General features: G+C 55.6%; 5 gene segments (V, D, J or C); all 5 read right to left on the bottom strand.

The window, feature by feature from the left end:
- Nucleotides 1-56,414: 56,414 nt before the first annotated feature.
- Nucleotides 56,415-249,574, bottom strand: LOC309655521 (Ig alpha-1 chain C region-like). The segment is given in 4 exons: nt 249,487-249,574; nt 57,567-57,866; nt 57,028-57,372; nt 56,415-56,860 (listed from the first exon to the last, which is right to left on the bottom strand).
- Nucleotides 67,565-73,172, bottom strand: LOC309655600 (immunoglobulin heavy constant epsilon-like). The segment is given in 7 exons: nt 73,103-73,172; nt 72,066-72,458; nt 71,625-71,948; nt 71,212-71,535; nt 70,807-71,139; nt 68,379-68,512; nt 67,565-68,284 (listed from the first exon to the last, which is right to left on the bottom strand).
- On the bottom strand, nt 126,033-138,432 carry LOC309655447 (Ig gamma chain C region-like). The segment is given in 5 exons: nt 138,342-138,432; nt 127,457-127,750; nt 127,061-127,123; nt 126,589-126,918; nt 126,033-126,504 (listed from the first exon to the last, which is right to left on the bottom strand).
- Nucleotides 152,503-163,972, bottom strand: LOC309654872 (Ig gamma chain C region-like). The segment is given in 5 exons: nt 163,590-163,972; nt 153,919-154,212; nt 153,523-153,585; nt 153,051-153,380; nt 152,503-152,966 (listed from the first exon to the last, which is right to left on the bottom strand).
- LOC309655523 (Ig mu chain C region secreted form-like) lies at nt 241,995-250,570 on the bottom strand. The segment is given in 5 exons: nt 250,526-250,570; nt 243,653-243,970; nt 243,246-243,581; nt 242,697-243,011; nt 241,995-242,534 (listed from the first exon to the last, which is right to left on the bottom strand).
- Nucleotides 250,571-278,834: the final 28,264 nt, after the last annotated feature.

Genomic DNA, 278,834 nt, shown 5'->3' with positions numbered 1-278,834 from the left:
CAGACGGGGACGGCAGGGAGGACCCGTGGGAGAGTGGGTCTCGGGGGTCCTAGGCTTCCGCTCCCTCTGCCGGCGGTCTGTTTTGGGTTCCTGCCACTTCCCGGAGGAGCCCCTTGCTGGCCCTTGGGTCTCCCACTAGCGATGGGGCCGTTGCTGTGGGGTTGGCTTGGCTGTGAGGCCCCGTGTCCCGGTGTCAGAGGCGGGAACTTGTCGCACTCCCAGGGCAGAGAGGACGGCTCTGGGCTCACGGAGCCGCAAGCTCACCCGTCCTCCTGGGCCTCAGCGCTGGTCCGCGCCTCCCACCTCTGCCTCCACTGGCCTCCGCGGCCCTGCAGCGCCAGGGACACTGGTCTTGACTTGGTTTAATGGGCCATGTGCCCTGCCCCCCGACTTTGAGGACCTCCGAATGAGGCCCAGGCCGGCGCCCACCGTTTTCATGCCCGGCGCCGTTGTCTGGCTCGTGGCCCGAGGTGTCTGCCCTCTGGGTTTGCCTTGGGAACAAGATGGGGACGTCCCAGCCTGCCCTTCCCTGGCTTCCTGAGGTGGCCTGTGATGGCCAGAAGTGACAGCAGTGCCACCCAGCTGGTCCCCGTGTGTCATCCCGTCACTCATCAGCTCACAGCTCCTGTCATCTCAAAAACAGCATCCAAATTCGGGAAGGAGAGGGCGGGGGCTCCTCCTTTCGGGCTTCCCCTCTTGGTGGGAAGTCCCTCTCAGAAGCCCCCAGCGTGCGCCCCTCCGGGGCCCTGGGCCAGAACTGGTTCCATGACGGCCGTGTTCTGAGGGCCGGCCTTGGGGGTGGGGTACCTGCCTCGTTGGGTCTGGGGTCTGACAGCCCGGGATGCCAGCGGGAGACCAGGCCCCTGGGTTTGAGGCCGAGGACCTTGCCCTCCTCCCCAGAGTGAGGGGCCTCCGCGTCCCCCTTCCTCCTCCTGGAATGCGGGCTCAGACGCACCTCACCTGCCGTGGTGGCACCAGGCAGAGTCCGCCCCTGCACGACGCAGCTCGGTCCCTCAAGACGAAAACACATTCGAACTCCTGACCCGTCTTCTTCCGTTCCAAAGCACGTTCACTTTTTCTGTAGGAAAATAGCTTCATCATAGTAAAAACCCAACTTGGCAAAATTGAACTCCCTCATATTAAGTAATAGCTAAACTTCACATCATCCGATTCATTTTGTCCAGTAATGCGGTGGAGACCCAGTTAGTGACAAGCCCAGAACAGAAGCCACCACCGTCATCGCCCCTGTTAGGATGGCCGCCACATTGTCTGCTCTCTGGGGACCCTTTTGCCGATCGCCCAGGTGGAGGAGGGATGGGACACCGCAGTGTTGCACGGCCTCTCGTGGCTGAAGCGTGAGTGACTTAATCTGTGGCAAAAACAAGGTAACTGCCGGTTCACCGGAGAAAGACCAAGGAAAAGGCCCCTCAGTCAGAGGGTCTGAGGCTGGGTGCTGCCCGAGGGGTTCAGACTGGCGGTGGGGGCTCAGCTGTGCCAGCTGGGTCAGCACGCAGGGCGCCCGGGGCAGACGTCTCCCAGGGAGACAGCTGGAGGTGGGGTCGCACCAGGGGGCTGAGAGCGGAACGGCAGCGGTTCGGAGGGGGTGCAGTGGTCAGGGTTCTGTGGAGAGACAGAGCCAGTGGGAGAGATGCAGAACAGAAGAGACCCTTTACGAGGGGTTGGCTCACGCAACCGTGGAGGCCGAGCGGGCCCACGACCTGCCAGCTGCGGGCTGGGGACCAGGAGAACGGCGCTGTCGTTCAGTCTGAGTCCGAAGGTCCATGAAGCAGGAGCGCGGATGTCCGAGGGCAGGAGAGGATGGACGTCCCAGCTCAGGCAGAGGCGAACCACCTCCCGTCCCCCCTTCCCCCCTCCTCCCTCCAGGCCTCCAGGATTGGGTGAGGCCCACCGCACGGGGAAGGCCATCTGCTTACACCCTCACCGACACACCCAGGAATAGTCTCACATGCTACCTGGGCGTCCTGTGGCCCAGCCCGCTTGACACATCAAATTAAGCATCACAGGTGGGGGAGGGGCTTGGACAGCCGAGGGGTGGGAGGAATGGCAGAGAGGGGGCTGGGCGGATGAGGAGGGAGGTCAAGACAGGTGAGGAAGACGCCTGCTGGGTTTGTGGGCAGGGCATTGCCGTGGACGCCCAGTGGCTGCCCCGGGGCCACTCCTTCATGGTGACCAGACCGGAATTTGCTTGGGGGTCGGAATTTGCTTGGGGGTCGGAATTTGCTTGGGGGTCGCCCCATGCCTATCAGCCCAGTGGTCAACGTGGAATGGACTCCTTCCTCACTGGTGCTGGGTCATGGAGGAAGGCCTGCTGACCTGACTGTGGACTCGTCTGTGTCCCCCCAGGGAGGCGTGAAACTAGAGAGGAGGGTGGTTAGATGACGCGGATGTTCGTGTCACTCCCACGCGAGTCTGGAAGGCTGTCCAGGCTGCTGGTCCCTCCCGGTCCGTTGGGGACCCACGTGCCTCCCGCCTCTTGGCTCCTCTGTGAGCCCTGATGCTCCGTCCAGGTTCTCAGCCGAGGCACAGACAGGGCGCTGAAGACCTCGAAAGGGGACGCTTGTAGGATCTCTTTGCGTGGTTCTCAGAAGCTGGCACAAGACACCTGGCTTACACCCCACTGTCCTGAATTTGGACATGTGGGTCCACAGGGAAAGGGTGCCCGGGTGTCCAGATGAAATTCTTCTGCTGTGAAGGAACGGGGGCCACTTATATCTCCAAAAGAGCAGCACCTTTTAACTTTACTAGATTTTTCAGTATTTTTTTTTTCCCTCTAAAGCATCTGTCGTCACTTACGTTCTCACTAGCAGAATATGAGCGTTGCGGTTTCTCCACCCCTAACGCAGGTGGTAGTGTTAGTCTCGCCCATGTGATGGGGCTGGGATAGCGAGTTACCTTCACATTTCCTTGATTATTCACGAGGTTGATCATCTCACATCTCCATGGAACATTCGTGGTCCCTCTTCCGTGAATTGTGCATATTCTGTTTTTCTAGTCGATTGTCTTTCTCTTATTAGTTCGGAGGCATCCTGTGTGGATTCTGGTCACAATCTTCTTCTTTTTTTGGCCACACCATGTGGCATGTGGGATCTTCTCTGACCAGAGATGGAACCCTGGAAACGCAGAGTCTTAACCACTGGACTACCAGGGAAGACCCACAATCTTCTTGTTTTTAAATGGACAGCAAGTGCAGAGAACTGGAGGGACTGTCACCTTTGGTTCATGACATGCTCCCTTCACTGGTCCGCGCTGGACATCGTTATTTACACAGTCAGTTCTTCAATTTGTTACTTTAAATCAGGGAGGCACCTGCAAACCCACCACCCAAACCAAAGCTGAAATCTCGACAATGACTGCATTTCACCGAGGGCCCCCACCTGTCTCTGCCGCGTTCACGGGAGGCACCTTCACCCTGAGTCCTGGGAGCGCCTTTCCTTTGTTTCCATTTTGTGCAGATTTATCAAATCGATATGTATTTCTGAATGCATATTTTGGTTTCAGTTGTTTTTAATGTTATGGAAAGGGTGTCATGCTATATATATTATTCTTTGGAGATACGTTTCACTCCACGTTTTGCTAAGATTCATCCATACTTTCGCGTGTCTGGTAATTCATTCTGTGTGCCAGTGAAGGACCCTTATGTGACTGTTCCGTGCTCTCCCATCCCGTCCCCATCGATGGATATTTGGATTTTCCAGATTACTGCCACCGTGAGCCGCGCTGCTGTGACTGCTCCTGTGTGTGCATCTCTCACACGTGCAAAGGCGTTTCCCTGGGGTATGTACTCAGGAGTAAAACTGCTGGGGCACTGGTAAGGGGCTGTAAACCTTCTCCAGGTGATGCCACACGGTTTTCCAACAGGGCTGCGTCGAGTAAGCCCTGCAGCCTCTCCCATGCTTGGTGCTTTTGCATCCAGGGTGGCTGTTAACGTTTTCACATCAGCCCGATCCCTGCTTCTTTGTCTGTGATCTTCGCTTTTTCTCTGTAAGTTTGTAGAGTTGGTCTTTGATAGTCTTGAATCCCCTGCGACGTGTCCAAGTGTGGAGGCCTGCTTCTCACCCTCATCTTCCTAAGTCCTGGGAATCGAGGGGAGGTGTCAGGTTTGGGAAAGCCATTGCCACTAATTCTGCTGGCTGAACCATCTATTGGTTTTGGGCATAGGTGGTTTGTTGGAACCTCACAGGCAACCTCACAGTGTCACTTTCCTGTACTTCTGTCACCTTTGCCGTGCACATTTTCATGGCAAGTTGGTAACAGGTTCGGTCTCCCTGGTTCCTTTGTCACCGTGTTTCTCTTTATCACTAGTCATCCTTTTTGACTTACGTTCCATTCTGCCTGATAGAATTGTGCCACCAGCTTTGCTTTGGTTTGTGTGTTTTTGGTGTATGTTTTCCCACCCTTTATTCTCCAACCCTCTGCTGTGGACTGAATGTCTGTGTCCCCCAGTCCAAATCCATTTGTTGAAGCCCTGCCCCAGTGGGATGGTATTTGGAGGTGGGGCCATTGGCAGGTGATTAAGGTTAGAAGAGGTCATGAGGGTGGGGTCCTATGATGGGATTAGTGTCCTGATAAGAGGGAGGGACCATGGCTCTCCCTACCACGTGAGGACACAGCGGCCGTCTGCAAGCCAGGAAGAGGGTCCTCATCAGGACCTGGCCGCACTGGCACCTTGATCTGGGACTTCCAGCCTCCAGGACTGGGAGACATAAATGTCTGCTGTTTGAAGCCCCCAGTCTGTGGTGCTTTGTTATAGTGACCCCGAGCTGACTAAGACACTCGGCACAGTTTTGTTTCAAAAGTGGACTTTGTTGTTTACATGCTATGTGGAAATCTCTGCTTGAAAAGACGAGCTTAATCCATATTCATTTACTGTGAATTCTGTTATATTTGGACCTCTTTCTACCATCTCATTTTATGTGTTTGTCATCTTTTCTTTTTTTTTTTAAACCCTCTCCCCTCTCCATCCCCAGTCCTTTGGATCAGTCACATTTTCCACCATACTTTTTATCATCTGCAGGTTTGGCAAGTAGAATTAAAAAAAAAAATTCTTCTGTAATTCACTGTTGAATGTTTTTAAGGGTAATACATTTTATTCACTGATTTTAAAATTGTGGTAAAACGTACATAACATAAAATTGACCATTGTTAACCTTTTTTAGGTGAACAACTCGGTGGCATTAACTACACTCGCATGGTTGTGAGACCATCACCATCCTCCATCCCCAGAACTGTTCTCATCTTGTAAAACTGAAACTCTGTCCCCGTTAAACACTCCCTCCCCACCCCCTCCCCCAGCCCCGGGCCCCCACCATCCTTTCTGTTTCTGTGAATTTGACTCTTCTAGGGAACTCATATGAGTGGAATCACATGGGATTTGTCCTTCTGTGACTGGTTTGCTTCATTCAATGCCCTCCAGGTTCATCCACATTGAGGCCTGTGTCAGGATTTCCATCCTTTTTAAGGCTGAGTAATATTCCATCTTATTAACGGACATTGCACTATAGAATGTTCTGTGCACTTAACTTGAAATTTTTCTTTCTTTTTTAAAAAATATGTTATTGGAGTATAGTTGATTTACAATGTTGTGTTAGTTTCAGGTGTACAGCAAGGTGATTCAGATATATATGTATCTCCATTCTTTTTCAGATTCTTTTCCCATCTAGGTTATTACAGAATATTGAGTAGAGTTCCCCGTGCTATACAGTAGGTCCTTATTAGTTATCTATTTTATACAGAGTAGTGTGTATATGTCCATCCCAATCTCCTAATTTATCATTTCCCCCACGTTTCCCCTTTGGTAACCATAGTTTGATTTTGAGATCTGTGAGTCTGTTTCTGTTTTGTAAATAAGTTCCTTTTTATTAGATTCTACATATAAGCGCTATCATTTGATATTTCTGTTTCTCTGTCTGACTTACTTCACTCAGTATGATCATCTCCAGGTCCATCCATGTTGCTGCACATGGCACTGTTTTGTCCTTTTTTATGGCTGTGTGATACTCCATTATATGAACAGACTGAGCACTATTGAATGTTCTGTGCACTTAACTTGAACTTGTTCTAACAGGTTTACAGTAAGTGTCTCCGTCCTTCCCCGTGGAGCACCAAGATGTTAGCCTCTAAGTCCCCTTGGACCCCTCTCCCCTCAACTAATTGTTGTCTAGACTTTGGGTTTACTTTTAAAATGCAAAATGCCATTGTTCTTTCACTGTGAGTTGCTAATTAATTTTATCCACCGGGTCCACCTGGCCTCCCGAGGAAGAACATTCTGAGGTTCCTCCCTGGGCTGCCAGCCATCCTGGGGCCACATGCCCACGCGGGCTGAGCCTCCCCTGCTGGAAAGAAGGCCCCTTCTTCACACTTCTCCTCCTGCTGGAATGTGCGCGTGGTGGCAGGTTGGAGAGCCGTGGGGTCACCTGCGCCCGCCCGCCCGCCCACCGTGTGTCTGGCTTGGTCGGTGGAGGGCTCTGCTCCCGTGAGCCATGCCAGTGACTTTTCCTTGTGGTCACACAGCTGAATTTTGTCCTAGCGGACCCAAAACGGGGTTGGGGCGGAAGTTCTCTTAGCCCTCGTGTGTCCGGACATGTATCTTCTTGCTCCATTTAAGTGACACTTCGTGGCAGTTAAGTCTGCCGGGTGCCGTGTCCCTGGCTTTCCTGTACTAACAGGCTGGAAATGGACGTCTCCAAGCCCCACCCGCTTAGCCGTGTGACAGTTCTGGCCAAAAGGATGAAGGTGGATGTCGCTTCCCAAATTCAGAAGTGATTCAGAAAGTCTGGCGGTTTCTTGACCTTGTACATCTGGGCCCAATATCCTCTGCTGTCTGTCCCCTGGTCCTCTGTTCTTGGACACGCCCCCCATCCTGCCGCCCCCAGGTACGGAGTCTTCCTGGTGCTGCAGTGGAAGGCGGGCTGCTGTCTGTTTTCCCTGCTGCTGACGTAGATTTCAGCTTTGACTGGATCACCAGGTCTCCGCCGTTTCAGATCTTGGCTGTGGCGCTCCAAGCCGGGCGACCTGGGCACCTGGCTTCTGTTTCCTGGTCTGTAAGCTGGGGTCCTGCGAGGATCAAACCGGGTGACCCTGTAGCCCACCCAGGACGGGGCCTGGCGTGTGGAAGCAGCCGGGTAGGTGTTTGCCCTCCTTGTCCGTATTCTTATTTTAATGGGATTTTGGGAGAGTACGTTTGTAAGTGCACAGGCTCAATCCTTTATGTTTCACTGGAAGTCTCAAAAAAAAGCTCCACCTTTCATCAAATTGAAAAGAAATATTGCAGCTGAAATAATAAATACACTGTAGAAGGGACGGAGCGTAGACGTGTACGTGATAACACTTGCTTTGGCTAAACCTGGGCGGAGAAACCAGATCTCTTGCCGAAATTTGTTTCTGCAGGGTTTCACTAGGGAAAGTTGTTCTTGACAATCATCACGGCCAGGAAAGGACACTCAGTGACAGAAGACACAGGGGTGACGTTTGATCCAGTTGAACCTTGGCCCGTGAATCAAGCCTTCACTGTAAAATTTATGTGGAAAAGATTCTTTATTCATTTTTTATGAAGTGAGGTAGAAAACGGAGGGCATCGGGAATGGTTTGCCCACAGCGGAGCTCGGGGACTTTCCACCCACCTCACGGCTGTTTGCTCCAGGGAATGTGTTCTTCCTGGGGGTTGATGGGCCTTGGTGCTCACATGGTGGTGAAAGCTCACGAATGACTTGCAGGCCAACTGGAGGTTATTGCAGGAGACTGTTGGTTCCTCACCTGAGGGGTCGCAGACCTGCGCTGGGCTGTGGCCTGCAGGGGACACCCTGCAGCGCGGGGTGTGAGAGCTCGGCTGCGCGCGCGGGTGCATCGCGGGTCCCAGTGTCTGTGGTGCTGAGGATGGGCCGACTTTCACTTCCTAGGAGGAGAGGCTGTGCGCCTGTGGGGAGACGGGTGTCACGCCTATGGATGGCAACGTGGGTGCAGCGGAAAGCAGGGCGGGTGGGGCTGTGTCAGGGCCTCCCCAGCAAGTGACGTCACGCTAGGACTTGATCACAAGCAGAACTGGCTGCGAGGAGAGGAGGGACGTTTATGCTGGCAGGTGGGATGCCCTCAAAGCTCACCTGCCCCAGAGCCCACCTGGCTGGGGCGGGGCTGGCAGGTCGTGCAGTGGCGCAGGATGGCCACCAGGGGGAGCCCGAGCCCCAGCCCTGCCCGGCGGCCCCTCCCGCTCGCACGGAGAGCCCCGCCAGAAGGTGTGTGTCCAGCTGGAGGGACGCCCGCTGGCCTCTGCAGGAACGCATCACAACATCACTTCACACTGAAAAGATTTCAAAGAATTCTAACGCGTGCGTCCAGCATGGAGGAACTCTGTAAGGGCACGTTTCAGTCTCAAAGTGATATCGTGGGATTAGCTCTATGAGGTTTGGGCGTCAAACTGCTCACTGAACCCAGCTTCTGACAGATAGGTCTGAAAAGGGACCAGCTTTGGGATTGATCCAGGTGATCACAGTTTTAAGTTTAATGTGTCAGGACAGCGGACACACCTGCCGTGTACACACCTGCCAACACAGGTGCCCAGGCACAGGGCCCGGCTCCCCACAGTGCAGGGCCCCCAGGTGTGCCTGGCGCCCGGTGTGACCCTTCCTGTAAGGTTGTCCCAAGGACCCCAAAGCCCACTGCACTGAAGGGACGCGGGGCGAGGATGGGGTCCAGGACGCACACGCTCTCTGGGCCCCAGGATGAACCCCGACACCCTCCTCCAGGCGGTGCTGGCCATGCCCTCTGCCCCCTGCCCTCTGCCCCTGCCTGCCCAGGGGCCCCAGGTCTGGGCAGAGCCTCCTGCTGGCCGAGTGCCTGCGATGCTGCTGGCGGCCACACAGGGGCAGCAGAGCTCAGCATGTTCAGGGACCGGAGGTCCAGCTCACGGGGCCGCCCTGGGCCCTGAGGCCGGGAGTGGCCAGAGGGGACGCCTGCACGGAGGCCAGCCCCAGGCTCACCCGAGCCCGGCCCCGGGCCCCCTGACCCCAGCCCCAGGTTCAGCCTGGACCCTGTCCCCAGCAGGCCGAGCTCACTGGCAGTAGGTCACCCCTGGGTCCTGGGTCATCCGGGACTGAGGCGGCTGCACCTGTGGTGAGTGTCCACCCCGAGTGCAGCGTGTGCAGAACTCAGGGGACGCTGGGCCCTGGACAGTGAGATTGGTGCTTGGGAGACAGGACGAGGGGACCCCCTCCTGGCCCCCTGTTCTGGCACCTCTGGGGTGGGGGGTCCCGGCGTGGCAGGAGGGGGCGCCTGGTGCCTGCCAGGGGAGGGAGCGGGGGCCCGCGGGGCCGCTCGGGTCTCCGGGATGGTGGCGGGGCTGGGTTTGTGGGGAGGCAGCCACTGCTGTGAGGGACTCAAAGTGGAGGTGGGCGGGCTGGGCGACCTCCTGGAGCCGTTTCTCAAGCTTCCACATCTGCACACACAGGTGGGGGGGTTTTCCCTCGCGAGGGCCAACAATTTGAGGTGAAACTTTGCCAGTGGTTTTGGGACAGCAGCGGTGGTGATACCTTTAGTGCTGATAAGGCTGCTACCATGACACTCAGGCTAGATTTGCGTCCATGGAAAGGAGGATCCTTCCCACCTCCGTGGAGATTCTAGCTGAGGTCTGGGACGCGTGCTGGCTCACGGGCTGAGTCACAGACAGCCCAGCCAGGGCCCGACTGACTGCCCAGCACTGATCGTCCTTCCAGGGGTGTGGTCAGGGGTTCACGCTCAGCTGGCATTCTTGTCTCCTTGGGACATTGAAGGGTCACTTGAAGGTGGTAGCTGGTGTCTGGGCTGCTCCCAAACGTGGGCCGGGTTTCAGTGTCCCCCCACCCTGAACAGTCTTTCCATTCGGGAGCTGGACCTCTCACTTGGGAGCTCAGACCTCCCACTGTCCCTTTTTATTTTATTTATTTAAGATTTATTTTTCTTGAGGTAACATTAGTTTATAATACTATATGCATAATATGTACAACGTATTTCTACTTCTACACCCTGCAGCATGCTCACCACCAAAAATTTAGTTTCCACCCATCACCATGCAGTTAGCCCCCTTTACCCATTTTGCCCTCCCCGCCCCCTCCTGCTCTGGTAACCACTGCTCTGCTCATTGACCCAATGGATGTTCATAGCATGCTCTTCAGTCTCCACATATGTGTGATTTTCCCAGCTTTCTTCTTGTAGTGTATTTCTTTTCTTTTTTTTTAAAAAAATTATTTATTTATTTTTGGCTGCATTGGGTCTTTGTTGCTGCACGTGGCCTTTCTCTAGTTGCAGCGAGTGGGGGCTACTCTTCCTTGCGATGCGTGTGCTTCTCATTGTGGTGGCTTCTCTTGTTGCAGAGCATGGGCTCTAAGTGCGTGGGCTCAGTAGCTGTGGTGCACGGGGTCTAGAGTGCAGGCTCAGTAATTGTGGTGCGTGGGCTCAGTAGTTGTGGCTCACGGGCTCTAGAGCGCAGGCTCAGTAGTTGTGGTGCACTGGCTTAGCTGCTCCGCGGCATGTGGGATCTTCCCGGACCAGGGCTCGAACCCGTGTCCCCTGCATTGGCAGGTGGATTCTTAACCACTGCGTCACCAGGGAAGTCCTGTAGTGTATTTCTAATTTCATACTAGTGTGATTGGAAAAGATGCTTGATAGGATTTCAGTCTTGTTAAATTTATTGAGACTTGTTTTGTGTCCTAACACATGATCTATCCTTGAGAATATACCATGTGTGCTTGAGAAGAATGTGTGTTCTGCTGCATTTGGATGGAGTGTTCTGTCCAAATCTATCAAATCCATCTGGTCTAATGTTTCATTAAAGCCACAGTCTCCTTGTTGACTTTCTGTCTGGAAGATCTGTCCACTGATGTAACTGGGGTGTGAAAGTCCCCTACTATTATTGTGTTGCTGTCAATTCCTCCCTTTAGGTCTGTTAATAATTGCTTATGTATATTGATGCTTCTATGTTAGGGCATATATATTATTAACTTTACGTCTTCTTTTTTTTTAAAAATATTAATTAATTAATTAATTAATTTTGGCTGTGTTGGGTCTTCGTTTCTGTGAGAGGGTTTTCTCCAGCTGTGGCAAGTGGGGGCCACTCTTCATCGCGGTGCGTGGGCCTCTCACTATTGCGGCCTCTCTTGTTGCAGAGCACAGGCTCCAGATGCACAGGCTCAGTAACTGTGGCTCACAGGCCTAGTTGCTCCGCGGCATGTAGGATCTTCCCAGACCAGGGCTCGAACCTGTGTCCCCTGCATTGGCAGGCAGATTCTCAACCACTGCGCCACCAGGGAAGCCCACCTTTATGTCTTCTTGATGAACTGTCCCCTTTATCATTAGAGTCCATCATTGTCCCTTGTTACCTCTTGGCTTGAGGTCTCTTCTGTCTGATATGAGTGTAGCTCCACCTGCTTTCCTCTGGCTGCCATTTGCTTGGGGTTTCATCTTCCATCCCTTCTCTTTGAGCCTCTGTGTGTCTGTGGAGCTGAGCGGGGTGTCCTGGAGGCAGCATGGAACTGGGTCTTGGTTTCTAACCCATCCAGGCTCTCTCTGTCTTTTGATTGGTGATGTCAATCCATTTATATTTAGGGTGATTATGATAAATGAGAACTTAGGGCTGCCATTTCATCTTTTGTTTTCTAGTTGCTCAATACCTCCATTCCTTTCTTCCCTCGTGTTTCTCTCTGCCATTTTTGTTTGGGTTTTTCTAGGATACTTTTCTCATTTTCTTCTTTTTTGTGTTTCTTGCCTCTGCTCTAGATGTATGTTTTGTGGCCACCATGAGATTTGTATAAAGCGTCTCATAGATAAAATAGTCCTCTTTCTGCTGACAGCATCTACCTTCATTTGCCTAGACAGGTTCCATCCTCTTCCCCATGTATTTTTGTTGCCTCAAATTACCCCTTTTTAATATTATGAGTTTGTTATGAAGTTGAAGTGGCTATAGTTATTTTTTTGCTTCCCCCTCTTTAAACTTTATGCTATAATAAAATGTTTATTTAATTTTTTTAAACATCTTCATTGGGATATATGTATATGTATAGCTGATTCACTTTGTTATAATAAAATGTTTAAAAGCCTGTTCTGGGGCTTCCCTGCTGGTGCAGTGGTTAAGAATATGCCTGCCAATGCAGGGGACACGGATTCAAGCCCTGGTCCGGGAAGATCCCACATGCTGCGGAGCAACTAAGCCCGTGCACCATAACTACTGAGCCTGCACCCTATAGCCCACAAGCCACAACTACTGAAGCCTGCGCGCCTAGAGCCTGTGCTCCGCAACAAGAGAAGCCCCTGCTCGCCACAACTACAGAGAGCCTGTGCGCAGCAACGAAGACCCAATGCAGCCAAAAATAAATAAATAAATAAATACATAAATACATAAATAAATACATAAATAAAGCCTATTCTGTTAAAGAGCTGCAATTTCCAATTCTGTCTATTTATCACTTTACTCAGTTTTGTGTGCTTTTGCCTTTTTGTTTCTGGTAGAAGAGCTCCTTCCAACATCTCTTGTAAGGGAGGTGTAGTGGTGAAGGACTCTCTCAGCTTTTGTTTGTCTGGGAAAGCCTTTATTTCTCCTTCATATCTGAATGGTAACTTTGCTGGGTAGAGGAAAGTTGGGTGACAGTTTTTATCTTTCAGTCTTTAGAGAATGTCATTGCACCCTCTCCTGGCTGGTAGGGTTTCTGCTGAGAAATCTGCTGGTAGCCTAAGGGGGGGTTCCTTGGTAGGTGGCCATCTATTTTTCCTGGCTGCCTTTCAAATTCTTTGTCATTGGCTTTTGACAGTTTTAATATAAGGTGTCTTGAAGAAGGTCTTTTTGCATTGAGGTGATTAGGTGTTCTCTTAGCTTCATGGACTTGCATATCCAGTTCCTCCCCAGGTTTGGGAAGTTCTCAGCTATCATTTCTTTCTTTCTTTTTCTACTTCTTTTCTTTTTTTTCTTTTGGCCATACGGCGTGGCTTGCGGGATCTTAGTTCCCTGACCAGGGTTTGAACCCAGGCCCACGGCACTGAAAGCAGTGAGTCTTAACCACTGGACCAGCAGGGAATTCCCAGCTATTATTTCTTTAAATAAACTATCTCTTGTCCCTGTGGGACACCCATCACCCTAACATTGCCCTTCCTAACAGAGTCAGATAGAGCTCATGGGATTTCTTCATTTTTTAATATTTTAATTCTCTTTCCTTTTCTACTTGTGTCATTTCTAGATTTCTACCTTTGAGTTCACTAATTCTCTCTTCCACATGGTCTGCTCTATTTCCAATGCTTTCGAATGCGTTTTTCATCTCATTAATTGAATTCTTAAGCTGCAGAATTTCTGTTTGTTCCTTTTTTAGAATTTCAATCTCTTTGGTCAAGTATTTCTTCTGTTCATTAAATTCACTTCTGAGCTGACTGAAGTTTCTGAGTTTCCTACAGCTTGTTGAGTGTCTGCGTGACAGCTATGTGCATTGTCTGTCAGTTAGCCCGCAATACTCCGTGACTTTAAGTTTGGTTTCTGGAGAACTGCCACTTCTCCTTGTGGTACAGGGTCCTGGCTTCTCCCTGGCGCTGAGTGGGGATTCCTCCCCCCTGCACCTTTGAAGTGGTGACAGGTTCGAAATTAGAGGCCTTTCCTTTTCCTTCCAGCAGGTGGCGCCATCACACAGGTTTTCGGCTTCTCCACCTGCGCTCCTCCGGCTCTACTTGGGAATCTTCACCTTCCGCCCTCCGCCGCCTCTGTCGGGGGGTGTCGCCCGAGCCCCCGTCATTGCTTCTTGTGCTTCCGGAGTCGCTGGTGCCCTGATGCTACCAGTGTCGCTGGCGTCACCACCTGGTTCCCCGGGGAAGATGAGCTTTGCCTTCGTGTCCGGGGTCCCCTGAATCCCAGGCCCCCAGCCGCGGGGGAGGGAGATGGTGGGGGTCCGGGTAGAGCTGGCCCCTCTTCCGCGTCTGGTGTTGTGAGGTTCACAGGCTCCGCTGCTGCGGTGGGGTGGGGGCTGGAGGGACGGGGTCACAGGCCCCATTGGTGTTGCTGCCCGGTTACCTGTGGCCGCAGGTGCCGCTGCAGCCGGGATGCAGAGGCTTGTGTTCCGCCTCCCCTGCGGCCCCCGGTTCCCTGGGCCGAGGCCGCGATTCAGGCACCGCCTCCCCTGTTGCCCCGGGTCGGCCTCTCCTCTGTGTTCCCGCCCACCCTCCTAGACGTGCAGGGGTGTGGAATTCTCTCGTGCCCCCGTGTGTCGGGCAGAGGCACGTCTGTTAGTTGTGGATGTTTTACTGGTTATGGACTGAAGGGCAGGGACCCAGGCCACTTTCCCTGTCCCATGTTGCTGACCTCTCCCACCGTCCCTGGACGGCCAGGCCGGCACAGCGTCCTCTGGCTGTTCTCCGCTGTGGACGGCAGTCACAGCCAGCCTGGTCCCTGCAAGGGGCATGATGACCCCCACATCCCCTCCCCGCATCTGGCCGCCTTGAACCCTCCGCAAAGGGTTCCGTCCAAGTCTCGATGCTTTTGTCGAAAATCCCAGCTGCAAGGACGGACCCGAGGAAGACAGGGCACGTTTGTCCACACTGAGATCACTTCAGTCCTACAGAAACTCTGCAGGAGCATCACGACGCTCCAACTGTCCTTCTTTAGTTTCCACACGCGGAGACATTTGACCGCACATGGGGACCTGCCCCCCCTTATGTCCTTATCATTGTTCCTAGGGCCTCTCGGTGGGTGGAGCTAGGACATGTATGGGTGTGAGCACATGCACACTTACACACACACACTCCACACACGTGTTCACGTCCAAGTCTGTGGCTCTTGCTCTGCCCGAGACGCCCCCCTGCCTTGGCGGGACCAAGTCTCTGGACCCAGGGTCCGGTGGGGCGTGCAATGACGCAGCACGGCCACAAGGGGCTCTGTTCTAGGGAAATCATATGATGGGCGTAACCCGCAAAGGTGTATGGAACGTTATGCGCACACACGATTCAGGGCGTGGTAGTGAAGAGAACACACAGGGCAGCCCGAGAAGTAGAACACGAGGGGCTCCAGTCCTGCCAAGAAGCAGAGGCCAGTGAGTGGCAGCTCCCTGCCCTCAAATCAGCTCTGCAGGATCTATAAAGACAGGCGGTTCTAGCAGGAACCAACCTGCAGAGGCCACGAACCCCGCGCTCCAGGGGGCGGTACCCTCCGCCCGCGTGAGGGGGGAACATCTCCGTAAATTGTTGGGGTTCTTCTGTAGGGAGAGCTGTCTCTTCTCCCCCATTTTTATTTTTCATCAAATTTTCACTTCTATCAGTGAATCCATTATGTACTTATATCAGTGTGGACTCACGGGTATTTGTTTTGCACTTTGGGGTCTAATGCAATACCCAGACGGTGGGCGGGGTGCCAGGAGGTGCTGCCCTGTGACCTCTCTCCCGGGTCTGGGAAACCGCCTGGTCTGGGGCGTGTGCGATGGCGCAGGATGGCCACCAGGGGGCACCCGAGCCTCGCCGTGTGGTCATTGCGGGGACTGGATGGGGTGTAGGGGCCGCGGCCGCACAGGTGGACCTGCCAGTGTGACCCGAACTACTGAGTCCTGACCAGCAGCCACGGCTGAGCCTGCCCTGCCCGGTGTGCCTGGCTACCTGCTTCTGAAATCGTCTCTTTTCCGTTGAGTGTTCACCTCAGTGTGTCAGGAATTGCATTTTGCTTTTATTTAATGTTATGGACTGAACTGTGTCCCCCCACCCAGTTCAAATGTTGAAGCCCTAACCTCCAGGACCTCAGAATGTGACTGCACTCGGAGATGGGGCCTTTAGAGAGGTGATCGAGTTGAAGTGGGGTTACTAGGGTGGGCCCTGATCCAGTCTGGCTGGTGGCCTCATAAGAGGACATTAGGACACAGACAAGCGCAGAGGGTGCCCATGTGAGGACACGGGAGAAGACGGCGTCTACACGCTACGGAGAGAGGCCTCAGGAGAGGCCGAGTGCTGACACCTTGATCTTGGACCTCTGGCCTCCAGGACAGGGAGCGAGAATCTGTGGTTTTTGCGCTCAGTGCGCGGTGCTAATTACAGCAGCCCGAGCAGACTAGCACATGTTCCTGCCTGGGGTCTGCTGGGATTCTCCAGCGTGCTGGGCCCGGTCTCTCGGCTCTTTTGGACAATTCTGGGCCCTTGCCTCTCCGTGCACCCACTTCTTCTTTGGAAGATGAGTCCGTGGTGTGGCATGTTTGCTCCAGTGTCCAGGGCACTTGGTATTGCTGTCCGTGTCCTCTCTCTTAGCCTCTCTGTGCTGCCTTACGTTGTGTCTTCTTTAACTTTTCCTCCATCACAAATTCTCGCTCCAGCTGTGTCCTGTGTGCTGTTTTGATTCCACTGTCAAACACCACCTTTTTCAGTTCTAGGAGCTCTTTTCAAATCTATTGGTTTCTTGAACACTTTTATCTTATTTTGTCAGACTTGAAAACATTCTTCAATTTTAAAAAAGCCCCTTCAGACCACACCCTGCATGTTCTGAGTCTGATGGTTCTGATAACCGGCACTTCCTGGGGTCTTACTCTGTGGTTCCTTGTTTCACCGATTCTCGTTTGAGGTGGCTTCTTGTTTTTGCTTCATTATGATTTTCTTTGTTAGTGGGCTTCCGTTCTCAGATCTCTATCTTGAGCCTTCTTTGAGGCTGAAGTCTAAGTGCCCCAAGTAGGCAGTCCCAGTGGGAGCAATGTTTGCATCTGCCAGGCCCCTGGCGGATCACCCAGCAGGACCAGCCATGTCGATGGCTGTCAGGGCGTTTAGGGTCCCTGGAGGTTGAGTCCTGGCTCCTACCTGCCTGGAGCTGTGGGGAGTTGGGAGGGACCTTTCCCTCACCAGAGCCCGGGCAGAGCTGGACCGACTGTTTTCCTTGTTTCCTCCCTCTGGGTGTGGGTTTCTCAGTTCACCCCTGGGGGCCTGGATTGCAGGGGTGTCTGTCTGCCTTGACTCCCCAGACTGATGGGCCCTGGCCTGGCACCTCTCCCTGATCCATGCAGACCCCCTACACTAACCCTGGCCACAGGGCAGTGCCCTCCTCAGCACCCACCCCCTTACTCTCTGGCCATCTCAGCCGTCCATTCAGAAATCCCCCCGACCCTGATACAGACTGGGACCCACCCAGGTCCCAGACCCATGCCCAGGCTTGGTCCTGCCCTGTCGCAGATGGGCACTGGGCCTGGGTCTGGGTAACAAGCCCCGGAGTGGTGCTGGGGCAATGCCTTGGGGTGGGGGTGGGAGCTTCCCACCACCCAGGCAGGAGAGCTGGTGAGTCTCTGCGCAGCTTGATGAACCTGCTCACCTGGCCCAGAACCGAGTCTGGGCCCGGCCCCAAGTGCAACCCTGAACCCCAGCCCTGGTGAAGCTCCAGGGGGACCCCGGACCCTGTCCCAGGCTGCCCACGTGTTGCCCACAGAGCTGCCGCTCAGAGCCCCGAGGTTGTGGGGAGGGGTCTGGTGACCCAGTGATGGCAGAACTGCGAAGGTGCAGGCTGCCCAGGGGGTGCCCAGCCTCGCTCTGTGGTCCCTGTGGGGACAACCCTGGTCTGGGAGGGGACAGGGCCTCACAGCCAGTATGTCCAAATGTCCTCCTAGGGGACACCTGGGAGTGAACGCCTGCCTGGGACCTGCTGCACGTGACCTTGGGACACGCTGCAGAATGGGGCCTGGGAGGTCACCCGTGAGGCACGTGGGGGCGTCCTCACAACCTGCAGCGATAATACAGCAGCCCCAGCCGAGCAGGGAGCAGCGTGTGACCCTCAGGCCTTGCCCTCGCCCCTGGGCTGGGCCTGCAGCCCTCAGGACAGCGGACACACCTGCCGTGTACACACCTGCCAACACAGGTGCCCAGGCACAGGGCCCGGCTCCCCACAGCGCAGGGCCCCCAGGTGTGCCTGGCGCCCGGTGTGACCCTTCCTGTAAGGTTGTTCCAAGGACCTGAAAGCCCACCTGCACTGAAAGGATGCGGGGCGAGGATGGGGTCCAGGACGCACACGCTCTCTGGGCCCCAGGATGAACCCCGACACCCTCCTCCAGGCGGTGCTGGCCATGCCCTCTGCCCCCTGCCCTCTGCCCCTGCCTGCCCAGGGGCCCCAGGTCTGGGCAGAGCCTCCTGCTGGCCGAGTGCCTGCGATGCTGCTGGCGGCCACACAGGGGCAGCAGAGCTCAGCATGTTCAGGGACCAGAGGTCCAGCTCACGGGGCCGCCCTGGGCCCTGAGGCCGGGAGTGGCCAGAGGGGACGCCTGCACGGAGGCCAGCCCCAGGCTCACCCGAGCCCGGCCCCGGGCCCCCTGACCCCAGCCCCAGGTTCAGCCTGGACCCTGTCCCCAGCAGGCCGAGCTCACTGGCAGTAGGTCACCCCTGGGTCCTGGGTCATCCGGGGCTGAGGCGGCTGCACCTGTGGTGAGTGTCCACCCCGAGTGCAGCGTGTGCAGAACTCAGGGGACGCTGGGCCCTGGACAGTGAGATTGGTGCTTGGGAGACAGGACGAGGGGACCCCCCCCGGCCCCCTGTTCTGGCACCTCTGGGGCGGGGGGTCCCAGCGTGGCAGGAGGGGGCGCCTGCTGCCTGCCAGGGGAGGGAGCGGGGGCCCGCGGGGCCGCTCGGGTCTCCGGGATGGTGGCGGGGCTGGGTTTGTGGGGAGGCAGCCACTGCTGTGAGGGACTCAGAGTGGAGGTGGGCGGGCTGGGCGACCTCCTGGAGCCGTTTCTCAAGCTTCCACATCTGCACACACGTGGGGCTGTGGCCTTGGTCTGTGTGTGTTGTGTGTCTCTGCGGGTGCGTCCACCCCAAGCCCTGCCCTGTGCAAGGCACCCCGGTTCTATGCACCTCAGAGCCCCCAGCCTCCCCATGGGTTACAGCTTGACGGGGAGAGTTGCTGTTTGTCTAGGTTTTGCCCGTTTGCTGCCCGTCCTTCCCGGGCTGGCCACCACCAATGCTGAGGGAAGGTGTCCTGTAACCCCAGGAAGTGAAACACCAAAGGGGAAAAGCCACGGTGGGGGCTGTTTCCATCAGCAGGGCACAGCGACCCCCTGAACGAGCTTGCTGGTGAAAACCACTAAAATGCTGGACTTAAGAAACCTAAAATGCTCACTTTTCTAAAGCAAGGTGACCTGGCCAGAGGAGAGGGCCGGTCAGGGGCGGCAGGTGGTCCCATCCCAGGCCCACGCGGACCTGGTCCGTCTGCGGCAGGACCAGGGGCTCCGCATAGGGGAGGCGCTGGCGGCGGAGCCTGTGGAGGGCCGTTGTCCGGGCCCGGCTTTGTGAACGTCTTTCTGGGGAGACTTGCACGCCGGCTTCAGGGGCAGGGCTCCCAGTTAATCCTAAAAGCAGGCAAGCGGGCCCCTGGAGAGGCCGGCCCTGGAGGGTCCCAAGGTCGCGGCCCCGCGGGGGGGGAGGAGGCCCTCCAGCGGCGGAGGCTCGGGGTTGTGGTGCCTCCCAGCCCTGCCGCCCGCCGGCGCCCCTTCTCCGAGACCCCCTCTCCCGTGACGCCCCTGCTCTCCCCGCACGCACCCCGCTCTGGTCCCCGCCCAGCTCCCCGCGTCCCCGCGCAGAAGAGACAGGAGGCCTCTCTGTGCCTGAGCGCCCCTCCGCAGCCAGGACCCCGCAGAGCCCCCGGGGCCTCGTCCCCTGCACTTCAGTGAGACTGTCACCAACGTGGGCAGTGTGTTTGCAGCGTACGGTGTGCTGTCAAAGTTTTATCGGAGCAGTATTACAAATGAACGTTTTTACCGCTGAGAGAAAACCACGAAGTAACATCACTGTCCTAAACCATTAAGGGAGAGCCTGGGGCGAGGCCAGGTGAGGGACCCTAGTTTAATTACAGGACCTGGTCCCTCCCCAGCCAGCCCTTGGGGGTGCCCCGTGGTTCCAGCACCCCCTGGCCCCTCCTGACCAGACCCCCGCCCCAGACCCTCCCGCTCACTCGCCCGCCCCTCCCTCTCCGTGGGTCCCTCCCCGGCCCCCAGAGCCCCTGTCCTTCCCTTTTCTCGGCACCAAACTCGCTGAAGGGCGCCCACACTGCCTGCCCCTGCCGCTCCCCTCTGCTTTTCCTTTTTTCTTAAAGAAAAAACCCTTTTTATTGTGAAATGTGGTATTCTGACAGAAAATTGCCCCAAACCAAGAAACATCCTAGAGCCACCGCAAGCCCCCGTGCTCCCACCCCAGGCAGCAGGGGTCCCCGCCCCGAGGGCCCCTTCCTCCCAAGGGCACCCCGGCCTTCTAGGCGTGCATTCCCGCGAGGTCTCGTGCCCCCGTTGAGTCTCCTGGAGCGTGGGGGCTCGGGGTCCCAGTGTGGCCAGCTCAGCCCCGGCCCGGGCCCGGCCACCTGCGGAGCATGCTGTCCCGGGGCCCCGGGGGGTCAGGACCGCCCTAGCTGTGGCAGCAGGCAGGGGCACTGGGTGACCAGCAGGCTTCCTGGAGGAGCGTCCAGGCGGGACTGCGGGCTCTGCGTGAGGAGGGTGGTGGCCACGTCTGCACCCGCTGGGCTCGGCCTGGGCCACGGCTCCACGCGCAGACCCTGCCCTGAGACGCCCTCCACGGCGGGTGTGGGAGCCAGGGTGCTGAGGGTCGCTGGAGGGAGGGTGGCCATGGAGGAGGGCAGTGCCTGGCCAGGATTCACCCCGTGAGCGCTGGGGCCACGGGCAGCCGTGGGTTCTAGAACAATCTCCAAGGTGCAGATGGTATGAGGGTCAGTGAGGGGCCACCGAGGGGTGCAGGGCCTGGCGGTGGGTGGACGAAGGTTCAGGGTTCAAGGGGACAAGGCCAGGTCAGCTGGGCCACGAACCCTGGGTGCTCAGACGCGACAGGCAAGGTGCGGCCCCCCAGGGGACTGCCAGCCAGCTTCCTGTTTGTGTGTGTGTGAGTAGTGTGAGAGTGAGTGTGTGCTCACGCCTGAGCTACCGCCGCCCCCTGGTCCTGACCACACGCATGAGCAAGGCTGTCTCCTGTGTTGGTGGCACATGCCGGGTGTCTGAGGGGCTCTGGGTGGGCTGTGTGCACACCACGTGTGTCAGGAACCCCAGCCCCAGCCTCAGTCACGACGAGCTGTGTCCCCTCTAGAATGGACGTCCCTGTGCAGAGCCCGGGTCGCGAGTTCCCTGAATGCAGCCCCGGCGCCAAGGGCAGTGCCTGAGGCAGGTCTGGGGTCTCCGGGCCGAGCAGGGCTTTCTGTGCTCCTCAAGACACACACTGGGCCTCCCAGCCCCTCACCTGTGGCCATCGTGACTGACTGTCTATCTGAGCCTGTGAGCCTGTGAGCCTGTGTAACTCTGTGAGCCTGTGTAACTCTGTGAGCCTGTGTAACTCTGTGAGCCTGTGTGAGCCTGTGTAACTCTGTAAGCCTGTGTAACTCTGTGAGCCTGTGTGAGCCTGTGTAACTCTGTGAGCCTGTGTGAGCCTGTGTGAGCCTGTGTAACTCTGTGAGCCTGTGTGAACCTGTGAGCCTGTGTGAGCCTGTGTGAGCCTGTGTGAGTCTGTGAGCCTGTGTGAGCCTGTGTAACTCTGTGAGCCTGTGTGAGCCTGTGTAACTCTGTGAGCCTGTGTAACTCTGTGAGCCTGTGTGAGCCTGTGTAACTCTGTGAGCCTGTGTGAGCCTGTGTAACTCTGTGAGCCTGTGTAACTCTGTGAGCCTGTGTGAGCCTGTGTAACTCTGTGAGCCTGTGTGAGCCTGTGTGAGCCTGTGTAACTCTGTGAGCCTGTGTGAACCTGTGAGCCTGTGTGAGCCTGTGTGAGCCTGTGTGAGTCTGTGAGCCTGTGTGAGCCTGTGTAACTCTGTGAGCCTGTGTGAGCCTGTGTGAGCCTGTGTAACTCTGTGAGCCTGTGTGAGCCTGTGTAACTCTGTGAGCCTGTGTGAACCTGTGAGCCTGTGTGAGCCTGTGTGAGCCTGTGTGAGTCTGTGAGCCTGTGTGAGCCTGTGAGCCTGTGTAACTCTGTGAGCCTGTGTGAGCCTGTGTAACTCTGTGAGCCTGTGTAACTCTGTGAGCCTGTGTGAGCCTGTGAGCCTGTGTGTGCCTGTGTGAGTCTGTGTGAGCCTGTGTAACTCTGTGAGACTGTGTGAGCCTGTGAGCCTGTGTAACTCTGTGAGCCTGTGTGAGCCTGTGTAACTCTGTGAGCCTGTGTGAGCCTGTGTACCTCTGTGAGCCTGTGAGCCTGTGTGAGCCTGTGAGCCTGTGTGTGCCTGTGTGAGTCTGTGTGAGCCTGTGTAACTCTGTGAGCCTGTGTGAGCCTGTGAGCCTGTGTAACTCTGTGAGCCTGTGTGAGCCTGTGTAACTCTGTGAGCCTGTGTGAGCCTGTGTAACTCTGTGAGCCTATGTGAGCCTGTGTAACTCTGTGAGCCTGTGTGAGCCTGTGTAACTCTGGGAGCCTGTGTAACTCTGTGAGCCTGTGTGAGCCTGTGAGCCTGTGTAAATCTGTGAGCCTGTGTGAGCCTGTGAGCCTGTGTAACTCTGTGAGCCTGTGTAACTCTGTGAGCCTCTGTGAGCCTGTGTAACTCTGTGAGCCTGTGTACCTCTGTGAGCCTGTGAGCCTGTGTGAGCCTGTGAGCCTGTGTGTGCCTGTGTGAGTCTGTGTGAGCCTGTGTAACTCTGTGAGCCTGTGTGAGCCTGTGAGCCTGTGTAACTCTGTGAGCCTGTGTGAGCCTGTGTAACTCTGTGAGCCTGTGTGAGCCTGTGTAACTCTGTAAGCCTGTGTGAGCCTGTGTAACTCTGTGAGCCTGTGTGAGCCTGTGTAACTCTGTGAGCCTGTGTAACTCTGTGAGCCTGTGTGAGCCTGTGAGCCTGTGTAAATCTGTGAGCCTGTGTGAGCCTGTGAGCCTGTGTAACTCTGTGAGGCTTTGTAACACTGTGAGCCTGTGTGAGCCTGTGTGAGCCTGTGAGTCTGTGTGACTCTGTGAGCCTGTGTGAGCCTGTGAGCCTGTGTAACTCTGTGAGCCTGTGTGAGCCTGTGAGCCTGTTTAACTCTGTGAGCCTGTGTAACTCTGTGAGACTGTGTGAACCTGTGAGCCTGTGTAACTCTGTGAGCCTGTGTGAGCCTGAGAGCCTGTGTGAGCCTGTGTAACTCTGTGAGCCTGTGTGAGCCTGTGTAACTCTGTGAGCCTGTGTACCTCTGTGAGCTTGTGTGAGCCTGTGAGCCTGTGTAAGTCTGTGAGCCTGTGTACCTCTGTGAGCTTGTGTGAGCCTGTGAGCCTGTGTAAGTCTGTGAGCTTGTGTAAGTCTGTGTGACTGTGTGAGTCTGTGAGCCTGTGTGAGCCTGTGTAACTCTGTGAGCCTGTGTAACTCTGTGAGCCTGTGTGACTCTGTGAGCCTGTGTGAGCCTGTGTAACTCTGTGAGCCTGTGAGCCTGTGTAACTCTGTGAGCCTGTGTAACTCTGTGAGCCTGTGTAACTCTGTGAGCCTGTGTGAGCCTGTGTAACTCTGTGAGCCTGTGTGAGCCTGTGAGCCTGTGTGAGCCTGTGTAACTCTGTGAGCCTGTGAGCCTGTGTAACTCTATGACCCTGTGTAACTCTGTGAACCTGTGTAACTCTGTGAGCCTGTGTGAGCCTGTGAGCCTGTGTGAGCCTGTGTAACTCTGTGAGCCTGTGAGCCTGTGTAACTCTGTGAGCCTGTGTAACTCTGTGAGCCTGTGTGAGCCTGTGTAACTCTGTGAGCCTGTGTGAGCCTGTGTAACTCTGTGAGCCTGTGTACCTCTGTGAGCTTGTGTGAGCCTGTGAGCCTGTGTAAGTCTGTGAGCTTGTGTAAGTCTGTGTGACTGTGTGAGTCTGTGAGCCTGTGTGAGCCTGTGTAACTCTGTGAGCCTGTGTAAGTCTGTGAGCTTGTGTAAGTCTGTGAGCCTGTTTGAGCCTGTGTAACTCTGTGAGCCTGTGTGAGTCTGTGTGAGCCTGTGTAACTCTGTGAGCCTGTGTAACTCTGTGAGCTTGTGTGACTCTGTGAGCCTGTGTGAGCCTGTGTAACTCTGTGAGCCTGTGTACCTCTGTGAGCTTGTGTGACCCTGTGAGCCTGTGTGAGCCTGTGGGCCTGTGTAAGTCTGTGAGCTTGTGTAAGTCTGTGTGCCTGTGTGTCTGTGAGCCTGTGTGAGCCTGTGTAACTCTGTAAGCCTGTGTGACCCTGTGTGAGCCTGTGTAACTCTGTGTGCCTGTGTGAGTCTGTGTGAGCCTGTGTAACTCTGTGAGCCTGTGTAACTCTGTGAGCCTGTGTGAGCCTGTGTAACTCTGTGAGCCTGTGTAACTCTGTGAGCTTGTGTGAGCCTGTGTAACTCTGTGAGGCTGTGTAACTCTGTGAGCCTGTGTGAGCCTGTGACCCTGTGTAACTCTGTGAGCCTGTGTAACTCTGTGAGCCTGTGTGAGCCTGTGTAACTCTGTGAGCCTGTGTAACTCTGTGAGCCTGTGTAACTCTGTGAGCCTGTGTGAGCCTGTGTGAGCCTGTGTAACTCTGTGGGCCTGTGTGAGCCTGTGTAACTCTGTGAGCCTGTGTAACTCTGTGAGCCTGTGTGAGCCTGTGTAACTCTGTGAGCCTGTGTAACTCTGTGAGCTTGTGTGAGCCTGTGTAACTCTGTGAGGCTGTGTAACTCTGTGAGCCTGTGTGAGCCTGTGACCCTGTGTAACTCTGTGAGCCTGTGTAACTCTGTGAGCCTGTGTGAGCCTGTGAGCCTGTGTGAGTCTGTGAGCCTGTGTAACTCTGTGAGCCTGTGTAACTCTGTGAGCCTGTGTGAGCCTGTGAGCCTGTGTGAGTCTGTGAGCCTGTGTAACTCTGTGAGCCTGTGTGAGTCTGTGACCCTGTGTAACTCTGTGAGCCTGTGTAACTCTGTGAGCCTGTGTGAGCCTGTGAGCCTGTGTGAGTCTGTGAGCCTGTGTGAGCCTGTGTAACTCTGTGAGCCTGTGTGAGCCTGTGTAACTCTGTGAGCCTGTGTGAGCCTGTGTAACTCTGTGAGCCTGTGTGAGCCTGTGTAACTCTGTGAGCCTGTGTAACTCTGTGAGCCTGTGTGAGCCTGTGAGCCTGTGTAAATCTGTGAGCCTGTGTGAGCCTGTGAGCCTGTGTAACTCTGTGAGCCTTTGTAACTCTGTGAGCCTGTGTGAGCCTGTGTGAGCCTGTGAGCCTGTGTGACTCTGTGAGCCTGTGTGAGCCTGTGAGCCTGTGTAACTCTGTGAGCCTGTGTGAGCCTGTGAGCCTGTGTAACTCTGTGAGCCTGTGTGAGCCTGTGAGCCTGTTTAACTCTGTGAGCCTGTGTAACTCTGTGAGACTGTGTGAACCTGTGAGCCTGTGTAACTCTGTGAGCCTGTGTGAGCCTGAGAGCCTGTGTGAGCCTGTGTAACTCTGTGAGCCTGTGTGAGCCTGTGTAACTCTGTGAGCCTGTGTAGCTCTGTGAGCCTGTGTGAGCCTGTGAGCCTGTGTGAGCCTGTGTAACTCTGTGAGCCTGTGTGAGCCTGTGTAACTCTGTGAGCCTGTGTACCTCTGTGAGCTTGTGTGAGCCTGTGAGCCTGTGTAAGTCTGTGAGCTTGTGTAAGTCTGTGTGACTGTGTGAGTCTGTGAGCCTGTGTGAGCCTGTGTAACTCTGTGAGCCTGTGTAACTCTGTGAGCCTGTGTGACTCTGTGAGCCTGTGTGAGTCTGTGTAACTCTGTGAGCCTGTGTGAGCCTGTGAGCCTGTGTGAGCCTGTGTAACTCTGTGAGCCTGTGAGCCTGTGTAACTCTGTGAGCCTGTGTAACTCTGTGAGCCTGTGTAACTCTGTGAGCCTGTGTGAGCCTGTGTAACTCTGTGAGCCTGTGTGAGCCTGTGAGCCTGTGTGAGCCTGTGTAACTCTGTGAGCCTGTGTAACTCTATGACCCAGTGTAACTCTGTGAACCTGTGTAACTCTGTGAGACTGTGTGAGCCTGTGAGCCTGTGTGAGCCTGTGTAACTCTGTGAGCCTGTGTAACTCTGTGAGCCTGTGTGAGCCTGTGTAACTCTGTGAGCCTGTGTGAGCCTGTGGAACTCTGTGAGCCTGTGTACCTCTGTGAGCTTGTGTGAGCCTGTGAGCCTGTGTAAGTCTGTGAGCTTGTGTAAGTCTGTGTGACTGTGTGAGTCTGTGAGCCTGTGTGAGCCTGTGTAACTCTGTGAGCCTGTGTAACTCTGTGAGCCTGTGTGACTCTGTGAGCCGGTGTAAATCTGTAAGCCTGTGTCAGCCTGTGAGCCTGTGTAACTCTGTGAGCCTGTGTAACTCTGTGAGCCTGTGTGAGCCTGTGTAACTCTGTGAGCCTGTGTACTTCTGTGAGCTTGTGTGAGACTGTGAGCCTGTGTAAGTCTGTGAGCTTGTGTAAGTCTGTGAGCCTGTTTGAGCCTGTGTAACTCTGTGAGCCTGTGTGAGTCTGTGTGAGCCTGTGTAACTCTGTGAGCCTGTGTAACTCTGTGAGCTTGTGTGACTCTGTGAGCCTGTGTGAGCCTGTGTAACTCTGTGAGCCTGTGTGAGTCTGTGTTAGCCTGTGTAACACTGTGAGCCTGTGTAACTCTGTGAGCCTGTGTGAGCCTGTGTAACGCTGTGAGCCTGTGTACCTCTGTGAGCTTGTGTGATCCTGTGAGCCTGTGTGAGCCTGTGAGCCTGTGTAAGTGTGTGAGCTTGTGTAAGTCTGTGTGCCTGTGTGAGTCTGTGAGCCTGTGTGAGCCTGTGTAACTCTGTGAGCCTGTGTGAGTCTGTGTCAGCCTGTGTAACTCTGTAAGACTGTAACTCTGTGAGCCTGTGTGAGCCTGTGTAACTCTGTGAGCCTGTGTACCTCTGTGAGCTTGTGTGACCCTGTGAGCCTGTGTGAGCCTGTGGGCCTGTGTAAGTCTGTGAGCTTGTGTAAGTCTGTGTGCCTGTGTGTCTGTGAGCCTGTGTGAGCCTGTGTAACTCTGTAAGCCTGTGTGACCCTGTGTGAGCCTGTGTAACTCTGTGTGCCTGTGTGAGTCTGTGTGAGCCTGTGTAACTCTGTGAGCCTGTGTGAGCCTGTGTAACTCTGTGAGACTGTGTGAGCCTGTGAGCCTGTGTAAATCTGTGAGCCTCTGTAACTCTGTGAGCGTGTGTGAGTCTGTGAGCCTGTGTAACTCTGTGAGACTGTGTGAGCCTGTGAGCCTGTGTAACTCTGTGAGCCTGTGTGAGCCTGTGTGAGCCTGTGTAACTCTGAGAGCCTGTGTGAGCCTGTGTAACTCTGTGAGCCTGTGTAACTCTGTGAGCCTGTGTGAGCCTGTGTAACTCTGTGAGCCTGTGTAACTCTGTGAGCCTGTGTGAACCTGTGAGCCTGTGTAACTCTGTGAGGCTGTGTGAGCCTGTGTGAGCCTTTGAGCCTGTGTAAGTCTGTGAGCCTGTGTAAGTCTGTGTGCCTGTGTGAGTCTGTGAGCCTGTGTGAGCCTGTGTAACTCTGTGAGCCTGTGTGAGTCTGTGTTAGCCTGTGTAAGTCTGTGAGCCTGTGTAACTCTGTGAGCCTGTGAGCCTGTGTGAGCCTGTATAACACTGTGAGCCTGTGTAACTCTGTGAGCCTGTGAGCCTGTGTAACTCTGTGAGCCTGTGTAACTCTGTGAGCCTGTGTGAGCCTGTGAGCCTGTGTAACTCTGTGAGCCTGTGTGAGCCTGTGAGCCTGGGTAAATATGTGAGGCTGTGTAACTCTGTGAGCTTGTGTGAGCCTGTGTGAGCCTGTGTAACTCTGTGAGCCTGTGTAACTCTGTGAGCCTGTGTGAGCCTGTGTGAGCCTGGGCAACACTGTGAGCCTGTGTGAGCCTGGGTGAGCCTGTGTAAGTCTGTGAGCCTGTGTAACTCTGTGAGCCTGTGTGAGCCTGTGTGAGCCTGTGTAACTCTGTGAGCCTGTGTAACTCTGTGAGCCTGTGTGAGCCTGTGAGCCTGTGTAACTCTGTGAGCCTGTGTGAGCCTGTGAGCCTGTGTGAGCCTGTGTAACTCTGTGAGCCTGTGTAACTCTGTGAGCCTGTGTATCTCTGTGATCCTGTGAGCCTGTGTAACTGTGTGAGCCTGTGTAACTCTGTGAGGCTGTGTAACTTTGTGAGCCTGTGTGAGCCTGTGTAACTCTGTGAGCCTGTGTGAGTCTGTGAGCCTGTATAACTCTGTGAGCCTGTGTGAGCCTGTGTAACTCTGTGATTCTGTGTGAGCCTGTGTAACTCTGTGAGCCTGTGTGAGTCTGTGAGCCTGTGTAACTCTGTGAGCTTGTGTGAGCCTGTGTAACTCTGTGAGCCTGTGTGAGCCTGTGAGCCTGTGTAACTCTGTGAGCCTGTGCAACTCTGTGAGCCTGTGAGCCTGTGTAACTCTGTGAGCCTGTTTGAGTGTGTGAGCCTGTGTAAACCTGTGACCCTGTGTGAGCCTGTGAGCCTGTGTAACTCTGTGAGCCTGTGTAACTCTGTGAGCCTGTGTAACTCTGTGAGCCTGTGTGAGCCTGTGAGCCTGTGTAACTCTGTGAGCCTGTGTAACTCTGTGAGCCTGTGTGAGCCTGTGTAACTCTGTGAGCCTGTGTAACTCTGTGAGCCTGTGTGAGCCTGTGAGCATGTGTCACTCTGTGAGCCTGTGTAACTCTGTGAGCCTGTGTAACTCTGTGGGCCTGTGTGAGCCTGTGTGAGCCTGTGTAACTCTGTGGGCCTGTGTGAGCCTGTGTAACTCTGTGAGCCTGTGTAACTCTGTGAGCCTGTGTGAGCCTGTGTAACTCTGTGAGCCTGTGTAACTCTGTGAGCTTGTGTGAGCCTGTGTAACTCTGTGAGGCTGTGTAACTCTGTGAGCCTGTGTGAGCCTGTGTAACTCTGTGAGCCTGTGTAACTCTGTGAGCCTGTGTGAGCCTGTGTAACTCTGTGAGCCTGTGTAACTCTGTGAGCATGTGTAACTCTGTGAGCCTGTGTGAGCCTGCGTGAGCCTGTGTAACTCTGTGGGCCTGTGTGAGCCTGTGTAACTCTGTGAGCCTGTGTAAGTCTGTGAGCCTGTGTGAGCCTATGTAACTCTGTGAGCCTGTGTAACTCTGTGAGCTTGTGTGAGCCTGTGTAACTCTGTGAGGCTGTGTAACTCTGTGAGCCTGTGTGAGCCTGTGACCCTGTGTAACTCTGTGAGCCTGTGTAACTCTGTGAGCCTGTGTGAGCCTGTGAGCCTGTGTGAGTCTGTGAGCCTGTGTAACTCTGTGAGCCTGTGTAACTCTGTGAGCCTGTGTGAGCCTGTGAGCCTGTGTGAGTCTGTGAGCCTGTGTAACTCTGTGAGCCTGTGTAACTCTGTGAGCCTGTGTGAGCCTGTGAGCCTGTGTGAGTCTGTGAGCCTGTGTAACTCTGTGAGCCTGTGTAACTCTGTGAGCCTGTGTGAGCCTGTGAGCCTGTGTGAGTCTGTGAGCCTGTGTAACTCTGTGAGCCTGTGTAACTCTGTGATCATCTGTGAACCTGTGAACCTGTGTAACTCTGTGAGCCTGTGTGAGTCTGTGGGCCTGTGTAACTCTGTGAGCCTGTGTGAGCCTGTGAGCCTGTGTGAGCCTGTGTAACTCTGTGAGCCTGTGTAACTCTGTGAGCCTGTGTGAGCCTGTGTAACTCTGTGAGCCTGTGTAACTCTGTGAGCCTGTGTAACTCTGTGAGCCTGTGTGAGCCTGTGTGAGCCTGTGTAACTCTGTGGGCCTGTGTGAGCCTGTGTAACTCTGTGAGCCTGTGTAACTCTGTGAGCCTGTGTGAGCCTGTGTAACTCTGTGAGCCTGTGTAACTCTGTGAGCTTGTGTGAGCCTGTGTAACTCTGTGAGGCTGTGTAACTCTGTGAGCCTGTGTGAGCCTGTGACCCTGTGTAACTCTGTGAGCCTGTGTAACTCTGTGAGCCTGTGTGAGCCTGTGAGCCTGTGTGAGTCTGTGAGCCTGTGTAACTCTGTGAGCCTGTGTAACTCTGTGAGCCTGTGTGAGCCTGTGAGCCTGTGTGAGTCTGTGAGCCTGTGTAACTCTGTGAGCCTGTGTGAGTCTGTGACCCTGTGTATCTCTGTGAGCCTGTGTAACTCTGTGAGCCTGTGTGAGCCTGTGAGCCTGTGTGAGTCTGTGAGCCTGTGTGAGCCTGTGTAACTCTGTGAGCCTGTGTGAGCCTGTGTAACTCTGTGAGCCTGTGTGAGCCTGTGTAACTCTGTGAGCCTGTGTGAGCCTGTGTAACTCTGTGAGCCTGTGTAACTCTGTGAGCCTGTGTGAGCCTGTGAGCCTGTGTAAATCTGTGAGCCTGTGTGAGCCTGTAAGCCTGTGTAACTCTGTGAGCCTTTGTAACTCTGTGAGCCTGTGTGAGCCTGTGTGAGCCTGTGAGCCTGTGTGACTCTGTGAGCCTGTGTGAGCCTGTGAGCCTGTGTAACTCTGTGAGACTGTGTGAACCTGTGAGCCTGTGTAACTCTGTGAGCCTGTGTGAGCCTGTGTAACTCTGTGAGCCTGTGTGAGCCTGTGTAACTCTGTGAGCCTGTGTAGCTCTGTGAGCCTGTGTGAGCCTGTGAGCCTGTGTGAGCCTGTGTAACTCTGTGAGCCTGTGTGAGCCTGTGTAACTCTGTGAGCCTGTGTACCTCTGTGAGCTTGTGTGAGCCTGTGAGCCTGTGTAAGTCTGTGAGCTTGTGTAAGTCTGTGTGACTGTGTGAGTCTGTGAGCCTGTGTGAGCCTGTGTAACTCTGTGAGCCTGTGTAACTCTGTGAGCCTGTGTAACTCTGTGAGCCTGTGTGAGCCTGTGTAACTCTGTGAGCCTGTGTAACTCTGTGAGCTTGTGTGAGCCTGTGTAACTCTGTGAGCCTGTGTAACTCTGTGAGCCTGTGTGAGCCTGTGAGCCTGTGTGAGTCTGTGAGCCTGTGTAACTCTGTGAGCCTGTGTAACTCTGTGAGCCTGTGTGAGCCTGTGAGCCTGTGTGAGTCTGTGAGCCTGTGTAACTCTGTGAGCCTGTGTGAGTCTGTGACCCTGTGTAACTCTGTGAGCCTGTGCAACTCTGTGAGCCTGTGTGAGCCTGTGAGCCTGTGTGAGTCTGTGAGCCTGTGTAACTCTGTGAGCCTGTGTAACTCTGTGAGCCTGTGTGAGCCTGTGAGCCTGTGTGAGTCTGTGAGCCTGTGTAACTCTGTGAGCCTGTGTAACTCTGTGATCATCTGTGAACCTGTGAACCTGTGTAACTCTGTGAGCCTGTGTGAGTCTGTGGGCCTGTGTAACTCTGTGAGCCTGTGTGAGCCTGTGAGCCTGTGTGAGCCTGTGTAACTCTGTGAGCCTGTGTAACTCTGTGAGCCTGTGTAACTCTGTGAGCCTGTGTGAGCCTGTGTAACTCTGTGAGCTTGTGTGAGCCTGTGTAACTCTGTGAGCCTGTGTGAGCCTGTGTAACTCTGTGAGCCTGTGTACCTCTGTGAGCTTGTGTGAGCCTGTGAGCCTGTGTAAGTCTGTGAGCTTGTGTAAGTCTGTGTGACTGTGTGAGTCTGTGAGCCTGTGTGAGCCTGTGTAACTCTGTGAGCCTGTGTAACTCTGTGAGCCTGTGTAACTCTGTGAGCCTGTGTGAGCCTGTGTAACTCTGTGAGCCTGTGTAACTCTGTGAGCTTGTGTGAGCCTGTGTAACTTTGTGAGCCTGTGTAACTCTGTGAGCCTGTGTGAGCCTGTGAGCCTGTGTGAGTCTGTGAGCCTGTGTAACTCTGTGAGCCTGTGTAACTCTGTGAGCCTGTGTGAGCCTGTGAGCCTGTGTGAGTCTGTGAGCCTGTGTAACTCTGTGAGCCTGTGTGAGTCTGTGACCCTGTGTAACTCTGTGAGCCTGTGCAACTCTGTGAGCCTGTGTGAGCCTGTGAGCCTGTGTGAGTCTGTGAGCCTGTGTAACTCTGTGAGCCTGTGTAACTCTGTGAGCCTGTGTGAGCCTGTGAGCCTGTGTGAGTCTGTGAGCCTGTGTAACTCTGTGAGCCTGTGTAACTCTGTGATCATCTGTGAACCTGTGAACCTGTGTAACTCTGTGAGCCTGTGTGAGTCTGTGGGCCTGTGTAACTCTGTGAGCCTGTGTGAGCCTGTGAGCCTGTGTGAGCCTGTGTAACTCTGTGAGCCTGTGTAACTCTGTGAGCCTGTGTAACTCTGTGAGCCTGTGTGAGCCTGTGTAACTCTGTGAGCTTGTGTGAGCCTGTGTAACTCTGTGAGCCTGTGTAACTCTGTGAGCCTGTGTGAGCCTGTGTGAGCCGGTGTAACTCTGTGGGCCTGTGTGAGCCTGTGTAACTCTGTGAGCCTGTGTAACTCTGTGAGCCTGTGTGAGCCTGTGTAACTGTGTGAGCCTGTGTAACTCTGTGAGCCTGTGTGAGCCTGTGAGCCTGTGTAACTCTGTGAGCCTGTGTAACTCTGTGAGCCTGTGTAACTCTGTGAGCCTGTGTGAGCCTGTGTAACTCTGTGAGCCTGTGTGAGCCTGTGTGAGCCTGTGTGAGCCTGTGTAACTCTGTGAGCCTGTGTGAGCCTGTGTGAGCCTGTGTGAGCCTGTGAAAGTCTGTGAGCTGTGTGAGCCTGTGAGCCTGTGTAACTCTTTGAGCCTGTGTACCTCTGTGAGCCTGTGTGAGCCTGTGTAACTCTGTGAGCCTGTGTAACTCTGTGAGCCTCTGTGAACCTGTGAGCCTGTGTAACTCTGTGAGCCTGTGTGAACCTGTGAGCCTGTGTAACTCTGTGAGCCTGTGTAACTCTGTGAGCCTGTGTAACTCTGTGAGCCTGTGTGACCCTGTGTAACTCTGTGAACCTGTGTGAGCCTGTGTGATCCTGTGTGAGCCTGTGTAACTCTGTGAGCCTGTGTGAGCCTGTGTAACTCTGTGAGCCTGTGTGAGCCTGTGTGAGCCTGTGTAACTCTGTGAGCCTGTGAGCCTGTGTGAGCCTGTGTAACTCTGTGAGCCTGTGTAACTCTGTGAGCCTGTGTAACTCTGTGAGCCTGTGTGAGCCTGTGTAACTCTGTGAGCCTGTGTAACTCTGTGAGCCTGTGTAACTCTGTGAGCCTGTGTGAGCCTGTGTGAGCCTGTGTAACTCTGTGGGCCTGTGTGAGCCTGTGTAACTCTGTGAGCCTGTGTAACTCTGTGAGCCTGTGTGAGCCTGTGTAACTCTGTGAGCCTGTGTAACTCTGTGAGCTTGTGTGAGCCTGTGTAACTCTGTGAGCCTGTGTAACTCTGTGAGCCTGTGTGAGCCTGTGACCCTGTGTAACTCTGTGAGCCTGTGTGAGCCTGTGAGCCTGTGTGAGTCTGTGAGCCTGTGTAACTCTGTGAGCCTGTGTAACTCTGTGAGCCTGTGTGAGCCTGTGAGCCTGTGTGAGTCTGTGAGCCTGTGTAACTCTGTGAGCCTGTGTGAGTCTGTGACCCTGTGTAACTCTGTGAGCCTGTGCAACTCTGTGAGCCTGTGTGAGCCTGTGAGCCTGTGTGAGTCTGTGAGCCTGTGTAACTCTGTGAGCCTGTGTAACTCTGTGAGCCTGTGTGAGCCTGTGTAACTCTGTGAGCCTGTGTAACTCTGTGTGCCTGTGAGCCTGTGTAACTCTGTGAGCCTGGGTGAGCCCGTGACCCTGTGTAACTCTGTGAGCCTGTGTAACTCTGTGAGCCTGTGTGAGCCTGTGTAACTCTGTGAGCCTGTGTAACTCTGTGAGCCTGTGTGAACCTGTGAGCCTGTGTAACTCTGTGAGCCTGTGTGAGCCTGTGTGAGCCTGTGTAACTCTGTGAGCCTGTGTAACTCTGTGAGACTGTGTAACTCTGTGAGCCTGTGAGCCTGTGTAACTGTGTGAGCCTGTGTAACTGTGTGAGCCTGTGTAACTCTGTGAGCCTGTGTGAGCCTGTGAGCCTGTGTAACTCTGTGAGCCTGTGTGAACCTGTGAGCCTGTGTAACTCTGTGAGCCTGTGTAACTCTGTGAGCCTGTGTGGGCCTGTGAGCCTGTGTAAATCTGTGAGCCTGTGTGAGCCTGTGAGCCTGTGTGAGCCTGTGTAACTCTGTGAGCCTGTGTAACTCTGTGAGCCTGTGTGAACCTGTGAGCCTGTGTGAGCCTGTGTGAGCCTGTGTAACTCTGTGAGCCTGTGTGAGCCTGTGAGCCTGTGTAACTTTGTGAGCCTGTGTGAGCCTGTGAGCCTGTGTGAGCCTGTGTAACTCTGTGAGCCTGTGTAACTCTGTGAGCCTGTGTGAACCTGTGAGCCTGTGTGAGCCTGTGTGAGCCTGTGTAACTCTGTGAACCTGTGTGAGCCTGTGAGCCGGTGTAACTCTGTGAGCCTGTGTGAGTCTGTGTGAGCCTGTGTAACTCTGTGAGGCTGTGTAACTTTGTGAGCCTGTGTGAGCCTGTGTAACTCTGTGAGCCTGTGTGAGTCTGTGAGCCTGTATAACTCTGTGAGCCTGTGTGAGCCTGTGTAACTCTGTGATTCTGTGGGAGCCTGTGTAACTCTGTGAGCCTGTGTGAGTCTGTGAGCCTGTGTAACTCTGTGAGCCTGTGCAACTGTGTGAGCCTGTGTGAGCCTGTGTAACTCTGTGAGCCTGTGTGACTCTGTGAGCCTGTGTGAGTCAGTGAGCCTGTGTAACTCTGTGAGCCTGTGCAACTCTGTGAGCCTGTGAGCCTGTGTAACTCTGTGAGCCTGTTTGAGTGTGTGAGCCTGTGTAAACCTGTGAGCCTGTGTGAGCCTGTGAGCCTGTGTAACTCTGTGAGCCTGTGTAACTCTGTGAGCCTGTGTGAGCCTGTGAGCCTGTGTAACTCTGTGAGCCTGTGTAACTCTGTGAGCCTGTGTGAGCCTGTGTAACTCTGTGAGCCTGTGTAACTCTGTGAGCCTGTGTGAGCCTGTGAGCCTGTGTCACTCTGTGAGCCTGTGTAACTCTGTGAGCCTGTGTGAGCCTGTGAGCCTGTGTAACTCTGTGAGCCTGTGTGAGCCTGTGTGAGCCTGTGTAACTCTGTGAGCCTGTGTGAGCCTGTGTAACTCTGTGAGCCTGTGTAACTCTGTGAGCCTGTGTGAGCCTGTGTAACTGTGTGCCTGTGTAACTCTCTGAGCCTGTCTGAGCCTGTGACCCTGTGTAACTCTGTGAGCCTGTGTAACTCTGTGAGCCTGTGTGAGCCTGTGTAACTGTGTGCCTGTGTAACTCTCTGAGCCTGTCTGAGCCTGTGACCCTGTGTAACTCTGTGAGCCTGTGTAACTCTGTGAGCCTGTGTGAGCCTGTGAGCCTGTGTGAGCCTGTGACCCTGTGTAACTCTGTGAGCCTGTGTAACTCTGTGAGCCTGTGTGAGCCTGTGTGAGCCAGTGTGACTCTGTGAGCGTGTGTGAGTCTGTGTGAGCCTGTGTAACTCTGTGAGCCTGTGTGAGCCTGTGTAACTCTGTGAGCCTGTGTGAGCCTGTGTAAGTGTGTGAGCCTGTGTGAGCCTGTGTGAGCCTGTGAGCCTGTGTAACTTTGTGAGCCTGTGTGAGCCTGTGAGCCTGTGTAACTCTGTGAGCCTGTGTAACTCTGTGAGCCTGTGTGAGCCTGTGAGCCTGTGTGACTCTGTGAGCCTGTGTAACTCTGTGAGCCTGTGTAACTCTGTGAGCCTGTGTGAACCTGTGAGCCTGTATGAGCCTGTGTAACTCTGTGAGCCTGTGTGAGCCTGTGAGCCTGTGTAACTCTGTGAGCCTGTGTGAGCCTGTGTAACTCTGTGAGCCTGTGTAACTCTGTGAGTCTGTGTGAGCCTGTGTGAGCCTGTGTAACTCTGTGGGCCTGTGTGAGCCTGTGAGCCTGTGTAACTCTGTGAGCCTGTGTAACTCTGTGATCCTGTGTGAGCCTGTGTAACTCTGTGAGCCTGTGTAACTCTGTGAGCCTGTGTGAGCCTGTGAGCCTGTGTAACTCTGTGAGCCTGTGTAACTCTGTGAGCCTGTGTAACTCTGTGAGCCTGTGTGAGCCTGTGTAACTCTGTGAGCCTGTGTGAGCCTGTGTGAGCCTGTGTAACTCTGTGAGCCTGTGTGAGCCTGTGTGAGCCTGTGAGCCTGTGTAACTCTGTGAGCCTGTGTAACTCTGTGATCCTGTGTGAGCCTGTGTAACTCTGTGAGCCTGTGTAACTGTGAGCCTGTGTGAGTCTGTGAGCCTATGTAACTGTGTGAGCCTGTGTGAGCCTGTGTAACTCTGTGAGCCTGTGTAACTCTGTGAGCCTGTGTAACTCTGTGAGCCTGTGTGAGCCTGTGTAACTCTGTGAGCCTGTGTAACTCTGTGAGCCTGTGTGAGCCTGTGTGAGCCTGTGTAACTCTGTGGGCCTGTGTGAGCCTGTGTAACTCTGTGAGCCTGTGTAACTCTGTGAGCCTGTGTGAGCCTGTGTAACTCTGTGAGCCTGTGTAACTCTGTGAGCTTGTGTGAGCCTGTGAGCCTGTGTGAGTCTGTGAGCCTGTGTAACTCTGTGAGCCTGTGTAACTCTGTGAGCCTGTGAGCCTCTGTAACTCTGTGAGCCTGTGTGTGTCTGTGACCCTGTGTAACTCTGTGAGCCTGTGTAACTCTGTGAGCCTGTGTGAGCCTGTGAGCCTGTGTGAGTCTGTGAGCCTGTGTAACTCTGTGAGCCTGTGTGAGCCTGTGAGCCTGTGTGAGTCTGTGTAACTCTGTGAGCCTGTGAGCCTCTGTAACTCTGTGAGCCTGTGTGTGTCTGTGACCCTGTGTAACTCTGTGAGCCTGTGTAACTCTGTGAGCCTGTGTGAGCCTGTGAGCCTGTGTGAGTCTGTGAGCCTGTGTAACTCTGTGAGCCTGTGTAACTCTGTGAGCCTGTGTGAGCCTGTGTAACTCTGTGAGCCTGTGTAACTCTGTGTGCCTGTGTGAGCCTGTGTAACTCTGTGAGCCTGTGTAACTCTGTGAGCCTGTGTAACTCTGTGAGCCTGGGTGAGCCCGTGACCCTGTGTGACTCTGTGAGCCTGTGTAACTCTGTGAGCCTGTGTGAGCCTGTGTAACTCTGTGAGCCTGTGTAACTCTGTCAGCCTGGGTGAGCCCGTGACCCTGTGTGACTCTGTGAGCCTGTGTAACTCTGTGAGTCTGTGTGAGCCTGTGTGAACCTGTGAGCCTGTGTAACTCTGTGAGCCTGTGTGAGCCTGTGTGAGCCTGTGAGCCTGTGTAAGTCTGTGAGCCTGTGTAAGTCTGTGTGCCTGTGTGAGTCTGTGAGCCTGTGTGAGCCTGTGTAAGTCTGTGAGCCTGTGTAACTCTGTGAGCCTGTGAGCCTGTGTGAGCCTGTGTAACTCTGTGAGCCTGTGTAACTCTGTGAGACTGTGTAACTCTGTGAGCCTGTGAGCCTGTGTAACTCTGTGAGCCTGTGTAACTCTGTGAGCCTGTGTAACTCTGTGAGCCTGTGTGAGCCTGTGAGCCTGTGTGAGCCTGTGAGCCTGTGTAACTCTGTGAGCCTGTGTGAGCCTGTGAGCCTGTGTAACTTTGTGAGCCTGTGTGAGCCTGTGAGGCTGTGTGAGCCTGTGTAACTCTGTGAGCCTGTGTAACTCTGTGAGCTGTGTGAGCCTGTGAGCCTGTGTAACTCTGTGAGCCTGTGTAACTCTGTGAGCCTGTGTAACTCTGTGAGCTGTGTGAGCCTGTGAGCCTGTGTAACTCTGTGAGCCTGTGTAACTCTGTGAGCCTGTGTAACTCTGTGAGCTGTGTGAGCCTGTGAGCCTGTGTGACTCTGTGAGCCTGTGTAACTCTGTGAGCCTGTGTAACTCTGTGAGCTGTGTGAACCTGTGAGCCTGTGTAACTCTGTGAGCCTGTGTAACTCTGTGAGCCTGTGTAACTCTGTGAGCCTGTGTGAACCTGTGAGCCTGTGTAACTCTGTGAGCCTGTGTAACTTTGTGAGCCTGTGTGAGCCTGTGTAACTCTGTGAGCCTGTGTGAGCCTGTGCAACTCTGTGAGCCTGTGTGAGCCTGTGTGAGCCTGTGTAACTCTGTGAGCCTGTGTGAGCCTGTGTAACTCTGTGTGCCTGTGTGAGCCTGTGAGCGTGTGTGAGTTTGTGTGCCTGCGTAAGTCTGTGTGAGTCTGTGTGTGCCTGTGTGAGACTGTGTGACCCTGTGTGAGCCTGTGAGCCTGTGTGAGTTTGTGTGCCTGTGTAAGTCTGTGTGAGTCTGTGTGTGCCTGTGTGAGTCTGTGTGACCCTGTGAGCCTGTGTGAGTTTGTTTGCCTGTGTGAGTCTGTGTGAGTCTGTGAGCCTGTGTGCATCTGTGTGAATCAGCGTGTCTTTGAGAGCCTGTGAGACTATTCACATCTGTGTGCCTGTGTGGCCTTCTGAGCCTGTGTGAGGCTTTGTGCCTGTGTCAGCCTGTGAGCCTGTATGAGTCTGAGTGAGTCTGTGTGAATCAGGTGCCTTTGAAAGCCTGTGAGCCTTTTTAAGTCAGTGTGCTTGTGTGGGCTTGTGCGCTTGTGTGAGGCTGTTTGAGCCCTTGTGCCTGTGTGACTTTGTGGGAGCCTGTGTACCCGTGTGAGTCTGTGTGAGCCTGTGTGAGTCTGTGAGCCTATGTGAGCCTGTGTCAGACTGTGAGTTTCTCTGAGACTGTGTGAGTCTGGGTCTGCCTGTGTGCCTGTGTGAGTGTGTGCCTGTATGAGCCTTTATGACTCTGTGAGCCTGTGTAGGTCAGTGTGCCTGTGTGAGTCTCTGTGAGCTTGTGAGTCTGTGTGAGTCTGTGTGTTTGTGTGAGCCTGTGTGAATCTTGTCAGTCCTTGATCCTGTGTGGGTCTTTGTGCCTGTGTGAGTTTGTGTCAGTTTATGTACCTGTGTGAGCCTGTGTGAGCCTGTGTGAACCTTTGTGCCTGTGTGAGTCTGTGTGAGTCTGTGTGCCTGTGTGATCCTGTGAGTCTGTTTAAATCTATGAGCCTTTATGAGCCTGTGTGAGTCTTTGTGCCTGTGTGAGTCTGTGAGCCTATGTGAGCTGGTGCCAGACTGTGTGTCTGTGTGAGCCTGTGTGAGCTTGTGTGAATCTTGTCAGTCCTTGATCCTGTGTGGGTCTCTGTGCCTGTGTGAGTCTCTGTGAGCTTGTTTGAGGCTGTGTTGTTAGCCTGTGAGCTTGTATGAGCCTTTGTGAGTCTGTGAGCCTATGTGAGCCTGTGTGAGCCTGTGTGAACCTTTGTGCCTGTACGAGTCTGTGTGAGTCTGTGTTAGTCCTTGAGACTGTGTGAGCCTCTCTGCCTGTGTGAGTCTCTGTGGGCTTGTGTGAGCCTGTGCGTCTCTGTAAGTCTGTGTGAGTTTGTGTGAGTCTGCGTGAGCCTGTGAGTCTGTGATTCTGTGTGAACCTGTGAGCCTGTGTAACTCCCTTTGAGTCTGTGTGAGCTTGTGTGAGTCTGTGTTCTTGTGTGAGTGTGTGTGTGCCTGTTGAGCCTGTGAGTTGTGCAAGTTGTGAGTCTGTGTGAGTCTGTGTTCCCGTGTCAGTCTGTGGGCCTGTGCGGGCCTGTGTGGGCCTGTGTCAGTCTGTAAGCCTGTGAGCCTGTGTCAGTCTGTAGGTCTGTGTGGGCCTGTGTGGGCCTTTGTGGGCCTGTGCGGGCCTGTGTGGGCCTGTGTCAGTCTGTAGGCCTGTGTGGGCCTGTGCGGGCCTGTGTGGGCCTGTGTCAGTCTGTGGACCTGTGTGGGCCTGTGTCAGTCTGTAGGCCTGTGCGGGCCTGAGCGGGCCTGTGCGGGCCTGTTTCAGTCTGTAGGCCTGTGCGGGCCTGTGCGGGCCTGTGTCAGTCTGTAGGCCTGTGCGGGCCTGTGTCAGTCTGTAGGCCTGTGCGGGCCTGTGTGGGCCTGTGTGGGCCTGTGCGGGCCTGTGCGGGCCTGTGCGGGCCTGTGTGGCCTTCTGACCTGGGGCGGTTGAGCATGTTCTTCCAGCCCTTTGATTCTCTGAAACCTGTGTGTGTGTGAGGTTGTGTGAGTGCATATGTCTATGTGACTCTGTGTGTGACCCTCTGAGAGTGTGCCAGTGGCTGGCAGGGTACCTTTGTGTGTGTGTCTGTGTTTGTGTGTCAAGGTGCATCAGGGTGTCTGTTTGTTCATGTGAACATGTTTACCTGAGAGGCCCCATGTGCCTGTGTGTGTGTTTGTGCCCGTGGGGTCTGTGGGTATATCTCTATGTCAGCACCTCTTTGTGTATCCTGTAGTTTGTCTGAGTTTCTGAGTGTGTTTACATTTCTGTGTGTCCCTGTGTCTGCCTGTGTCTGTGTCTCTCTACGTGTCTCTCTGTATCTCTGTGTCTCTGTGGGTCTCTGTTTGTCTCTGTGTCTCTACGTGTGTCACTGTGTCTCTGTGCATTCTGTGTCTCTGTGTGTGTCCATTTGTGTGTCTGTGTGCCTGTGTGAGTCTGCATGGCCATGTTTGTCGGAGACTGTGTGTGTAAGGAGGGGCCACCCAGTGACCCCCGTCACTCAGGCCACACCCTGGGGGCTCTCCCAGGGCCCCCTCCCTCAGTTGACAAGTCTTCCCTGGTGGGCCTGGGCCTGGCTGGGGAGGTGGGTGCAGGCACAGGCCTGGACCCTGGCAGATGTGGGCACCCACAGGTGCTCCTCGCCACGGTCACCACACCCTCGCTGGCCCTCCGGGGTCTCAGTCTGCAGGACGATGGGACCAGAGGCCTCTTGTGTGTGGGGTCTCACGGGGCCTCCATGAGGCAGAGTGTGCAGGTTGACCGTGGAGTGGGCAGCCCCTGTTCTGGGCACAGCAGGGACAAAGGTTTGGTGGCAGGATGGGCCACGAGGGGCCGTGAGGCCGGAGCTGTGGGCTGGGTGGGACCAGGTCCTGGGCCAGGGACTTCGTCCCTGGCTGACCTGCACAGCCTACTTCCCAGAGTGCTGGGCTCTGTGGGGCTGTGCCTGGTCCCTCCCGTCCATGGGACCCCCTCCACCAGGCAGGCCTCTGGGAAGCGGCCTGGGTGCCTGGTCACTCTGGCCCGGCCATGGCACAGGCTTGGCCACCTAGGGGGAGGGGTGCCCAGGACGTGGGGAGAGGATGGTCAGGAACCCTCCCCACCAGCTGGCCCAGCTGGGCCCCCTCCCTGCCGTCAACAATGCAAATGCCCTGGGGTCCTGGCTCTGCTGTTTCAGTCTCAGGGCAGTGGGGCTTTCCACCCTGGGCCCCACCTGCTCTGTGGCTCATCCTTGGCCCGTTTTTAGAAACATTTGCAAGTGTGTTTGTGCTCTGTGTGGGGCGGGGGTGGGGCCGCAGCCAGCACCCTCGGGGCTTGTTTCTCAGACTGGGCTGGGGGAGGGGAACCCACATCCAGCCTCCCCAGCGGGGCAGTGAGGGTCCCGGCAGGACCCCGGGCAGCGTGTGGAGCTCAGGCCTGGGCCGTGGCCTTAGCAGGGAAGCCCCTGCGGCTAAGCCTCCCACCTGGGTGTGGCCCACGGCTCTGCCAGAGGGAACCTTCCAGAACCACTGTCTCCCTGGGCCAAGGGGACAGATAGAAAGTGAAGCTCAGTGACAGCAGGCCCCGGCTGCACACTCACATCCCATGCGTGTGCACACACACACACCAACACACATGTGCGCACACACTTGCTGTGGCCCCAGCACTGACTGCCCAGGGGTCCTCAGATGCAGGTGATGAAATCTGCTCCTCGCCTGGGCTCTGTGTGGCAGTGCGGTCCCCTCACCATGGCCTCATGACTCTGACCTTGGTGCTGACCAGGGAGGCTGGAGAGGCCAAGGTGCCCGCTCGGCCAGCTTTCTCTGACCCCAAGTGCAAACCTCAGGGCCCACAATCCACTTGTGTGCGTGTGAGTGTAAACATGTTGGTGAGCACGCAAGTGTGTGAAGGCGCATGGCGTGAGCATGACCTGCAAGTGTAGTGTGTAGGTGTGTGTAGATCTGTATAGTATGTAGGTGTGCACAGGTGTGTGGGTGTGCACAGGCGTGTGTAGATGTGTGTGGGTGTGCACAGGCGTGTGCAGATGTGTGTAGGTGTGTACAGGTGTGCAGTGGAGGCTCCTGGCCAGCTCCCCCCCTCACCTTCCAGGCCTGGCTCATTGTCACCCCCAGGACAAGACCTCTGTCTCTCCTCAGGGTCCCTGTGTGCCCCTCAGCCCCCTGGGGGCAGTGACAGGGCTGGGTGGGGGGCCAGGCAGGGTGTGGCCTGTGCCACAGAGGAGACATGCATTTATGATGTGAGCACTGTGCTGAACAATGGCTGGGGTGTCCTGGGGCAGGTGTGGCGCACAGCCCTGTGCTAGGGCCTGTGTGCCTGTGCATGTGTGTGTCAGAAGGCTGGGGCTTGTGGAATTACCCAGCTCCAAGCTGGCCTGGGCAGAGCCCCCAGACTCCCGGCCCCAAACAGAGGCTCCCACCCGAGGAGGGGGGGGTGGCGAGTGGGGGGCCGAGGAGACCCTTGGGGTCGGGGCCTGGCCGGGACTGGGTGGGGGCCCCGTGACTCGGCCTTGGGGGGAAGTGGGGGCCTCAGGGCCGGTGTCCTGTGAATACACGCTCACCCAACTCACATACACACAGAGAAGCACACTGAGAGACACACACACTGAACACAACACCCACACCCGCTACACACCCACAAACAAAATACAGACACACAACACCTGAACTCTCACTCCCCCTCCCCCCACACACCCAGAGCACACTGACACACTCACACACACAGGATGAACATATAGACACCCACACCCACACTCACACACCTACACCCACACTCACACACTCACACTCACACACACACTCACACTCACACATTCACACCCACACTCACACTCACACACTCACACCCACACACTCCTCCCTCCAGGCCCTTGGGGCTCAGGGAGCCCCACTGAGGCTCACTCAGGCCCGGCCACTTCCTTTGGGGCCGAGAACCTGCCCAGGTGTCTGCATCCACCGGCCCCACCGCTCACCCGCCATGTGCCCCCGTCCTGCCTCGGGGGTCCCATCTGGGAGGTGGGCACGTGCCCTCCGCTCGGGGAAGGCCCCGCACACACACAGTGCAGGAGCCCAGGGGCACAGGTCAGCTGGCAGCTGGGAGCGGCCGAGTGAGCCCTGGGTCAGAGCCGGGGGCCTGAGTGCAGGTGGGGCCAGAGCTGCTCGGGGACCCACCTGCACCTCCGGGGTCCGACCCCCGAGGTCTCTGGGATCCCCTCGGCCCTCCGCCCTGTGTGCTGGCGCTGTGCTTGCCAGGGCAGGCCTCCAGGCCTCGGGGAGAAGCCCACAGGCCTGTCTGGGCCCTGAGCACGGGGCTGGCAGAAGGGCCAGCGCCCAGGGGAGCCGGGAGGTGCTGGGACCCCGGGGCACTGGGACCCCGGCCCCGGGGCTCAGGTCTGGGGCTGGTGCCGGGTCCCGCTCGAGGGGCTGACAGCCAGGGGCTCTGGGCCGGCTGCCCTTGGAGCCGGTGCTCAGAAGCCAGCAGAGCGGGGCGGCCAGCACTGCTCAGCCTGAGAACAACGGTGACGCTGCGAGGCCGACAGCACAGGGGGCTGGGGGCAACTTCCGGATGGCGGGGGTGCCCCGCAGGGGCCTGTGCGGGCCCGTGTCCATGGGAGCGTCTGGCCGAGGCTCATCCCGCCCTGGCCCGGGAGCAGCCGGGGGGGATGGGGAATGAGGGCAGAGGAGCAGCGAGGTGGGGGCAACAGGGCCGGGTGGGGGGCTGGCACGTGGTGGTTTGCTCTGACTGAGCCCAGCTGCAGGGTGTGACCTGCTGGGACCCTGTCCCTCTGGCTGCCATGGAGAAGGGACCCAGGTCCAGGCAGAGGCAGGGACATGGGATGGGGGCCTCATTTCACGGAGGGTTCAAGGAGGTCTCCCACTTCTCCAGCCCATCACGTGTTAGCTGGGAACCCTCTGGAAGGAGCGGCGCCCTCAGTGACTGTCTGGCGATCGCAGGGCATAAGGCGCCCTTGAATTATTCACCAGTTTTCAGTCCCTGGAGTCAGAGGGCCCATGTGGAGCCAGCACTGTGGCCCCTGTGCCCACATGAGTGTGGCCTACAGGTTCTCCCCCAGCCACGCGGCCTCCTCGGCCACCACCCAAGATGCCAGCCAGGCCACCAAGGCCAGGAGGCCTTCCCCCGCTCCTGCCACGTTTGCCGAGGCCGGCAGGCGCCCAGGCCTCCACCGGCACCAGCTTCTCACAGGCACCTCCCTCCAGTGGGCCGGTGACACCGCGGCCACCCAGGCGTGGGCCCTGGCCGCTGTCCTTCAAACACCAGTGGTGGGATCTGGGCTCCCTCCCACCATCCTGGGCCCCTGGGTGCCGCGTCCTAGCTGGCCAAGGGCACAAGCGGCCGAGCAGGCCTCTGAGTCTCACATTTTCCTCTGGGGAGGGACCTGCCTGCGGGGCTGCCAGGGGCTTCCCTGGGGGTCCAGGCTGCGCGCTCAGCGCTGCGCTGGCAGGGCCGTTGGCGGGCTGGGGGCTGCCTCGTCAGGGTCTCTGGGCCCCGAGGCCAGGCCGTGACCTGGGCCCGCTTCCCCCTGCCCCCACCCCCGCTCCCCCCAGGCAGGTGCGAGGCCGGCTCAGTTTCTCCCCAGGTTACTCATTTGGGGCAAACTTGGCCCCAGAGGGTACATGCAAATGGCTGTTTGTTCCACACCGAAAAACAAGTCTCTCAGCCTCTGAGGATGTTTCCGAAATAGCTTGTGCTGACCACCCACCTGCAGCTCCAGCCACCGCCCCCCACCCCCAGTGTGGCAGGTTGGCCTAGGCCTCAGGAATCGGGGTGCCTTGTGCCCCCTCCCACAGGGCAGAGCCCACCAGGCCCACCCTGGGTCAGTGACCGCCCTGCGCATGGCGATCTAGTGAACTACAATTGTTCTCAGCTTGCTTGCATCTTTGTGACCCTGGTCCCCCACGGGCGACCCACAGGCCCCAACACTGGGGGGAGGGTAATGGGGATCGGGAGGGGGCAGAGGAGAGGGACCCTTGTGGTCCAGACGCTGGCCACCCTACTGGCCTGGCAGTCCCCACTTGAGAGCCCAGGATGACGAGGCCCCACAGGGCCAGGGAGCTGGCCTGAGGCCACACACAAGCCTGTGGGACCCAAGGGTGGCCACGGCACCTGAGTCCCGTCCACCTGTCCCTCCCATGACCCTGCCCTGCCCCGTCCTCATCCTATGGTCCACACCCGTCTCCACTGGAGCCTCTGTCTCCGTCGCTCCCTGACTCTCCCCCGTCCCCTTCTCCTGACACCCAGGTCTCTCCCTGTCTCTGTCTCTCTCTGGTTCTCTCTCTGTCTCTCTGTATTTCTCTTTGTTTCTGTCTCTCTCTTTCTCTCTGTGTGTCTCTCTATCTCTGTCTCTTTCTGTTTTTATGTCCTACGTCTATTTCTTTCTCTCTGTCTGTCTCTCTGTGTCTGTCTATCTCTGTCTCTCTCTGTGTCTCTCCGTGTATCTCTTTGTCTCTGTTTCTGTCTCTTGTTCTCTCTCTGTCTCTCTGTATCTTTCTATCTCTGTGTCTCTCTGTCTCTGTGTGTGTGTCTTTCTCTCCTGCTCCCTCTCTCTGTGTGTCTGTTTCTGTGTCTCTCTGTCTCTCTCCCGCTGTCTGTCTCTCTATGTCTTTATCTCTGTCTCTCTCCCCCTCTGTTCATCTCTGGCTCTTCCTCTCTGTCTCTCTCTCTGTGTCTCTCTATCTCTCTGTGTCTCTGTCTTTCTGTGTCTCTGTCTCTTTCTCTCCTTCTGTCTCTTGTTCTCTCTCTATCTCTATGTTTCCATGTCTCTCTGTCTCTGTCCCTCTCCGTCTATGTCTCTGTCTGTCTATCTCTCTGTCTCTCTGTCTCTTTCTCTCTCTGTTTCTGTCTCTTGTTCCCTATCTCTCCATCTCTATGTCCCCTCTTCCTCTGTCTCTGTCTCTCCCCCTCTGTCCATCTCTGTCTCCCCATCTGCATTTCTCCCTGTCTTGAGCTGGTGCATAAGGGGAGGACGTGAGAACCTGCACCCACTCCTGAGTGATCTGTGCTCCATGATCTTCAGGCAGTAGATGAGGGAGCTTCTCCTTTTGGAAGGTTCCAGCTGACCCATGAAGAAGGGACAGAAGGGGTGGGAGGCCCCACCTGTGATCTCTAATGAAACACAGTCCCAAGGCCAGCGGCGGACAGGGCTACCCTCTGGAGTTTGCGGCTCTGGCGGGCGAGGCTGGGGCCAGGCTGGGCAGTGATGGTCACGGCACCGACGCCCACACCCGCGGCTCCAGAGGGTTCCCCCGGAGGGCCCGAGGGTCCGAGGAGCTGGAGTGGCTCTGACACCTGGACCCATGCCCGGAGCCACAGGACAGTGGCAAGGGTCCGAGCGGGACCACCAAGGATGCAGGACTCAGTGTGGGAGACTTTGAGTGGCCGGGGTGACACTGAGAAGTTAGGACCCACCAGAGCCTCCGGTCCTTGGAGACTCGGGCTGAGGTTTACAGGTGAGACGTGGGCTGTCAGGGCCTGCGGTCAGGTGGACAAGCCTGAACCCACCCCGACCCAGGACCCTCGCCTTCCTCAGCAAGGGTTTTCAGATGGACCCTGGAAAGTGCTGAGCAACACGGGGAGCGGGCAGAGGGACACAGACACATGTGTGATGTTGACACACGTGCAATGGGAGGCCTGCCGAGACAACTCTCCTGGCTGCCGTGTGTGTTTGAAATACCTCTAACCGGCAGAGTCGAAATGCTCCTCTCTGCCAACACACTCCCTCCCAGTCCTGCCACCCCTCACCCCAGGGCTCCCCGCCTCCAACTGGACCCCCACCTGGACCCCCAGCCCCGAGCCCCTGACGCTCCCACCTGGACACTCAGCCGTCACCCTGAGGCCCCGCCTCAGACCCCAGGTCTGTTCTGCACGCAGCAGCCGCCCTGCAGCTGGGCTCAGTCAGAGCAAACCGCCCCCACCAGCACCCCACCCGGCCCTGTTGCCCCCACCTCGCTGCTCCTCTGCGCTCATTCCCCATCCCCCCCGGCTGCTCCCGGGCCAGGGCGGGATGAGCCTCGGCCAGACGCTCCCACGGACACGGGCCCGCACAGGCCCCTGCGGGGCACCCCCGCCATCCGGAAGTTGCCCCCAGCCCCCTGTGCTGTCGGCCTCGCAGCGTCACCGTTGTTCTCAGGCTGAGCAGTGCTGGCCGCCCCGCTCTGCTGGCTTCTGAGCACCGGCTCCAAGGGCAGCCGGCCCAGAGCCCCTGGCTGTCAGCCCCTCGAGCGGGACCCGGCACCAGCCCCAGGCCTGAGCCCTGGGGCTGGGGTCCCAGTGCCCCGGGGTCCCAGCACCTCCCGGCTCCCCTGGGCGCTGGCCCTTCTGCCAGCCCTGTGCTCAGGGCCCAGACAGGCCTGTGGGCTTCTCCCCGAGGCCTGGAGGCCTGCCCTGGCAAGCACAGTACCAGCACACAGGGCGGAGGGCCGAGGGGATCCCAGAGACCTCGGGGGTCGGACCCTGGAGGTGCAGGTGGGTCCCCGAGCAGCTCTGGCCCCACCTGCACTCAGGCCCCCGGCTCTGACCCAGGGCTCACTCGGCCGCTCCCAGCTGCCAGCTGACCTGTGCCCCTGGGCTCCTGCACTGTGTGTGTGCGGGGCCTTCCCCGAGCGGAGGGCACGTGCCCACCTCCCAGATGGGACCCCCGAGGCAGGACGGGGGCACATGGCGGGTGAGCGGTGGGGCCGGTGGATGCAGACACCTGGGCAGGTTCTCGGCCCCAAAGGAAGTGGCCGGGCCTGAGTGAGCCTCAGTGGGGCTCCCTGAGCCCCAAGGGCCTGGAGGGAGGAGTGTGGGTGTGAGTGTGTGAGTGTGAGTGTGGGTGTGGGTGTGACTGTGAGTGTGTGTGAGTGTGGGTGTGATTGTGTGGGTGTGAGTGTGTGTGCGTGTGTGTGTGAGTGTGAGTGTGGGTGTGGGGTGAGGAGGTCTGTGTGGTCAGGGGCTCTCCTGTACACGTCTCTGTTGGCAGCAGGGTGTGAGTGTGTGAGGGGCTTGCACGGATGCCTGTGCCCACCTCACGGCCCTTTCTGTCTCTCTGCGTCTCTTTATCTCCTTGATCTGTCCTCTCTGCCTCCCTGCGTCTCTGTGTTTCTCTCTCTGTCCAGGTCTTATGTCTCCCCCTGTCTCTGTCTCTCCCAGCCCTGTCCCTGTCGCTGACCCTGGTGCTGTCTCCCTTTGCTGATCCCTCCACGTCCCTGCGTGTGGGACGTGGGTCCTGCTGTGAGCCCTGTGGGCTGTTCCTGGCCCGTGGCCCGGGGGGAAGCTGCTGGGGTCCCAGGGTGGTGCCTGCAGCCTGCCCCCAGCTGTGGGGCCTGGCATAGGGGAAGAGGAGGGACAGGGTGCATGGGGTTCGGGGCCAGGCGAAGTCATTGCTGGACCCCAAGACGCCAGCTCCCCATCTGGGCCTGGCTCTGTCGCGGGCTCAGCCAACATGGCAGCGACACCCTGAAGGGTCCTGTAGCTGGCAAGAGCCCCGATGGCCCAACCTGGCTGGATGCCAGAATAACCTGTGCAGACCCTGGTAGAACCTAGGCTGACCCTGGCCTGACCCTGGCCTGACCCTGGCTGACTGTGGGTTGACCCTGATTGACCTTGAGTTGACCCTAGCTGACCCTGGCTGACTCTGAGCTGACCCTGTTGACACTGCTCACCCTGGCAGAGCCAGGTTGAACTTTGCCTAATCCTGGCTGACCCTGGACTGACCCTAGTTACACTGGCTGATCCTAGGCTGACGCTGGCTATCCAGGGCGATCCCAGCTGACCTTGTGAAGATCCTGGCTGACCCTAGGCTGATGTGGGCTGGCACGGGGTGGGGGCTAGGGCCCTCTGCAGGTCTCGGGAAACTCACTGCCCCCAAAGGGCTCTCCTGGGCTTTGGCCACTTGCCAGGCCCCAGGCCCAAGTGGCTAGGTCTCTGTTTTGGGACATGATTCTCAGAACAGCAGTCTGGCTGGGACACCTGGGCTAGCCTGTGCTCGCAATGACTCAGCCTCCCCATAGAGCTATTTTGGGTGTTTCAGCAGGTGACGAGGTGCAGGAGGCTTGAGAAGAAAGAGAAAAACAAGAGAACACAAACACCATTGCGTCCCCCATCCTGCCTACACTCCTGCACCCAAGCCCTCCCCTTCTGGTAACCATGTGCCTGGTGACCCCCATGGACTGGGGTCTGGCTCATGCAGCCTGGGCCCTGGGCCAATTTTCTTTCCATGAAGTTGGCCTGGCATCTACAAACACCTATGGGTACTGGAAGGGATGAAGCCAGGTGATGAGGCATCACCTCATTCTCCATCCAGTGCTCAGACCAAGAGGGTCTTGGGGCCCCTGGGAGGCTCTCCTTCCTCTGTGTGAGTGACTTCTTATGAGGGTCAGGACTCAGGACCATGGGGTGGGAACAGGACTCAGGATCTAAGATAAAGTGATGAAGCCAAAGAACGAGGGCTCCAGGATGAATGGACAGAATGTGAGGGCCTGGCTGAGAGAGGAGAGAACACAGTTTTTAGGACCAGGGCCCCGTGATCAGGACCAGGCTCAGTGAACAGGACCAGAACTCAGTGATCAAGACCAGGTCCAGTATCAGGACCTGGCCCAGTGATCAGGATCAGGCCTCAGTGATCAGGACCAAGGCCCAGTGATCAGGACCAGGGCTCAGTGATCAGGACCAGGGCCCAGTGATCAGGACCAGGGCTCAGTGATCAGGACCAGGGCTCAGTGATCAGGACCAGAGCCCAGTGATCAGGACCAGGGCTCACTGATCAGGACCAGGGCCCAGTGATCAGGGCCCAGTGATCAGGACCAGGGATCAGTGATCAGGACCAGGGCCCAGTGATCAGGACCAGGACCCAGTGATCAGGACCAGGGCCCAGTGATCAGGACCAGGGATCAGTGATCAGGACCAGGGATCAGTGATCAGGAACAGGGATCAGTGATCAGGACCAAGGATCAGTGATCAGGACCAGGGATCAGTGATCAGGACCAGGGATCAGTGATCAGGACCAGGCCTCAGTGATCAGGATCAGGCCTCAGTGATCAAGACCAGGGCCCAGTGATCAGGACCAGGGATCAGTGATCAGGACCAGGGCCCAGTGATCAGGACCAGGGCCCAGTGATCAGGACCAGGGATCAGTGATCAGGACCAGGGCCCAGTGATCAGGACCAGGGATCAGTGATCAGGACCAGGGCCCAGTGATCAGGACCAGGGCTCAGTGATCAGGACCAGGGCCCAGTGATCAGCACCAGGGATCAGTGATCAGGACCAGGGATCAGTGATCAGGACCAGGGCCCAGTGATCAGGACCAGGGCTCAGTGATCAGGACCAGGGCCCAGTGATCAGGACCAGGGATCAGTGATCAGGACCAGGGCCCAGTGATCAGGACCAGGGCTCAGTGATCAGGACCAGGGCCCAGTGATCAGGACCAGGGATCAGTGATCAGGACCAGGGCCCAGTGATCAGGACCAGGGATCAGTGATCAGGACCAGGGATCAGTGATCAGGACCAGGGATCAGTGATCATTATCAGGGCCCAGTGCTCATTATCAGGGCCCAGTGATCAGGACCAGGGCCCAGTGATCAGGACCAGGGATCAGTGATCAGGACCAGGGAACAGTGATCAGGACCGGGGAACAGTGATCAGGACCGGGGATCAGTGATCAGGACCGGAGATCAGTGATCAGGACTGGGGATCAGTGATCAGGACCGGAGATCAGTGATCAGGATCAGGGCCCAGTGATCAGGAGCAGGGATCAGTGATCAGGACCAGGGATCAGTGATCAGGACCAGGGCCCAGTGATCAGGACCAGGACTCAGTGATCAGGACCAGGGATCAGTGATCAGGACCAGGGCCCAGTGATCAGGACCAGGGCCCAGTGATCAGGATCAGGGATCAGTGATCAGGACCAGGACTCAGTGATCAGGACCAGGGATCAGTAATCAGGACCAGGGCCCAGTGATCAGGACCAGGGATCAGTGATCAGGACCAGGGCCCAGTGATCAGGACCGGGGAACAGTGATCAGGACCGGGGCCCAGTGATCGGGATCAGGGATCAGTGATCGGGACCGGGGATCAGTGATCGGGACCGGGGCTCAGTGTTCGGGACCGGGGCCCAGTGATCGGGACCGGGGCTCTGTGATCAGGACCGGGGATCAGTGATCGGGACCAGGGCCCAGTGATCGGGACCAGGGCTCAGTGATCGGGACCAGGGCCCAGTGATCGGGACCAGGGCTCAGTGATCAGGACCAGGGCCCAGTGATCAGGACCAGGGCTCAGTGATCAGGACCAGGGCCCAGTGATCAGGACCAGGGCCGAGTGATCAGGACCAGGGCTCAGTGATCAGGACCAGGGATCAGTGATCAGGACCAGGGCTCAGTGATCAGGACCAGGGCCCAGTGATCAGGACCAGGGCTCAGTGATCAGGACCAGGGATCAGTGATCAGGAGCAGGGATCAGTGATCGGGACCAGGGCCCAGTGATCAGGACCAGGGCCCAGTGATCAGGTCCGGGGAACAGTGATCAGAACCGGGGCCCAGTGATCACACCGGGACCCAGTGATCGGCACTGGGGATCAGTGATCGGGACCAGGGATCAGTGATCGGGACCGGGGCTCAGTGTTCGGGACCGGGGCCCAGTGATCGGGACCGGGGCTCTGTGATCGGGACCGGGGATCAGTGATCGGGACCAGGGCCCAGTGATCGGGACCAGGGCTCAGTGATCGGGACCAGGGCCCAGTGATCGGGACCAGGGCTCAGTGATCGGGACCAGGGCCCAGTGATCAGGACCAGGGCTCAGTGATCAGGACCAGGGCCCAGTGATCAGGACCAGGGCCGAGTGATCAGGACCAGGGCTCAGTGATCAGGACCAGGGATCAGTGATCAGGACCAGGGCTCAGTGATCAGGACCAGGGCCCAGTGATCAGGACCAGGGCTCAGTGATCAGGACCAGGGATCAGTGATCAGGAGCAGGGATCAGTGATCGGGACCAGGGCCCAGTGATCAGGACCAGGGCCCAGTGATCAGGACCAGGGCCCAGTGATCAGGACCAGGGCCCAGTGATCAGGTCCAGGGAACAGTGATCAGAACCGGGGCCCAGTGATCACACCGGGACCCAGTGATCGGCACCGGGGATCAGTGATCGGGACCAGGGATCAGTGATCGGGACCGGGGCTCAGTGTTCGGGACCGGGGCCCAGTGATCGGGACCGGGGCTCTGTGATCGGGACCGGGGATCAGTGATCGGGACCAGGGCCCAGTGATCGGGACCAGGGCTCAGTGATCGGGACCAGGGCCCAGTGATCGGGACCAGGGCTCAGTGATCGGGACCAGGGCCCAGTGATCAGGACCAGGGCTCAGTGATCAGGACCAGGGCCCAGTGATCAGGACCAGGGCCGAGTGATCAGGACCAGGGCTCAGTGATCAGGACCAGGGATCAGTGATCAGGACCAGGGCTCAGTGATCAGGACCAGGGCCCAGTGATCAGGACCAGGGCTCAGTGATCAGGACCAGGGATCAGTGATCAGGAGCAGGGATCAGTGATCGGGACCAGGGCCCAGTGATCAGGACCAGGGCCCAGTGATCAGGTCCGGGGAACAGTGATCAGAACCGGGGCCCAGTGATCACACCGGGACCCAGTGATCGGCACCGGGGATCAGTGATCGGGACCAGGGATCAGTGATCGGGATCGGGGCTAAGTGATCGGGACCGGGGCCCAGTGATCGGGACCGGGGCCCAGTGATCAGGACCGGGGCTCTGTGATCGGGACCAGGGATCAGTGATCAGGACCAGGGCCCTGTGAATAGGACCAGGGCCCAGTGATCAGGACCAAGGCTCAGTGATCAGGACCAGGGCTCAGTGATCAGGACCAGGGCTCAGTGGTCAGGACCAGGGCCCAGTGATCAGGACCAGGACTCAGTGATCAACACCAGGGATCAGTGATCAGGACCAGGGCCCAGTGATCAGGACCAGGGCTCAGTGATCAGGACCAGGGATCAGTGATCAGGACCAGGGATCAGTGATCATTATCAGGGCCCAGTGCTCAGGACCAGGGCCCAGTGATCAGGACCAGGGCCCAGTGATCAGGAGCAGGGATCAGTGATCAGGACCGGGGAACAGTGATCAGGACCGGGGAACAGTGATCAGGACCGGGGATCAGTGATCAGGACCGGAGATCAGTGATCAGGATCAGGGCCCAGTGATCAGGAGCAGGGATCAGTGATCAGGACCAGGGATCAGTGATCAGGACCAGGGCCCTGTGATCAGGACCAGGGCTCAGTGATCAGGACCACGGCCCAGTGATCAGGACCAGGGATCAGTGATCAGGACCAGGGCCCAGTGATCAGGACCAGGGCTCAGTGATCAGGACCAGGACTCAGTGATCAGGACCAGGACTCAGTGATCTGGATCAGGGATATGGGTGCAGTTATTGTGAGAGGTCTTGCTTTGTATTCTCTTTTGTGAAGCCTGGCTCTTGCCTTGAGCCTGCAAGACCACAGGAGCAGCTGATGAGTTCTAGGCAAGGGGACCCCGTCCATTCCCCTGAGACCCTGCCTTGGGCCATGGGGCAGGCATCCTTGTCTCCAGAGCCTCTGCCCCTCTCCTCCCCTTCCCCTCATTCAGAGTTTGAGAACTTCTGCCTTTAGGATCATTTATTGCACCAGGAAGGCCTTTGTGGGTGCGCGCAAGGCTTCTGAGCAGCGCTGAGTTCTGGCGTCCAGCTGGGCTCTCAGGAGGCTCCTCAAGTTCCCTCCCTGCAAACACAAGAGGTGTCAGGGCCTGGGGGAACTCCAGAGGCGGGTAGAGTCCTTGCCAGTGCTCCTTCCCCACCATGGCCTGGCTCCCACAGACTGGATGGAATCCAGTGGCAGCCGCACCCAGGGAATCTGATGCCCTGACACTGCTGGGGCACATCCGTGCTCTGCCCCCAGGCCTGCCCAAGTCCTCAGTGTCTGTGGGGGGACCGCCTCTCTGTAGGCCAGACCCCCATCAGGAGGGACAGGGGAGCTCTGTTGGAGCCGGGCACTCCTGCCCCCCTCAGCCAACTGCTCGGCCCCCTCGCCTCCCACCTGTGCCTGGCTGGCTCCTGCTCAGTAGTGGGGGCCCTCTCGGCTGTCAGGCGGGCCCCGGACGCGCGTCACGGTCAGCGCCGTGCTGTAGAAGAGGCTCAGCAGGAAGAGGGTGAGCAGGGTAATGGTGGCGGGCCACAGGCTGGCTTCCAGGCTGTCCTCCTCGGGGCCCTCCCTCAGCAGGTCCAGCACCAGCCAGGGCAGTGGCTCCTTGTGATCTGTAAGACACGGAGGGCCTGCCAGGCCCGGGTCTGCGTGAGTGGGGGCCGAGCCAGTGCCCTCCCCACCTGGAGCTCTCAGGGTGGGGACGCTGGCAGTGTGGGTGCCCTGTCTCAGGTCTGAGGCTGCCTCCCGGAGGGCGAGAGAGCAGGTGCCCAGGGAAGGGGCTGGACCTTGCAGCTCTTGAGGCACCCTCAGGACTCCTATCTCTGGGGGTCTCAGGGCACCTCAGAGAGAGAGAGACATGGCAGGGCAGGAGGGTGGGCACTGTCTCTGCTGCGCCAAGGAGAGCTCAAGCCCAAGGCCTCCTGGATCCCAGCCCTACTTGTGAACTCAGCAAGCCCTTGCTCTTGGACCTTCTTGGCCTGGGCCCCTGATGGGACCAGAGAAGATCAGACATGCCCACCCTCAGGGTGCTCCAGTTCGAGACATAGATCTGGGTCTGTGGTTCATTGTGCCAAGGGCCAGATGGACAAGACCAAGGGCTCTGTTGCTGTCCCAGGAAGTGGCTGATAAGCTACGAGGAGCATGAGAAAGGCCCAGGTGAGAGCCACCAGCACAGGCAACCTTGCTGTCTCCAGGGTCCCAGGGCATAGACCTCCCATGTTAAATGGGATTTGGACCAGCTTGTTATATGCTGACACATCCAATCATTCGTCCATTCATCCATCCATCCATGTAACCATTCAATTACCTACCCATCTATCCATCCGTCCATCTACTCATTCATTCATCCATCCACCTGTCCACTCACCCATCCATCCATTCATTCATCCATCCACCCCCATCTGTCCATCTGTCCATCCATCCACTTCTCTGTCCTTCCATCTGTCCATCTGTTCATCCATCTATCTGTCTCTTCGACCATCCGTTCACCCATCCATCCATCCATCCATCCGTCCATCCCTCCATCCATCCACCCATCTGTTTGTCCATTTGTCCATCCATCCATCATCCATCCATCCATCCATCCACCCATCCATCCACCTGTCTGTCCATCTTTCCATCCATCATATGTCCTGTGACCCATCCACCTGTCTGTGCTGTCCGTCTGCTGGCTCCACCCTCATCTACTGTCTCTTCCTCCTCCCCATCTCTTTAGAAAGCTCCTCCTGAGGGCAGGTCCTGGTCCCTTGGTGGCTGAACCACCTTCTCTGTGGCAGCACTTCCCCAATTAATCCATTGCTCCCCCCATTGCCCTTTGGTGACTGGACCCTTGAGAGGGGAGCAGTGGCCAGGGTGGGCAGGGGTCCCCACCCCACCTTGGCCCTGGAAGCAGAGAGAGGCAGCCAGAAAGCTAGGTCCCCTGGGAAGGCCCAGCAGGTGTCTAAACAAGAGCAGGGGCCCCGCTGCCCCCTTGTGGGAGCCCTGGTGCAGGTGTCCCACGGTGGTCATGGGACTGTCCTTCTAGGTTCGGTCTCCCTGACCTTCCCTCCTGCCAGGAGCTCCAAGCAGAAGCTGTCTAGGGGCCCTGGGTGAGAGCTGTCTCTTCTGACCCCTCACCACCCCTGCCCCCCACCCCATCTATGGTTTGGGGCTCAGGAATGCATGGGAGACTTGAATTTGGGGACCAAGTGGGGAGCAGGTGATGCCTGAGAGGGGTCTCTCCAATCGATCCCTGAACTGTGCCCAGCTGGGTACACAGGGAGGCCTGAGGCCTGGAGGGACCTGGGGCAGCAGATCTGGGCCTGGGGAAAACCCTCTGGGGGCTTGGGCGGGGACTGCTCTTGCCTTCCTGGAGCTGGTTCTGGGCTGTCAACTTCCTGCACCTGCAGGGCTCAGACGTGTGTGTGTGTGTGTGTGTGTGTGTGTGTGTGCGCGCGCGTGCACGCGTGCCTGCGCACGCGACCATGAACACATATGAGAGTACGTGTGCATGCGCCCCTGTGCACATGTGCAGAGCAGTGGGATGTGGGGTGGGGAAGGCTGTACCCAGGCGGGGTGGCCCCCTTTCCGTGCGGTCAGTGGGGCCGTCCTGCACTTCTGTGTGCTGCGCCCACAGAGGGCCCCTGGAATCCAACCCTCTTCCCTCGCCACTCCTCCCGTGAGCCCCCCTCTGCATGATGGCACCAGCCTCTTCTCTGGCCGCCAGGCTCCCCTCTGCCTCGCTCATGCCTCCCGGCTGCCCCTAGAGGCAGTTTCCTGAAATACAAGTGACCAAGTCCCCTGCCCCTGGGAACTTTCGTGGGGCCACCGTTCTCAGAGCCCATGAGGCTGTGCGTGCCTCGCAAATCTCAGCCCCAGTTCGACCCTCACGCCTGTGCTCACACTCGTGCACGGCCATGAAGGCACGTCCAGTGTCAGGCTGAGGGGAAACCAAGGCCTAGAGAAAGTCGGGGCAGTGGCTGCTCTTTCCTCCTGGGTCCTGCCCCCTCCTGGTGTGTGCAGACCCCGAGCACGGACAGATAGGCAGCCGGAGGGAAGCGCAGAGCTGCTTCAGGCGAGCATGCAGTTTATTCAAGGGGCGGGTGGGGCGGGGGCACGGCTCAGTAGCAGACGCCGTCCACCTCTGACATAACCACGGACACGTTCACGTGGGTGGGTTTACCCGCCAGGCGGTCGATGGTCTTCTGGGTGAAGGCCAGGGGCAGGGTCTCGTGGCCCACCATGCAGGAGAAGGACTCCCCCTGCTTCCAGGCCTCGGCCTCCACGCGCAGCACGCTGGTCACGGCGAAGGTGGGGACGCTCTGGCTGTGCTCGGGCAGGGAGCTCCAGGTCAGGTACTTCTCGCGGGGCAGCTCCTGGTTCCCCTGCAGCCACCGCACCAGCACATCCTTGGGGCTGAAACCTCGCACCAGGCACGTCAGTGTCACCAGCTCGTTGAGGGCCAGCTCCTCCGACGGCGGCGGCAGCAGGTGGACCTGTGGCCGGAACGTGTTCCCTGGAGGGCAGAGAGCAGGGTCAGGGGTCTGGGCAGGGAAGAAGGTGCCCCCTGCCCCCTGGGCACCCCGTGTGGGGGTGGGTGGGAGCTGGAGGGCGGGGTGGGCTCAGGAGTGCACCTCGCGCACCGTGGAGTGCCCAGCCGCCCACTCGCGGGTCAGGGCCCACCTGAGGGTTTCTTGATGGTGGCGGTTAGCGGGTTCTTGGACTCGGGGTGGGTGGCAGTGCAGGAGAAGGACTGCCCTTTTTTCCAGGGATCGGTGCAGCGCGGCAGGACACTGGACACGCTGAAGCAACCGCAGGGGTCAGGCTTGTGCTGCTCCTGGATGGCATTCTTCCCACCTGTCGGGTTCCAGGTGAAGGTGGCGCCCTTGGGGTCTCTCAGGCCACTCAGCGTACACGTGAGGCTGGCATTGGAGCCCAGGAGCAGGTCCTCAAGGGCCGGTGGGTGCAGGGACAGGCTGACCTTGCACACAACTGGACACGATATAACTGGATGCGGCGTAGCTGGAGCTGAAAGGGAAGCCAGAGCAGGTCAGCGAGCCCCTCCGCCCGCCTCCCTGGCCTCCAGCCCCAGCCCAGGCCCCTCTTGGCCACCCCCCGGGCACTCAGCCACCTCTTGTCTGAGGGGAGTGCCCACAGGGATGCAGTCAGGGAGCTGGGTCAGGGTGGCACCATGGGGGCCCCGCCCCAGCCCGCCCTCTGACCTTTGCAGGGCACGTCCACGGCCTGGCTGGGTTTGGAGAGGTGCTGCACTTGGCATTTCACAGACTTGCTGGCTGGGCACTGGTTGGCCGGCACGGTCAGCTGGCTGCTCATGGTGTACAGGCCCCCGGCCTGAGCAGGGGGGAAGTTCCTGATGGACACGCCCTCGCCGCTCTGGCTCCAGGTCACCTTCAGTGGCTCTGACGGGAAGAAGCCCTGGACCAGACAGGCGATGACCACCTGCCCGTCTGAGTTGGCACTCCTGAGGCTCAGTGGGAAGAGTCTGGGGCTGGTTTCAGTCACTGAAACACAAGGTGTGCTGTGAGATGGCAGCCTTCGCGCTGACCAGACACCCGACACAGCCCCATGAGGGCAGGACGACGCCCGCCTTTCCTTTACACACAGAGAGTTAGTGACTGCCCCAAGGTCGCGCAGCTTATACGCGGTGCACCCGGGGCCGGCAGCGGTCACCTGAGTCCAGCTGAGCCATTTCTGAACGCGCTCCTTGGGGCTCTGAGCACGTGGGCCACACGTGCTCCTCAGACGTGGGCCCTGGCTGTCGCACGCGGCTCCCCCACCGGCCAGCTGAGTCTGCGTGTGCTGTCGGAGCCTCAGCTGCCCTCTGTGCAGTGGGCGTGGTCATGCCCTTCCCCAGCGTGTGCGGTATCGTGAGAAATGGGCCCAGGGAGAGGGCAGAGAAAAGCCAGAGCAGCCTGGGCTTGAAGCTGAGTCTGCATGGGGGCCAGTTTGTCTGTTCTGGGGCTCAAGCTGGGGAGCAGAGGGGGCCTGAGACTTCTATGTCCCCCCTCCCACTTCCTGGGTAAAAGTCCCAGTCCAACCACCTCCCCCTACAAAGCCGCCCCCCCCCATCCTCCTAAACTAGCAGTTGACTCCCATGGACTGTGGGTATCTTGAGGCTGGAGGCCCAGTTCCAAATCAGTCCTTCTGGGCTGCCCCCTGGACAGCTGGGCTACAGAGGGCATGGTCTGCCCTGGTCCTTTCACAGTTCCCTTCCGGTCAACCGGTGACGGGAGCGGGGAACATCACAGTTGCACCCTGAGGCTGCACGGCCCTTGTGTGCCCCCAACAAACATGGGGGGCTGTCTGGCTGGAAACCAGGGCTCTGGGTGTGATCCATGCTCAACCCACTGTCTCCTGTTCACCTCAGGCACTAGCCCAGTCCACCCCAGTTCAGCCCAGCCCAGCCCAGCTCAGCCCAGCTCAGCCCAGCTCAGCCCAGCTCAGCTCATGTCAACCCAGCTCAGCCTAGTTCAGCCGAGCTCGGCCCAGCTCAACTCAGTTCAAACCATCTCAACCCAGTTCAGCCCAGCCCAGCTCAGACCAGCCTAGCTCAGCCCAGTTCAGCCCAGCTCAGCCCATCCACCTCAGGCCAGTTCAGCCCAGTTCAGCCCAGCTCAGCCCAGCTCAGCCCAGCTCAACCCAGCTCAGCCCAGCTCAGCTCAGCTCAGCCCAGCTCAACTCAGCTCAGCCCAGCTCAGCTCAATCCAGTTCAGCCCAGCTCAGCCCAGTTCAGCCCAGCTCAGCTCAGCTCAACCCAGCTCAGCCCAGCTCAGCCCAGCTCAGCTCAGCTCAGCCCAGCTCAGCTCAGCTCAACCCAGTTCAGCTCAGCTCAACCCAGCTCAGGCCAGTTCAGCCCATTTCAGCACAGCTAAGCCCAGCCCAGCTCAGGCCAATTCAGCCCGGTTCAGCTCAGCTCAACCCAGTTCAGCCCAGCTCAATCCAGTTCAACCCAGCTCAGTTCAGCTCAGCTCAGCTCAGCCCAGCTCAGCCCAGCTCAGCTCAACCCAGTTCAGCTCAGCTCAGCCCAGCTCAGGCCAGTTCAGCCCATTTCAGCACAGTTAAGCCCAGCCCAGCTCAGGCCAATTCAGCCCAGTTAAGCTCAGCTCAACCCAGTTCAGCCCAGCTCAATCCAGTTCAACCCAGCTCAGTTCAGCTCAGCTCAGCTCAGCCCAGCTCAGCTCAGCTCAGCCCAGCTCAACTCAGCTCAGCCCAGCTCAGCTCAATCCAGTTCAGCCCAGCTCAGCCCAGTTCAGCCCAGCTCAGCTCAGCTCAACCCAGCTCAGCCCAGCTCAGCCCAGCTCAGCTCAGCTCAGCCCAGCTCAGCTCAGCTCAACCCAGTTCAGCTCAGCTCAACCCAGCTCAGGCCAGTTCAGCCCATTTCAGCACAGCTAAGCCCAGCCCAGCTCAGGCCAATTCAGCCCAGTTCAGCTCAGCTCAACCCAGTTCAGCCCAGCTCAATCCAGTTCAACCCAGCTCAGTTCAGCTCAGCTCAGTTCAGCCCAGCTCAGCCCAGCTCAGCTCAACCCAGTTCAGCTCAGCTCAGCCCAGCTCAGGCCAGTTCAGCCCATTTCAGCACAGTTAAGCCCAGCCCAGCTCAGGCCAATTCAGCCCAGTTAAGCTCAGCTCAACCCAGTTCAGCCCAGCTCAATCCAGTTCAACCCAGCTCAGTTCAGCTCAGCTCAGCTCAGCCCAGCTCAGCCCAGCTAAGCTCAGCTCAGCTCAGCTCAGCTCAACCCAGTTCAGCCCAGCTCAGCCCAGCTCAATCCAGTTCAACCCAGCTCAGCTCAGCCCAGCTCAGCTCAGCCCAGCTCAGCTCAACTCAACCCAGTTCAGCCCAGCTCAACCCAGTTCAGCCCAGCTCAGCCCAGCTCAATCCAGTTCAACCCACCTCAGTTCAGCTCAGCTCAGCTCAGCCCAGCTCAGCCCAGCTAAGCTCAGCTCAGCTCAGCTCAGCTCAACCCAGTTCAGCCCAGCTCAGCCCAGCTCCACCCAGCTCAGCTCACCCCAGCTCAGCCCAGCTCAGCTCAGCTCAGCTCAACCCAGTTCAGCCCAGCTCAACCCAGTTCAGCTCAGCTCAACCCAGCTCAACCCAGCTCAGCGCAGCTCAGTTCAGCTAGGCCCAGCTCAGCCCAGCTCAGCCCAGCTCAACCCAGTTTAGCCCAGTTCAGCCCAGCTCAACCCAGTTCAGCCCAGCTCAGCCCAGCTCAACCCAGTTTAGCTCAGCTCAGCCCAGCTCAGCCCAGCTCAGCTCAGCTCAGTTCAGCTCAGCTCAGCCCAGCTCAACCCAGCTCAGCTCAGCTCAGCTCAGCTCAACCCAGCTCAGCCCAGCTCAGCTCAGCTCAGCTCAACCCAGCTCAGCCCAGCACAACCCAGTTCAGCCCAGCTCAGCCCAGCTCAACACAGTTTAGCCCAGCTCAGCCCAGCTCAACCCAGTTCAGCCCAGCTCAGCCCAGCTCAACCCAGTTTAGCCCAGCTCAGCCCAGCTCAACCCAGTTCAGCCCAGCTCAGCCCAGCTCAACACAGTTTAGCCCAGCTCAGCCCAGCTCAACCCAGTTCAGCCCAGCTCAGCCCAGCTCAACCCAGTTTAGCCCAGCTCAGCCCAGCTCAACCCAGTTCAGCCCAGCTCAGCTCAGCCCAGCTCAGTTCAGCTCAGCTCAGCCCAGCTCAACCCAGCTCAACCCAGTTTAGCCCAGCTCAGCCCAGCTCAACCCAGCTCAGCTCAGCTCAGCCCAGCTCAACCCAGCTCAACCCAGCTCAGCTCAGCTCAGTTCAGCTCAACCCAGCTCAGCCCAGCTCAGCTCAGCTCAGCTCAACCCAGCTCAGCCCAGCTCAACCCAGTTCAGCCCAGCTCAACCCATTTCAGCCCAGCTCAGCCCAGGCCAGTTCAACCCAACTCAGCTCAGTTCAGCCCACCTCAGCCCAGCTCAGCCCAGTTCAGCCCAGCTCAGCCCAGTTCAGCTCAGCTCAGCCCAACCCAGCTCAGCCCAGCTCAGCCCAGCCCAGTTCAGCCCAGTTCAGCCCAGCTCAGCCCAGTTCAGCCCAGCTCAGCCCAGGCCAGTTCAGCCCAACTCAGCCCAGTTCAGCCCAGCTCAGCCCAGTTCAGCCCAGCTCAGCCCAGGCCAGTTCAACCCAACTCAGCTCAGTTCAGCTCAGCTCAGCCCAGCTCAGCTCAGCTCAACCCAGCTCAGCCCAGTTCAGCCCAGCTCAGCCCAGTTCAGCTCAGCTCAGCCCAGTTCAGCTCAGCTCAGCTCAGTTCAGCTCAGCTCAGCTCAGCTCAGCTCAACCCAGCTCAGCCCAGCTCAGCCCAGCTCAGCCCAGTTCAGCTCAGCTCAGCCCAGTTCAGCTCAGCTCAGCTCAGTTCAGTTCAGCTCAGCTCAGCTCAGCCCAGCTCAGCCCAGCTCAGCCCAGCTCAGCCCAGTTCAGCTCAGCCCAGCTCAGCTCAGCTCAGCTCAGTTCAGTTCAGCCCAGCTCAGCTCAGCCCAGCCCAGTTCAGCCCAGTTCAGCCCAGCTCAGCCCAGTTCAGCTCAGCTCAGCCCAGCTCAGCTCAGCTCAACCCAGCTCAGCCCAGCTCAGCCCAGTTCAGCCCAGCTCAGCCCAGTTCAGCTCAGCTCAGCTCAGTTCAGTTCAGCCCAGCTCAGCTCAGCTCAGCCCAGTTCAGCTCAGCTCAACCCAGTTCAGCTCAGCCCAGCTCAGCCCAGTTCAGCCCAGTTCAACCCAGCTCAGCCCAGTTCAGCCTAGTTCACCCCAGCTCCACCCAGTTCAATGCAGCTCAGCCCAGTTCAGCCCATTCTACCCAGCCCAGCTCAGCCCATATGTACAGCATCCTGCTCTGTGTCTTCTGGGTCAATGGCCGTCTGCCTTTCTCCCTCTTGTCTCTGTATTGGTACCTGTCCTCCATCCTCCCGTCCCAGGAGGCCGTAGTATGGCCTGGCTGTGGAGGAGATGAGGCCTGAATAGCTTCTGGGACCCACCTGCTCAAGGCTGCCAGAGGGTCCAACACGGCTGGGAGAGGCCCATGCCTTTTGGTCATGTGGCCATGCCCTGCTGGTCCCTGTGCCCGCCTGCCCAGAGGCGCTGGAGTGGGGAGGGAGAACCAGGCCTCGTCCAGGCCTGCCTGTTGGCCGTGTGGTCTCAGCCGACCCCTGCCCCGCTCTGGGCCGTTTGCGCTGCGAGGTGAGGCTGACGCTGGGAAGGGGCTGCATGGCGGTGTCTGGCCCACAGGCGGGGGTCACTCACCCACTTCCTGTCCCGCCAGTTGTGGCCGCGTGCCTCCACGTCATGTCTGGTCTGTGGTCTGGCTGTGGCGGGACCAGGTGTGTGTGGCCTGGGCTGTGGGACCCCCAGGAGCCTGGCCCTGGCCTGAGGCCATGTGGGTGCAGGCGGGTGCCGTGGGGGGTGTGTCTCCACGGGGCGCCCACGGGGCTGGGCTGGGGGCCGAGGTGCAGAGAAGCAGAGGCCGAAGTAGACAGAGTCAGGGGCTTAGGGTCCCTGAGGTAGAAATAGTCCCAGAGGTGCAGATGGAGTGAGGGCCGGAGGGGAGGTTGCACAGGCCGGCAGGGCCGGGAGCCCCAAGGGACAGCCTCACCAGAGTGACCGCAGTGAGCAGGCCCCACAGACCTTCAGGCCACAGGGCAGCTGTGAGGGTGGGGAGCCTCTCCCTCCTGGCCACGACCAGGGGCTGCCCCTCCTCCGCCAGCCTCAGCAGCAGCGGGGCCCTGGACTGAAGCTGGGCAGGGCGTGTGGACCCCCCCTGCCTGGAGCCTGGAGTCCTGTGGGTCGGGGTGGCTGAGGGCCTCCCCCTGCCTGCATCCACCCAATTCCCTGCCCAGGCTTCTCCCACCCACGGGCCCTGCTGGCTGCCCGGCTGCTTGGCCCTCCCCGCTGCCCCTCAGGAGGCGGCCCCGGCCTGGGCACACGAGGGGCCGTGGGGCCTGGTTTGCACCTGCTTTCGCATGTTCATTCATTTCTTCACACCCAGAAGGTTCTGGAGCTACACACAGGGACCCATGGTCCCCTCCCGGGAAGGACACCATTGGGGGGAGAGCTGCAGGCAGGTGGAGGGGGGAGATCAGCGTTTCCCTGGGGGAGGGGTGGGCCCAGGACGGGAGTTGGGGCAGGTGGGCTGGGAGGGGGAGATGGATGGAGGAAGGGGAGCCTGGGGCATGGCACCGGGTGGGCAGACACACCTGGCTTGGTCAAGGGACTTCTGGCGTTTTATCACGGACCCTGGCACACCCACAGCATCGCCCACGAGGGGCACTTCCGCCCGGGCCGCCGGACTCTGGTCCACCCCCCGCCCACCGCTCTCATGAGCACCAGAGGCGCCTGCATCGTGGTTGACTGGCCCTGAGCATCCTTCCTCTTGCCGGCCCGTGAGGTCCTGGGGCCCTGCACCTTCCGGGGGTCTGAAGCCCCGGTGTCCCCTGGAGCCGCCCTGAGGGAGCTGGAGGAGTGGGACTTGGGGTGAGTGGTTGAGGCAGTGCCTGGCGGCAGTGGAGGAAACAGAGGAGGGCGGTGCGGGGCGGGGGGCCGCTCTCTCCTGAGGCCGGTGTCCCCCACGCAGACAGCACTGCCCTGCTGTGGGCACAGACGGGCACGGAACGCGGGGCAGAAAGAAGAGCTTGGACTTGAGGCGGACGGATGTGGGGTCTCGCACAACCTGACGGTCGCAGTGGTTGGGGGAAGGGCCTGAGCCCGAGTGGACACTATTGTTAAGACTAATGAGCACCTTTGGGGGTCAGGGACTTGCCGAGCGTGGCTCCAGTTGGGAGGGAGGAGCCGGGACCGGGCGAGTCCCCCCTGGGCTTCTTCGGAAGGAGGAAGGGCCTCGGCTTGGCCAAGGCCTACTGGCTGGTGGTGAGTGTCCTGGGGCCGCGACAAAGGACCTCACACTGAGGGGCTTGAAACAACAGAAATTCAGTCTCACACTCTGCAGCCAGACGCCCGAGATCCAGGTGTCCCAGGGCCCTGCTCCCGCCAGAAGCTCCAGGGGAGGGTCCCTCCTGCCCTCAGCCTCTGGTGGCCCCAGGCATCACCCAATCTCTGCCTCTGCCCTCATACGACCTCCTGCCCTGAGTCTGATCTCTCCTCCTCTGTCCCTTGTAAGGACGCTTCTCACTGGATTCAGGGCCACCTGGACAATCTCATCTTAAGATCCTTAACTTCAATCACATATGCAAAGACCCTTCGTCTGAATAGGATCACCTTCACGGGTTCCAGGGCTTAGGACGTGGACATAACTTCTGGGCCTGGGGGCACCATTCTGCCCACTGTGGTGGGTTAATGCAGAAGAAAGAGGAGGGGGAGTAGAGGGGAGCCGAGAAGGTGGGGTCTTGCTGCTGGGAGGGCGTGTGCGGCAGGGTTGCTGGGTCTGGAGCCCGGCTGGCTGGGTGGGATCCACCCCCTGCTCTCCTCTGCGGGCCTGCCCTTGGGCTGTGCTCCCACTGTGCCAGCCCCTCTGGGTGGGGTGACTGCCACTGTTCTCGGAGAGACACCAGTGAGTGGCCTTGAAGTGGGATCTTAGTTCCCTGCCCAGGAATTGAACCCAGGTATCCTGGGTGAAAACCAGGAATCCTAGCTGCTAGACCACCAGGGGCCGGAGGCTAGAAGCAAAGTTGCCCTGGCTCTTGCCCCGTTTGAAAGCAAGAGTGTTTCAAGGAGGAAAAAGTGTAAAAAGAGGTACGAAGTTTGTTGTTAGAGACAGAGCACGACATGTGGGGGAGCACGCAGAGAAGTAGTTTATTTAAGACAGGAGCAAGGCAGACATACTCAGCTGGAGAGAGAGGGTGTGGGCGTCCTCCCTGATGAGGCGCAGTAAAGCGGGGGCCAGACGGTTTGCACAGGGCACTCCTCCCGGACCTTTGTCTTCCTCTGGCCTATTACCGCGCCTCTTCTCCCGCATCTGACCTGTCCTAGGGCCCTCCCGACAAGTGCGTATCTTCTTGACAAGAAAGATTCCAACGCAAAGGCTAACGGGAAGTTTGACAACACATTATGGGGTGGCACCCCCTCCCTTTTTGACCCCCGAGGAGGCTTCCTGCGCATGTGCAGGCGGGGAGCTTGCCCTGACCTCAGGAGCGATAGACATGGTCGTCTTATCTCTTTACTCCAGCAGGGCTCAGCTCCTGCCACTAACTTTGTCCTTGGAGTGTCAGGGAAAGCAGAGCTCCAGGTTACTCTGCTTGGCAAGCTCCAGCCTCTCAGCCCAGGGGCCCATCTATCTCCTATTTCACCACCTTTCTTCCCGACTTGGGGAAGATGCACGTTGTCCATGTGTGACGACGCCCAGCTTACAGGGCCCCACGTGGGCTGAGCCCTTGTTGCCCTCGTTCCGGATTCCACAGTGGGTCTCATGATCTGGGGTGCAAGTCAGAGAAAGGGGACACTCAGCTCTGCCCCCGGGGGCTCCTGGCTCAGGAGATGGGGAGGAAGGCCCCTGGACCTCGGCTTGAGAGGGCCATGCAGGTGGGGGCCGGTCTTGGGGCCTAGTTTCCTGAAACTGTGTGCGGGTCTGTGCAGGTGTGAGTGTGTGAGTGTCGGTGTGAGGGGGCAGAGCAGAGCAGGGCTGCGCCCTTGACCTTGTGTGAAGTGCTCTACTGCCCCTCTCATGTTCTATTTGAACCAAACACTCGGGCTCTCTGGACAAGCCTCAGAGTTGCCCAGTGCTGGGTTTTCTGTGCCCGACCCCAGCAGGCTGCACGGTCCGTGTCGGAGTCCGTGGGATGCCTGGTCTCCCAGTGCAGATGGCGGCTCTCAGAAGGGCCTTCGCCACAAGTGGACTCTCCTGTCAACACAGTCTGGGCATTCGTATGCTGGGAAGGAGGCCACCGGGCCCTGAAGAATGATCTTAGCTGCTCACAGGTCCTCAAAGAGGCCAAGACGGTCACTCACTGCCCCTAGTTTCCTCCTATTGTACCTTTTCCAATTATTGAAACATTTTCTTCCTGTTATTGGCCACCCAATAAGCCACCCGGTTTTTCCTTATGGTGCAGGACCCACTGCTCACATTTCTTTCTTTTCATTGGTTGCTGAGTGCTCTTTGTATATGAAGGAGTCCTGCCCTGTGTCACATGTGCTCATGCGCTCTGCCCCGTTTCTATGGAACTTCAGAGCCTCTTGTGGGCGGGCTTCTCCAGCTCTTTACCCTCAGGAGGAGGCTCAGCCCGGGCCCACCACTGTGCTTGGCCAGCCGGCCCTCTCCCTGGTGCCTGTGGCTCCTGCCTTCGTGGCTCCCAGCTTTCTTCTCGAGGACGGTGGCGGCCAGCCCCAGACAGCTCTCGCTTGCTCATCAGGATGTCCGGGCTGGCTGGCGGGATGGGGCCTGAGGACTGGCCTGTCTGCGTGAGCTCAGTGGGTGGACGGCTGGGTGGTGACTGGGGCCCCAGGAGGCTGATGCCGGCCTCCATCCTGGTGCTTGTGCAGCTGTGTTCCTGCGGCCTCCTGCACTGACCACTGAATGAGCCCCTCAGGGTTTGCCCACGGGGATGGGGATTGTTGCTTTTACCTTTGTGCGGAGAGGGGCGGTGAGTCTGGGCTGGAGGCCAGTGGCGCAGGCGTGGTGGAGCCTGAACCGGGGTCTCTGTGGGTATTGAAGGACTCTTGAGGCGGAGCCCAGCTGGACACTTGGGTCCTCGGGGCCCAGAGCTGCCCTCTGCCCCCTTCCCTCTGGCCCCTTGTCCACGTCCTCGGGGGGGGGGGCGCACCTCCTGCTCCCAAGGGACCACAGGCACCTCCCCCAAGGTACGCTCAGGTGGCATGGGGTTCTTTACTTAAAGGAACTTTACAAGGAAAAGTAAAGAGAGAGAGGTCGACCTGATTCTGGCAGTGGATCAGCTGGAAGATGGATGTCTGTCTTGTTTCTTTGAAGAAAGAATTTAAGAAAGAGACCAAGATTGTGAAATAGAGACAGTGTTTACTAGAAGGAAGGTACGAGTGGAAGAGCACATGGGAAACTTGGAGCGAGTCATGTGCCATAGGGGTGGCTTAGGTTGCTTACATGGGGACAGTTTTCCAGGTGGTCTCTGGCCAATCATCTCCAAGTGTCAGCAGGAGAGTGACTGCAGCTGCTCAGCCTGGATGGAGCCCATCTATCTCCTACGTCGGGACGAGGGCATGGGGGACGGGGGTGGGTGCTGCAGGGCTGATCTGGCCACACTGCGGACCCCTTGGGAAGCGCCTTTTGCTGTGGGACCCTGCCTCACAGCCTAGGGCCCTGCCCGCAGCCCTGAAAACTGCCCTGGCCCCTCCCCAGAAGGTCTGCTCTGCAGCCTCATTCTGCACGAACGGGGCCTGGGGGTGGACAGCAGGGAGGGTGGGCACGGGACAGGAGCAGGGCATGGGGGGCGGTGGCCTTGGACCTGGGGGCACGGAGGGCGGGACTGAGCCTGGGGAGTGAGCCCTTGGCTTGGCTGGGCTGAACTCAGACGCTGGATTGGGCTGGTTGGGACTCTGAGGCCTGGATTTGGCTCTGGGCTCCAGCGTGGGCTGGGCCATGGGCTCCAGGCCGTCACTGTGTTTCAGGGGTTGTTCAGTCAGAGCCGGTGTGGGCCCAAGCCCAGGGGCCTGGGAGAAGCCTGGGGTGGTCAGCAGCCACGCCCAGCCCAGGCCTCTCTGTGGAGGGAACAGATGCTCTTCTGGGACTTGCCCCAAAGTGGGGTGGTGTGGGGCTGTGATAGGTGGGCCCCCTTGTCGCCTTCGACCTTGGGGCTGAGCTGGAACCTCTGGGCGCCCGTGTGCTGGTCGCTGGGCCCCTGACTCTGGCCCCTTGGGGGCTGTTCTGCTCCTTCCTCCGGCCCAGGGTAGAGCTGGCCGCCTCGGGGCTGCTCACACGAGGAGGGGAAAGGCAGGGCTGTGCAACGTTCGTGTAGTCGCGGGAAGCCTGCGGCTGCTCCTGCCGGACGGCGGCCAGGACCCACTTCGCCTGGGAGGACGGCGTGTGTGAGGGACTCTGTGCCCAGGCCGAGGTTCTCCCTCTCTCTGGGCGCCCCGCCCTGGAATGGGGCGCCCGTGCCCACCTTGCAGAGGGTGACGGTAGCGCTGTAGCTCACGCTGAGCAGGAAGAGCGCCACGAAGGTGAGGAGGCTGGTCCGTGTGCCCTGCAGCTCCTCGCTCTCGGCTGCCTCTGCACACAGGTCCTCCAGGGCCAGCTCTGCGGGCGTCAGCCGGTCAGCCCCCTGGCCTCGGGGTCCGACGGGGAAGGACAGGCCTGGCCACCCTTAGGGAGCAGAGGGGACTGGGCCGGGCGCCCTTGTCCTGGGCGGTCCCTCCGTCCGGCCCCTCTGCGACTGCCCAGAGCCACCAGCCGGACCTGCAGGGTGGGGGGTTGGAAGCCCCCGAGCCGGCCGGTGGCCGTGTGGGGCGGCACCGTTCCCCTGCCCTCTGCTGTCCCTCCGCTCTCAGGTGGCTGGCGTTTTCTCTCCCCCAGTTTCTCCGGCTTTTCTCCTGACTGCCGGTCGCCCCTCTCAGCCCCGCGGGCCCCTCACCTCAGCTCCAGCTCTGCCCCACCCCGCTCCCTGCCCCGTGGCAGGCAGGGTCCCCCGGCCTGGGGAGCGCCCACGTCCACCCACTGCATGGCCTGTGGCCGCCCAGTCCGGCCCCCTGGGCCCCGTTCCTGCTCGGCTCCGTTCTCGCCAGCCTGGGGGCCCCTTGAAGAGCCCAGGCTGGCCTCCCTGCCTGGAGCCCTCAGGAGGGGCTCTGGACCCGGGAGGGCCCCTAGGCTCATTGGATCATCGCAGTGGGTGCCCCGAGGGCTCGGTCCGGCCGCACAGACCTTGCGCAGTCTGCAGGAGCCCAGAGCCGCCCCTGGCCTCCGGCTCCTCCTGTCCTGGGGCTGGGCCCCTTCCTTCCCCAGCACGGCCTCTGCTCTGGGCTCGTGTTCAGGGTGTGGGCTGTGCATGTGCTGCTTTCTGTGTGGCTGTGGTGGGTGCCTGCGTGCTGTCCACGTGTGTGTCTGTCCGTGTGTGTCAGTATGTATCTGTGTGTGTCCATGTGTGTGTCCACGTGTGTCTGTGTCCATATGTGTCTGTGTATATCCACGTCCGTGTGTGCCAGAGTGTCCATCCATGTGTATCAGTATGTGCCCATGTGTGTGTCCGTGTGTGTCCACACGCATGTGTCTCTGTGCGCCTGTGTCCATGTCTGTGTGTATCCATGTGTGTCTCCATGTGTCTGTGTGTGTCTGTGTCTGTGTTCATGTGTGTGTCTCCATGTGTCTGTGTGCCTGTTGTGTCTGTGTCCATGTGTATCAGTGTCTGTGTCCATATGCGTCCGTGTATATCTGTGTCCATGTGTGTCAGTGTGTCTGTCCATGTGTGTCTGTTCACGTGTATCAGTATGTGTGTCTGTGTGTGTCCATGTGTCTGTGTGTGTCTGTGTCCATGTGTGTCAGTATGTATCCGTGTGTGTCCATGTCTGTGTCCCCGTGTGTCTGTGTCCGTGTGTGTGTCTGTGTGTGTGTCCATGTGCGTCAGTGTGTGTCTGTGTGTCCAACTGTCCATCTGTGGGGTGCAGCTGACGGGGAGGGGCTGGCTGCAGGAGGAAGCCACGTGGGGCGACGGGTGGGTCCAGGGGCCCAGGTATGACGGCGAAGGGTTTGGGAGTGGCCTGGGAGCGAGGGCGGGCCTTGGGAGGCCACCTGTGAGTGTGTGTGAGACGCTACCAGCGGTTGGCAGTGCCGTGTGACTTGGGTGGGTGCGGAGCCTTGGCACCAGCGGGCATGACAGTGTGAGGGTGCGTGCGAGGGCTGGGCGTTTCCCTGGATCGATTCAGGGTGGAGTGAGGCTGAGCAGCAAGATGGGGGACACAGGGCGCCGACCCCGGCCTGGTGTGACCACGCAGGTAGGATGGGGGGTGAGAAGGCCGGGGTCAGAGGAGTGGGCTCCGCACTGGCCCCTGTGCAGGGTTGGCCCGTTTGTGCCCAGGAGGTGACGGTGGAGGGACCTGCGTGTTGGTGCCGGTGCGGGGGACTGACTTGGCCCATTTCTCTACCTGGAGGGCCTGTGTGTGCAGCTGGACTTGGGAGCTTGGGGGCTTGTCTGTGTCCAGAGGGGCTGGCAGGAGGCTAGGGGTGGAGGCTGAGGCCTCCGGGACCTCCGGGAGAGGCTGAGGTCTCTGTGGTCCCTCCCCTAGGACCACTCTCTGGCTCTTAGAACTCCTTTGAGTGGATAGAGTGTATAGTGGGGTGGCGGGGAGGGCCTCTGACACAGATGGCAATGCTGGATGGAGCCACGCCTCAGCCCCGGCCCCCGCCCCGTGCCTTCCTTTCCTTGTGCCAAGACACTGCTCCCTGCCCCACAGCTCCCCAAGAACGGGCACGCCCAGGGCTCTGAGCAGGCACTGGAGTGTTTATTGACAATGGATGGAAGGTCTGGCCGGCCCCCTCCCCCGCCCCAGCAGGATGGAGCCCTGGGACGGGGGGAGGGAGGGAGGTCAGGCATCATTTACCAAGCTCGATGGACATCGATCTCTCGAGGGTCCTTGAGCCGGACAGGGCCTCGTGGACCACCTGGCAGGTGAACGTGCTCCTCTGCTGCCAGTCGGCCTGCTTGACTGCCAGGTGGCTGTAGACGAAGAAGGCGGGGCTGGAGCCGCGGACCCTGTGGGGCCCCGTGCTGGTGTGCTGGTCCGCCTGCATCGGGGCGCCGTTCCGCAGCCACCGCACGGAGATATCCGCGGGGAAGAAGTTCTGGATCAGGCAGGTGAGGGTGACCTCGCCCTTGGTCTTGAGCTCCTCCTTGGGTGGCGGGAACACGTAGACCTCGGGAATCATACGCTTGCCTGCAGACAGGTGTGTGGTCAGCCAGACTCCACCTGGGAGGCCCGCCCACCTCCCCTCAGCCTGCAGCTCACCAGGGCCCTTGGAGATGGAGCGCAGGATCTCCTTGGGCAGGTGTGGGTGGGCCACTTTGCAGTAGTAGGTCTCGCCCTCAATCCAGTCACTGACGTCCACCGGCAGGGTGGACGTGACGGTGACCGTCCCGTTGAACTGAGTCTTGGCGATGGGCGGGTCTGGATAGACTAGATCCTTGTTCTCCGTGGACCAGGTCAGTGTCATGTCCTTTTCGCTGGCCAGGTCCACCACCAGGCAGGTGATCTTGGGTGACTTGTTGACGTACAGGTCGAGGGGTGTGGGTGGGCTCAGGTAGGCGCTCACGCCACGGGGCTCAGACTCGGCTGTGTGGGGGAGGGGACTGAGTGAGGCTGAGTCTGCCCTCCTCTCTGAATCCCGAGCGGCTGGGTGTTGGCGTGGGCGAGCACCATACCTGTGCACCTGCGGGCGTGGTTGTCGTAGGTGAAGCCATAATAGGTGACCCGGCAGGTGTAGGTGATTTGGGACACCCACTGGCCCTGCGTGATGTTGAGCTCGCTGTAAGTGGAGGCCAGTTTGCCCTCCACCCTTTCGGGGCCGGTGTGTGGGAACACGTCTGTGGCCTCACGCCCGTCCACCAACCAGGTGACCTTGATTTTGCCTGGGGTATAGCCGGAGATGAGGCACAGGAGCTGGATGGTGGTATGGGTGTCACCACGGGGGTCGCAGGAGGAGTAAAAGAGCTTCACAGAGGGGTCGGGGAAGCTCTTGGTGCACCCTGGTGGCAGAGGCAGCAGGAGTGGGGTTGGCCTCTCTGAGCCCCCAGCCCCTCCTCCCTGTGCCTCCTGCCCGGCCTCCCCCTCCCCCTCCGGCTGTCTCGCGGGCTGGCCCAGACCTGGCTCACCAGTGACGGCCTTGGTGGTGGTGGTGTTGGACGCAGCGTGAGCCACACTGCAGGTGAACTTCTGCTTGGACCACTCGCCCGAGACTGTCACCTGGCTGCTGGTGGTGTAGAGGCTGGAGTTCAAGTTTTGGACGGCAGGGAAGGTCAGGGTGCTCCTGTTCAGGGACGCTGTGTCCCAGGTCATGGTCACTGGCCCCGGGAAGTAGCCCGTGACCAGGCAGCCCAGCGTCACAGAGGTGGCATTGGTAGCACTTGTGCAACAGGAGCCCAAGGGGTAGACGGATGGGCCGTGGATGGAGGCTGTGGGGACAAGACAGGGGTCAACGCTGGCCTCAGGACTGTCACCCGTATGTGCTAGACTAACTGCTGGCTTTGGAGGGTGGGCTGTGGGGTCGGGGGGGGTGGTCCCGTGCAGGGAACACGGGGACTCTGCTCCAGCTTTGGGGGACAGATGGCCCCTCCTGGGTCCTTTCCTCATCTCCTGATTCCACTAGGGACGCCCTCCAGTGAATCCTTGTGCCCCTGCAGAAGCAGTGGCTGTCACTGCCCTTGGCCAGGACTCCTGCCCTCAGCCCCAAGTGGGTGGACACGGGGCTCTTGAGTGGAGGCGCTAACCCACTCCCTGAGGTGGAGGCTCAGAGCCCATAGCCCCCTGTCGGCACCCGGGGACCCAGAGAGACCCCCCCCAGGAGTTACCAGGCTACTCTTCTGCCCCCACTCATAGACCCCCATTGGAGATCAGGGACTCTGAGAACCCCAGTAGCCACCAGTCTGTCCCCTCTGCCCCACCCATAGCCCTGGGGACACAGGGACCCCCAGGGTCACCAAGCTGCTTTCCCACTCCTAACCCTAACTCAGACCCCCATCGGGGATCAGGGAGACCCCCAGGAACCACCAAGCTGGCCCTTCTGCTCCCAACCAAAGACCTCATAAGGGCCTGGCGATCCACAGGACCCCACTTCCCAGGAATCACCTTGTGTCCCCGCCCCACTCCAAAGTCCCTGTGGGCTTGCTGTGGGCGGATCCACCTGCCACCCACTGGGCCCCTGCTACCTGCAGCCGTGGGTCAGCCTTCAGGTCCCTGAGCTGCTTTGCCATGGCTGCCCTTTCACCCCATCCTTCGGCTGACCAGCCCAGGCCCCCTGGTGCTCTACCTGCCCTGCTGACCCCCCAAGGGGAGCCCGATTACAGGCCCCATGGAGAGAGGACAAAGACCCCTCAGAGCCCTCCTCAGTCCCCCTCAGCCCTTCTCAGGCTCCTCTGGTTCCCATGCCTGTCTGCACATGCCCTGGCCTTGGAGCTCCAGACCCCAGCCATGCCGGCTCTGCATCCCAGCTCAGCTCTTCCACCTTATTCTATTCTGCCGGCTAGGCCAGCTGAGTACAGCCCGGATGACCTTGTGGCAGGACAGCTGAGACCAAGCACACAAGCTCGCACGTACGGCCCAGCGCCCCAACGAGTCCTGCTCATTTCAAGTCAGCTCAGCCCAGAACAGCCTGCCTTGGTCCAGCCTGGCCCGCTTCAGCCCCTGACATCCCATCTCAAGCAAAACAACTCATCTGAGCTGCGTCCACATGGTTCATTTTAGTTCAGTTTAGCTGACTGAGCAAAGTTGGCCAGGATGACCCCACAGCCCACTCCACCCAGTTAATCCAGCTCAGCCCAGGCCAGTCCTGCCCAGCTCAACCCAATGTAGCCATACTCAGCTCAGCCCAGGCCATTCCTGCCCAGCTCAGCCCAATGTAGCCCTACTCAGCTCAGCCCAGCCCAGCCTAACCCAGTTCAGCCCAGCTCAGCCCAGTGTAGCCCAGCTCAGCCCAGCTCAGCCCAGTTCAGCTCAGCCCAGTTCAGCCCACTTCAGCCTAGCTCAGCCCAGTTCAACCCAGTTCAGCTCAGCTCAAATCAACCAAGCCCAGCTCATCCCAGTTCAACCCAGTTCAGCTCAGCTCAGCCCAGTTTGGCCCAGTTCAACCCAGTTCAGCTCAGCTCAGCCCAGTTCAGCTCAGCTCAGCTCAACCAAGCCCTGCTCATCCCAGTTCAGCTCAGTTCAGCCCAGTTCAGCTCAGTTCAGCCCAGCTCAGGCCAGTTCAACCCAGTTCAGCTCAGCCCAGCCCAGCTCAGTCCAGTTCAGCCCAGCTCAATCCAGTTCACCCCAGTTCACCCCAGCTCAGCTCATTTCAACCCACTTCAGCTCTGCCCAGTTCACCCCAGCTCAGCCCAGTTCAACCTAGTGCAGCTCAGCCCAGCCCAGCTCAGCATAGTTCAGCTCAGCCCAGTTTAGCCCAGTTCAGCCCAACTCAGCCCAGTTCAGCCCAGTTCAGCTCAGTTCAGCCCAGTTCAGCCTAGCTCAGCCCAGTTCAACCCAGTTCAGCTCAGCCCAGCCCAGCTCAGCCCACCTTAGCCCAGTTCAGCCTCACTCAGCTCAGCCTAGCCCAGTTCAGCCCAGTTCAGCTCAGCTCAACCAAGCCCAGTTCAACCCTGTTCATCCCTGCTCATCCCAGTTCAGCTCAGTTCAGAACAGCTCAGCCCAGTTCAGCCCAGTTCAGACCAGCTCAGCCCAGTTCAGCCCAGTTTAACCCAGCTCAGCCCATCTCAGCCTAGTTCAGCCCAGTTCAGCCCAGCTGAAAATTGTTCAGCCCAGTTCAGCTCAGCTGAGTTCAGCCCAGCTCAGCCCAGTTCAACCCAGTTCAGCTCAGCCCTGCTCATCCCAGTTCAGCCCAGCTCAGCCCCGTTCAACCCAGTTCAGCTCAGCCCAGCTCAGCCCAGCTCAGGCCCAGCCCTCCGGGGTAGGCAAGCTCAGCAGAGAAGAGCCCAGCCCAGAGCATTCAGCCCAGGTGAGCCCAGATTGCCCACTTTATCCCACCTGACTATGCTTGCTGGGCCCCACTCAGCCGAGCCCAGTTTCTTCTGACAGCCCAGCTCAGTCCAGCAGAGTCTGCGGCCGCCTAGTTCATCTGAGCACAGCCCAGCCGAGCCAACCTAGGATGGCTGAGTCCTGAGCTCTGGTCAGCTGGACCAGCCTGCTGCCTCCCTGTCTATCCAAAGCAGCCTGGTCCAGGAGAGCCCCGCTCAGCCCCACTGGCCCCGCTGAGGACAGCCTCTCTCTAAGCCCACTTCACCTGGCTCAGTCCACCCAGCTTGGCCCAGAATCCCCTTGGCTCAGGGCAGCCCAGCTCACTTTAGCTCAGCGCACGGTCCCGCATGGCTGAGGACAGCCCTTCTGGCCAGTGTGGCCCAGCTGAGGCTGGGATAGTTCATCTCCCTCCACATAACTGCATCCACTCAAGCCGAACTTGGCCCAGCCCAGCCCTGCCTGGCCTACCCTAGTCAGGCTGGCTCAGGCCCGACGATGTGGGCCCAGGCCTGCCTGCCATGTTGGCCGGCCTAGGGACTGAGCCCCGCTGCTTCCCCCTGACCCTGGGCTGGCCGTCACCGCTTTTACTGGTTGTAGGCAGATCCACGCTCAGCCCAAGGTCCATGCCCTGTGTGTGATTCTTGCCCTGGCCCTGACCTGTCTGAGATTCTCGGCCCCTTGGTCTTCTCCAGGTCGGCTTCGAGCGTTCTCTTACTTCCCTGTGTCTCCACGCAGGGAAGGGACAGCTGCAAGGCAAGCAGTGGCCCAGAAGCTGGGTCCCCACTGGGTGGGCGGTCCAGGTGTCTTCTCCCAGCAGTGGTCTGGGCAGCTCCAGTGGCTGGGTGCCTGAGGGGCTGCGGTCCTCTGTCGGGTGCCCATGGCTGCTGTGGCCCATCTGGCCAGTGGTGGCCGTCTGCAGCCTCCCAGATAAGGTGAATCGTTAGGAACCATTGCTGTTATTTTTATGTCCAGACGATAGGGCCTGGGGCGGGGCGGGGCAGGGGGGCGAGCTCTGCCTCAGTGCTCTCAGCTAAAAATGGAGTGGGAAGCCGCAGGGGCCTCGGCAGCCCTGGAAGTTCCCTTCTCTCTCTCTGTTCTCGGGAAGTCGACCCAGTGACGGCCGGTCTCAGGTGAGGCTCCTCTCTGTGGCCTCTTCCCCGGCCTCTGCCACCCGGCTCGTGACCTCTTTCCCTTGACGCCACGGGCTGACTTGGTGAGCGGCTGGCACACACTGTGGTCACCACGACGGCCCGGGAAGGGAGAGGGCACCAGGCACCGCCACCGCTGCCCCCGAGGCAGCCCCGTGAGGGACGGTCCTGGCCTTTTTGTGCCTGAGAAGTTGAGGCCCGCGTGGCCTAGGTGCCCGTGGTGGAGCGCGGGGCTTTCTGAGCAGTGGTCTGGGGGCTGGCCCGGTGGGCGGCCCTGGGTGCGAGTGTGAGAGGCTGTGGGTCCAGCTGCGTGTAGGCAGGTGCTGGTCCTCTGGTGGCTTCCTGGGCACCCTGCCGGCCGGCAGTCTCACCCGCTGTCTGCGAGCCGGCTTCCCGATCGCCGTCCTGCAGCTGGGCTCCCATCGGGGCTGCGGCTGGGCTGCGTGGCCGGCAAGGGCTGGCAGGGGCCTGTGGGGCGGGGGGACGTGACTGTGAGCTTGGCCAGTGGCTCGGCAAGACCTCTGTAGCCACCGGACCCTGGGGTGTACCACGCAACCCTGTGCTGTTGCTGTCCGTCAAGGTGTGGGGACCACAGAGTGGCCTTCGTAGAGGTGCCCACAGCATTCGACTCCGGTCTGTCGGGGCGGCCAGTCTACCATCGACGCTCCACTGGCATGTGCTGAGCCAGATGGTGTGCTGAGTCTCGGCCTTGCCTCCATGCTGTGGACGTGTCCTGCAGGCCGGTGTGTCCCTGGAGCCCCCCAAAGCCCCCCAAAGGCCCACACACAGGGGAGGCCACGAGAACTTGCAAGCTAGCTCATCAGCATGGGCTCCTGGGAGGCGACATGCAGTCTTTGGAGAGGGAGACAGCAGGACCACGTCCCCTGGGCCCAGGACACCCAGGGCCGCTGGTCTGCATGCAGGGAGGCTGTGCCGGGATGGGCTGTCGGGCCTGCACGCTCAGAGGAGTGTCCGGGCCTCTTGGAAGACCCCAGAGGGGCTGCTGGATGGCTGGGGGGGCCCCGTGTGCAAAGCCAGGGCCCCGAGGCCCCCAGGACAGATTGTCCTGGTCTGTCCCGCCCCACCCTCGGCCCCAGGCACAGATGCCACCTGGCAGGTGCAAGGGGAACGCCGAGTTCCCTGGAAGGACTCAAGGTTCTGAGAGAAACCACAGGGCAGGCAGAGCCCCGTCGGGCAGCCTTCTGCCATGTGGTGCCCGGCCCTGCGGCCCGCACGCTGTGAGTGTGTGGGGCTGGGGGCCTGGCCCGGCACCCCCTGCGCTTCCTGCCCAGCTGTGGGCGTTCAAGGCTGAGGCCTCGTGCCCAGCCGGCCCCTCCCCCAGCTCCACCCCGCACCCCAGGAGCCACTGGGCTGCCGGGCGCAGGGGCAGGGAGGGTGGGGGGAAGCGTCCCTTGGTGCTGGAGGAGACTGGCTCCTGCGCCGGCTGAGCTCTGGGCACTCGTGCTCCCTGCCTCTCTGGGGCTGCGGCCCCGCCCTGGCCTCCAGGAATCGTCCTTCCCCCACCCTCTTCCTGCCCAGGGCTGGGCCTGGCTGTCCCCCTCCTGCCCGCTGGCGCCCCCTCCACCCAGCAGGCGTAGGGCGCTAGCCCTCCCGGCCACCCTGCTCAGGCCGTCTCACCTGTCCTGCCCAGCACAGGGTCCAGCTGCCCCTCCTGTGACCCCAAGGTGCTGCTGCTTTACTTCAGTGACTTCGGACACGTTCTGCACCTAAACGTGTGGCGTCACAGCTGGGTGCGTGTGTGTGCGTCCATGCGTGTGTCTGTGTGTGTGCACACCTGTGTGTTTGAGGAGCGGGGAGAGGTTGTGCCTTCTTACCCCAGCCCTCAAAAGGCCCTGCCGACCGAGGAGGGCCGGGGCTGCGTGTGCAAGAACAGAGCTGCTGCCGCTTGCGCAGGTGGTTGGTCGGGCAGGGCGGCTTTGCCCGGCAGCCCCGGGAGCCCTCAGTGTGGCCCCGTGGCACTGGAGGACGTGGCGAAGCCTGGAGCTGGGAGCCTGGACAGGGCGAGCGCAGTCTCCCTCAGGCCGCTCTCTAATGACCCAGCTCAGGTGGGCCCAGAGCAGGATCCTGCGTGGTCAGGAAGTTCTCAAGGAGCTGGGGGGTTTGGGGACTGCAGGAAGTTAGATGGGACCTGGCCAGACAGCCTGGGATGGGTGGGCCTTCAGCCAAGGCAGCGTGAGGTCCCTCTGAGGCTGGGCCTCCGTGTAAGGGCCTGTGGGGTAGCCAGGGGCCAATGCTGGCTCCAGCCAGTGTGTTGCTTGGAGGGAAGGCCAAGCTGCAGATGTTTCTTCAACCTTTCCTGACCAGGACACTAACCGGGCGGCAGCACTAGCCTCCAGAGCCCTCAGACTCAGCCAGGGGCTCACTGCCCTCGGTACGCACGGGGGGGGGCTAGGTCCCAGAGTTCTCCTGGACAGCGAGACCAGCTGAGCCCCTTGTTGTCCTTGGTTGTGGCCCCGAACATGGGCCCAAAGATGCTTCAATCCCCCCTCCCCGGCTTCCTTCCCCCAGGGCAGGCCTGGCTCCACTGCTGCCCGCTCCCTCTTGGGGCTGGCGCACCACCACCCAGGCCTCCAGACGTCCTCCACCCCAGGGAGGCCCCGCTCCTCCAGCTCCGTGCCTGCCTCCCCAGCAAGGATGCTGTCGTTACGATCTCTGAAGTGTGCAGTGCGTTGTCTCTCTTCTAATTTAAATGCTCCCATTACTAATGGGCTGGAGTGTCTCTTCAGAGACTTGGGAGACCTTTGGACGTGTGTCTCTGATCTCATCCTGCTTTCTGAAGCTTTCTTGGCGATCTCCCGGGAGCTCGCAAGGCAGTCGTCTCGAGGTGCCTGCCCCTTGCTAGTTTTAACCTTGGGGCAAACTTCTCCCGGCCAGTCCCCTGGTCGTTAATGCTGCTTACTGAGTCCCCCTTTAACAGAAATTCTTGATTTCCACGTGGCAGATTCATCAGCTATTTACCCCACAGCTTGCACGTTTGGAGGCTGCCGTGTGAGCTTCCTGTGGCTGCAGTAACAAAGGCCCACAAACTTGGTGGCTTAAAACCACAGAAATGGACTCTCACATTCTGGAAGGCAAGAAATCCAAAAACAAGGTGTCGGCAGTGCCAAGCTGCCCTGAAAGCTCCAGGGCAGGGTCCTTCCTGCCTCTTCCAGCCCCTGCTGGCTATTGACATCACTCCAATCTTTCCTCCATCTTCACATGGCCATCTGCCCCGCGTGTCATCTTCTCCTGTTATAAGTCACTGGACTTACAATGCTTCTGAAATCTAGTGTGATCTAATCCCAAGGTCCTTAACCTAATTACATAACCCTATATCCAGACAAGGTCACATTCTGAAGTTCTGGGTGGACATACATCCCACCGGGCTGTTGCTATTACTGTGCTCCGCCAGCCTTGCTGGTCCATTTCCTTTCAGCTATATTTAAAGTTAGCCTTTCAGATGTAAGTGTTTGATCCCAACAGGCTCCACCACCACTCACCGTGCATATGGTGTGGAGTAGAAACCCAGGGTGAAGTTCTCCACAGAAGAAGCCAGTTTCCCACCCACCTCAGAAGCTTTCCCGCTGCCTGAAGGCACCACACTCATTGTAGTCCAAGTTTCTAGGAACGACCAGGCTATTCCTTGGGTCTGGTAGTCTGTGCATGAATACCATCCTTTTCAGTGATGGTTTTGTGTATGTGTTAACATTCAGGGGGACAGTCCCCCTGAAACCCCTCATCCTGTGCTTTTGTTTTTCAAAATGGTCTAAGCTGTAAATGGATCTCACAAACAAACAAAGAAACAAACAAAACCAACCCAGCTGGAATTTTGGTTGGGAGTACACTCTATTTCTTAGTCTGGGAGATAGATGACACTTTAATCTAACAGGTCATTCCTTCCTTGACCAGTGTATCTCTCCAGCCATTCAGATTTCTTTTATGTCCTTGAATAGAGTTCAGTTTTTTTCTCAGAGGTCTTGGGCATTCTTTCCCAGGTTATTCCTCCCATTGCTGTGACTTGTGCCCGGCTTTCTGTTACATTTTCTAGTAGGTTTTTGCTGACATAGAGGAACAGAGCTGCTTTTGGTAAGTTGGTCTTGCATGGAAATTGTCCCGATTTTCTTGTTAGTTCTAACAGTTTGTCTGCTGATTGTGTTGGCTTTTCCTTGGCAATGATCACATCATCTACAAATAATACCTCCTTCACATCTTTCCTTTCAATCTTAACAGCCCTGTTTCTTTTTCTTTTCACGTAGCATTGGCCAGGACCTCCAATAATCTATTAAATAAACATTTTCCAAACTGTTTCGACCACAATCCTTGTAAAAAAAGTGTCTTATATTATAATCTAATTCACATACACACATTATTTGTATGTAACATATATTATGTATATTTATTTATGTAACTGAAACAAAATTTTCATGAAAATATTTACCCTTGTTATGTACAATGCATAGACTTTTTTTCTTTATTTATTAGAAAGAGCTGGCTGTAACTGTCTGATTTGATTTCACAATCCACAAATATTTAAGCACATATCTGAAAAGCACTGCAAAATAGTATGACAGGAGTGACAGGCGTCCTTGCTGTGTCCCTAATCTTATGGGAACACCTCTTAAAGTTTGTCTATCAAGTGTGTTCACTGTAGCTTTATTCCTTCTTTCCTACATTCTTTTGGGTTAATAAGTACTTCTTAGTACTTATTAGTTAATACTTAGTACTTAGTAAGTACTTTAAGTACTTATTCCATTCTAATTTCTCTGGGGACTTCCCTGGTGGCTCAGTGGTTAAGAATCGGCCTGCCAGTGCAGGGAACATGGGTTCAATCCCTGGACTGGGACGATCCCACATGCCGCAGAGCAACTAAGCCTGTGCACCACAACTACTGAGACTGCACTCTAGGGTCCACGCACCATAACTACTGAAGTCTGCTCACCTAGAGCCTGTGCTCCGCAACAAGAGAAGCCACCGCAATGAGACACCCGTGCACCACAATGAAGAGTAGCCCGTGCTCGCTGCAACTAGAGAAAGCCCACGCGTAGCAATGAAGATCCAACGCAGCCAAAAATAAGTAAATAAATAAATGTATTAAAAAAAATAAAGGAAACGAAAGAGGCATGACAACTGAAACAATGTGTGATCTAGGATTTCCTTTTTTTAAAAAAAATTTCTCTGTCAACTTTTTAGATAAGCCTCTTTGCATATGGTTTCAGTGAATATAATGTGCATCCTGAAGTCATCACAATGAACTTAGATTGAATAATTGACTACCTCACATAAGTCATTAGAGCCTTGAAAAAGTATAGTTTCATTTATGAACTCATCTTTTGTGCTACTGTCATATATTTTGCATCTGTACGTATTATAAACCCCACAACATACTGTTAATAATTTTTACTTTAAACAATCGATTATCTTTTTAAGAAACTAAGAGAAAAAAGATTAGTTTTTGCACTTGCATGTTTGCCATCTCTGATGCTCGCCTTTCCATCCTGTAGATCAGAGTTTCCATTTGGTGTCATTTCCTTTCAGCACAAAGATTCTCTGTTAGCCTTTCCTTTACTGCAGGTCTCTTGGAAATGCACTCCCTCGGTTTCTGTGTATCTAAAAATGTTTATTACATATTCATTTTGGAACGATATTTTCTCTGGATATAGAATTCTGGGTTGAAACTCCCCCCTTGTATTGTTTCCTGGTCACCATTTTTTCCGATGAGAAGCCAGCTGTAGTTTGTTCCTTGTATGTCTGTGTTCTTTCTCTGGCTGCTATCAAGACATCTTCTTTACCTTTGGTTTTCATCAGTTTGCACAATGTGTCTCAGCATGACACATCATGTCGTATTTATGGTTAGGAACTGGCTGAGCTTCTTAAATCTGTAAATTGATATTTTCATCACATTGGGAAATTTTGCTTTTTATCTCTTCAAAGACATTTTCTGCCCCCCTTCTATCTCTTGTCCCTTTCTGGGACTCCAAAATTTTACGTATTTTCAAATGTTTCATAGTGTCTCATAGGCCACTGAGTCTCTTCTTTCCTTTCTTTCCAATATTTTTCTTTCTGTTCTTTGGATTTGATTAAAAGAACATTTTATTGATATATAAAATATATAGATATTATATATAATCTATATATTATATATAGATATATTTTACATACATAATACATTAGAATATCTATAATAAATATAGAATGTCTGTATATTGAAATGTAGTTTTCTGACCTTTCTTATGCCTTCTCCAATATGCTGTTAAGCTCATCAAGTGACTTAAAAAATTCAGAATTGTACTTTCTAGTTCTAGAATTTTTATTTGGTTCTTATAGAGAGTTTAAAGTTTTCTGTAGAGGTCATCGAGTCACTCATTATGAGCATATTTTCCTTTAAGATCTCTGAACATATTTATAATAGCTGCTTTAATGTCTTTGTCATAATTGGGTCTGTGTCTGGGTCATCTTTGGATCATCCTCCATTGACTATTTTGTATTTTGACTATGGGTCACATTTTCTTTTTTTAAACGTGATAATCCATTTATTTATTTATTTATTTATTTTTGGCTGTGTTGGGTCTTCGTTTCTGTGCGAGGGCTTTCTCTAGTTATGGCAAGCGGGGACCACTCTTCATCGCAGTGCGCCGGCCTCTCACTATCGCGGCCTCTCTTGCTGAGGAGCACAGGCTCCAGACGTGCAGGCTCAGCAATTGTGGCTCACGGGCGTAGCCGCTCTGCGGCATGTGGGATCCTCCCAGACCAGGGCTCGAACCCGTGTCCCCTGCATTGGCAGGCAGACTCTCAACCACTGCGCCGCCAGGGAAGCCCCTGGGTCACATTTTCTTATTTCTTTGCACACTTAGTAATTTTTGAATGCGTGCTGGGTGTGGTGGATGAAGTATAGTCCAGACTATGGATTTTGTACTCTTCCTCAGAGAAGTATTGATTTTTTTGTCGGGAGGCAGTTAGCTTGACTGGATTCCAAAATCTGTCTGCCATGGTACTATTTCTGTGGTTGGCAGTAGCTAACATCTCCTCAGTTCTTTCAACCTCCTGCTTGTGGTTTTTCCCAGGCCCTTTGGAGTTTCCCCTACACATGCACAGGTAAGGGGACAGTCAAGGATTTGAGCAGAGTGTACATACAGAATTTGGGGGTTCCCCTTCTGTGGCTCCCTCCTTTTATGGACATCTCCCCTTAATTTCCAGCTGCCCTTGCAATGCAGCCCTGCATCCATGATCTGACCCCTCGAGCCAGTGTGACTGCAGTTCCTGTTCATGTTCTAGTTGCACCTGGTGCCTGGTCGGGGTACATCCTCAGAGAAATCTTTCAAGGGGATCATTTTCTCCAGTGTCTGCTTGCTTTCGGTCATTCCCCAGTGCCTTCAACTCCTCTTTTAAAACAGCGCCCCCCCTGCCAGGGCTTATAATTGCTATTTGCAAGGGATTAGTCTGGCCCAAGCTGCCTCACCTGTGCTGGAGTCAGAACTACTTTCTCTGATGTGGTTTTTCATTTTCATTTCCTTCGTAACCAGTCTGGTTCCTTTCAAATGTTTGAGGGCTGTTTGGACATCTTTTGTGAAACATCTGTTTAATTCTCTTTACCACTTCTCTACCGAATTGTTTGATTTTTCTGATTGATTTGCAGGAGTTCGCTATATATTCTGGATCTGTTTCTGTGAGTTGTATTTGTTAATAGGAGAAATTGTGAAAGACTTGGAAATGGACCAAAGGGTTACTTCTTGTGTCTTCGGTGGAAAGCAAGGCATTGTCTTGCACACGCTTCAAGGTTATCTGATTCTACGGGCTCTATGATTTTCATTATCTTTGAGCTACTTCACAACTCTGTAAGCCATGGATAATTGATGGCAATGCAAATTCTCTTTTTCGGAAGGACGATTGATTCTTCTCCGCCTCCCATGTATAAACTCATTTCAGCATCCTTGATTCAACTCTATACATGTAGTACTTTGAATTCTACTTTGAAGTGGGTGTAAACCATTAATTGAGTTAAATAAAATTGTGAGATGTTTTCTTTATGTATCTGTGTGAGAGTCATCATCAGACCATGTTTTGAAACCTATCATGTCACTGACATCTGCTCCCGCTTGGCCCCACGTATCCTGGGTCCAGAAGTTCCGTGGCCGGGAGGGCAGGAGACCAGGTGTTGACAAGGCGGCCACACCATTCCTCCAGGGCTCTGCTTCAGGGTGCCCCCCCCGGGGAGTTTGCCCTGGCCCCGAGACTGGGCTGTTTCTTCTGTTGTAGGGCCTCACGCTCCAGCTTTCCATTCATAGCACTTATCATGATGGTCCTTACATCATTGTCTGTGGAATGATTTACTTGATGCCTGCCTTTGCCCTGCTCCCTAATGTCCTTGAGGTCAGAGGCCACATCTGTGGTATTCATCACGGGGTACTCAGTGTCCAGCGATGATGGCAGAGTTGCCATCTGGTGAGCAGTTGTCCGGTAGATAAATGGATGCACCTTCACAGGACTTCCAGGGCTTCTGTCTCTCCAAACATCTCCAGGCTGGAGGGATGTCCTCAGGCAGCCTGTCCCCGAGGGCAGGAATCGGAGGAGGAGGGTGTTGTCGAGTCTCTCTAAGAGGCAGTGTGGGCAGTGGAAAGAACATGAGCTTTGGCTCAGAAGACATAGATGAAGCCCTGGCGTCCTCCCCAGAGGCGGGGCGTCCCCTCGGACAGGGGCTTCAATGGTAAGATTGTGACAGTGACCGCCGCCTCTTGGGGCGTTGTGAGTACGAAAGGAGAGGAGGTCCCCGTGAGGGTCAGGGCCACAGTCCCACTCAGCGGGGCCGTGTGTTCCGACATGAGTCCGGGTGCTGCTGTGAAGGTATTTTGTAGATGTGGTTAACATCTGCAATCAGTGGGCTCCAAGTAAATGAGATGACCCTGCATGATGTGGGCGGGCCTCATCCAACCAGGGAAGGACTTAACAAAATTGAGACTTCCTGGAGAGGAAGGATTTCTGCCTCAAGACAGCAGCACCTACTCCCGCCTGAGCTTCCAGCCTGCTGGCCTGCCCCACAGATTTCAGAGCTGCCAGGCAACCCCGCACAAACGTGAGAGCCAGTTCCTTGGAAGAAATCTTGTTGTCTCCATATGTATGTCATCTATATCTATGTCTATCTTTAGCTGTATTTTAGCTCTATCTATAGATGTACATATATACATATATAGCTATATCATATGTACATATGTATGTATGTATGTATATATTATCTATCTATCTATCTTTCAGTCGTCTATCTATCATCTATCTATCTATATCTATCTGTCATCTATGTTCTATTGGTTCTGTTTCTCTTGAGACCCCTGACTAATAGTCTCTGAAAACCCTGTAAAAGTCAGGACACTGTGTGCATGTCAGATGTGGTTATTACATTTGGGCTCGTTGTCGAGTTTACCTCACTCAGTGGCATTTGAGGGTGGCTGTATCAGCCAGCTTTCACTAGGATGCACTGAGATCACAGCCCCCAGGTGAACAGGCTACGATGTCAGGGTCTATCTCTCTCTCGCTGCCGCGTTTGCTGCAGTTTGTCTGGGCTCCTCTGTTCTGGGAGCCAGGACAAAGGAGCAGGCGCTTTCTGGAACTTGCCAACGTCAGGGCGGAGGGACGGAGCAGTGGTGGTCTGCACGGTGGACACTCCAGTGCCTGCTCCTCCGCTGCGGCAGGGCCAGCATGTGCTGAGTGTCCTTGTCCCCCAGGGCAGAGCCACAGAGGGTGGGCCGTGAGTGGTGGGGACCGTCATTGACGTGCCCCCAGGGTGAAGACACACTTGAGGAGCCCAGAGCCAGCTGCCTGGCAGCTGGTGTGCCACCTCGTCCTGTGCACTGTGCCCTCCCGGGTCTGTCTGTGTCACTGACGCTGCTGGCCCCTTGCCTGGTCTCGTTCTCCCCACACCTGGCGGTGGGCAAGCTCTACAGCCCCCACTGGCCTCTCCCCCGGCCTGGCCCTCTGCAGCCTGCATTTGAAAAGAGCCCAGGGGTGGCAGTGGGGGGGTTGTCACCCAACCCCAAGTCATGCTGATGCTGTGACCAACTCTTCCACCTACCGACCTCCAGCCCCAGCCCCAGCCCCTGCACCAGCCCCAGCCCCAGCCCCAGCCCCAGCCCCAGCCCCTGCCCACATCCGTGCCGGTCATGGCTGGGTCCGGGCAGGCCCTGGCTGTGACTTTGCAATGGTGACCCCAGCCTGGAGAGCAGTCTGACGAATCCACAGGGATGACGGGGAGACGGGCGCCCAGCCTGGTCCCTCCCTTGTGCGGCGGCTCAGCCACGTCTGGGGGTGCCCGTAAGAGCCTCTTTGGGGAGGCCAGGCTGCTCTCCCTGCTCCTTCCCCCGCAGGCCGACCGTCCCTGTGACTTTGGGCGGGCCTGGTGACGTGGCAGCAGCAGTAGCAGGAACCCGTGGACCGGGATGGACCCCAGCAGGGCTCCGGGCGACCCCCACCCTGGCCTGGCCCGCCCCCAGGCCCGCCCCATGCAAGCTGAGCACACGTGGGGCTTCAGCAGCTCGTGCGCCAGGGGTCTCGCGTGCCTGCACCCCGCGCTGGCGGGTCCTTCCCGCATCTCACCAGCCCTGCCACTGCTCTGCCAGCCCACCTGGGTCCTGGGGGTGGGGGGCACCTGGCCAGGGGTTTCCTGTCTCAGTTCGTCCGGCTGCTCCAACAAGGCACCACACACATATGGACGGCAGACACTTGCCCTCACTGTTCTGGGGGCTTGAAGTCTACGGTCACAGAGCTGGCAGATTCGGTGTCTGGTGAGGGACGCTTCCTGGTTCACAGATGGCGTCTCCCTGCTGTGTCCTCATGTAGAGAAGGACTGCAAGCTCTATAGGGTCCCTACAGGGACACTAATCCCACTCACAAGGGACCACCCTCACGACCTCATCAACTCCCCAAAGCCCACCTCCTAATGGCATCACATTAGAGGCTTAGGGCTTCAGTGTATGAAATTGGGAGGAAATATTCAGTCCATTGCATCGCCTTCTCTTCCCCTCCTCCACTCATACCGACCATTCTCTGTCTTGGACCCCACAGACACCACACCATGGACATCACAGCACAGATGCCACAACGGGATGCAGAGTTCAGACTGACAATGTCTCCCTTGGTGAGGGAGGAGGCTGGGACCGGGTGGTGGCCCAGGGGTGCAGGCGTGTGTGTGTGTGTGTAAGACACAGATGGAGGTGTGTGGTGGCGAGGTGAGGCACTGACAGGTGTGTGTGGAGCTCATGGTCTGGGGGGGCTCTAGGGGTCAGGACGCAGCGGGAGGCTGACCTCAGGCTCACACAGGTGCAGCCCGAGGGGCTCAAGGGCAGGTGTCGGCCACTGGGCTTCGGGGTGCTTGGGGGGCATGGAGAGGTGAGGGATGCCGTGTGGTGCGGCACTGCTGGGGGGCGAGGGTGGGATCCCTGGGGCCCAGTGTGGGGCAGCTCTCGAGGGGCCCAGAGGCAGCCGTGCCAGGGACGTTGTTCAGCTAGGAGGCCACGGGACCGGCCCTCGTGTTACCACCCTGGCATTCCTGCGGGGCGGGGCGGGCCGGCTAGCGGCTGATCGTTGGTCTGGGGGATAGAAGTGAGGGGCAGGGCCCAGGGCTGGGCAGGCTGTGCTGTCCTCAGGCAAGTTCAGCTTCTTGGTTACATGTTTGGGGGAGGGAAACGCAGGGTGTGGGGTGACCCCCAGGCCCATCACCTGGAGCCCCCGTGGAGCCCAGCAGGCAGAGGGGGCCCTGTGCCAGCGTGCCCAGCGTGCCCAGCGTGCCTGGCAGGGTCCCCGAGGGCCAGATGTTCTCCTGGACATGGCTGTCCACCCTAGGCCGTCCAGTTTGCCGCCCCTCCCGGCCTCCCCGTTTGGTGCAGGGCCCCCTGAGCGATGCAGCCCCTTCCCTGCAGACCATTCTCTCTGTCTCTGCCTCTGTCTGTCTCTCTCTCCCCCACAGGAAGCTGGAGCGGCACATCGGACGGCCTTGGGCCGCAGCGTCCATGCTGACCAGACTCCGGCTCCCGGTCTGGGCCGCTGTCCTGCTGGGCCTTGGCCTGGGGCTGTCGAGGGGCGGCCTCCTCCCCTCGCCCTGCTAGGCTACAACAAACACACGCGTGGCTTCCCGCAGCGAAAGGCCGCGTCCCCGGGACGAGCCAGTCCCCCTGAACCGCTGGGCTGAGGGAGCCCAGCACGGCCAGCCCCCGACCCAGGCCCTGGCCCCCTTTCGTGGAGCTTTTGCTGAGAAGGGCCGACAGCTGTGGATCCTGACTCTGCCCTCTGGGGAGGGCTGTGTCTGCTCTGAGGTGGCATCAGGAGGGATGGGACTTTGACCCCTGGTCTCTGTGAAGGCGGAGTCCTGACCCGTCCCTGCACCCTTGCCGGCTGGCGGACACAGCAGCTTCACTGCGTCTGCACGGCCACCCTTCCTGGTCCCTCGCCGGAGCCCCTGGAGCCCCACTCCTGCGCCTCCTGTGACACACTGGTCACCTCTGTGCAGCCAGCTGAGTTCAGTGCCACCCGGACCCCCTCGCCTCCTGCGGTCCTTCTCACTGCCCAGTCTGTCCTGAGCGGTGAGCCTGGTCTGGCTCTGCTCCCCTTTGACAGCCCCTCCCCACCGCTGCCCCTCCTGGCCTGGCTTCCTGGCGTTCCCTCCTGGTTCTCCTTTCTGGCACCCAGCTCGGCTGTTTTGGGCTGAATTGTGTCCCCAAATTCCAATCTTGAAGCCCGGACCCCCAGGACCTCAGAATGTAACTGTATTTGGAGATGGGGTCTGTAAAGAGGTGATGATGTAAACTGGGGTCTCTAGGGTGGGCGCTAATCCAGTGTGACTGGCGTCCTTATAAGAGGAGGACATTAGGACAGAGACACGTACAGAGGGACGACCACGTGAGGACACGGGAGAAGACGGCGTCTACATGGCACGGAGACAGGCCTCAGGAGAAGCCAGCCCTGCACCTCCCGGATCTGGGATTCCAGCCTCCAGGGTGTCAGACAGTGATGTCTGTCGTCAAAGGCCCCTGTGGTGTCTGTCACAGCCTCCTGTGCGGACACACCCAACGCGTGCGACTTCCCTGTGGCTCCCCCAGGACCCTGGCTCGCCCCTGCGCCCACAGGCCAGGCGGGACGCCCAGGCTTGGGCGGTGGTGTGGGGGAGGCAGGCTGTGGACTTCTCGAGGGTAGGAGGCGTGTTAACCTAGGGAGACTTCTCAGCGAGCTAGGTGACTGTAAAGAACGCTTTATTGTCATTAAGAAAATGAAGAGACGGCAAAGAGCATCTGTGGGCTCCAGCATTTAAAACGGAGACCAGCTCCCCACGCTGCGATGACGTGGACCTTCCTTCCCACCCGGGGGGCGGCCTCTCCGACGCGGATGCTGAGCGCGTGTTTCCCCAGAGGCGGAGAGTTGGTACCGGGCCCGGAGGCTGGCCCTACGGGGGTCGCGCCTCTCACCCCCAGCCCGGTGCAGGCGGAGCTCCTGCTGTACGTGACTCAGGCCTTTGGCTGCAGGATGCGCTGGCCGCGCCTTCTGCCCTCTTCTCCGGGAGCCCCTCCAGCTCAGCCCGTGGGGCACCAGGTCAGCAGGGCCCTCTCCGGGAGGCCGGTCTGGCTGGACCTCACCACCTCCCGCGCTGGGGCTCCTGCAGCGGCCTCGGGCCCAGGCCCTGCTCTGAGCAGCGTCCTCGGTGGAGGTGACCGGAGGGACCACGAGCGGCACCAGCAGAAGCTCTCCTGCTGGGAGAGGCGGGCGCTGAGGGGGGCGGTTCCCCTCCAGCTTCTGACACAGGCCGTCCTCCCGGGACCCTGCGTCTGGAGCCCGGCCGGGACAAGATGCAGGGGGCGGGCCCTGTGCAGAAGCCCGGGAGGCCGGCCTCCTCCTCCTCCAGGGGGACCCCCACGCCGACCCGGGCGTTCCCGGTGGTCCCTGGGGCCCCAGAGGTGTCCTGCGGGGACATCAGCTCAGGTTGGGCATCACCTGCTGTCCACTCGGGTCTGTGAGTGGGGTGGGGGGCAGGTCGTGGTGGCCACGAGGCCAGAGGCTGGGGGTGCAGGCGAGGGTATTTGTGAGCTCAGAGGCTGGCGAGGTCAGCAGGCGGAGGGGCAGGCCTGGCGCAGGCTGAGCAGCACAAGGCGATGGACATGGTCCTGCCGGTCCGGGGTGGCCCTGGACGCAGCACGTAGTGAGCGCTAGGCGCCCTGCACGATCATGTTTCTGTAGTCGGGGACGATCGTTTGCTTCAGCTCCACCACTGACGAGAAGATCCACTTCACCTGAGGGGCGGCAGGGGTGAGTGCAGGCTGGACCCCACCCGGGCCGCCACCCAGGGCCTGCCCCCCCATCCCCGGGCTGACGGACAGCGAGGGTTTCCAGGGTGGACATGAGGACATGATGGGGACAGTGAGTGAGATTGTGGGACAGTGGGGGACTGTGAGGGGAGGGTGAGGGGCAGTGAGGGAAGGTGAGGGGAGAGTGAGGCGATGGTGAGGGAGAGTGAGGGGAAATTAAGAGACAGTGAGGAAGAGTGAGGAACTGTGAGGGACAGTGAGGGACTGTGAGGAGACAGTGAGGGACAGTGAGGGACAGTGAGGAGACAGTGAGGGACAGTGAGGGACAGTGAGGCGACAGTGAGGGAGAGTGAGAAGACAGTGAAGGACAGTGAGGGACAGTGAGGAGACAGTGAGGGACAGTGAGGGACAGTGAGGAGACAGTGAGGGACAGTGAGGGACAGTGAGGTGACAGTGTGGGACAGTGAGGGACAGTGAGGCAACAGTGAGGGACAGTGAGGCAACAGTGAGGAGACAGTGAGGGACAGTGAGGAGACAGTGAGGGACAGTGAGGAGACAGTGAGGGACAGTGAGAGACAGTGAGGTGACAGTGTGGGACAGTGAGGGACAGTGAGGCGACAGTGAGGGACAGTGAGGGACAGTGAGGAGACAGTGAGGGACAGTGAGGGACAGTGAGGAGACAGTGAGGTGACAGTGATGGACCATGAGGGACCGTGAGGGACAGTGAGGAGACAGTGAGGGACAGTGAGGCGACAGTGAGGAACAGTGAGAGACAGTGAGGGACAGTGAGGAGACAGTGAGGAACAGTGAGGGACAGTGAGGAGGCAGTGAGGCGACAGTGAGGGACAGTGAGGAGACAGTTGGGGACTGTGAGGGACCGTGAGGGACAGTGAGGGAAGGTGAGGGACAGTGAGGGGACAGTGGGGGACAGTGAGGGACAGTGAGGGACAGTGAGGGACAGTGAGGAGACAGTGAGGGACAGTGCGGGACAGTGAGGAACAGTGAGGGACAGTGAGGAGACAGTGAGGAGACAGTGCGGGAGCGTGAGGGACTGTGAGGGACAGTGAGGGAAGGTGAGGGACAGTGAGGGGACAGTGGGGGCAGTGGGGTACTGTGAGGGACAGTGGGGGACAGTGGGGGACAGTGAGGGAGAGTGGGGGACAGTGAGGGACCGTGAGGGACAGTGAGGGAAGGTGAGGGACAGTGAGGGGACAGTGGGGGCAGTGGGGTACTGTGAGGGACAGTGGGGGACAGTGGGGGACAGTGAGGGACCGTGAGGGACAGTGAGGGGATAGTGGGGAACAGTAAGGGGACAGGGGACAGTTGGAGACACAGTGGTGACAGCGAGGGCACAGCAGGGCCGGCCCGCCCACCTTGAAGAGGGTCACGGTGGCGCTGTAGCACACGCTGAGCAGGAAGAGGGTGATGAAGATGGAGATGGTCGTCCACAGCCCGTCCAGCTCCCCGTCCTGGGCATCAGCACAGGTCTCCTCCTCTAGGATCAGCTCTGCACAGGGAGGGGTGGGGTCAGTGCTGTGCCTGCCCCCGGGGGGCAGGGGTGGGGTCATCGGGGCCTCGCAGCGCGGCTCCCATTGTGGCGGGGTGGTGGCGGGATGCCCCAGGTGGGCCAGGCCAGAGGCACCTGAGGACAGTCGCTGGGCACCAGCCCCAGCCCCCCATCCCTCCAGCCTGGGCCCCAGTCTCGGCCTGGCCAGTGGGTCCTGCTCCCTCTCCTGTGCTGTGCGCTGAGCTGGGGCCCTTGGGGGGAGGGTGCCCGGACCCCCGCAGGACAGTGGCTCAGGGCCCGGCCTCCTCGCCCCCTGGGGCCAGACCCGGAGGGCGGGAGGGTCAGCAGAGCACGTGGGCCGTGGGCCCTGCCCCAGGGAAGGGGCAGGACAGTGTTGGGCTCTGTCCCTGTGCCCGCGGGGCTGGGAGTGCCGGGACGAGGGGGCTGTGGGAGGATTTTGGCCTGTTCGGCAGGCGGTGCCGGTGCCCCAGGGAAGAGGAGGGGTGGGTGACGGAGGTGGTCATGCGGTCAGTGTGGGGAGGGGCCGCTGAGCAGCCCACGGGCGTTGGAGGGTGGGGACCAGGCTGGGGTCTACGGCAAGGACTCATGAGAGCCAGCTCTGTGGTCGGGTGTGGGTCTGGGCGGCTGCCCTGTGGGAGGGCCCGTGTGCAAGGCCCGCGTGTGTGCACGCGCGTGGGTGTGTGTGCCGGGTGCCCTGCACACGCGTGTACGCGGGCAGGTGAGTGCATGTGGATGAAGGCGGTGGTGTGTGGGCTGGTGTGGCTCAGTGGGGGGCTCGCTTCCAATGGCTCTGGGCTCAGTGTCCACGGGTGCGCCTGGACGGTCCCTCCCCGGGCACTCAGGGCCGCTTGCCTCTGCCCCTTATGGGCACAGGGATGAGTGTCCCCACGAGTGCACAGACCTGGCCCCTGGCAGGGACAAGCAGGGCAGAGCCACCTGGCCTGAGTGGAGGGGGGCCTGATCTCCCGTGCCCGACGGTGCAGCAGGGCCGTCCACCCACCCCGGGCCGCGTGTGGCCCCCGTGAGGACACAGAGCTGGCACGCGGACCCTGGAGCCGGGGACAGGAACGTGGGGACGAGGACGGCCAGTGTCCCACAGCTTGGGCTGGAACGGGGCGGGAAGAAGAGGGCACTCATTCTCCTGAGGGTCTCTGGTGGGCTTCTCCCGTTCCGGGCACACACTCCAGCCCCAGCAGCTGCTGGGCGGAGGGCGGCCGGAGCAGCTGTCGTCTCCGGGAGGGGCCCTCCCCAGCCTCGGGCAGCCCCCAAGCGGCCTGCGCAGACCCGCCCACTCTGGGTCTGGCCCTGAGTGGGATCAGCCCTCGCGCACTGGTGGTGACAAGTGTGACCCAGAGCCGGGTCCCCCCTGCCCCAACGCAGGCCCGGCGTGCCCCGGGGCTCTGCTCGGAAAGAACCATGACAGCATTGCGGGGTCCCAGGGCGGCGCTGGGTGCTTTATTTCATGGCGCCCGGGAGGAATGTACACAGGGCTGGGGCTCAGGCGTCCTCGCTGGACCCTGAGAGCCCAAGGGGAGGGAGGGCTGGCTGGGGCGACAGTGCCGTGGGGCTCATTTACCCGGAGACTGGGAGATGGACTTCTGCGTGTTGTGATTGTGCAGAGCCTCGTGCAAAACTACACACGTGTAGGTGTCTCCCTGCTGCCAGCTCTTCTTGTCTACCCTGAGCTTGCTGTACAGGAAGAAGGACCCGTCGGCGTCCAGCTGGGGTGGGGTCGTGCCGTACTTGCCCTCTGACTCCGGCTGCCCCTTCCTCTGCCACTCCACGTCGATGTCGCCCGGGTAGAAGCCGGTGACCATGCAGGTTAAGCTGACCGAGCTCTTGGCCAGCTCTTCCCGCGGTGGGGCCAGTACGTACACCTGCGGCTCCCGGGGCTGCCCTGTGGGGAGAAGCATGGCTGTTAGCACGATGGTCACTGCTATTGGCCGCCAGGGACCCTCCTGCGCCCGTCCACCTGACCCACCTTTGGCCTTGGAGATGGTCCTCACGATGGGGCTTGGGAGACCTTTGTTGTTGACCTTGCACTTGAACTCCTTTCCCTTCAGCCAGTCCTGGTGCTGGATGGGCAGGGTGCTGACCACACGGTAGGTGCTGTTGAACTGCTCCTCCCTTGGCTTCGTCTTGGCCGTCTTGACCTCTATGTCGTTCATGTACCAGGAGAACTGGACATCGGGGTTCTCCTTGCTCACGTCCACCACAACGCAGGAGACTTCCGGTGTTCGGGTTATTGTGAGCGTGTCCCTGGGTTTCGGGGGGAAGATGAAGACGGACGGTCCTCCTGGGAGCTCAGGGGCTGGTCGGGGAGACACGGTAGGGGGTCAGCCCCTGGGTGGACATCCCCTTGGGCACCCATTCATCCCCCTCCCACCCCCCAGTGCCGCGCCTGGGCGAGGTCCACCCCCGAGGGGCGGAGGGTGAGGCCGGGTGACTTACCTGGGCATTTGGGACACCTGGAACAGGGGTTTGGGCCGTTGATCTCTGCAGAGAGAACAGACAGGAGGTTACCGGGGTTGGGGACGGCCCGGGGTTGGCCTTAGGGCAGGGCCAGGTTTCGGCAGGTGAGACCTGTGCCCACCTCTGTGGGCCCAGGGGCTGGGGGAGGCGTCCAGCCTGTGCCCACACTGGACCTGGTGGAAACGCCCAGAGGACCCCCTCCCCGAGCCTGGGAGGACTTCAGGTGAGGGAGAGAGACAGGCCTCCCGTGACCCCCTGGGCGGGATTCACCATCCCTGGTGTGCGGTGCGTTCATGTGGGAGGGCTGACCCCGGGCCTGTCTCGTAGTGGACACCCTCCCTGCGGCCCGTCCCCTCACCGATGCGCTTGTCCACCTTGGTGCTGCTGGCCGGGTGGGCTACGTTGCAGGTGAAGGTCTTGCCGGACGAGGTGCTGGCAGGCACGGTCACAGTGCTGCTGAGTGAGTACAGCTTCGAGGACCCGAGGACGGATGGGAAGGTTTGCACACCGCTGGATAGGGCGCCCGAGTTCCAGGTCACGGTCACTGGCTCAGGGAAGTAGCTCGAGACCAGGCAGGCCACGACCACTGTGGAACTAGGTGTGTTCCCACAGCTGGGAGGCAGAGGGTAGACTGCCGGGGCCGTGGGGGAGGCTGTGAGAGAGGAGGCCGTGTGACTGGCAGGGCCTCACCCCTGCGAGGGTCCGGGCAGGGCATCAGGTGTGCAGGCCTGGGGCACCGTTGAGCCCAGCGACCATGTGCTTCCAGCGTGTCTGAAGACCAGCGGCCCGGCATGGCTGTCTCCCACCCCAGGTCTCTGCGTCTGCAGCTGTGGGCTCCAGACACCGCTGGGGGCCAGTGCTGGGTGACCACCTGGATTAGATCCCCCCGGGGCCCCAGTCCTCCTGTGGGTGTCTGGCCTGATCAGGCCCTCGGTCTGAGCCCTGACCAGTGGCTATTGCTCCCTGAGCCCACTGCCCTGCTCCTGTCCCCTTGTCCTGGCCTGCTCTTTGCCACCCAGGGCCCGTGTGTTCTGGATCAGCTCTGCCCATTGGCATCCCTGGGAGCCTTGTACTGCCCCTGGCCTTCTCCTCCTGCATGGTGCCAGCACCCCAAGCCCCATTCCCCGGCTGGACCTGTCCCCTCTGAACCTGGTCTGATCAACTCAGACCTGCAGCCCCTTCGGAGCCCTGAAAGGGCCCCTCCTATCCCCTCAGCCAGGTCCACTGTCCTGTCAACCCCAGCTCACTTTGGCATGTCATAACCTCCTGTCCCAAGCCCTGACAGGCGCCTGGAAAACTGGGGACACTGGGCCCATGAATTGCAGCCCATCAGGTCCCCTCAGGGAAGCCCCTGCACCTTCAGCCTCAGAGACCTTCCCTCCCATGGTCCTCTCTCCACCTGGCCTTGCCGTCCGCCTGGCCCCTCCCACCAGACCAAAGTTCCTTTAGCTCAGCCCCTCATCCCCTGACCCCGGGGCTCGTGGGCAGCTCCTGCCTTCCCAGCCCCCTGCTCCCCTGCACAACCCCGCCTGCTCCCCTGAGTTCTTGGGGTAGCCTCCTGCGCCCGGCCTTACCAGCCCCCTTAGCTCCAGCGGGAAGGCTGCTCTCCTTTCTCTGTGCACTCAGGTTCCCCTCACCAAGATGCTCCCTCACCTGCCTCCAGCCCCTCGTCCTGGCCTCTCAGCTGAGCCCGGGCTTCCGGTCCATCGAGTGTCTAGACTCTGCCCATCTGAGCTCCGGTTCACCATCTCAGGCCTGAGTCCTCTCTGCCCTTGTGCCCCTTCTCCCTGGCCCAGGGCCCTCAGCACACCCAAGGGGTACCCCCACCCCGATCTCCTGTAGGACTCCCTGCTCTGCCCCCACTGCCAGCTGCCCTGCGTCCTGCCCTCAGCCCCGTGGTCACTGGCACAAGCTCTACCTGCTCCCCCAAAACTCCCAGGCAGCCCCCTGCCCTCCCAGCCCCGGGCTCACCTGCACAAGGTCTACCTGCTCCCCCAAAACTCCCAGGCAGCCCCCTGCCCTCCCAGCCCCGGGCTCACCTGTACAAGGTCTACCTGCTCCCCCAAAGCTCCCGGGCAGTCCCCTGCCCTCCCAGCCCCGGGCTCACCTACACTAGCTCTACCTGTTCCCCCAAAGCTCCCGGGAAGCCCCCTGCCTTCCCAGTCCCGGGCTCACCTACACTAGCTCTACCTGCTCCCCCAAAGCTCCAGGGAAGCCCCCTGCCCTCCCAGCCCCGGGCTCACCTACACTAGCTCTACCTGTTCCCCCAAAGCTCCAGGGAAGCCCCCTGCCCTCCCAGCCCCGGGCTCACCTACACTAGCTCTACCTGCTCCCCCAAAGCTCCAGGGAAGCCCCCTGCCCTCCCAGCCCCGGGCTCACCTACACTAGCTCTACCTGCTCCCCCAAAGTTCCCAGGCAGCCCCTGCCCTCCCAGTCCCGGGCTCACCTACACTAGCTCTACCTGCTCCCCCAAAGCTCCAGGGCAGCCCCCTGCCCTCCCAGCCCCGGGCTCACCTACACTAGCTCTACCTGCTCCCCCAAAGGTCCTAGGCAGCCCCTGCCCTCCCAGTCCCGGACTCACCTACACTAGCTCTACCTGCTCCCCCAAAGCTCCAGGGCAGCCCCCTGCCCTCCCAGCCCCGGGCTCACCTACACTAGCTCTACCTGCTCCCCCAAAGCTCCCAGGCAGCCCCTGCCCTCCCAGCCCCGGGCTCACCTACACTAGCTCTACCTGCTCCCCCAAAGCTCCAGGGCAGCCCCCTGCCCTCCCAGCCCTGGGCTCACCTACACTAGCTCTACCTGCTCCCCCAAAGCTCCAGGGAAGCCCCCTGCCCTCCCAGCCCCGGGCTCACCTACACTAGCTCTCCCTGCTCCCCAGAGCCCCTGAGGCAGCCCCTGACCTCCTGCTCTCCAGCCCCCTGCTCACCTCCTGCCTCCCTGCCACTTGTCCCTGGAGCTCTGGCCCTCAGCACCCGCACCCCTCTGGCCCACCCCCGAGCCCTCACCCTAGTGCAGCTCCACTCCTGACTCCTTTCTTTCCCGGGGCTGAGCTCTGTTCCCTGGAGTCGCTAGATGCCCACCCTGTCTCCGGGCCCCTCTCCCCTGGCAGAGCCCCTGTCCCACCGTGGGCCCCTCCCAGAGGAGCTCCTGGCCTGCCGAGCTTCACCCTCTTCTCTCTCCCACCACCCCCGGGATCCTCCTCTGGTCGCTTCTCCCTCCAGTTGCCGGGTCACCTGCCCTCTGCCTGCCCGCTCCCGGCCCCCAGCTCCCGCTCCCGGCCCTCCGGCCCTGGCTCTGCTCGCCCCTCGTGTAGCCTGTGGAGCTGCGTGCTCAGCCCCTGTGCGGCCAGCCCTGCCTGCTGTGCCCCCGGCGCTCCTGCTGCCCTGGGCCCCGGCCCCAGCCCAGAGCCCACCGCCAGCCCGCCTGCCACTGCCCTGGGGCTCAAGCCGGCTCCACTGTCCTGGACAGGACCCTCAGCCTCCCCCCACCCCCCCGCCACCGGGGGGGCCTTTCCTTCCCCTGTGCCGAGCCAGCGTCCTCCCTCCGTCCTTGCTCAGACCCACCTGCCCATCCTGGCCTCGTCCTCAGCCCCAGCCCAGCCCTGTGCCTGCAGCACATCTGGCCAAGCGAAGCCCTCAGGCTCCCGTCCCCCAGCCCATCATGTTCCTCGAAGGCCCAGCAGCCCCGCCGAGCTCTGCCGCCCCTGGGTTTCCAGTCCTGTTGGTGTGGACACGCCCCTGCCCGGGCTCCCTAGTCCCTGCCCTGGGCCAGCACTGTGACCCCTGGGCAGCCCGCCTTCCCCGTGCCCGCGTGGCTGCTCCAGCCGCTCTGTGGGGTCCCCGAGGCCAGGCTTCCCTCCGTGGCTCCCATTCCACTCCCTTGTCCTGATCCTCTCGACCCCACTCACCGAGGGTTGGGGTGGTGGACTCGCTCCCCTGCAGCCCAGGGCTCCGCGCCCCTCCCTGCTCCGGCCCCAGGCACATGTGGCTCCTCAGGGCTCTGCTCTGTGACTGCAGCCCCGCTTCCTATAGGACTTGGTACCCAGCCCCCGGAGGTGTGAGCTCCCTTCCCCCAGACCATCAGACACTAAGAACAGGACTGAAACCGGGTGGCTCAAATTGCTTCCTGAAATTCCCTTTTCTTCTGGGTGTTTTCTGTCTCAGAGGGCCTGGGGGAGTCCAGATGCAGCCGGGGTGTCTCTTGTGGGTGTGTGGGGTGTGGTGAGCGGTGCCCTTGGACCCAGGGGACAGAGTGAGAACCCCGGCTGTCACGGCTTTCCACCTTCTGCAGGGATTATGCCTGGTTTGCCCACCGCAGCCCGGGTACCGGGCCCCTCGCCTGAGCCCTCTGGGTGTCCCAACCCTGGTGGGCACCTCTCCTGACCCTGGAGAGTGTGTGGTTGGGCTCAGCCTGCAGCCCAGCCCCTGCCTCGTCCTGCCTACCTGCCGGGGTGGCCTCCCCTCCAGACCTCTGTCTCCCGCCTCTTCCCTCCTCCTCTCCCTGGCTCCATCCGTGGTCCCGATATCTGACCAAAGGCCAGTGTAACGTGCATGGTCAGAGGGCAGTTGTTATCCCGGCCACAGCTGTCCCCTGGGGGACAGAGTTCACGATGGTCACTGGGGTCGGAAAATGGCCCTCTAGGTGAGAGAGAGCGTGCGGCCTGTCCACTGCTGTGTGTGGGCCGAGACTGGTCGTCCCATCTTTGGGGGACATTGACCCTCAGTTTCTCGTTTGAGTGCTGCAGCGGACCCTACACCCTGTGTGCACCCCCTGGGCCGTCCTGTACCTTCAGCATTAGGTCTGGGATTGGGCATCCCGAGAGACACTGGAGCCCCCAACCCAGAAGTGCCATGGGTGGAGGCCTTGTTCTCGGAGAGACAGCAGTGAATGGCCCTGAAGTGGGATCTTAGTTCCTTGCCCAGGAATTGAACCCAGGTGTCCTGGGTGAAAACCAGGAATCCTAGCTGCTAGACCACCAGGGGCCGGAGGCTAGAAGCAAAGTTGCCCTGGCTCTTGCCCCGTTTGAAAGCAAGAGTGTTTCAAGGAGGAAAAAGTGTAAAAAGAGGTACGAAGTTTGTTGTTAGAGACAGAGCACAACATGTGGGGGAGCACGCAGAGAAGTAGTTTATTTAAGACAGGAGCAAGGCAGACATACTCAGCTGGAGAGAGAGGGTGTGGGCGTCCTCCCTGATGAGGCGCAGTAAAGCGGGGGCCAGACGGTTTGCACAGGGCACTCCTCCCGGACCTTTGTCTTCCTCTGGCCTATTACCGCGCCTCTTCTCCCGCATCTGACCTGTCCTAGGGCCCTCCCGACAAGTGCGTATCTTCTTGACAAGAAAGATTCCAACGCAAAGGCTAACGGGAAGTTTGACAACACATTATGGGGTGGCACCCCCTCCCTTTTTGACCCCCGAGGAGGCTTCCTGCGCATGTGCAGGCGGGGAGCTTGCCCTGACCTCAGGAGCGATAGACATGGTCGTCTTATCTCTTTACTCCATCAGGGCTCAGCTCCTGCCACTAACTTTGTCCTTGGAGTGTCAGGGAAAGCAGAGCTCCAGGTTACTCTGCTTGGCAAGCCCCAGCCTCTCAGCCCAGGGGCCCATCTATTTCTTACCCCAAATCTCCCCTGAGAGACGTGAACCCCGTGATATTTTATTGGAAGATGAAGGGTGAACGTCTGTCTTCTGCAGCTTCTTCAGGCTGGCATGGGGCTCGCAGATCCTACCTATCTGGGGGTCATGGAGCTCTTGCCCCGGTTTATTAAGGGGCCCCAGGGTGACTTCTGTTGTTATTTTGGCAGGATCTATTCTGAGGAGTGGCTGGAATCTTTGCATTATTGTCATCGTGTCTAGAAGACTGCTGTGTTCTAGAGAGAACAAACTAAACAAGTTGATTAAAAGAAGGCAGGGGTCAAAGATCAGTAAAAGAATTATTGTAACCAGGGGCCCAAGTAAGAGTAAGAACCAGGTTATGTTTCATAACATTTTTTGATGGTGGTCCAGGTAGCGTCAGCGCTTGGGTTACCCTGTCCAAAGGAATGGAGCATTTGGCGTGGTTATATACATTTTTTTAAAAGTTTTTTTTTTTTGATGTGGACTATTTTAAAAGTCTGTATTGAATTTCTTACAATATTGCTTCTGTTTTATGTTTTGGTTTTTTGGCCGCAACGTCTTTTTTATTAGCCCACTGTGATTGATGTAGGTGTAACAGACCCAGTTACAAGTAGCTGGACAACCTGAATGTTAATAGACAAAATCGATCTCATTTCTTTTCAGGAGAATAAGTCTGAAAACCAGTCTGGACCTGGCATTTCGAAGAGCCTTGTAGCCAGGTGGCCACTTATCTGGTTTTATCTAAGCAGGTTTTAACACTTAATGTGGTATTAACACACAAACGACAGGCGCTGTTTGTCATCATACATGTTTTTTCATCTTGTTAGCATCTGATCTAAAGCAATTTCATTGTCTAAAATGTAATGGGTACAAGAGGAGGCCTTGCAAACATAAGCTGCAGTTACCAGCTGCCAGCTGGTGTTGTTTTGAGAATAGCTGAGGGCCTCAAATCTGACACAGCTCATAAAACTTAAGTTCTCAGCAATACAAGGACTGTCTGAAATCACACCCACAGTGTCACCTAGTATTACCTTGGATGTCTGAACCACAGTTCTTCCATCTTGACTTTTAATTGTAGTTTTTTCCTTAATAGCCCAAACAGTTGTCACCATTAATGATTTTAGTGTTTTTCTAGTATGAGAAGATGCAAGAATTTTGGCTCTTAAAAATCCTTATCTGAGAATATCTATCTGAAGGCCTGTTCTGTCAGTTTTCCCCAGAGCACAGAGTGCCTCTTTCCTGAGCTCCACCTTGAACTCCGTTCAGGGTATGTTGAAGGTTAGCAGCCGTAGTGGCTCATGATTTAATCCTGGTAGAGGTAGGCAGCAAGTGCCAGTTTCCAGTTGGCCGGGTCCCTTTATGGTCATGAATTTGACCAAGGTTTGGGGGGCATTTCATGACCATTTCGTCCCACAGTGCTAGGAATGCTCATTCCCAGTTCTGGCAAAGATTTCTTTGACAGACCACTCAATGTGCTGTTACTGGAGTAGGTCTTATTAGCAGTAGCCAAAAGTCTCTGGACCACCTGTCTTACTAGTCTCTTATGGTCCAGGAAACTCTTCCCTCTTGTTTCTTCCCATACCTAGAGTTACACTATTACAATCATTGATCTCATATGGGACTATATATTATCATTTTATCAGAGGCTCAGTCACACATTTGGTAACGTAAGAAAGAATGATTTTGTAAAACAAGCAATAAAAAATAAAATAGCTAGCAGTATTAGTAAGGTCATAAGTAAGAATGTAAGTCAAGAACTTTCATTAGGTGCAGCCCAGTATATCCCCAGGTTGTCTGACTTAGTCTGTTTTTTCTAGTATTACTAGGCTGGTTCCTTTAAACTTAAATGACCATAGCCTGGTGTTAATCTCCTGTTTGTAGATAGTGGAGATCTTTATCCAAAGACTGATTACCAAGTTAAGCTTCAAAAACAAACTTAGAGTGTCCTTTTAATAATTTAATTAAATCTTGTAGCAATATAACATAAGAGCAAGGGACCATCTGGGAAGTGGGTTTTAGTAAACACCTTAGTTAACAAATCTAGAATTTAATATTTAGTGAAACATAATCCTCTTTTTTTTTTTCCCCTGAAGTCCCCTAATCTCCATTAAACACAGCCAAATCCAGACTAATTTGTTTTTAAAATAAGTCTGGCCCATTGACCACATAGGCTCCTCCATACTGACTCTGGTGTAATTCCTCAGAAGGAGTCTCAGGCTAAATTCACAAAAGGCCTCTCAAGGCCAAGAAAGCCATGCCAAAGTCCTGCCATCACATTTTGCCTGGTGGATTTCTCTCTTCTAGAGGTCCCCCAGATATTTGGAGATTCCTGTACATGTCAGGAGACAGTCTTTTTTATTTACCTGATAAGGCTGCTCATAACCAAGTGTCTCCAGTGTCTGGAGGGACAAGGCAGAGAGAAAAGAAAAACGTTTTAATTTTACCCACAGGTAAATCACCTAATTGTTGTAAACCATAAGTAGCTTGAAGAGAAGGGCTTCTCTATATCTGAAAAACAAAGATTAGAAGCCAGTAATAATGTCAGACAAAAGTCATAAAAATTATAATCATATTTAGCAGTTCGTTGGATACCACGTAATTAGTTTTGGTTTTGTTTGAGTCTAGTTTTTCCATTAGTTTTATTGACCTTGCCTGATGGTTGAGGGTGATAGTGATGGTGATAATTTTAAGAAGTTTGTAAGGTTTTTGGTTAAGGCTTGTATGATTTGTCCAGTGAAGTGGGTGCCTTGATCACTGGAGATTATAGAAAGTGTACCCCCAGTGGAAAACACATTTTCTAACCATTTCCTTTTTCATTGTGAGGGCATCAGCCTTGCAGCCAGGGAAGGCTTTAACCCATCAAATAAAAAATGAGGCTTGCCAGGGAGCCGGGAAAAGCCAAGCAGCCGTCTTGGGTTTCCCATAGCCCTGACTGTTTAATTTAGTTATTGTTGACCCATTTCAATTTCTCTGATTTTGGAGTAGACCACTGCCATGCTGCAAGGACATCAGGATGGCAGAAGTCTGACAATGAGGGATTAATCTTTTTGTAGAAGTGGAATGAACTTTATCTGCACGTGCCATAATCTTTACAGATTCTGTTGTTGTTACCTTTTATTTGACAATGTTTCTCCTGTAATTTAATCTGTCAAATAATCCCAGTTAGTTTAATATATATTTTTTGAGATGCTCCAGGGGCCTTCTGAAGCACTTCAAAGTTAGCTGGAGGTCAGAAGAACTTTAATTAGAATTTGACTATTGGGAAGTTTGTTAAAAATATCAAAAAGTTTTAAAACACTTAGTCAAATAGAATCATAGGTCAATGTGAAATAATACTTATTTACTCAACCAAAGTGACAGAAAATTTTAAAAGCAAATATAAATCACTTAAAGGCAAATAAATTCATACAATCTGTTACCAAAGGCAGCTTTCCAAGGAAACTTTGTTCTCTTAACAGAGAGAGAAAACCAAATTCCAGTCTTCATATCTTCTATCACTGACAACATATATTCTACTTGCTTCACACACCGAAATGTTTCCCTTATCCTTTTTTTTTTTGAATATTTATCTATTTATTTATTTGGTTGTGTGGGGTCTTAGTTGCAGCAGGCAGGCTCCTTAGTTGTGGCATTTGAACTCTTAGTTGTGGCATGCATGTGGGATCTAGTTCCCTGACCAGGGATCGAACCCAGGCCCCCTGCATTGGGAGCGCGGAGTCTTATCCACCATGCCGCCAGGGAAGTCCCTCCCTTATCCTTTTAGTAGCTTTAATGATGTATTATAATTTTTAACCCTTAAAAACCTTAATCTCCAGTAAAAACCAAGAAGAAAGCAATTGTGAACTGTTTGTCATGTTGGCATTTTCTGATTAGCAACCTTAAGGACATATTCCATAACCTCTAAAAACATGCACTTTCACAAAGCACAATTTCTTTTCTCAATGTGGTACAAGGCATGTGTCTAATAAAGCCAAACATCTTTAGTTTCCCTCTTGTGAGAAGACAAAAGGTAAATTTAGATTTGTTCAGCAATCAGTATTCCAGTATTTTATCTTAAAAATGATTTAGATCTTTAATGAGTTCTTCTCATTTGACCTGATTTAGCAAAGCTCTAAAGTTTCAAGTTACCAAAAATCTGGAAGAACTAAAACATAATTATTTCCAAAGTGTACAAACACTGTAAGAGATTCAACACTGAATATTTCCCAGATCATGTGAACCTGAAATTTATTTAGCTTAGTATCTCTTCTATTTAGAATTGCTTGATTTGTAAGTGCTTACTTTTAAAAAGCCAAGTAAATAGAGCTCATTTACAAATTAACCTCAGCAATACTATCCAAAGACAAAGACACATACTGAAGCATAAATATATCCAGACAGATATCTCATAGTTTCCACTTGAGGTTTAAATGCCTCTTTGTCTCTCTCTCTCTCTCTTTTTTTTTCTTGGCTTGAAGTTCTACTAATTAACCCAAGGCCGAAGTCTCAGGCAAAGTGGGCTATGTCTGTATTTCAAGGACAGCATAAGAGTTAATTTCAAGTTTTCCCCTAGGCATATTTTTGTTCTCTCAGGGTCAGAATTCTGAAAAAGAGTGTTTTAACAAGCTAGCTTTCTCTAACTGTACATGCAAAAAGAACCAGTTTTGTAATTTCAAAAGAGTTTTACCTTAACCAACTTTCTCTGGAGTCTAAAGAATATTGTGGCCATCCAGTGTCAAAAAAAATCATCTTTCTTTTTCTGTAGTCATAGTTTCATAGCTAAAATATAGACCAAATAGTGCTCAAATTGGCCCTAATAACAAGGGCAGGCTGGCTGATACACTGTCCCATCAGGGGTTGTCCCTCTGGGGATGTGGGGGTCTTAGTTTGACCAGAAGAATCTGGAGGGAATTTGCATGAGTGGGAGAAGCTTGGTTTCCCCCCTGAGAGCTGGGTGCGGGGTGGTGGTGGTTAAAAGGGGATCGTTTAGAATGTCAGGAGAGTTTTTTTTTTTTTTTTTGATTCCTCACGCTTTTGATCATAGGAGCCACATAGAGCAGGGTTATGATAAAGGGCCATAAAAGCCTGAGCACAGGGAAGCTCAGTACATTTTGCCATCCTGTGGCAAAAAGATCTAACTGTAAGAGACACATTTTAGGCCATTTTCGCAACCCCCAACTTATATAAAGGCCACGCAGTGTTACAGCAAAGCCTAAGCTTCCCCTTCCTCGGCCCATCTGCCTTAGAGAGGGCCTCCCATGTTGAGCAACCTGCAACCGAGAACAGTGCTCCTAGAAGTGAAGTCCAGCATCCGGGAAACATTAGTAGGGGGCACCTGAAGGAGACTCAGAGTGTCTGAATTTCCTTTGATCTCGGTGCTAATGGGATTTGGAGTGTCCTCTACTCCCCCGCTGATTTCTTTTCTTTTCTTTTTTTTTTTTTTTAAATAGATCTTTACTGGAGTAGAATTGCTTCACAATACCGTGTTAGCTTCTGTTGCACAGCAAAGCGAATCTGCCATGTGCATATACGTCCCCATATCCCCTCCCTCTTGAGCCTCCCTCCCGCCCTCCCTATCCCACCCCTCTAGGTCATCGCAGAGCACCGAGCCGATCTCCCTGTGCTATGCGGCTGCTTCCCACCAGCCAACTATTTTACATTCGGTAGTGTGTATATGTCGATGCTACTCTCACTTCGCCCCAGCTTCCCCCTCCCACCCCATGTCCTCAAGTCCATTCTCTACGTCTACCTCTTTATTCCTGCCCTGAAACTATGTCCATCAGTACCATTTTTTTTTTAAGATTCTCTATATATGTGTTAGCATATGGTATTTGCTTTTCTCTTTCTGACTTACTTCACTCTGTATGACAGACTCTAGGTCCATCCACCTCACTACAAATAACTCAATTTCATCTCCTTTTATGGCTGAGTAATATTCCATTGTATATATCTGCCACATCTTCTTTATCCATTCAGCTATCGATGGACATTTAGGTTGGTTCTGTGTCCTGGCTATTGTAAACAGAGCTGCAATGAACATTGTGGTACATGACTCTTTTTGAATTATGGTTTTCTCAGGGTATATGCTCAGTAGTGGGATTGCTGGGTCATATGGTAGTTCTATTTTTAGTTTTTTAAGGAACCTCCATACTGTTTTCCATAGTGGTGGTATCAATTTACATTCCCACCAACAGTGCAGGAGGGTTCCCTTTTCACCACACCCTTTCCAGCATTTATTGTTTCTAGATATTTTTGATAATGGCCATTCTGATCGGCATCAGGTGACACCTCATTGTACTTTTGATTTGCATTTCTCGAATAATTAGTGATGTTGAGCATCTTGTCATGTGCCTCTTGGCCATCTGTATGTCTTCCTTGGTGAAATGTCTATTTAGGTCTTCTGCCCATTTTTTAACTGGATTGTTTGTTTTTTTGATATTGAGCTCCATGAGCTGTTTGTATATTTTGGAGATTAGTTGTTTCATTTGCAAATATTTTTTCCCATTCTGAGTGTTGTCTTTTTGTTTTGTTTATGGTTTCCTTTACTGTGCAAAAGCTTTTAAGCTTCATTAGGTCCCATGTGTTTATTTTTGTTTTTATTTCCATTACTCTAGGAGGTGGGTCAAAAAAGATCTTGCTGTGATTTATGTCAAAGAGTGTTTTTCCTATGTTTTCCTCTAAGAGTTTTATAGTGTCCGGTCTTACATTTAGGTCTCTAATCCATTTTGAGTTTATTTTTGTGTACAGTGTTAGGGAGTGTTCTTTTTTTTTCTTTTAAATAGATTTATTTATTTTTATTTATTTATTTTTGGCTGTGTTGGGTCTTCATTGCTGCGCATGGGCTTTCTCTAGTTGCGGCGAGCGGGGGCTACTCTTCATTGTGGTGCGCGGGCTTCTCATTGCGGTGGCTTCTCTTGTTGCGGAGCACAGGCTCTAGGTGCGCGGGCTTCAGTAGTTGTGGCACGCAGGCTCAGTAGTTGTGGCTCGCGGGCTCTAGAGCACAGGCTCAGTAGTTGTGGCGCACAAGCTTAGTTGCTCTGCAGCATGTGGAATCTTCCCGGACCAGGGCTTGAACCCGTGTCCCCTGCATTGGCAGGCGGATTCTTCACCACTGTGCCACCAGGGAAGCCCAGGGAGTGTTCTAATTTCATTTTTTTTACATGTAACTGTCCAGTTTTCCCAGCACCACTTATTGAAGAGGCTGTCTTTTCTCCACTGTATATTCTTGCCTCCTTTGTCGTAAATTAGGTGCCCATATGTGCGTGGGTTTATCTCTGGGCATTCTGTCCTGTGCCATTGATCTATATTTCTGTTTTTGTGTCAGTACCATACTTGTCTTGATTACTGTAGCTTTGTGGTATAGTTTGAAGTCGGGGAGCCTGATTCCTCCAACTCCAGTTTTCCTTCTCAAGATTGCTTTGGCTATTCGGGGTCTTTTGTGTTTCCATACAAACTGTAAAATTTTTTGTTCTAATTCTGTGAAGAATGCCATTGGTGGTTTGATAGGGATTGCATTGAATCTGTAGATTGCTTTGGGTAGTAGAGTCATTTTCACAATGTTGATTGTTCCAATCCAAGAACGTGGTATATTTCTCCATCTGTTTATGTCATCTTTGATTTCTTTCATCAGTGTTTTATAGTTTTCTAAGTACAAGTCTTTCGCCTTCTTAGGCAGGCTAATTCCTAGGTATTTTATTCTCTTTGTTGTAATGGTAAATAGGAGTGTTTCCTTAATTTCTCTTTTTGACTTTTCATTGTTGGTGTATAGGAACGCCAGAGATTTCTGTGCATTAATTTTGTATCCTGCAACCTTACCAAATTCATTGATTAGTTCTGGTAGTTTTCTGGTGGCATCTTTAGGATTTTCTATGTATAGTATCATGTCATCTGCAAATAGTGACAGTTTTATTCTTTTTTTCCAATTTGTATTCCTTTTATTTCTTTTTCTTCTCTGATCGCTGTGGCTAGGACTTCCAAAACTATGTTGGATAAGAGTGGCGAGAGTGGACATCCTTGTCTTGTTCCTGATCTTAGAGGAAATGCTTTCAGTTTTTCACCATTGAGATTGATGTTTGCTGTGGGTTTGTCATATATGGCCTTTATTATGTTGAGGTAGGTTCCCTCTATGTGCATTTTCTTGAGAGTCTTTATCATAAATGGGTGTTGAATTTTGTCAAAAGCTCTTTTTGCATCTACTGAGATGATCATATGGTTTTTATTCCTTAATTTGTTGATATGGTGTATCACATTGATTGATTTGCATATATTGAAGAATCCTTGCATCCCTGGGATAAATCCCACTTGATCATGGTGTATGATCCTTTTAATGTGCTATCGGATTCTGATTGCTAGTATTTGTTGAGGATTTTTTCATCTATGTTCATCAGTGATATTGGTCTATAATTTTCGTTTTTTTGTGATATCTTTTTCTGGTTTTAGTATCAGGGTGATGGTGGCTTCGTAGAATGAATTTGGGAGTGTTTCTCCCTCTCCAATTTTTTGGAAGAGTTTGAGAAGGATGGCTGTTAGCGCTTCTCTAAATGTTTGAAAGAATTCGCCTGTGAAGCCATCTGGTCCTGGACTTTTGTTTGTTGGAAGATTTTTAATTACAGTTTCAATTTCATTACTTGTGATAGGTCTGTTTATATTTCTAATTCTTCCTGGTTCAGTCTTGGAAAATTGTACCTTTCCAAGAATTTGTCCATTTCTTCGAGGTTGTCCATTTTATTGGCATATAGTTGTTTGTAGTAGTCTCTTATAATCCTTTGTATTTCTGCAGTGTCAGTTGTGATTTCTCCTTTTTCATTTCTAATTTTATTGATTTGCGTCCTCTCCCTTTTTTTCTTGATGAGTCTGGCTAAGGGTTTATCAATTTTGTTTAACTTCTCAAAGAACCAGCTTTTAGTTTTATTGATCTTTGCTATTGTTTTCTTCATTTCTATTTCATTCCTTTCTTCTCTGATCTTTATGGTTTCTTTCCTTCTACTGACTTTGGGTTTTCTTTGTTCTTCTTTCTCTAGTTGTCTTAGGCATAAGTTTAGATTGTTTTTTTGAGATTTTTCTTGTTTCTTGAGGTGAGATTGTATTGCTATAAACTTCCCTCTTAGAACTGCTTTTGCTGCGTCCCATAGGTTTTGGGTCGTCTTCTTTTCATTGTCATTTGTTTCTATGTATTTTAAAAATTTCTTCTTTGATTTCTTCAGCGATCTCTTGGTTATTTAGTAGTGCACTGTTTAGCTTCCATGTATTTGTGGTTTTTTTTACAGTTTTTTTTCCTGTACTTGATTTCCCATCTCATAGTGTTGTGGTCAGAAAAGATGCCTGATACGATTTCAATTTTCTTAAATTTTCTGAGTCTTGATTTGTGACCCAAGATGTGATCTATCCTGGAGAATGTTCCATGTGCACTTGAGAAGAAAGTGTATTCTGCCACTTTTGGTGGAATGTTCTATAAATATGAATCAGATCGATTTGGTCTATTGTGTCAGTTAAAGCTTGTGTTTCCTTATTTATTTTCTGTTTGGATAATCTGTCCGTTGGTGTAAGTGAGGTGTTAAAGTTCCCTACTATTATTGTGTTACTGTCGATTTCTCCTTTCATGGTTGTTAGTATTTGCTTTATGTATTGAGGTGCTCCTATGTTGGGTGCATAAACACTTATAATTGTTATATCTTCCTCTTGGATTGATCCTTTGATCATTATGTAGTGTCCCTCCTTATCTCTTGTAACAGTCTTTATTTTAAAGTCTATTTTATCTGATATGAGTATGCTACTCCAGCTTTCTTTTGATTTGCATTTGCATGGACTTTTTGTCCACCCCTTCACTTTCAGTCTGTGTGTGTCCCTAGGTCTGAAGTGGGTCTCTTGTAGACAGCATATATGAGGGTCTTGTTTTTGTATCCATTCAGCCAGTCTGTGTCTTTTGGTTGGGGCATTTAATCCATTTACATTCAAGGTTATTATCGATATGTATGTTCCTATTACCATTTTCTTAATTGTTTTGGGTTTGTTTTTGGTGCGTCTTTTTCTTCTCTTGTGTTTCCCGCTTAGAGAAGTTTCTTTAGCATTTGTTGTAAAGCTGGTTGGTGGTGCTGAATTCTCTTATCTTTTGCTTGTCTGAAAAGCTTTTGACTTCTCCATTGAATCTGAATGAGATCCTTGCTGGGTAGAGTAATCTTGGTTGTAGGTTTTCCTCTTTCATCACTTTAAGTATATCCTCCTACTCCTTTCTGGCCTGCAGAGTTTCCACTGAAAAATCAGCTGATAACCTTATGGGGATTCCTTTGGATGTTATTTTTTGTTTTTCCCTTGTTGCTTTTAATATTTTTTCCTTCAATTTAATTTTTGTTAGTTTGCTTAATATGTGTCTTGTTGTGTTTTTCCTAGGGTTTATCCTGTATGGGACTCTCTGTGCTTCCTGGACTTGGGTGACTATTTCCTTTCCCAAGTTAGGGAAGTTTTCAACTATAATCTCTTCAAATATTTTCTCAGACCCTTTCTTTTTCTCTTCTTCTTCTGGGACCCCTATGATTTGAATGTTGGTATGGTTAATGTTGTTCCAGAGGTCTCCGAGACTGTCCTCAATTCTTTTCATTCTTTTTTCTTTATTCTGCTCCTCAGCAGTTATTTCCACCATTTGTCTTCCAGCTCACTTATTCGTTCTTCTGCCTCAGTTATTCTGTTATTGATTTCTTCTAGATTATTTTTCATTTCAGTTATTGTGTTGTTCATATCTGTTTGTTTGTTCTTCAGTTCCTCTGGATCTTTGTTAAACATTTCTTGTATTTTCTCAATCCGTGCCTCAATTCTATTTGTGAGATTCTGGATCACCTTTACTAGCATTACTCTGAATTCTTTTTAGGTAGATTGCCTATTTCCTCTTTATTTATTTGGTCTTGTAGGTTTTTACCTTGCTCCTTCACCTGTGACATACCCTTTAGCCATCTTATTTTTTTTTTTAATGAGTGGAATTGTGTTCCTCTCTTACTGGTTTTTTGGCCTGAGGCTTCCAACACTGGAGTTTGTAGGCTATTGGGTAGAGCTGGGTCTTGGTGCTGAGATGAGGAACTCTGTGCGACCTCACTCCGATGAATATTTCCTGGGGTTTGAGGTTCTCTGTTAGTCCAGTGGTTCTGACATGGGGCTCCCACTGCAGGAGCTTTGGCCTGACCCCAGGCTTGTGTACCAAGATCCTGCAAGCCACCTGGGGCAGCAAAAAATAAAACAAAAACAACAACAACAACAAAAAACAATAACAAAGTAAAAAATAAAATTAGGCTAGGAAACTAACAGATATGTTGGGAAGAATATGAAAGTAAAAATATAGATGAATCAGCAACTGGAAGGTACAACAGTACCACAATAGTAAAAAAGAGGAAGAAGGGAAAAAAAAGAGGCGGGGGGGGTGGGGGGGAAGACCTTGGCTGTGGAGGGCAGGGCCTAAGCAAGGGTGAGGTTTGGGCGGTGGGTGGGGCCAATGCTCAGGACCCACAGGGCTGGAAAAGGCCCTGGGGGCTCTGGGAGGTGGGGCTTAGGCTTAAAGAACAGAAGGGGCCCCGGTGTGCCCCCACCCCTGGTCTCAGAGGGCAGGGACTTCACCTGGGAGCCCAGCAGGCTTCCCGGGCCAAAGTGGGCGGGGCAGTCGCCCTCCTCTCCTCTCCCGCTCCTCCTGGATGGCCCCTCCCGCCTGCCTCTCCTGATCTCCCCGGCCTCAGGGGCGCCGATCCTGTCTGGCCTCCACTTCTCCTCCCTCCTCGGTCCCCCTACATTCTACAGGTTCACTCTGGGGTTCCTCCCGTCTCCTTGGGGGTCAGAGTGCCCCAGCAGCTGCCGGCAGGCGCCCTTGTTGTGGGGAGACGCTAACGCTGCGTCTTCCCCCACTGCCATCTTGACTGCGCTCCCTTCCCCCACTGATTTCTAACAAGATGTCTCTGGTCATCCTTGGTACCTTTCACAAGGTGTCCTCCTTTATTACCTGGAGAGGACATTTGGACCAGTGCAGAGTGGTTGCCGTGATGTTTCTGGTGGTGGGGGGTGGGGATCTGTTGTCTATCCTTGAGACTGAGTGCTGTGGCCTGCTTGAACGTGGCCAGCCTAATAGGCTGTGCTTCGCTATATATGGGCTTCCAAGGCCTGGAGTGAAGGGGGAACTCCTGGAGGAACTGCAGTTGGCCACTCTGGAAAGTGCCACGGGGGTCGGGACTTGAGGATTTTATCTGACACTAACAACAGTGAGCTTGCCTGTGGTGAGGGTGCAGTTAGTCCTTCCTGAAGAGGGTGTTAAAGTATTAGGTAAAAAAGAAACCTTGCTGTGCAGGTAAGGTGGGAAAGAAAATCAGAGACGCGTGGGAGAGACAGTGAAAGTCAGGAGTCTCCAGCCAGCAGTTTGGACGAGACCCGCAGTTTACCTTGAACTTCCGGGTTTCGGCACCAAATGATCTCGGAGAGATAGCAGTGAGCAGTCCTGAGGCAGGATCTCAGTTCCCTGCCCAGGAATTGAACCTGGGTATCCTGGATGAAAACCAGGAATCCTTGCTGCTAGACCACCAGGGCTAGAGGCTAGAAACAAAGTTGCCCTGGTTCTTGCACCCTCTGAAAGCAAGAGTGTTTCAAGGAGGAAAAACTATGAAAAGAGGTACAAAGTTTATTATCAGAGACACAACACAACATGAGGGAGAGATCATAGAGAAGTAGTTTATTTATTTAAGACAGAAGCAAGGCAGAAATACACACCTGGAGAGAAAGGGTGTGGGCGTCCTCCTTAATGAGGAGGAGAGCTGTAAAAAGTGATTTAAATCACTTATATAGGACAGTCCTTCCAGGTCTTTGTTCTCCTCTGGCCAATTATCTCACTTATTTTCCCACATCTGACCAGTCCTTGGACCCTCTCCGATAAGCATGTGCACCTTTTTGCCAAGATGGATTTCAGCCCAAAGGCTAAAACAGGAAGTCTGACAACACCAGAGGGAGTGAACGTTGTAGGAGAAGCTGTTAGATGTGGAACAGGATCAGTGTCACCATCTGGACAGTCAGTCACTGGCTCTGCAAGCTGCACTCACAACTCCCTGGTGTTGCCCACAAAGCACATGGATCCATGTAAGCTCTGCTTAACTCAGCTTTAATGAAGAGTCTGGAAAAAACCTGCCCATGACCTGGCTGAATCCTGACTTGACCCGACCTGTTGCAACTGTGTCTCTTGGGTCCACCCCTGCTCACCTCTTTATTTGGCACTTCCTTCTGTCGTTGCGGAGGACCACCTGGGTGCTGGTGTGAACTCCATGTGCCTGGGTCTCATGCCCACTGTCCCGGGATCGTGATGGTTGCTGCTTGCAGGGCAGAGACACGGTGCCCAATCCACCGTTGAAGTTCTGCTTCCGGAAGGATTTTTTGCTTATTGCTGTGCAAGTCCAGGTTGAATCCAGAAAACATAAGCCCCTGGAGGCCTTTCAGGCGGGAATTGATGTCACCCAGGAAACCAAACGTGTATAAAATTGTAACAAGAGCAGGAGAAGTGCTATCAGGTGAGATGGTCGCTGAGGCTCAGGGGGCCCAGGGAAGCTCATGATCTTCTGCCCCAAGAGGTTGCTCAGACCTGGGATGGGAACGCTCACTCAGAGTTTCAAAGAAATGCCCCTCAACATGATCAAGGCCACATATGACAAACCCACAGCTAACATCATTCTCAATGGTGAAAAGCTGAAAGCATTTCCTCTAAGATCAGGAACAAGACATGGATGTCCACTCTCACCACTTTTATTCAACATAGTTTTGGAAGTCATAACCACAGCAATCAGAGAAGAAGAAGAAATAAAAGGAATCCAAATTGGAAAAGAAGAAGTAAAACTGTCACTATTTGCAGATGACACGATACTATGCATAGAAAATCCTCAAGACAGTACCAGAAAGCTACTAGAGCTCATCAATGAATTCAGTAATGTTGCTGGATAAAAAATTAATACACAGAAATCTGTTGCATTTCTATACACTAACAATGAAAGATCAGAAAGAGAAATTAAAGAAACACTCCCATTTACTATCGCATCAAAAAGAATAAAATACCTAGGAATAAACCTACCTAAGGAGACAAAAGACCTGTACTCAGAAAACTATAAGACACTGATGAAAGAAATCAAAGATGACACAAACAGATGGAGAGATATACCATGTTCTTGGATTGGAAGAATCAACATTGTGAAAATGACTGTTCTACCCAAGGTAACCTACAGATTCAATGCAAACCCTATCAAATTACCAATGGCATCTTTCACAGAACTAGAACAAAAAATTTAAAAAACTGTATGGAGACAGAAAAGACCCTGAATAGCCAAAGCAATCTTAAGAATGAAAAATGGAGCTGGAGCAATCGGGGTCCCTGACTTCAGACTATACTACAAAGCTACAGTCATCAAAACAGTATGGTAGTGGCACAAAACCAGAAATATAGATCAATGGAACAGGATAGACAGCCCAGAAATAAACCCACACACCTATGGTCAATTAATCTATGACAAAGGAGGCAAGAATATACAATGGAGAAAAGACAGCCTCTTCAATAAGTGGTGCTGGGAAAACTGGATAGCTACATGTAAAAAAATGAAATTAGAAAATTCTCTAACACCATGGACAAAAATAAACTCAAAATGGATTAAAGACCTAAATGTGAAACTGGATACTAGAAAACTCCTAGAGGAAAACATAGGCAGAACACTCTTTGACATAAATCACAGCAAGATTTTTTTGACCCACCTCCTAGAGTAATGGAAATAAAAACAAAAATAAACAAATGGGACCTAATTAAACTGAAAAGCTTTTGCACAGCAATGGAAAATCATACACAAAACAAAAAGACAACCTACAGATTGGGAGCAAATATTTGCAAACCATGCAACCAATAAGAAATTAATCTCCAAAATGTATATACAGCTCATATGGCTCAGTATAAAGAACAAACAACCCAATAGAAAAATGGGCAGAGTATCTAAGTAGACATTTCTCCAAAGAAGACATACAGATGGCCAAAAGGCACATGAAGAAATGCTCAACATTGCTAATTATTAGAAAAATGCAAATCAAAGTACAATGAGGTACCACCTCTCACCGGTCAGAAGGGCCATCATCAAAAACTATACAAACAATAATGCTGGAGAGGGTGTGGAGAAAAGGGAACTCTTCTACACTGTTGGTGGGAATGAAAATTGATACAGCCACTATGGAGAACAGTATGGAGTTTCCTCAAAAACCTAAAAATAGAGCTACCATATGATCCAGCAATCCCACTACTGGGCATATACCCTGAGAAAACCATAATTCAAAAAGAGTCATGTACCACAATATTCATTGCAGCTCTATTTACAATAGCCAGGACATGGAAGCAACCTAAGTGTGCATCAACAGATGAATGGATAAAGAAGATGTGGCACGTATATACAATGGAATATTACTCAGCCATAATAAAGAATGAAATAATGCCATTTGCAGCAGCGTGGATGGGCCTACAGATTACATTACTAAGTGAAGTTAGTCAGACAGAGAAAGACAAATGCCGTATGCTATCACTCATATGCGGAATCTAAAAAAAATGGTACAAATGAACTTACATACAAAACAGTAATAGACTTCACAGACATAGAAAACAAACCTATGGATACCAAAGGGGAGAGGGGAGGGGAGGGATAAATTAGGAGTTTGGGATTAACATATACTCACTACTCTATATAGAATAGATAATAACCTATAAGGGAAAAGAATCTGGAATAGATACAAGTATATGTATAACGGAATCACTTTGCTGTACAACTGAAACTAACACAGCATTGTAAATCAACTATATTTCAATAAAAAAAAAAAAGAAATGCCCCGACACTCCTCGTGGTGTGGCTTGGGTGCCCTTCAGGGTGCCTGCAGGCCCGGCTGTGTGACCAGTCCTGTGAGGAAGAGGAGGGCGGGGCCCTCTCTCAGCATCCGTCTCTGCGCGGTAGAGCACTGTGGTCTAGCACGGCGGTCAAGCACGGCGCTCTCTGCCATGGTGCTGCTCTGGCCCCGTGGCCGTCCTGCCAACCCCTTCTCTGCTCATTTCCATGGGCGATCACCTCCCTGCCCAGACCCGAATGCCAGCTTCACCTTTGTCCCTGTTGTGTCCAGGTCTCGGGATGCATTTGGGGCTGTTTGTCACTGTAACCCTGAGCTATTGTCACAAGACCTTTTGTCTCCTAAAACACTGGAAATGTTTTAACGGGAAAAGCAGAGGCTGTTTATTCTGAGCTGCTGCAGCCAGGGAGCCGTGCCCAGCTGGCTGGGCAGGGACTCGGGCAGCAGGAGAGTGGGTGGCTTTGAGGCTTTATTATGCGTATGTGGCTTAATTGTTACTGTATACATATAACACTATGCCCATGTAAGGGCCTATAACATACTTATTATATCATGTGTGTGTTAGCATGTTAAAATATTGTCTGTGTATAGAAAGCTTCTTTATAGGAAAAAAGAGTGCCTCCGGCATCCTGATGTGGGCTGCGGGGCTGGGGAAGCTGGACGGCCGACAAGACGCAGGCACCCCTGTGATGGCTGGGGCACACCCGGTGTTCTCTGACTGGTCCTCAGTCGGAAGCGAGGACAAAGACCATGGAAGCCGTGGGTTACTGATCAAGCCCCGCCCGTGGGAAGGATGTCACAGGGCAGTGGTGGGGCTTCCTGGGCTGTCACTCGAGATAGAGGTCTGACTTCCTGCAGGTCTAGCACAGAGGGTTAGGTTTAGGTTAGCATGGAGGGAGAAGGCTGCTTCCTGGGCTGGATCCTGTGATGGTGCCTGGGTGTCCTGGGCTGTTGGCTGCATTCTTGGGTCAGAGTTCCATGTTTATATACGGTTGGCCAGGTACAGGTGTAAATTGAGTATCCCACCACAGCCCTGGCCTAGTGTCTTGTGAATGAGAATGTTCATGAGGCCCCCTTGGGATTTATCCCGTGCATCTCCCCTCCCCCGCCCCAGCACAGGTCCCCAGTGCACCTCTCCGCATCCAGCTTACATCACAATGCATCTCCCCACCCTCCCAGCACAGATCCCTAGGGCATCCTGCCTGCCTCAGGAGCAGATCCCCAGGGAGTGTCGGTGTGAGGGGGCAGAGCAGAGCAGGGCTGCGCCCTTGACCTTGTGTGAAGTGCTCTACTGCCCCTCTCATGTTCTATTTGAACCAGACACTCGGGCTCTCTGGACAAGCCTCAGAGTTGCCCAGTGCTGGGTTTTCTGTGCCTGCCCCAGCAGGCTGCACGGTCCGTGTCGGAGTCCGTGGGATGCCTGGTCTCCCAGCGCAGATGGCGGCTCTCAGAAGGGCCTTCGCCACAAGTGGACTCTCCTGTCAACACAGTCTGGGCACTCGTATGCTGGGAAGGAGGCCACTGGGCCCTGAAGAATGGTCTTAGCTGCTCACAGGTCCTCAAAGAGGCCAAGAAGGTCACTCACCACCCCTAGTTTCCTCCTATTGTACATTTTCCAATTATTGAAACATTTTCTTCCTGTTATTGGCCACCCAATAAGCCACCCGGTTTTTCCTTATGGTGCAGGACCCACTGCTCACATTTCTTTCTTTTCATTGGTTGCTGAGTGCTCTTTGTATATGAAGGAGTCCTGCCCTGTGTCACATGTGCTCATGCGCTCTGCCCCGTTTCCATGGGACTTCAGAGCCCCTTGTGGGTGGGCTTCTCCAGCTCTTTACCCTCAGGAGGAGGCTCAGCCCGGGCCCACCACTGTGCTTGGCCAGCCGGCCCTCTCCCTGGTGCCTGTGGCTCCTGCCTTTGCGGCTCCCAGCTTTCTTCTCGAGGACGGTGGCGGCCAGCCCCAGACAGCTCTCGCTTGTTCATCGGGACGTCCAGGCTGGCTGGTGGGATGGGGCCTGAGGACTGGCCTGTCTGCGTGAGCTCAGTGGGTGGACGGCTGGGTGGTGACTGGGGCCCCAGGAGGCTGATGCCGGCCTCCATCCTGGTGCTTGTGCAGCTGTGTTCCTGCGGCCTCCTGCACTGACCACTGAATGAGCCCCTCAGGGTTTGCCCACGGGGATGGGGATTGTTGCTTTTACCTTTGTGCGGGGAGGGGCGGTGAGTTTGGGCTGGAGGCCAGCGGCGCAGGCGTGGTGGAGCCTGAGCCGGGGTCTCTGTGGGTATTGAAGGACTCTTGAGGCGGAGCCCGGCTGGACACTTGGGTCCTCGGGGCCCAGAGCTGCCCTCTGCCCCTTCCCTCTGGCCCCTTGTCCACGTCCTCGGGGTGGGGGGGGGCACCTCCTGCTCCCAAGGGACCACAGGCACCTCCCCCAAGGTACGCTCAGGTGGCATGGGGTTCTTTACTTAAAGGAACTTTACAAGGAAAAGTAAAGAGAGAGAGGTCGACCTGATTCTGGCAGTGGATCAGCTGGAAGATGGATGTCTGTCTTGTTTCTTTGAAGAAAGAATTTAAGAAAGAGACCAAGATTGTGAAATAGAGACAGTGTTTACTAGAAGGAAGGTACGAGTGGAAGAGCACATGGGAAACTTGGAGCGAGTCATGTGCCATAGGGGTGGCTTAGGTTGCTTACATGGGGATAGTTTTCCAGGTGGTCTCTGGCCAATCATCTCCAAGTGTCAGCAGGAGAGTGACTGCAGCTGCTCAGCCTGGATGGAGCCCATCTATCTCCTACGTCGGGACGAGGGCATGGGGGACGGGGGTGGGTGCTGCAGGGCTGATTTGGCCACACTGCGGACCCCTTGGGAAGCGCCTTTTGCTGTGGGACCCTGCCTCACAGCCTAGGGCCCTGCCCGCAGCCCTGAAAACTGCCCTGGCCCCTCCCCAGAAGGTCTGCTCTGCAGCCTCATTCTGCACGAACGGAGCCTGGGGGTGGACAGCAGGGAGGGTGGGCACGGGACAGGAGCAGGGCATGGGGGGCAGTGGCCTTGGACCTGGGGGCACGGAGGGCGGGACTGAGCCTGGGGAGTGAGCCCGTGGCTTGGCTGGGCTGGACTCAGAGGCTGGATCGGGCTGGTTGGGACTCTGAGGCCTGGATTTGGCTCTGGGCTCCAGCGTGGGCTGGGCCATGGGCTCCAGGCCGTCACTGTGTTTCAGGGGTTGTTCAGTCAGAGCCGGTGTGGGCCCAAGCCCAGGGGCCTGGGAGAAGCCTGGGGTGGTCAGCAGCCACGCCCAGCCCAGGCCCCTCTGTGGAGGGAACAGATGCTCTTCTGGGACTTGCCCCAAAGTGGGGTGGTGTGGGGCTGTGATAGGTGGGCCCCCTTGTCGCCTTCGACCTTGGGGCTGAGCTGGAACCTCTGGGCGCCCGTGTGTTTGTGTAAGACACAGATGGAGGTGTGTGGTGGCGAGGTGAGGCACTGACAGGTGTGTGTGGAGCTCATGGTCTGAGGGGCTCTAGGGGGTCAGGACGCAGCGGGAGGCTGACCTCAGGCTCACACAGGTGCAGCCTGAGGGGCTCAAGGGCAGGCGTCGGCCACTGGGTTTCGGGGTGCTTGGGGGGCATGGAGAGGTGAGGGATGCCGTGTGGTGCGGCACTGCTGGGGGGGAGGGTGGGAGCCCTGGGGCCCAGTGTGGGGCAGCTCTCGAGGGGCCCAGAGGCAGCCGTGCCAGGGACGGTGTTCAGCTAGGAGGCCATGGGACCGGCCCTCGTGTGACCACCCTGGCGTTCCTGCGGGGCGGGGCGGGCCGGCTAGCGGCTGATCGTTGGTCTGGGGGATAGAAGTGAGGGGCAGGGCCCAGGGCTGGGCAGGCTGTGCTGTCCTCAGGCAAGTTCAGCTTCTTGGTTACATGTTTGGGGGAGGGAAACGCAGGGTGTGGGGTGACCCCCAGGCCCGTCACCTGGAGCCCCCGTGGAGCCCAGCAGGCAGAGGGGGCCCTGTGCCAGCATGCCCAGCGTGCCCAGCGTGCCTGGCAGGGTCCCCGAGGGCCAGATGTTCTCCTGGACACGGCTGTCCACCCTCGGCCGTCCTGTTTGCCGCCCCTCCCGGCCTCCCCGTTTGGTGCAGGGCCCCCTGAGCGATGCAGCCCCTTCCCTGCAGACCATTCTCTCTGTCTCTGCCTCTGTCTGTCTCTCTCTCCCCCACAGGAAGCTGGAGCGGCACATCGGACGGCCTTGGGCCGCAGCGTCCATGCTGACCAGACTCCGGCTCCCGGTCTGGGCCGCTGTCCTGCTGGGCCTCGGCCTGGGGCTGTCGAGGGGCGGCCTCCTCCCCTCGCCCTGCTAGGCTGCAACAAACACACGCGTGGCTTCCCACAGCGAAAGGCCGCGTCCCCGGGACGAGCCAGTCCCCCTGAACCGATGGGCTGAGGGAGCCCAGCACGGCCAGCCCCCGACCCAGGCCCCGGCCCCCTTTCGTGGAGCTTTTGCTGAGAAGGGCCGACAGCTGTGGATCCTGACTCTGCCCTCTGGGGAGGGCTGTGTCTGCTCTGAGGTGGCATCACCAGGAGGGATGGGACTTTGATCCCTGGTCTCTGTGAGGGCGGAGGCCTGACCCGTCCCTGCACCCTTGCCGGCTGGCGGACACAGCAGCTTCACTGCGTCTGCACGGCCACCCTTCCTGGTCCCTCACCGGAGCCCCTGGAGCCCCACTCCTGCGCCTCCTGTGACACACTGGTCACCTCTGTGCAGCCAGCTGAGTTCAGTGCCACCCGGACCCCCTCGCCTCCTGCGGTCCTTCTCACTGCCCAGTCTGTCCTGAGCGGTGAGCCTGGTCTGGCTCTGCTCCCCTTTGACAGCCCCTCCCCACCGCTGCCCCTCCTGGCCTGGCTTCCTGGCGTTCCCTCCTGGTTCTCCTTTCTGGCACCCAGCTCGGCTGTTTTGGGCTGAATTGTGTGCCCCAAATTCCAATCTTGAAGCCCGGACCCCAGGACCTCAGAATGTAACTGTATTTGGAGATGGGGTCTGTAAAGAGGTGATGATGTAAACTGGGGTCTCTAGGGTGGGCGCTAATCCAGTGTGACTGGCGTCCTTATAAGAGGAGGACATTAGGACAGAGACACGTACAGAGGGACGACCACGTGAGGACACGGGAGAAGACGGCGTCTACATGGCACGGAGACAGGCCTCAGGAGAAGCCAGCCCTGCACCTCCCGGATCTGGGATTCCAGCCTCCAGGGTGTCAGACAGTGATGTCTGTCGTCAAAGGCCCCTGTGGTGTCTGTCACAGCCTCCTGTGCGGACACACCCAACGCGTGCGACTTCCCTGTGGCTCCCCCAGGACCCTGGCTCGCCCCTGCGCCCACAGGCCAGGCGGGACGCCCAGGCTTGGGCGGTGGTGTGGGGGAGGCAGGCTGTGGACTTCTCGAGGGTAGGAGGCGTGTTAACCTAGGGAGACTTCTCAGCGAGCTAGGTGACTGTAAAGAACGCTTTATTGTCATTAAGAAAATGAAGAGACGGCAAAGAACATCGGTGGGCTCCAGCATTTAAAACGGAGAGCAGCCCCCCACGCTGCGATGACGTGGACCTTCCTTCCCACCCGGGGGGTGGCTCCTCCGACGCGGATGCTGAGCGCGTGTTTCCCCAGAGGCGGAGAGTTGGTACCGGGCCCGGAGGCTGGCCCTACGGGGGTCGCGCCTCTCACCCCTAGCCCGGTGCAGGTGGAGCTCCTGCTGTACGTGACTCAGGCCTTTGGCTGCAGGATGCGCTGGCCGCGCCTTCTGCCCTCTTCTCCGGGAGCCCCTCCAGCTCAGCCCGCGGGGCACCAGGTCAGCAGGGCCCTCTCCGGGAGGCCGGTCTGGCTGGACCTCACCGCCTCCCGCGCTGGGGCTCCTGCAGCGGCCTCGGGCCCAGGCCCTGCTCTGAGCAGCGTCCTCGGTGGAGGTGACCGGAGGGACCACTAGCGGCACCAGCAGAAGCTCTCCTGCTGGGAGAGGCGGGCGCTGAGGGGGGCGGTTCCCCTCCAGCTTCTGACACAGGCCGTCCTCCTGGGACCCTGCGTCTGGAGCCCGGCCGGGACAAGATGCAGGGGGCGGGCCCTGTGCAGAAGCCCGGGAGGCCGGCCTCCTCCTCCTCCAGGGGGACCCCCACGCCGACCCGGGCGTTCCCGGTGGTCCCTGGGGCCCCGGAGGTGTCCTGCGGGGACATCAACTCAGGTTGGGCATCACCTGCTGTCCACTCGGGTCTGTGAGTGGGGTGGGGGGCAGGTCGTGGTGGCCACGAGGCCAGAGGCCGGGGGTGCAGGCGAGGGTACTCGTGAGCTCAGAGGCTGGCGAGGTCAGCAGGCGGAGGGGCAGGCCTGGCGCAGGCTGAGCGGCACAAGGCGATGGACGTGGTCCTGCCGGTCCGGGTTGGCCCTGGACGCAGCATGTAGTGAGCGCTAGGCGCCCTGCCCGATCATGTTTCTGTAGTCGGGGACGATCGTCCGCTTCAGCTCCACCACCGACGAGAAGATCCATTTCACCTGAGGGGCGGCGAGGCTGAGTGCAGGCTGGACCCCACCTGGGCCGCCACCCAGGGACTGCCCCCCCATTCCCGGGCTGACGGACAGCGAGGGTTTCCAGGGTGGACATGAGGACATGATGGGGACAGGGAGGGAGAGTGGGGGACAGTGAGGGGACAGTAAAGGGACAGTGAGGGACAGTGAGGGAAGGTGAGGGGAGAGTGAGGCGATGATGAGGGACAGTGAGGGACCGTGAGGGACAGTGAGGAGAAAGTGAGGGACAGTGAGGGACAGTGAGGAACAGTGGGGGACAGTGAGGCACTGTGAGGGACAGTCGGGTACAGTGGGGGACAGTGAGGGACTGTGAGGGACAGTTAGGGACAGTGAGGGACAGTGAGGGCCAATGGGGGACAGTGAGGGAAAGTGGGGGCAGTGGGGGACCGTGAGGTACAGTGGAGTGCAGTGAGGGACCGTGAGGGACAGTGCAGGACAGTGAGGGACCGTGAGCAACAGTGGGGGGCAGTGAGGGACCGTGAGGGACAGTGCGGGACAGTGAGGGACCGTGAGCAACAGTGGGGGGCAGTGGGGGACCGTGAGGGACAGTGAGGGACAGTGGGGGACAGTGAGGGACAAAGGGGGACAGTGAGGGACCATGAGGGACAGTGGGGGACAGTGAGGGACAATGGGGGACTGTGAGGGAAAGTGGGGGCAGTGGGGGACCATAAGGGACAGTAGGGGGCAGTGAGGGACCGTGAGGGAGAGTGGGGGGTAGTGAGGGACCATGAGGGACAGTAAGGGACGGTGAGGGACCGTGAGGGACAGTGAGGAGACAGTGAGGAGACAGTGGGGGACCGTGAGGAACCGTGAGGGACAGTGAGGGAAGGTGAGGGACAGTGAGGGGACAGTGACGAACAGTGAGGAGACAGTGAGGGACAGTGAGGAGACAGTGAGGGACAGTGATGAACAGTAAGGGACAGTGAGGAGACAGTGAGGGACAGTGAGGGACCATGAGGGACAGTGAGGAGACAGTGAGGAGACAGTGAGGGACAGTGAGGCGACAGTGAGGGACAGTGAGCCAACAGTGAGGAGACAGTGAGGGACAGTGAGGTGACAGTGAGGGACAGTGAGGAGACAGTGAGGGACAGTGAGAGACAGTGAGGTGACAGTGAGGGACAGTGAGGGACAGTGCGGTGACAGTGAGGGACAGTGAGGGACAGTGAGGAGACAGTGAGGGACAGTGAGAGACAGTGAGGTGACAGTGAGGGACAGTGAGGGACAGTGCGGTGACAGTGAGGGACAGTGAGGGACAGTGAGGAGACAGTGAGGGACAGTGAGGGACAGTGAGGCGACAGTGAGGGAAAGTGAGGGACAGTGAGGAGACAGTGAGGTGACAGTGAGGGACCGTGAGGAGACAGTGAGGGACACTGAGGCGACAGTGAGGAACAGTGAGAGACAGTGAGGGACAGTGAGGAGACAGTGAGGGACAGTGAGGGACCGTGAGGAGACAGTGAGGGACAGTGAAGGACAGTGAGGAACAGTGAGGGACAGTGAGTGACAGTGAGGGACAGTGAGGAGACAGTAAGGGACAGTGAGGGACAGTGAGAAGACAGTGAGGGACAGTGAGGGACAGTGAGGGACTGTAAGGGTCCATGAAGAGACAGTGAGGGACAGTGGGGGACAGTGAGGGACTGTGAGGGACAGTGAGGGAAGGTAAGGGACAGTGAGGAAACAGTGGGGGACAGTGAGGGACAGTGAGGAACAGTGAGGAGACAGTGAGGGACAGTGAGGCGACAGTGAGGGACAGTGAGGAACAGTGAGGGACAGTGAGGAGACAGTGAGGAGACAGTGGGGGACCGTGAGGAACCGTGAGGGACAGTGAGGGAAGGTGAGGGACAGTGAGGGGACAGTGGGGGAGAGTGAGGGACAGTGAGGGACAGTGGGGGACAGTGAGGGACCATGAGGGACAGTGAGGGGACAGTGGGGGCAGTGGGGTACTGTGAGGGACAGTGGGGGACAGTGAGGGACCGTGAGGGACAGTGAGGGAAGGTGAGGGACAGTGAGGGGACAGTAGGGGACAGTAAGGGGACAGGGGACAGTTGGAGACACAGTGGTGACAGCGAGGGCACAGCAGGGCCGGCCCGCCCACCTTGAAGAGGGTCACGGTGGCGCTGTAGCACACGCTGAGCAGGAAGAGGGTGATGAAGATGGAGATGGTCGTCCACAGCCCGTCCAGCTCCCCGTCCTGGGCATCAGCACAGGTCTCCTCCTCTAGGAGCAGTTCTGCACAGGGAGGGGTGTGGTCAGTGCTGTGCCTGCCCCCGGGGGGCAGGGGTGGGGTCATCGGGGCCTCGCAGCGCGGCTCCCATTGTGGCGGGGTGGTGGCGGGATGCCCCAGGTGGGCCGGGCCAGAGGCACCTGAGGACAGTCGCTGGGCACCAGCCCCAGCCCCCCATTCCTCCAGCCTGGGCCCCAGTCTCGGCCTGGCCAGTGGGTCCTGCTCCCTCTCCTGTGCTGTGCGCTGAGCTGGGGCCCTTGGCGGGAGGGTGCCCGGACCCCCGCAGGACAGTGGCTCAGGGCCCGGCCTCCTCGCCCCCTGGGGCCAGACCCGGAGGGCGGGAGGGTCAGCAGAGCACGTGGGCCGTGGGCCCTGCCCCAGGGAAGGGGCAGGACAGTGTTGGGCTCTGTGCCTGTGCCCGCGGGGCTGGGAGTGCCGGGACGAGGGGGCTGTGGGAGGATTTTGGCCTGTTCGGCAGGCGGTGCCGGTGCCCCAGGGAAGAGGAGGGGTGGGTGACGGAGGTGGTCATGCGGTCAGTGTGGGGAGGGGCCGCTGAGCAGCCCACGGGCGTTGGAGGGTGGGGACCAGGCTGGGGTCTACGGCAAGGACTCATGAGAGCCAGCTCTGTGGTCGGGTGTGGGTCTGGGCGGCTGCCCTGTGGGAGGGCCCGTGTGCAAGGCCCGCGTGTGTGCACGCGCGTGGGTGTGTGTGCCGGGTGCCCTGCACACGCGTGTACGCGGGCAGGTGAGTGCATGTGGATGAAGGTGGTGGTGTGTGGGCTGGTGTGGCTCAGTGGGGGGCTCGCTTCCAATGGCTCTGGGCTCAGTGTCCACGGGTGCGCCTGGACGGTCCCTCCCCGGGCACTCAGGGCCGCTTGCCTCTGCCCCTTATGGGCACAGGGATGAGTGTCCCCACGAGTGCACAGACCTGGCCCCTGGCAGGGACAAGCAGGGCAGAGCCACCTGGCCTGAGTGGAGGGGGGCCTGATCTCCCGTGCCCGACGGTGCAGCAGGGCCGTCCACCCACCCCGGGCCGCGTGTGGCCCCCGTGAGGGCACAGAGCTGGCACGCGGACCCTGGAGCCAGGGACAGGAAGGTGGGGACGAGGACGGCCAGTGTCCCACAGCTTGGGCTGGAACAGGGGCGGGAAGAAGTGGGCACTCATTCTCCTGAGGGTCTCTGGTGGGCTTCTCCCGTTCCGGGCACACACTCCAGCCCCAGCAGCTGCTGGGCGGAGGGCGGCCGGAGCAGCTGTCGTCTCCGGGAGGGGCCCTCCCCAGCCTCGGGCAGCCCCCAAGCGGCCTGCACAGACCCGCCCACTCTGGGTCTGGCCCTGAGTGGGATCAGCCCTCGCGCACTGGTGGTGACAAGTGTGACCCAGAGCCGGGTCCCCCCTGCCCCAACGCAGGCCCGGCGTGCCCCGGGGCTCTGCTCGGAAAGAACCATGACAGCATTGCGGGGTCCCAGGGCGGCGCTGGGTGCTTTATTTCATGGCGCCCGGGAGGAATGTACACAGGGCTGGGGCTCAGGCGTCCTCGCTGGACGCTGAGAGCCCAAGGGGAGGGAGGGCTGGCTGGGGCGACAATGCCGTGGGGCTCATTTACCCGGAGACTGGGAGATGGACTTCTGCGTGTTGTGATTGTGCAGAGCCTCGTGCAAAACTACACACGTGTAGGTGTCTCCCTGCTGCCAGCTCCTCTTGTCTACCCTGAGCTTGCTGTACAGGAAGAAGGACCCGTCGGCGTCCAGCTGGGGTGGGGTCGTGCCGTACTTGTCCTCTGACTCCGGCTGCCCCTTTCTCTGCCACTCCACGTCAATGTCGCCCGGGTAGAAGCCGGTGACCATGCAGGTTAAGCTGACCGAGCTCTTGGCCAGCTCCTCCTGCGGTGGGGCCAGTATGTACACCTGCGGCTCCCGGGGCTGCCCTGTGGGGAGAGGCATGGCTGTTAGCATGATGGTCACTGCTATTGGCTCCCAGGGACCCTCCTGCGCCCGTCCACCTGACCCACCTTTGGCCTTGGAGATGGTCCTCACGATGGGGGCTGGGAGACCTTTGTTGTTGACCTTGCACTTGAACTCCTTTCCCTTCAGCCAGTCCTGGTGCTGGATGGGCAGGGCGCTGACCACACGGTAGGTGCTGTTGAACTGCTCCTCCCTTGGCCTCGTCTTGGCCGTGTGCACCTGTACGTCGTCCACGTACCAGGAGAACTGGACATCGGGGTCCTCGTGGCCCACGTCAACCACAACGCAGGTGACCTCGGGTATTTGGGATATTGTGAGGGTGTCCCTGGGTGTCGGGGGGAAGATGAAGACGGACGGTCCTCCTGGGAGCTCAGGGGCTGGTCGGGGAGACACGGAGGGTGGTCAACGCCTGGGTGGATCTCCTCTTGGGCACCCATCCATCCCCCTCCCCCAAGCCCCAAGGCCGCTCCTGGGCAGGGTCCACCCCCGAGGGGCGGAGGATGAGGCCGGGTGACTTACGTGGACATTTGGAACACTTCTGGCATTCAGGACACTTGGGGCATGGTTTGGGGCCATTGAGCTCTGCAGAGAGAACAGACAGGAGGTTACCGGGGTTGGGGACGGCCCGGGGTTGGCCTTAGGGCAGGCCAGGTTTTGGCAGGTGAGACCTGTGCCCACCTCTGTGGGCCCAGGGGCTGGGGGAGGCGTCCAGCCTGTGCCCACACTGGACCCGGTGGAAACGCCCAGAGGACCCCCTCCCCGAGCCTGGGAGGACTTCAGGTGAGGGAGAGAGACAGGCCTCCCGTGACCCCCTGGGCGGGATTCACCATCCCTGGTGTGCGGTGCGTTCATGTGGGAGGGCTGACCCCGGGCCTGTCTCGTAGTGGACACCCTCCCTGCGGCCCGTCCCCTCACCGATGCGCTTGTCCACCTTGGTGCTGCTGGCCGGGTGGGCTACGTTGCAGGTGAAGGTCTTGCCGGACGAGGTGCTGGCAGGCACGGTCACAGTGCTGCTGAGAGAGTACAGCCCCGAGGACCCGAGGACGGATGGGAAGGTGTGCACACCGCTGGAGAGGGCGCCCGAGTTCCAGGTCACGGTCACTGGCTCAGGCAAGTAGCTCGAGACCAGGCAGCCCACGACCACTGTGGAGCCGGTTGTGCCCTCACAGCTGGAATCCAGAGCGTAGACTTTCGGGGCCGTGGTGGAAGCTGTGAGAGAGGAGGCCGTGTGACTGGCAGGGCCTCACCCCTGCGAGGGTCCGGGCAGGGCATCAGGTGTGCAGGCCTGGGGCACCGTTGAGCCCAGCGACCATGTGCTTCCAGCGTGTCTGAAGACCAGCGGCCCGGCATGGCTGTCTCCCACCCCAGGTCTCTGCGTCTGCAGCTGTGGGCTCCAGACACCGCTGGGGGCCAGTGCTGGGTGACCACCTGGATTAGATCCCCCCGGGGCCCCAGTCCTCCTGTGGGTGTCTGGCCTGATCAGGCCCTCGGTCTGAGCCCTGACCAGTGGCTATTGCTCCCTGAGCCCACTGCCCTGCTCCTGTCCCCTTGTCCTGGCCTGCTCTTTGCCACCCAGGGCCCGTGTGTTCTGGATCAGCTCTGCCCATTGGCATCCCTGGGAGCCTTGCACTGCCCCTGGCCTTCTCCTCCGGCAGGGTGCCAGCACCCCAAGCCCCATTCCCCGGCTGGACCTGTCCCCTCTGACCCTGGTCTGCTCAGCCCAGATATGCAGACCCGTCTGAGCCCCGAAAGAGCCCCTTGTTTCCCCTCTGCCAGGTCCACTGCCCTGTCAACCCCACCTTGCTTTTGCACGTTCAACCCTCCTGTTCCAGCTCCTACAGTCTTCTGGAACAGGGTTGGGACCCTGGGTACAAGAACTGCGGCCCATCGGGTCCCCTCAGGGCTGCCCGTGCGCCTTCAGCCCCAGAGACCTGCACTCCCAGGTCCCCTCTCCACCCGGGCTTGCCATCCACAAAGCCCCTCCCAGCAGACCAGGGCTCACTTTTCCTCGGTCTTTCTTCCCCTGACTCTGGGGCACCTGGGGCAGCCCCTGCCCTCCCAGGCCCCTGCTCCCCTGCGCACCCCCGCCTGCTCCCCTGATCTCCCCCTGCACCCTCCCTACCAGCCCCCTGAGCTCCAGCGGGAAGGCTGCTCTCCTTTCTCTGTGCACTCAGGTTCCCCTCCCCCAGATGCTCCCTCACCTGCCTCCAGCCCCTCGTCCTGGCCTCTCAGCTGAGCCCGGGCTTCCTGCCCATCGAGTGTCTAGCTTCTTCCCACCTGAGCTCCGGTTCACCATCTCAGGCCTGAGTCCTCTCTGCCCTTGTGACCCTTCTCCCCGGCCCTGGGCCCTCAGAACACCCCAGGGGGACCCCCAGCCCGATCTCCTGTAGGACTCCCTGCTCTGCCCCCACTGCCAGCTGCCCTGCGTCCTGCCCTCCCAGCCCCCTTGGCTCAGGTCTCTGGGCTCAGCTCAGGGATGCTGTATCCTCATGTCATCTACTCACCTGGCGTCAGACTGCCCACTGTCCCTGGAGCACTGGGCCCACAGCACCAGCTGTCCCTTGCACCCTATGACACTTGCCTACTCACCTGCTCACCCCAGTACCTGGTCTGCTGAGGTCCTGGGCAGGACCCTACCTCCCCACCCCGAGCTCACCTGCACAAGCTCTGCCTGCTTCCCCAAAGCTCCGGGGCAGCACTCTGCCTCCCAAACCATTGCTCACCTGCACAAGCTCTACCTCCTCCCCAAAGCTTCCGGGGAGCCCCATCCCCTCCCAGGCTCCTGTTCACCTGCACAAGGTCTACCTGCTTCCCCAAAGCTCCTGGGAAGCTCCCTGCCCCTCCAGGCCCCTGCTCAGCTACACAAGCTCCACCTGCTACCCTAAAGCTCTTGGGCAGCCCCCGGCTCACCCAGCCCCATGCTCACCTGCACAAGCTCTACCTGCTCCATCAAAGCTCTGGGGACAGCTACCTGTCCTCCCAAACCCCTGCTTACCTGCACGAGCTCTCCCTGCTCCCCAAAGCTCCTGGGGCAGCCCCATCCCCTCCCAGGCTCCTGTTCACCTGCACAAGGTCTACCTGCTTCCCCAAAGCTCCTGGGGCAGCCCCTTACCCTTCCACCCACTCTGCTCAGCTGCAGAAACTCTAACTGCTCCCCCAATGCTCCCGGGAAGCCCCCTGCCCTCCCAGCCCCGGGCTCACTTGCAGAAGCTCTACCTGCTCCCCCAAAGCTCCAGGGAAGCCCCCTGCCCTCCCAGCCCCGGGCTCACCTGCACAAGGTCTACCTGCTCCCCCAAAGCTCCAGGGCAGCCCACTGCCCTCCCAGTCCCGGGCTCACCTACACTAGCTCTACCTGCTCCCCCAAAGCTCCCAGGCAGCCCCCTGCCTTCCCAGCCCCGGGCTCACCTACACTAGCTCTACCTGCTCCCCCAAAGCTCCCAGGCAGCCCCCTGCCTTCCCAGCCCCGGGCTCACCTACACTAGCTCTACCTGCTCCCCCAAAGCTCCCGGGAAGCCCCCTGCCCTCCCAGCCCCGGGCTCACCTACACTAGCTCTACCTGCTCCCCCAAAGCTCCCAGACAGCCCCCTGCCTTCCCAGCCCCGGGCTCACCTACACTAGCTCTACCTGCTCCACCAAAGCTCCCAGGCAGCCCCCTGCCCTCCCAGGCCCGGGCTCACCTACACTAGCTCTACCTGCTCCCCCAAAGCTTCAGGGAAGCCCCCCACCCTCCCAGTCCCGGGCTCACCTACACTAGCTCTACCTGCTCCCCCAAAGCTCCAGTGAAGCCCCCCGCACTCCCACCACCGGGCTCACCTACACTAGCTCTACCTGCTCCCTCGAAGCTCCCAGGCAGCTCCTGCCCTCCCAGCCCTGGGCTCACCTACACTAGCTCTACCTGCTCCCCCAAAGCTCCAGGGCAACCCCCTGCCCTCCCAGCGCCGGGCTCACCTACACTAGCTCTACCTGCTCCCCCAAAGCTCCAGGGCAGCCCCCTGCCCTCCCAGCCCCGGGCTAACCTACACCAGCTCTACCTGCTCCCCCAAAGCTCCCGGGCAGACCCCTGGCCTCCCAGTCCCAGGCTCACCTACACTAGCTCTACTTGCTCCCCCAAAGCTCCCAGGCAGCCCCAGCCCTCCCAGTCCCGGGCTCACCTACACTAGCTCTACCTGCTCCCCCAAAGCTCCAGGGCAGCCCCCCGCCCTCCCAGCCCCGGGCTCACCTACACTAGCTCTACCTGCTCCCCCTAAGCTCCCAGGCAGCCCCTGCCCTCCCAGCCCTGGGCTCACCTACACTAGCTCTACCTGCTCCCCCAAAGCTCCCAGGCAGCCCCTGCCCTCCCAGCCCCGGGCTCACCTACACTAGCTCTACCTGCTCCCCCAATGCTCCCAGGCAGCCCCCCGCCCTCCCAGCCCCGGGCTCACCTACACTAGCTCTACCTGCTCCCCCAAAGCTCCAGGGCAGCCCCCTGCCCTCCCAGTCCCGGGCTCACCTACACTAGCTCTACCTGCTCCCCCAAAGCTCCAGGGAAGCCCCCTGCTCTCCCAGTCCCGGGCTCACCTACACTAGCTCTACCTGCTCCCCCAAAGCTCCAGGGAAGCCCCCCACCCTCCCAGTCCCGGGCTCACCTACACTAGCTCTACCTGCTCCCCCAAAGCTCCAGGGAAGCCCCCCGCCCTCCCAGTCCCGGGCTCACCTACACTAGCTCTACCTGCTCCCCCAAAGCTCCCAGGCAGCCCCCTGGTCTCCCAGTCCCGGGCTCACCTACACTAGCTCTACCTGCTCCCCCAAAGCTCCCAGGCAGCCCCCTGCCTTCCCAGCCCCGGGCTCACCTACACTAGCTCTACCTGCTTCCCCAAAGCTCCCGGAAGCCCCCTGCCCTCCCAGCCCCGGGCTCACCTACACTAGCTCTACCTGCTCCCCCAAAGCTCCCAGACAGCCCCCTGCCTTCCCAGCCCCGGGCTCACCTACACTAGCTCTACCTGCTCCACCAAAGCTCCCAGGCAGCCCCCTGCCCTCCCAGCCCCGGGCTAACCTACACCAGCTCTACCTGCTCCCCCAAAGCTCCTGGGCAGACCCCTGGCCTCCCAGTCCCAGGCTCACCTACACTAGCTCTACTTGCTCCCCCAAAGCTCCCAGGCAGCCCCAGCCCTCCCAGTCCCGGGCTCACCTACACTAGCTCTACCTGCTCCCCCTAAGCTCCAGGGAAGCCCCCCGCCCTCCCAGTCCCGGGCTCACCTACACTAGCTCTACCTGCTCCCCCAAAGCTCCCAGGCAGCCCCCTGCCTTCCCAGCCCCGGGCTCACCTACACTAGCTCTACCTGCTCCCCCAAAGCTCCCAGGCAGCCCCCTGCCTTCCCAGCCCCGGGCTCACCTACACTAGCTCTACCTGCTCCCCCAAAGCTCCCGGAAGCCCCCTGCCCTCCCAGCCCCGGGCTCACCTACACTAGCTCTACCTGCTCCCCCAAAGCTCCCAGACAGCCCCCTGCCTTCCCAGCCCCGGGCTCACCTACACTAGCTCTACCTGCTCCACCAAAGCTCCCAGGCAGCCCCCTGCCCTCCCAGCCCCGGGCTAACCTACACCAGCTCTACCTGCTCCCCCAAAGCTCCTGGGCAGACCCCTGGCCTCCCAGTCCCAGGCTCACCTACACTAGCTCTACTTGCTCCCCCAAAGCTCCCAGGCAGCCCCAGCCCTCCCAGTCCCGGGCTCACCTACACTAGCTCTACCTGCTCCCCCTAAGCTCCCAGGCAGCCCCTGCCCTCCCAGCCCTGGGCTCACCTACACTAGCTCTACCTGCTCCCCCAAAGCTCCCAGGCAGCCCCTGCCTTCCCAGCCCCGGGCTCACCTACACTAGCTCTACCTGCTCCCCCAATGCTCCCAGGCAGCCCCCTGCCCTCCCAGTCCCGGGCTCACCTACACTAACTCTACCTGCTCCTCCAAAGCTCCCAGGCAGCTCCTGCCCTCCCAGCCCCGGGCTCAACTACACTAGCTCTACCTGCTCCCCCAAAGCTCCCAGGCAGCCCCCTGCCCTCCCAGCCCTGGGCTCACCTACACTAGCTCTACCTGCTCCCCCAAAGCTCCCAGGCAGCTCCTGCCCTCCCAGCCCCGGGCTCAACTACACTAGCTCTACCTGCTCCCCCAAAGCTCCCAGGCAGCCCCCTGCCCTCCCAGCCCCGGGCTCACCTGCACAAGGTCTACCTGCTCCCCCAAAGCTCCCGGGCAGCCCCCTGCCCTCCCAGCCCCGGGCTCACCTACACTAGCTCTACCTGCTCCCCCAAAGCTCCAGGGAAGCCCCCTGCCCTCCCAGTCCCGGGCTCACCTACACTAGCTCTACCTGCACCCCCAAAGCTCCCAGGCAGCCCCCTGCCCTCCCAGCCCCGGGCTCACCTACACTAGCTCTACCTGCTCCCCCAAAGCTCCCAGGCAGCCCCCTGCCCTCCCAGTCCCGGGCTCACCTACACTAGCTCTACCTGCTCCCCCAAAGATCCCAGGCAGCCCCCTGCCCTCCCAGCCCCGGGCTCACCTACACTAGCTCTACCTGCTCCCCCAAAGCTCCAGGGAAGCTCCCTGCCCTCCCAGTCCTGGGTTCACCTACACTAGCTCTACCTGCTCCCCCAAAGCTCCAGGGAAGCCCCCCGTCCTCCCTGTCCCGGGCTCACCTACACTAGCTCTACCTGCTCCCCCATAGCTCCAGGGCAGCCCACTGGCCTCCCAGCCCCGGGCTCACCTACACTAGCTCTACCTGCTCCCCCAAAGCTCCCAGGCAGCCCCCTGGTCTCCCAGTCCCGGGCTCACCTACACTAGCTCTACCTGCTCCCCAAAGCTCCAGGGAAGCCCCCCGCCCTCCCAGCCCCGGGCTCACCTACACTAGCTCTACCTGCTCCCCCAATGCTACCAGGCAGCCCCCTGCCCTCCCAGTCCTGGGCTCACCTACACAAGCTCTACCTGCTCCCCCAAAGCTCCCGGGAAGCCCCCCGCCCTCCCAGCCCCGGGCTCACCTACACTAGCTCTACCTGCTCCCCCAAAGCTCCCAGGCAGCCCCTGCCCTCCCAGCCCCGGGCTCACCTACACTAGCTCTACCTGCTCCCCAGAGCCCCTGAGGCAGCCCCCGACCCCCTGCTCTCCAGCCCCCTGCTCACCTGCTGCCTCCCTGCCCCTTGTCCCTGGAGCTCTGGCCCTCAGCACCCGCACCCCTCTGGCCCACCCCCGAGCCCTCACCCTAGTGCAGCTCCACTCCTGACTCCTTTCTTTCCCGGGGCTGAGCTCTGTTCCCTGGAGTCGCTAGGTGCCCACCCTGTCTCCGGGCCCCTCTCCCCTGGCAGAGCCCCTGTCCCACCGTGGGCCCCTCCAAGAGGAGCTCCTGGCGTGCCGAGCTTCACCCTCTTCTCTCTCCCACCACCCCCGGGATCCTCCTCTGGTCGCTTCTCCCTCCAGTTGCCGGGTCACCTGTCCTCTGCCTGCCCGCTCCCGGCCCCCAGCTCCCGCTCCCGGCCCTCCGGCCCTGGCTCTGCTCGCCCCTCGTGTAGCCTGTGGAGCTGCGTGCTCAGCCCCTGTGCGGCCAGCCCTGCCTGCTGTGCCCCCGGCGCTCCCGCTGCCCTGGGCCCCGGCCCCAGCCCAGAGCCCACCGCCAGCCCGCCTGCCACTGCCCTGGGGCTCAAGCCGGCTCCACTGTCCTGGACAGGACCCTCAGCCTCCCCCCACCCCCCCGCCACCGGGGGGGCCTTTCCTTCCCCTGTGCCGAGCCAGCGTCCTCCCTCCGTCCTTGCTCAGACCCACCTGCCCATCCTGGCCTCGTCCTCAGCCCCAGCCCAGCCCTGTGCCTGCAGCACATCTGGCCAAGCGAAGCCCTCAGGCTCCCGTCCCCCAGCCCATCATGTTCCTCGAAGGCCCAGCAGCCCCGCCGAGCTCTGCCGCCCCTGGGTTTCCAGCCCTGTTGGTGTGGACACGCCCCTGCCCGGGCTCCCTAGTCCCTGCCCTGGGCCAGCACTGTGACCCCTGGGCAGCCCGCCTTCCCCGTGCCCGCGTGGCTGCTCCAGCCGCTCTGTGGGGTCCCCGAGGCCAGTCTCCTCTTCATGGCACCCACTCCCTATCTCTGCCCCATCCTCGCAGACCAGACTCACCAAGGGGGGTGGAGGTCCTGGACTTGCTCCCCTGCAGCCCAGGGCTCCGCGCCCCTCCCTGCTCCGGCTCCAGGCACATGTGGCTCCTCAGGTCTGTGATCTGTCTCTGCAGCCCTGCTTCCTATAGGACTTGGTACCCAGCCCCCGGAGGTGTGAACTCCTTGCCCACAACCCTGCAAACACTAAGAACAGGACTGAAACCCAGCGGCATGGCTTGCTTCCTGAAGTTCCCTTTTCTTCTGGGTGGTTCCTGTCTCAGAGGGCCTGGGGAGTCCAGATGCAGCAGAGATGCATTATTTTGGGGTGTAGGGCGCGGTGAGTGGGGCCGAGGGACCCAGGGGACAGAGTGGGAACTCCGGCCGTCACAGCTCCACCCTCCTGAGGGAATATGCCTGCTCGGCCCACAGCACCCTGGGTAATAGGCTCCACGCCTGAGCCTTCTGGGCCTCTGAACTCTGGTGGGCAACACTCCCACCTCCCCCAGCACAGATCCCCAGGGCATCCTGCCTGCCTCCAGAGCAGATCCCCAGGGAGTGTCGGTGTGAGGGGGCAGAGCAGAGCAGGGCTGCGCCCTTGACCTTGTGTGAAGTGCTCTACTGCCCCTCTCATGTTCTATTTGAACCAAACACTCGGGCTCTCTGGACAAGCCTCAGAGTTGCCCAGTGCTGGGTTTTCTGTGCCCGACCCCAGCAGGCTGCACGGTCCGTGTCGGAGTCCGTGGGATGCCTGGTCTCCCAGCGCAGATGGCGGCTCTCAGAAGGGCCTTCGCCACAAGTGGACTCTCCTGTCAACACAGTCTGGGCACTCGTATGCTGGGAAGGAGGCCACCGGGCCCTGAAGAATGGTCTTAGCTGCTCACAGGTCCTCAAAGAGGCCTAGAGGGTCACTCACCGCCCCTAGTTTCCTCCTATTGTACCTTTTCCAATTATTGAAACATTTTCTTCCTGTTATTGGCCACCCAATAAGCCACCCGGTTTTTCCTTATGGTGCAGGACCCACTGCTCACATTTCTTTCTTTTCATTGGTTGCTGAGTGCTCTTTGTATATAAAGGAGTCCTGCCCTGTGTCACGTGTGCTCATGCGCTCTGCCCCGTTTCCATGGGACTTCAGAGCCCCTTGTGGGCGGGCTTCTCCAGGTCTTTACCCTCAGGAGGAGGCTCAGCCCGGGCCCACCACTGTGCTTGGCCAGCCGGCCCTCTCCCTGGTGCCTGTGGCTCCTGCCTTCGCGGCTCCCAGCTTTCTTCTCGAGGACGGTGGCGGCCAGCCCCAGACAGCTCTCGCTTGTTCATCGGGACGTCCAGGCTGGCTGGTGGGATGGGGCCTGAGGACTGGCCTGTCTGCGTGAGCTCAGTGGGTGGACGGCTGGGTGGTGACTGGGGCCCCAGGAGGCTGATGCCGGCCTCCATCCTGGTGCTTGTGCAGCTGTGTTCCTGCGGCCTCCTGCACTGACCACTGAATGAGCCCCTCAGGGTTTGCCCACGGGGATGGGGATTGTTGCTTTTACCTTTGTGCGGGGAGGGGCGGTGAGTCTGGGCTGGAGGCCAGCGGCGCAGGCGTGGTGGAGCCTGAGCCGGGGTCTCTGTGGGTATTGAAGGACTCTTGAGGCGGAGCCCGGCTGGACACTTGGCTCCTCGGGGCCCAGAGCTGCCCTCTGCCCCCTTCCCTCTGGCCCCTTGTGCACGTCCTTGGGGGGGGGGCACCTCCTGCTCCCAAGGGACCACAGGCACCTCCCCCAAGGTACGCTCAGGTGGCATGGGGTTCTTTAATGAACTTTACTAGGAAAAGTTAGGAGACAGAGGTTGAACTGATTCCTGTGCTGGGCCCATCTATCTCCTACCTCAAATCGCCCCTGAGATATGTGGACCCCGAGAAGTGTTTATTGGCAGGATGTAGGGCGATGGTCCCTCTTCTGTAGCTTCTTCAGGCTGGTATTGGGCTCATGGACCCTACGTAACTGGGGCCACAGAACTCTCGCTCTGTCTTGTTAAGGGGCCCCAAGGTGAGTTCTGCTGCCACCCTGACAGGATCTGTTTCAGGGAGTGGCTGGAATCCCTGTATCACCATCATCTTGACATGGAATTGCCGTAATCTAGAGGAGACAAATCTTTCTAAGAGGATAAACAGACATGGGCCAAAGAGGAGAAGAGGAAAGATAGAGGTTCCAGGTCCTATGAGTGGAAGGGACCAGGAGAACCAGGACCAGGTGAGAGCCATCCCTGGGTTGCCTGCTCCCTGAGTTGAAAGGCCTCAGATAAGAAGCCCTGAGTATCTTTTTGGACTTGACCTGTTTGGTTTACCCCAAACCCACATTGTTCCTTTAACATGGCGCAGATTCCCCCTTGGGCAGCGGCTAGCACGTTGATGGCCTTCTCAGGGGTCACTTTATCTGCAGAGATATGGCTAGGGATAGGATCTAGCTCCCTCTTTTCATTAGCCTCAGTTAGGGTCAAAATAAGGGGTTGCTCAGGGTCTCCTAAGCATAATATGGCCCCAAGGAAGCCCAGAAGATCTCTCCCCAGCAGTGGGGTGGGGCTTTTGGCAACCAGAAAGGCATGCGAGCTCAAACGCTGTTGAAACTGGCAAGCGAGAGGCCCAGTGAAGTCACGGGTGAGAGGCTTTCCGTCGACACGGTTACTGTGCAGCTTCTAGAAGAAAGAGGCCCAGCGTGAGAAATCAGCACAGAGTAAGAGGCTCCCGTATGGGCTAAAAAGTCGCTCTTCCTACCTGCCACGTCAAGGACGCCCAGGGCCCCTTGATGGAGACAGACATCTCGTTGCGGGGAGCTGCCAGAATCCCCGGGGTGACTCAGTCGTCCAGCATGGCCATCTCAGGAACAGGAGCCCCCCTTCCCCTTCGGGACCGAGGGCGGTCCCACTCTGATGGCCCGTCTGCTTGTAGACTGGGCGTGGCCTGGGGGGCTCCTTCTGGCATTCATGGGCCCAATGGCCGGTCGACTTGCATTTGAAGCATTCCCCTTTGCTGGTCTTACTTCCGGACTGATGGTTGAACCTTCTTGTCTCCTTTGGGTTCTCCCGAGGTTGCAAAATGCGGCTGACAGCAAGGGCTATCGGTTTAGCTGGAGCTTTGACCTGCCTTTACTCATGCTGAGTTCTCTCTTCCCCCTCCGGTTGATCTGGATTATTAAATACCCCAAAGACCACCTCTATGAGTTGGTGCATAGGGGTTTGCGGGCCTAATTGTGACTTTTGGGGTTTTTGCCTCATATCGGGCAGACTGGCTGATGAAATGTTGTCCCAGCAGGGACTGACCCTCAGGAGTGAAGGGGCCTATGTTAGTAAACTTTCTAAAAGCCTCCACAAGCCATCCTGAAGAAGAGCTGCATTTTCTTCTTTCTCTTGGGTCACTTCCTTGACCTTTTCATGGCTGACTGCTTCCTAAAGTCCTTTCTCGTTCCTTCTAATAGGCATTGGACCATGTGGCTCCTGGCCTTCGTTCCCCCACTGCCCACCACCCCTGGGAACTATAATCCCGAACGGGCTCCTAAATGGGGACTGTGTCCCCACCCCCATCATAAATGTGGAGTTGGTGCCTGGCGAGCTGGTCAGCACGCCCTTGGTCTGCTGTCCAAATCCTTTGTTTCTCCTCATGGGTACAGTAGGTAGACAATCCCTCCGTGGCTCCCATTCCACTCCCTTGTCCTGATCCTCTCGACCCCACTCACCGAGGGTTGGGGTGGTGGACTCGCTCCCCTGCAGCCCAGGGCTCCACGCCCCTCCCTGCTCCGGCCCCAGGCACATGTGGCTCCTCAGGGCTCTGCTCTGTGACTGCAGCCCCGCTTCCTATAGGACTTGGTACCCAGCCCCCGGAGGTGTGAACTCCCTTCCCCCAGACCATCAGACACTAAGAACAGGACTGAAACCGGGTGGCTCAAATTGCTTCCTGAAATTCCCTTTTCTTCTGGGTGTTTTCTGTCTCAGAGGGCCTGGGGGAGTCCAGATGCAGCCGGGGTGTCTCTTGTGGGTGTGTGGGGTGTGGTGAGCGGTGCCCTTGGACCCAGGGGACAGAGTGAGAACCCCGGCTGTCACGGCTTTCCACCTTCTGCAGGGATTATGCCTGGTTTGCCCACCGCAGCCCGGGTACCGGGCCCCTCGCCTGAGCCCTCTGGGTGTCCCAGCCCTGGTGGGCACCTCTCCTGACCCTGGAGAGTGTGTGGTTGGGCTCAGCCTGCAGCCCAGCCCCTGCCTCGTCCTGCCTACCTGCCGGGGTGGCCTCCCCTCCAGACCTCTGTCTCCCGCCTCTTCCCTCCTCCTCTCCCTGGCTCCATCCGTGGCCCCGATATCTGACCAAAGGCCAGTGTAACGTGCACGGTCAGAGGGCAGTTGTTATCCCGGCCACAGCTGTCCCCCGGGGGACAGAGTTCACGATGGTCACTGGGGCCGGAAAATGGCCCTCTAGGTGAGAGAGAGCGTGCGGCCTGTCCACTGCTGTGTGTGGGCCGAGACTGGTCGTCCCATCTTTGGGGGACACTGACCCTCAGTTTCTCGTTTGAGTGCTGCAGCGGACCCTACACCCTGTGTGCACCCCCTGGGCCGTCCCATAGCTTCAGCATTAGTCCTGGATCGGGGTCCCAGGAGACACTGTCGCACCACCCCAGAAGTGCCATGGGCGGGGGGCAGGGTGCAACTCCTCCAAGCTGTGGGTGGGCGGCGTGTGTGCTGTGCTGCTTCAGACCTGCCCCAAGCCAAGTCCAGCTCCATAGGGAGTGGACGGTGTGGAGGTGCCATCAGATGTGGCACAGGATCGGTGTGACCCCCCGGCCAGTTGGCTACTGGTTCTGCAAGCTGCACTTACCACTCGCTTGCGTTGCTCACGAAGCACATGGATCTGCATAATCTGTGCTCAGCTCAGCCGTACTGACAAGTCTGGATAACCCCCTGAGAAAGTCTGGGCTTGTGGGCTTCGGGCCCGAGGAGTCCACCCCACCCGCTGCCCAGGTTTCTGACAAGACAAAGCAGCAAAAGGTGCACGTCACTGAGGGCGCTGGTTACCTCCTCCTGGTCCTGTGCGTGCTGTCTGCCCCCTGGTTGTGGTGGTGGCGTTTGTACTGAGGAGGATCAGTCACTCGGGATCATTAGAGCACCACTGTTGTCCCTGGAGCAACTTGGGGGCAGCCTACTTTGGCTGGGGAGGGCGTGACAATGTGATTTGCGCACTCAAGGCCCTGGGCTTTATCAAATCCACACACGTGTCCACATCCCAGTTCTCAAGGTCCCATTTTTTCCAGGCAAATCTTCTCACATGAGAAAGTTAGTGAGGCTGTGAATTTACCTGGTGTTGAAACTTTGTGAAACGTCATGTTGAAGTCTGGGTTTGGCTTCAGAAACATTCGCCATGTAGTTCTGAGAGCAGAGAGAGGCTTTGAGGGGTTCCTAGCAGACCCTTCCTGCATCTGTGAACACGAATGAGAAGTTGGAGCAGAGGTGTCACCCCGCGCTGTGGGTCCTCCAGCCCAGTGGTAAGACCCCACCCTGCCCAAAACCTGGCTCATTCCTGACTTGACCCGACCTGTTGCAACCGTGTCTCCTGGGCCTGCCCCGGCTCACCCCTGTATTCGGCACCTCCTTCTGTCGTTGCGGAGGGCCACCTGGGTGCTGGTTTGGCCGCCGCATGCCTGGATCTCATGCCCACTGTCCCGGGATCGTGATGGTTGCTGCTTGCCGGGAAGAGACATGGTGCCCGTTCCACCTTTGAAGTTCTGCTTCTGGAAGGACTTTTTACTTATTGCTGTTTAAGTCCAGGTTGAATCCAGAAAACATAAGCCCCTGGAGGCCTTTCAGGTGGGAATTGATGCCACCCAGGAAACCAAACGTGTATAAAATTGTAACAAGAGCAGGAGAAGTGCTATCAGGTGAGATGGTCGCTGAGGCTCAGGGGGCCCAGGGAAGCTCATGATCTTCTGCCCCAAGAGGTTGCTCAGACCTGGGATGGGAACGCTCACTCAGAGTTTCACAGAAATGCCCCTCAACATGATCAAGGCCACATATGACAAACCCACAGCTAACATCATTCTCAATGGTGAAAAGCTGAAAGCATTTCCTCTAAGATCAAGAACAAGACATGGATGTCCACTCTCACCACTTTTATTCAACATAGTTTTGGAAGTCCTAGCCACAACAATCAGAGAAGAAAAAGAAATAAAAGGAATCTAAATTGGAAAAGAAGAAGTAAAACTGTCACTATTTGCAGATGACATGATACTATGCGTAGAAAATCCTCAAGACGGTACCAGAAAGCTACTAGAGCTCATCAATGAATTTGGCAATGTTGCCGGATACAAAATTAATACACAGAAATCTGTTACATTTCTATACACTAACGATGAAAAATCAGAAAGAGAAATTAAGGAAACACTCCCATACACCATCACATCAAAAAGAATAAAATGCCTAGGAATAAACCTACCTAAGGAGGCAAAAGACCTGTACTCAGAAAACTAGAAGACACTGATGAAAGAAATCAAAGATGACACAAACAGATGGAGAGATATACCATGTTCTTGGATTGGAAGAATCAACATTGTGAAAATGACTGCACTACCCAAGGTAATCTACAGATTCAATGCAATCCCTATCAAATTACCAATGGCATCTTTCACAGAACTAGAACAAAAAATTTTACAATTTGTATGGAGACAGAAAAGACCCTGAATACCCAAGGCAATCTTAAGAATGAAAAATGGAGCTGGAGCAATCAGGCGCCATGACTTCACACTATACTACAAAGCTACAGTCATCAGAACAGTATGGTAGTGGCACAAAACCAGAAATATAGATCAATGGAACAGGATAGACAGCCCAGAAATAAACCCACACACCTATGGTCAATTAATCTATGACAAAGGAGGCAAGAATATACAATGGAGAAAAGACAGCCTCTTCAATAAGTGGTGCTGGGAAAACTGGACAGCTACATGTAAAAAAATGAAATTAGAAAATTCTCTAACACCATGGACAAAAATAAACTCAAAATGGATTAAAGACCTAAATGTGAAACTGGATACTAGAAAACTCCTAGAGGAAAACATAGGCAGAACACTCTTTGACATAAATCACAGCAAGATTTTTTTGACCAAACTTCTAGAGTAATGGAAATAAAAACAAAAATAAACAAATGGGATGTAATTAACCTGAAAAGCTTTTGCACAGCAATGGAAAACCATACACAAAACAAAAAGATAACCTACAGATTGGGAGCAAATATTTGCAAACCATGCAACCAATAAGAGATTAATCTCCAAAATGTATATACAGCTCATACGACTCAATATAAAAAACAAATGAAGAGCCCAATAGAAAAATGGGCAGAGTATCTAAATAGACATTTCTCCCAAGAAGACATACAGATGGCCAAAAGGCGCATGAAGAGATGTTCAACATTGCTAATTATTAGAGAAATGCAAATCAAAGTACAATGAGGTACCACCTCTCACCGGTCAGAAGGGCCATCATCAAAAACTATACAAACAATAATGCTGGAGAGGGTGTGGAGAAAAGTGAACTCTTCTACACTGTTGGTGGGAATGAAAATTGATACAGCCACTATGGAGAACAGTATGGAGGTTCCTCAAAAACCTAAAAATAGAGCTACCATATGATCCAGCAATCCCACTCCTGGGGACACATCCAGGAAAACCATAATTCAAAAAGAGTCATGCACCGCAGTGTTCATTGCAACACTGTTTACAACAGCCAGGACATGGAAGCAACCTAAATGCCCATCGACAGACGAATGGATAAAGAAGAGGTGGTACGTATATACAATGGAATATTACTCAGCCATAATAAAGAATGAAATAATGCCATTTGCAGCAGCGAGGATGGACCTACAGATTACATTACTAAGTGAAGTTAGACAGAGAAAGACAAATGCCATATGATATTACTCATATGCGGAATCTAAAAAAAATGGTACAAATGAACTTACATACAAAAGAGTAATAGACTTCACAGACATTGAAGACAAACTTATGGATACCAAAGGGGAGAGGGTAGGGGAGGGATAAATTAGGAGTTTGGGATTAACATATACTCACTACTCTATATAGACTAGATAATAACCTATAAGGGAAAAGAATCTGGAATAGATACATGTATATGTATAACGGAATCACTTTGCTGTACAACTGAAACTAACACAGCATTGTAAATCGACTATATTTCAATAAAAAAAAAAAAAGAAAAGCCCCGACACTCCTCGTGGTGTGGCTTGGGTGCCCTTCAGGGTGCCTGCAGGCCCGGCTGTGTGACCAGCCCTGTGAGGAAGAGGAGGGCGGGGCCCTCTCTCAGCATCCGTCTCTGCGCGGTAGAGCACTGTGGTCTAGCACGGCGGTCAAGCACTGCGCTCCCTGCCATGGTGCTGCTCTGGCCCCGTGGTCGTCCTGCCAACCCCTTCTCTGCTCATTTCCATGGGCGATCACCTCCCTGCCCAGACCCGAATGCCAGCTTCACCTTTGTCCCTGTTGTGTCCAGGTCTTGGGATGCATTTGGGGCTGTTTGTCACTGTGACCCTGAGTTATTGTCACGAGACCTTGTGTCTCCTAAAAGACTGGAAATGTTTTAACGGGAAAAGCAGAGGCTGTTTATTCTGAGCTGCTGCAGCCAGGGAGCCGTGCCCAGCTGGCTGGGCAGGGACTCGGGCAGCAGGAGAGTGGGTGGCTTTGAGGCTTTATTATGCGTATGTGGCTTAATTGTTACTGTATACATATAACACTATGCCCATGTAAGGGCCTATAACATACTTATTATATCATGTGTGTGTTAGCATGTTAAAATATTGTCTGTGTATAGAAAGCTTCTTTATAGGAAAAAAGAGTGCCTCCGGCGTCCTGATGTGGGCTGCGGGGCTGGGGAAGCTGGACGGCCGACAAGATGCGGCACCCCTGTGATGGCTGGGGCACACCCGGTGTTCTCTGGCTGGTCCTCAGTCGGAAGTGAGGACAAAGACCATGGAAGCCGTGGGTTACTGATCAAGCCCCGCCCGTGGGAAGGATGTCACAGGGCAGTGGTGGGGCTTCCTGGGCTGTCACTCGAGATAGAGGTCTGACTTCCTGCAGGTCTAGCACAGAGGGTTAGGTTTAGGTTAGCATGGAGGGAGAAGGCTGCTTCCTGGGCTGGATCCTGTGATGGTGCCTGGGTGTCCTGGGCTGTTGGCTGCATTCTTGGGTCAGAGTTCCATGTTTATATACGGTTGGCCAGGTACAGGTGTAAATTGAGTATCCCACCACAGCCCTGGCCTAGTGTCTTGTGAATGAGAATGTTCATGAGGCCCCCTTGGGATTTATCCCGTGCATCTCCCCTCCCCCGCCCCAGCACAGGTCCCCAGTGCACCTCTCCGAATCCAGCTTACATCACAATGCATCTCCCCACCCTCCCAGCACAGATCCCCAGGGCATCCTGCCTGCCTCAGGAGCAGATCCCCAGGGAGTGTCGGTGTGAGGGGGCAGAGCAGAGCAGGGCTGCGCCCTTGACCTTGTGTGAAGTGCTCTACTGCCTCTCTCATGTTCTATTTGAACCAGACACTCGGGCTCTCTGGACAAGCCTCAGCGTTGCCCAGTGCTGGGTTTTCTGTGCCCGACCCCGGCAGGCTGCACGGTCCGTGTCGGAGTCCGTGGGATGCCTGGTCTCCCAGTGCAGATGGCGGCTCTCAGAAGGGCCTTTGCCACAAGTGGACTCTCCTGTCAACACAGTCTGGGCACTCGTATGCTGGGAAGGAGGCCACTGGGCCCTGAAGAATGGTCTTAGCTGCTCACAGGTCCTCAAAGAGGCCAAGAAGGTCACTCACCACCCCTAGTTTCCTCCTATTGTACCTTTTCCAATTATTGAAACATTTTCTTCCTGTTATTGGCCACCCAATAAGCCACCCGGTTTTTCCTTATGGTGCAGGACCCACTGCTCACATTTCTTTCTTTTCATTGGTTGCTGAGTGCTCTTTGTATATGAAGGAGTCCTGCCCTGTGTCACGTGTGCTCATGCGCTCTGCCCCGTTTCCATGGGACTTCAGAGCCCCTTGTGGGCGGGCTTCTCCAGCTCTTTACCCTCAGGAGGAGGCTCAGCCCGGGCCCACCACTGTGCTTGGCCAGCCGGCCCTCTCCCTGGTGCCTGTGGCTCCTGCCTTCGTGGCTCCCAGCTTTCTTCTCGAGGACGGTGGCGGCCAGCCCCAGACAGCTCTCGCTTGCTCATCAGGATGTCCGGGCTGGCTGGCGGGATGGGGCCTGAGGACTGGCCTGTCTGCGTGAGCTCAGTGGGTGGACGGCTGGGTGGTGACTGGGGCCCCAGGAGGCTGATGCCGGCCTCCATCCTGGTGCTTGTGCAGCTGTGTTCCTGCGGCCTCCTGCACTGACCACTGAATGAGCCCCTCAGGGTTTGCCCACGGGGATGGGGATTGTTGCTTTTACCTTTGTGCGGGGAGGGGCGGTGAGTCTGGGCTGGAGGCCAGCGGCGCAGGCGTGGTGGAGCCTGAGCCGGGGTCTCTGTGGGTATTGAAGGACTCTTGAGGCGGAGCCCGGCTGGACACTTGGGTCTTCGGGGCCCAGAGCTGCCCTCTGCCCCTTCCCTCTGGCCCCTTGTCCACGTCCTCGGGGGGGGGGGCACCTCCTGCTCCCAAGGGACCACAGGCACCTCCCCCAAGGTACGCTCAGGTGGCATGGGGTTCTTTACTTAAAGGAACTTTACAAGGAAAAGTAAAGAGAGAGAGGTCGACCTGATTCTGGCAGTGGATCAGCTGGAAGATGGATGTCTGTCTTGTTTCTTTGAAGAAAGAATTTAAGAAAGAGACCAAGATTGTGAAATAGAGACAGTGTTTACTAGAAGGAAGGTACGAGTGGAAGAGCACATGGGAAACTTGGAGCGAGTCATGTGCCATAGGGGTGGTTTAGGTTGCTTACATGGGGACAGTTTTCCAGGTGGTCTCTGGCCAATCATCTCCAAGTGTCAGCAGGAGAGTGACTGCAGCTGCTCAGCCTGGATGGAGCCCATCTATCTCCTACGTCGGGATGACGGCATGGGGGATGGGGGTGAGTGCTGCAGGGCTGATTTGGCCACACTGCGGACCCCTTGGGAAGCGCCTTTTGCTGTGGGACCCTGCCTCACAGCCTAGGGCCCTGCCTGCAGCCCTGAAAACTGCCCTGGCCCCTCCCCAGAAGGTCTGCTCTGCAGCCTCATTCTGCACGAACGGAGCCTGGGGGTGGACAGCAGGGAGGGTGGGCACGGGACAGGAGCAGGGCATGGGGGGCAGTGGCCTTGGACCTGGGGGCACGGAGGGCGGGACTGAGCCTGGGGAGTGAGCCCTTGGCTTGGCTGGGCTGGACTCAGAGGCTGGATCGGGCTGGTTGGGACTCTGAGGCCTGGATTTGGCTCTGGGCTCCAGCGTGGGCTGGGCCATGGGCTCCAGGCCGTCACTGTGTTTCAGGGGTTGTTCAGTCAGAGCCGGTGTGGGCCCAAGCCCAGGGGCCTGGGAGAAGCCTGGGGTGGTCAGCAGCCACGCCCAGCCCAGGCCTCTCTGTGGAGGGAACAGATGCTCTTCTGGGACTTGCCCCAAAGTGGGGTGGTGTGGGGCTGTGATAGGTGGGCCCCCTTGTCGCCTTCGACCTTGGGGCTGAGCTGGAACCTCTGGGCGCCCGTGTGTTTGTGTAAGACACAGATGGAGGTGTGTGGTGGCGAGGTGAGGCACTGACAGGTGTGTGTGGAGCTCATGGTCTGAGGGGCTCTAGGGGGTCAGGACGCAGCGGGAGGCTGACCTCAGGCTCACACAGGTGCAGCCTGAGGGGCTCAAGGGCAGGCGTCGGCCACTGGGTTTCGGGGTGCTTGGGGGGCATGGAGAGGTGAGGGATGCCGTGTGGTGCGGCACTGCTGGGGGGGAGGGTGGGAGCCCTGGGGCCCAGTGTGGGGCAGCTCTCGAGGGGCCCAGAGGCAGCCGTGCCAGGGACGTTGTTCAGCTAGGAGGCCACGGGACCGGCCCTCGTGTTACCACCCTGGCATTCCTGCGGGGCGGGGCGGGCCGGCTAGCGGCTGATCGTTGGTCTGGGGGATAGAAGTGAGGGGCAGGGCCCAGGGCTGGGCAGGCTGTGCTGTCCTCAGGCAAGTTCAGCTTCTTGGTTACATGTTTGGGGGAGGGAAACGCAGGGTGTGGGGTGACCCCCAGGCCCATCACCTGGAGCCCCCGTGGAGCCCAGCAGGCAGAGGGGGCCCTGTGCCAGCGTGCCCAGCGTGCCCAGCGTGCCTGGCAGGGTCCCCGAGGGCCAGATGTTCTCCTGGACACGGCTGTCCACCCTCGGCCGTCCTGTTTGCCGCCCCTCCCGGCCTCCCCGTTTGGTGCAGGGCCCCCTGAGCGATGCAGCCCCTTCCCTGCAGACCATTCTCTCTGTCTCTGCCTCTGTCTGTCTCTCTCTCCCCCACAGGAAGCTGGAGCGGCACATCGGACGGCCTTGGGCCGCAGCGTCCATGCTGACCAGACTCCGGCTCCCGGTCTGGGCCGCTGTCCTGCTGGGCCTCGGCCTGGGGCTGTCGAGGGGCGGCCTCCTCCCCTCGCCCTGCTAGGCTGCAACAAACACACGCGTGGCTTCCCGCAGCGAAAGGCCGCGTCCCCGGGACGAGCCAGTCCCCCTGAACCGCTGGGCTGAGGGAGCCCAGCACGGCCAGCCCCCGACCCAGGCCCCGGCCCCCTTTCGTGGAGCTTTTGCTGAGAAGGGCCGACAGCTGTGGATCCTGACTCTGCCCTCTGGGGAGGGCTGTGTCTGCTCTGAGGTGGCATCACCAGGAGGGATGGGACTTTGACCCCTGGTCTCTGTGAGGGCGGAGGCCTGACCCGTCCCTGCACCCTTGCCGGCTGGCGGACACAGCAGCTTCACTGCGTCTGCACGGCCACCCTTCCTGGTCCCTCACCGGAGCCCCTGGAGCCCCACTCCTGCGCCTCCTGTGACACACTGGTCACCTCTGTGCAGCCAGCTGAGTTCAGTGCCACCCGGACCCCCTCGCCTCCTGTGGTCCTTCTCACTGCCCAGTCTGTCCTGAGCGGTGAGCCTGGTCTGGCTCTGCTCCCCTTTGACAGCCCCTCCCCACCGCTGCCCCTCCTGGCCTGGCTTCCTGGCGTTCCCTCCTGGTCCTCCTTTCTCGCACCCAGATCAGCTGTTTTGGGCTGAATTGTGTGCCCCAAATTCCAATCTTGAAGCCCGGACCCCAGGACCTCAGAATGTAACTGTATTTGGAGATGGGGTCTGTAAAGAGGTGATGATGTAAACTGGGGTCTCTAGGGTGGGCGCTAATCCAGTCTGACTGGCGTCCTTATAAGAGGAGGACATTAGGACAGAGACACGTACAGAGGGACGACCACGTGAGGACACGGGGGAAGACGGCGTCTACATGGCACGGAGACAGGCCTCAGGAGAAGCCAGCCCTGCACCTCCCGGATCTGGGATTCCAGCCTCCAGGGTGTCAGACAGTGATGTCTGTCGTCAAAGGCCCCTGTGGTGTCTGTTACAGCCTCTTGTGCGGACACACCCAACGCGTGCGACTTCCCTGTGGCTCCCCCAGGACCCTGGCTCGCCCCTGCGCCCACAGGCCAGGCGGGAAGCCCAGGCTTGGGCGGTGGTGTGGGGGAGGCAGGCTGTGGACTTCTCGAGGGTAGGAGGCGTGTTAACCTAGGGAGACTTCTCAGCGAGCTAGGTGACTGTAAAGAACGCTTTATTGTCATTAAGAAAATGAAGAGACGGCAAAGAACATCGGTGGGCTCCAGCATTTAAAACGGAGAGCAGCCCCCCACGCTGCGATGACGTGGACCTTCCTTCCCACCCGGGGGGCGGCCTCTCCGACGCGGATGCTGAGTGCGTGTTTCCCCAGAGGCGGAGAGTTGGTACCGGGCCTGGAGGCTGGCCCTACGGGGGTCGCGCCTCTCACCCCCAGCCCGGTGCAGGTGGAGCTCCTGCTGTACGTGACTGAGGCCTTTGGCTGCAGGATGTGCTGGCCGCGCCTTCTGCCCTCTTCTCCGGGAGCCCCTCCAGCTCAGCCCGCGGGGCACCAGGTCAGCAGGGCCCTCTCCGGGAGGCCTGTCTGGCTGGACCTCACCGCCTCCCGCGCTGGGGCTCCTGCAGCGGCCTCGGGCCCAGGCCCTGCTCTGAGCAGCGTCCTCGGTGGAGGTGACCGGAGGGACCACTAGCGGCACCAGCAGAAGCTCTCCTGCTGGGAGAGGCGGGCGCTGAGGGGGGCGGTTCCCCTCCAGCTTCTGACACAGGCCGTCCTCCCGGGACCCTGCGTCTGGAGCCCGGCCGGGACAAGATGCAGTGGGCGGGCCCTGTGCAGAAGCCCGGGAGGCCGGCCTCCTCCTCCTCCAGGGGGACCCCCACGCCGACCCGGGCGTTCCCGGTGGTGCCTGGGGCCCCGGAGGTGTCCTGCGGGGACATCAACTCAGGTTGGGCATCACCTGCTGTCCACTCGGGTCTGTGAGTGGGGTGGGGGGCAGGTCGTGGTGGCCACGAGTCCAGAGGCTGGGGGTGCAGGCGAGGGTATTCATGAGCTCAGAGGCTGGCGAGGTCAGCAGGCGGAGAGGCAGGCCTGGCGCAGGCTGAGTAGCACAAGGCGATGGACATGGTCCTGCCGGTCCGGGGTGGCCCTGGACGCAGCACGTAGTGAGGGCTAGGCGCCCTGCACGATCATGTTTCTGTAGTCGGGGACGATCGTCCGCTTCAGCTCCACCACCGACGAGAAGATCCATTTCACCTGAGGGGCGGCGAGGCTGAGTGCAGGCTGGACCCCACCTGGGCCGCCACCCAGGGCCTGTTCCCCCATCCCCGGGCCGACGGACAGCGAGGGTTTCCAGGGTGGACATGAGGACATGATGGGGACAGTGAGTGAGATTGTGGGACAGTGGGGGACTGTGAGGGGAGGGTGAGGGGCAGTGAGGGAAGGTGAGGGGAGAGTGAGGCGATGGTGAGGGAGAGTGAGGGGAAATTAAGAGACAGTGAGGAAGAGTGAGGAACTGTGAGGGACAGTGAGGGACTGTGAGGAGACAGTGAGGGACAGTGAGGGACAGTGAGGAGACAGTGAGGGACAGTGAGGGACAGTGAGGTGACAGTGAGGGACAGTGAGGAGACAGTGAGGGACAGTGAGGGACAGTGAGGAGACAGTGAGGGACAGTGAGAGACAGTGAGGAGACAGTGAGGGACAAGGAGGGACAGTGAGGAGACAGTGAGAGACAGTGAGGGACAGTGAGGGACAGTGAGGAGACAGTGAGGGACAGTGAGGAGACAGTGAGGGACAGTGAGGGACAGTGAGGAGACAGTGAGGGACAGTGAGGGACAGTGAGGGACAGTGAGGTGACTGTGAGCGAGAGTGAGGAGACAGTGAGGGACAGTGAGGGACAGTGAGGAGACAGTGAGGGACAGTGAGGGACAGTGAGGTGACAGTGAGGGACAGTGAGGCAACAGTGAGGCAACAGTGAGGGACAGTGAGGCAACAGTGAGGAGACAGTGAGGGACAGTGAGGCGACAGTGAGGGACAGTGAGGAGACAGTGAGGGACAGTGAGAGACAGTGAGGTGACAGTGTGGGACAGTGAGGGACAGTGAGGCGACAGTGAGGGACAGTGAGGGACAGTGAGGAGACAGTGAGGGACAGTGAGGGACAGTGAGGAGACAGTGAGGTGACAGTGATGGACCATGAGGGACCGTGAGGGACAGTGAGGAGACAGTGAGGGACAGTGAGGCGACAGTGAGGAACAGTGAGAGACAGTGAGGAGACAGTGAGGCGATAGTGAGGGACAGTGAGGAGACAGTTGGGGACTGTGAGGGACCGTGAGGGACAGTGAGGGAAGGTGAGGGACAGTGAGGGGACAGTGAGGGACAGTGAGGGACAGTGAGGGACAGTGAGGAGACAGTGAGGGACAGTGAGGGACAGTGAGGAGACAGTGAGGAGACAGTGGGGGAGCGTGAGGGACTGTGAGGGACAGTGAGGGAAGGTGAGGGACAGTGAGGAGACAGTGGGGGACAGTGAGGGACAGTGAGGGAGAGTGGGGGACAGTGAGGGACCGTGAGGGACAGTGAGGGAAGGTGAGGGACAGTGAGGGGACAGTGGGGGCAGTGGGGTACTGTGAGGGACAGTGGGGGACAGTGGGGGACAGTGAGGGACCGTGAGGGACAGTGAGGGAAGGTGAAGGACAGTGAGGGGACAGTGGGGGACAGTAAGGGGACAGGGGACAGTTGGAGACACAGTGGTGACAGCGAGGGCACAGCAGGGCCGGCCCGCCCACCTTGAAGAGGGTCACGGTGGCGCTGTAGCACACGCTGAGCAGGAAGAGGGTGATGAAGATGGAGATGGTCGTCCACAGCCCGTCCAGCTCCCCGTCCTGGGCATCAGCACAGGTCTCCTCCTCTAGGAGCAGCTCTGCACAGGGAGGGGGGGGGTCAGTGCTGTGCCTGCCCCCGGGGGGCAGGGGTGGGGTCATCGGGGCCTCGCAGCGCGGCTCGCATTGTGGCGGGGTGGTGGCGGGATGCCCCAGGTGGGCCGGGCCAGAGGCACCTGAGGACAGTCGCTGGGCACCAGCCCCAGCCCCCCATCCCTCCAGCCTGGGCCCCAGTCTCGGCCTGGCCAGTGGGTCCTGCTCCCTCTCCTGTGCTGTGCGCTGAGCTGGGGCCCTTGGCGGGAGGGTGCCCGGACCCCCGCAGGACAGTGGCTCAGGGCCCGGCCTCCTCGCCCCCTGGGGCCAGACCCGGAGGGCGGGAGGGTCAGCAGAGCACGTGGGCCGTGGGCCCTGCCCCAGGGAAGGGGCAGGACAGTGTTGGGCTCTGTGCCTGTGCCCGCGGGGCTGGGAGTGCCGGGACGAGGGGGCTGTGGGAGGATTTTGGCCTGTTCGGCAGGCGGTGCCGGTGCCCCAGGGAAGAGGAGGGGTGGGTGACGGAGGTGGTCATGCGGTCAGTGTGGGGAGGGGCCGCTGAGCAGCCCACGGGCGTTGGAGGGTGGGGACCAGGCTGGGGTCTACGGCAAGGACTCATGAGAGCCAGCTCTGTGGTCGGGTGTGGGTCTGGGCGGCTGCCCTGTGGGAGGGCCCGTGTGCAAGGCCCGCGTGTGTGCACGCGTGTGGGTGTGTGTGCCGGGTGCCCTGCACACGCGTGTACGCGGGCAGGTGAGTGCATGTGGATGAAGGCGGTGGTGTGTGGGCTGGTGTGGCTCAGTGGGGGGCTCGCTTCCAATGGCTCTGGGCTCAGTGTCCACGGGTGCGCCTGGACGGTCCCTCCCCGGGCACTCAGGGCCGCTTGCCTCTGCCCCTTATGGGCACAGGGATGAGTGTCCCCACGAGTGCACAGACCTGGCCCCTGGCCGGGACAAGCAGGGCAGAGCCACCTGGCGTGAGTGGGGGGGGTGCTGATCTCCCGTGCCCGACGGTGCAGCAGGGCCGTCCACCCACCCCGGGCCGCGTGTGGCCCCCGTGAGGGCACAGAGCTGGCACGCGGACCCTGGAGCCAGGGACAGGAAGGTGGGGACGAGGACGGCCAGTGTCCCACAGCTTGGGCTGGAACGGGGCGGGAAGAAGAGGGCACTCATTCTCCTGAGGGTCTCTGGTGGGCTTCTCCCGTTCCGGGCACACACTCCAGCCCCAGCAGCTGCTGGGCGGAGGGCGGCCGGAGCAGCTGTCGTCTCCGGGAGGGGCCCTCCCCGGCCTCGGGCAGCCCCCAAGCGGCCTGCGCAGACCCGCCCACTCTGGGTCTGGCCCTGAGTGGGATCAGCCCTCGCGCACTGGTGGTGACAAGTGTGACCCAGAGCCGGGTCCCCCCTGCCCCAACGCAGGCCCGGCGTGCCCCGAGGCTCTGCTCGGAAAGAACCATGACAGCATTGCGGGGTCCCAGGGCGGCGCTGGGTGCTTTATTTCATGGCGCCCGGGAGGAATGTACACAGGGCTGGGGCTCAGGTGTCCTCGCTGGACCCTGAGAGCCCAAGGGGAGGGAGGGCTGGCTGGGGCGACAATGCCGTGGGGCTCATTTACCCGGAGACTGGGAGATGAACTTCTGCGTGTTGTGATTGTGCAGAGCCTCGTGCAAAACTACACACGTGTAGGTGTCTCCCTGCTGCCAGCTCCTCTTGTCTACCCTGAGCTTGCTGTACAGGAAGAAGGACCCGTCGGCGTCCAGCTGGGGTGGGGTCGTGCCGTACTTGCTCTCTGACTCCGGCAGCCCATTTCTCTGCCACTCCACGTCGATGTCGCCCGGGTAGAAGCCGGTGACCATGCAGGTTAAGCTGACCGAACTCTTGGCCAGCTCTTCCCGCGGTGGGGCCAGTATGTACACCTGCGGCTCCCAGGGCTGCCCTGTGGGGAGAGGCATGGCTGTTAGCACGATGGTCACTGCTATTGGCCCCCAGGGACCCTCCTGCGCCCGTCCACCTGACCCACCTTTGGCCTTGGAGATGGTCCTCACGATGGGGGCCGGGAGACCTTCGTTGTTGACCTTGCACTTGAACTCCTTTCCCTTCAGCCAGTCCTGGTGCTGGATGGGCAGGGCGCTGACCACACGGTAGGTGCTGTTGAACTGCTCCTCCCTTGGCCTCGTCTTGGCCGTGTACACCTGTACGTCGTCCACGTACCAGGAGAACTGGACATCGGGGTCCTCGTGGCCCATGTCAAGCACAACGCAGGTGACCTTGGGTATTTGGGATATTGTGAGGGTGTCCCTGGGTGTCGGGGGGAAGATGAAGACGGACGGTCCTCCTGGGAGCACAGGGGCTGGTTGGGGAGACACGGAGGGTGGTCAGCGCCTGGGTGGATCTCCTCTTGGCCACCCATCCATCCCCCTCCCCCAAGCCCCAAGGCCGCTCCTCGGCGAGGTCCACCCCCGAGGGGCGGAGGATGAGGCCGGGTGACTTACGTGGACATTTGGAACACTTCTGGCATTCAGGATCCTTGGGGTATGGTTTGTGGCCATTGAGCTCTGCAGAGAGAACAGACAGGAGGTTACCGGGGTTGGGGACGGCCCGGGGTTGGCCTTAGGGCAGGCCAGGTTTTGGCAGGTGAGACCTGTGCCCACCTCTGTGGGCCCAGGGGCTGGGGGAGGCGTCCAGCCTGTGCCCACACTGGACCTGGTGGAAACGCCCAGAGGACCCCCTCCCCGAGCCTGGGAGGACTTCAGGTGAGGGAGAGAGACAGGCCTCCCGTGACCCCCTGGGCGGGATTCACCATCCCTGGTGTGCGGTGCGTTCATGTGGGAGGGCTGACCCCGGGCCTGTCTCGTAGTGGACACCCTCCCTGCGGCCCGTCCCCTCACCGATGCGCTTGTCCACCTTGGTGCTGCTGGCCGGGTGGGCTACGTTGCAGGTGAAGGTCTTGCCGGACGAGGTGCTGGCAGGCACGGTCACAGTGCTGCTGAGAGAGTACAGCCCCGAGGACCCGAGGACGGATGGGAAGGTGTGCACACCGCTGGAGAGGGCGCCCGAGTTCCAGGTCACGGTCACTGGCTCAGGCAAGTAGCTCGAGACCAGGCAGCCCACGACCACTGTGGAGCCGGTTGTGTCCTCGCAGCTGGAATCCAGAGCGTAGACTGCCGGGGCCGTGGTGGAGGCTGTGAGAGAGGAGGCCGTGTGACTGGCAGGGCCTCACCCCTGCGAGGGTCCGGGCAGGGCATCAGGTGTGCAGGCCTGGGGCACCGTTGAGCCCAGCGACCATGTGCTTCCAGCGTGTCTGAAGACCAGCGGCCCGGCATGGCTGTCTCCCACCCCAGGTCTCTGCGTCTGCAGCTGTGGGCTCCAGACACCGCTGGGGGCCAGTGCTGGGTGACCACCTGGATTAGATCCCCCCGGGGCCCCAGTCCTCCTGTGGGTGTCTGGCCTGATCAGGCCCTCGGTCTGAGCCCTGACCAGTGGCTATTGCTCCCTGAGCCCACTGCCCTGCTCCTGTCCCCTTGTCCTGGCCTGCTCTTTGCCACCCAGGGCCCGTGTGTTCTGGATCAGCTCTGCCCATTGGCATCCCTGGGAGCCTTGCACTGCCCCTGGCCTTCTCCTCCGGCAGGGTGCCAGCACCCCAAGCCCCATTCCCCGGCTGGACCTGTCCCCTCTGACCCTGGTCTGCTCAGCCCAGATATGCAGACCCGTCTGAGCCCCGAAAGAGCCCCTTGTTTCCCCTCTGCCAGGTCCACTGCCCTGTCAACCCCACCTTGCTTTTGCACGTTCACCCCTCCTGTTCCAGCTCCTACAGTCTTCTGGAACAGGGTTGGGACCCTGGGTACAAGAACTGCGGCCCATCGGGTCCCCTCAGGGCTGCCCGTGCGCCTTCAGCCCCAGAGACCTGCACTCCCAGGTCCCCTCTCCACCCGGGCTTGCCATCCACAAAGCCCCTCCCAGCAGACCAGGGCTCACTTTTCCTCGGTCTTTCTTCCACTGACTCTGGGGCACCTGGGGCAGCCCCTGCCCTCCCAGGCCCCTGCTCCCCTGCGCACCCCCGCCTGCTCCCCTGATCTCCCCCTGCACCCTCCCTACCAGCCCCCTGAGCTCCAGCGGGAAGGCTGCTCTCCTTTCTCTGTGCACTCAGGTTCCCCTCCCCCAGATGCTCCCTCACCTGCCTCCAGCCCCTCGTCCTGGCCTCTCAGCTGAGCCCGGGCTTCCTGCCCATCGAGTGTCTAGCCTCTTCCCACCTGAGCTCCGGTTCACCATCTCAGGCCTGAGTCCTCTCTGCCCTTGTGACCCTTCTCCCTGGCCCTGGGCCCTCAGAACACCCCAGGGGGACCAACAGCCCGATCTCCTGTAGGACTCCCTGCTCTGCCCCCACTGCCAGCTGCCCTGCGTCCTGCCCTCCCAGCCCCCTTGGCTCAGGTCTCTGGGCTCAGCTCAGGGATGCTGTATCCTCATGTCATCTACTCACCTGGCGTCAGACTGCCCACTGTCCCTGGAGCACTGGGCCCACAGCACCAGCTGTCCCTTGCACCCTATGACACTTGCCTACTCACCTGCTCACCCCAGTACCTGGTCTGCTGAGGTCCTGGGCGGGACCCTACCTCCCCACCTCGAGCTCACCTGCACAAGCTCTGCCTGCTTCCCCAAAGCTCCGGGGCAGCACTCTGCCTCCCAAACCATTGCTCACCTGCACAAGCTCTACCTCCTCCCCAAAGCTTCCGGGGAGCCCCATCCCCTCCCAGGCTCCTGTTCACCTGCACAAGGTCTACCTGCTTCCCCAAAGCTCCTGGGAAGCTCCCTGCCCCTCCAGGCCCCTGCTCAGCTACACAGGCTCCACCTGCTACCCTAAAGCTCTTGGGCAGCCCCCGGCTCACCCAGCCCCATGCTCACCTGCACAAGCTCTACCTGCTCCATCAAAGCTCTGGGGACAGCTACCTGTCCTCCCAAACCCCTGCTTACCTGCACGAGCTCTCCCTGCTCCCCAAAGCTCCTGGGGCAGCCCCATCCCCTCCCAGGCTCCTGTTCACCTGCACAAGGTCTACCTGCTTCCCCAAAGCTCCTGGGGCAGCCCCTTACCCTTCCACCCACTCTGCTCAGCTGCAGAAACTCTAACTGCTCCCCCAATGCTCCCGGGAAGCCCCCTGCCCTCCCAGCCCCGGGCTCACTTGCAGAAGCTCTACCTGCTCCCCCAAAGCTCCAGGGAAGCCCCCTGCCCTCCCAGCCCCGGGCTCACCTGCACAAGGTCTACCTGCTCCCCCAAAGCTCCAGGGCAGCCCCCTGCCCTCCCAGTCCCGGGCTCACCTACACTAGCTCTACCTGCTCCCCCAAAGCTCCCAGGCAGCCCCCTTCCTTCCCAGCCCCGGGCTCACCTACACTAGCTCTACCTGCTCCCCCAAAGCTCCAGGGCAGCCCCCTGCCCTCCCAGTCCCGGGCTCACCTACACTAGCTCTACCTGCTCCCCCAAAGCTCCAGGGAAGCCCCCTGCCCTCCCAGTCCCGGGCTCACCTACACTAGCTCTACCTGCTCCCCCAAAGCTCCAGGGAAGCCCCCCGCCCTCCCAGTCCCGGGCTCACCTACACTAGCTCTACCTGCTCCCCCAAAGCTCCAGGGAAGCCCCCCGCCCTCCCAGTCCCGGGCTCACCTACACTAGATCTACCTGCTCCCCCAAAGCTCCCAGGCAGCCCCCTGCCTTCCCAGCCCCGGGCTCACCTACACTAGCTCTACCTGCTCCCCCAAAGCTCCCAGGCAGCCCCCTGCCTTCCCAGCCCTGGGCTCACCTACACTAGCTCTACCTGCTCCCCCAAAGCTCCCGGGAAGCCCCCTGCCCTCCCAGCCCCGGGCTCACCTACACTAGCTCTACCTGCTCCCCCAAAGCTCCCAGACAGCCCCCTGACTTCCCAGCCCCGGGCTCACCTACACTAGCTCTACCTGCTCCACCAAAGCTCCCAGGCAGCCCCCTGCCCTCCCAGGCCCGGGCTCACCTACACTAGCTCTACCTGCTCCCCCAAAGCTTCAGGGAAGCCCCCCACCCTCCCAGTCCCGGGCTCACCTACACTAGCTCTACCTGCTCCCCCAAAGCTCCAGTGAAGCCCCCCGCCCTCCCACCACCGGGCTCACCTACACTAGCTCTACCTGCTCCCCCGAAGCTCCCAGGCAGCTCCTGCCCTCCCAGCCCTGGGCTCACCTACACTAGCTCTACCTGCTCCCCCAAAGCTCCAGGGCAACCCCCTGCCCTCCCAGCGCCGGGCTCACCTACACTAGCTCTACCTGTTCCCCCAAAGCTCCAGGGCAGCCCCCTGCCCTCCCAGCCCCGGGCTAACCTACACCAGCTCTACCTGCTCCCCCAAAGCTCCCGGGCAGACCCCTGGCCTCCCAGTCCCAGGCTCACCTACACTAGCTCTACTTGCTCCCCCAAAGCTCCCAGGCAGCCCCAGCCCTCCCAGTCCCGGGCTCACCTACACTAGCTCTACCTGCTCCCCCAAAGCTCCAGGGCAGCCCCCCGCCCTCCCAGCCCCGGGCTCACCTACACTAGCTCTACCTGCTCCCCCTAAGCTCCCAGGCAGCCTCTGCCCTCCCAGCCCTGGGCTCACCTACACTAGCTCTACCTGCTCCCCCAAAGCTCCCAGGCAGCCCCTGCCCTCCCAGCCCCGGGCTCACCTACACTAGCTCTACCTGCTCCCCCAATGCTCCCAGGCAGCCCCCTGCCCTCCCAGTCCTGGGCTCACCTACACTAACTCTACCTGCTCCTCCAAAGCTCCCAGGCAGCTCCTGCCCTCCCAGCCCCGGGCTCAACTACACTAGCTCTACCTGCTCCCCCAAAGCTCCCAGGCAGCCCCCTGCCCTCCCAGCCCCGGGCTCACCTGCACAAGGTCTACCTGCTCCCCCAAAGCTCCCGGGCAGCCCCCTGCCCTCCCAGCCCCGGGCTCACCTACACTAGCTCTACCTGCTCCCCCAAAGCTCCAGGGAAGCCCCCTGCCCTCCCAGTCCCGGGCTCACCTACACTAGCTCTACCTGCTCCCCCAAAGCTCCCAGGCAGCCCCCTGCCCTCCCAGCCCCGGGCTCACCTACACTAGCTCTACCTGCTACCCCAAAGCTCCGAGGCAGCCCCCTGCCCTCCCAGTTCCGGGCTCACCTACACTAGCTCTACCTGCTCCCCCAAAGCTCCCAGGCAGCCCCCTGCCCTCCCAGCCCCAAGCTCACCTACACTAGCTCTACCTGCTCCCCCAAAGCTCCAGGGAAGCTCCCCGCCCTCCCAGTCCTGGGTTCACCTACACTAGCTCTACCTGCTCCCCCAAAGCTCCAGGGAAGCCCCCCGCCCTCCCTGTCCCGGGCTCACCTACACTAGCTCTACCTGCTCCCCCAAAGCTCCAGGGAAGCCCCCCGCCCTCCCTGTCCCGGGCTCACCTACACTAGCTCTACCTGCTCCCCCATAGCTCCAGGGCAGCCCACTGGCCTCCCAGCCCCGGGCTCACCTACACTAGCTCTACCTGCTCCCCCAAAGCTCCCAGGCAGCCCCCTGGTCTCCCAGTCCCGGGCTCACCTACACTAGCTCTACCTGCTCCCCAAAGCTCCAGGGAAGCCCCCCGCCCTCCCAGCCCCGGGCTCACCTACACTAGCTCTGCCTGCTCCCCCAATGCCACCAGGCAGCCCCCTGCCCTCCCAGTCCTGGGCTCACCTACACAAGCTCTACCTGCTCCCCCAAAGCTCCCGGGAAGCCCCCCGCCCTCCCAGCCCCGGGCTCACCTACACTAGCTCTACCTGCTCCCCCAAAGCTCCCAGGCAGCCCCTGCCCTCCCAGCCCCGGGCTCACCTACACTAGCTCTACCTGCTCCCCAGAGCCCCTGAGGCAGCCCCCGACCCCCTGCTCTCCAGCCCCCTGCTCACCTGCTGCCTCCCTGCCCCTTGTCCCTGGAGCTCTGGCCCTCAGCACCCGCACCCCTCTGGCCCACCCCCGAGCCCTCACCCTAGTGCAGCTCCACTCCTGACTCCTTTCTTTCCCGGGGCTGAGCTCTGTTCCCTGGAGTCGCTAGGTGCCCACCCTGTCTCCGGGCCCCTCTCCCCTGGCAGAGCCCCTGTCCCACCGTGGGCCCCTCCAAGAGGAGCTCCTGGCGTGCCGAGCTTCACCCTCTTCTCTCTCCCACCACCCCCGGGATCCTCCTCTGGTCGCTTCTCCCTCCAGTTGCCGGGTCACCTGTCCTCTGCCTGCCTGCTCCCGGCCCCCAGCTCCCGCTCCCGGCCCTCCGGCCCTGGCTCTGCTCGCCCCTCGTGTAGCTTGTGGAGCTGCGTGCTCAGCCCCTGTGCGGCCAGCCCTGCCTGCTGTGCCCCCGGCGCTCCTGCTGCCCTGGGCCCCGGCCCCAGCCCAGAGCCCACCGCCAGCCCGCCTGCCACTGCCCTGGGGCTCAAGCCGGCTCCACTGTCCTGGACAGGACCCTCAGCCTCCCCCCACCCCCCCGCCACCGGGGGGGCCTTTCCTTCCCCTGTGCCGAGCCAGCGTCCTCCCTCCGTCCTTGCTCAGACCCACCTGCCCATCCTGGCCTCGTCCTCAGCCCCAGCCCAGCCCTGTGCCTGCAGCACATCTGGCCAAGCGAAGCCCTCAGGCTCCCGTCCCCCAGCCCATCATGTTCCTCGAAGGCCCAGCAGCCCCGCCGAGCTCTGCCGCCCCTGGGTTTCCAGCCCTGTTGGTGTGGACACACCCCTGCCCGGGCTCCCTAGTCCCTGCCCTGGGCCAGCACTGTGACCCCTGGGCAGCCCGCCTTCCCCGTGCCCGCGTGGCTGCTCCAGCCGCTCTGTGGGGTCCCCGAGGCCAGTCTCCTCTTCATGGCACCCACTCCCTATCTCTGCCCCATCCTCGCAGACCAGACTCACCAAGGGGGGTGGAGGTCCTGGACTTGCTCCCCTGCAGCCCAGGGCTCCGCGCCCCTCCCTGCTCCGGCTCCAGGCACATGTGGCTCCTCAGGTCTGTGATCTGTCTCTGCAGCCCTGCTTCCTATAGGACTTGGTACCCAGCCCCCGGAGGTGTGAACTCCTTGCCCACAACCCTGCAAACACTAAGAACAGGACTGAAACCCAGCGGCATGGCTTGCTTCCTGAAGTTCCCTTTTCTTCTGGGTGGTTCCTGTCTCAGAGGGCCTGGGGAGTCCAGATGCAGCAGAGATGCATTATTTTGGGGTGTAGGGCGCGGTGCGTGGGGCCGAGGGACCCAGGGGACAGAGTGGGAACTCCGGCCGTCACAGCTCCACCCTCCTGAGGGAATATGCCTGCTCGGCCCACAGCACCCTGGGTAATAGGCTCCACGCCTGAGCCTTCTGGGCCTCTGAACTCTGGTGGGCAACACTCCCACCTCCCCCAGCACAGATCCCCAGGGCATCCTGCCTGCCTCCAGAGCAGATCCCCAGGGAGTGTCGGTGTGAGGGGGCAGAGCAGAGCAGGGCTGCGCCCTTGACCTTGTGTGAAGTGCTCTACTGCCCCTCTCATGTTCTATTTGAACCAAACACTCGGGCTCTCTGGACAAGCCTCAGAGTTGCCCAGTGCTGGGTTTTCTGTGCCCGACCCCAGCAGGCTGCACGGTACGTGTCGGAGTCCGTGGGATGCCTGGTCTCCCAGCGCAGATGGCGGCTCTCAGAAGGGCCTTCGCCACAAGTGGACTCTCCTGTCAACACAGTCTGGGCACTCATATGCTGGGAAGGAGGCCACCGGGCCCTGAAGAATGGTCTTAGCTGCTCACAGGTCCTCAAAGAGGCCAAGAGGGTCACTCACCGCCCCTAGTTTCCTCCTATTGTACCTTTTCCAATTATTGAAACATTTTCTTCCTGTTATTGGCCACCCAATAAGCCACCCGGCTTTTCTTTATGGTGCAGGACCCACTGCTCACATTTCTTTCTTTTCATTGGTTGCTGAGTGCTCTTTGTATATGAAGGAGTCCTGCCCTGTGTCACGTGTGCTCATGCGCTCTGCCCCGTTTCCATGGGACTTCAGAGCCCCTTGTGGGCGGGCTTCTCCAGGTCTTTACCCTCAGGAGGAGGCTCAGCCCGGGCCCACCACTGTGCTTGGCCAGCCGGCCCTCTCCCTGGTGCCTGTGGCTCCTGCCTTTGCGGCTCCCAGCTTTCTTCTTGAGGACGGTGGCGGCCAGCCCCAGACAGCTCTCGCTTGTTCATCGGGACGTCCAGGCTGGCTGGTGGGATGGGGCCTGAGGACTGGCCTGTCTGCGTGAGCTCAGTGGGTGGACGGCTGGGTGGTGACTGGGGCCCCAGGAGGCTGATGCCGGCCTCCATCCTGGTGCTTGTGCAGCTGTGTTCCTGCGGCCTCCTGCACTGACCACTGAATGAGCCCCTCAGGGTTTGCCCACGGGGATGGGGATTGTTGCTTTTACCTTTGTGCGGGGAGGGGCGGTGAGTCTGGGCTGGAGGCCAGCGGCGCAGGCGTGGTGGAGCCTGAGCCGGGGTCTCTGTGGGTATTGAAGGACTCTTGAGGCGGAGCCCGGCTGGACACTTGGCTCCTCGGGGCCCAGAGCTGCCCTCTGCCCCCTTCCCTCTGGCCCCTTGTCCACGTCCTCGGTGGGGGGGGGGCACCTCCTGCTCCCAAGGGACCACAGGCACCTCCCCCAAGGTACGCTCAGGTGGCATGGGATTCTTTAATGAACTTTACTAGGAAAAGTTAGGAGACAGAGGTTGAACTGATTCCTGTGCTGGGCCCATCTATCTCCTACCTCAAATCGCCCCTGAGATATGTGGACCCCGAGAAGTGTTTATTGGCAGGATGTAGGGCGATGGTCCCTCTTCTGTAGCTTCTTCAGGCTGGTATTGGGCTCATGGACCCTACGTAACTGGGGCCACAGAACTCTCGCTCTGCCTTGTTAAGGGGCCCCAAGGTGAGTTCTGCTGCCACCCTGACAGGATCTGTTTCAGGGAGTGGCTGGAATCCCTGTATCACCATCATCTTGACATGGAATTGCCGTAATCTAGAGGAGACAAATCTTTCTAAGAGGATAAACAGACATGGGCCAAAGAGGAGAAGAGGAAAGATAGAGGTTCCAGGTCCTATGAGTGGAAGGGACCAGGAGAACCAGGACCAGGTGAGAGCCATCCCTGGGTTGCCTGCTCCCTGAGTTGAAAGGCCTCAGATAAGAAGCCCTGAGTATCTTTTTGGACTTGACCTGTTTGGTTTACCCCAAACCCACATTGTTCCTTTAACATGGCGCAGATTCCCCCTTGGGCAGCGGCTAGCACGTTGATGGCCTTCTCAGGGGTCACTTTATCTGCAGAGATATGGCTAGGGATAGGATCTAGCTCCCTCTTTTCATTAGCCTCAGTTAGGGTCAAAATAAGGGGTTGCTCAGGGTCTCCTAAGCATAATATGGCCCCAAGGAAGCCCAGAAGATCTCTCCCCAGCAGTGGGGTGGGGCTTTTGGCAACCAGAAAGGCATGCGAGCTCAAACGCTGTTGAAACTGGCAAGCGAGAGGCCCAGTGAAGTCACGGGTGAGAGGCTTTCCGTCGACACGGTTACTGTGCAGCTTCTAGAAGAAAGAGGCCCAGCATGAGAAATCAGCACAGAGTAAGAGGCTCCCGTATGGGCTAAAAAGTCGCTCTTCCTACCTGCCACGTCAAGGACGCCCAGGGCCCCTTGATGGAGACAGACATCTCGTTGCGGGGAGCTGCCAGAATCCCCGGGGTGACTCAGTCGTCCAGCATGGCCATCTCAGGAACAGGAGCCCCCCTTCCCCTTCGGGACCGAGGGCGGTCCCACTCTGATGGCCCGTCTGCTTGTAGACTGGGCGTGGCCTGGGGGGCGCCTTCTGGCATTCATGGGCCCAATGGCCGGTCGACTTGCATTTGAAACATTCCCCTTTGCTGGTCTTACTTCCGGACTGATGGTTGAACCTTCTTGTCTCCTTTGGGTTCTCCCGAGGTTGCAAAATGCGGCTGACAGCAAGGGCTATCGGTTTAGCTGGAGCTTTGACCTGCCTTTACTCATGCTGAGTTCTCTCTTCCCCCTCCGGTTGATCTGGATTATTAAATACCCCAAAGACCACCTCTATGAGTTGGTGCATAGGGGTTTGCGGGCCTAATTGTGACTTTTGGGGTTTTTGCCTCATATCGGGCAGACTGGCTGATGAAATGTTGTCCCAGCAGGGACTGACCCTCAGGAGTGAAGGGGCCTATGTTAGTAAACTTTCTAAAAGCCTCCACAAGCCATCCTGAAGAAGAGCTGCATTTTCTTCTTTCTCTTGGGTCACTTCCTTGACCTTTTCATGGCTGACTGCTTCCTAAAGTCCTTTCTCGTTCCTTCTAATAGGCATTGGACCATGTGGCTCCTGGCCTTCGTTCCCCCACTGCCCACCACCCCTGGGAACTATAATCCCGAACGGGCTCCTAAATGGGGACTGTGTCCCCACCCCCATCATAAATGTGGAGTTGGTGCCTGGCGAGCTGGTCAGCACGCCCTTGGTCTGCTGTCCAAATCCTTTGTTTCTCCTCATGGGTACAGTAGGTAGACAATCCCTCCGTGGCTCCCATTCCACTCCCTTGTCCTGATCCTCTCGACCCCACTCACCGAGGGTTGGGGTGGTGGACTCGCTCCCCTGCAGCCCAGGGCTCCACGCCCCTCCCTGCTCCGGCCCCAGGCACATGTGGCTCCTCAGGGCTCTGCTCTGTGACTGCAGCCCCGCTTCCTATAGGACTTGGTACCCAGCCCCCGGAGGTGTGAACTCCCTTCCCCCAGACCATCAGACACTAAGAACAGGACTGAAACCGGGTGGCTCAAATTGCTTCCTGAAATTCCCTTTTCTTCTGGGTGTTTTCTGTCTCAGAGGGCCTGGGGGAGTCCAGATGCAGCCGGGGTGTCTCTTGTGGGTGTGTGGGGTGTGGTGAGCGGTGCCCTTGGACCCAGGGGACAGAGTGAGAACCCCGGCTGTCACGGCTTTCCACCTTCTGCAGGGATTATGCCTGGTTTGCCCACCGCAGCCCGGGTACCGGGCCCCTCGCCTGAGCCCTCTGGGTGTCCCAACCCTGGTGGGCACCTCTCCTGACCCTGGAGAGTGTGTGGTTGGGCTCAGCCTGCAGCCCAGCCCCTGCCTCGTCCTGCCTACCTGCCGGGGTGGCCTCCCCTCCAGACCTCTGTCTCCCGCCTCTTCCCTCCTCCTCTCCCTGGCTCCATCCGTGGCCCCGATATCTGACCAAAGGCCAGTGTAACGTGCACGGTCAGAGGGCAGTTGTTATCCCGGCCACAGCTGTCCCCCGGGGGCCAGAGTTCACGATGGTCACTGGGGCCGGAAAATGGCCCTCTAGGTGAGAGAGAGCGTGCGGCCTGTCCACTGCTGTGTGTGGGCCGAGACTGGTCGTCCCATCTTTGGGGGACACTGACCCTCAGTTTCTCGTTTGAGTGCTGCAGCGGACCCTACACCCTGTGTGCACCCCCTGGGCCGTCCCATAGCTTCAGCATTAGTCCTGGATCGGGGTCCCAGGAGACACTGTCGCACCACCCCAGAAGTGCCATGGGCGGGGGGCAGGGTGCAACTCCTCCAAGCTGTGGGTGGACGGCGTGTGTGCTGTGCTGCTTCAGACCTGCCCCAAGCCAAGTCCAGCTCCATAGGGAGTGGACGGTGTGGAGGTGCCATCAGATGTGGCACAGGATCGGTGTGACCCCCCGGCCAGTTGGCTACTGGTTCTGCAAGCTGCACTTACCACTCGCTTGCGTTGCTCACGAAGCACATGGATCTGCATAATCTGTGCTCAGCTCAGCCGTACTGACAAGTCTGGATAACCCCCTGAGAAAGTCTGGGCTTGTGGGCTTCGGGCCCGAGGAGTCCACCCCACCCGCTGCCCAGGTTTCTGACAAGACAAAGCAGCAAAAGGTGCACGTCACTGAGGGCGCTGGTTACCTCCTCCTGGTCCTGTGCGTGCTGTCTGCCCCCTGGTTGTGGTGGTGGCGTTTGTACTGAGGAGGATCAGTCACTCGGGATCATTAGAGCACCACTGTTGTCCCTGGAGCAACTTGGGGGCAGCCTACTTTGGCTGGGGAGGGCGTGACAATGTGATTTGCGCACTCAAGGCCCTGGGCTTTATCAAATCCACACACGTGTCCACATCCCAGTTCTCAAGGTCCCATTTTTTCCAGGCAAATCTTTTCACATGAGAAAGTTAGTGAGGCTGTGAATTTACCTGGTGTTGAAACTTTGTGAAACGTCGTGTTGAAGTCTGGGTTTGGCTTCAGAAACATTCGCCATGTAGTTCTGAGAGCAGAGAGAGGCTTTGAGGGGTTCCTAGCAGACCCTTCCTGCATCTGTGAACACGAATGAGAAGTTGGAGCAGAGGTGTCACCCCGCGCTGTGGGTCCTCCAGCCCAGTGGTAAGACCCCACCCTGCCCAAAACCTGGCTCATTCCTGACTTGACCCGACCTGTTGCAACCGTGTCTCCTGGGCCTGCCCCGGCTCACCCCTGTATTCGGCACCTCCTTCTGTCGTTGCGGAGGGCCACCTGGGTGCTGGTTTGGCCGCCGCATGCCTGGATCTCATGCCCACTGTCCCGGGATCGTGATGGTTGCTGCTTGCCGGGAAGAGACATGGTGCCCGTTCCACCTTTGAAGTTCTGCTTCTGGAAGGACTTTTTACTTATTGCTGTTTAAGTCCAGGTTGAATCCAGAAAACATAAGCCCCTGGAGGCCTTTCAGGTGGGAATTGATGCCACCCAGGAAACCAAACGTGTATAAAATTGTAACAAGAGCAGGAGAAGTGCTATCAGGTGAGATGGTCGCTGAGGCTCAGGGGGCCCAGGGAAGCTCATGATCTTCTGCCCCAAGAGGTTGCTCAGACCTGGGATGGGAACGCTCACTCAGAGTTTCACAGAAATGCCCCTCAACATGATCAAGGCCACATATGACAAACCCACAGCTAACATCATTCTCAATGGTGAAAAGCTGAAAGCATTTCCTCTAAGATCAAGAACAAGACATGGATGTCCACTCTCACCACTTTTATTCAACATAGTTTTGGAAGTCCTAGCCACAACAATCAGAGAAGAAAAAGAAATAAAAGGAATCTAAATTGGAAAAGAAGAAGTAAAACTGTCACTATTTGCAGATGACATGATACTATGCGTAGAAAATCCTCAAGACGGTACCAGAAAGCTACTAGAGCTCATCAATGAATTTGGCAATGTTGCCGGATACAAAATTAATACACAGAAATCTGTTACATTTCTATACACTAACGATGAAAAATCAGAAAGAGAAATTAAGGAAACACTCCCATACACCATCACATCAAAAAGAATAAAATGCCTAGGAATAAACCTACCTAAGGAGGCAAAAGACCTGTACTCAGAAAACTAGAAGACACTGATGAAAGAAATCAAAGATGACACAAACAGATGGAGAGATATACCATGTTCTTGGATTGGAAGAATCAACATTGTGAAAATGACTGCACTACCCAAGGTAATCTACAGATTCAATGCAATCCCTATCAAATTACCAATGGCATCTTTCACAGAACTAGAACAAAAAATTTTACAATTTGTATGGAGACAGAAAAGACCCTGAATACCCAAAGCAATCTTAAGAATGAAAAATGGAGCTGGAGCAATCAGGCGCCATGACTTCACACTATACTACAAAGCTACAGTCATCAGAACAGTATGGTAGTGGCACAAAACCAGAAATATAGATCAATGGAACAGGATAGACAGCCCAGAAATAAACCCACACACCTATGGTCAATTAATCTATGACAAAGGAGGCAAGAATATACAATGGAGAAAAGACAGCCTCTTCAATAAGTGGTGCTGGGAAAACTGGACAGCTACATGTAAAAAAATGAAATTAGAAAATTCTCTAACACCATGGACAAAAATAAACTCAAAATGGATTAAAGACCTAAATGTGAAACTGGATACTAGAAAACTCCTAGAGGAAAACATAGGCAGAACACTCTTTGACATAAATCACAGCAAGATTTTTTTGACCAAACTTCTAGAGTAATGGAAATAAAAACAAAAATAAACAAATGGGATGTAATTAACCTGAAAAGCTTTTGCACAGCAATGGAAAACCATACACAAAACAAAAAGATAACCTACAGATTGGGAGCAAATATTTGCAAACCATGCAACCAATAAGAGATTAATCTCCAAAATGTATATACAGCTCATACGACTCAATATAAAAAACAAATGAACAGCCCAATAGAAAAATGGGCAGAGTATCTAAATAGACATTTCTCCCAAGAAGACATACAGATGGCCAAAAGGCGCATGAAGAGATGTTCAACATTGTTAATTATTAGAGAAATGCAAATCAAAGTACAATGAGGTACCACCTCTCACCGGTCAGAAGGGCCATCATCAAAAACTATACAAACAATAATGCTGGAGAGGGTGTGGAGAAAAGTGAACTCTTCTACACTGTTGGTGGGAATGAAAATTGATACAGCCACTATGGAGAACAGTATGGAGGTTCCTCAAAAACCTAAAAATAGAGCTACCATATGATCCAGCAATCCCACTCCTGGGGACACATCCAGGAAAACCATAATTCAAAAAGAGTCATGCACCGCAGTGTTCATTGCAACACTGTTTACAACAGCCAGGACATGGAAGCAACCTAAATGCCCATCGACAGACGAATGGATAAAGAAGAGGTGGTACGTATATACAATGGAATATTACTCAGCCATAATAAAGAATGAAATAATGCCATTTGCAGCAGCGAGGATGGACCTACAGATTACATTACTAAGTGAAGTTAGACAGAGAAAGACAAATGCCATATGATATTACTCATATGCGGAATCTAAAAAAAATGGTACAAATGAACTTACATACAAAAGAGTAATAGACTTCACAGACATTGAAGACAAACTTATGGATACCAAAGGGGAGAGGGTAGGGGAGGGATAAATTAGGAGTTTGGGATTAACATATACTCACTACTCTATATAGACTAGATAATAACCTATAAGGGAAAAGAATCTGGAATAGATACATGTATATGTATAACGGAATCACTTTGCTGTACAACTGAAACTAACACAGCATTGTAAATCGACTATATTTCAATAAAAAAAAAAAAAGAAAAGCCCCGACACTCCTCGTGGTGTGGCTTGGGTGCCCTTCAGGGTGCCTGCAGGCCCGGCTGTGTGACCAGCCCTGTGAGGAAGAGGAGGGCGGGGCCCTCTCTCAGCATCCGTCTCTGCGCGGTAGAGCACTGTGGTCTAGCACGGCGGTCAAGCACTGCGCTCCCTGCCATGGTGCTGCTCTGGCCCCGTGGTCGTCCTGCCAACCCCTTCTCTGCTCATTTCCATGGGCGATCACCTCCCTGCCCAGACCCGAATGCCAGCTTCACCTTTGTCCCTGTTGTGTCCAGGTCTTGGGATGCATTTGGGGCTGTTTGTCACTGTGACCCTGAGTTATTGTCACGAGACCTTGTGTCTCCTAAAAGACTGGAAATGTTTTAACGGGAAAAGCAGAGGCTGTTTATTCTGAGCTGCTGCAGCCAGGGAGCCGTGCCCAGCTGGCTGGGCAGGGACTCGGGCAGCAGGAGAGTGGGTGGCTTTGAGGCTTTATTATGCGTATGTGGCTTAATTGTTACTGTATACATATAACACTATGCCCATGTAAGGGCCTATAACATACTTATTATATCATGTGTGTGTTAGCATGTTAAAATATTGTCTGTGTATAGAAAGCTTCTTTATAGGAAAAAAGAGTGCCTCCGGCGTCCTGATGTGGGCTGCGGGGCTGGGGAAGCTGGACGGCCGACAAGATGCGGCACCCCTGTGATGGCTGGGGCACACCCGGTGTTCTCTGGCTGGTCCTCAGTCGGAAGCGAGGACAAAGACCATGGAAGCCGTGGGTTACTGATCAAGCCCCGCCCGTGGGAAGGATGTCACAGGGCAGTGGTAGGGCTTCCTGGGCTGTCACTCGAGATAGAGGTCTGACTTCCTGCAGGTCTAGCACAGAGGGTTAGGTTTAGGTTAGCATGGAGGGAGAAGGCTGCTTCCTGGGCTGGATCCTGTGATGGTGCCTGGGTGTCCTGGGCTGTTGGCTGCATTCTTGGGTCAGAGTTCCATGTTTATATACGGTTGGCCAGGTACAGGTGTAAATTGAGTATCCCACCACAGCCCTGGCCTAGTGTCTTGTGAATGAGAATGTTCATGAGGCCCCCTTGGGATTTATCCCGTGCATCTCCCCTCCCCCGCCCCAGCACAGGTCCCCAGTGCACCTCTCCGCATCCAGCTTACATCACAATGCATCTCCCCACCCTCCCAGCACAGATCCCCAGGGCATCCTGCCTGCCTCAGGAGCAGATCCCCAGGGAGTGTCGGTGTGAGGGGGCAGAGCAGAGCAGGGCTGCGCCCTTGACCTTGTGTGAAGTGCTCTACTGCCTCTCTCATGTTCTATTTGAACCAGACACTCGGGCTCTCTGGACAAGCCTCAGCGTTGCCCAGTGCTGGGTTTTCTGTGCCCGACCCCGGCAGGCTGCACGGTCCGTGTCGGAGTCCGTGGGATGCCTGGTCTCCCAGTGCAGATGGCGGCTCTCAGAAGGGCCTTCGCCACAAGTGGACTCTCCTGTCAACACAGTCTGGGCACTCGTATGCTGGGAAGGAGGCCACTGGGCCCTGAAGAATGGTCTTAGCTGCTCACAGGTCCTCAAAGAGGCCAAGAAGGTCACTCACCACCCCTAGTTTCCTCCTATTGTACCTTTTCCAATTATTGAAACATTTTCTTCCTGTTATTGGCCACCCAATAAGCCACCCGGTTTTTCCTTATGGTGCAGGACCCACTGCTCACATTTCTTTCTTTTCATTGGTTGCTGAGTGCTCTTTGTATATGAAGGAGTCCTGCCCTGTGTCACGTGTGCTCATGCGCTCTGCCCCGTTTCCATGGGACTCCAGAGCCCCTTGTGGGTGGGCTTCTCCAGCTCTTTACCCTCAGGAGGAGGCTCAGCCCGGGCCCACCACTGTGCTTGGCCAGCCGGCCCTCTCCCTGGTGCCTGTGGCTCCTGCCTTCGTGGCTCCCAGCTTTCTTCTCGAGGACGGTGGCGGCCAGCCCCAGACAGCTCTCGCTTGCTCATCAGGATGTCCGGGCTGGCTGGCGGGATGGGGCCTGAGGACTGGCCTGTCTGCGTGAGCTCAGTGGGTGGACGGCTGGGTGGTGACTGGGGCCCCAGGAGGCTGATGCCGGCCTCCATCCTGGTGCTTGTGCAGCTGTGTTCCTGCGGCCTCCTGCACTGACCACTGAATGAGCCCCTCAGGGTTTGCCCACGGGGATGGGGATTGTTGCTTTTACCTTTGTGCGGGGAGGGGCGGTGAGTCTGGGCTGGAGGCCAGCGGCGCAGGCGTGGTGGAGCCTGAGCCGGGGTCTCTGTGGGTATTGAAGGACTCTTGAGGCGGAGCCCGGCTGGACACTTGGGTCTTCGGGGCCCAGAGCTGCCCTCTGCCCCTTCCCTCTGGCCCCTTGTCCACGTCCTCGGGGTGGGGGGGGCACCTCCTGCTCCCAAGGGACCACAGGCACCTCCCCCAAGGCATGCTCAGGTGGCATGGGGTTCTTTACTTAAAGGAACTTTACAAGGAAAAGTAAAGAGAGAGAGGTCGACCTGATTCTGGCAGTGGATCAGCTGGAAGATGGATGTCTGTCTTGTTTCTTTGAAGAAAGAATTTAAGAAAGAGACCAAGATTGTGAAATAGAGACAGTGTTTACTAGAAGGAAGGTACGAGTGGAAGAGCACATGGGAAACTTGGAGCGAGTCATGTGCCATAGGGGTGGCTTAGGTTGCTTACATGGGGACAGTTTTCCAGGTGGTCTCTGGCCAATCATCTCCAAGTGTCAGCAGGAGAGTGACTGCAGCTGCTCAGCCTGGATGGAGCCCATCTATCTCCTACGTCGGGACGAGGGCATGGGGGACGGGGGTGGGTGCTGCAGGGCTGATTTGGCCACACTGCGGACCCCTTGGGAAGCGCCTTTTGCTGTGGGACCCTGCCTCACAGCCTAGGGCCCTGCCTGCAGCCCTGAAAACTGCCCTGGCCCCTCCCCAGAAGGTCTGCTCTGCAGCCTCATTCTGCACGAACGGAGCCTGGGGGTGGACAGCAGGGAGGGTGGGCACGGGACAGGAGCAGGGCATGGGGGGCAGTGGCCTTGGACCTGGGGGCACGGAAGGCGGGACTGAGCCTGGGGAGTGAGCCCGTGGCTTGGCTGGGCTGGACTCAGAGGCTGGATCGGGCTGGTTGGGACTCTGAGGCCTGGATTTGGCTCTGGGCTCCAGCGTGGGCTGGGCCATGGGCTCCAGGCCGTCACTGTGTTTCAGGGGTTGTTCAGTCAGAGCCGGTGTGGGCCCAAGCCCAGGGGCCTGGGAGAAGCCTGGGGTGGTCAGCAGCCACGCCCAGCCCAGGCCTCTCTGTGGAGGGAACAGATGCTCTTTTGGGACTTGCCCCAAAGTGGGGTGGTGTGGGGCTGTGATAGGTGGGCCCCCTTGTCGCCTTCGACCTTGGGGCTGAGCTGGAACCTCTGGGCGCCCGTGTGTTTGTGTAAGACACAGATGGAGGTGTGTGGTGGCGAGGTGAGGCACTGACAGGTGTGTGTGGAGCTCATGGTCTGAGGGGCTCTAGGGGGTCAGGACGCAGCGGGAGGCTGACCTCAGGCTCACACAGGTGCAGCCTGAGGGGCTCAAGGGCAGGCGTCGGCCACTGGGTTTCGGGGTGCTTGGGGGGCATGGAGAGGTGAGGGATGCCGTGTGGTGCGGCACTGCTGGGGGGGAGGGTGGGAGCCCTGGGGCCCAGTGTGGGGCAGCTCTCGAGGGGCCCAGAGGCAGCCGTGCCAGGGACGTTGTTCAGCTAGGAGGCCATGGGACCGGCCCTCGTGTGACCACCCTGGCGTTCCTGCGGGGCGGGGCGGGCCGGCTAGCGGCTGATCGTTGGTCTGGGGGATAGAAGTGAGGGGCAGGGCCCAGGGCTGGGCAGGCTGTGCTGTCCTCGGGCAAGTTCAGCTTCTTGGTTACATGTTTGGGGGAGGGAAACGCAGGGTGTGGGGTGACCCCCAGGCCCATCACCTGGAGCCCCCGTGGAGCCCAGCAGGCAGAGGGGGCCCTGTGCCAGCGTGCCCAGCGTGCCCAGCGTGCCTGGCAGGGTCCCCGAGGGCCAGATGTTCTCCTGGACACGGCTGTCCACCCTCGGCCGTCCTGTTTGCCGCCCCTCCCGGCCTCCCCGTTTGGTGCAGGGCCCCCTGAGCGATGCAGCCCCTTCCCTGCAGACCATTCTCTCTGTCTCTGCCTCTGTCTGTCTCTCTCTCCCCCACAGGAAGCTGGAGCGGCACATCGGACGGCCTTGGGCCGCAGCGTCCATGCTGACCAGACTCCGGCTCCCGGTCTGGGCCGCTGTCCTGCTGGGCCTCGGCCTGGGGCTGTCGAGGGGCGGCCTCCTCCCCTCGCCCTGCTAGGCTGCAACAAACACACGCGTGGCTTCCCGCAGCGAAAGGCCGCGTTCCCAGGACGAGCCAGTCCCCCTGAACCGCTGGGCTGAGGGAGCCCAGCACGGCCAGCCCCCGACCCAGGCCCCGGCCCCCTTTCGTGGAGCTTTTGCTGAGAAGGGCCGACAGCTGTGGATCCTGACTCTGCCCTCTGGGGAGGGCTGTGTCTGCTCTGAGGTGGCATCACCAGGAGGGATGGGACTTTGACCCCTGGTCTCTGTGAGGGCGGAGGCCTGACCCGTCCCTGCACCCTTGCCGGCTGGCGGACACAGCAGCTTCACTGCGTCTGCACGGCCACCCTTCCTGGTCCCTCACCGGAGCCCCTGGAGCCCCACTCCTGCGCCTCCTGTGACACACTGGTCACCTCTGTGCAGCCAGCTGAGTTCAGTGCCACCCGGACCCCCTCGCCTCCTGTGGTCCTTCTCACTGCCCAGTCTGTCCTGAGCGGTGAGCCTGGTCTGGCTCTGCTCCCCTTTGACAGCCCCTCCCCACCGCTGCCCCTCCTGGCCTGGCTTCCTGGCGTTCCCTCCTGGTCCTCCTTTCTCGCACCCAGCTCAGCTGTTTTGGGCTGAATTGTGTCCCCAAATTCCAATCTTGAAGCCCGGACCCCCAGGACCTCAGAATGTAACTGTATTTGGAGATGGGGTCTGTAAAGAGGTGATGATGTAAACTGGGGTCTCTAGGGTGGGCGCTAATCCAGTCTGACTGGCGTCCTTATAAGAGGAGGACATTAGGACAGAGACACGTACAGAGGGACGACCACGTGAGGACACGGGGGAAGACGGCGTCTACATGGCACGGAGACAGGCCTCAGGAGAAGCCAGCCCTGCACCTCCCGGATCTGGGATTCCAGCCTCCAGGGTGTCAGACAGTGATGTCTGTCGTCAAAGGCCCCTGTGGTGTCTGTTACAGCCTCTTGTGCGGACACACCCAACGCGTGCGACTTCCCTGTGGCTCCCCCAGGACCCTGGCTCGCCCCTGCGCCCACAGGCCAGGCGGGAAGCCCAGGCTTGGGCGGTGGTGTGGGGGAGGCAGGCTGTGGACTTCTCGAGGGTAGGAGGCGTGTTAACCTAGGGAGACTTCTCAGCGAGCTAGGTGACTGTAAAGAACGCTTTATTGTCATTAAGAAAATGAAGAGACGGCAAAGAACATCGGTGGGCTCCAGCATTTAAAACGGAGAGCAGCCCCCCACGCTGCGATGACGTGGACCTTCCTTCCCACCCGGGGGGCGGCCTCTCCGACGCGGATGCTGAGTGCGTGTTTCCCCAGAGGCGGAGAGTTGGTACCGGGCCTGGAGGCTGGCCCTACGGGGGTTGCGCCTCTCACCCCCAGCCCGGTGCAGGTGGAGCTCCTGCTGTACGTGACTCAGGCCTTTGGCTGCAGGATGTGCTGGCCGCGCCTTCTGCCCTCTTCTCCGGGAGCCCCTCCAGCTCAGCCCGCGGGGCACCAGGTCAGCAGGGCCCTCTCCGGGAGGCCTGTCTGGCTGGACCTCACCGCCTCCCGCGCTGGGGCTCCTGCAGCGGCCTCGGGCCCAGGCCCTGCTCTGAGCAGCGTCCTCGGTGGAGGTGACCGGAGGGACCACTAGCGGCACCAGCAGAAGCTCTCCTGCTGGGAGAGGCGGGCGCTGAGGGGGGCGGTTCCCCTCCAGCTTCTGACACAGGCCGTCCTCCCGGGACCCTGCGTCTGGAGCCCGGCCGGGACAAGATGCAGGGGGCGGGCCCTGTGCAGAAGCCCGGGAGGCCGGCCTCCTCCTCCTCCAGGGGGACCCCCACGCCGACCCGGGAGTTCCCGGTGGTGCCTGGGGCCCCGGAGGTGTCCTGCGGGGACATCAACTCAGGTTGGGCATCACCTGCTGTCCACTCGGGTCTGTGAGTGGGGTGGGGGGCAGGTTGTGGTGGCCACGAGTCCAGAGGCTGGGGGTGCAGGCGAGGGTATTCATGAGCTCAGAGGCTGGCGAGGTCAGCAGGCGGAGAGGCAGGCCTGGCGCAGGCTGAGTAGCACAAGGCGATGGACATGGTCCTGCCGGTCCGGGGTGGCCCTGGACGCAGCACGTAGTGAGGGCTAGGCGCCCTGCACGATCATGTTTCTGTAGTCGGGGACGATCGTCCGCTTCAGCTCCACCACCGACGAGAAGATCCATTTCACCTGAGGGGCGGCGAGGCTGAGTGCAGGCTGGACCCCACCTGGGCCGCCACCCAGGGCCTGTTCCCCCATCCCCGGGCCGACGGACAGCGAGGGTTTCCAGGGTGGACATGAGGACATGATGGGGACAGTGAGTGAGATTGTGGGACAGTGGGGGACTGTGAGGGGAGGGTGAGGGGCAGTGAGGGAAGGTGAGGGGAGAGTGAGGCGATGGTGAGGGAGAGTGAGGGGAAATTAAGAGACAGTGAGGAAGAGTGAGGAACTGTGAGGGACAGTGAGGGACTGTGAGGAGACAGTGAGGGACAGTGAGGGACAGTGAGGAGACAGTGAGGGACAGTGAGGGACAGTGAGGTGACAGTGAGGGACAGTGAGGAGACAGTGAGGGACAGTGAGGGACAGTGAGGAGACAGTGAGGGACAGTGAGAGACAGTGAGGAGACAGTGAGGGACAAGGAGGGACAGTGAGGAGACAGTGAGAGACAGTGAGGGACAGTGAGGGACCGTGAGGAGACAGTGAGGGACAGTGAGGAGACAGTGAGGGACAGTGAGGGACAGTGAGGAGACAGTGAGGGACAGTGAGGGACAGTGAGGGACAGTGAGGCGACTGTGAGCGAGAGTGAGGAGACAGTGAGGGACAGTGAGGGACAGTGAGGAGACAGTGAGGGACAGTGAGGGACAGTGAGGTGACAGTGAGGGACAGTGAGGCAACAGTGAGGCAACAGTGAGGGACAGTGAGGCAACAGTGAGGAGACAGTGAGGGACAGTGAGGCGACAGTGAGGGACAGTGAGGAGACAGTGAGGGACAGTGAGAGACAGTGAGGTGACAGTGTGGGACAGTGAGGGACAGTGAGGCGACAGTGAGGGACAGTGAGGGACAGTGAGGAGACAGTGAGGGACAGTGAGGGACAGTGAGGAGACAGTGAGGTGACAGTGATGGACCATGAGGGACCGTGAGGGACAGTGAGGAGACAGTGAGGGACAGTGAGGCGACAGTGAGGAACAGTGAGAGACAGTGAGGAGGCAGTGAGGCGATAGTGAGGGACAGTGAGGAGACAGTTGGGGACTGTGAGGGACCGTGAGGGACAGTGAGGGAAGGTGAGGGACAGTGAGGGGACAGTGAGGGACAGTGAGGGACAGTGAGGGACAGTGAGGAGACAGTGAGGGACAGTGAGGGACAGTGAGGAGACAGTGAGGAGACAGTGGGGGAGCGTGAGGGACTGTGAGGGACAGTGAGGGAAGGTGAGGGACAGTGAGGGGACAGTGGGGGCAGTGGGGTACTGTGAGGGACAGTGGGGGACAGTGGGGGACAGTGAGGGACCGTGAGGGACAGTGAGGGAAGGTGAAGGACAGTGAGGGGACAGTGGGGGACAGTAAGGGGACAGGGGACAGTTGGAGACACAGTGGTGACAGCGAGGGCACAGCAGGGCCGGCCCGCCCACCTTGAAGAGGGTCACGGTGGCGCTGTAGCACACGCTGAGCAGGAAGAGGGTGATGAAGATGGAGATGGTCGTCCACAGCCCGTCCAGCTCCCCGTCCTGGGCATCAGCACAGGTCTCCTCCTCTAGGATCAGCTCTGCACAGGGAGGGGGGGGGTCAGTGCTGTGCCTGCCCCCGGGGGGCAGGGGTGGGGTCATCGGGGCCTCGCAGCGCGGCTCGCATTGTGGCGGGGTGGTGGCGGGATGCCCCAGGTGGGCCGGGCCAGAGGCACCTGAGGACAGTCGCTGGGCACCAGCCCCAGCCCCCCATCCCTCCAGCCTGGGCCCCAGTCTCGGCCTGGCCAGTGGGTCCTGCTCCCTCTCCTGTGCTGTGCGCTGAGCTGGGGCCCTTGGCGGGAGGGTGCCCGGACCCCCGCAGGACAGTGGCTCAGGGCCCGGCCTCCTCGCCCCCTGGGGCCAGACCCGGAGGGCGGGAGGGTCAGCAGAGCACGTGGGCCGTGGGCCCTGCCCCAGGGAAGGGGCAGGACAGTGTTGGGCTCTGTGCCTGTGCCCGCGGGGCTGGGAGTGCCGGGACGAGGGGGCTGTGGGAGGATTTTGGCCTGTTCGGCAGGCGGTGCCGGTGCCCCAGGGAAGAGGAGGGGTGGGTGACGGAGGTGGTCATGCGGTCAGTGTGGGGAGGGGCCGCTGAGCAGCCCACGGGCGTTGGAGGGTGGGGACCAGGCTGGGGTCTACGGCAAGGACTCATGAGAGCCAGCTCTGTGGTCGGGTGTGGGTCTGGGCGGCTGCCCTGTGGGAGGGCCCGTGTGCAAGGCCCGCGTGTGTGCACGCGTGTGGGTGTGTGTGCCGGGTGCCCTGCACACGCGTGTACGCGGGCAGGTGAGTGCATGTGGATGAAGGCGGTGGTGTGTGGGCTGGTGTGGCTCAGTGGGGGGCTCGCTTCCAATGGCTCTGGGCTCAGTGTCCACGGGTGCGCCTGGACGGTCCCTCCCCGGGCACTCAGGGCCGCTTGCCTCTGCCCCTTATGGGCACAGGGATGAGTGTCCCCACGAGTGCACAGACCTGGCCCCTGGCCGGGACAAGCAGGGCAGAGCCACCTGGCGTGAGTAGGGGGGGGGGCTGATCTCCCGTGCCCGACGGTGCAGCAGGGCCGTCCACCCACCCCGGGCCGCGTGTGGCCCCCGTGAGGGCACAGAGCTGGCACGCGGACCCTGGAGCCAGGGACAGGAAGGTGGGGACGAGGACGGCCAGTGTCCCACAGCTTGGGCTGGAACGGGGCGGGAAGAAGAGGGCACTCATTCTCCTGAGGGTCTCTGGTGGGCTTCTCCCGTTCCGGGCACACACTCCAGCCCCAGCAGCTGCTGGGCGGAGGGCGGCCGGAGCAGCTGTCGTCTCCGGGAGGGGCCCTCCCCGGCCTCGGGCAGCCCCCAAGCGGCCTGCGCAGACCCGCCCACTCTGGGTCTGGCCCTGAGTGGGATCAGCCCTCGCGCACTGGTGGTGACAAGTGTGACCCAGAGCCGGGTCCCCCCTGCCCCAACGCAGGCCCGGCGTGCCCCGAGGCTCTGCTCGGAAAGAACCATGACAGCATTGCGGGGTCCCAGGGCGGCGCTGGGTGCTTTATTTCATGGCGCCCGGGAGGAATGTACACAGGGCTGGGGCTCAGGTGTCCTCGCTGGACCCTGAGAGCCCAAGGGGAGGGAGGGCTGGCTGGGGCGACAATGCCGTGGGGCTCATTTACCCGGAGACTGGGAGATGAACTTCTGCGTGTTGTGATTGTGCAGAGCCTCGTGCAAAACTACACACGTGTAGGTGTCTCCCTGCTGCCAGCTCCTCTTGTCTACCCTGAGCTTGCTGTACAGGAAGAAGGACCCGTCGGCGTCCAGCTGGGGTGGGGTCGTGCCGTACTTGCTCTCTGACTCCGGCAGCCCATTTCTCTGCCACTCCACGTCGATGTCGCCCGGGTAGAAGCCGGTGACCATGCAGGTTAAGCTGACCGAGCTCTTGGCCAGCTCTTCCCGCGGTGGGGCCAGTATGTACACCTGTGGCTCCCAGGGCTGCCCTGTGGGGAGAGGCATGGCTGTTAGCACGATGGTCACTGCTATTGGCCCCCAGGGACCCTCCTGCGCCCGTCCACCTGACCCACCTTTGGCCTTGGAGATGGTCCTCACGATGGGGGCCGGGAGACCTTCGTTGTTGACCTTGCACTTGAACTCCTTTCCCTTCAGCCAGTCCTGGTGCTGGATGGGCAGGGCGCTGACCACACGGTAGGTGCTGTTGAACTGCTCCTCCCTTGGCCTCGTCTTGGCCGTGTACACCTGTACGTCGTCCACGTACCAGGAGAACTGGACATCGGGGTCCTCGTGGCCCATGTCAAGCACAACGCAGGTGACCTTGGGTATTTGGGATATTGTGAGGGTGTCCCTGGGTGTCGGGGGGAAGATGAAGACGGACGGTCCTCCTGGGAGCACAGGGGCTGGTTGGGGAGACACGGAGGGTGGTCAGCGCCTGGGTGGATCTCCTCTTGGCCACCCATCCATCCCCCTCCCCCAAGCCCCAAGGCCGCTCCTCGGCGAGGTCCACCCCCGAGGGGCGGAGGATGAGGCCGGGTGACTTACGTGGACATTTGGAACACTTCTGGCATTCAGGATCCTTGGGGTATGGTTTGTGGCCATTGATCTCTGCAGAGAGAACAGACAGGAGGTTACCGGGGTTGGGGACGGCCCGGGGTTGGCCTTAGGGCAGGGCCAGGTTTCGGCAGGTGAGACCTGTGCCCACCTCTGTGGGCCCAGGGGCTGGGGGAGGCGTCCAGCCTGTGCCCACACTGGACCTGGTGGAAACGCCCAGAGGACCCCCTCCCCGAGCCTGGGAGGACTTCAGGTGAGGGAGAGAGACAGGCCTCCCGTGACCCCCTGGGCGGGATTCACCATCCCTGGTGTGCGGTGCGTTCAGGTGGGAGGGCTGACCCCGGGCCTGTCTCGTAGTGGACACCCTCCCTGCGGCCCGTCCCCTCACCGATGCGCTTGTCCACCTTGGTGCTGCTGGCCGGGTGGGCTACGTTGCAGGTGAAGGTCTTGGCGGACGAGGTGCTGGCAGGCACGGTCACAGTGCTGCTGAGAGAGTACAGCCCCGAGGACCCGAGGACGGATGGGAAGGTTTGCACACCGCTGGAGAGGGCGCCCGAGTTCCAGGTCACGGTCACTGGCTCAGGCAAGTAGCTCGAGACCAGGCAGCCCACGACCACTGTGGAGCCGGTTGTGTCCTCGCAGCTGGAATCCAGAGCGTAGACTGCCGGGGCCGTGGTGGAAGCTGTGAGAGAGGAGGCCATGTGACTGGCAGGGCCTCACCCCTGCGAGGGTCCGGGCAGGGCATCAGGTGTGCAGGCCTGGGGCACCGTTGAGCCCAGCGACCATGTGCTTCCAGCGTGTCTGAAGACCAGCGGCCCGGCATGGCTGTCTCCCACCCCAGGTCTCTGCGTCTGCAGCTGTGGGCTCCAGACACCGCTGGGGGCCAGTGCTGGGTGACCACCTGGATTAGATCCCCCCGGGGCCCCAGTCCTCCTGTGGGTGTCTGGCCTGATCAGGCCCTCGGTCTGAGCCCTGACCAGTGGCTATTGCTCCCTGAGCCCACTGCCCTGCTCCTGTCCCCTTGTCCTGGCCTGCTCTTTGCCACCCAGGGCCCGTGTATTCTGGATCAGCTCTGCCCATCGGCATCTCTGGGAGCCTTGTACTGCCCGTGGCCTTCACCTCCTGCAGGATGCCAGCACCCCAAGCCCCATTCCCCGGCTGGACCTGTCCCCTCTGACCCTGGTCTGCTCAGCCCAGATATGCAGACCCGTCTGAGCCCCGAAAGAGCCCCTTGTTTCCCCTCTGCCAGGTCCACTGCCCTGTCAACCCCACCTTGCTTTTGCACGTTCACCCCTCCTGTCCCAGCTCCTACAGTCTTCTGGAACAGGGTTGGGACCCTGGGTACAAGAACTGCGGCCCATCGGGTCCCCTCAGGGCTGCCCGTGCGCCTTCAGCCCCAGAGACCTGCACTCCCAGGTCCCCTCTCCACCCGGGCTTGCCATCCACAAAGCCCCTCCCAGCAGACCAGGGCTCACTTTTCCTCGGTCTTTCTTCCCCTGACTCTGGGGCACCTGGGGCAGCCCCTGCCCTCCCAGGTCCCTGCTCCCCTGCGCACCCCTGCCTGCTCCCCTGAGCTCCCCCTGCACCCTCCCTACCAGCCCCCTGAGCTCCAGCGGGAAGGCTGCTCTCCTTTCTCTGTGCACTCAGGTTCCCCTCCCCCAGATGCTCCCTCACCTGCCTCCAGCCCCTCGTCCTGGCCTCTCAGCTGAGCCCGGGCTTCCTGCCCATCGAGTGTCTAGCCTCTTCCCACCTGAGCTCCGGTTCACCATCTCAGGACTGAGTCCTCTCTGCCCTTGTGACCCTTCTCCCCGGCCCTGGGCCCTCAGAACACCCCAGGGGGACCCCCAGCCCGATATCCTGTAGGACTCCCTGCTCTGCCCCCACTGCCAGCTGCCCTGCGTCCTGCCCTCCCAGCCCCCTTGGCTCAGGTCTCTGGGCTCAGCTCAGGGATGCTGTATCCTCATGTCATCTACTCACCTGGCGTCAGACTGCCCACTGTCCCTGGAGCACTGGGCCCACAGCACCAGCTGTCCCTTGCACCCTATGACACTTGCCTACTCACCTGCTCACCCCAGTACCTGGTCTGCTGAGGTCCTGGGCAGGACCCTACCTCCCCACCCCGAGCTCACCTGCACAAGCTCTGCCTGCTTCCCCAAAGCTCCGGGGCAGCACTCTGCCTCCCAAACCATTGCTCACCTGCACAAGCTCTACCACCTCCCCAAAGCTCCCGGGGAGCCCCATCCCCTCCCAGGCTCCTGTTCACCTGCACAAGGTCTACCTGCTTCCCCAAAGCTCCTGGGCAGCTCCCTGCACCTCCAGGCCCCTGCTCAGCTACACAAGCTCTACCTGCTACCCTAAAGCTCTTGGGCAGCCCCCGGCTCACCCAGCCCCATGCTCACCTGCACAAGCTCTACCTGCTCCACCAAAGCTCTGGGGACAGCTACCTGTCCTCCCAAACCCCTGCTTACCTGCACAAGCTCCCCCTGCTCCCCAAAGCTCCTGGGGCAGCCCCATCCCCTCCCAGGCTCCTGTTCACCTGCACAAGGTCTACCTGCTTCCCCAAAGCTCCTGGGGCAGCCCCTTACACTTCCACCCACCCTGCTCAGCTGCAGAAACTCTAACTGCTCCCCCAATGCTCCCGGGAAGCCCCCTGCCCTCCCAGCCCCGGGCTCACTTGCAGAAGCTCTACCTGCTCCCCCAAAGCTCCAGGGCAGCCCCCTGCCCTCCCAGGCCCGTGCTCACCTGCACAAGGTCTACCTGCTCCCCCAAAGCTCCCGGGCAGCCCCCTACCCTCCCACCCCACTGCTCAGCTGCAGAAGCTCTACCTGCTCCACCAAAGCTCTGGGGATAGCTACCTGCCCTCCCAAACCCCTGCTTACCTGCACAAGCTTTCCCTGATCCCCAAAGCTCCCGGGGCAACCCCATACCTTCCCAGGCTCCTGTTCACCCGCACAAGGTCTACCTGCTTCCCCAAAGCTCCTGGGGCAGCCTCTTACCCTTCCACCCACACTGCTCAGCTGCAGAAACGCTACCTGCTCCCCCAAAGCTCCCGGGCAGCCCCCTGCCCTCCCAGCCCCGGGCTCACCTACACTAGCTCTACCTGCTCCCCCAAAGCTCCCAGGCAGCCCCCTGCCCTCCCAGCCCCGGGCTCACCTACACTAGCTCTACCTGCTCCCCCAAAGCTCCCAGTCAGCCCCCTGCCCTCCCAGCCCCGGGCTCACCTACACTAGCTCTACCTGCTCCCCCATAGCTCCAGGGCAGCCCACTGGCCTCCCAGCCCCGGGCTCACCTACACTAGCTCTACCTGCTCCCCCAAAGCTCCAGGGAAGCCTCCTGCCCTCCCAGCCCCGGGCTCACATACACTAGCTCTACCTGCTCCCCCATAGCTCCAGGGCAGCCCCCTGGCCTCCGAGCCCCGGGCTCACCTACACTAGCTCTACCTGCTCCCCCAAAGATCCAGGGAAGCCCCCTGCCCTCCCAGCCCCGGGCTCACCTACACTAGCTCTACCTGCTCCCCCAAAGCTCCAGGGAAGCCTCCTGCCCTCCCAGCCCCGGGCTCACATACACTAGCTCTACCTGCTCCCCCAAAGCTCCAGGGAAGCCTCCTGCCCTCCCAGCCCCGGGCTCACATACACTAGCTCTACCTGCTCCCCCATAGCTCCAGGGCAGCCCCCTGGCCTCCGAGCCCCGGGCTCACCTACACTAGCACTACCTGCTCCCCCAAAGCTCCCAGGCAGCCCCCTGCCTTCCCAGCCCTGGGCTCACCTACACTAGCTCTACCTGCTCCCCCAAAGCTCCAGGGAAGCCCCCTACCCTCCCAGCCCCGGGCTCACCTACACTAGCTCTACCTGCTCCCCCAAAGCTCCCAGGCAGCCCCCTGCCCTCCCAGCCCCGGGTTCACCTACACTAGCTCTACCTGCTCCCCCAAAGCTCCCAGGCAGCCCCCTGCCCTCCCAGCCCCGGGCTCACCTACACTAGCTCTACCTGCTCCCCCAAAGCTCCAGGGCAGCCCCCTGCCCTCCCAGCCCTGGGCTCACCTACACTAGCTCTACCTGCTCCCCCATAGCTCCAGGGCAGCCCCCTGGCCTCCAAGCCCCGGGCTCACCTACACTAGCTCTACCTGCTCCCCCAAAGCTCCCGGGCAGCCCCCCGCCCTCCCAGCCCCGGGCTCACCTACACGAGCTCTACCTGCTCCCCCAAAGTTCCCGGGCAGCCCCCCGCCCTCCCAGCCCCGGGCTCACCTACACTAGCTCTACCTGCTCCCCCAAAGCTCCAGGGAAGCCCCCTGCCCTCCCAGTCCCGGGCTCACCTACACTAGCTCTACCTGCTCCCCAGAGCCCCTGAGGCAGCCCCCGACCCCCTGCTCTCCAGCCCCCTGCTCACCTGCTGCCTCCCTGCCCCTTGTCCCTGGAGCTCTGGCCCTCAGCACCCGCACCCCTCTGGCCCACCCCCGAGCCCTCACCCTAGTGCAGCTCCACTCCTGACTCCTTTCTTTCCCGGGGCTGAGCTCTGTTCCCTGGAGTCGCTAGGTGCCCACCCTGTCTCTGGGCCCCTCTCCCCTGGCAGAGCCCCTGTCCCACCGTGGGCCCCTCCCAGAGGAGCTCCTGACCTGCCGAGCTTCACCTTCTTCTCTCTCCCACCACCCCCGGGATCCTCCTCTGGTCGCTTCTCCCTCCAGTTGCCGGGTCACCTGTCCTCTGCCTGCCCGCTCCCGGCCCCCAGCTCCCGCTCCCGGCCCTCCGGCCCTGGCTCTGCTCGCCCCTCGTGTAGCTTGTGGAGCTACGTGCTCAGCCCCTGTGCGGCCAGCCCTGCCTGCTGTGCCCCCGGCACTCCCGCTGCCCTGGGCCCCGGCCCCAGCCCAGAGCCCACCGCCAGCCCGCCTGCCACTGCCCTGGGGCTCAAGCCGGCTCCACTGTCCTGGACAGGACCCTCAGCCTCCCCCCACCCCCCCGCCACCGGGGGGGCCTTTCCTTCCCCTGTGCCGAGCCAGCGTCCTCCCTCCGTCCTTGCTCAGACCCACCTGCCCATCCTGGCCTCGTCCTCAGCCCCAGCCCAGCCCTGTGCCTGCAGCACATCTGGCCAAGCGAAGCCCTCAGGCTCCCGTCCCCCAGCCCATCATGTTCCTCGAAGGCCCAGCAGCCCCGCCGAGCTCTGCCGCCCCTGGGTTTCCAGCCCTGTTGGTGTGGACACGCCCCTGCCCGGGCTCCCTAGTCCCTGCCCTGGGCCAGCACTGTGACCCCTGGGCAGCCCGCCTTCCCCGTGCCCGCGTGGCTGCTCCAGCCGCTCTGTGGGGTCCCCGAGGCCAGTCTCCTCTTCATGGCACCCACTCCCTATCTCTGCCCCATCCTCGCAGACCAGACTCACCAAGGGGGGTGGAGGTCCTGGACTTGCTCCCCTGCAGCCCAGGGCTCCGCGCCCCTCCCTGCTCCGGCCCCAGGCACATGTGGCTCCTCAGGTCTGTGATCTGTCTCTGCAGCCCTGCTTCCTAGGACTGGTAACCAGTTCCTGGAAGTGTGAACTCCTTGCCCACAACCCTGCAATCACTAAGAACAGGACTGAAACCCAGCGGCATGGCTTGCTTCCTGAAGTTCCCTTTTCTTCTGGGTGGTTCCTGTCTCAGAGGGCCTGGGGAGTCCAGATGCAGCAGAGATGCATTATTTTGGTGTGTAGGGCGCGGTGAGTGGGGCCCAGGGACCCAGGGGACAGAGTGGGAACCCCGGCCGTCACAGCTCCACCCTCCTGAGGGAATATGCCTGCTCGGCCCACAGCACCCTGGGTAATAGGCCCCTCGCCTGAGCCTTCTGGGCCTCTGAACTCTGGTGGGCAACACTCCCACCTCCTCCAGCACAGATCCCCAGGGCATCCTGCCTGCCTCAGGAGCAGATCCCCAGGGAGTGTCGGTGTGAGGGGGCAGAGCAGAGCAGGGCTGCGCCCTTGACTTTGTGTGAAGTGCTCTACTGCCCCTCTCATGTTCTATTTGAACCAAACACTCGGGCTCTCTGGACAAGCCTCAGCGTTGCCCAGTGCTGGGTTTTCTGTGCCCGACTCCGGCAGGCTGCACGGTCCGGTTTGGAGTCTGTGCGATGCCTGGTCTCCCAGCGCAGATGGCGGCTCTCAGAAGGGCCTTCGCCACAAGTGGACTCTCCTGTCAACACAGTCTGGGCACTCGTATGCTGGGAAGGAGGCCACCAGGCCCTGAAGAATGGTCTTAGCTGCTCACAGGTCCTCAAAGAGGCCAAGAAGGTCACTCACCACCCCTAGTTTCCTCCTATTGTACCTTTTCCAATTATTGAAACATTTTCTTCCTGTTATTGGCCACCCAATAAGCCACCCGGTTTTTCCTTATGGTGCAGGACCCACTGCTCACATTTCTTTCTTTTCATTGGTTGCTGAGTGCTCTTTGTATATGAAGGAGTCCTGCCCTGTGTCACGTGTGCTCATGCGCTCTGCCCCGTTTCCATGGGACTTCAGAGCCCCTTGTGGGTGGGCTTCTCCAGCTCTTTACCCTCAGGAGGAGGCTCAGCCCGGGCCCACCACTGTGCTTGGCCAGCCGGCCCTCTCCCTGGTGCCTGTGGCTCCTGCCTTCGTGGCTCCCAGCTTTCTTCTCGAGGACGGTGGCGGCCAGCCCCAGACAGCTCTCGCTTGCTCATCAGGATGTCCGGGCTGGCTGGTGGGATGGGGCCTGAGGACTGGCCTGTCTGCGTGAGCTCAGTGGGTGGACGGCTGGGTGGTGACTGGGGCCCCAGGAGGCTGATGCCGGCCTCCATCCTGGTGCTTGTGCAGCTGTGTTCCTGCGGCCTCCTGCACTGACCACTGAATGAGCCCCTCAGGGTTTGCCCACGGGGATGGGGATTGTTGCTTTTACCTTTGTGCGGGGAGGGGCGGTGAGTCTGGGCTGGAGGCCAGCGGCGCAGGCGTGGTGGAGCCTGAGCCGGGGTCTCTGTGGGTATTGAAGGACTCTTGAGGCGGAGCCCGGCTGGACACTTGGCTCCTCGGGGCCCAGAGCTGCCCTCTGCCCCCTTCCCTCTGGCCCCTTGTCCACGTCCTCGGGGGGGGGGGCACCTCCTGCTCCCAAGGGACCACAGGCACCTCCCCCAAGGTACGCTCAGGTGGCATGGGATTCTTTAATGAACTTTACTAGGAAAAGTTAGGAGACAGAGGTTGAACTGATTCCTGTGCTGGGCCCATCTATCTCCTACCTCAAATCGCCCCTGAGATATGTGGACCCCGAGAAGTGTTTATTGGCAGGATGTAGGGCGATGGTCCCTCTTCTGTAGCTTCTTCAGGCTGGTATTGGGCTCATGGACCCTACGTAACTGGGGCCACAGAACTCTCGCTCTGCCTTGTTAAGGGGCCCCAAGGTGAGTTCTGCTGCCACCCTGACAGGATCTGTTTCAGGGAGTGGCTGGAATCCCTGTATCACCATCATCTTGACATGGAATTGCCGTAATCTAGAGGAGACAAATCTTTCTAAGAGGATAAACAGACATGGGCCAAAGAGGAGAAGAGGAAAGATAGAGGTTCCAGGTCCTATGAGTGGAAGGGACCAGGAGAACCAGGACCAGGTGAGAGCCATCCCTGGGTTGCCTGCTCCCTGAGTTGAAAGGCCTCAGATAAGAAGCCCTGAGTATCTTTTTGGACTTGACCTGTTTGGTTTACCCCAAACCCACATTGTTCCTTTAACATGGCGCAGATTCCCCCTTGGGCAGCGGCTAGCACGTTGATGGCCTTCTCAGGGGTCACTTTATCTGCAGAGATATGGCTAGGGATAGGATCTAGCTCCCTCTTTTCATTAGCCTCAGTTAGGGTCAAAATAAGGGGCTGCTCAGGGTCTCCTAAGCATAATATGGCCCCAAGGAAGCCCAGAAGATCTCTCCCCAGCAGTGGGGTGGGGCTTTTGGCAACCAGAAAGGCATGCGAGCTCAAACGCTGTTGAAACTGGCAAGCGAGAGGCCCAGTGAAGTCACGGGTGAGAGGCTTTCCGTCGACACGGTTACTGTGCAGCTTCTAGAAGAAAGAGGCCCAGCGTGAGAAATCAGCACAGAGTAAGAGGCTCCCGTATGGACTAAAAAGTTGCTCTTCCTACCTGCCACGTCAAGGACGCCCAGGGCCCCTTGATGGAGACAGACATCTCGTTGCGGGGAGCTGCCAGAATCCCCGGGGTGACTCAGTCGTCCAGCATGGCCATCTCAGGAACAGGAGCCCCCCTTCCCCTTCGGGACCGAGGGCGGTCCCACTCTGATGGCCCATCTGCTTGTAGACTGGGCGTGGCCTGGGGGGCTCCTTCTGGCATTCATGGGCCCAATGGCCGGTCGACTTGCATTTGAAGCATTCCCCTTTGCTGGTCTTACTTCCGGACTGATGGTTGAACCTTCTTGTCTCCTTTGGGTTCTCCCGAGGTTGCAAAATGCGGCTGACAGCAAGGGCTATCGGTTTAGCTGGAGCTTTGACCTGCCTTTACTCATGCTGAGTTCTTTCTTCCCCTTCCGGTTGATCTGGATTATTAAATACCCCAAAGACCACCTCTATGAGTTGGTGCATAGGGGTTTGCGGGCCTAATTGTGACTTTTGGGGTTTTTGCCTCATATCGGGCAGACTGGCTGATGAAATGTTGTCCCAGCAGGGACTGACCCTCAGGAGTGAAGGGGCCTATGTTAGTAAACTTTCTAAAAGCCTCCACAAGCCATCCTGAAGAAGAGCTGCATTTTCTTCTTTCTCTTGGGTCACTTCCTTGACCTTTTCATGGCTGACTGCTTCCTAAAGTCCTTTCTCGTTCCTTCTAATAGGCATTGGACCATGTGGCTCCTGGCCTTTGTTCCCCCACTGCCCACCACCCCTGGGAACTATAATCCCAAACGGGCTCCTGAATGGGGACTGTGTCCCCACCCCCATCATAAATGTGGAGTTGGTGCCTGGCGAGCTGGTCAGCACGCCCTTGGTCTGCTGTCCAAATCCTTTGTTTCTCCTTATGGGTACAGTAGGTAGACAATCCCTCCGTGGCTCCCATTCCACTCCCTTGTCCTGATCCTCTCGACCCCACTCACCGAGGGTTGGGGTGGTGGACTCGCTCCCCTGCAGCCCAGGGCTCCGCGCCCCTCCCTGCTCCGGCCCCAGGCACATGTGGCTCCTCAGGGCTCTGCTCTGTGACTGCAGCCCCGCTTCCTATAGGACTTGGTACCCAGCCCCCGGAGGTGTGAGCTCCCTTCCCCCAGACCATCAGACACTAAGAACAGGACTGAAACCGGGTGGCTCAAATTGCTTCCTGAAATTCCCTTTTCTTCTGGGTGTTTTCTGTCTCAGAGGGCCTGGGGGAGTCCAGATGCAGCCGGGGTGTCTCTTGTGGGTGTGTGGGGTGTGGTGAGCGGTGCCCTTGGACCCAGGGGACAGAGTGAGAACCCCGGCTGTCACGGCTTTCCACCTTCTGCAGGGATTATGCCTGGTTTGCCCACCGCAGCCCGGGTACCGGGCCCCTCGCCTGAGCCCTCTGGGTGTCCCAACCCTGGTGGGCACCTCTCCTGACCCTGGAGAGTGTGTGGTTGGGCTCAGCCTGCAGCCCAGCCCCTGCCTCGTCCTGCCTACCTGCCAGGGTGGACTCCCCTCCAGACCTCTGTCTCCCGCCTCTTCCCTCCTCCTCTCCCTGGCTCCATCCGTGGCCCCGATATCTGACCAAAGGCCAGTGTAACGTGCACAGTCAGAGGGCAGTTGTTATCCCGGCCACAGCTGTCCCCCGGGGGACAGAGTTCACGATGGTCACTGGGGCCGGAAAATGGCCCTCTAGGTGAGAGAGAGCGTGCGGCCTGTCCACTGCTGTGTGTGGGCCGAGACTGGTCGTCCCATCTTTGGGGGACACTGACCCTCAGTTTCTCGTTTGAGTGCTGCAGCGGACCCTACACCCTGTGTGCACCCCCTGGGCCGTCCCATAGCTTCAGCATTAGTCCTGGATCGGGGTCCCAGGAGACACTGTCGCACCACTCCAGAAGTGCCATGGGCGGGGGGCAGGGTGCAACTCCTCCAAGCTGTGGGTGGGCGGCGTGTGTGCTGTGCTGCTTCAGACCTGCCCCAAGCCAAGTCCAGCTCCATAGGGAGTGGACGGTGTGGAGGTGCCATCAGATGTGGCACAGGATCGGTGTGACCCCCCGGCCAGTTGGCTACTGGTTCTGCAAGCTGCACTTACCACTCGCTTGCGTTGCTCACGAAGCACATGGATCTGCATAATCTGTGCTCAGCTCAGCCGTACTGACAAGTCTGGATAACCCCCTGAGAAAGTCTGGGCTTGTGGGCTTCGGGCCCGAGGAGTCCACCCCACCCGCTGCCCAGGTTTCTGACAAGACAAAGCAGCAAAAGGTGCACGTCACTGAGGGCGCTGGTTACCTCCTCCTGGTCCTGTGCGTGCTGTCTGCCCCCTGGTTGTGGTGGTGGCGTTTGTACTGAGGAGGATCAGTCACTCGGGATCATTAGAGCACCACTGTTGTCCCTGGAGCAACTTGGGGGCAGCCTACTTTGGCTGGGGAGGGCGTGACAATGTGATTTGCGCACTCAAGGCCCTGGGCTTTATCAAATCCACACACGTGTCCACATCCCAGTTCTCAAGGTCCCATTTTTTCCAGGCAAATCTTTTCACATGAGAAAGTTAGTGAGGCTGTGAATTTACCTGGTGTTGAAACTTTGTGAAACGTCGTGTTGAAGTCTGGGTTTGGCTTCAGAAACATTCGCCATGTAGTTCTGAGAGCAGAGAGAGGCTTTGAGGGGTTCCTAGCAGATCCTTCCTGCATCTGTGAACACGAATGAGAAGTTGGAGCAGAGGTGTCACCCCGCGCTGTGGGTCCTCCAGCCCAGTGGTAAGACCCCACCCTGCCCAAAACCTGGCTCATTCCTGACTTGACCCGACCTGTTGCAACCGTGTCTCCTGGGCCTGCCCCGGCTCACCCCTGTATTCGGCACCTCCTTCTGTCGTTGCGGAGGGCCACCTGGGTGCTGGTTTGGCCGCCACATGACTGGATCTCATGCCCACTGTCCCGGGATCGTGAAGGTTGCTGCTTGCCGGGCAGAGACATGGTGCCCGTTCCACCTTTGAAGTTCTGCTTCTGGAAGGACTTTTTACTTATTGCTGTTTAAGTCCAGGTTGAATCCAGAAAACATAAGCCCCTGGAGGCCTTTCAGGTGGGAATTGATGCCACCCAGGAAACCAAACGTGTATAAAATTGTAACAAGAGCAGGAGAAGTGCTATCAGGTGAGATGGTCACTGAGGCTCAGGGGGCCCAGGGAAGCTCATGATCTTCTGCCCCAAGAGGTTGCTCAGACCTGGGATGGGAACGCTCACTCAGAGTTTCACAGAAATGCCCCTCAACATGATCAAGGCCACATATGACAAACCCACAGCTAACATCATTCTCAATGGTGAAAAGCTGAAAGCATTTCCTCTAAGATCAAGAACAAGACATGGATGTCCACTCTCACCACTTTTATTCAACATAGTTTTGGAAGTCCTAGCCACAACAATCAGAGAAGAAAAAGAAAGAAAAGGAATCTAAATTGGAAAAGAAGAAGTAAAACTGTCACTATTTGCAGATGACATGATACTATGCGTAGAAAATCCTCAAGACGGTACCAGAAAGCTACTAGAGCTCATCAATGAATTTGGCAATGTTGCCGGATACAAAATTAATACACAGAAATCTGTTACATTTCTATACACTAACGATGAAAAATCAGAAAGAGAAATTAAGGAAACACTCCCATACACCATCACATCAAAAAGAATAAAATACCTAGGAATAAACTTACCTAAGGAGGCAAAAGACCTGTACTCAGAAAACTATAAGACACTGATGAAAGAAATCAAAGATGACACAGACAGATGGAGAGATATACCATGTTCTTGGATTGGAAGAATCAACATTGTGAAAATGACTGCACTACCCAAGGTAATCTACAGATTCAATGCAATCCCTATCAAATTACCAATGGCATCTTTCACAGAACTAGAACAAAAAATTTTACAATTTGTATGGAGACAGAAAAGACCCTGAATACCCAAAGCAATCTTAAGAATGAAAAATGGAGCTGGAGCAATCAGGCGCCATGACTTCACACTATACTACAAAGCTACAGTCATCAGAACAGTATGGTAGTGGCACAAAACCAGAAATATAGATCAATGGAACAGGATAGACAGCCCAGAAATAAACCCACACACCTATGGTCAATTAATCTATGACAAAGGAGGCAAGAATATACAATGGAGAAAAGACAGCCTCTTCAATAAGTGGTGCTGGGAAAACTGGACAGCTACATGTAAAAAAATGAAATTAGAAAATTCTCTAACACCATGGACAAAAATAAACTCAAAATGGATTAAAGACCTAAATGTGAAACTGGATACTAGAAAACTCCTAGAGGAAAACATAGGCAGAACACTCTTTGACATAAATCACAGCAAGATTTTTTTGACCAAACTTCTAGAGTAATGGAAATAAAAACAAAAATAAACAAATGGGACGTAATTAACCTGAAAAGCTTTTGCACAGCAATGGAAAACCATACACAAAACAAAAAGATAACCTACAGATTGGGAGCAAATATTTGCAAACCATGCAACCAATAAGAGATTAATCTCCAAAATGTATATACAGCTCATACGACTCAATATAAAAAACAAATGAACAGCCCAATAGAAAAATGGGCAGAGTATCTAAATAGACATTTCTCCCAAGAAGACATACAGATGGCCAAAAGGCACATGAAGAGATGTTCAACATTGCTAATTATTAGAGAAATGCAAATCAAAGTACAATGAGGTACCACCTCTCACCGGTCAGAAGGGCCATCATCAAAAACTATACAAACAATAATGCTGGAGAGGGTGTGGAGAAAAGGGAACTCTTCTACACTGTTGGTGGGAATGAAAATTGATACAGCCACTATGGAGAACAGTATGGAGGTTCCTCAAAAACCTAAAAATAGAGCTACCATATGATCCAGCAATCCCACTCCTGGGGACACATCCAGGAAAACCATAATTCAAAAAGACACATGCACCGCAGTGTTCATTGCAACACTGTTTACAATAGCCAGGACATGGAAGCAACCTAAATGCCCATCGACAGACGAGTGGATAAAGAAGAGGTGGTATGTATATACAATGGAATATTACTCAGCCATAATAAAGAATGAAATAATGCCATTTGCAGCAGCGTGGATGGGCCTACAGATTACATTACTAAGTGAAGTTAGTCAGACAGAGAAAGACAAATACCATGTGATATCACTCATATGCGGAATCTAAAAAAAATGATACAAATGAACTTACATACAAAACAGTAATAGACTTCACAGACATAGAAAACAAACCTATGGATACCAAAGGGGAGAGGGGAGGGGAGGGATAAATTAGGAGTTTGGGATTAACATATACTCACTACTCTATATAGAATAGATAATAACCTATAAGGGAAAAGAATCTGGAATAGATACATGTATATGTATAACGGAATCACTTTGCTGTACAACTGAAACTAACACAGCATTGTAAATCAACTATATTTCAATAAAAAAAAAAAAAAGAAATGCCCCGACACTCCTCGTGGTGTGGCTTGGGTGCCCTTCAGGGTGCCTGCAGGCCCGGCTGTGTGACCAGTCCTGTGAGGAAGAGGAGGGCGGGGCCCTCTCTCAGCATCCGTCTCTGCGCGGTAGAGCACTGTGGTCTAGCATGGCGGTCAAGCACGGCGCTCTCTGCCATGGTGCTGCTCTGGCCCCGTGGCCGTCCTGCCAACCCCTTCTCTGCTCATTTCCATGGGCGATCACCTCCCTGCCCAGACCCGAATGCCAGCTTCACCTTTGTCCCTGTTGTGTCCAGGTCTCGGGATGCATTTGGGGCTGTTTGTCACTGTAACCCTGAGCTATTGTCACAAGACCTTTTGTCTCCTAAAACACTGGAAATGTTTTAACGGGAAAAGCAGAGGCTGTTTATTCTGAGCTGCTGCAGCCAGGGAGCCGTGCCCAGCTGGCTGGGCAGGGACTCGGGCAGCAGGAGAGTGGGTGGCTTTGAGGCTTTATTATGCGTATGTGGCTTAATTGTTACTGTATACATATAACACTATGCCCATGTAAGGGCCTATAACATATTATATCATGTGTGTGTTAGCATGTTAAAATATTGTCTGTGTATAGAAAGCTTCTTTATAGGAAAAAAGCGTGCCTCTGGCGTCCTGATGTGGGCTGCGGGGCTGGGGAAGCTGGACGGCCGACAAGATGCGGCACCCCTGTGATGGCTGGGGCACACCCGGTGTTCTCTGACTGGTCCTCAGTCGGAAGCGAGGACAAAGACCATGGAAGCCGTGCGTTACTGATCAAGCCCCGCCCGTGGGAAGGATGTCACAGGGCAGTGGTGGGGCTTCCTGGGCTGTCACTCGAGATAGAGGTCTGACTTCCTGCAGGTCTAGCACAGCGGGTTAGGTTTAGGTTAGCATGGAGGGAGAAGGCTGCTTCCTGGGCTGGATCCTGTGATGGTGCCTGGGTGTCCTGGGCTGTTGGCTGCATTCTTGGGTCAGAGTTCCATGTTTATATACGGTTGGCCAGGTACAGGTGTAAACTGAGTATCCCACCACAGCCCTGGCCTAGTGTCTTGTGAAATAGGCCCCCTTGGGATTTATCCCATGCATCCCACACCCCCCGCCACCCACAGAGGCCCAGTGCATCCCCCCTCCCCTGCCCTGCACAGACCCCTGGGGCATCCCACCTGTCCCCCCAACAGATCCTCATTGCATCCCACCTCCCCCGCCCAGCACAGATCCCCAGTGCAGCCTGGCGGCCCTCCTGTATGACCCCTGCAGGCCACTGTATGCATGTGCAGGGCCTGGTCTGTGCAGAGGGGTCCATACATTTAAAGTGACCACTTAGGCAACATAGGCATCTGAGGCCACAGCAATAATCCTGGCCAGGTTTGGGTCCTCATCAGCACAGAAGCTGGATCCTGTCTGGAGGTGGCAGGGGTCGAGGTGATTTTGATTAAGAATGGAAACCTATCCCAAGGCTATCTTTACTGAAAGTAAGTAGAGTCCTCCCTCTGGATCCATGGGTTCTGCATCCTTGGATTCAACCAACTGTGGATTAAAAACATGTACTGTGTTTGCAAAAAAATTCCGAGAAAGTTCCATAAAGCAAATCTGAATTTTGTGCATGTTGGCAGGTATTTATGTAGTCGTTACATTGCATTAGGTGTTATAAGTAACCTAGAGATTATTAAAGTATATGGGAGTGGGTGGAGTCAAGATGGCTGAGTAGGAGGACGTGGAGTTTGTGTCTCCTCACAACTAGGGCACCTACCAGACACTGGTGGGGACCTTGACACCCAAGGGGATGGGAGGAACCCCTGAGTGACTGGGGGTTGGGCCTGAGCTCCTATGGTGTGTGCACCAAATCCAAACCACTGGACTAACAAAGAACCTCAGACCCTAGGGAATATTAATCAGAGTGAGGTCTCACGGAGGTCATCATCTCAGCACCAAGACCCAGCTCTACCCAGCAGCTTAAAAACTCCAGTGCTGGAAACCTCAGGCCAAACAACCAGTAAAACAGGAACACAGTCCCACCCATTAAAAAAAAAAAAAAAAAAAGAGAAGACAGAAAAACATGTTACAGATGAAGGAGTAAGGTAGAAACCTACAAGACCAAATAAATGAAGAGGAAATAGGCAATCTACCTGAAAAAGAATTCAGAGTAATGATAGTAAAGATGATCCAGAATCTCAGAAATAGAATAGAGGCACAGACTGAGAAAATACAAGAATGTTTAACAAGGACCTAGAAGAACTAAAGAACAAACAAACAGTGATTAACAACACAATAACGGAAATGAAGAATACACTAGAAGGAATCAACAGCAGAATAACTGAAGCAGAAGAAAAGATAAGTGAGCTGGAAGATAGAATGATGGAAGTAACTGCTGAGGGGCAGAATAAAGAAAAAAGAATGAAAAGAATTGAGGACAGTCTCGGAGACCTCTGGAACAACATTAACCATACCAACATTCGAATCATAGGGGTCCCAGAAGAAGAAGAGAAAAAGAAAGGGTCTGAAAAAATATTCAAAGAGATTATAGTCAACAACTTCCCTAACATGGGAAAGGAAATAGCCACCCAAGTCCAGGAAGCGGAGAGTCCCACATAGGATAAACCCTAGGAGAAACACACCAAGACACATATTAAGCAAACTAACAAAAATTAAATTCAAAGAAGAAATATTAAAAGCAGCAAGGGAAAAGCAAAAAATAACATACAAGGGAATCCCCATAAGGTTATCAGCTGATTTTTCAGCAGAAACTCTGCAAGCAGGAAGGGAGTGGCAGGATATGTTTAAAGTGATGAAAGAAAAAAACCTACAACCAAGATTACTCTACCCAGCAAGAATCTCATTCAGATTCATTGGAGAAATCAAAAGTTTTTCAGACAAGCAAAAGCTAGTAGAATTCAGCACCATCAAACCAGCTTTGCAACAAATGCTAAAGGAACTTCTCTAGGTGGGAAACACAAGAGAAGAAAAAGACCCACAAAAACATAACCTAAAATAATTAAGAAAATGCTAATAGGAACATACATATTGATAATTACCTTAAATGTAATGGACTAGATGCCCCAAGAAAAGCCACAGGCTCGCTGAATGGATACAAAAACACGACCCATATATATGCTGTCTACAAGAGGCTGACTTCAGACCTAGGGACACATACAGACTGAAAGTGAGGGGACGGAAAAAGATATTCCTGGTAAATGGAAATCAAAAGAAAGCTGGAGTAGTAATACTCATATCAGATAAAATAGACTTTAAAATACAGGCTGTTACAAGAGATAAGGAAGGACACTACATAATGATCAAGGCATCAATCCAAGAAGAAGATATAACAATTGTAAATATTTATGCACCCAACATAGGAGCACTCCAATACATAAGGCAAATGCTAACAATCATAAAAGGGGAAATTGACAGTAACCCAATAATAGTGGGGGGACTTTAACACCAACTTACACCAATGGACAGATCATCCAAACTGAAAATAAATAAGGAAACACAAGCTTTAAATAACACAACAGACCAGATAGATTTAATTGATATTTGTAGGACATTCCATCTGAAAACAGGAGATTACACTTTCTTCTCAAGGGCACACGGAACATTCTCCAGGATAGATCAGATCTTGGGTCACAAATCAAGCCTCAGAAAATTTAAGAAAATTGAAATTGTATCAAGCATCTTTTCTGACCACAACACTATAAGATTAGAGATCAATTACAGGAAAAAAAACTGTAAAAAACACAAATATATGGAGGCTAAATAGTGTGCTACTAAACAACCAAGAGATCACTGAAGAAATCAAAGAGGAAATAAAAACATACATAGAAACAACTGATAATGAAAACTTGACGACCCAAAACCTATGGGATGTAGCAAAAGCAGTTCTAAGAGGGAAGTTTATAGCAGTTCAGTCTCATCTCAAGAAACAAGAAAAATCTCAAATAAACAATCTAAACTTACACCTAAAGCAACTAGAGAGAGAAGAACAAAGAAAACCCAAAGTCAGTAGAAGGAAAGAAATCATAAAGATCAGACCAGAAATAAATGAAATAGAAATGAAGACAACAATAGCAAAGATCAATAAAACTAAAAGTTGGTTCTTTGAGAAGATAAACAAAATTGATAAACCTCTAGCCAGACTCATCAAGAAAAAAAGAGAGAGGATTCAGATCAACATAATTAGAAATGAAAAAGGAGAAATTACAACTGACACCACAGAAATACAAAGGACTGTAAGAGACTACTCCAAGCAACTATACGCCAATAAAATGGATAACCTCGAAGAAATGGACAAATGCTCGGAAAGGTACAATTTTCCAAGACTGAACCAGGAAGAATTAGAAAATATAAACAGACCTATCACAAGTAATGAAATTGAAACTGTAATTAAAAATCTTCCAACAAACAAAAGTCCAGGACCAGATGGCTTCACAGGTGAAATCTATCAAACATTTAGAGAAAAGCTAACACCTATCCTTCTCAAACTCTTCCAAAAAATTGCAGAGGGAGGAACACGCTCAAACTCACTCTATGAGGCCACCACCACCCTGATACCAAAACCAGACAAAGATGTCACAAAGAAAGAAAACTACAGGCCAATATCACTGATGAACATAGATACAAAAATCCTCAAAATACTAAAATACAAAATTTAAAAATTTTTGCTAGTACAAAAATACTAGCAAACAGAATCCAACAACACATCAAAAGAATCATACACCATGATCAAGTGAGATTTATCCCAGGGATGCAAGGATTCTTCAGTATATGCAAATCAATCAATGTGATACACCATATTAACAAATTAAGGAATAAAAACCATATGATCATCTCAAAGATGCAGAAAAAGCTTTTGACAAAACTCAGCACCCATTTATGGTAAAAACTCTCCAGAAACTGGGCATAGAGGGAACCTACCTCAACATAATAAAGGCCATATATGACACACCCACAGCAAACATCATTCTCAATGGTGAAAAACTGAAAGCATTTCCTCTAAGATCAGTAACAAGACAAGGATGTCCACTCTCTTCACTTTTATTCAACATAGTTTTGGAAGTCTTAGCCATGCGAATCAGAGAAGAAAAAGAAATAAAAGGAATATAAATTAGAAAAGAATTAAAACTCATTGTTTGTAGATGACATGATACTATACAGAGAAAATCCTAAAGATGCCACCAGAAAACTACTAGAACTAATCAATGAATTTGGTAAAGTTACAGGATACACAATTAATGCACAGAAATCTCTTGCATTCCTATACACTAATGATGAAAAATCTGAAAGAGAATTTAAGGAAACACTCCCATATACCACTGAAACAAAAAGAATAACATACCTAGGAATAAACCTACCTAAGGAGGCAAAAGACCTGTACTCAGAAAACTATAAGACACTGATGAAAGAAATCAGAGATGACACAAACAGATGGAGAAATGTACCATGTTCTTGGATTGGAGGAATCAACCTTGTGAAAATGACTATACTATCCAAAGTAATCTACAGATTCAATGCAATCCCTATTAAATTACCAATGGCATTCTTCACAGAATTAGAAGAAAAAATTTTACAATTTGTATGGAAACACAAAAGACCCAGAATAGCCAAAGCATTCTTGAGAAAGAAAAATGGAGTTGGAGGAATCAGGCTCCCCAACTTCAAACTATACTACAAAGCTACAGTAATCAAGACAGTATGGAACTGGCACAAAAGCAGAAATTTAGATCAATGGTACAGGATAGAAAGCCCAGAAACAAACCCACGCACCCATGGTCACCTTTTCTTTGATGAAGGAGGCAATAATATACAATGGAGAAAAGACAGCCTCTTCAATAAGTGGTGCTGGGAAAACTGGACAGCTACGTGTAAAAGAATGAAATTAGAACACTCCCTAACACTGTACCCAAAAATAAACTCAAAATGGTTTAAAGACTTAAATGTAAGGCTGGATACTATAAAACTCTTAGAAGAAAACATAGGAAAAGCACTCTTTGACATAAATCTCAGCAAGCTCTTTTTTTGACCCACCTCCTGGAGTAATGGAAATAAACCCAAAAATAAACAAATGGGACCTAATGAAATTTAAAAACTTTTGCACAGCAAAGGAAACCATAAACAAGACGAAAGACAACCCTCAGAATGGGAGAAAATATTTGCAAACAAAGTAACAGACAAAAGATTAATCTCCAAAATATAAAAACAGCTCATGGAGCTCAATATCAAAAAAACAAATAACCCAACTGAAAAATGGGTGGAAGACCTAAATAGACATCTCTCCAAAGAAGACATACAGATGGCCAAGAGGCACATGAAAAGATGCTCAACATCACTAGGTTTTAGAGAAATGCAAATCAAAACTACAATGAGGTATCACCTCACACCAGTCAGAATGGCCATCAACAAAAAATCTATAAATAATAAATGTCGGAGAGGGTGCGGAGAAAAGGGAACCCTCTTGCACTCTTGGTGGGAATGTAAACTGATGGAGCCACTTTGGAGAACATTATGGAGGTTCCTTAAAATCTAAAAATAGAATTACCATATGACCCAGCAATCCCACTACCGGGCATATACCCTGAGAAAACCATAATTCAAAGAACACTTCCCTAGGGGTGTAGTGGTTAAGAATCCGCTTGCTAATGCAGGGGACACGGGTTCGATCCCTGGTCCGGGAAGATCTCACATGCTGCAGGGCAACTAAGCCTGTGTGCCACAACTTCTGAGCCTGCACTCTAGAGCCTGCGAGCCACAACTACTGAAGCCCAAGTGTCCTAGATCCTGTGCTCCATAATGAAGAGTAGCCCCCTTTCGCTGCAACTAGAGAAACCTCGTGCAGCAATGAAGACCCAGTGCAGCCAAAAAAAATAAAAAGAAAAAAAAATGACACATGTACCCCCAATGTTCATTGCAGTACTATTTACAATAGCCAGGACAATGACTGAATGTCCAATGACTGATGAATGGACAAAGAAGATGTTGTACATACATATATATACAATGGAATATTACTCAGCCATGAAAAGGAACGGAATTGGGTCATTTGTAGAGATGTGGATGGACCTAGAGTCTGTCATACAGAGTGAATTAAGCCAGAAAGAGAAAAACAAATGTCATGTATTAACACATATATGTGGAATCTAGAAAAATGGTACAGATGAACCTATTTGCAGGGCAGGAATAGAGATGCACATGTAGAGAACAGACATGTGGGCATGGGGCGGGGAAGGGGAAGGTGGGACAAATTGGGAGATTAGGATTGACATATATACACTAACGTGTAAAATAGATAGCTAGTGGGAACATGCTATAAAGCACAGGAAGCTCAGCTCGGTGCTCTGTGATGACCTAGATGGGTGGGGTGGGGGTGGGGAGGGAGGTCTAGAAGGGAGGGGATATATGTATGCATAGAGCTGATTCACTTCACTGTACAGCAGAAACCAACACAGCATTGTAAAGCAACTCTACTCCAACAAAAATATAAAGTATATGAGAGGATGTGCACAGGTTATATGCAAACCCTACCCCATTTTACATAAGGGACTTGAACATCAGTGAATTCTGGTATCTGAGGGCATCCTGGAATCAATCTCCCAGGCACCCCAAGGGGGCGACTGGCCAAAAATTAAGGGCCCTTCTCTTTAAGTGAGATATTTATGTGAACCTGGTGCCACCCCAGCGTCTTCCTGCTGTGACCCTGGGTGCGACCCCTGGGTGTGCTGAACGTGTGTTTCCCGCTCTGAACCCCATTTCTCTTGGCCACAAGTACACATGACATGGTGTGTCCTGACCAGTCTCTAGGCCTAGCTCACCATCTTTGGATCCCAGAACAGCCTCAGCCTGTCCCGGTCTTTTGGGCGGAGTGCAGGGGGCCGAGCCAGGTGAGCGGAACACTCCAGCTTCCCAGCCCCACACAGCCCCTGGTGGGGACGTGCCCCCCGTGCAGCTTCACTGCGAGAGCCTTGAACCAGTACCTTCTGCGTTCCCTAAGGTCGCCCCCAGGCGTGTGGGGTGGACAGTAATTCAGGGGTCCCGTCATGCGTCACCCCCCCAAGTCCACCTGGAGGAAACATGTGGAATCATGTCCATCTGAGTCCACGTGATAGAACATTCTAGAAGCACTGAAGGGGCTCAGGTGGGGGTGGCCTCTCCCCTGCAGGGTCTGCCCCTGATGGCGGGAGTGGGCTGTCTTCCTGAACGGGAGGCCTGCTGTGGTCTGCTCAGGTGATCCCGCCAGCCCACCGGCTATGGCTCCCTCCTGGATCAGCTCCAGGCCTGGCCCCAGCCTCCCTCCAGGTGGGCTGCTCTGTACCCCTCCCTCAGGCTGTGTGACCACCTGCCCCACCGCCCCCTCAGGCAGTCTCTGACCCGCCCCTTCCCTGGCCGAGGGTGGGTCAGCTTGTGGGGCGCACCGGCTGGAGATGGGCGGGAGGCCCGAGCAGCCTGGCTCTCTCCCCGCAGGGCCGAGAGCTGCCTCCTTCCGCTGACTGCAAGGGGCCTTCGGGTCTGGGGGGCTTGCTGTTGTAGGGGACGAGAGCACGCCCGCCACCTCAGGTTCACGGGCTGGGCCCTGTAGTTCAGACAGGCCAGGCCCGCGGGAGCAGCCAGAAGGTTAGCAACACGCGCGCGCGCACACGCAGCTCAGGCTGAGTCCCGGCGGGAAGGTTGGCACAGTTCTGGACAAGTGACAAGACAGAGGAAGGGGACTTTGAGCTCCTGGGGCCGGGTACGTGGGAAGGCAGATGCGGGTGTGGGGAGGCATGAGTCGAGCTTACCCTGAAGACCCTCCAGTGGCGACGGGCTGATACGGGCCTGCTGCGCCCTGAGGAATCGCCCTGCCCTTCCCGGTGGAAGGTGGGAGGCGAGGGTTTTTCTTGTGTTTGCTTTTTAAATTGCCCACGGCTCAAAATAATTCTTACCTCAAAGGGGCACATCTGGGGCTCCCCACGCTCGGCCCACACCCGTGTCAGCAAGCACTCCCCCCACTGCGCCCTTCTCGACTGCTCTCAATCCACTGAGCGTGGGTGGGGGCCGGCTCCCGGGGCGCCTGCTGGGCCGCACCCAGAGTCTTGAGAATCAGAAAACCCCGTCCCCGCCCCACCCCTGTAGAGTCTGACGACCCGGGTGCCGTTAGCACACCCTTGGGCCGGCCCCCTCCGCCCGTCACGCGGGTGCCGCGGAGGCAGAGTTAGGCCTGGTTCCCCGACCCCCGCCTCCCACGATGGGGCACCGGCCCCCGCGGCAGAGTCCGCCCTGGGCTGAGACCCGCCAGGACACGCAAGCAGGCTGCTTGGTGGGCGATGGCGGCCGCACGGTGGGTGGGCTCTGGCCTGGAGCAGCGAGGCTGCCGAGTCCGCGGTGGGACGCGTAGACGTGCAGGCGCGCGCAGGGCGGTTGTGCATTTACAGAAGGAGACGCGGAGCGCTTGCGTTCTTGGGCGCCCAGCGGCGGGAGCTGCAGGTGGAATCGGCCGAAGGCTGGTCCGATGCTGCTGCCTGGGTCTTGCTCCCCCGGCTCCCTGGGGGTGCGGGGTCTCTCCTGGTGCAGGGGGGGCCCGCAGCTCACCGGGAGGAAGGTGTGGGCGCGGGAGGGGCTCCCGAGGACTGAAGGAGCAGTGGACGGGGGAGGTTCCGGGAGAGAATGTGGGTTAACCCCTCCCCGGGGGCCCGCAGACGGCTCTGCACGCTGAGGTTTGCTGTCTGGTGACTTCTGCCTGACTTCAGAGCACTCACCACCGCCTGGTGGAGGCTCCCGCCCAGCCAGCCGAGCTGGAATTTGCCAGGCGCGGCACTGTTGTTAGGACAGTGGCTCCGTGATGTGGGAGCCCTTCCCCAAGATGGCGCAGCTGCCGTGAAGACAGTGACACGTATCGCGGTGCAGGACCAGCGGTGACCGGGAGGAGAACGCAGGCCCTTGGCTGTGACCTTTGTGGCTGGGCGTGGGCGTGGGGCGTGGATTGGTCCCCGCCCTGTGCCTCACGCGTGGAACGCTGCCACATTCCTCCCAACGGCGGGACTCACCTTCACAGCGAAGCCAAGGGCAAGGGCCCCGGTAACACTGTATTCTTTCCTAGGGGAAGTCTCTACATTTTGTCTCTAAAGGTGGAGAAGGGCTCTGGCTGCCCATAGCAGGACCACACAGAGGCCGCCTTCTCTAGAAGCCCGTGCAGCTGGTGGGCACCCAGTGAAGATTACGAGTGCCCGCTCCACTTTTCAGCAGGTTTGTGACGCCCATCGTCCTTCATATCCAAGACGCTGTGCCTTCCACGGTGCTCTATTACTTTACGCACCATTTAGAAAGAAAAATGCCACCCAGGGAACAGAACAGACCCAATGCTTAAAACTTAGCATTTTCACATTGTACGGATGGAAACATGGCCTTTAGACTTAATCAGGCATTGGTGCTGGGCTCTCGATCTGGCTTTCCAGTGCAATTTTGACCCCCTCTTCAGGAGTGCTGCTAAGTGCATTGGACCTGCCCTCCCATCCTCTCTGGAGTCAGTTGGTTCCTTTGGGTTAGAAGAAAACTCCATTGTGTCTCAGGATGTATTAGTCTCCAGGGAAACAGAATCAATAGGATGTATCTATGTCTGTACCTGTCTCTGTCTCTGTCTCTGTATCATCTTTATCTAGAAGGAGATTTATTATAAGGCAGTGGCTCACACGATGATAGTCCATAATGTGCAGGGCGGCCCTCAGGCTGGAGACCCAGGGGAGCTGACATGGAGAGTTCAGATCTGAGGGCCGTCCGCTTCAGCTGGCTGAGAGAGGATGTCTGGAGGGAAATTTTTTTGAGATCCTACATGTCTGAGAATGTCTTTATTCTACCCTTACATTTTATTATCAGCTTGGGTGCAGAATTCTGTTAGAAATAATTTTTCTCCACATAGCTTAGGCCATCTGATTGCATGTGCCCCTCAGTGACAGAACATTCTGGAATCACCAAAGGAGCTCAGGTAAGGGGTGACCTCTCCCCACCCAGGTCCACCTCCAAGTGCTGGACTGGAGCAAAGGCAATTTGATGGAGAAGAGGTAGTCTTTTCAACAGATGGTGCTGAAACATCTGGATATCCACATGCACAAAATGAACCTAGGTGTAAACTTAACAGCAGTCACAAAATTAACTCATTGACCTAAATATAAAACATAAAACTACGGACCTTCTAGAAAATAGAAAATCTAGGTGATCGTGGTGTTGGCAATGAGTTTTTAGATACAACACCAAAAGCACACTTCATGAAAAAGAAAAATTCATTAGTTGAACTTATTTAAAATGAAAAATGTCTGCCTGTGAAAGACACTGTCAAGAGAATGAAAATACAGGCCACAGATGTCTAGAAACATGCAAAACACGTAGTTGATAAAGGACTTGTATCCAAAATGTGCGGAGCACTGTTAAAATTCAACAGTAAGGAAACAAACAACCCAATTTAAAAATGAGCAAAAGATCTGAGCAGACCTCTCACCAAAGAAGACTTACAGACACAAATAAGTATATGACAAGATGCTCTACATCACATATCATTAGAGATTGCAAATTAAAACAGCAGTGATATACCACTACACATCTTTAGAATGGTGAAAATCTGGAAACAAGGAACAAAAAACCTGACAATTCCAAATGCTGGTGAGGATGTGGAACAACAGGAACTCTCATCCACTCTTGGTGGGAACGCAGAATGGTGCAGCCACTTTGGAAGACAGTTTGGCAGTTTCTTAAAAATCTACACATAATCTTACCATACAAACCAACAATTGCACTCCTAGGTATTTATCCAAATGAGCTGAAAACTTATGTCCTCCTCCAAACCTGCACACAGATGCTTATAGTTGATAAATGTTTATAGATGCTTTATTCACAATTCCCAAACTTGGAAGCAACCAAGATGTCCCTCAGTAGGTGAGTTGGATTACTAGCGTGGTGCATCCAGACAATGGGATAGTATTTTGCAATAAAAAGAAATGAGCTATCTGTTTCTGATGAATCGATCCTTTCATCATTGTATAATGTCCTTCTTAGTCTCTTGTGACTACTTTTGACTTTAAAGTCTGTTTTTTCTAAATGTGCCCATCCCAGCTTTCTTTTGTTTACCATTTTCATGGAATACCGTTTTCCATCCCTTCACTTTCAGCCCATGTGTGTGTTTAAATCTAAAGTGAGTCTCTTGTGGACAGCACATAGTTGGGTCTTGTTTTCCTCCATTCAGCCACCCTATATCTTTTGACTGGATAATTTAACCATTTACATTTAAAGTAATTATTATTATTATTTTTTTATTATTCAAACAGAAAATCACAAAAATTACAATCATCCCCATCAGTTCACTCAGTCCCATGTAATTAATTATTTTTTTCATCTTGCTCTTTTGTTAGCACTTTTATGAATTCATCAGTTTTCCATTAGAATTCTGAAAATGCTTATTCATTCAGTTCAACAGTATAGTCAGTTAACAGAAACCTGTACGTGTCAGAGTCTTTTCCATGAATTCCTTGAAGATGAAACCCTTTTATAGGAACATTTTTGCAAAAGCATCAGAGTACACCCAGAACTGTCTGTAAATGACAAAGACTTAAAAATGACCATAGTTAAAGATTTGATGAAACTTCATAATAATGCAATGACAAGGAAATAAAGTAATTATTGGTAGGGAAATGCCTACTATCACCATTTTGTTAATAGTTTTCTCTCTGTCTTGTAGTTACTTTGTTCCTCTTTTTCTTTCTTGTTGCCTTACTTTGTGTTTCATTGATTTTTTTTTTTTTTTTTGGCTGTATCGCATGGCATGCAGGATCTTAGTTCCCTGACCAGGGATTGAACTTGTGCCCCCTGCACTGGAAGCAGGGAGTCTTAACCACTGGACTGCCAGGGAAGTCCCCGTGTTTCATTGATTTTTTTCGTGGTGATATTCTTTGATTCCTTTGTTGTTCAATGGATATAAAATTTCAGTGATGCAAAATGAGTTAAGTTCTAGGATCTGCTATACAATATAGTACCTGAGGTAACAACACTGCACTGTGCACCTCAACATTTTTTAGAGAGAAGATCTCATGTTAAGTGTTCTATACACACACACACACACACCCCTCCAAAACAATAAACCCAAAGGCACAAGGAAACTTTTAGAGGTAATGGATATGTCTGTTACCTCGATTGTAGTGATGGTTTCATAGGTGTATGCATGTGTCCAAACTCATGTATACATTAAATACATGCAGGTATTTTATATATCAATTATACCTCCATAAAGCTGTTAAAAAGAAGTTAATAACAAATAAATAAGCTATCAAGCCACAAAAAACACATGGAGGAATCTTAAATGCACATTGCTAAGTAAAAGAAGCCAACTGGAGAAGGCTACATGCTGTGTGATCCCAACTATATGATTTTCAGAAAGGTACCTCTATACAGACAGAAAAAAGATCATTGGTTGCCAGGAACTTGCAGGGGAGGGGTGAGGAATGAATAGGTGAAGTACAGGGGATCATCAGGGCAGTACAATTATACTGTATGATACGGAATTTGTGGCTACACGGGCAGCAGCTTAAACAGCATATCTGGCCAAGGCAGTTCCATGGATAGTAGCCTGGGGGCCTCTGGATGCAAATGACATTGTGCATTTGTCAAAACTCATAGAGTTGTACACATAAAGTAACTACTGTAGCACCATAATGTTAACTATAGACTTCAGTTAATAATAATATATTAATATTGGTTCATCATTTATAACAAATAGAGCACACTGATTCAAGATATTAATAATAGGTGAGACTGTGGGTGTATGTGGGGTGCACTGGAGTATAGGGAACTCTCTGTACTTCCTGCTCAATTTATCTGTTAACCTAAAACTATTCTAAAAGAACAAAGTCTGGTTTTTTAAAAATATCATTATGCTGTGCAGAAAAACAAAAGCAGAACCATGGACAGTAGCTTAAACAGCCGGCTGGACCAAGTCAACACCACGGACAGCAGCCTCGAAGGCCTTCGGTACAAACGTGGCACAGCCATCGTCTGATGTGGAAAAGGCTGCATCGTGCACAGCAAAGTAGCCTTATGCAAGGTAGTTCACAGATCAAGAAAGCACTCTGGACCATCGTCCCATGACCTCATGTGCCTTAGGGCGTAAACCATGTCCATTTTTGTAACCTGATGGCCCAAGTTCTTGGAGTCATGCATGCGTGGACCATGAGTGCCCCACAGAGAAGAACAGATTGATCCCGAGTATGGTAGGTGGAATTCTAAGATGGTTCCTTATTTTTATAGGAAATTTGTATCTATATATAAATATATTAATATAAATATATTTAAATTAAAGTATAGTTGATTTACAATATTATATTAGTTTCAGATACACAACATAGTGATTCAATATTTTTATAGACTATACTCCATTTAAAGTTGTTATAAAATATTGGTTATATTCCTTGTGCTGTAAAATATATCCTTGTAGCTTATTTATTTTATACATGGTAGTTTGTACCTCTTAATTCCCCACCCCTATCTTGCCTCTCTCCCCAATTCCTCTCCTCACTGGTAACCACTAGTTTGTTTTCTATATCTGTGAGTCTGTTTCTCTTTTGTTATATTCATTCATTTGTTTTAATTTTTAGATTCCACATGTAAGTGATAACATACAGTGTTTGTCTTTCTCTGTCTGACTTGTTTCACTTAGCATAATACCCCAGAGATCCATCCATGTTGCTGCAAATTTCATTCTTTTTTATGACCGAATAATATTCCATTGTAAATATATACCACATCTTCTTTATTCATTTGTCTGTTGATGGACACAGGTTGCTTCCATATCTTGGCTATTATATAAATAATATTGGTAAGAACATTGGGGTTCATGTGTCTTTTCAAATTATTGTTTTCATTTTTTTGGCATATATCCCCAGGAGTGGAGTTGCTGGATCATATGGTAGTTCTATTCTTAATTTCTTGAGGAACCTCCACACTTTTTTCCATAGTGGCTGCACCAATTTACATTCTCACCAACAGTGTAGGAGGGTTCCTTTTTTCCCATATCCTCACTAACATTTGTTATTTGTGGTCTTTTTGATGACAGCCATTCTTACAGGGGTGAGGTGATATCTCATTTTAGTTTTGATTTGCATTTCTCTGATGATTAGGAATACTGAGCATCTTTTCATGTGCCTATTTTTTACTCCCCTCCTCCACCTTTCGTGTTTTTTTATGTCATATTTTACATCTTCATGTTTATCCCTTAACTGTTTACTGTAGTTACAGTTGATTTTATACTTTTTTATCTTTTAATCTTCATACTAGCTTATTTAAGTGGTTGATCCTCAGCCTTTTCTGTATATTTGCCTTTATTAGTGGGATTTTCCTTTCCTATAAATTCTTACTTCTTGTTGTAGCCTTTTCTTTTCCCCTTAAGGAAGACCCTTTAACATTTCTTTTAGGGTTGATTTAGTGTTGATGAACTCTTTTAATTTTTGCTTGTCTGAGAAGTTCTTTCTCTCTCCTATTCTAAGTGATAATCTTGTTGGGTAGAATATCCTAGGTTGTAGGTTTTTCCCTTTCAGCACTTAAAATATACCATGTCACTCCCTTTTGACCTGTGAAGTTTCTGCAGAAAAATCAGCTGGTAATTTTATGGGGGTTCCTTTGTATGTGACTCTTTGCTTTTCTCTTGCTGCCTTTAGAATTTTCTTTATTTTAACTTTTGCCAATTTAATTATGATACATCTTGGTGTGAGATCTCTTTGGGTTTGTCTTGTTTGGGGCTCTCTATGCTTCCTGTACCTGAAAATCTGTTTCCTTCTTCAGGTTTGGGAAGTTTGCACCGATAATTTCATCAAATACATTTTCAACCCCCTTCCTTTCTCTCTTCTCCTAGGACCCCTATAATGAAAATTTTAGTATTCTTGTTGTTGTCTCAGAGGTCTCTTAAACTGTTCTTATTTTTTTTAAATAAATTTATTTATTTATTTATTTTGGCTGTGTTGGGTCTTCATTTCTGTGCGAGGGCTTTCTCTAGCTGTGGCGAGCGGGGACCACTCTTCATCGCGGTGCACAGGCCTCTCACTGTCGCGGCCTCTCTTGTTGCGGAGCACAGGCTCCAGACACGCAAGCTCAGTAGTTGTGGCTCACGGGCCCAGTTGCTCCGTGGCATGTAGGATCTTCCCAGACCAGGGCCCGAACCCGTGTCCCCTGCATTGGCAGGCAGACTCTCAACCACCACACCACCAGGGAAGCCCTGTTCTTATTTTTAAAAAATTGTTTTTCTTTTTGCAGGTCTGATTGAGTGATTTCCATTATTCTATCTTCCAGATCATTTATGCATTCTTCTATATCACCTAATCTGCTATTAATTCCTCCCAGTGTTTTAAATTTCAGTTATTGTATTCTTCAGCTCTTACTGGTGCTTTTTTTTAAAAATTTATTTATTTATGTTTGGCTGTGTTGGGTCTTTGTTGCTGTGCGCGGGCTTTCTCAAGTTGAGTCGAGTGGGGGCTACTCTTCGTTGTGGTGCGTGGGCTTCTCATTGCGGTGGCTTCTCTTGTTGCAGAGCAGGGGCTCTAGGTGCATGGGCTTCTGTAGTTGTGGCTTGTGGGCTCAATAGTTGTGGCTCACGGGATCTAGAGTGCAGACTCAGTAATTGCGGCACACGGGCTTAGTTCACGGCATGTGGGATCTTCCGGGACCAGGGATCGAACCGGTGTCCCCTGCATTGGCAGGCGGATTGTTAACCACTGCACCACCAGGGAAGTCCAGACTGGTTCTTTTTTTATATTTTTTAGTTCCTTGTAAAAATTCTCACTGTGTTAATCTATTCTTTTCCCAAGTTCAGTTAACATTCTTATTACTAATGCTTTGAATTCTTTGGTACATTATTTGTTTCATTAGCTGTTTATTCAGGGGTTTTCTCTTGCTCTTTCAATTGAGACCAGTTACTCTGTCTTTTAATTTTGCTTAACTTTCTCTGTATCTATGAGATTAGGTGAAGCAGTCACCTATCCTGGTCTGGAAAGGGTGTCCTTGTGTGGGAGTGTCCCTATACGGTCTGTGTGTGCCCAGTGCCTTTGATGGGAGAGCTGGCTCTGATGTGAGCACGGGTCATGTCTCCCCCCCAGGGTGTGCTGGCAGCTACCACCTTGGTGGGAGGTGGGGCTGGAGATGGAGGGGCTAGAGCCCAAGCCAGGTGTGAGCCAGAGCTTCTCCTCTGTTCAGTGGTCATCAACCCCCTATTGGGGAAGGGTCGGGTCTCAAGTTGCTGGGGCAGAAGCCCTGAGGGTTCTGATCTGGTTCTGGTCCCTCTAAGTGCACACTCTCCCCCCTCCCAGCAATGGCACCTTCACCTCGAGGAGAGCAGAGCTGGAGCAAGAGGGGCCAGAGTGGGTGCCCGTTGTGGGCCAGGGTGTGCGCCGGGACAGTCCTTGCACCCCAGCAGGCTCGAGACAGCTCCCAGTCCACCACCTCCACAAGGGCGGGCAGTGGCCGCTCTCACCCCATTCAGATGCGGAGCTGGCCCTGTCCCCCCAACTCCACGCTCTCCTCGGCAACAGCAGCCTTCACCCTAGTGGGGAGCTGTGCCAAAGCAAGAGAGGCTGGAGCAGGTGCCCAGTGTGGGCGGGGCTTGCAGTGGGGCTGTCGCTGGAAACTGGCCAGAGCCCTGGATGTTTTCAGTCTTCTTACTCCGCCTTGTTCCTAGGAGTAAGCAAGTGTGTGCATGCTCTGCATGAGCAGAGTCTAGGTTTCTTACAGCCCTCCTCTTAGTCCCACTGGTTTGCAAACCAGCTAAGGGGACTCATATTCCTGGTGTTGGACCCCAGGGCTGGGGAGCCCTATATGTGGGTCGAAGTGCTCACTCCCCAGGGAGGATCTCCAAGACTGTATAACCCTCCTCCTCTTCTGTGCCCCTCCTAAGGAGCGGTTCCCAACCCAGTTGCTCCTCTTCCTTTCCTACCTGACTCCGCGTGGACCTTTCTTGCAGCCTTGGTTACACATCCTGCCAGCCTCCAGTGAGTCTTCAGTGAGAACTACTCTACACGTAGATGTGATTTTGATGTGCTCGCGGTGGGAGGGGAGCTCAGGGCCCTCCTACTCCACCATCTCCATCTCCTCCTCCCTTAACCAATTCTTTTCCTTTTTCCACCCTCCCACTCCCCTACCATCTGACATAAGAGGTGTTAGTGGTGATTTACTGTATCACAGTGTATAAGTTGCAGGATAACCAAAGTTGAGTGTTATTCATCAAGAAGAGAAATGAACATCCCCCAAAGATATTTAAACTGATATGTTGGACTTCATCTCCTCTTTCTGGAGGCATGTTTTAAGTTGAATGTGAGATAATTTCACTGAATTAGGTGGAAGATAATATTGCTTTTTTTTTTTTTTAATTTGGAAGCTAAAAGTGGTCCAAAGTGGTTGACAAGGAGTGGTTTGTGGTGGTTTTGGTCTGTGTCAAGTTTCTAAGCTCTAACTGGATTTCTTAGACTTCCCTTCCCTGTGTGTCCCCCTAGATTAGGGTTGGTCATAAAGAGTTTACAGTTTTTGGAAAGCAAGCATGAAGCAGCAGTCCTGGAAGGCTGGTGCAGAGCCCCAGTGCTGCCAAGGCCCACGCGTCTTGTCACTGACCTGCACACTCACTTTGTTAGTGTGGAGAAGCTGCTTCTGCAGCCTCTGCAGATACCCTTCAGGTCATCTGAGTCCTGGGCCAGGCAGATGTGCAGCTCCATCCTGAGGGTCACAGGTGTGAGAGAGACACAGGCTCCAGATTTTCCTGAATGGTTTCAGTTTCTTTATGAGTTAGTTTTCTCTTGTTTTCCTCTACTTAAAATTAAAAAAAAAAAACTGTCGTAAAATATGCATAGCAAAATTTACCATGTTAAACCTATGTACAGTTCAACGTGTACAATGATGTTAAATTCATTCATAATGTTGTGCAACCATCACCACCATCCATCCCCATCACTCTTTTTATCTTGTAAAACCAAGATTCTATACCCATTAAACAGTAATCCCCTATTCTCCCCCCCCACCTCCCACCTGGTAACCACCATTCTACTTTCTCTTTCTGTGAATTAGACAACTCTAAGTACCTAAATATAAGTGGAATCATACAGTATTTATCTTTTTGTGACTAACTTATTTCACTTAGCATAATGTCATCAAGGTTCATCCAAGTTGTAGCGTTATGTCAGAATTTCTTTCCTTTTTAAGGGGGATAATATTCTATTGTATGTATATACCACATTTTGCTTATCCATTCATCCATCCATGGACACTTAAGTTGCTTCCACATTTTAGCTATTGTGAATAATGTTGCTGTGAACATGGGTATAAAAGTATCTCTTCAAGACCCTGCTTTCAATTCTTTTGGGTATATACCCAGAAGTGAAATTGCTGGATCATATGTAGTTCTTTTTTAAATTTTTTGAGGAACTTCCAAGCTGTTTTGCACAGCAGCTATGCCATTTTACATTCTCACCAACAGTGCACAAGGGTTCCAGTTTCTCCATATCCTTGCCAACATTTGTTATTTTCTGTTTTAAAAAAAATCATAGCTATTCTAATGTGTGTGTGAGGTAGTATCACATTGTTGTTTGGATTTGCATTTCTCTAATGATTTGTGATACTGAGCACCTTTCCATGTGCTTGTTGACCATTTATATATTTTCTTTGGAGAAATGTTAATTCAAGTCCTTTGCCCATTTGTGCATCAGGTTAGTTATTTCTTTGTTGTTGAATTTTAGGAGTTCTCTGTATATTCTGGATATTAATTCCTTATCAGGAATTTGCAAATATTTTCTCCCATTCTATGGGCTACCTTTTTATTCTGTGGATAGTGTCTTTTTTTTTTTAACATCTTTATTGGAGTATAATTGCTTTACAATTTTGTATTAGTTTCTGCTATATAACAAAGTAAATCAGCTATATGTATACATATGGGGATAGTGTCTTTTGATGCATGAAATTTAAAAATTTTCATGAAGTCTAATTTGTCTGTTCTTTTCTTTTGTTGCCTATACTTTTGGTGTCATATCCAATAAATCATTGCCAATTTTAATGTTGTGAAGCTTTTGCCCTATGTTTTCCTCTAAGAGTTTTATAGTTTTAAGTCCTACATTTAAGTCTGATCCATTTTCAGTTAGCTTTTGTATACAGTATTAGACAAGGGTCCAACTTCATTCTCTTGCATATGAATATCCAGTTTCCCAGTACCATTTGTTGAAAAGATTGTCTTTTCACAATTGTATGCTCTTGGCACCCTTACCAAAAATCATGAGATCATATATGCGAGGGTATATTTCTGGACCATATTTTATTCCATTGGGCTATGTCTGTCTTTATGCCAGTACCACACTGTTTTGATTACTGTAGCTTTGTAGTAAGTTTTGAAATTAGGAAGTGTGAGTCCTAAAGCTTTGTCCTTATTTTTCATGATTATTTTCACCATTTGGGGGTCCTTTGAGATTCTGTATAGATTTTAGGATGGGTTGAAAAAAAATTTTTCTGAAAAAAACGTAATTGGGATTTTTAAAAACAACTTTACTGGAGTATAATTGCTTTACAACGGTGTGTTAGTTTCTGCTTTAAAACAAAGTGAATCAGCTATACATATACATATATCCCCATATCCCCTCCCTCTTGCATCTCCCTCCCTCCCACCCTCCCTATCCCACCCCTCTAGGTGGTCACGGAGCACCCAGCTGATCTCCCTGTGCTGTGCGGCTGCTTCCCACTAGCTATCTATTTTACGTTTGGTAGTGTGTATATAAGTCCATGCCACTCTCTCACTTCGTCCCAGCTTACCCTTCCCCCTCCCTGTGTCCTCAAGTCCATTCTCTACATCTGTGTCTCTATTCCTGTCCTGCCCCTAGGTTCTTCAGAACCATTTTTTTTTTTTTAAGATTCCATATATATGTGTTAGCATACAGTATTTGTTTTTCTCTTTCTGACTTACTTCACTCTGTATGACAGTCTCTAGGTCCATCCACCTCACTACAAATAACTCAATTTCATTTCTTTTTATGGCTGAGTAATATTCCATTGTACATATGTGCCACATCTTCTTTATCCATTCATCTGTCGATGGACACTTAGGTTGCTTCCATGTCCTGGCTATTGTAAATAGTGCTGCCATGAAAATAGTGGTACATGACTCTTTTTGAATTATGGTTTTCTCAGGGTATATGTCCAGTAGTGGGATTGCTGGGTCATATGGTAGTTCTATTTTAAGTTTTTTAAGGACCCTCCAAACTGTTCTCCATAGTGGCTGTACCAATTTACATTCCCACCAACAGTGCAAGAGGGTTCCCTTTTCTCCACACCCTCTCCAGCATTTATTGTTTGCAGATTTTTATATGATGGCCATTCTGACTGGTGTGAGGTGATACCTAATTGTAGTTTTGATTTACAATTCTCTAATGATTAGTGATGTTGAGCGTATTTTCACGTGTTTGTTGGCAATCTGTATATCTTCTTAGGAGAAATGTCTATTTAGGTCTTCTGCCCATTTTTGGATTGGGTTGTTTGTTTTTTTGATATTGAACTGCATGAGCTGCTTGTATATTTTAGAGATTAATCCTTTGTCAGTTGCTTCGTTGGCAAACATTTTCTCCCACTCTGAGGGTTGTCTTTTTGTCTTGCTTTTGGTTTCCTTGGCTGTGCAAAGGCTTTTAAGTTTCACTAGGTCCCATTTGTTTATTTTTGTTTTTATTTCCATTTCTCTAGGAGGTGGGTCAAAAAGGATCTTGCTGTGATTGATGTCATAGAGTGTTCTGCCTATGTTTTCCTCTAAGAGTTTCATGGTGTCTGGCCTTAAATTTAGGTCTTTAATCCACTTTGAGTGTGTTTTTGACTATGGTGTTAGGGAGTGTTCTAATTTCATTCTTTTACATGTAGCTGTCCAGTTTTCCCAGCACCACTTACTGAAGAGGCTGTCTTTTCTCCACTGTATATTCTTGCCTCCTTTAACAAAGATAAGGTGACCATATGTGCGTGGGTTTATCTTTGGGCTTTCTATCCTGTTCCATTCATCTATATTTCTGTGTCTGTGCCAGTACTATACTGTCTTGATTACTGTAGCTTTGTAACATAGTCTGAAGTCAGGGAGCCTGATTCCTCCAGCTCCGTTTTTCTTTGTCAAGATTGCCTTGGCTATTCGGGGTCTTTTGTGTTTCCATACGAATTGTGAAATTTTTTGTTCTAGTTCTGTGAAAAATGCCAGTGGTAGTTTGATAGGGATTGCATTAAATCTGTAGATTGCTTTGGGTAGTAGACGCATTTTCACAATGTTGATTCTTCCAATCCAAGAACATGGTATATCTCTCCATCTGTTTGTATCATCTTTAATTTCTTTCATCAGTGTCTTATAATTTTCTGCATACAGGTCTTTTGTCTCCTTAGGTAGGTTTATTCCTAGATATTTTATTCTTTTTGTTGCAATGGTAAATGGGAGTGTTTTCTTAATTTCAGTTTCAGATTTTTCATCATTAGTGTATAGGAATGCAAGAGATTTCTGTGCATTAATTTTGTATCCTGCTACTTTACCAGATTCATTGATTAGCTCTAGTAGTTTTCTGGTAACATCTTTAGGATTCTCTATGTATAGTATCATGTCATCTGCAAACAGTGACAGCTTTACTTCTTCTTTTCCAATTTGGATTCCTTTTATTTCTTTTTCTTCTCTGATTGCTGTGGCTAAAACTTCCAAAACTATGTTGAATAATAGTGGTGAGAGTGGGCAACCTTGTCTTGTTTCTGATCTTAGAGGAAATGGTTTCAGTTTTTCACCATTGAGGATGATGTTGGCTGTGGGTTTGTCATATATGGCCTTTATTATGTTGAGGAAAGTTCCCTCTATGCCTACTTTCTGGAGGGTTTTTATCATAAATGGGTGTTGAATTTTGTTGGAAGCTTTCTCTGCATCTATTGAGATGATCATATGGGTTTTTAAAAAAAATTAATTAATTAATTAATTAATTAATTAATTTTTGGCTGCGTTGGGTCTTTGTTTCTGTGCGCGGGCCTTCTCTAGTTGCGGCGAGCAGGGGCCACTCTTCATTGCGGTGCGTGGGCCTCTCACTATCGAGGCCTCTCTTGGTGCAGAGCACAGGCTCCAGACGCGCGAGCTCAGTAGTTGTGGCTCACAGGCCCAGTTGCTCCGCGGCATGTGGGATCTTCTCAGACCAGGGCTCGAACCTGTGTCCCCTGCATTGGCAGGCAGATTCTCAACCGCTGCGCCACCAGGGAAGCCCGATCATATGGGTTTTCTCCTTCAATTTGTTAATATGGTGTATCACGTTGATTGATTTGCGTATATTGGAGAATCCTTCCATTCCTGGGATAAACCCCACTTGATCATAGTGTATGATCCTTTCAATGTGCTGTTGGATTCTGTTTGCTAGTATTTTGTTGAGGATTTTTGCATCTATGCTCATCAGTAATATTGGCCTGTAGTTTTCTTTCTTTGTGACATCTTTGTCTGGTTTTGGTATCAGAGTGATGGTGGCCTTGTAGAATGAGCTTGGGAGTGTTCCTCCCTCTGCTATACTTTGGAAGAGTTTGAGAAGGATAGGTGTTAGCTCTTCTCTAAATGTTTAACAGAATTCACCTGTGAAGCCATCTGGTCCTGGGCTTTTGTTTGTTGGAAGATTTTTAATCTCAGTTTCAATTTCAGTTCTTGTGATTGGTCTGTTCATATTTTCTATTTCTTTCTGGTTCAGTCTCGGAAGGTTGTCCTTTTTTTTAAAGAATTTGTCCATTTCTTCCAGGTTGTCCATTTTATTGGCATACAGTTGCTTGTAGTAATCTCTCATGATCCTTTGTATTTCTGCAGTGTCAGTTGTTACTTCTCCTTTTTCATTTCTAATTCTATTGATTTGAGTCTTCTCCCTTTTTTTCTTGATAAGTCTGGCTAATGGTTTATCAATTTTGTTTATCTTCTCAAAGAACCAGCTTTTAGTTTTATTGATCTTTTCTATCATTTCCTTCATTTCTTTTTCATTTATTTCTGATCTGATCTTTATGATTTCTTTCCTTCTGCTAACTTTGGGGTTTTTTTTGTTCTTCTTTCTCTAATTGCTTTAGCTGTAAGGTTAGGTTGTTTATTTGAGATGTTTCTTGTTTCTTAAGGTAGGATTGTATTGCTAAAACTTCCCTCTTAGGACTGCTTTTGCTGCATCCCATAGGTTTTGGGTCTTCCTGTTTTCAGTGTAATTTGTTTGTAGGTATTTTTTGATTTCCTCTTTGATTTCTTCAGTGATCTCTTGGTTATTAAGTAGTGTGTTGCTTAGCCTCCATGTGTTTGTATTTCTTACAGATTTTTTCCTGTAATTGATATCTAGTCTCATAGCATTGTTGTCAGAAAAGATACTTTATATGATTTCAATTTTCTTAAATTTACCAAGGCTTGATTTGTGACCCAGGATATGATCTATCCTGGAGAATGTTCCATGAGCACTTGAGAAGAAAGTGTATTCTGTTGTTTCTGGATGGAATGTCCTATAAATATCAATTAAGTCCATCTTGTTTAATGTATCATTTAAAGCTTGTGTTTCCTTATTTATTTTCATTTTGGATGATCTGTGCATTGGTGAAAGTGGGGTGTTAAAGTCCCCTACTGTGATTGTGCTACTGTCGATTTCCCCTTTTATGGCTGTTAGTATTTGCCTTATGTATTGAGGTGCTCCTATGTTGGGTGCACGAATATTTACAATTGTTATATCTTCTTCTTGGATTGATCCCTTGATCATTATGTAGTGTCCTTCTTTGTCTCTTGTAATAGTCTTTGTTTTAAAGTCTACCTTGTCTGATATGAGAATTGCTACTCCAGCTTTCTTTTGATTTCCATTTGCATGGAATATCTTTTTCCATCCCCTCACTTTCAGTCTGTATGTGCCCCTAGGTCTGAAGTGGGTCTCTTGTAGACAGCATATATACGGGCCTTGTTTTTGTATCCATTCAGCCAATCTATGTCTTTTGGTTGGAGCATTTAATCCATTTACATTTAAGGTAATTATCGATATGTATGTTCCTATTACCATTTTCTTAATTGTTTTGGGTTTATCATTTTAGATCTTTTCCTTCTCTTGTGTTTCCTGCCTAGAGAAGTTCCTTTAGCATTTGTTGTAAAGCTGCTTCGGTGGTGCTGAATTCTCTTAGCTTTTGCTTGTCTGTAAAGGTTTTAATTTCTCTGTCAAATCTGAATGAGATCCTTGCTGGGTAAAGTAATCTTGGTTGTAGGTTTTTCTCCTTCATCACTTTAAATACGTCCTGCCACTCCCTTCTGGCTTGCAGAGTTTCTGCTGAAAGATCAGCTGTTAACCTTATGGGGATCCCCTTATGTGTTATTTGTTGTTTTTCCCTTGCTGCTTTTAATATTTGTTCTTTGTCTTTACTTTTTGATAGTTTGATTAATATGTGTCTTGGCATGTTTCTCCTTGGATTTATCCTGTATGGGACTCTCTGTGTTTCCTGGACTTGAGTAACTATTTCCTTTCCCATATTAGGGAAGTTTTCAACTATAATCTCTTCAAATATTTTCTCAGTCCCTTTCTTATTCTCTTCTTCTTCTGGGACCCCTATAATTCGAATGTTGGTGCGTTTAATGTTGTTCCAGAAGTCTCTGTGACTGTCCTCAATTCTTTTCATTCTTTTTTCTTTATTCTGCTCTGCGGTAGTTATTTCCACTATTTTATCTTCCAGGTCAGTTATCGGTTCTTCCGCCTCAGTTATTCTGCTATTGATCCCTTCTAGAGAATTTTTAATTTCATTTATTGTGTCGTTCATCACTGTTTGTTTGCTCTTTAGTTCTTCTAGGTCCTTGTTAAATGTTTCTTGTACTTTCTCCATTCTATTTCCAAGATTTTGGATCATCTTTACTATCATTATTCTGAATTCTTTTTCAGGTAGACTGCCTATTTCCTCTTCATTTGTTAGGTCTGGTGGGTTTTTGCCTTGCTCCTTCATCTGCCGTGTGTTTCTCTGTCTTCTCATTTTGGTTAACTTACTGTGTTTGGGGTCTCCTTTTCTCAGGCTGCAGGTTCGTAGATCCCGTTGTTTTTGGTGTCTCTCCCCAGTAGCTAAGGTTAGTTCAGTGGGTTGTGTAGGCTTCCTGGTGGAGGGGACTGGTGCCTGTGTTCTGGTGGATGAGGCTGGATCTTGTCTTTCTGTTGGGCAGGTCCACATCTGGTGGTGTGTTTTGGGGGTGTCTGTGGCCTTATTATGATTTTAGGCAGCCTCTGTGCTAATGGATGGGGTTTTGTTCCTGTCTTGTTAGTTGTTTGGCATAGGGTATCCATCACTGTAGCTTGCTGGTCGTTGAGTGGAGCTGGGTCTTGGTGTTGAGATGGAGATCTCTGGGAGATATTCGCCATTTGATATTACGTGGAGCTGGGAGGTCTCTTGTGGACCAGTGTCCTGAAGTTGGCTCTCCCACCTCAGAGGCACAGCCCTGATGCCTGGCTGGAGCACCAAGAGCCTTTCATCCACACAGCTCAGAATAAAAGGGAGAAAAAATAGAAAGAAAGAAGAAGATAAAATAAAATAAAGTAAAATAAAATAAAATAGTTATTAAAATAAAAAATAATTCTTAAGAAAAAAAATTCTTTAAGTAAAAAAAAAAATGAAAAACAAAAACCGGACAGACAGAACCCTAGGACAAATGGTAAAAGCAAAGCTATAGCGACAAAATCACACACAGAAGCATACACATAGTCACTCACGAAAAAAGAAAAAGGGGGAAAAATATATATCGTTGCTCCCAAAGTCCACCTCCTCAATTTGGGACGATTCGTTGTCTATTCAGGTATTCCACAGATGCAGGTACATCAAGTTGATGGTGGAGATCAACTGCTCCTGAGGAGTAATCCGCTGCTCCTGAGGCTGCTGGGAGAAATTTCCCTTCTCTTTGTTCGCACAACTCCCGGGGCTCAGCTTTGGATTTGGACCCGCTTCTGAGTGTAGGTCGCCTGAGGGCGTCTGTTCTGCGCTCACACAGGACGGGGTTAAAGGAGCAGCTGCTTCGGGGGCTCTGGCTCACTCAGGCGGGGGGAGGGAGCGGTACGGAGGAGGCGGGGTGAGCCTGCGGCGTCAGAGGCGTCGTGACGTTGCAGCAGCGTGAGGCGCGCCGTGCGTTCTCCCGGGGAAGTTGTCCCCGGATCACGGGAGACTGGCGGTGGCGGGCTGCACAGGCTCCCGGGAGGGGCGGTGTGGAGAGTGACCTGCGCTCGCACACAGGCTTCTTGGTGGCGGCAGCAGCAGCCTTAGCGTCTCACGCCCGTCTCTGGGGTCCGCGCTGATGGCCGTGGCTCGCGCCTGTGTCTGGAGCTCGTTTAGGCAGCGCTCTGAATCCCCTCTCCTCGTGCACCAGGAAACAGATAGGCAAGAAAAAGTCTCTTGCCTCTTCGGCAGCTGCAGACTTTTTCCCGGACTCCCTCCCGGCTAGCCGTGGCGCACTAACCCCTTCAGGCCGTGTTCACGCCGCCAACCCCAGTCCTCTCCCTGCGATCCGACCGCAGCCCGAGCCTCGGCTCCCAGCCCCGCCCGCCCCGGCGGGGGAGCAGACAAGCCTCTCGGGCTGGTGAGTGCTGCTCGGTGCCGAGCCTCCGTGCGGGAGTCTCTCCGCTTTGCCCTCCGCACCTCTGTGGCTGCGCTCTCCTCTGTGGCTCCAAAGCTCCCCCCTCCGCCACCCGCCGTCTCCGCCCGCGAAGGGGCTCCTAGTGCGTGGACACCTTTCCTCCTTCACAGCTCCCTCCCGCTGGTGCAGGTCCCGTCCCTATTCTTTTGTCTGTTTTTTCTTTTTTCTTTTGCCCTACCCAGGTACGTCGGGGAGTTTCTTGCCTTTTGGGAGGTCTGAGGTCTTCTGCCAGCGTTCAGTAGGTGTTCTGTAGGAATTGTTCCACGTGTAGATGTATTTCTGATGTATCTGTGGGGAGGAAGGTGATCTCCACGTCTTACTCCTCCACCATCTTGAAGCTCTCCTTTTATTTTTAATAGTTATTATTTTTGTATACTCTGCATTCCTTTCTACTTAGAAAGTTATCATGCTTTAACATATTTTTGGTCTTGCTGAATCCACCAAGACCTCTAGTACAATGTTGCTTCCAACAAATTCCCTTTAAGAAAAAATATTTAAAGGTTTTTGGTAGATAAACCTTGTCAGGCCAAAGAATTCCATTGCATTTTTAATTTGCCAAAAGTTTTATATCATAAAAGAGTGTTAAATTCTTTCAACTCTTTTTTCTGTACTTTTGAGATGATCTTAAATTTTCTCTCCTTTAATATGTTAGTGCTTTGAATGACAATGATAGATTTTGTAATGTTAAACTATCCTTGTCTTTTTGAGATAAACCTGACTGGGTCATGGCGAATTATCTGTTTTTTATAAGGAGCAAAATTATTTGCTAATATTTTCTTTGGAATATTTGTATCTGTTTCATGAGTGAGACCGTCCCACAGTTTTCTTTCCCATGCTATCCTTGTCTGGCTCTGGATTAAGGTTATATTGACTTATAGAATGAATTGGGCATTATTCCTGCTTTTTCACTTTTTGCGAGTTTCTATAAAATTTGAATGATTTTTTAAAATTTGATGAGACATGGCCCTGGTATTTTTACTTGAAAAGATTTTAAACTACTTCAATTTATTTAATTAATATGGTACTATTGAGCTTTTCTATTGAGTCATTTTTGATAAGATACTTTTCTAGGATTTTAAAATTTTACCTAAATATTAGTGCAATACATTTATTTATTATATCCTCTTACTACTTTTTAAAATCAATAACTAATTTTAATCCCTCTTTTTTAATGTATTTTTAAAAATTTAAATTTATTTTTGGCCGCGTTGGGTCTTCATTGCTGCATGTGGGCTTTCTCTAGTTGCGGCGAGCAGTGGCTACTCTTCATTGTGGTGCACGGGCTTCTCATTGTGGTGGCTTCTCTCGTTGCGGAGCACGGGCTCTAGGTGCGCGGGCTTCAGTAGTTGCAGCGCACGGGCTTAGTAGTTGCAGCATGTGGGCCCTAGGGCACGCGGGCTTCAGTAGTTGTGGCACATGGGCTCAGTAGTTGTTGCTCGCGGGCTCTAGAGCACAGGCTCAGTAGTTGTGGCACATGGGCTTAGTTGCCCCACGGCATGTGGGATCTTCCCGGACCATGGGTTGAACCCGTGTCCCCTGCATTGGCAGGTGGATTCTTAACTACTGCACCACCAGCAAGTCCCAATCCCTCTTTTTATTACATATATTTTTGTTTGTTTGTTTGTTTTTTTCCATCTCTCTTGTCTAGTTTCCTCAGAGGTCTGTCCCTTTTTAAGAAACAATTTTGGATTTGTTGTCCCTCTTTGTTGCTTTTCTTATATTTCATTGATTTTTTTTTTGCTTATATGTTTATTATCTACTTCCTTCTTTCTTTGTGTTTACTTTGCTGCTCTTTTCCCAACTTTAAAACTTGGACTCTTTATTAATTCAGTGGTTTCTCCTTTCCAGACATTTAAGGCCATGGATTTCTCTTCTAGTCTGACCCATGTGGAGTTCATTTATCCTTTTGTCCTGGATGTCTTTCTCATTTGCAGTACTGTCAGAGAACTTGACACTGTGCCTTTAATATTTTTCAGTTTACCTGTGGCCCAACAGGTGTTGAGCTTTACAGGTCGGCTGTGTGTTCGGTGAGAGTGGGGCTGGCTGGACCGCGCTGGTGGACCCCGCTCTTAGGTCTTGAGCCCAGTCTAGCCAGGTCCCGGCCACCTCGCCATTGAGACTTCTCTTGGGAGGCCACCTGGATCCCCTCAGCCTCTGCCCAGACCCTTCAGGAGCAGAGATGCAATGCAGCTCTCCCTCCACACGGCACCTCCCGTGGTGTCCCCGCCAGTCCTGGGCGCCGACCCTGCCACGTGCTGGGCCCCAGCTGGCTCCTCCGCCTCTGAGTACTTCCCAAGCCCCTAAGTCCTGGCTGCATGGATGCTGTGACGCGGGAGGCCCCGGGGCCACTGGGTCTCCGCAGGCCCTCAGCCTTGCCTCTAGACACGTGTGTGATCTGAGTGCTCCTCTCGGTGCACCCTCCCCCTCCCTTCAGGACCTCTGCACAGACCCCCAGGGCCCCTTGGCTTCCGCCCTCCCTCCTGCACAGCCTGCTGTCCAGTGCAAGATTGAAAAGCACTGCCCCCCTAGATGCCTCCTGGGGTTTCCCATCGCCCCAGAATAAAACCCAGAGCTCAAACAGGGCTGGCATGGCCCCCGAGGTCAGCCCTGCTCTGTCTCCAGACCTCCTTCTCCCCAGACCTCCATCTGCTCGTGCAGCCCCGCTGGCCTTGCCACTGCTCCTTGAACTTGCCAAGCCATTTCTGCCCCTGGACCTTTTTACCTTCTGCCCCTTCTGCGAGGATGCACCTCCCCAACCCCGTGCAGACCCTGCATCCTCTAAGACCACGCCAGGCACTGAGGTGCCCGTCCTTGCCTGGCTGCCTTGCCCTTCGTAGGGCGTTGATCGGTTTCTAATTATATTGTTCGTCCCCCGTCAGGACAGTGGTGCCACGTGCAGTCATGCAGTGTGTGTCTCCACCTTAACACCTGTGTGGCACGCAGTGGGTCGGCTTGAGTAGCTGCCACCTGATGGACGGTCTGTTGTTGATAGTCACTTTTCTTTGATTACTTGTGACTTTTGACAATTTCATGTGTTTTATTGGTTATTTGTTGTTTACAACTCACTGGAAACGATCTCCCCCTCCTCACCTTCTGCTGAAAACTTTTCCTTGAAGTTTGTCCCATTCACATTTTTTTCAACATTCATTTAGCTGGACTCTGTGATGGTTAATTTTATGGATTAACTTGACTCGGCCACAGGACCCAGATATTTGGTCAAACACTAGTCCAAAGGGTGAAGGTATTTGAAAAATGGGATTAACATTTAAATCAGTAGATGTTGAATAAAGTAGATTGTCCTATGTGGGTGGGCCTCATCTAATCAGGTGAAGGCCTAAAGAGAAAAAAGCTCGAGTTTCCCTGAGGAAGAGGGAATTTGCCTCTGGACTCAAACTGTGGCATCAACTCTTCCCTGGGTCTCTGGGCTGCTGGCCTGCCCTACAGATTTTGGACTCTCCAAATCTTAACAATCACAGGACCCAATTCCTTAGACTCTCTCTCCCCTGCTATCTGTATATCAATATGCGCATGTACATTCATCTCTCTATCTCGTATATTTATCCTCTGAAGAACCCTGACTGATACAGACTCTTTCTCATGTTATATACTTCAGCCACTCTCTCTCCCATAGTACTTAACTTTGTTTATTGTGATTTTATCCTCATAGATTAAAAATTTTTCTTTCTGTAGGCAAATCTATCAATGTTATTTTTAAAGTTCCTGGCTGTGGTGTCATTCTGAGAAAACGCCTATTCACCCCAGCAGAGCATAAATAATTTCCCATAATTTCCTCTGGTCTGAGTTTTGATTTGCATCAAATGCTGGTCCTCACTTTGCTTTTGTCCTGACGGTGAGAGCAGGGGTCCTGTCTCTTTGCTCTTTCCGTCTCCCAACTCTCTTTTGAGGTCTTGTCCTGGTCATATGTCTTCTAGAATGAACTCAACAAACGTGGGCCCGCTGTGGGCCAGGAACAGACACGGCCGTGGCTGGAGAGCACAGCCTGGTTTCTGCCCAGGTCTGGGGAGGCCTCATTCCCAAGCCTTGGGGAGCAGGACTGGCTGAGACCCTTTCCCCCAAGCACCAAGGGAGGGGCGGGCAGTTGGGCCCCAGGCAGGTGGCTGGGAAGTGAATCCCACACCACGGGGCCAGGATTGTCAGGGCTTGATTTAAGTAAGGGAGGGCGGATGTGTGCTGTTCCTTACCACAGCTGGAAACAGATGTTTCTGCCCTGGGAGGAGGGTGTCCAGGCAGGCGGGGCTGCGGTGACTCGGGTGAGCTGCAGAGCAAGCGGGGACAACGGCCCTCGGCTGCATGTCACAGGGCTGAGCGGAGGCCGGGGCTGTGGTGCCAGGAAGGCCACAAACACAGCCTTGTCGGGGGAAGTGGCCGAGCCCGGGGGCCCCGGCGCTGTCACATGCCTCCTGCAGAGAGGCCTCTGTAGTGGCAGAGGTGGACTGATGGTTATTTAAGATAAAAAGGGGAAGTCTGCAGACAGGTGGCTCGCTGGGTTTTTCTGTTGAAGAGCTGGGTGGAAGTGTGTGGAGTCCAGCTGGCCGGCACTGAGGGCTGAGGGCCGGCTGCGGTCAGGGGAGCTCGGCCGCTAGGCGCGGCGTGGGGACGTATGTGGGTGACAGCGCACTTCATGCTGTATCTTGGGGCATTTCGTGAAAGTGTTTCCTGGACAGAAGGAAGCTCAAGTACAGACCCCCTGGCCCAGACCAGCACCCACCATGCTCAGGGGATCACGGCTGTAGGCTTTGGTGCCTGACGGCCCTTCTGGCCTCCCAGGGCCTGCGGGTGGGCCCCACGGCGTAAACCCCAGGGCAGAGTGGGGAGCCTGGAGTGCGGGCCTGGGGACAGCGGGGACGCTGTGGCCACACAGGGGGCTTCCGTGGAGAGGCGGCGGGGGGCCCACGTGCGTGCCCTCCTTGGAGGCTCTGAGGCCTCTCAACCCCCCAGCAGACTGCTCCTCCCTTCCTCACACGTTCCTCAGCTGCTGTGCACGCCGGGGCTGTACACTCCTGCTGTCCAGGCCGGAGACAGGCAGCACCAAGGGCCCCAGAGGTGGGGCGGTGCTGTGAAAGTGGGAAACAGGCGTGGAGCAGGCTGGCGTGGCCGGTCTGGATCAGCCGGGTGAGGTGTGGAAGTTTTGCTTTCATTCTTGATGTGACAGGAACCCATCATTGGGTTTGGGCCGGGGCTGCCAGGACAGATGCAGGTTTTAAAAGACCACGCTGGCCGTGGGCCGGGGAGCGGGTGAGCGGGAGTCGTCTGGAGATGACCCCGAGGTGTCTTTTGGGGGCCACTTGGCAGGTGGTCACTTACTGAGGTGGGAGAGAGTGCGCGAGGGGTCGATCTCAGAAGGGAGGTTACCCTGGGGCCCCTCCATCCGGTCCGCCTGTGACCCTGTGACTTGCTCCGTGCCAGGGCCATCCCCGGTCTCCATCCCCGCAGTGAATGTTTGTCGGCACCTACTGCGCGCGGACTTTGTTCAGGGAGCAACGGAAAACCCTGTGCTCTTGGGGTTAACTTTCTGGGTGAGGACAAAGAAACAACCAGCTAGTATCATGAGTACGTGAACCGTAGAATGTGCCAGAAGGGCCAAAGAAGAGAACTCGGCAGGGAAGGGGGATGGGTGTGGTGCCGTTCTCATTAGGGCAGATGGGGTGGGCTTCATGCAAAGACTTGAAGGGGGTGAGGGAGGGACCCTCCAGAGCCTGGGAAGAGGTCTCTTCGAGGGGACAGCCAGCGGGGAGGCCCTGCCCGGAGGAGGGAGCAGGTGGGGTGGAGGGATGGGAGGCTGGGGCAGGGCGGGGCCACCACGAAGACCCCAGGACCTGCAGGTGAATTTCTGATCAAATGTGAGGCCCTTTCGGGCTGTGGACCAGCTGAGGCCTCATCCAAGATCTCGAGACAGGGCTGCCCTCGCTGCCGGGCTGAGAGGGCTTCAGAAGGCAAGGGGGGTGCAGAGAATGCCACCAAGGACCCTGCAGGCATGGCGACTGCCCTGGCCAAGGCGGCGGGCCGGCCAGTGTGGGAAATGCGGCTCCCTGGATGGATATGGCAGGCAGAGTTCAGGTCTGCTGCTCGACTGGGACGGGTTGCAGAGAAAGAAGGGAGTCAATTCCCAGAGTTTGCACCCAAGCCGCTGGCAGGGGGGGGCACCCTTGGCTGGGACGGGGAGGATGCTGGGGACGGGCTGATCTGGAGGGACTGTTGGTGTCTTAGTTCTTGCGGCTGCAGCAAATTACCACAAACATTTGTCCTCTCGTGGTCTGGAGGCCGGACGTCTGAAACAGTCTCACGGGGCCTCGAGCAAACGTGGGCAGGGCCGCGCGGGGAGGGCCTGCTCCTGGCCTTTTCCAGCCGCCCGAGCGGCATCCCTTGACCCGTGGCCCTGTCCTCCGTCTTCGAAGCCGGCAGGGTAGCTGGCCCTGCCTCTGTGTCACAGGCCCTTCCTCTTTGTGCCAGGCCCCCCGTGCCTCCCCCTTGTGAGGACCTGGTGATGGCGCTGGGCCGAGAGGCTAGGACCCCCGCGCGTCTCAGGATCCCGGGCGCAGTCGTCTGCACAGTCCCCGCTCGCAGGCTTCAGGGATCAGGAGGTCTGCGGGGCCACGGCCAGCCCGCCAGCCAGGCGTGTGGTGGCGGGTGCGCTGAGGGCGAGACGTGTTGTTGGCTTCCAGCCCCAGCATGTGGGATGAGGTCCACATCTGGGGACAAGAGAGGAGTGCCAGCCGTGGACAAATGCTGTTGGGCCACAGGCTGGGTTGGAGGCTGCAGGGCACAACCAGTGACAAGGGGAAACGGGCAGTGTGGCGTCCGGGAGCCAGCAAGGGGAGCGAGAGCACGACGCCCGACACGCAGACTGGCCAGGGAGGGGACGGCCTCGGCGCCGACCCCTCATTCCTGCCCTGGTCCGCGGGTGGGGAGGCAGGGAGGACGCGCCCGAGGCTGGCACCCGGGCAGGTGTCCGCCACGCTGGCCGCCCCGCCTGGCGGGGTGAGAAAGCCTGCGGCTGATCGGGGCCAGGTCCGCACCCTCGCCTGCTGCGGGGACTCCGGGCAACGGCGGGGAGTGGCCAGGCACTGGCCAGGACCAGCGTCTTCTCCAAGCCCCGTGAGGCAGCACTTTGTTTACCCCCCAGCCCGCCCTGCGTGAAGGGTGCCGTCACTGCGTCCGACGGAGGGGTGGGTGCGCAGGAGGGCTCGGGGGCTGCCCGAGCTGTGCAGACGGTGAGGGCGGCTCCGCGCGCCCAGCTGCTCTCGCTCCCACCGCTCAGTGCTGTCTCCTGTGTGTGTGCGTGTGTGCGCTGCATGAGCACACGTGTGCCTGTGTGTCTGTGTGAGTGTGAATCCATGTGTGTGTGTGCAGACCTGCCCACGTGTGCCCACGTGCATATGCCCTTGCTTTTGTGTGTGTTTGCACACGTGCGTGTGCTTGTGCTTGCAGGGTGCGGACCCACGTGTGCACTGCATGTGTAGGCGCACACATACTTATGTGTGTGAGGAGTGCACGCGTGTGCACATGCATGTGTGCACGTGTGCCTGCCTGTGTGGACGGGCACATGTCTGGTGTGGGAAGCAGGGCCTCTCAGCCCACTTCCTTCGGTGCAGGGGGCTCTCCCAGCTTCCTCGTCGTGGCAGCTCCCCGATACATGCCCGGACCCTGCCGGCCCCCGTCCTCGGATGTTTGCCCTCAGCCTTCTGGGTCCTCTGACCTGGGGAGATCCAAAAGGCTGGGACACAGAAACAGGAGGCAGGTGAAATGAGCCAAAGCTGTTTATGGGGCCGGACGGTGGGCGGGAAGGTAAGGGGGCCACAGTCAGGACCACTGGCTCGGTGGGCGGGGGCACAGGGCCAGCTGGGGGAGCCACCCACCTCCCTGTATCCCGATGCCCTCCTCTCTGTGTCGGGGGCTGGGCTCTGCCGTGGGCAGAGGAGAGTGAGTGGGGGTCAGGGGTGGGGCTGGAGGCCTCTGTGCACAGAGTGGGGTCCTGCCCGCTGGCAGCCGTGGGCGGCGTGGAGGCCAAGTTCCCCCGCTGCAGTGCCGGCACCAGCTCTCTGGGGCTACTTCACCTGCAGCGAGAGCCCCAGGGTCAGGAAGGGGGCGGGGTCCCAGAGGACAGGGTGCAGGCCCCCAGGTCAGGGTCCCCCCCGCCCAGCTGAATCGGGGACCCCACCTCCCTGACCCCCACGAGCGCAGGTCCAAATGCCTGTCCTATGCTAGGGGCTGTGGGTGGAGGGAGGGGAGCCGCCCTGCCGGGCCGAGCGGGCCGGGCCGGTTCCCGCAGGATCCCTGCACGCGGGGCGCCGGCTGCCGGGGCCAGCCTACCTTGATGAAGGTGACGAAGCCGCCGTAGAGCAGAGTGACAAGGAAGAGGGCCACGAAGGTGAGCCACAGGCGGCCCGTGTCCTCCAGCTCTGAGTAGTCGTCACCGCTCTCGTCCTGGCTCCGGGGGGGCAGGGTGGCCAGACCTGGGGAAGAGCCGGCGCCGCTGAGACCGGGCCCGCGCCCGCGGCCCCGCCAGCGCACGGTGGGCCCCAACGAGCACGTGCAAACGGCCTGCTCCCTGCCGGGCTGTGCTGGGTGCTGGGGCTCCGCAGAGCCCGACGGGTCACAGTGCCGGGTGGGGCCGACGGTCTGGAACCAAACCGGCTCACAGCTCAGTTCACGCCAGCGAGACTGGGGGCAGGGAGTGGGGGGCACTGACACCGATGTGGACACAAGGGCCCGGCCGGCCAGGCGGGACGGCGAGAGCCTCCTGGCTGCTCCGTGACAGCGTGAAAGAGAAGATGGTGCCAGCCAGGCAGAGAGAGGTGGGAACAGCGTGCACGCAGGAGAACAGCATCACGAGTGCCCTGTTTCAGGAGAGCCTGGCCCGGAAGGGTGGACGGGAGCTCCATGTGCCTGCAGCGGGGACCTGGGGCCAAGCGGCGGGAGAGGAGGCCAGAGTGGGGCTGGGGCCAGGCCCTGCTGGTGACTTTAACCTGAGAACAAAGGGCTTTAAGCAAGGGCATGCCAAGGCCAAGTTTGAATATCAAAAAGTCATTCCTGCTGGAGTTGGAGTGGTTGGGGGCTAAGGCAGGATGAGAGGGACTCGCTCGTGTCCAGGCCCAGGTCAACACACTTGTGCGGAAAGCGCACCGAAGTCCAGAGGGAGAGCCCAGGGGCAGGTAGGGAGTACTGAGTCCTGGAACCCGTCTCATGCCCCGGAATTTCCTAGTCGTTCATTCCATGAGTGTTTATTGAGGGTCTTCCTCGTGCTTGACCAGAGTTACCGGAAGTGGGGTCTGTAGGTGGTACTGGCCAGGAACCACTGGTCACAGGGCACAGGAAATAGGTATGGAAATTGTGTGCATTGGAAACTTTTATAGCAGTCTGTTGAATCTAATAATAAAAAATCAGCACATCTTGGTTTCTGTTTGTCTCAGTTTTCTAGTAATTAGTTCATATTGTATTCCACAAAGGTATGGGGCCGTGATTCATTGGAAAATGTGTAAAAGGCAGCAGCCCTTTGCCACAGAGAGCTTGAAGGAGGCTGTTCTCCACACACGGAACGCAGGGGTGAGCAGCCGGGGCTCCGTGAGATGGCGAAGCATGATGACAGTTTCCCGTGGACCCAGATGCCCCACGACCCAGCCCTGGGGTCAGGGATGCCTTCTCAGTTACACAAGAGAGCTCGTGTGAATGATAAGCAGAAGTTGGCGGGATGAGAAGGTGGGAAAGATTTAGGGTGGGAGAAGCAGCGTTGGGAAGAATTGCAGGTGAGAGAGGTCATGCCCATTCACCCTTCTGGAGCGGGGCAGGGATGTGTCAGCAGGCAGCCCATTGGGCACAGTCCGAGAAACCCTGGGACAGGATCTGGAAGTTTTTCTTAGGGCAAAAGAAGCCATGAAAAGAGCTTAAGCCGAGGGGTGACATGATTGGCATTGCTTTCAGTTCCAACATCTGGGTCACCTGTGGGTCTAATTCTATTTGCTAGTTTAAAATTTTGATTATGGGTGAAGGTTTTCTGCTTATTTGCATGCCTAGGAAATTCTGATTGCATGCTGGACATTGTGCACAGACCGACAGTGAGCTTGAAGTAGATTAGACATGTGTATTGGCCATGAAGTGGGCACATACTCTCCTCTGTTGGGCAGGGAGGATGAGGGGCTCATTGTTTTCACCAGGAGTTGAGCTGGGCTGGGCGGCAGGATCGTTGGCTCCTGGGTCTAAATGTTCGGGTGGGGTCAGGCCCCTCCAGTGGGGCTTTGGGATCTAAGCCTCGTCCAAGGCTGGAGATCTCTTGCCCCACTCTGCTCCCAGCCACTGCTCGCTCAGCAAAAGCCCTGGGTGGGGGAATCAGCGGGTGGAGGAGATTTGTCTGGGGCTCATCTGTATTCCCACTCCCCGGGCCAGCCCAAGCAGACGCTAAATCTCGGCGGACTCCCTCACGTCCCTCTCCTCTCACGGATGCCTAGGCCTCTGCCCACTGGTGTTTGGGATGAGGATAAAGTGGCCAGCAGCACCTTCCGGCCTAGGAATCTAGGTCAGTTGGACACTGAGCCCTCAGCTCTTCAGAGGCTTTAAATAAATCTGATTTTCACTGTTTATTCGATGTTGTCCTTCTGTGACCGCAGGAGTGACCATCTCACTAGCTTCTACATCCTAAGTGGAAGAAGAACCTCGATGGATGTTTAAAGATCACCTTGGCCGCTGAGTGAAGGATGGGCTGGAGCGGGCAGCGATGGCAGTGAGACCGGCAGGGGGCGGGGAGGTCTGGGGGGCGTGGTCAGCAGAGAGAAGCGTGAGGACTCGAGGTATTCAGGAGTTGGGGGGCTGCCTGCCTGCGAGGGTGACGGGGGGCCGAGGTCCCTTGCCTTCACTTTGGGGGATGGGACGCATGGCTGAGGAGTGCTGGGGCCGCAGAGCAGGCCGGGAGGGAGAGGCTAGGGGCCCCGCGGGAGGCAACGTTCCAGCTGCTATTTTCTAACAATAATGAGGGCCACAGGTGCTGGCCTATGCCGAATGCCCTGCAAGTCTCCCCTCCTTTGGGAAGAGGGGGACGGTGGTGGGCTGACCCTAGAACGGAGAGGGATGGCGTGGCCTACGGACGGAGGACGGGGCGGGGATCCTGGGGGTCCTTGGAGGAAAGCAGCAGGACCTGTCGAGGCAGCCAGCCACAACTCGGGGGGCATGCAGCCGGCCCAGCGAAGAGAGAGGCTGCAATCCAGGCTGTGGAGGGGCCGAGGAGAGGGCGGCCGAGGCTGCCTTAAGCAGGGAGCCGTCCTGGCTGCCCTCCACTGGTCTGGAGGAGGGGTACGGGCAGGGAAGGCCCAGCTGCCTGCCGGCTCAGACCCGGGGTGGGATGGTGCGGGCCGCGGCCTCCTGGACGAGGCCTTTCTTCCCCTCACTCCCAGGGGGCTCTGGGGACTGGCCAGGCCTCCTGCCACCTCTGCCGCCCACCCTGTCTCCAGAGTGTGTGGCCCTGGTGGGTGGACATATTTCTGGCCCCCGTGGGAGGTGTGGGTCAAGGCTCTGAAGGCAGCCGGTCCAGGGTCTCCTGGGACATGAGACCACGGAGAGCCCGCACTGTGCCTGGGGGCCCGTCTGCTGGGTGTGGAGGACTGGAGACCGGGGGAGGGCCAGTGAGGAGCCCCCGGGGGTCCTGCCTGTCTGCCCAGGGGAAGAAAGAGGGGCAGGGTCAGGAGGCCACTTCAGTGACCGAGGAACAGACAGGCCCGAGGGGCGTGAGCCATGACAGGTGGCCCAGCACAGACTGGATGGGGAGGGGCAGTGCTGTGAAACGGGCCGTGCCCCAGGTGGGCACTTCAGGAGGAGACCTGCTGGGGCACAGGCAGGCGGGCTGGGGTGAAGCCACTCTCCGGGGGACCCTGCAGGACCAGCGGGGGCACTGCCCACCAGGAGGCCACTGCTGCCAGACCCGTCTGTGTGAGGGCTGCTGTCCGGGCGTCTTCTCCACTCCGAGGGGTGCCCATGGCGAGGGCCAGGGCTGTAGGCAAGGTCCCCGACCCCAGTAGAGCAGGAGCCTTCCTGCCCCCCTCGCCTTGCTGACTCGGGCACCCCCAGCCGCCAGCATCTTCCTCTGCCTGGCTCCCATCGGGTGGCCTGGGGCCTGGACCCCCTGCTCCAGCTCCTGCTGGGCTCTGCGTCCCACTGCCTGACCGGCCCAGGGTGTCCACCACTGTCCCACGGGGCTGGGCTGGGTCGGGAGGGGGCGCCGGTCTGGGTGCTGCCCTCTGATGAGGCGGCAGTGGGGGCCTGGCAGGATGCCCCAGAGGGGAGGGCGAGCCCTGGGCCCCCACCAGAGCCTCTTCTCTGGCGCTTTCTGTCCACTTTGCCCCTCTGGGTGACGTGCGGTCAGGGCCTGCCGTGGGCGTGTGCCGGTCTGACTCCTCTGGGCGCCTAACCCAGCCCCCGCTTCCGGGCATATCTGGCTCCCCAGGTGCTGACCGTGCTCCCGGACGGGCGGAGGTCTTGGGGGCCGGGGAGGCTCGGACGCCCCCAGGGCGACAGCTGTCTGGGGCGACCACCCTCACACCCAGCCCAGGGGGCCCCTGCTCTGCGCCCAGAGCACCTCGTCTCCATCAGCACCTTGGCGGGAGACGGCTGCTCCTCAGGGCCTGGGCTTGGGGGGGGGCCCGCCTCCCATCCTGCCTGGGCCAGCACGTGGCGTGTGGACGGGGCCGGCCCCGGGGGGGCCGCTGGCAGGGCGTCCAGAGCCCCCAGGGCCGGGAAGCGTGCTCTCCAGACCCGCAGCGGCCTCGTCCCCGCTGCCCGGCTCCTCTGGGGCTGCCCCTCGCCCCCAGCCCTGCGTCTGCGACCGGCTCGGAAGGAGGCCCCCAGCCCGCGTGACTCACCACCGACGTCCAGGCTCCAGCTGGTGCCGAGCAGCGTCCGGGAGGCCTCGTGCCTGACCACACAGGTGTAGGTGGCAGCCGCACGGCCCGGGAAGGCGGGGACGCGCAGGACGCTCCAGGTGTGGAATGAGGAGTTCCCAGGCTGGGCTGCGGGGTGCGCCGTGGCGGACCAAGAAGGGTCCACCTCGCGCCGGCCCTCCAGCCAGGTGAGGAGGACGCCCGGCGGTGAGAAGTCGGACACCTCGCACAGGAGCCAGGGGGCCGCCTCGGCAGGGGGCAGTGGACCGGGCACGGTCAGGACGCGGACGGCAGGCTTGCTGGGTGCCGAGGCCTCTGCAGTGAGAAGCCCAGTCACGCTTTGGGCCGGGGGCATCGGGAGAAGCCGGGCGGCCGGGGGACGCTGGGTCCCACCCCCCGGGGTCCCCTGGTGGAAGGAGGTGGCCAGGGGTGCTGCCGGCTGCGGTGTGGGGCGCAGGGGGCCCGCGGCTGCCCTGTCTCTCCAGCCCGGGAGCCGCCCTCACCGTGTTCTCTCTGTGCCGCCAGAGTCACCGGGGACTGCAGGCCGGGGCCACTCAGCGTGCAGGTGATGGGCGTCCCCTTGGCCCACAGGGCCCTGGACAGGGCCAGGTGGCTGCTCCGGCTCCAGGACCCGTTGGCGTGCTCTGTGGGCTCCTCCTCCTTGTGCCCGCTCTGGGGCTGCCCGGCCACCTCCCAGGACAAGCGGGCCGCCTGCAGGTCGCCCCCCACCGCCAGGCAGGTGAAGTTGGCCTCACCTTGGAGCCACAGGTCCTGCAGGGGAGGGCGCAGCAGGTAGACCCTGGGGGGCTGGGTGTGGTTCCGGCACTCTGCAGGGGACAGGGACAGGTTGACAGGGTGCGTGGTGGCCCCTGGCGCGGTGGGTGGGAGCGGGGTCGAGGGGTGGCCAGCGGCTCCTGGTTTCTTTAGTCACTGCCCAGCCCCAGGCCTGCCCTCTCCCCAGAGCCACCCGGCCCTTGTTGCTTCCAGAAGGGCAGTGGCCGGTGACCTCCCGTTGCCCATAGCTGGGCTGGGGTCTCGCTGGCAGGCAGGCTCTCTCGGCCGCTGAAAGTTCTCCGCACTTCTCCCCTCCAACTTGGTGCCTCAAGGACTGACCTCTGCAGGGGTCCTTTGGATTTTCCGGCATCCGGGCTTCTGTCTGGGTGCGACTGGTGGGCAGCACTGTGGGGGAACGGGGTGAGTCAGGGTCTCCTGCCAGCTCCACAGACGGCTGGCGCTGTGGCCTCCCCGCACCGCCGGCCCCCTTCCCGCCCTCTGGGGGTCGTCTCCATCAGCCCTCCCCGAGTGCGCCTCCAGGCTCTGGCGGGACCCTGGCTGTCTGCTGCTGGTCACGAGTACCTGTGCTCAGTGCTCAAGGACCATCTCCATAACAGTCACCTCGACAGTTAAGGGTGACGGTGACCAGTAAGTTACTGGGCCATAAATTGCGACAGCCCAGGGGTCAGCCAACTTTTTCTGTCAAGGGCCAGAGAGCAAATATTTTAGGCTTTGCAGCTGCACGGGGTTTCTGTCTGTTCTCTTCCCCTCCTCCTCCTGGTCCATCCCTCTAGAACTGGAAAGGCCAGTCCTAGGCTGTAGAGATCAGGCTTTGGGCCGCATCTGGCCCGTGGGCCGTGCGAGAGCCGGGCAGCGTCTGCGTCAGGGGGGCCTCCCTTGTCGGAGGGCTTGGCTCGTGCGGTCAGCACACCTGAGGCCCCAGGTGGGCCATCTTCCACGGGAGGGCAGTCCGGCCCCAGAACAGGAGGGCCCAGCCTGTCCTCTTGAAGCTCCGCCCTCTACCCGCCAGGGCTGCTGGGTGGATGGTCCGGCTGCAGGAATCACGGCTGGGGCTGAGTGCTGACACACGCCGGGGGGGCTGTGGACGTGCACAGCCCTGCCGCGGTGACCTTCTCATCCGGAGGACTGAACTGTCTCCTGATTCCCCACGCCCTGTGTGCCTGACCAGGCCACCCCGGGCCCCGGGGACACGCAGGGCGGGAGCAGGTTCTGCCCTGGGGTGTGAGCATCTTGACCAATGAGCTGGGGCTGGGCAGGGCCCCCCGGAGATGCCACAGCAGGTCGTGGCCGCTGTCCTCTTCTTGGAGCTTCACCGGCACTCCAGAGGGCCGGCGAGGGAGCTGCTGTTCTCTGTGTGACCAGCACACCTCCAGTGGTTTCTGCCCTTCTCAGAGCGAGGACACGCCTCCCAGGGTGGCAGACAGGGTGAGGTGTGACCCTGGGCCCCAGCCAGGCCCCCAGCACTCAGAGAGCCTGGCGCCAGGTGGAACTGGGGGTGAGGGCGGCTTTCGCCGGCTGCCACGGCTCCCCGGCCCTGTGGGTGGCACCCTGCTTCTGTGAGGGTCTCGGGGCTCAGTTCCATACTCCTGGCCACCTTGGGAACGCGTCCCCGCATGAGGCTCCACGGCGAGCTCACGGTCAGCGGGTCAGCTGGGCCAGGCGAGCCTGGAGCTGGCCTGTGGGCCCTCCCTCTCACAGTGTTCCTCACGGTGTGACCTGCACAGGTCCCCCACTCATGAGGGGCTGATGGCCACACGGGGGCCTGAGGTGGCATCTGCAGTAGGTGCCCCTCAGGTCAGTGCCCTGACTTCCTGGCTCAGCGTGTGACTTCCGGAGTCACGGGAGAAGTCGTGGAGGGCTGCCGGAGGGAGGCAGCTAGGGGACGGGCAGGCAGGCGGGGGTGTGCGTGGGCGGGGGCTGCTGACCTGGCGTCCTCGGAGTGGTTAGGGCTGGGGCGGAGCCCTCTGACCGGGACGTCGCAGAGGACACCGTAGGGGGTGGAGTCCGCTTCGATGCTGAAGTCAGGGAAGCAGTGAGCAGGTGAGGGTCAGAATGCACTGTGTACTGGGGGGGAGGGGCTGCAAGGTGACGGGGAAGGGCGGGGGCGGGGGGCGCGCAGGGTGATGTAGCGGGAACACGCCTGGCCTGACCCCCGCCCCCGGCCGCGGGGGGAGCCCGGCTCACCTGTGACAGGCACGGACCGGTCGCCGTTGGGGTGCTGGACTGTGCACAGCAGGTGCTCTTCGGGCCCCTGGGGGACGCTTGAGGGCGGCAGGAGCACCTGGGAGGAGGCCGCGTACTTGCCCTCCCTCAGGACGGCCGGGAAGCTCTGGACGCTCCGGCTGCTGACCCCGCTGTTGTTCTGGTAGCTCCAGGAGAAGCTGATGGAGCTGGGCAGGAAGTCCCGGGCCAGGCAGCCCAGGGCCAGCGGGTTCTCATCAGACAGGGCGCTCACGCAGGAGACCAGGGGGAAGAGAGTCGGGGCAGACGGGCTCCCTGAGGACCCGAGAGAGAGGACAAAAGAGAAAGGGGGTGTGAGAAGGGTCTCTCGTGCCCTGCCGGTCGGTCGGGGGTCCGGGAAGCCCTGCCTTCCCTCTGGGGCAGTGGTGCCCTCAGTGCCCCTGGCTCAGCCACACCGGGCCCAGCCTGGGGCTCTGGGGTTGGAGGGAGGGTCCGAACGCCATCGGTGAGAACGATGCAGACTCAGCTCCGCCAGCCCTCGGCACACGCAGGTCACTGAGGTCAGCCCAGAGCCAGCCAGGACGGTGCAGCGTGGCCAGCTAGCCCAGCTAGACTCCCAGGGCTCAGTTGAGGGTAACCATCCCAAAGCAGGACGCCAACTGTCCAAGTCAAGCCAGCCCAGCCAGTGCTTTTCTGCTGACCCATCTCAGCCCCCCTTGGTCAACCCAGCCCCGCTCAGCCCAGTTCAGCCCAGCTCAGCCCAGTTCAGCCCCACTCAGCCCAGTTCAGTGCAGTTCAACCCAGCTCAACCCACTTCAGTGCAGTTCAACCCAGCTCAGCTCAACTCAGCTCAACCCAGTTCAGCCCAGTTCAGCACAGCTCAGCCCAGCTCAGCCCAGTTCAGCCCAGCTCAGCCCAGTTCAGCCCAGCTCAACCCAGTTCAGTGCAGTTCAACACAGCTCAACCCACTTCAGTGCAGTTCAACCCAGCTCAGCCCAGCTCAGCTCAGCCCAGCTCAGCCCAGCTCAGCCCAGTTCAGCCCAGCCTGGCTCAGCCCGGCTCTTCCCAGCCCAGCCCAGCTCAGTTCAGCCCCACCTCAGCCCCACTAAACCCGGCTCAGCTCAGTCCAATCCAGCTCAGCTCAGAAAGCCCGGTTCAGTCCGGTTTTGTCCAGCTCAGCTCAGGCCTGCTATGGGCAGCCCAGGGTAGCCCTGCCCAGTCCTGAAAGCCCAGTGGTTCTAGCCAGAAAGCGCCAGACCCACTTGCCTCGGCCAAGGCACCTCGTGCAGGAATCCCGCACAGCTGGGCTGGGCCCGGGGTCGGTCCCTTTGTGCCTCTTGCTCTCTCTCCTCCTCGGGGTCCCTGTCCTCCCCTTTGCACTGGGTGCCCGATCCCTCCATGCCTGCCCCAGGCCCAGCCGGCTTTGGTTCCCAGCAGCGGCAGTCACCCCCTTACTCAGCTACCTGGGAAAACGCTTGCTGGCGACTTTACATTCCCTAAAGCATTTTGCAAGAGCCGCGGCGCATTTGCCATCATCAGAGGGAAGGTCCTAGTCTCTCTGGAATGGGCAGCGTTGCTTCTCCGGGGAGAGGAGAGCCTTGGGGACGCTGCCCTCGGCGCCTTGGCCTTCCTGGGCACATGCCCTTGGCCCAAATTCCTCCTCACCCCCGGCTCTCAAATGAGTCCGGCTTGACTAGATTCCCTCCAGGAAAGTCCTCATTAACAATGACGGGAAACGCATTTAATCTGAATTGCCGCTCACAGTTGTGCTTTATCCCAAAGCACTGCAGAAAGCAGAGGCTGCTTTCCAGGGCACAGCAACGATCTAAAACCCAGAGCCGCGTTTCCCACTTAAGTGAGGACACGGTAAGGAGTGCCCTGTGTGTGTGAAGCACCCGGACCCACACAGGGGATAGTCAAAGACTGATTTCCCTTCAAGTGAAAACAAAAACATTTCATGCAGATTTCCCGGAGCAGCAAATCTGGCAGCGCTGGCTGCCTTCCTCTTACCTTCTCAGGCTCCCGGTCACTGGCAAGTCCCGTGGGGTCTTTGGCCTGGCAGAATTCCTCCAAATCCCTTAAAAACGGCTGATTTACCACTAGCCCACTGGCCGGTGGCAGAAGCCAGGACTGCCATCCCCTGCTCCGGGCGGTCCCAGGAGACCCCCAGCCACGGCGGGCCTGGGGGCACCCGCTCTCAGACCCTCCACGGGAGCTCCTTCCACTAAGACGCTGGCTGGGCTGATGACCCAGAGCAGAGACGGCCCTTCCAAAGTGTCCTGAGTCCTTCCGGACTCACCCCCGACTGCCTCTCCTCTCAATCCGCCAACCAACATGTTTAACTGAAATAATTCATGACGAATGCACACATTTCACCTAAAATCTGTCCTGAGCTGGATACCTGAAAAGCGGTCTTGAAAAATACTGAAAGGAAGGCAACCGTATCAGAATACCAGAGTGTTTCTTAGTCACGAAGAGAAAATCGACCGGCTAAAGATTGTGGGCACACTGATAGTGGAAAGAGTGCTTCGGGGCATCGGAGGATGGTTTGGGATTAATTACCTTGAAGGAATACCCCATTAGAACATTATACGAATGCATTGATAAAATGCACCTAAGACTATTCACTTTCTTAAACCTTTACTTTGAAAATGAGTATAAACGAGCAGTTGATAAGCTAAAACTGAAATAGATTCAAATAGTTCAAATAGGAAATAGGAGCTGGCAACCCCAGGAGCACGGAACGGATCCCCTCACAGCCTCGGAAGGACCAGCCCTGCTGCCACCTTGATCTTACTTCCAGCCTCTAGGCTGCGAGAGAATGAACTTGTGTTGTTTAAGCCTGACCTGTGGTTCTTTGTTGTGACAGCCCTCAGACACCCCTACAGGTGCTGTCCTGAGCTTTCAGCCCCGTGGCCTGCGTGAGAACCCCCCATCCCCGCTGGGGGTGGCTGTGCTCTGTGGGACCCCTCACTGAATGTCCCACAACCTGACAGCGTGGGCTGCAAAGGGCACCATTTAATCAGAAATATGCACTGGGAGCCCACTGCCAGGGGATGGGTTTCTCTGCGGAGCCATGTCCACTTCCAGCTCTCTTCGGCAGTCGCCTCTGCAAGCCCCTGCCACCCCCGTCGGAGGTGGTCCTGGGGGCCCCCAGCACCCTGAGATTGCCTCCCTGGGGAGATGGCTCCCAGACCGCCCTCCCTGTGCCTCCTCTCCTGTCCCACCGCCTGCTGCCACAGCTGGCCCGGACTTCTCTGCATCGCCTGGCTCAGCTCCCATCTCCGAGCGCTAATTCCTGGCTCCCCTACCTCCTGCCAGCTGTCCCCCTTTCTGGGCCTTTCCTCTGTGCCTCTCCCGGCTGTTTCACCTGAGACTTCTGCGCCCGCTTCCGAGCTCCGTCACCGTCTGCAGGGCGCGCGGTAGCTGCACACGCGCTGGGCGCCCCTCCTGAGTCCCACCCGCACACACCAGGCACTCCCAAGGTCGGACAAGCCCTCCTGTGGCTGGGCTTGCTAGGAACAGAGACAGAGTGACAAGGCCTCACGTGGGGCTCGTGGCGGCGTCCCGCGGACGCACACAGGGGCCCCAGCTCAGGCTGCACTGGGAGACCAGTCCGGGGGCCCTCTCCAGCTCAGCCATCTTTCTTCCTCTGGACCAGCCCCGAGACCCGGCCTGGCACGTCCCCCACGGGCCTGGGAGGAGACGCACGGCCCTTTCCCACGAGCCCTTTGGAACTGGGGTCAGCTCTCGGGATACACAACACACAGGAGTGTGGCTTGGGAAAAAACCCTTCACAAGGAAGCAGTATCACAAGATAAAATGTACATATTTATTTCAAGGCCACAAGCAAGACATTGCAAAGCAGGGCCGGGCAGAGCGCACGGCTGCAGGCTCCATGCTTGGCCACGGCATTTGGCCACGTCGGGAGAAGCCGGTTTCTTAGAGCTTGAAGCTGTAGAGGGACATGGGGAAGATGTCAGTACAAGTGGACGAGCCATGCGGGCCGGGGACCCTGGCCCCAAGGCAGCTCCCTTCTCGTTCCGTCTCTGGTCCCCCACGTCCTTGGCTGGCCGTCACTTCACCTGCAGGTGACAGAGACCGCGTGAGTGGGGGTGGGGGTCCCCGGGGGTCGTGCGCCACCCGCTCCCCGCGGCCAGGCGGCCCACCTTGAACAGGGTGACCGTGGTGCTGTAGAAGAGGCCCAGGAGGAAGAGGACAATGAAGGTGGAGGCCATGGTGTTGAGGTTCTCGAAGCCTTCTTCCTCGGCGCTCACTTCGCCCTCTGCAGGAGACACGGCACAGTGGGTCAGCTCGGCCGTGGCACCCGCAGAGCCCACCCTGGCTGCCCCTCGGCCGTGCGGCCCACCGGGAGCGCTGGGGGCACGGCAGAAGCAGGCAGGTGGGCGGGAGGGCACGTGCACTCCTGTGCCAGCCCCGCTGTGGGCTTGTCAGGCGGGGTCTCGGGCAGGCACGGCAGGCCACTGACCACCTGATCCGGGCTGGGCAGGCGCAGAGCATGGCCCAAGCTGAGCAGGGAGGCGACCCCGGGCACCTTGTCCCAGGAGACCTGGGGTGGCAGAGAGCACGACCAAGCAGCACACGCACACACGGGGTGTGACCTGTTCCAGGGCCGGTGGAGTGGCCCCCGGTGTCCTGGACTCCCCTGGAGGTCGTAGGGCCACTTGGGGCTGAGAGGCAGGGGGTGGGGGTCCTGTCCCCTGAAGTTTGGGGTGGGCCCCCCGGCCAGTGAGGACCAGCACCGGGGGCAGGCGGCTGTCTGTGCCGAGGGGCCCGTCCTTCCAGCCTCCCTCCCTCTCCTTCTTGGGGCCAATGGCACACGGGAGAGGCCGTGTGGGGCGCTGGCTGGCTTGTCTGCCCCATCAGCACTCAAGGCTGGGGGACCAAGGGGCCAGACAGACCCCTGAGCCCCCAGGGAGGGTGACATTAGGACGACAGGCGGAGGACATTCTGTGGGGTCTGCAGCCCCTGCACTGACGGACCCTGGGGTCATCTGGGGCTCAGGCCCCTAAAGGGCCAGGAGCCCGGGAGGGTCGGGAGGCGGCCTGGAGGGGCGGCAGTGTGCTGGACCCAGGAGACCTGCTCAGCCCCCACTTCTCTCCCTGCCCACCCGGCGCTGTGCCCACCATTTCCAGGCCAGTGTTTGCAGACAGGGCCCCTGCAGCTTCCTACTCCAAGGAGGCCCCTCCTGGGACGGCTCCCCTACCTCGCGGTTCTGCCTGCCTCCCGCTGCCTCTTCACAGGGGGCGGGGGTGGGGACGCTGCCGCCCTCACAAGGGCCTGGACCGGGAGAGGCACCCCTCCGGGGCACGGGCCCGCGCCTTCCTGAGGACCTGCAGCCGGCTGGGCCACGGTGGGCCTCGGAGCCCGCTACCCTGGGGCTGGGGACGGTGGCCATGGCAGGAGTCCAGGCTGGGCCGGCCCGTGGACACGCCCCCAAGCTGAGACAGAAGGACAAGCAGAGCTTGGGCGTGACGCCCGGCAGCCAGAGGGGTGCAGAGGAACACCGCCGGAGGGGGCGGGCGCGCCTGCCAAAGGCACCGAGCGATGATGGCTGTGCGAGGGTCGGCATCCGTGTCCATGTGTGTAAGCCTGTGCGTGTGCCGTGATTCGTGTGTGTGCACAAGCACGAGCACGTCCGTGTGTATGTGTCCATATGTCTGTGTGTGCATGTCTCAGTGTGCGTCTGCATGCCCACGACTTGTCCACGAGCACGCATGTGTGTCTGTGTGTGAGCACCCACGTGCCCGTGACTGTGCGTGTGCGTGCGCGTGTGCGTGTACCTGTGTGTGTCTCTGTGTGTCCACGTCTTTGCGTGTGTGCGCCTGTGTGTGTGTGTGTGCCCATGTCCATCACATTTGTGTCTGTGTCACGTGCATCCATGTCTCTGTCCATGTGTGTGCCTGTCTGTGTGTCCGTGTCTGTGCATGTGTGTGCGCACACGTGTCTCTCTGTGTGCGTGCCCACGTGCATGTGTGTCTCTGCATGTGTGTATGTGGCTGTGTGTGTGCATGCGCGTGCATGTGTTGCACACCCGTGTGCCCCCGGTGTGGCCGTAGAAGCAGCTAGAGGAGCAGTGAGTATAGGCTTGGCTTGCTGTGAGCATTCTGCAAGGAGCACCAGGGCTTCCAGGGGTGGGTCAGAGGCCCGTGGGGAGGCAGGGGCGGGGACAGTGGGGGAGGGCGGTCTGCTGGGCGGGGGCAGCACAGCCATGGCCCCCGCAGGGAGAGCATTGCTCACTCACAACCAGCATCTTTTGAACGGATCTTTTTATTTCTAATTTTTATAAAATGCAACATCTCACCCACTGACATGGTTAGTTTGCACGCACGCATGCACACACACAGTGACGGTCGCCCAGGGGCTCTGGCCCCGGCCTGAGCGGGCAGCCGGGTGGTCAGTAGCAGGTGCTGGCCGTGTCAGACATGACCAGCGACACGTTGTACAGGGTGGGTTTACCGGTGGACTTGTCCACGGTCCTCTCGGTCACCATGTGGGGCAGGGCCTCGTGGCCCACGACGCAGGTGTAGGTCTCCCCGCTGTTCCAGTCCTCCTCGCTCACCGTCAGGATGCTGTGCACGAAGTACAACCCGGGGGCCTGGGGCTCGGGCGCCGGGGCACTGGTCACGTACTTGTCGGAGGACATGGGCTGCCCCTTCTGCAGCCACTGCACGAACACGTCCGCGGGCGAGAAGCCCTTCACCAGGCAGGTGACGGAGGCGGACTCCCGCAGGCTCAGCTGTTCCCGCGCTGGTGGCAGCACGTACACGGACGGCATGTGCTTGGCGACCTCTGCGGGGGGAGACACGGTGGTGAGAGCGGGTTGGGGGCGAGAGGGGTCCGTCCTGGACAACGGGGAGCGCAGGGGCTCTCCTGGTCCTGCCTCGCTGTCCTCAGACCCCAGAAGCCGTGGGAGAGCCCGGGGCGGAGGGAAGGAAGCCAGAGCAGGCTTACCTTTGGGCCTGGAGATGCTGCGCTTCAGCGGCGAGGGCAGATCTGTGTGGGTCACCGTGCACGTGAACCCGTCTCCAGACTCCCAGTCCTCCACGCACACAGAGGTCTCACCCACAGCACTGAACGTGCCATTGGGGTGGCTCTCAGAGATGTTGGTGAGGGTCTGCAGGGCCTCGCCGTTGCGGGACCAGGAGATGCTCAGGCTGTCATAGGTGGTCAGGCCTGTGACCAGGCAGGAAAGCTTGGCTGACTTGGTGAGGAAGATGCCAGCGAAGGACGGGGGGATGGTGAAGATCCTGATGGTGATGACATCGGCTGGAGGTGGGAAGAGAGTTGGTTGGCGTGAAATCAGGTGGAGGAATAGTTCAGCCCATAGAGCAGGTGCCGAGTTGGCCGAGCCCCTCGTGAGCCCCCAGCTGCCCTGCACACAGCCCCTCCCTGCCCTTGGCCGCTCTGAGAAGCCAAGGCTCAGGGAGCTGCTGGGACGTCGGGGGCGGTGTCTGCAGACCTGTGTGTGAGGGTCCCCCCCACCCCGGGGGCTGCACTCACAGGGGCCGCACACAGAGGACACGTTCTTCTGGAAGATCATCCCGCGGTGCTCCACCTCGCAGGTGAACACGCTCTGGCTGAGCCACTCGCTCTCCGTGATGGTCAGCATGCTGTAGGTCCTGAAGGTCACGGGCGAGGGCTGTACAGTCTCCACCGGGCCTTCACTGATGCCAGACACCACCCGCTTTCCATCACGAAACCAGGACAAGGAGATCTGTTTGGGGCGGAAGTCTGTGGCCTGGCAGATGAGCCTGGACGTGCGCTGGGGAGTGCCGGAGAAGGCGTCTCGGGGGGGGATGAAGACACTCACGTTGGGAGACTGTGTAAATGTATCTGCTGAGAAGGAGAAGGCGTCAGCTGGGCCTGGCCTGACCCCCGCCCCCGGCCGCGGGGGTAGCCCGGCTCACCTGTGACAGGCACTTCCACGGACTGGTCGCCGTTGGGGTGCTGGACTGTGCACAGCAGGTGCTCTTCGGGCCCCTGGGGGAGGCTTGAGGGCGGCAGGAGCACCTGGGAGGAGGCCGTGTACTTGCCCTCCCTCAGTACGGCCGGGAAGCTCTGGACGCTCTGGCCGATGACCCCGCTGTTGTTCTGGTAGCTCCAGGAGAAGCTGATGGAGCTGGGCAGGAAGTCCCGGGCCAGGCAGCCCAGGGCCACCAGGTTCTCATCAGACAGGGCGCTCACGCAGGAGAACAGTGGGAAGAGAGTCGGGGCAGACGGGCTCCCTGAGGACCCGAGAGAGAGGACAAAAGAGACAGGGGGTGTGAGAAGGGTCTCTCGTGCCCTGCCGGTCGGTCGGGGGTCCGGGCAGCCCCGCCTTCCCTCTGGGGCAGTGGTGCCCTCAGTGCCCCTGGCTCAGCCACACCGGGCCCAGCCTGGGGCTCTGGGGTCGGAGGGAGGGTCCGAACGCCATCGGTGAGAACGATGCAGACTCAGCTCCGCCAGCCCTCGGCACACGCAGGTCACTGAGATCAGCCCAGAGCCAGCCAGGACGGTGCAGCGTGGCCAGCTAGCCCAGCTAGACTCCCAGGGCTCAGCTGAGGGTACCCATCCCAAAGCAGGGCGCCACCTGTCCAAGTCAAGCCAGCCCAGCCAGTGCTTTTCTGCTGACTCATCTCAGCCCCCCTTGGTCAACCCAGCCCCGCTCAGCCCAGTTCAGCCCAGCTCAGCCCAGTTCAGCCCCACTCAGCCCAGTTCAGTGCAGTTCAACCCAGCTCAGCCCACTTCAGTGCAGTTCAACCCAGCTCAGCTCAACTCAGCTCAACCCAGTTCAGCCCAGCTCAGTCCAGTTCAGAGCAGCTCAGTCCAGCCCAGCCCCACTCAGCCCAGTTCAGTGCAGTTCAACCCAGCTCAACCCACTTCAGTGCAGTTCAACCCAGCTCAACCCACTTCAGTGCAGTTCAACCCAGCTCAGCTTAACTCAGCTCAACCCAGTTCAGCCCAGCTCAGTCCAGTTCAGCCCAGCTCAGTCCAGTTCAGACCAGCTCAGCCCAGCCCAGCTCAGTCTAGTTCAGCCCAGGTCAACCCAGCTCGGCTCAGCCCAGCTCAGCCCATCTCAGCCCAACTCAGCTCGGCTCAGCCCAGCTCAGCCCAGCCTAGCCTGGCTCAGCCTGGCTCAGCCTGGTTTAGCCCAGTGCAGCCCAGTTTGGCCCAGCTCAGTCCAGCTCAGCCCAGCCCAGCTCAGCCCAGCCCAGCTCAGCCCAGCCCGGCCCAGCTCAGCCCAGCTCGGCTCAGCCCAGCCCGGCCCAGCTCAGCCCAGCCCAGCTCAGCCCAGCCCGGCCCAGCTCAGCCCGGCCCAGCTCAGCCCAGCCCAGCTCAGCCCGGCTCAGCTCAGTCTAGTTCAGCCCAGGACAACCCAGCTCAGCCCAACCCAGCTCGGCTCAGCCCAGCTCAGCCCAGCCCAGCCTGGCTAAGCCTGGCTCAGCCTGGTTTAGCCCAGTTCAGCCCAGTTTGGCCCAGCTCAGTCCAGCCCAGCTCAGCCTAGTTCAGCTCAGCTCAGCCCAGCTCAGCTCAGCCCAGCTCAGCCCAGCTCAGCTCAGCTCAGCCCAGCCCAGCTCAGCCCAGCTCAGCCCAGCCCAGCCCAGCTTAGCTCAGCCTAGCCCAGCCCAGCTCAGCTCAGCTCAGCCCAGCTCAGCCCAGCTCAGCTCAGCCCAGCCCAGCCCAGCTCAGCCCAGCTCAGCTCAGCCCAGCTCAACCCAGTTCAGCCCAGCTCAGCCCAGCTCAGCTCAGCCCAGCTCAGCCCAGCTCAGCTCAGCTCAGCCCAGCTCAGCTCAGCCCAGCTCAGCCCAGCCCAGCCCAGCTCAGCTCAGCCTAGCCCAGCCCAGCTAGGCTCAGCTCAGCCCAGCTCAGCCCAGCTCAGCTCAGCCCAGCTCAACCCAGTTCAGCCCAGCTCAGCTCAGCTCAGCTCAGCTCAGCTCAGCTCAGCCCAGCTCAGCTCAGCTCAGCCCAGCTCAGCTCAGCCCAGCTCAGTTCAGCCCAGCTCAGCTCAGCTCAGCTCAGCTCAGCTCAGCCCAGCTCAGCTCAGCCCAGTTCAGCTCAGCTCAGCTCAGCTCAGCCCAGCTCAGCTCAGCTCAGCTCAGCTCAGCCCAGCTCATTTCAGCCCAGCCCAGCCCAGCTCGACTCAGCCCAGCTCAGCCCAGCTCAGCTCAGCCCAGCCCAGCTCAGCCCAGCTCAGCTCAGCCCAGCTCAACCCAGTTCAGCCCAGCTCAGCTCAGCCCAGCTCAGCCCAGCTCAGCCCAGCCCAGCTCAGCCCAGCCCAGCCCAGCCCAGCTCAGCCCAGCCCAGCCCAGCTCAGCCCAGCCCAGCTCAGCCCAGCCCAGCTCAGCCCAGCTCAGCCCAGCTCAGCTCAGCCCAGCTCAGCTCAGCTCAGCTCAGCTCAGCTCAGCCCAGCTCAGCTCAGCCCAGCTCAGTTCAGCTCAGCCCAGCTCAGCTCAGCCCAGCTCAGTTCAGCCCAGCTCAGCTCAGCTCAGCTCAGCTCAGCTCAGCCCAGCTCAGCTCAGCCCAGCTCAGCTCAGCTCAGCTCAGCTCAGCCCAGCTCAGCTCAGGTCAGCTCAGCTCAGCCCAGCTCATTTCAGCCCAGCCCAGCCCAGCTCGACTCAGCCCAGCTCAGCCCAGCTCAGCCCAGCTCAGCCCAGCTCAGCTCAGCCCAGCTCAACCCAGCTCAGCCCAGCTCAGCTCAGCCCAGCTCAGCCCAGCTCAGCCCAGCCCAGCTCAGCCCAGCCCAGCTCAGCCCAGCTCAGCCCAGCTCAGCCCAGCTCAGCCCAGCCCAGCTCAGCCCAGCCCAGCTCAGCCCAGCTCAGCCCAGCTCAGCTCAGCTCAGCCCAGCTCAGTTCAGCTCAGCCCAGCCCAGCCCAGCTCAGCTCAGCTCAGCTCAGCCCAGCTCAGCCCAGTTCAGCCCAGCCTGGCTCAGCCCGGCTCAGCCCAGCTCAGCCCAGTTCAGCCCAGCCTGGCTCAGCCCGGCTCTTCCCAGCCCAGCCCAGCTCAGTTCAGCCCCACTCAGCCCCACTAAACCCGGCTCAGCTCAGTCCAATCCAGCTAAGCTCAGAAAGCCCGGTTCAGTCCGGTTTTGTCCAGCTCAGCTCAGGCCTGCTATGGGCAGCCCAGAGTAGCCCTGCCCAGTCCTGAAAGCCCAGTGGTTCTAGCCAGAAAGCGCCAGACCCACTTGCCTCGGCTAAGGCACCTCGTGCAGGAATCCCGCACAGCTGGGCTGGGCCCGGGGTCGGTCCCTTTGTGCCTCTTGCTCTCTCTCCTCCTCGGGCTCCGTGTCCTCCCCTGTCCACTGGGTGCCCGATCCCTCCGTGCCTGCCCCAGGCCCAGCCGGCTTTGGCTCCCAGCAGCGGCAGTCACCCCCTTCCTCAGCTACCTGGGAAAACGCTTGCTGGCGACTTTACATTCCCTAAAGCATCTTGCAAGAGCCGCGGCGCATTTGCCAGCATCAGAAGGAAGGTCCCAGTCTCTCTGGAATGGGCAGCATTGCTTCTCCGGGGAGAGGAAAGCCTTGGGGACGCTTCCCTCGGCGCCTTGGCCTTCCTGGGCACATGCCCTTGGCCCAAATTCCTCCTCACCCCCGGCTCTCAAATGAGTCCGGCTTGACTAGATTCCCTCCAGGAAAGTCCTCATTAACAATGACGGGAAACGCATTTAATCTGAATTGCTGCTCACAGTTGTGCTTTATCCCAAAGCTCTGCAGAAAGCAGAGGCTGCTTTCCAGGGCACAGCAACGATCTAAAACCCAGAGCCGCGTTTCCCACTTAAGTGAGGACACGGTAAGGAGTGCCCTGTGTGTGTGAAGCACCTGGACCCACACAGGCGATAGTCAAAGACTGATTCCCCTTCAAGTGAAAACAAAAACATTTCATGCAGATTTCCCGGAGCAGCAAATCTGGCAGCGCTGGCTGCCTTCCTCTTACCTTCTCAGGCTCCCGGTCACTGGCAAGTCCCGTGGGGTCTTTGGCCTGGCAGAATTCCTCCAAATCCCTTAAAAACGGCTGATTCACCACTAGCCCACTGGCCGGTGGCAGAAGCCAGGACTGCCATCCCCTGCTCCGGGCGGTCCCAGGAGACCCCCAGCCACGGCGGGCCTGGGGGCACCCGCTCTCAGACCCTCCACGGGAGCTCCTTCCACTAAGACGCTGGCTGGGCTGATGACCCAGAGCAGAGACGGCCCTTCCAAAGTGTCTTGAGTCCTTCCGGACTCACCCCCGACTGCGTCTCCTCTCAATCCGCCAACCAACATGTTTAACTGAAATAATTCATGACGAATGCACACATTTCACCTAAAATCTGTCCTGAGCTGGATACCTGAAAAGCGGTCTTGAAAAATACTGAAAGGAAGGCAACCGTATCAGAATACCGGAGTGTTTCTTAGTCGCGAAGAGAAAATCGACCAGCTAAAGATTGTGGGCACACTCATAGTGGAAAGAGTGCTTCGGGCCATTGGAGGATGGTTTGGGATTAATTACCTTGAAGGAATACCCTATTAGAACATTATACGAATGCATTGATAAAATGCACCTAAGACTATTCACTTTCTTAAACCTTTACTTTGAAAATGAATATAAACGAGCAGTTGATAAGCTAAAACTGAAATAAGTTCAAATAGTTAAAAGGGGAACCTTCTAGTTTCTGTCAACATCTTTGCCTTATTTTAGAAATGCAAATTATCCAGGTGGTGTTGTGTTCAGTGGAACTCTTTCAGCTTTGTGGGGCTGAGCAATACCATCACCAAACCACACCTTGGTGACCATAAGCTATAAATTCACCAACTGTGTTTTCTTGCTTCCTAAAATAGACTCTCGACTGATCTGCTTCCTGCCACCTGCTGCAGGTGGCCAGCCCCGCACGCGGCCATCTTGACTAACTCAGCACCACCAATTAATTAAAAAAATAAGCCGAATTTATTATTGCCAAAACTCAGCCCTGAATCAGGGCAGGGGGCCGACAGTACCGAGTTACTACTTCTCGGCCAAACTTGCACCCCTATCAACTCCCCAAAGACAGAATTCGCAGTTGTTAATTGAATGATAAAATTTAAAATACATTAAAAGTCTCTCACGTTCTAAAGTCACAATTTTCCTGGCCACCGGGAGCCACTTGAAGGATGTCCTGTCTTTTGGTATTTCATAAGCGCGCCTCTCAGGATGAACACGTATCCTTCTCTTAACAAGTGTCCTCACGAAACCCGGTACCTGTAACTTCCCCAGGCTCTTCCTTTCGGGGGGCCGGGGCACCCCATTCTCACCAGGATCGGGACACTACACGTCCATCCTCACCCAGACAATTCTAATCCTAACCAATAAAGAATTTGAAGTACAATCTAACGCAGAGCACACCTCATATCTGAAGAGGATATTTCACTATGCCTTCCACGTGTGGCATTCCTGGGGTTCTAGAAACACAATCAACAAGGCACACTCCTCAACTGACTCTATGATTGTAGCAGCCAAATTATCTCTTGCCACGGACCAAACTGTCCTGCCGCCGAGGGGGTCCTGGGACTCCCCCACAGGTGGCCCTTCCCGCCTGCAGCCGCCTCTTGAATGCCGGCAGTATTCCAGTTTTTGAAAGACATCAGAAAATCCAGAGGCTCTGAAATCCCTAGGGCACCTGGTCCTGGTCCCCTCCTGGCCAGTCTGCCCAGTCCCCCGGCGGACACAGACATGTCCTGAGGACCAGACGGCAAAGCTCAGAAAACCCCAGAGACAGGAGCAGAAAATAAAGGCCCTGGAGGGGCCATTCTTACCTGCGGAGACGGTGACAGAGATCCCTTGGCCCCAGATGTCCATACTATAGTAATCACTGTGGTGGGATCTCCAGCCTCACCTCACAAAAACCTCGGGGGCCTGGCACGGCCCCATGGCGCCTGGGGACCTGTCCTGTCTACAGGCGCCGCATGGAAGCCGACCGTCCGAGTCACTTATCCGGAGGGCCCCGGAACCCTCTGCTGGCCCTGCTCCCTCCAGGCTGCCCTGGAGACCCAACATCCCAGCCTGGCGCCCAGAAGCCAGACCACTGCCCGCCTAGGCTGTCTGACCATGAATCACGAATCCTTAACTCAAACTCAGAAGTCCAACCAACCTCAAACAGCCAGCCACCTGCCCCAGAAAGCTGACGGAAGCCCCTGGTGATGTTCGAATCAGATGGCCAGACCAGCCGAAGGAGCTGCCTTGTCTGTCCCCGCACCACGGCGTCCTTGGGCCAGGGAGGTCCATCTCTGGGCCCCTTTTATGGGGACCCTCTCCCTGGTTCCCTTTCCGGTCCTCCAAAGTGCCCTGCGCCTCTGACATTGAGACCCTGACGCCGCGGGTCTCCCCAGTGCAGAGAAAGTGCGGAGGGGGCGAGGTCTCACCTGAGGAGACGGTGGCCCGGACCCCGTGGCCCCAGGGGCCAGTGTAGCCACAGCGCCGTGGCCCCAGTTCTCAAACCAGCAGTCACGTTGTGACAACTATGCCAGGACCCCAGGCAAGAGCTGGCGGCCGGCCAAGACCTCCGGACCACCTCACACAGCACCTACTGTGGCGGCAGGGCTGGGGACCTTGGGAACCCAGAGCCCGAGGGTGGCTGAGACCCCCAGGGAAAGCCCTGGCTGCAGAGCCCAGCCACAGAGGGCGTCTGGACCCTCTGCTCCTCGCTGGGGTGAGCCTGGGCCCCCTCGGCCCTCTTTCCGAGCCCCCCAGGCTGCCCCAGTCCCTCTAGACCAGAGACCCAGACACCCTCGTTTCCCCCCAAATGCAGCAAAAAGTCTCAGAGAAAGTGAGGCAGGAGGGCTGGCAAGGACTCACCTGAGGAGACGGTGACCCGGATGCCCTGGCCCCAGGGGCCAGTGTAGCCACAGCGCCGTGGGCCCCGTTGGGGGTGTACAAAAACCCAAGCCCCTGGCAGCCCCCTGGCCCCGCCCGAAGCCCTACCCCCAGTCCCTGCGGCCCCGGGCGTGGAGCCCACTCGGCCCGGACTGTGTTCCGCCAGCAGAAGCCCCATTTCCGCAGGACGGGGAGGCAGATGGCCTCGGGAGCAGCCTCCCCTGGGGACCCCCGAGGGTCCCACATGGGCCAAGGACTCTCTGGAGACGTCCCCCCAGCCCAGGACAGATGAGGCAGAGAGCCGTCTCACCCGAGGAGACGGTGACCAGGGTGCCCTGGCCCCAGAGGCCAAAGTTAGCATATGGGCACAGTGAGCTGGCCCCGTGCTGAGGGTCACAGAGACCTGCACCCAGGGTCCCCAGGGAGCCCCCAGGAGCCGGAAGGTCTGCTCCCTGCTTGGAGACCGCCAAGCCCCTGCCCCGGCAAGCGCCCTCCTGCCCGCACCCCGTGGTCTGGGGTTGGACGTCCTCCAGACGCCTGACTTGCTTTGTCCCCAGGAGGCCACGTTTCCCTGCGTCGCCTTCTGTGCTGTCTGCTGCTCAGAGGCTCAGGGCCGCTCACCCCTCCTCGATTCCCAGCTGGGCTCCCCTCAACCCAGTACCCCTTCCCCAGGCCTCGGGGACCCAGTCCCTTGCCTGGAATGCGTCCCATCTCGTGCCCACCTGGAAAGCCCCTTCACCTTCCCAGATGGCGCACGCGACACTCCTTCTTCGGGCTCCCTACCCGCCCCCCTTGAGCACCCAGCTGTGAGCCCTCAGGGCGAGAACCCAGCTGCCCTGGGGCCTCTCTGCCCAGGGGTTTTGTAAAGTTGTCAATCACCGCGGCCCCAGCAGCACTGTGGTTCCTGGCTCAGCCAGAACCCCGAGGGCGGGCAGCGGGTGAGGTGGAGCCGGGGCAGGTCGGCCACAGAGCCCATGGGAGACCCCTGCCCACCAGTCCCCACGGTCATTCCTGGGCTGGTTACAGATGATTTGCCACTGCTAATAATCCTCCAAGTGTTGAAGGCTGCCTGCGCGGTTTCCTTTTTCTTTTAGAAGTGAGAGCATATTCAAGGCTGTCTCGCGTCCACCTGCGCTGGAGCTATGTTCTCAGGTGGAGAAAGCCCTGCCGTGGCAGTGGGCGGGGTCCTGGGCCGTTGCTGACCCGCAAGGCGGCTGGCTCCTGCCGGCGTGCCCTGCGGAGTCTGTCAGGGTCTCTCTGGCCGCAGCTGTGGTGCTGGCAGCAGTCCCTTGTTAGCACTGTGAGGCCTTTTGCTGTCCTCTGTGGGAGCGGGGCTCCAGGGGGGCTGGGGCTGTGCTGAGGCTGGACCACTGTGTGCCCACAGGGCCGGATCCCTGCCCTGTCCCCCGGCTGCTGGTCCTCGGGGAGGGTCTCAGCTCTTTTGATGACCCCGGCTGGAGGGCGGGTGCGAGGGGAGGGGCATGATGGTCTAAAGGAGTGGATTCCCCCTCCCAGAACTGCATGGACCCTGGGGGGGTCCTGGGGGAGGGGAAGAGGAGGCCTGCACTCAGTAGCATCGAACCTGGGGCTGGGGTGCCAGGACCCACAGGTGTGCCAAGTGTGGGCCCTCACGGAGGGGAGATGTTCACAGGCACCCAGAGGCCAGGTGTAAGTGTGGCAGGCGTGCTCACCCATGGACCACTGCTGGGGGTGGACAGAAGGGCACAGGCATGGCTGGGGGCTGGGAGGGGGTGATGACGCCCTGGAGGCTTGCTGCGGGAGGGGTCAGTGGATAGCATGTGGGGAAGTCTGTGTGTGTGTGTGTGTGTGTGTGTGAGAGTCCAGCTGACCCCAAGACCCAGAGGCTGGGCCCTGTGCCTGGAGGACAATGGCAGGTGGTTGGCTGTAGCCTGATTTAAAGGTGGCCTGTGTGCTCAGCAAAGAGGCTGAAGGATGGGGAGCCTTGTTGAGAGTCTCACCCTCTGCTCCAGGGCATCTTGTCTCTCTTTAAGGAAATGGGGGGTGGGGCTGTCCCAGGCCCTCCAGGAAACGTCTGCTCTGGCCTTCCAGCGCCTCTGCTTTTTTGCCTGGGGGAGGGGAGGTGCCCACCGTGCCCTGCCAGCCCCTCTCCTCCAGCCCCGTGTTTCAGGCCCCACCCAGCCCAGGCCCTGTCTCTTCAGCACAGCAGAGGATCAGCCAGGCTGCAATATCGTGTACCCTGTGGAGAATGCAGCTCTGCCCTTGGGGGCTGGCATGCTCTCTTGGCCCCCAGGTGTGACAGGATCTGGCTTTAGCAGAGCTTTTTGAGCCCTTCAGAGAAAGTCAGCCCCGGCCCCCCTTCCTGGCAATGGTGTGCAGAACTCGGGTCAGGGCAGCGGTGGTGAGTCCAGAGCCTGCAGGCCACGTGGCTGGCTGTGCTCATGCCCAGGCTTGGCTCCTGCTACAGCATCCCATGGCCAAGTCCTGGGATGCCGCTCCTGCCCCGACCCACTTCAAGCACGTGCCAGAGAAAAGACATGGGCGTTACAGGTGTGTGCCCCAGCGAGTGCCAGGTGAGGCGTCTGCATCTCTGTAATGGGGTGGCCAGAACTGGGCCCAATGGCCATGCTGAGTCAGTCTCCCAGCTTCTGCCCACAGCTGTGTCCCACAGGGTGCCCCCACCCCACTCCGGAGCAGGTGGCTGGGAAGGCATCTCCCAGCTGGACTGTCCTGAGCAGGAGTTGGAGTCAAGCTGAGGACTGGACCCCTGAGGCCAGGGTGCCCTCGTCACACAGCTGCCTTATTAGAGTCAGGACACATCCATGCAATTGCTTCAGAAAATAGCCAGTGAGCTACAAATGGCTCTCGGCCTTGATGTCCATGACGGGAGGCAGGTGGGAACAACATTCCCTGTGCTCCTTGAACTTCTGGATCACAGTGTCCAGGAGATGGAGAAGTCAGAGATGACATGTCCTTGGGTGATCGAAGGCCTTGCTTAAGGGTGGGGGCTGCGGCTGGGCCCAGGGCTCTCCATGGCCCTGCAGCCTTGGTGAGCTAATCCCACTCCAGGGTCCTGTTTTCCTAGAGCTGGCACTGTGGTAGACCAGATGGCCAGAGTGAAGGTGTGCTTTGGCAAGTGAGGAGGACCTTCCTCACGTTTGTGCGGGGAGTGCTTTGCGTCTCAGATTCGGCTTCTGACGGCCTCCACCCCTGGGGAACTGGTCTCTGGACATTTTGCTCCAGAAGGAAGGTCCTTATGGGCAAAAACACAAGAGGAAAAAGTGCTTGGTGCTTCTATCAGTTCAGAAGGCATACAAGGGCATGTGTTTGCTTCAGTCAATAAATCAAGAGTTGCAAGATGTTACCAAAGGGAAAAGAAACAGGGGGACTTCCCTGGCGGCCCAGTGGTTAAGACTTCACCTTCCAATGCAAAGAGGGTGTGGGTTCGATCTCTGGTTGGGGAGCTAAGATCCCACATGCCTCACGGCCAAAAAAACAAAACATAAAACAGAAGCAATATTGTAACAAATTCAATAAAGACTTCAAAAATTGTCTACATAAAAAAAAATCTTAAAGAAAAAAAGGAAAAGAAACAGGAATTACCTCTTTTAATACCCAAGGACATGAGCAAAAAAGGGTAAAGAAAAAGGTAACAACTTACAAACAAAATTTTAATAAGTGTGTGTAGGGGGGCACCAACACATGCTATAAATTTCAAAAGGCAATAGTCAAAAAATGAACAAAAGATTCTAGTGCCTGCTGGCCTCTTCCCCCCTCCACCCCTACAACCCAGAAGAGGCAGTGGGGGGTTAAAGTTTTGAGACGTCTCCTAAGTCCCCCCACGGTCCTGGGGGGAGAACACTGACTGGGAGTGTCACCACACTCTACGGGAAGGACACCTCCAGCTACAGGGGACAGCAGGCCTGATCTTCAACAGGACAACCACGGCTGGCTGGCCTCCCCGCGGAACGAGGAGACGGGGTGGGAACTTGATCAGTGCTCAGGATACGGGGGTGGCGGGCTGTGTCTCTGAGGATGTCTTGGCCATTCCCTCATGACTGCAGAGCTGCTGCCATGGTTAGAAGCATGAAGGGCTCCCACAGCACCTGCGGCAGGAAGGAAGGGCAGGAGCAAATGCACTCTCATTGCAGCCTGGTTTTTATGCAAGAAGGGAAGCCCTGGCTGCTCCTACACCTCCATGTCAAGAACGATGCTGCGTCCACAGCCTCCCCTGACTGTGCCGTCCCTGCACCCGGGAACACCCTCCTCTGGGAGATCTGGGGAGGCTGAGCTGCTCTACGAGCACCTCATTTTAGCCTCTTCTTTCTGCCTGGCACAGGCTGGTTGCCCCCGGGAGCTGCCACAGGAAAGGGGGTGAGCAACATCAGTGGGTTTTCAGTGATGAGCGCAGGGGCTCTTGGGGTTCAGATCCTGATGGCAGCATGCCTTTGACAGAGGGACATGCCTGTCCCTTCAGTACAGTGACCTGGACATTCAACAGAGTCTCAGGGATCATGACACCCCCTTCACCCCTCCTTTGCCCTAAGGTTACAGTACATCAGGCCAAGGTCAGTGCTTGGCCAACAGTCCCCAGAGGGGGCATCTACAGCCTTAGGTGGGGCCAAGGGTGTCAGGCACTCACCCTCACCATACAGGACAGGGAGGGGTGCCCGACAAATGGCCCCGTCATTGCTGTGTGCATTTGCTTGCATGCATTTGTTTGCATTGCCAAGCCTTATGCATGTTTGAGGCAGTTTGCCAGCTTTTCTCCTGAGGGCTGTCTTGACTTGGAGTTTGAGGCTCTTTCCTGCCACGAACTCCTTCCACATTGTTCCCACAGACTCCTGCCATCGTAAATTTCCAGCTGAAGGTGAAGGGAAGGGAGAAGAGCAAATCGCCCTTGGAATTCTTGGAAGGCTCCCAATGACCGTTGGTTCTGGCACCCACACTGTGCTGGAGAAAGTGGCTTTTCTGTGGATGAGGTCTCGGGATGAACAGAACCAGGAAACATGGCTCCCTCAGATTCCAGAACAGGAAGACCCCCCTCTGAAGACTTGATGATGTGCTGGCCTTCATATCCAAATGTGCCACCCCCTCCATCACTGACCCACTGCAGTTAGCCCACATATGGTGAGTTGCTTTTCTGCTGGTGGTGCTGCATCTGCTCTGAGCCACACCAGCTCCCTGCAGCCCCTGCAGTGTGTGGACCTGAGCCACTCCTCTTGCAGCAGGAAGGATCAGGACTTCTGTGTCTGCAGAGTCGCAGACACAGGGTCAACATTTACTACAACCTTCCCCTGGAAAACTCACATAAATGCCCTGAGCCTTGAGTTCCCTCGTCTATAAAAAGACGGATAACAAAGAGGGAATCAAGATGGCGGAGTAGAAGAATGTGGAGCTCACCTCCTCCTACAGATACATCAAAACCACCTACATATGGAACAATTCTCACAGAACACTCTACTGAGCACTGGAAGAGACCTCAGACACCTGAAAGGACAAGAAAGATCTCCACATAACCGGGTAGAACAAAAGAAGAGGAAAAAAAGAGGAAGCGGGCTGTGACCTGCACCCCTGGGAAGGAGCTGTAAAAGAGGAAAGGTTCCCACACCCTGGGAAGCCCCCTCACCAGTGAGATCAGCCGGCATGCGGTGGAGGGGGGTTTCAGAGGTTTGGAGGAGAGCGCAGCAACTGGTCTGTGGCAGGCAGAACAGAGAGAGACCTGTACAGACAGTCCTTGCCATTGCTCTGAGTGCCCCAGTCTGAGACGTGCTTCTACTGGTATAGGCAGGGGCTGGATGCTGAAGGTCAGGCTTTGGAGGTCAGACCTGGGGAGAGGACTGGTGTTGGCTGCGTGGAGACAGCCTGAGGGGGCTGGAGTGTGGTGCGGCCACAACCAGGGTGTATGTGGAAGAAGACTGGGTCTGCCATAGAAGCTAAGTACCATTGTTAAGTGGCACATGAAGGGAAGAGTGGGGTGGGATATGCCATAGCAGCCTCTTTCTCCATGCACTAGACAGGACACCACCTCAGTGGGCTCCAGGAGTGTGTGCCAACGGGTTACCCCCTCACAGAGGTGAGCCCCAGGGGCTGTGTGACATAGGAAGCAGGGCTGAAACCTCTTCCCGTGGCTGTGTGAGCTGTGACTTTACCACCACCACCAGTTTTGTAAACTCGGTGCCTGTAGGACACCCAGGCAGACAACAGGTGCTCCCACGGCTGTGGTGGGTCTGGCCTTAGCAGCTGTGGGCTTTGTGGGCACATGCACATGGGGGCTGGGCCGGGTCTGGGTCTGAGCTGCCTCCATAGCACTCAAAGTGGGTCCAGGTGCATGACCACTGTGGTCCTGGGACCTGACTTCAGTGGATCTGTGCTGGTGACCTTATGAAAACAATGCCTGAGTGACCCCAGGACTGATTGCTGGCATCCCCACAGTTGAGGTGGGTCCAAGGGCAGTGCCAACAACAGTGTACTTTGTGAGCCAGCACAACAGGTGACAGGTGACACCACAAAGCACACTACTGGTGGACAGCTCCAGTGGAGAAATACTCAGCGGCTCCTCTCGCAGTGGGCGCACTCCAATACCTCCTACCTTAGACTGCAGCTCAGAAACAGATCTGGGGGTTTCTACTCCAACAACTAGGGAGCAGGCCCTTCCCCCAACAGGGCTGGGACAACCACAGAGCAAAAAAAGGAGGCCCTGCTCAACATCCAGTGCGGGCTCTGGTCACCACAACACCAGTCACACTTCCTATCAAGGAGATAACAGCCAACACTCACTGAGGAAAGAGGTGGCAGGTATCCACACTAAAAACAGCCCATGTACCAAAAAATATTAAACCCACACAAGCTACACAGAGACGCCCCCACATATATAGCCCTCCGAGACTACAGTAGATAATTGTTTCTCCTAAGCTCACAGAGTAAGAGAAATATAAGCCAAATGAAGAAGCAGAAGAACCACTCTCAGTTAAAAGACCAAGAGAATTCCCCTGGAGGAACAAAAAATGAAACAGACCTCTTCAATCTAACAGACACCAAGTTCAAAAAGTCAGCAATGAAAATACTGAAGGAATTAAGAAAGGCTATCAGCAGAAATGCAGATTACTGTAAAAAAGAACTAGAAACTATAAGGAGGAGCCAAGAAAAACTAGAAAATTCATTTGCTGAGATGACAGCTGAGCTCAAGGCAAGGAAGAGCAGAATGAATAATGCAGAAGAAAGAATAAGTGACCTGGAGGACAGAATCGTGGAAATTACCCAATCAAATCAGCAGACAGAAAGCCAAATGAAAAAATGAAAGCAATATAAGAGACATATGGGATAATATAAGCAGGCCAATCTCCACGTAATAGGGATTACAGAAGGAGAAGAAAGAGAAAAGGGGATTGAAGTTGTATTTGAAGAAATTATGGTTGAAAACTTCCCAAACCTAAAGAAGGAAACAGACATCCAGATACAGGAAGCACAGAGGGTTCCAAACAAGATGAAAACAAACAGACCTACACCAAGATATATTATCATTAAAATGACAAAAGTTAAAGATACAGAGAAGATTCTAAGGCAGTAAGAGAAGAACAAAGGGTTAATTATGAGGGAACCCCCATGAGGCTATCAGCTGATTTCTCTACAGAAACACTGCAGGCTAGAGGGGAGTGGCAAGTTATATTCAAAGTTCTGAAAGGGAAAAACTTGCAATCTAAGATACTCTGCCCAGCAAGATTATTTAGAATAGAAAGAGAGGTAAAGAATTTCTCAGACAAGGAAAAACTAAAAGAATACAGCAATACTAATCCTATCCTAAAAGAAATATTGAAAGACCCTCTCTAAATAGAAAAGAAGTAAGAAGCCATAGGAAAGAGAAAAATCACAATTGGAAAACAAATTACTTAAGCAAGTATACAGGTTAAAAAAATCAAAAAATTTTTGTGAAAGCAATGATAAACACAATGAACAGCAAAATGATAAGTATGAAGATGTAAAAGAGGACATCAAAATCATAAAATATGGGGGAGGAGAGTAAGAAAATGCAGATTTTTTTTTTAAAGAATGTGTTTGTGCCTACATAACTATCAGTCTAAAGAAAGTGGATATAAGAAAGGGTTAACATACTTGAAAAACAGGGCAACCACAAGTCAAAACCATACAGTAGATTCACAAAAACCAAAAAGAAGAGAACACAAGCATAATATAAAGGGAAATCATTAAACCACAAAAAGGAAGACAAAAAGAAAAAAAAAAGGAACCAAGAAGAAATACAGAATCAACTGGAAAATAAAGTTTAAAATGGCCATAAATACATATCTATCAAAAATTACCTTAAATGTCAATGGATTAACTGCTCCAATCAAAAGACATAGCGTGGCAGATTGGATTACGAAACCAAAAGCCAACAATATGCTGTCTACCAGAGACCCACTTTAGGGCAAAGGACACACATAGATTGAAAGAGAAGGATAGAAAAAGATATTTCATGCAAAAGGAAATGACAAGAAAGTGGGGATTGCAATACTCATATCAGACAAAATAGACTTTAAAACATAGGCCATAAAGAAAGATAAAGAAGGACACTATATAATGATAAAAGGATCAATACAAGAAGAGGATATTACACTCATCAACATATATGCACCTAGTATAAGAGCACCTAAATACATAAAACAAATGCTAACAGACATAAAGGGAGAAATCAATGGGAACAGAATAATAGTAGGAGACTTTAACACGCTACTCACATCAATGGACAGATCTTCTAGACAGAGAATCAATAAAGCAACAGAGATCCAAAATGATACAATAAAACTGTTAGACTTAATTAATATTATCAGGACATTACATCCAAAAAACCCAGAATACACATTCTTTTCAAGCACACATGGAACATTCTTTAGGATTGATCATATACTAGGGCACAAAACAAGCCTCAACAAATTTAAGAGTATAGAAATTATTTCATGTATCTTCTCTGACCACAGCAGCATGAAACTAGAAATCAGCAACAGGAAAAGAAATGAGAAAAACATGATTATGTGGAAACAAAACAACAAGTTACTAAAATCCAATGGGTCAACAATGAAATCAAAGAGGAAATTGAAAGATACCTTGAGACAAATGCAATGAAAGCAGAGCCATACAAAATCTATGGGATGCAGCAAAAGCAATTCTTAAAGGGAAGTTTAGAGCGATACAGACCTTCCTCAAAAAACAAGTAAAATCTCAAATAAACAACCTAACTTACCACCTAAAAGAATTAGAAAAAGAAGAACAAACAAACCTAAAGTCAGTAGAAGGAAGGAAATAATAAATATCAGAGTGGAAATAAGTAAAATAGGAGTTAAAAAATATAAAAAATTCAATAAAACCGAAAGCTGGTTCTTCAAAAGGGGAAACAAAATTACCAAGCCTCTGGCCAGGCTCAGCAGGAAGAGAACACAAATAAACAAAATAAGAAAAGAAAGAGGGAGGGGACCTTCAAGATGGCAGAGGTGTAAGACGTGGAGATCACCTTCCTCCCCACAAATACATCAGAAATACATCTACATGTGGAACAACTCCTACAGAACACCAGCAGAAGACCTCAGGCATCCCAAAAGGCAAGAAACTTCCCATGTACAAGGGTAAGACAAAAGAAAAAAGAAAAAACAGAGACAAAAAATTAAGGATGGGACCTGCACCTCTGGGAGGGAGCTGTGAAGGAGGAAAAGTTTCCACACACTAGGAAGGCCCTTCACCGGTGGAGATGAGGGGTGGCGGGGTGGCAGCTTCGGAGCCACGGAGGAGAGCGCAGCAACAGGGGTGCAGAGGGCAAAGCGGAGAGATTCCCTCACAGAGGATCCATGCCAACCAGCACTCACCAGCCCGAGAGGCTTGTCTGCTCACCCACCAGGGGCAGGTGGGGGCTGAGAGCTGAGGCTTGGGCTTCGGAGGTCAGATCCCAGGGAGAGGACTGGGGTGGGCTGTGTGAACGCAGCCTGAAGGGGGCTAGTGCACCACAGCTAGCTGGAAGGGAGTCCGGGAAAGAGTCTGGAACTGCCTAAGAGGCAAGAGACAATTGTTTTAAGGTGCACGAGGAGAGGAGATTCAGAGCACCGCTTAAACGAGCTCCAGAGACGGGCACGAGCCACGACTATCAGTGCGGAACCCAGAGATGGGCATGAAACGCTAAGGCTGCTGCTGCAGCCACCAGGAAGCCTGTGTGTAAGCACAGGTTACTATCCACACCTCCCCTCCTGGAAACCTGTGCAGCCCACCACTGTCAGGGTCCCGTGATCCAGGGACAACTTCCCCGGGAGAACACACGGTGTGCATCAGGCTGGTGTAATGTCATGCCAGCCTCTGCCGCTGCAGGCTCGTCCTGCATTCCGTACCCTTCCCTCCCCCCGGCCTGAGTGGGCCAGAGCCCCCTAATCAGCTTCTCTTTTAACCCCACCCTGAGGGGGGAACAGACACCCTCAGGCAACCTACATGCAGAGGTGGGACCAAAACCAAAGCTGAACCCCAGGAGCTGTGCGAACAGAGAAGAGAAAGGGAAATCTCTCCCAGCAGCCTCAGGGGCAGCGGATTAAATCTCCACAATCAACTTGATGCACCCTGCATCTGTGGAATACCTGAATAGACAACGAATCATCCCAAAATTGAGATGTGGACTTTGGGAGCAACCGTAGACTTGGGGTTTGCTGTATGCGACTGACTTGTTTCTGATTTATATATTTATCTTACTTTAGTTTTAGCGTTTGTTATCATTGGTGGATTTGTTTGTTGGTTTGCTTGCTCTCTTCTTTTTTTAAAAATTTCTTTTATTACTTTAAAAATTTTTTTATTTTAATAATTATTTTGATTTTTAATAACTTTATTTTATTTATTTATTTATTTATTTATTTACTTATTTATTTATTTATTTATTTATTTTTCTCCCTTTTCTTCTGAGCCATGTGGCTGACAGGGTCTTGGTTCTCCAGCCAGGTGTCAGGCCTGAACCCTTGAGGTGGGAGAGCCGAGTTCAAGACACTGGACCACAAGACCTCCCAGCCCCACATAATATCAATTGGCGAGAGCTCTCCCAGAGATCGCCATCTCAATGCTAAGACCCAGCTCCACTGAATGACCAGCAATCTCCACTGCAGGACACCCCATGCCAAACAACTAGCAAGACATGAACACAACCCCACCCCTTAGCAGAGAGAATGCCTAAAATCATACTAAGTTCACAGATACTCCAAACACACCACCGGACATGGTCCTGCCCACCAGAAAGGCAAGATCCAGCCTCATCCACCAGAACACAGGCACCAGTCCCCTCCACCAAAAAGCCTACACAACCCACTGAACCAAACTTAGCCACTGTGGAGAGACACCAAAAACAACGGAAACTACAAACCTGCAGCCTGTGAAAAGGAGACCCCCAAACACAGTAAGTTAAGCAAAATGAGAAGACAGAGAAATATGCAGCAGATGAAGGAGCAAGGCAAAAACCCACTAGGCCAAACAAGTGGAGAGGAAATAGGCAGTCTACCTGAAAAAGAATTCAGAGTAATGATAGTAAGGATGATCCAAAATCTGGAAATAGAACGGAGAAAATACACAAAAGGTTTAACAAGGAGGTAGGAGAACTAAAGAGCAAACAAACAATGATGAACAACATAATAAATGAAATTAAAAATTCTCTAGAAAGAATCAATAGCAGAATAACTGAGATAGAAGAATGGATAAGTGACCTGGAAGATAAAATAGTGGAAATAACTACCGCAGAGCAGAATAAAGAAAAAAGAATGAAAATAATTGAGGACAGTCTCAGAGACCTCTGGGACAACATTAAAGGCACCAACATTCTAATTATAGGGGTCCCAGCAGAAGAAGAGAAAAAGAAAGTGACTGAGAAAATATTTGAAGAGATTATATTTGAAAACTTCCCTAATATGGGAAAGGAAATAGTCAATCAAGTCCAGGAAGCGCAGAGAGTCCCATACAGGATAAATCCAAGGAGAAACATGCCAAGACACTTATTAATCAAACTATCAAAAATTAAATACAAAGAAAAAATATTAAAAGCAGCAAGGGAAAAGCAACAAATAACATACAAGGGAATCCCCCATAAGGTTAACAGCGGATCTTTCAGCAGAAACTCTGCAAGACAAAAGGGAGTGGCAGGACATATTTAAAGTGATGAAAGGGAAAAACCTACAACCAAGATTACTCTATCCAGCAAGGTCTCATTCAGATTCAACGGAGAAATTAAACCTTTACAGACAAGCAAAAGCTAAGAGAATTCAACACCATGAAACCAGATTTACAACAAACAGTAAAGGAACTTCTCTAGGCAGGAAACACAAGAGAAGGAAAAGACCTACATTAACAAACCCAAAATAATTGAGAAAATGGTAATAGGAACATACCTATCGATAATTACCTTAAATGTAAATGGATTAAATGCTCCAACCAAAAGGCATAAACTGGCTGAATGGATACAAAAACAAGACCCATATATATGCTGTCTACAAGAGACCCACTTCAGACCTAGGGACACATACAGACTGAAAGTGAGGGGATGGAAAAAGATATTCCATGCAAATGGAAATCAAAAGAGAGCTGGAATAGCAATTCTCATATCAGACAAAATAGACTTTAAAACAAAGACTATTACAAGAGACAAAGATCATTATTACATAATGATCAAGGGATCAATCCAAGGAGATATAACACTTGTAAATATTTATGCACCCAACATAGGAGCCTCTCAATACATAAGGCAAATGCTAACAGTCACAAAAGGGAAAATCAATAGTAACAAAGTAATAGTAGGGGACTTTAACACCCCACTTTCACCAATGGACAGATCAACCAAATGAAAATAATAAGGAAACACAAGCTTTAAATGATACATTAAAGAAGATGGACTTAACTGATATTTATAGGACATTCCATCCAGAAACAACAGAATACACTTTTGTCTCAAGTGCTCATGGAACATTCTCCAGGATAGATCATATCTTGGGTCACAAATCAAGCCTTGGTAAATTTAAGAAAACTGAAATTGTATCAAGTATTTTTTCCAACCACAACGCTATGAGACTAGATATCAATTACAGGAAAAAATCTGTAAGAAATACAAACACATGGAGGCTAAACAATACGCTACTAAATAACGAAGAGATCACTGAGGAAATCAAAGAGGAAATCAAAAAATACCTAGAAACTAATGACAAAGAAAACACTATGGCCCAAAACCTATGGGATGCAGCAAAAGCAGTTCTAAGAAGGAAGTTTATAGCAATACAATCCTACCTCAAGAAACAAGAAAAATCTCAAATAAACAACCTAAATTTACATCTAAAGCAATTAGAGAAAGAAGAACAAAACCCCCAAAGTTAGCAGAAGGAAAGAGATCATAAAGATCAGATCAGAAATAAATGAAAAAGAAATGAAGGAAACGATAGCAAAGATCAATAAAACTAAAAGCTGGTTCTTTGAGAAGATAAACAAAAGTGGTAAAACATTAGCCAGACTCATCAAGAAAAAAAGGGAGAAGACAGAATTAGAAATGAAAAAGGAGTAACAACTGACACTGCAGAAATACAAAGAATCATGAGAGATTACTACAAGCAACTATATGCCAATAAAATGGACAACCTGGAAGAAATGGACAAATTCTTAGAAATGCACAACCTTCCGAGACTGAACCAGGAAGAAGTAGAAAATATAAACAGACCAATCATAAGCACTGAAATTAAAACTGTCATTAAAAATCTTCCAACAAACAAAAGTCCAGGACCAGATGGCTTCACAGGCGAATTCTATCAAACATTTAGAGAAGAGCTAACACCTATCCTTCTTAAACTCTTCCAAAATAGAGCAGAGGGAAGAACACTCCCAAACTCATTCCACGAGGCCACCGTCACCCTGATACCATAACCAGACAAAGATGTTACAAAGAAAGAAAACTACAGGCCAATATCACTGATGAACATAGATGCAAATATCCTCAACAAAACACTAGCAAACAGAATTGAGCAGCACATTAGAAGGATCATACACCATGATCAAGTGGGGTTAATCCCAAGAATGCAAGGATTCTTCAATATATGCAAATCAATCAATGTGATACACCATATTAACAAACTGAAGGATAAAACCCATATGATAATGTCTATAGATGCAGAAAAAGCTTTTGACAAAATTCAACACCCATTTATGATAAAAACTCTCCACAAAGTAGGCAAGGAGAGAACTTACCTCAACATAATAAAGGTCATATGTGACAAACCCACAGCCAACATCGTTCTCAATGGTGAAAAACTGAAACCATTTCCTCTAAGATCAGGAACAAGACAAGGTTGTCCACTCTTACCACTATTATTCAACATAGTTTTGGAAGTTTTAACCACAGCAATCAGAGACGAAAAAGAAATAGAAGGAATCCGAATCAGAAAAGAAGAAGTAAAATTGTCACTATTTGCAGATGACATGATACTATACATAGAGAATCCTAAAGATGACACCAGAAAACAGCTAGAGCTAATCAATGAATTTGGCAAAGTAGCAGGATACAAAATTAATGCACAGAAATCTCTTGCATTTCTAACACTAATGATGAAAAATCTGAAAGAGAAATTAAGGAAACACTCCCATTTACCATTGCAACAAAAAGAATAAAATACCTAGGAATAAACCTATCTAAGGAGACAAAAGACCTGTATGCAGAAAACTATAAGGCACCGATGAAAGAAATTAAAAATGGTAGAAACAGATGGAGAGATATACCATGTTCTTGGATTGGAAGAATCAACATTGTGAAAATGACTGTACTACCAAAAGCAATCTACAGATTCAATGCAATCCCTATCAAACTACCACTGGTATTTTTCACAGAACTAGAACAAAAACTTTCACAATTTGTATGGAAACACAAAAGACCCCAAATAGCTAAAGCAATCTTAAGAAAGAAAAACGGAGCTGGAGGAATCAGGCTCCCTGACCTCAGACTATACTACAAAGCTACAGTAATCAAGACAGTATGGTACTGGCACAAAATCAGAAATATAGATCAATAGAACACAGTAGAAAGCCCAGAGATAAACCCACACACGTATGGTCACCTTATCTTTGATAAAGGAGGCAAGAATATACAATGGAGAAAAGACAGCCTCTTCAGTAAGTGGTGCTGGGAAAACTGGACAGCTACATATGAAAGAATGAAATTAGAACCCTCCCTAACACCATACTCAAAAATACACTCAAAATGGATTAAAGACCTAAACGTAAGGCCAGACACTATAAAACTCTTAGAGGAAAACATAAGCAGAACACTCTATGACATAAATCACAGCAAGATCCTTTTTGACCCCCTTACTAGAGAAATGGAAATAAAAACAAAAATAAACAAATGGGACCTAATGAAACTTAAAAGCTTTTTCACAGCAAAGGAAACCATAAACAAGACAAAAAGGCAACACTCAGAATGGGAGAAAATATTTGCATATGAAGCAACTGACACAGGATTAATCTCCAAAATTTACAAGCAGCTCATGCAGCTCAGTATCAAAAAAAACCCAACCCAATCCAAAAATGGGCAGAAGACCTTAATAGACATTTCTCCAAAGTAGATATACAGATTGCCAACAAACACATGAAAGAATGCTCAACATCACTAATCATTAGAGAAATGCAAATCAAAACTACAATGAGGTATCACCTCACACCGGTCAGAAGGGTCATCATCAAAAAATCTACGAACAATAAATGCTGGAGAGGGTGTGGAGAAAAGGGAACCTTCTTGCACTGTTGGTGGGAATGTAAACTGATACAGCCACTATGGAGAACAGTATGGAGGTTCCTTTGAAAACTAAAAATAGAACTACCATATGACCCAGCAATCCCACTACTGGGCATATACCCTGAGAAAACCATCATTCAAATAGAGTCATGTACCACAATGTTCATTGCAGCTCTATTTACAATAGCCAGGACATGGAAGCAACCTATGTGTCCATTGACAGATGAATGGATAAAGAAGATGTGGTACATATATACAGTGGAATATTACTCAGCCATAAAAATAAATGAAATTGAGTTATTTGTAGTGGTGTGGATGGACCTAGAGTCTGTCATACACAGTGAAGTAAATCAGAAAGAGAAAAACAAATATCGTATGCTAACACATATGTATGGAATCTAAAAAAAAAAAGTTTCTGAAGAACCTAGGGGAAGGACAGGAATAAAGACGCAGATGTAGAGAATCGACTTGAGGACATGTGTAGTGGGAAGGGTAAGCTGAGGCAAAGTGAGAGAGTGGCAATGACATATATAGACTACCAAATGTAAAATAGATAGCTAGTGGGAAGTAGCTACATAGCACAGGGGGATCAGCTTGGTGCTTTGCGACCACCTATAGAGGTGGGATAGGGAGGGTGGGAGGGAGAGGCAAGAAGAAGGGGATATGGGGATATATGTGTACGTATAGCTGATTCACTTTGTTATACAGCAGAAACTAACATAAAAATGTAAAGAAATTATACTCCAATAAAGATGTTAAAAAAAAGGAATGAAAGAGGAGAAATCACAACTGATACTGCAGAAATACAAAAAAAAAAAAGAGAATACTATGAAAAATTATATGCCAAGAAATTGGACAACCTAGAAAAAATGGACGATTTTATAGAAACATATGGCCTACCAAAACTGAGTCAAGAAGAAATAGATAATTTGAACACACCAATTGCTAGATTTGAAATAGAACTGCTAATTAAAAAAAAAAAAACAACTCCCTATAAACAAAAGTCCAAGACCAGATGGCTTCACAGGTGAATTCTACCAAACACACAAAGAAGAACTTATACCAATTCTTCTCAATCTCTTCCAAAAGATTGAATAGGAGGAACCACTCCCAAAGTCATTGATACCAAAACCAGATGAAGATACTACATAAAAAGAAAATTACAGGCCAATATCTTTGATGAATAAGGATGCAAAAATTCTCAACAAAATATTGGCAAACCAAATCCAGCAACACATTAAAAAGATCATACACCACAACCAAGTGGGATTCATCCCAAGTTCACAAGAATGGCTCAACATACACAAATCAATTAACGTAATACACCACATCAACAAAAGAAATGACAAAACCACATGATCATCTCAATAGATACAGAAAATGTATTTGATAAAATTCAACATACATTCATGACAATTTTACAGAAGTGGGTATAGAGGGAACATATCTCAACATAATAAAAGCTATCTATGACAAACCCACAGCCAATATAATACTCAACGGTGAAAAGCTAAAAGCCTTCCCACTAAAATATGGAATGAGACAAGGGTGCGCACTCTCACCACTTCTCTTCAACATAGTATTGGAAGTTCTAGCCATAGCAATCAAATAAGAAATATCAATAAAATGTATCCAAATTTGGAAGGGAAGAGGAAAAATTGTCATTATATGCAGATGACATAATATTATATATAGAAAACCTTAAAGACTCCACACAAAAACTACTAGAACTCATAACGAAATCAGCAAAGTAGCAGGATACAAGATTAACATAGAAGTTGCCTGCATTTCTTTATGCTAACAATGAAATATCAGAAAGGGAATGTAAAAAAACCCAATACCTTTAAAAATCACATCCAAAAAAATAAAATACTTAGGAATAAACCTGACCAAGGAGGTGAAAGACTTATATGCTGAGAACTATAAAACATTAATAAAGGAAATTAAGATGAGTCAAAGAAATGGAAAGTTATCCCATGCTCTTGTATTGGAATAATTAATATTGTTAAAATGGCCATACTAACCAAAGCAATCTACAGATTTAATGGGATCCCTATCAAATTACCCATGACATTTTTCACAGAACTAGAACAAACAATCATAAAATTTATATGGAAGCATAAAAGACACAAAATTGCCGAATCAATCCTGAGGAAAAAGAGCAAAGCAGGAGGCATAACCCTTCCAGACTTCAGACAATATTACAAAGCTACAGTAATCAAAACAGCATGGTATTGGCACAAAAATAAACATATGGATCAAAGTAACAGGATAAAGAGCCCAGAAATAAACTCACACACCTATGGTCAATTCGACAAAGGAGGCAAGAATATACAATTGGAAAAAAGACAGTCTCTTCAGCAAGTGGTGCTGTGAAAGCTGGACAGCTGCATGTAAATCAATGAAGTTAGAATACACCCTTACACCATACACAAAGATAAACTTAAAGTGATTTAAAGACTTAAACATAAGACATGATACCATAAAACTCCTAGAAGAGAACACAGGCAAAACATTCTCTGACATAAATTGTACAAATGTTTTCTTAGGTCAGTCTCCCAAGATAAGAGAAATAAAAGCAAAAATAAACAAATGGGACCTAATCAAACTTACAAGCTTTTGCACAGCAAAGGAAACCATAAACAAAATGAAAAGACAACATACAGACTGGGAGAAAATATTTGCAAATGATATGATTGACAAGGGCTTAATTTCCAAAATGTAGAAACAGCCCATACAATTCAACAACCAAAAAAATAAAGAACAGAATAAAAAATGGGTAGAAGGCCTAAACAGACATTTCTCCAAAGAAGATATACAGATGGCCAACAGGCACATGAAAAGATGCTCAACATCGGTAATTATTAGGGAAATGCAAATCAAAACTACAATGAGGTCCTACCTCATACCAGTCTGAATGGCCATCATTAAAAAGTTTACAAATAGCAAATGCTGGAGAGGGTGTGGAGAAAAGGGAACCCTCCTACACTGTTGGTGGGAATGTAAGTTGGTGCAGCCACTATGGAAAACAGTATAGATGTTCCTCAAAAAACCTAAACTAGAGTTACCATATTATCCAGCAATCCCACTCCTGGGAATATATCCAGACAAAACTATAGTCCAAAAGGTACATGCACCCCTATGTTCATAGCAGCACTATTCACAATAGCCAAGACATGGAAGCAACCTAAATGTCCATTGAGAGATGAATGGATAAAGAAGATGTAGTACACATATATGCTGGAATATTACTCAGCCATCAAAAAGAATGAAATAATGCCATTTGCAGCTACATGGATGGACTAAGAGATTATCATACTAAGTGAAATAAGTCAGAAAGAGAAAGACAAATACCATACAATATTACTTATATGTGGAATCTAAAATATGACACAAATGAACTTATCTACAAAACAGAAACAGACTCACAGACATAAAGAAGGACTTGTGGTTGCCAAGGGGCAGGGCAGGTGGGGGAGGGATGGAGTGGGAGTTTGGGATTTGCAGATGCAAACCAGTATAAATAGAATGGATAAACAACAAGGTCCTACTGTAGAGCACAGGGAACTATATTCAGTATCCTGTGATAAACCATACTGGAAAAGAATGTGAAGAATGTATATCTATGTATAACCGAATCACTTTGTTGTTCAGCAGAAATTAACACAACGTTGTAAATCAACTATATTTTTTTAAAAAGACAGATAACAGTGTCCTGGCTTTCTAGAATCTTGTGGAATTAAAAGCGGAAGCAAAAGACCTGGTACAAAAGCGGGGGTTCTGCTGACAGACTTCCTCTCCTGAGGGGCAGGAGGTGATCCAAGGAGCGTCACCTGCCCAGGACGTGGAGCTTCCCATTTTATCACAGAGAAAACAGCCGAAGTTTCCTGGCATTCATTTACTCAAGTCTTCCTACTTTTCTCATTTTTTGTGGCATGCTCATGTGCTATCAGAGTTGGGTTTTGTTTGGTGGTCCAGTTTGAAAGTCTCTTCCTTTTCATAGGCGTGTTAGGACCACTCACATGTACTGATAAGACAGAAGGATATGTTTGGTGTCAATCCTGTTTTACCATTTTATGCCATGCTTTCTATTTGTATTTTTAAAAGATTTATTTATTATTTATTTATTTTATGTATTTCTGGCTGCATTGGGTCTTAGTTGCGGCACCCAGGATCTTTGTTGAGGCATATGGGATCTTTCGTTGCAGTGTGCGGGCTTCTCTCTAGTTGTGGCTTGCGGGTTTTCTCTTCTCTAGTTGTGGCGCACGGGCTCTGTAGTTGTGGCACGTGGGCTGTAGTTGAGGTGCACGAGCTCAGTAGTTGTGGCACATGGGCCCCGTTGCCCCATGGCTTGTGGGATCTTAGTTCCCTGACCAGGGATTGAACCCTCATCCCCTGCACTGTTAGGTGGCTTCTCTACCACTGGACCACCAGGGAAGTCCCCATGCTTTCTCTTTGTAAATTTCCCAAAGCAGCTGTGCGCTTCAAGTTGTCTTTCTTTGCTGCTTTGTGTGTGCAGCGGTCGCCTTCCCTGGTGTTCTCTGTGCTGCTTCCTCAGATGGCACACGTGGGTCTGTGCCCAGCACGTGTGAAACGTGAGTGGACGGGCTCCTCTTCTTCCCTTTCCCCCATCCCTCCCACCATGTGGGTCCAGTCCGCGAGGCCACGTTCTCAGTATGTGTTTACACTGCCTCACATGCTTGGCTGCTAGCCCCTGGTTTGGCTTTACTGATGTTTGATGCCCAGCTCTTAGCAGTGAGGCAACAATTCACAAGACCTCTAACGCCCAAGTTCCTTTCCCTTCTCCCAGTTCTTGACGGTTGTGAACCTTCTGCCTTGTCAGAGCGTTATACCATTTCCTTTTTGCTCTACTTCAGAGTTAAACTGCACTGAGTACCCGCTGCAGGTTCTTTGGCCCCAGCTTCTCCAGGCTTCTTTGGTGGCTGAAGTTTTTCCACTGGTGGCTGCACCATGTAGGGGTCATGGAAACCTACTGAGATGTAACTGACTTACAACACTGTGGAAAGTTTAAGGAGCACACGTGTGGATTCGAGACATTTACATATTTGCAAAATGAGGCCCACCATAGTCTTAGCTAACACCTCTATCACCTCACATAATTATGTGAAATAAAATTCATATTTTATGGCAAGACAAGAAAAATTTGAACATAAAACCTCTTCTCTGCCCTTTGGCCTCCTCACTCCCCGCACCGCGCATCGTGTGTCTGCATTAGGCACCGACCAGACCTCCCCCTCCCCCATCAGCAGGAATACCTGCTCAACCATAAAGAGGAACTTCCTCCCAGCATCGACAAGACAACTCCTCAAATGGTAACGTTCCTTCTTGATCTTGTAAGGGGTCACATGACTCACCAGGATGACGCTTAGATCTGGATTATGTAAACTGTCAATAATACGTCATTTGACGTACAGCCTTCTGTCTCAAAAAATTTATACAACTGTGCCTTGACTTCTAATGGGCAGAACAGTTCTCAGAGCTTTCTGAGTTGCTCTTCCCGGGTTATAATCCTCGAATTTGGCTCGAATAAAAATTTCCACTTCTTTCTTAGATTGACTAATTAATTTTTCCTCGACAATTTTCGTTGCTATTTTTTGTGTTGGGAACAATTAAGATCCAGTCTCTTAGAAACTCTCAAAACTATAACACATCATTGTTGCCTATAATCTCTATGTTGGGTATTAGATCTCCTGGATTTATTCACCTACTGGTTGAAAGTTTGTACCTTAAGTAACGTCTCCCCATTTCTCCCACCCCCCAGTCCCTGGCAACCACCTTTCTACTCTCTGTTTTTACAAATTTGGTTTTTTAAGATTCCACGTATTGGTGAGATCATACAGTATTTGTCTTTCTCTGTCTGACTTGTCTCACTCAGCATAATGCCTGCAAGGTCCATCCATGTTGTCACAGATGGCAGGATTTCCTTCTTTCTTGCAGCTGAATAGTATCCCATTGCACACACGTGCCACTGCTTCTGTGCCATTCATCTGCTGATGGATGTGTTGTGGGTTGTGTCCACATCTTCAGGGGCCTTTATGCTTGGAGGACAGACCAGTATATATAAACTCCTAGACGCCCCCTCCCCGAGTATCCTTCAGGCGCTGTTCATGGCTCAATGGTGCTGAATGTGGCTGCTGAGAAATCCAGGACCAGCCAGTCTTCTCTCTTATGGATGATTTGGTCGTTTTGAACGCTGCCTAAATTCTTTCCAATTCTCTCCATCCTGAAGTAAGGTAATACTAGCCCTGAAACTGTTGTCGAACCCAAGTTCGTGTGCCCAAAGCACAGCGAGGCCAAGCAAAGTGAAACACTGGAGTTTGGAGCAGAGAAAGGTTTATTGCAGGCCCTGCACGGAGACGAGGTGGCTCGGGCTCAGAAAGCCCGAATTCCCCGGTGGTTCTCGGGGAAGCATTTTTATAGGCAAAATTTAGGGGAGGGCTGCAGGGTGTGTGGCTTTCTTCTGATTGGTTGGTGGTGAGGGAACGGGCTGGTGAGCCAGAGTCTGTGCTCAGCGTGGAGTTACCGTCCTCCACCTGGGGGGGGGGGGCTTAGTTCCTGCAGAAGAGCTCAAGGGTGTATTGTTCTGTGTGTCCCTGGAGGAGGAGCCAGGACCCTGTTGCTTCCTGCCTGCTCCTCCTTTGTTCCTGCATTATTCTCTTACTTCCCTGGTTAGTAACTGAATCTGCCTTTTGGAGCTCAGGGAAGGTGTAGGAGTCTGAAGCCTTTTCCCTACAAACCAGAAATGGGGGCGCAGAAAGGGTTTTGGACCCCAGAGTGCCCCACAGGATCCTGCTTGGTTTTAATCCCGCTTTTTCTGGATACTCATCAGTCTTGAGGGGAGCAGGTGTTGGACAAGAAAGGGAATGATATTTTGGATAGAGAGGTTAATCGGTTTTAGGGGGACTCAGTTTCAAAACCACACCCTGTGCCTTAAACACTCAAGGTCCTTAGGTAGAAACACAGTGATTAAGGGAGACCTCCAAGCTTGGTTTGCAGAACATGGGGGAAAGCAAACCGCAGATCTGGAAATCTGCTGACAGCCCCTCGGACGGAGCATCCTGAGGGGCTAGGGTGACTGATGGTGAACTTTGGACATCGCAGGCCGAAAACCCACCACGCGTGACACATGGTTGCACACGCAACCCCCGGATTGCACCTGCGACCCACAGAGAGCGTGAAGTGTGGCCACACCTGTGCAGAGAACCCGCGAAACTGACCTTTACTTTCCACCGGTTGTTTCGAGCGCCTTCCCTCCCCCTCCCCACTTCTCACAAGTGATAGGAGACAGAGCTGAACACATTGCCTCCTGTCTCCTTGCTTGGCTGCCAGCTATAAAGCCTCTCTCTGCTTGGTCTTCCAAGGAACCCACTCGCTTGGTTCCATCCACATACTGGGTGGGACACGGGAGCTGGAGAAGATCCACCCGGAACGGCGACTCCTGGGAAGCACTGTACTTCCTCCCGTGTGGCCTCTGCCGGATGTCAGCTGCTTTTGGCCCATTTATTTATTGATTGAAATGTAGTTGATGTGCAGCATTGTGTTAGTTCCAGGTGCACCACGGAGCGACTCGACGTTCGTGTCCATTAAGGACGATAGTGATCCCCACTGGCAGACTACTAACCACGTGCCCCTGCACAAAGCTGTTACAATACTACTGCCCATATTCCTTGTGCTGACTTATTTATTGTGTAACTGGAGGTCTGTACCTCTAACTCCCCTTCACCTGTTTGGCCCCCTCCCCACTCCCCTTCCCTCTGGCAACCACCTTTTTGTTCTCTGTATCTGAGTCTCTTTCATTTTTATTATGTTTGCTCATTTGTTTTGTGTTTTTTAGATTCCACATATAAGTGAGATCATGTGGTATTTGTCTTTCTCTCTCTGACTTATTTCACTTCACATAAAACCCTCTAGGTCCATCCATGCTGTCACAAAAGATAAGGGTTGTTTTTATGGCTGAGTAATATTTCACTGTATATACATGTACCACATCTTCTTTATCCATTCATGTGTTGATTTAGGTTGATTTAGGACATTTAGGTTGTTTCCATGTTTTGGCTATTGTGAATAATGCTGCTATGAACACTGGGGTGCAGATCTCTTTTCAAGTTAGTTTTGTTTTCTTTGTATGAATACCCAGAAATGGGGTTGCTGGGTCATATGGTAGTTCTATTTTTAGTTTTTCGAGGAACGTCCATACTGTTTTCTACAGTGGCTGCACCAGTTTACATTCCCACTGACAGTGCACGAGGGCTCCCTTTTCTCCGCGCCCTCGCCAACGCTTGTTATTTGTGGTCTTTTTTGATGATAGCCATTCTGACAGGTGTCAGGTGATATTTGCGCCTTAATATACATTTTGGATTCTGTGGGTTATATCAGCTTTCCTAATTTCATAAAAAATGCATGTTTCCATTAAAAAATTCTACATTTTGCTTTTGCACAAATTCTGAGAACAAAAGGGGAAACTGCTGTGTGGGGAGGTGGGCCTGGAGGAGGTCTCGAACCCCCCAGGGGTTTCTGTGACTCAGCCCACCTCCTCACCTTCTCTGGCCTGCTTGGCAGCCGGAGGTGCCATGCCGAGCACAGGCTGCTCATGGCTGGGGTGTGGACCTCAAGGCCAGGCTGGTCCCGCATTCTGGCCTCACTCCCTGGCAAGGAGTGGGGGGCTCTGGGGAGCCCAGCCCAGGACACCCTGCTGCTCCTTCAGGCTCGGATGCAGTGGTCCTGGGGATGGCCGTGGCCCCCGGGCTCTGTCTGCACCACTGTCGAGAGGCCTTATCAAGCTCTCCCCACATCTGGGCCTCTCTTCCCCTTTCCCGCTGGCTTTGCTCCTTCTGTGCTGTTGTGAGCACTTTCTCTAGAGGCTATAACGCGCCTGCTCACCCAGACCCGGCTGCCGTGCGTGGAGGCGGCAGGTTCATGTGCCCAGGCCGCGAGCGTCCCTCTCCCTTCCCTACACCACAGTGCCGGCTCTTACGTTGTACTTGAAATGGTTATTTCTTTTGTGTCAGAGTCTTTCCATTTTTGTCTTGGTTGGATAATGTTTGTCTTTATTCAAATAAATAATTTTAATTTTCAATAGTCTACATTATACATACTGAATATTGAATGTATGTGTATATATACACGTATTCATATATATTCAATATGTACAATATAGACTATTGAAGATAAAATTATATTTTATTATAACTAAACATATATATAGTCTATTCAATTGGGAAGGGGACAATCTCCCAAGTTCATGCCTGTGGAAAATATATTTGACTGCTAGTTGCTAGTTTTTTGGGCGTAAATGTCTTGGATTATATTTTCTCTTCAACAGGGTTTTATAGGCATTGATAAACTTTTTTTTTTTTTTTTTTTTTTTTTTTGGCTGTGTTGGGTCTTCGTTTCTGTGTGAGGGCTTTCTCCAGTTGCGGCGAGTGGGGGCCACTCTTCATCGCAGTGCGCGGGCCTCTCACTATTGAGGCCTCTCTTGTTGCGGAGCACAGGCCCCAGACGCGCAGGCTCAGTAGTTGTGGCTCACGGGCCTAGCTGCTCCGTGGCATGTGGGATCCTCCCAGACCAGGGCTCGAACCCGTGTCCCCTGCATTGGCAGGCAGATTCTCAACCACTGCGCCACCAGGGAAGCCCCTAAACTTCTTTTTTAAAAGAAGTGGGGCCAGAATGTTCCCCTCTTACACATGGTCTGATTCTGTGTAGGTGCTTGCTTTGCTTATTTTGAAGTCAAGTAACTCCAGTAAAATTCATTTGTTTAGGATTGGACATTGGTTGTTGCTCTGGTTTAGGATTTGGTTAGGATTGGACATTGGACATTGGTTGCTCTGGTTGTTTTTTTTTTCTGGGGATTTTAAGCAATTTCTGAAACGTTGTTTTGAGCTGCGTCTCAGAATACTGGTTCTGGATTCCTGGCTGCCTCTCCCTGCAATTGGCAGGTGGTGTGACCAGTGTCCAGTGTCACACTCCCGGGAGGGTCTTTTCTGGGAGAGGTGAGAGCAGTGTGGCCGGCAATTGGCAGGTGGTGTGACCAGTGTCCAGTGTCACACTCCCGGGAGGGTCTTTTCTGGGAGAGGTGAGAGCAGTGTGGCCGGTGTGGGCAGGACACGTGATGGGCCTTAGGAGGGTCTGTGGGGTTTTCTCTGAGAAAGCAGGGGCTGCAGGGACCCGAGGCCGGGGACCCGGTGAGTGATTTGGAAGGCCCATTGTGCTGTCGCGAGGAGCTGGGTGCAGGGGAGGCGTGGGGTGGGCAGGCAGGCTGTTTGCAGACGGCCGTGCGGGTCCTCAGCAGGTGGCCGGCAGCGGGAATGGCGAGCTCTGCCCCGGCTGCCCGGGAGCACAGGGGCAGGTGTGTGGTGTCCAGTCCACCAGGCTCGGGGCTGGAGCTCTCTCCTTGGGAGTCATCAGCCTGTAAATGGCATTAGAGCCAGAGGACCAGGGATGCCTGCAGAGAGGAAAGAGGGCACGTGCTGTCCTAGGCATGGCCTGGTCAGCATTGGGGACGAGAGAGGGAGTAGAGGGGACAGAGGGCACCTGCCACGGGGGATGGGGTCAGAGAGCAGATGCCATGGAGGCCGGGACCGAGCAGGAAGCAGGAGGGGTCAATTGTCTGCAGCTCACGTACTTGAACGTCCCAGAATCTTTTACCAAAACCATGACTTATTTGGGATCCAACTTGGATTTCAGAGGTTCAAGGGACCTCTGTGCTTTAGACCCATTTGTTCTGAGAAACTCTAGGGGTCTAATTCGGGAAGATGCCCCGTGGGCATGCAGACAGAGGGAGCCAACGCGAAGCATTTATAAATGCAAAGGACCTGGCCGATGGGCAGTCGGCACCAATGCTAGCCTTGGACACAAAGAGCTGGAAACCACTTCTGCAGCTCCAAGGGCCTGCCATGCCAGTCAGTCGGAACCCGAGGGCTGCGCACTCAGACGCTTTGGCCAGGAGGCTAGACGTCGTCGGCACACTGGACGCCCTGGGCATCGGGGTAACTGAGCTGTGTACCCGCGGAGGATCAAGTCGTCGTGAGTCCGATGGCTGCCCACCCGCAGTCTTAGTGCTGCAGAGAGAGAAGGGGGTCCCCTGGGGCTGGCAGCACAGAAATGTTGTGGGAAAAGGAAACAGAGAGGGTGAAATTGTCAGCGTGGGACAGAGACACGTCTTTGTTATTTTTATTAAATGTACATAATATCCGTCTAATTAACCCTATCATATTTACTTTCTCCTTTGAAAAAGTCTTGCGTTTAGGTATCTTAAGAACATACACTAATATAGCCTGCAAAATGTAAATAAAGCTCTAGAGAGTTAAAACCGTTACAATAAACTGGTACATCAGAGGTCGCAAGAGACGTGATAAAAATACTGTTATTTTTTTATACATACCATTTGTTTAATTAGTCCTGCTATTACCACTAATTGGCACTAGTCCTAGTGTTTTGATTAAGTAATAACATTCATTTAACAAAAAAGAAACAAACACCACATAATCTATAAGTTCAAATAGATGCCCACCCTTGTTTCTGTGTTACGGTGATAGGTGTGTGCATCCCCAAGGACAGTAAGTCCCCTACATATGAACGAGTTCCGTTCTGAGAGTACATTTGTAAGTCCAATTTGTTTGTAAGTCCAACAAAGTTAGCCTTGGTACCCAACTAACACAATTGGCTACATACTGCTGCCTTTACGCTTGCTTCCAGACATCCTGGGCTTGAAATAAAGATACTGTACTACTGTACTCTACACAGTGCTGTACAGTAAAGTACACAAAAGCACAACCACTTCTAGAGGGTGCACGTGACATACGTGACATCGTATGCCAGTCTCGTGAACTAACTTACGTGATGGGACATGAGAATGCACATTCCCGCCTTTGAAAGATCACAGCTTGAAGGTTCGTATGTAGGGGACTTACTGTACTCTCTCTTACGGAATCACGTTATCTTTTGCCTGGTGTGGCTGTGGCCTTGTTGGCTGCCTGCAAGGGCGACCTCCCTGGGGCCCCACACACGCGCAAGCAGGTTGGTGGCTGAGGTGGTAGGGGTGGGGAAACTTTTTCTATTATTCTGGTCAACTAGAAGAGGGCCTAGGCCGGGCGAACAGGCACAGCCGCCTGGGACTGGGGAGGGTGGATAGGACGTAAAGTATAATTGCTGTGGGGATGGTGGCTGGGAAGCTCTTCAGTGGGATTCATTCGGGGTGGGCAAAGCAGGAACCCTGCTACTCTGGCGAACCCAGATAGAGCTTATTCCTCCTGTGTGACAACAGAGGAATCTCAAAACACCATCGCGGACCAAGGTTGTGTCTATATTTTAGGTCTGCTGTCTTTAGTTGGTGGGCAAAGGGGCTGCTCATCTCCAGACACTGCATCTGCATCCCAGGACGAGCAGACAGCAAACCACACTCTGGAAGCCCTACCCTTGGACCCCAGTTGCATCTCACTATCAAGACGGGGGTCATGTGGCTGCCCTTAGCTGCCACGGAGTCTGGGCTGCGTTGGGAAGGACGAGGGGAGGATGGGTATCGGG

This window comes from Balaenoptera physalus (genome assembly GCF_965194825.1).
Source record: "Balaenoptera physalus genome assembly, chromosome: 2".
In the NCBI taxonomy this organism is placed as follows: domain Eukaryota; kingdom Metazoa; phylum Chordata; class Mammalia; order Artiodactyla; family Balaenopteridae; genus Balaenoptera; species Balaenoptera physalus.
The sequence above is the reverse complement of the archived record's forward strand: the minus strand, read 5'-3'. Positions and strand labels throughout refer to the sequence as shown.